The sequence below is a fragment of the Bos indicus x Bos taurus genome, chromosome 4, assembly GCF_003369695.1.
Source record: "Bos indicus x Bos taurus breed Angus x Brahman F1 hybrid chromosome 4, Bos_hybrid_MaternalHap_v2.0, whole genome shotgun sequence".
Lineage (NCBI taxonomy): Eukaryota > Metazoa > Chordata > Mammalia > Artiodactyla > Bovidae > Bos > Bos indicus x Bos taurus.
In genome coordinates this window covers 16815689-17064931 of record NC_040079.1, presented here as the reverse complement: position 1 = coordinate 17064931, position 249243 = coordinate 16815689, and the positions used below count along the sequence as shown (strand labels likewise).

The 249243-nt window shown below is 39.4% G+C and overlaps 5 protein-coding genes and 1 non-coding gene across 16 annotated transcripts in view; 5 read left to right on the top strand and 1 right to left on the bottom strand.

Moving 5' to 3' along the window:
- The first annotated feature begins 5797 nt into the window (after nucleotides 1-5797).
- On the top strand, nucleotides 5798-47855 carry TTC26 (tetratricopeptide repeat domain 26). 2 transcript variants are annotated; one of them, XM_027538874.1, is made up of 18 exons: nucleotides 5801-6372; nucleotides 6880-7017; nucleotides 9747-9839; nucleotides 11722-11836; nucleotides 13545-13594; nucleotides 15273-15418; nucleotides 16369-16540; nucleotides 26803-26877; nucleotides 31249-31351; nucleotides 32648-32703; nucleotides 33957-34010; nucleotides 35074-35137; nucleotides 36582-36670; nucleotides 36839-36922; nucleotides 38713-38782; nucleotides 39592-39698; nucleotides 43933-44066; nucleotides 45550-47855. In XM_027538874.1, exons 1-18 carry the CDS (start codon nucleotides 6370-6372, stop codon nucleotides 45659-45661), a joined length of 1665 nt encoding a protein of 554 aa, XP_027394675.1. In that variant the 5' UTR covers nucleotides 5801-6369; the 3' UTR covers nucleotides 45662-47855. The 2 variants fall into 2 exon arrangements, with proteins under 2 accessions (XP_027394676.1, XP_027394675.1); XM_027538875.1 differs by lacking the exon at nucleotides 26803-26877 and having other exon boundaries at nucleotides 5798-6372.
- Nucleotides 47856-58240: 10385 nt separating this feature from the next.
- Nucleotides 58241-147717, top strand: UBN2 (ubinuclein 2). 2 transcript variants are annotated; one of them, XM_027538872.1, is made up of 17 exons: nucleotides 58242-59032; nucleotides 64137-64229; nucleotides 90487-90588; nucleotides 96286-96423; nucleotides 97081-97184; nucleotides 99069-99558; nucleotides 103417-103487; nucleotides 107350-107479; nucleotides 109506-109624; nucleotides 110100-110213; nucleotides 110807-110950; nucleotides 111667-111717; nucleotides 113647-113689; nucleotides 117383-118933; nucleotides 124885-125116; nucleotides 125556-125645; nucleotides 127434-137613. In XM_027538872.1, exons 1-17 carry the CDS (start codon nucleotides 58562-58564, stop codon nucleotides 127481-127483), a joined length of 3993 nt encoding a protein of 1330 aa, XP_027394673.1. In that variant the 5' UTR covers nucleotides 58242-58561; the 3' UTR covers nucleotides 127484-137613. The 2 variants fall into 2 exon arrangements, with proteins under 2 accessions (XP_027394674.1, XP_027394673.1); XM_027538873.1 differs by lacking the exons at nucleotides 124885-125116; nucleotides 125556-125645; nucleotides 127434-137613 and adding an exon at nucleotides 146450-147717 and having other exon boundaries at nucleotides 58241-59032.
- Nucleotides 147718-153316: 5599 nt separating this feature from the next.
- Nucleotides 153317-153389, top strand: TRNAR-CCU. The gene has a single exon. It is a non-coding gene; the product is annotated as a tRNA-Arg (tRNA).
- A 470-nt stretch (nucleotides 153390-153859) lies between these two features.
- FMC1 (formation of mitochondrial complex V assembly factor 1 homolog) lies at nucleotides 153860-161697 on the top strand. Its single transcript, XM_027538871.1, has 2 exons — nucleotides 153860-154150; nucleotides 158026-161697. Exons 1-2 carry the CDS (start codon nucleotides 154013-154015, stop codon nucleotides 158227-158229), a joined length of 342 nt encoding a protein of 113 aa, XP_027394672.1. The 5' UTR covers nucleotides 153860-154012; the 3' UTR covers nucleotides 158230-161697.
- Nucleotides 161698-170281: 8584 nt separating this feature from the next.
- LOC113891147 (putative RNA-binding protein Luc7-like 2) lies at nucleotides 170282-226736 on the top strand. 8 transcript variants are annotated; one of them, XM_027538868.1, is made up of 13 exons: nucleotides 170380-170775; nucleotides 173650-173733; nucleotides 176405-176506; nucleotides 180672-180748; nucleotides 183458-185193; nucleotides 203215-203313; nucleotides 206096-206206; nucleotides 209076-209219; nucleotides 213974-214150; nucleotides 215606-215697; nucleotides 217890-217919; nucleotides 221401-221592; nucleotides 225447-226736. In XM_027538868.1, the coding sequence occupies exons 6-13, from the start codon at nucleotides 203218-203220 to the stop codon at nucleotides 225622-225624; spliced, it is 1020 nt and encodes a 339-aa protein (XP_027394669.1). In that variant the 5' UTR covers nucleotides 170380-170775; nucleotides 173650-173733; nucleotides 176405-176506; nucleotides 180672-180748; nucleotides 183458-185193; nucleotides 203215-203217; the 3' UTR covers nucleotides 225625-226736. The 8 variants fall into 8 exon arrangements, with proteins under 8 accessions (XP_027394664.1, XP_027394669.1, XP_027394671.1 ...); XM_027538862.1 differs by lacking the exons at nucleotides 176405-176506; nucleotides 180672-180748 and having other exon boundaries at nucleotides 170697-170775; nucleotides 183458-183528; nucleotides 185099-185193; XM_027538864.1 differs by lacking the exons at nucleotides 170380-170775; nucleotides 173650-173733 and having other exon boundaries at nucleotides 174102-176506; nucleotides 185099-185193.
- A 9785-nt stretch (nucleotides 226737-236521) lies between these two features.
- KLRG2 (killer cell lectin like receptor G2) overlaps nucleotides 236522-249243 on the bottom strand; it is a 17514-nt gene continuing 4792 nt past the window's right edge. The window contains exons 2-5 of one of the 2 annotated variants that reach the window (XM_027538860.1): nucleotides 247562-247663; nucleotides 246559-246704; nucleotides 238096-238199; nucleotides 236522-237613 (exon numbers count right to left, since the gene is read on the bottom strand). In XM_027538860.1, coding sequence (XP_027394661.1) covers nucleotides 237493-237613; nucleotides 238096-238199; nucleotides 246559-246704; nucleotides 247562-247663 — 473 coding nt within the window. In that variant the 3' untranslated portion in view covers nucleotides 236522-237492. Of the gene's footprint in view, nucleotides 237614-238095; nucleotides 238200-243022; nucleotides 243060-246558; nucleotides 246705-247561; nucleotides 247664-249243 lie in introns of those variants that run through there. The other variant, XM_027538861.1, reaches the window with a different exon arrangement.

The following is a 249243-nucleotide window of genomic DNA, read 5'->3' as shown; positions in this document are numbered from 1 at the left end:
TATGACATGAAAATGATATTCCAATAAAAAAATAATATGAAGATGGAGGCATGTATAATGACCATGAACCTGACATGGAACAAAAGACTGGTTCCAAATTGGGAAAGAAGTACATCAAGGCTGTACATTGTCACCCTGCTTATTTAACTTATATGTAGAGTACATCATAAGAAATGCCAGGCTGGATGAAGCACAGAGTGGAATCAAGATTGCCAGGAGAAATATTAATAACCTCAGATATGCAGATGACACCACCCTTATGGCAGAAAGTGAAGAACTAAAGAGCCTCATGATGAAAGTGAAAGAGGAGAGTGAAAAAGTTGGCTTAAAGCTCAACATTTAGAAAACAAAGATCATGGCATCTGATCCCATCACTTCATGGCAAATAGATGGGGAAACAGTGGAAACAGTGTGAGACTTTATTTATAGGGGCTCCAAAATCACTGCAGATGGTGACTGCAGCCATGAAATTAAAAGATGCTTGCTCCTTGGAAGAAAAGCTATGACCAATCTAGATAGCATATTAAAAAGCAGAGACATTACTTTGCCAACAAAGGTCCATCTAATCAAAGCTATGGTTTTTCCAGTAGTCATGTATGGGTGTGAGATTTGGACTATAAAGAAAGCTGAGCACCAAAGGATTGATGCTTTTGAACTGTGATGTTGGAGAAGACTCTTGAGAGTCCCTTGGACTGCAAGGAGATCCAGCCAGTCCATCTTAAAGGAAATCAGTCCTGAATATTCATTGGAAGGACTGATGTTGAAGCTGAAACTCCAGTACTTTGGCCACTTCATGCGAAGAGTTGACTCATTTGAAAAGACCCTGATGCTGGGAAAGATTGAAGGTGGGAGAAGGGGACGACAGAGGGTGAGATGGCTGGATGGCATCACTGACTCGATGGACATGAGTCTGAGTGAACTCTGGGAGTTGGTGATGGACAGGGAGGCCTGGCGTCCTGCGATTCATGGGGTCGCAAAGAGTCAGACACGACTGAGCAACTGAACTGAACTGAGGATGATTTAAATTTTTTCAGTATTTAGACATATGGTATGTGGACCTCTGTATGGCTTCATTTTTATGAAATGTCCATAATAGGCAAATCCATAGAGAGAGATGGGTTAGTGGTTGCCAAAAGCTGGGGGAAGAAGGGAAACTATGCAATGCCTGTTGATGTGTCTTTATCCATGTCTGTGTGTATGTGCTGTGCTTAGTCTGGAGAAGGAAATGGCAACCCATCCAGTATTCTTGCCTGGAGAATCCCAGGGACAGAGAAGCCTGGTGTGTTGCCATCTATAGGGTCACACAGAGTCGGACACAATTTAAGCAACTTAGCATCCATGCATGCATGCATGCATTGGAGAAGGAAATGGCAACCCACTCCAGTATTCTTGCCTCAAGAATCCCAGGGACAGAGGAGCCTGGTGGGCTGCCGTCTGTGGGGTCCCACAGAGTCAGAAACAACTGACTTGACTTAGCAGCAGCAGCCGTGCTTAGTCACTCAGTCGTTTCTGACTCTTTGAGACACCATGGACTATAGTCCACCAGGTTCCTCTGTCATGGGGATTCTCCAGGCAACTATACTGGAGTGGGTTGCCAAGCCCTCCTCCAGGGGATCTTCCCAAACCAGGGATCGAATCCAGGTCTCCCACCTTGCAGGCAGATTCTTTACCATCTGAGCCACCAGGGAAGCCCATGAATACTGGAATGGGTAGCCTATCCCTTCTCCAGGGGAATCTTCCTGACCAAGGAATTGAACCGGGGTCTCCTGCATTGCAGGTGGATTCTTAACCAGCTGAGTTACCAGGGAAGCCCCATTTGTGTGTATACAAAGCTGTATTTATCAATGAATGAAGACAAGTAGACACTCATTTACTCTCCAAGTGTTTGGGAATGGGATGGGGGGCAAGAACTGGAGCACAAAGAGGATGAAGAAGAATCTAGGAAATCATACCTTCCTTCTGTGAACTTTGGAGAAGGAAATGACAACCCACTCCAGTACCCTTGCCTGGAAAATCCCATGGACGGAGAAGCCTGGTAGGCTGAAGTCCAGGGGGTCGCTAAGAGTCGGACACGACTGAGCAACTTCACTTTCACTTTTCACTTTCATGCATTGGAGAAGGAAATGGCAACCCACTCCAGTGTTCTTGCCTGGAGAATCCCAGGGATGTGGGAGCCTGGTTGGCTGCTGTCTATGGGGTCACACAGAATTGGACACGACTGAAGCGACTTAGCCACTCTGTGAGCTTATGGTACACCTGAGTCTTTATATAGGCAAGTTATTCAGGGGGGTATGTAATGTAATTCAACTATAACACAACAGTCTATACACTTGGGAGAATTACTTCACTTCTCCAGATGTTAGTTCCTTAGTCTATTAATTCTGAGGGTTGGACTAGATGTCATTTAAAGGTCCCTTCCAGCTCTAATATTCCATGATTTAGTGATTTTAGATTACCCTTGCAGCTGTGTTTACTGGATTTGTTCCCAGTGAATCTGAGGTTCTTGCATCATCATCAAAGAATTTGGAGAAGAAGTGGATATATTTAGAGAGAAACACACTCCACAGACAGAGTATGGGCACCTCAGAAGGTGCAAGAGAGCTTCAATATATGGCATGGTTAGTTTTTATGAGTTGCATAATTTCATAGGTTAATGAGTCGGAGGTTTATTTCAATTATTTTGGGGGAGGGACAGGGACTTCCTGGAATTGGGCTACCACCCACTTTTTAGCCTTTTATGCTCAGCCTCAGAACTGTCATGGCACCAGTGGGTGTGTCATTTAGCTTATGTTAATATTAGAGTAGGACACAACTTAGCAACTAAACAGCAACAACAGCATATTACAAGGAGGAAATTATGCGGCTCCAAGGTCTACTGGAAGTCGACTGTTCCATCATCTTGAATCCAGTTGGTTCTAACCAGATTTTGTCATGTCCTATGGCTATATCATTCTTTTAAAGGTTGTGCCCTGCCCCCTTCTCTCCTGTTTCAGGTTCAGGAGTAAGATAAATTAAGTCACCCAAACAACACATATTATAGTTTCTTACTGTGTGTGGGTGTCATAAGACAAAGCAACAAGGCCAAGTAAGAATCATGGGATTGAGAAGTCATAAAACATGTCATGAGCCAATTGTGTAAGAAGTTCAAATCACTCAACTTATTGCACTCAATATATTCAAATTAGTCACACCCAATAGTAAAGAAAATACAGGGTTTAAGGAACCACTCTGAAGAGGGATCAGGGACAAGAGGCATTCTCAATGCAGATGGAAGGCACAGGTTCTGCATGTAGGCATGGCAACCAGTGTGGCACTGGCTTTTCTCTGCAGTTACCTTCTACTCCGGAAGCTTCTGACATGGGCAGTCTCCACTTTAGTACGTATGCTCCACTGAGACCCTTCTTCAGCAAATGTGTTCAGTCAGTTCAGTCGCTCAGTCATGTCTGACTCTTTGTGGCCCCATGGACTATAGCACACCAGGCTTCCCTGTCCATGACCAACTCCCAGAGCCTTCTCAAACTCATGTCCATTGAGTCAGTGATGTCATCCAACCATCATATCCTCTGCTTCCCCCTTCTCCTCCTGCCTTCAATATTTCCCAGCATCAGGGTCTTTTCAAATGAGTCAGTTCTTCAGGTGGCCAAATTATTGGAGCTTCAGCTTCAGCATCAGTCCTTCCAATGAATATTCAGGGTTGGATTTCCTTTAGGATGGACTGGTTGGATCTCCTTGCAGTCTAAGGGACTCTCAAGAGTCTTCTTCAACACCACAGTTCAAAAGCATCAATTCTTTGGCGCTCAGCTTTCTTTATGTGTTCAGACCCTATCTTTTGTAAGGTACAGTCCATAGGGTGCAACAGTTACAATCCCGGCTACAAGGAGCCTTACCTCTGGACAAAACAATGTTGTCTTCTATTTCAGTAAAGAGTGCTGTCTGCCATCAAACCAACAGTCATTGTAGCTGTCCTGTCAGTGCCTCTTACGTGGAATTCAGAATGGAGAAAAAGAGGACACTGGCCCTAGATAGTGAAGATGCATATCAAAGGAATAATTTCAATGAGCCCAGTCACTTCCATTTTCCCATACATAAAAAAGCACTGAAGTCTTTGAGATGTTGGGGGTTTTTTTGTATTTAACAGTAATCTTTTGAAGTTTGACTACATTTTGTTCTCCAACAAAACCCCCTATATATCCTGGCTCCTCGCTTATCTCTTTGGAACAGTTCCTCAGAGCCATCTGAGAGGCTAATTCCCAGGCTATAGTCCTTCATAAGTTTCCCTGAATAAACATAACTCTCAACTTTTAGGTTGTGCACTTTTTAAAGTCAACATACAAGCATGTATGTGTGCATGTGTGTGTATATGTGTGTTTTAGTTGCTCAGTCATGTCCAACTCCGGAGAAGGCAGTGGCACCCCACTCCAGTACTCTTGCCTGGAAAATCCCATGGATGGAGGAGCCTGGTAGGCTGCAGTCCATGGGGTTGCTAAGAGTCGGACACGGCTGAGCAACTTCACTTTCACTTTTCACTTTCATGCATTGGAGAAGGAAATGGCAACCCACTCCAGTGTTCTTGCCTGGAGAATCCCAGGGACGGGGGTGCCTGGTTGGCTTCCATCTATGGGGTCGAAAAGAGTCGGACATGACTGAAGCGACTTAGCAGCAGCAGCAGCATGTCCGACTCTTTGCAACCTCATGGACTATAGTCTGCCAGGCTCCTCTGTCCATGGGATTTCCCAGGCAAGAATACAGGAGTGGGTTCCCATTTCCTTCTCCAACATACAAGCATAGATCCCCCCAAAATCAGGATTGCTAAGACAAAGATCATTGCTCAGCACCCATTTCCACAAGGGTTCATTTGTAAACTCACCACATTTCGTGACTGACAGTAGGACTCGGAGGAATTTAAGGCAAAAACAGGATGAGGCATCTGTGCTTTGGATGCACATGAATATAGACAGGTCCCAGGCTTTGGGTAGCTCAAACAATAAAGAATCTGCCTGCAATGTGGGAGACCTGGGTTTCATCCCTGGGTCAGGAAGATCCCTGGAGATACTCATGGCAACCCACTCCGCTTATTCTTGCCTGGAGAATCCCACGAACAGAGGAGCCTGTTGGGCTACAGTCCACAGGGTTGCAAAGAGTCAGACAGGACCAAGTGACTAACACTTTCACTTTCATAGGTAGTCAAAAGTATATCTCAGGAAGAATTTTAATGTCTCTAGATTCTTCCATCCTCCATACATAGAAAAGCTAAAAAGATTAACTGGAGACATCTGTTCTTTACGATTAGCAGTAATCGTACCAAGATACATGCTTGACTGCAGGTATCCCCCAGCCAAAAGTAATGTATGAACTAACTTTCCCCTTACTTCTACTGAGTGGTTGCTTCGGAGTGCCTAAGTGGCTGTCTCTTGGGCTTTAGTCCTTAGAAAGAGCCTTACTAAAACTTAAACTTAAACTTACTACAACTTACACATCTTTAAACCCTTTCTCCACATCTTTAAAAAAATTTTCCTGGAATTCCCTGATGGACCAGTGATTAGAATTCCTCGCTTCAGGAGGGTCCCGGCTCCATCCCTGGTTGGGTAACTAAGATCCCACAAGCTCCGTGACACAGCCAAACAACAACGAAACTTACACACACACACACACACACAGCCAAAACAAATTTAATTATTTCACTCTAGTTATCTTAATTTACATATTCAAAGTATTACATCAGACCTTTAGAAACAAGACGGGTGCTGCATTGGCCACTGTGACTTTATCTTGTGTTTCCCTATTTCTAACGAACGAGAGGTTCTATTCTAAATTCGAAGTAGGAATTACAATGTCACATCACAATGGAGATGTATCTATGGAAATCAGAAATCGTATTCAGGGGAACTCCCGCCTCCAAACATCAGCATCCTCGCTCCGGCAGAAATTTGATTCTAAGCCGCACAGCACAGGAGACCCGCGATCACGCGCCAGTCGGCGCCCAAGGCTGCTCTGGAGCCCAACGCGGTCCAAATCGGAAGTGGTTCCTTGAAAATGACTTTCCCGGGAAACCTGTTTTTGAAAAACCGTGTCATTTTAATTCGCTTTTCCTAATATGAACTCATAGAAATACAGACAAACTGTCGCTCTCAGAACAGAGAAAGACACCTTCATCCGGAAAGAAAACCTTTCACGCCCGGCAGCAGCGATAAGCCTATGGGAACCAAGATGCGCAGGGCACCAGTTCTCCGGCGAGCGCTACTCCGGGCAGGACCAGTCCCCTGGCGGGGTTGCCGTGGAGACCAAGCGAGCTTCCTGGATGCTGAGGCGCGCTGAAGCCAGGCCTTCTGTTGTCTGTCTGCAGAGGGTGTTCACAGGACCGGCGCCAAGATGGTTAGTGGCGTCGAATAGTGAGGAATAAGTTTGAGTAGGTCCTGGGACTGGAGATTGGAGATTCCTAGCACACTTCTGGTTTAAGTCTAGGAGTGTTAGCGGAGGCAGATGTCTGTGCCCGCTCCCGTGTTCCCACCGGGGACAGGGCTGCAACTGTAGATACATCGTTGCTTTCTTCCCTCCTGTTTCTCCGTTTTCCCACTCCTGAGCTGCGCGTGAGATGGGAAGTGGACCAAGGGAAGGCTGAGATGACAACAGCTCCGCGAAAGCATCTTTTACCTCATTCTCGTTGGAGGAGATGAAGAAGTAGGGAATAGCGGTTTCGTTCAGCTCAAGCACCGGGTGACGGACCTTTTAGTAAAATACGTGTTACGGAAAGAGTTTAAATAGGCTTACAAGGGGTTCGTTGTTCAGGACTTGACTTATGAATCCGGGAGCCGTCACTCTCAGTTTAAAATTGACCACGGGATTGGGATCATACAGCTATCTTTGTTTTTTCTTTCACAGATGCTTTCAAGGGCCAAACCTGCTGTAGGCGGGGACCCACCGCACACTGACAAAAGGAAGAAGAAAGGTAGGAAGATTCCAAAGCTGGAGGAGCTACTTTCACAAAGAGATTTCACTGGAGCTATTACCCTGTTGGAGGTAATGTCCAAAGAAAGTTGCTTCTTAGGACGTAAATAACCAGAATATAGAGGAATGCATGGGTGAATGCTGGTTGCTGTGCATGGAACAGGTGGGTGCATTCTGGGACTTCCTGTAAATCTAGTCAGGCACAGATTCCAGGTTAACTATAAACCTGACTAAAGATGAACTAAAAAGATAGACTTCTTTCTCTCTCTCTTTTTTTACATGATAGACTTATTTCTTGAGGGACACTTTTAATTATGTCTAGTTCCACTGATGGCAAATCTAGCCTAAAAATGTAGAGGGACATTTAATACAGTGTCAGTTCACACATTGCCTATTCCACCCCCTGACCAGTTTATGATTTATTCCTATTAATATGTTATAACATTTTGATCAAATTTAAATAATTCTACCATGTTTCATGCTTATTGTGTGAAATACTCTATCTTCAGAAGATATTTCAAATCTCTATGGCAGTAGTTCTCAACTTTTAATACTCAAGGCGATGGCACCCCACTCCAGTACTCTAGCCTGGAAAATCCCATGGACGGAGGAGCCTGGTAGGCTGCAGTCCATGGGGTCACGAACAGTCAGACACGACTGAGCGACTTCCCTTTCACTTTTCACTTTCATGCATTGGAGAAGGAAATGGCAACCCACTCCAGTGTTCTTGCCAGGAGAATCCCAGGGACTGGGGAGCCTGGTGGGCTGCTGTCTATGGGCTCACACAGAGTCGGACACGACTGAAGCGACTTAGCAGCAGCAGAGTCACTTGTGGTACTTGTTTAAATGTGCATTTCTGGACTCCTACCCTGTGTGTGTGTGTATTAGTCGCTCACTTGTGCCTAACTCTTTTCGACCCCATGAACTATAGCCCGCCAGGCTCCTCTGTCCATGGGATTTCCCAGGCAAGAATTCTGGAGTGGGATGCCTTTCCCTTCTCCACGGGATCCTCCCGACCCAGGGATTGAACCCGGGTCTCCCAAGTTGCAGGCAGGTTCTTTATCATCTAAGCCACCAGGGAGACTCAAGAACCCAGTATTTTGGGCAAATAGCCTAAGTGCTGATGTAGATGGTCCAAGGATACGTGCTTTGTGGGAAGCACGTGTTGTAGGAGAAATGAATGGGGCGCACCAAAGAACGAAGAGGGGAGGAGTTTTGACGGCACAGCCTGGTTGTGTTGTGCCATAATCATTTCTCTAAAGCACTACAACAGCTGTATTACTCTATCAACAATAAGTGTTTTAATCAGCTTTATATATCTTTCTCAGTCTTGCATGTAAAGTCCTGTGTTTCTTGCTAGTCCCCTGGTGTTGAGCACATTGCTTAAACTTTTCTGGTGTTGGATTTCTTATCTTTAAATCAGGGGAGCTGCCTTGGAAGGGCCCTCCTGCTCTGTAAATCAGTGGAGTGAGTGGTAGATACATGTGTGATTTTTGTTAGTCTCTTTTTCTCTTCTCTCTTTTCGCTGTGGCTCCAGGGAATTCCAGGAGCAAATTCAGGGAGACCTCAAATAAGAGTTTCTTCAGACTTAAGGCACTGCACTCAGATTCACAGTATTTGGTGAGAGGTTGTTATTGTTTAGTCACTTCAGTCGTGTCCGACTCTTTGAGACCCCATGAACTGTAGCCCACCAGGCTTCTCTGTCCTTTGGGTTTTCCAGGCAAGTATACTGGAGTGGGTTGCCATTTCCTTCTCTAGGTGAGAGGAGAATTTCTAATATTATAGAGTTAGCTACAAGAGTAAGTATTTATTTAGACAGAGTATCAATAGATATCTTCATCTTGTACTGGTCAAGGCACCTGAAGTTTTGTAACAATGATTGGTTTTTTAAAATTTTATCTTATTTTTATTAGAGTATAGTTGCTTTACAATGTTGTTAGCTTCTACTGTACAGTAAAGTGAATCACTTATACGCATACATATTTCCACTGTTTTTTAGATTTCATTTCTATTTAGGTCACTACAAATCAACAATGATCTGTTTAGTTTTTGCTTTTCACCTATGTTTTTGACTTATCATCACATAGAGTGGAAAAAAAAAAAGCTCATGGTAATTCAGACTTCTTCAGGATCTCACACCTTTCCTCCAAAACAGGACTTTTCTTTCATGGATGATGAATTCATGAATATTTTTTCACAATGGACATAAATGATTAGGTGGTCTTCTAAAATCTTTAATTCTTATAGGCCCTGGCAAGCCTGTTCAAGGGTAATAGAATGATTTAATGCCTTGTCTTCAGTGAAAAGTTATAACCTATGAATAAATATATGTGTGTGCTCATGGGACAGGTTTAAAGTGTGAAGTTAAATGCAGTAGAACATGGGATAGGGGGTGAAAACATGGGCTTTGGAGTCAGTTGGCTACGTGGTCCCTTCCACCACACTTACTGGCTGTGTGTGGCCTTGAGGTCATTGCTTAATTTCTCTAACCTTCAGTTATTTGGCATTAAATATTTCAGAGAGTTCTTATGATCTTTATAAATCACCCAGAATTTTTATGAGGATAACTCTTAGATACTTCCTGGAGTAGGGTGTCAATAAACACAAAAACAGTTGTGAAATATTTGAGGAAAAGGTAGTTAATTGTGCTGAGTTCTGTAGGTATCAGTTTGATTAAACTGAGGTTATCTTGCTTCCATAATTTGCAATTTCCTATTGTTCATTAATAACATAGTTTTTTAAACAAGGGCTTACCATTCAAAGTATTCATGATTTTTTTTTCATGAAATTTTAACATCAAGTTCAAACGTCATGTTGGGGAACAAGAAGAGGATACTAATTTGTGGATTGGATACTGTGCTTTTCATCTGGGTGACTACAAGAGAGCTTTGGAGGTTAGTTTAAAGTTTTGGTTTTTTTTTTTAAATAACTGTAGGGTTCTGAAATGTTTTTAAGTTTTGTATTATAATAATACATACTCATGGTAAAATTCAAACAATATAGAGGGGAACAAAGGAAAAAGGAAAAAAGTCACCCAGTCTGCCTTCCTCCATCCTATTTCTTTGTTAACAGGAGTAAACATTGGATCTTTTTTGATGTATTGCTTCAGAAATCTTCTATATATGTTCAAATATATATAGCAATGTTATTTACTTTTTCCTTTTAGATATATACTAATGAGATTGTTCAATATATTAATATTAGTCTTTCTTAAGAAAACCTTTAGGAGAAGAAAAATAAGCCCTTTTGATTAAAAATTTTATGATTCTTTTCTCAAAAAAAGTTCATGGTTATTTTTTAAAGGTTAATTTTAGACATAGGAAATATTATTTTATCTTTATATTTTAAAATATTTTAATATATTATTTATTTTTTATATTTTTAAAAATATAGTTTTGAAAGTTGTTTTTCTTGGTCATTGTAAACCCTACAATGTAATTAACAATCTATAGAATTATGGCTGTACATAAAATTGTAGATGCCTTATGTCAATGATTTTTAACTCATAAATGAAATTGTTTTGACCTTTCTTACATATTCTCACTCTCAAAATGTAATTTAAGGATATTAAAAACCTGCACTACTAAAATGAAAAATATCCAAGATCACACAATGAGAAACTGATATGAACAAAAGCAACAAAATCAGTAAAGGAAAAGTGAAGATGTGAAGAGGGCAGAATAGAAGCTGGTAGTATTTGTGAAAGATTTAGGAGAAGAGAGAGTAGTTCAAATGGAGTAAAAAAGAAAATAGGCATGTGGTAAACACTGATAGTAAAAGAGTATATGGAAAATGTAGTTGACAAAGTGAATTTCAGAAACTATCCTTAAAAGGGAAGGAAAAAAACCCTCAAAGACCAAATTTTTAAAATGTAAAGCCAAGTAAACAAAGCCAGAAAACAATTAGAATGAAATCAAATTTGTAGCGTATTAAGGTATCGGATTTTAAGTTAGCTGAAACTATGCATTTTTAATATCTTTTTAAGTTAGCAAAAACAAAATATTTTAGTTGTTTTTCATTTCTGCAGTTTGTTAGCCCATGTCAGTATTAAAAGGGAAAGAAAAAAAAACAAGTGTAGGGTTCTATGGGCAACAGTCCCACATGGGTAGGCTTGAGCCCTAACTGCAGTATTTAATATTACAGGTATAGAATATAAGGAGCACATGTGTGTACGTGGTAAGTCGCTTCAGTCGTGTCCGACTCTTTGTGACTCTGTGCACTGTAGCCCTCCAGGCTCCTCTGTTCATGAGATTCTCCAGGCAAGAATATTGGAGTGGGTTGCCATGCGCTCCTCCAGGGGATCTTCCCGACCCAGGGACTGAAATTACATCTGCGTCGGCAGGCAGGTTCTTTACCACTAGCGCCACCTGGGAAGCCCTAAGGAGCATATAGAATTCTCCTAAATGTGAAGTTGCCCAATCAAGAACTCCAGTACTCTTGCCTGGAAAACCGCATGGGCGGAAGAGCCTGGTAGGCTTCAGTTCGTGGGGTCGCTAAGAGTCAGACAGGACCGAGCGACTTCACTTTCACTTTTCACTTTCCTGCATTGGAGAAGGAAATGGCAACCCACTCCAGTGTTCTTGCCTGGAGAATCCCAGGGACGGGGGAGCCTGGTGGGCTGCAGTCTACGGGGTCACACAGAGTCGGACACGACTGAAGCGACTTAGCAGCAGCGTGTAGTATAATATAACTATACTATAAGTCATAGACAGGAGAAGGAATGGCCCATTGATTGCTTTACTGCTATATGGGATCATTGCTTATTGTATATTTCAGGAATATGAAAATGCAACAAAAGACGAAAATTGCAGTCCTGAAGTCTGGGTGAACCTAGCCTGTACGTACTTTTTTCTTGGAATGTATAAACAAGCTGAAGCAGCTGGATTTAAAGGTAAATGAGCCCTTTTAATATCTGAAATTCACCACTAATACTAAGAGTCATTTTGGAGATTTTTAAACTTAATACCTTTCTCGAGGAAAAATCAAGTGACATTAGAAAGCTAAAAAAAAAAGAAAGAAAAGCTCTACTCTTCAAAGCATATTGGATCTTAGCAACTTTATCTTTAAAGACAGAGTTAATCTCTGTATGCCTTACCCTTACCCTCCCCACTTCACTTCCCCAGAATCTACAGCCAAAAAGCAGAAGGATGAGAGAAGAAAAAGACAAGGTGCCTTTCTTAGGCCCTCCTGTGGTGGGACATTCATGATGTTGGTAGCAGTTGGGTATAGTTGGTCAAGCTCTCATGAATGTGGATCTTATCGCTTCTTGCCCTACTTCGAAATGAGAAGCCTAGTGATTTCAGGTTGAAGAATCCAGATTTCTTCCCTTTTGTTTGTTTTATGAAGTCAGTCATCTTAGGAGAAGTGAATTCAAATTTGCAAATAAGTGTAGGGCAGAATGGAAATATGGGAGGAAAGATTAAGAATAATTAGAGTATGAATCAAATTAAAATCAAAGAAAAATAGAGAAAGTGGGCAAAAGAATGTTTGTTAGGAAATATGTGAGTGATGAGTGTATTCCAGGGTAGAATTCTTAGAGAATTAACTGGCACATACATATTTAGATAGAATTCCAGTTCAAGGTCATGGAAAATCTCTTGATTTGTACCCAAGTTGTTTCAATTTACTGATGTAGTTTTTCCCAATTCATTTATAATGGTCTGTGAGTTATTTATCTCATGTTTCTAGACTTTGTGCGTAGAACAGTTAGATGCATGTGAGATGATCAAGGTACCTATCTCTCTTTCCATGCATATTTTTTCTTTTTTAACATTGAAGTATGACTTTTTGTTGTAAAGAGATAGATTAATAATATTGAGTGTCCAGAATTAGGAAGATTCTCCAAGAGCACAAAGCGGATCTGGAATTTAAAAGATGTTAACTTTTTTGCTTGGCTACCTCTTTTAGATGGTACTATTATCATGCCAGAAGATCTGTGGAGAATGGGCTAGTATTTAGGGAAATGCATGTGAGTGTTCTCAGTTGTGTCTGACTTTTTGCGACCCCATGGACTGTAGCACGCTGGGCTCCTCTGTCTATGGGATTTTCTGGGCAAGGATACTGGAGTGGGTTGGCATTCCCTTCTCCAGGGGATCTTCGTGACCCAGGGATCAAACCTGCGTTTCCTGCAATGACAGGCAGATTCTTTACCACTGAGGCACCTGTGAAGCCCCATTTAGGAAAACATGGCAGTGTAACTATGAAAAGAAGAGTTCAGAAGGAATTGACAGCACTGGATTCCTACATGTACTGCTAGGACCACAACGTTTGCTTCCTGTGTTTGGTTCTGCGTGTGAACTACACAGGATGGGCTGCTGCGGGCACTGTGAAGAGTGCAGGCTGTGCTTTACCACGAGAGTCAGGAGGAACCAGTGTGGGCATGAGCAGAACCCTAGAGTGTTTTTCTTCTGGTTCTTGATGATGTTCCTTCTACTGCAGTAGGACTAGACTAAAATAATATATATTATACAGAGACATAGCAGGATCCCATGGGTAAGGATTTGGGAGTATCCTTATCTGAGTCTCATGTCACTCCTACAAGGGACTAAATGCCATAGACAATTGAAATCTTTAATAAGCACCTTGGATTCTTTCCTCAGCTCCAAAAAGCCGACTTCAAAACCGCCTCCTCTTCCACTTGGCTCACAAGGTATTTCTCTGCTTATTTCACACTTTTTTTTTAATGTAAAATTTTGTTTTTCTTTTTTAATTGACATAAATTAAAGCTTTTGTTTTTAAAATATTTTTCTCTTTCTTTCTTGTTACCAGCATGGGTGAAAGAGAATTAAGTAGAAATTATTGTTAATGATATGTTTAGAGCAAGTAGAATACAGGTATTAATTTTATAGGATTTTTCTCCCCCATTAATGTTTTTTACCCTGGTAATTTATTCAGAGATGTTAGGTTTTAGTTCTTCTTAAGCAGTAGTCTTTTATGATTAGTTTGTTTCCACCATCTTATTGTCTCTTAGGAAACAGAAGCAAAGATGCTTGTCCTGACTCCTGAAAATAAATACATACTTTTCTGAATTGCCTGCCTTATAGCAATAATTTTGATCATCATCATCAAATTATTTATGAATACTTTTTCATATTATAAAATTCACACATTCTAGTAATCAAAATATAAATATGCAATAAAAAGATATTGTTGTTGTTGTTGTTCTGTCGCTAAGTCATATCTGACTGTGACTCCATGGACTGCAGCATGTCAGGCTTCCCTTTTCTTCACTATCTCCCGGAGTTTGTTCAAACATCTACCATATTTAAAGTTAACTATATTTCAACCTTTGGGCATATCCCTTTAGGGATAATTATTTTTTATATGCATAGTTGTATTTTTGTTCATTTGTTTTGCAGAATGGGATTTATGTTAAATATATACTTTTGTATTCTACAACTTACCTTTAAATTATGAGCGTATCCCTGAGTCACTAGTCTTCAAACCCGTCCTTTTTAAATAACAATCCACCATATGTGTGTGCCACAATTCATTCAGCATTTCCTAGTTATTTGGCTTCAAGATTGGTTTCGATTTTAATTATAAAAATGTAATTCTAACACCCTAGAAATAGACTTATTGAGTTATTGAGTATGAACAATAAAAATTTAAAGCTGTTAACTGATAGTGCTAAACTGTTTTACAGGAAGTTTATCTATAGGTAGTATTTGAAAATAATTGTTCTTGGTGTATTTAAAATTTTCATGCTGTAATTATCTCTCTTTGTTTAGTTCTTTCAATTTTTGCTTTACATGTTTTACAGACTCTCATTAAGTGCATACAGATATAGAATTGTTATGTCCATCTAGTAAATGGAAACATTTATCATTATCATTATGAAATGCCTATCTTTATCTCTAAAACTCTCTCTTCATGTAAACACTACTTTGTCATGTTTGTGTAGCTCTATCAGCTCTCCTTTGGTTAGTGGTTGCCTATTACATCTTTTTATATCTGTTCATTCTCTACTTTTCTATGTCCTATTTTAAATGTCTCTCTTATAAACAGCATATAAAAAAGATAGAAACATAGAAGATAAAAAGGGAGGGAGAAGATATAAAGAAAGAAATAGAAAAGAAACAAAGTAAGAATAGGGGGGTCAAGTAATTAATGAGTTGTAACTAAAGACTAAGGCTCTGCCTCTAGAGACTATTTTATTCTGTGTCTGAAGGAGAGATAAAGAAGACTGGGAGCTGAAGAGAAATAGGGAGAACAGAGGCAAGTGGCTGAAGGGTGGATGGAGTTAAATTTGTGTTACATAAGTGTTGGTTTCTCTAACCATTCTCTAACATGAATTTTTATGTCTTTTTTCTCTCTTACAATTTTAGTTTAACGATGAGAAGAAATTGATGAACTTCCATCAGAATCTTCAGGATATCACAGAAGATCAACTCAGTTTGGCCTCAATCCACTATATGCGATCTCACTACCAAGAAGCTATTGATATTTACAAGCGAATACTGCTAGATAACAGGTGTGTGTCCTGTTACGCCTCCTTGAACTCTCATTTTGTTACTTTCTTCTGTACCCCAGTTTGGCTGAGAACCTAGTGTCCTTTGGTTCTAATATCACCGTGTATTCAAGTCTATTTAATAATCTGGTGAGATTAAGAACTCCTTATAGTCTAGACTCATTGTGTAGATTGTCTTTCCCCCTCTTAATTGCCCTCCTATTAAGTTTCAGTACCACAGGTATATTGTATATCTGGTTATGTACTATATGTATATCTGTATACAGATATATGTATAAGTCCTGTATGTATATGTATGTATGTATATATATATAAAATAAATATTTTTCATCTCTCCGTAAGAACCAATTTTCGCCCCTTTGGGGGTGATATCACACCTGTTGAAAATGCATGGTCTAGATGTATCAATTTCAGTGTTGTAGTTACATTGAAGGTAATTTGCTGACAAAATTAGAAACAAACTGTTCTAAAGAACTGGCATTCCAACTTTATCACTGACTACTTGGTCTCTCTTCTGTATCCCAAAGTATCTCGTCCATCTCCCTTCTCCCTCCTTTTGCATTACTGTCATAGTCTCCCACCTGTTCCCATTCTCAGTCATCAAACCTACTTGCCTTGTCTGTCCATCTTCTGTACGGTGTCAGCTTATTTGCATTTATACTTCATTACTGATTATATTAGTTTTGTTGGTTTTTTTCCTAACATGAACAGCTAGTAGTTGAACTTTTCCCTTTCTCCTCTAGTTGTCACTTTTTACTCTACTTATATCAAAACACTCAAATATTATAACACAAAAAGAAAAAGACTACACTGATCATACTGCCTTTTTCTTTAAAAAAAGAAATGTCCTCTTTGCCTTACTGTCCAGTTGAGCCATTAAAAATGTCTGTAGTTTGACAACATTTTTGTGAAGTAGACTTAAATTGTTAATCCTTAATTTTTTCATCTAATAGGGAATACCTTGCCCTCAATGTTTATGTGGCCCTGTGTTACTACAAGCTGGATTACTATGACGTGTCTCAAGAAGTTCTGGCTGTTTATCTTCAGCAAATTCCCGATAGCACCATCGCACTCAATCTTAAGGCCTGTAATCACTTTCGCCTTTACAACGGCAAAGCCGCTGAGGTAGTGATGAAATTTGTTCTTAATTCACTTAATTCCAGTTTGAATTACCCTGTACTTCCCAGGTTATTCATAAAACTAGTATCTGTTACTCTTGATTAATATCCCTTTGTTATTGCCAGTGTGATTCTATAAGAACCCAACTGTATAAATATTTATATTTACCAGATATTCTAAAAAAGAATGTTGACTTCTGAATTCTCTGTGTGCATCTGATATGCTGTAGATGATCTTTATCTGTGTCTTACATTACCTTAAACATGTTAAAAACCAAATACTTCTGCTTCTTTCTCTGAAATATGTTTGTGGCTCAGAGTCATCAACATGTAATCAGAAGGCTGGAGTGTCCCTCGCTCTCTCCTCCTTCATCCGCACTCTAATTTTCTCCCCGTTCCTGTCATTTCGGTTCTAGATACCTCTTTTCCCTGTGCCGTCTCCTTTGCCACTGCTCTAGTTCCGGCACTCCTTACCTCTTGTTTCAACTCCTTAAATAATTTCCCTGCCTCTCGTCTTTGTTCTCTTCAGTCCAGTCATTGAGTTTGTTTCACACACCCATATCCTCCCTCTGCCATGGCTTTGTACACTGCTTTCTGTTTCCTGGAGTGCCTTTCTCTGCTCAGTGATACTGCAGTATCTCCTTTAAGGTTGCCAAGAAGCAATAGTGGGAGGCATTTTATAAGTAGTTAGAAAGTGGTTAACTTTTGGCCCTGTGCAGAATACTTTGTATCCATTATTTAAAAGTAGTTAGAAAGTTAACTTATAGGCCCTGTGCAGAATACTTTGTATCCATTATTTAAAAGTAGTTAGAAAGTTAACTTATAGGCCCTGTGCAGAGTACTTTGTATCCATTATTTAGTTTCCCTGACAATCCTGTGGATAAATTCTGTTTAAACAGCTCTCTATTTTTTTCTTTTTTTAATTTTTTCCCTTGTTGTTATAGCTCTTGTTTTATTTGAAACTCAGAATATACAGGAGTCCATACATTATGATCTCATTTTATTAAACTACACACAAACACATGCATACACACATATATACATAAACATAGATATAAATAGATCTATAAATAGATATATAGATAGCATGTTCTATACTATATCTATACAGATTCAGGTATATATATTTGAATATACTTTATGTACAGATATGCTTAGGTTAACCCTACGAGGGGGTCCATGAGTACAAATTACTTCCTTGGCCATTACTTTAGTTGATGTCAGAAGCCACCAAAATTTAAATTCAAAATTTCTTTATGTGTCAATACCCTGCCCAAAAGGTAGTGTATGTGGCATCGTATCAGCCTAGAGTAGGGGAAGGAATGATTGTGCTCAGTCGTGTCTGACTCTTTAGTGACCCCATGGACTGTAGCCCGCCAGACTCCTCTATCGATGGGATTTTCCAGGCAAGAGTATTGGAGTGAGTTGCCATTTCCTCCTCCAGGGGGGTCTTCCCAACCCAGGGATCAAACCTGCATCTACTGCGCCTCCTTCATTAGCAGATGGATTCTTTACCACTGCACCACCTGGGAAGTCCAGAATAGGTGGAGGAAGGGAGAAATTGAAACTGGAAAATTAACTACTATATCAAAGCAAAATTTATTGTGTAATAGTAGGAAGCACTATTAATACACTTTACACTAACAGCAGATTGAGTTGGTGAGTGAAACAGCATTTATCAGCTGGTGGATAGAGAACACATATCCTTAACATTTGCTCAGGTTCACTTTTCATGGCTTGTGTTGATAAAGGTGCTCACTTGAGGCAAAAGAAATGCCCACAGTTAAACTGCTTAGTATGCAATGGAACGGTTGCTTTATGTATGAAATAAAATACATTCTTGGATATCCTCATTTCAGCTAAAGTCCCTGCCTAATTGACTAGTTCCCAGCATCAGCAGTTTAATAGTAAACTGGATTTGCAATTTGATCTTTAATTAGAGTTTTGGTTAAAATAAATAAAAGAAGTATATTTTTGTCTTTCTATATTAAGTCCGTCTTGGGGGCTTTGCCAATTTTGGCATAAGGTCCAACCTATTAAATGCTTATATTTTGTCTGCACATGTTCTTTCCATAGTCTGGAATGGGTGACTTGGCTAACCAATATGTTCTAGATCTAATGCTATCCAACTCAGGACAGCAAATTGTACTTCTTGTTCACTAAAAGCATGCTTTTTCATTTGAAATTGTGTCTGTGCAGATTACATATTGATTGTATAATGTTCTCCAGCAGTAGATAACTGTAACAAATGTACCCTAAGGAGCTTTCTTTCTTTCTTTTTTTTTTTTTTGACAGCAATAGGATATAGTTTGTTTTTACTTACGATAGTTTTATTAAACCTTCTAAAAAGCAAGCATTCCTCTAGAATCTTTTATAATGGGCTCTATATTGTATAATTCATTCTCTTCTCAAACACCAAAGCATTCTGCTCTTCTATAGTAAGCATGAAATATTATGTAATGATTCATTCAATTCTTAAAGTCCTTTGAATAACTCACTCAAAGTTATACAACTAACAAGTGAGAAATTCAGATCTCTAAAGCCCATAGATGGCTGGTTCATGTTGATGTTTGACAGAAAACAACAAAATTCTATAAACCAATTATCCTTCAACTAAAAAATAAATTAAAAAAAAGAAACAAAACAAAAAATAAAGCCCATAGACTTAACCACTAAAATTTAATGCAAATTTAGGTGTGCATTCTTCTTCTCTGCTCTAAACTTATATATATATAACATATATATGTATACACACATACACATGTAATAATACAGCTACCAAATAACAAGAATGATTTTTATATATATATATCAAACAATATGGTTATTATATCTTACCAACAGATAATTGGTAATAATATGGCTATTATATATGATTCTATATCTATATATAAAATCATGCTTACTGTTTGATAGTTGCCTAATTACCTTTTTTTTCTGAACAAGTTTTATTATTCACAGAGAGGAAGGAGCTCTGTCCTTGGCTGCGACTCTCCTCGTGACTACCAGGACATTACTCAGCTCCTCTCCCTTCTTCTTGGCATGGATGTGTGTCCCCACCCTTTTCTTGATGAACTTGAGGCTCTGTTCTCAGAGACCTTGAGCAGCTCCACGGCTTGCCACTCCTAAAGGGTGAAGCTGCAGACCTCTCAGATCATGAGGCTTGTTCTTGGTGAGGTGCCCACAGGAACAGTGGCTATAGCTCTGTTGGCTCACGTTCTTATTCATCCTGTAGGCCTTGCTGATGCCCGCGGTCATGGGGTAGCACAGAGCCGTGGCACTGAGCTGCATGGGGGCCCTTAGGGTCCAGATGGTGGTGAGTCCTACTGGAGCAAGGCCTCATGAACCTGCTTTAATTATCTTTCATCTAGATAAGCTTATTGAGGGTTGAGCCTTGTGACATTTATATCCCAAGACCTGGCACAATGTATATACAAAGTTGATGCCAATGAAGTAATGGTTGAATGAGAAATTTAAAATATGACTAACAGATTAAGGGCGAGTCATGTTTAAAAACAGGAGGACGTTCAAAACAGGTCAATAAAGATGAAGATTAAGAAAAGGCCATTGGATTTCATAACTGGTATTTCCTATGCTGATTAGGGTATCATTATTATTGAGTGTTGAAGCTAGATGTCAAGGAGATAAGGAGTGAATGAGTAACCTCTTGGACTGAGAAATGTCCTGAGGGATATGGCAAAAGAAAGACAAGTAGATGATGAAGAAACAGAAGCAGTGAGTATAGGATGCTTGTGAAAGGAAGGAATAGTTTCAGAGGATAAAGAAATTTTATCCAAATTCCAATCTTAGGTTACTAGCTATGTGGTTCAGTACAAAGTATGCAAAATAACAGTACTGAATTATTGTAGGTTTTTAGTAGATAGTGAACTGAGCAATTATCAAAGATTTTATAGGCTGAAACACAGTCAGATTTATCTTTTTATGTTTAGTGCTTTTCGTATTTTGTTTAAAAAAATATTTCCTAGCCCAAATGTTGTTCTCTGATATTCTAAAAGCCTATTGTTTTGCCTTTTACAAATCCAAATTATCTGTAATTATATCTACAAGGTTTTGTTTCTCAATTAATGACAAAGATTGACAAGTTAGATTGAAAAGACAAAACCCTAATACATGTTTTAAGTATTATTGTTGCTGTTGTTGAGTCATTAAGTCCTATCTGACTCTTTGGGACTCCATGAATTGCAGTACTCCAGGCTTCTCTGTTTATCACCAACTCCTGGAGCTTGCTCCAACTCCTGTCCATGAGTCATTGATGCCATCCAACCATCTCATCTCTGTTGCCCCCTTCTCCTCTTGTTCTCAGACTTTTCCAGCATCAGGGTCTTTTCCAAAGAGTCAGCTCTTCACATTGGCTGGCCAAAGAATTTGAGCTTCCGCATCAGTCCTTAATGAATATTCATGGTTAATTTCCTTTAGGATTGACTGGTTTGATCTCCTTGCTGTCCAAGTGCTCTCAAGATTCATCTCCTGCTCCACAGTTCAAAAGCATCAATTTTTCGATGCTCAGCCTTCTTTACGGTCCAACTCTCACATCTGTATATGACTATTGGAAAAACCATAGCTTTGACTATGCAAACCTTTATCGGCAAAGTGATATTTCTGCTTTTTAATACTCCGTTTAGGTTTGTCATAGCTTTTCTTCCAAGGAGCAAGCATCTTTTAATTTGGTGGCTGCAGTCACCGTCCACAGTGATTTTGGAGCCCAAGAAAATAAAATCTGTCACTGTTTCCACTTTTCCCCATCTATCTGCCATGAAATGATGGGACCAGATACCATATCTTCATTTTTTGAATGCTGAATTTTAAGCCAGCTTTTTCACCTTCCTCTTTCACCTTCATCAAGAGGCTCTGTAGTTCCCCTTTGCTTTCTGCTATTAAAGTGATATCATCTGCATATCTGAGGTTATTGCTACTTCTCCTGGCAATCTTGATTCCAGCTTATGCTTCATCTAGCCCAGCATTTCACATGATGTACTCTGCGTATAAGTTAAATAAGCAGGGTGGCAATATACAGCCTTGACATACTCCTTTCCCAATTTTGAACTAGTCCATTGTTCCATGTCCAGTTGTAACTGTTGCTTCTTGTCCTGCATACAGGTTTCTCAGGAGGCAGGTTAAGGTGGTCTGATATTCCCATCTCTTTAAGAATTTTACATAGTTTGTTGTGATACACACAGCCAAAGGCTTTAGCAATGAAGCAGAAGTAGATTTTTTTTGGAATTCTCTTGCTTTTTTCTATGATCAAGTGTATATTGGCAATTTGATCTCTGGTTCCTCTGCCTTTTCTAAATCCAGCTTGAACATATGGAAGTTCTCAGTTCATCTGCTGCTGAAGCCTAGCTTGAAGGATTGTGAGCATAGTCTTGCTAGCATGTGAAATGAGTGCAATGGTATGGTAATTCGAACATTCTTCGGCATTGCCTTTCTTTGGGATTGGAATGAAAACTGACCTTTTCCAGTCCTGTGGCCACTACTGAGTTTTCCAAATTTACTACCACACTGAGTGCAACACTTTAACAGCATCTTCTTTTAGGATCTGAAATAGCTCAGCTGGAATTCCATCACCTCCACTAGCTTTGTTCATCGTAATGCTTCCTTAGGCCCACTTAACTTTGCACTCCAAGATGTCTGGCTCTAGGTGAATGAGTACACCATTGTAGTTATCTGGGTCATTAAGACCTTTCTTGTTCAGTTCTTCTATGTGTTCTTGCCACGTCCTCTTAATTCCTTCTACTTCTGTGATTCCTTGCCATTTCTGTCCTTTATTGTGCCCATCTTTGCATGAAATGCTCCCCTGTTATCTCCAGTTTGTTTGAAGAGATCTCTAGTCTTTTTCATTCTGTTGTTTTCCTCTTTATTCACTAAAGAAGGCTTTCTTATCTCTTCTTGCTATTTTCTGGAGGTCTGCATTCAGTTGGGTATATCTTTCCCTTTCTCCGTTGCCTTTTGCTTGTCTTCTTTTCTCAGGTATTTGTAAAGTCTCCTCAGACAACCACTTTGCCTTCTTGCGTCTCTTCTTCTTTGAGATGGTTTTGGTCACTGCCTCCTGTACAATGTATAAGCCTCCATCCATTGTTCTTCAGACACTGTCTACCAGATCTAATCCCTTGAACCCAGTTGTCATCTCCACTGTATAATCATAAGGGATTTTCATTTTAAATATAGGACACAGAAAATTTGAATGTGAAAGCATGTATATCATGAGGAATATTTCTTACATGATTTCTATCATGTTTTTGTACTTTTTTTTTTTAACTTTTATTTTATTTTTAAACTTTACAATATTGTATTAGTTTTGCCAAACATCCAAACGAATCCGCCACAGGTATACCCGTGTTCCCCATCCTGAACCCTCCTCCCTCCTCCCTCCCCTACCCTCCCTCTGGGTCGTCCCAGTGCACCAGCCCCAAGCATCGAGTACCGTGCATCGAACCTGGACTGGCGACTCGTTTCATACATGATATTATACATGTTTCAATGCTATTCTCCCAAATCTCCCCACCCTCTCCCTCTCCCACAGAGTCCATAAGACTGATCTATACATCGGTGTCTCTTTTGCTGTATCGTACACAGGGTTATTGTTACCATCTTTCTAAATTCCATATATATGTGTTAGTATACTGTATTGGTGTTTTTCTTTCTGGCTTACTTCACTCTGTATAATAGGTTCCAGTTTTATCCATCTCATTAGAACTGATTCAAATGTATTCTTTTTAATGGCTGAGTAATACTCCATTGTGTATATGTACCACAGCTTTCTTATCCATTCATCTGCTGATGGACATCTAGGTTGCTTCCATGTCCTGGCTATTATAAACAGTGCTGTGATGAACATTGGGGTACATGTGTCTCTTTCCCTTCTTGTTTCCTCAGTGTGTATGCCCAGCAGTGGGATTGCTGGATCATAAGGCAGTTCTATTTCCAGTTTTTTAAGGAATCTCCACACTGTTCTCCATAGTGGCTGTACTAGTTTGCATTCCCACCAACAGTGTAAGAGGGTTCCCTTTTCTCCACACCCTCTCCAGCATTCATTGCTTGTAGACTTTTGGATCGCAGCCATTCTGACTGGCGTGAAATGGTACCTCATAGTGGTTTTGATTTGCATTTCTCTGATAATGAGTGATGTTGAGCATCTTTTCATGTGTTTGTTAGCCCTCTGTATGTCTTCTTTGGAGAAATGTATGTTTAGTTCTTTGGCCCATTTTTTGATTGGGTCATTTATTTTTCTGGAGTTGAGCTGTAGGAGTTGCTTGTATATTTTTGACATTTTAACTCTAAAATAAGATGACCTACGTCTTCTATTTATACCTCAATGTTTTAACAGCTTTATTGAGGTATAACTAACGTACCATGGAGTCACCCTTTTGAAATATACAATTCTGTGGGGTTTAGTGTATTCACCACTGAGTTTAATCTTCACCACAGTCAATTTTACTCACTTATTTATTTATTTTTAAACACTTCCCCCCCGCCCCCTATTTTTGACTACACCATGCAGCTTGCAGGATCTAACTTCCCTAACCAGGGATTGATCCCACACCCTTGGCAGTGAAAGTGCTGAGTCCTAACCACTGGACTGCCAGGGAATTCCCACCACAGTCAATTCTAAAGCATTTCCATTACTTCACAGAGAAACTCCATAATCTATAGCTATCAACTGCCATCCCGCCAACCCCAAACAGCTACTAATCCACTTTCTGTTTCTATAGATTTGTGTGTTTTGGATATTTCCTCTAAAAAGGAGTCATATTTTAATAATATATCATCTTCTATGATTGGCCTGTTTTACTTTAGCTTAATGTCTATGAAGTTCATCTTGTTATAACATGTTTCAGTACTTCATTCATTTTTATCACCAAATAATATTCCATTGTATGGATATACCGCATTGTATTTTTCCAATTGTCAGAGATGGATATTTCGATTGTTTCCACATGCTTCCTATTATGATAATGCTGCTGTAAACAGGTATATACATGTTTTGGGGCACGTTTTGTATAAGTTTCATTTATCTTGGGCATATACCTAGAAATGGAAATCCTGGGTCATATAGTAGCTATATTTAATTGAGGAACTTTCAGACTATTTTCCAAAGTGGCTGCACCAGTTTCCACTCCCACTAGCAATGTGTGTAAGAGTTTCGAGTTTCAATGTTTCTACATCCTTACCAACAGTTGTTATTATCTGTCTTTTTTATTCTAGCCATCCCCGGGGATGTGGAGTGGAATCTCACTGTAATCTTGATTTGTATTTTCCTGACAGCTGGAATGATGTTGAGCATCTTTTCATGTGCAGTGAGCACTGCTTTGAATTTTGTGCCCTGTGCATCTCACTTGCCTCACCTTTCATCCTGGCTAGCCAAAGATCAAAGCTAGCCTCATAATACTAAAAGATTTTGTCTTTTCACTTTCATTCACTTTTGAGTGTGCAATGAAGTTTTCCAGGGACAGCATGATTTCAAAATAGATTGATTACAGGCACAGATATGCCAATCAAGCTGTCATCTGTTAAGGCAGACATTGAAGAGACTTGCAAAAATAGATAACAGTACCATTCTTGTCACTAAATTTATGTATTGGTAAATACAGTTTTTTTTTTTAATGAAAAATACATTATTTGTGTTAATGTGTAGTAAGTTTATTAGTACTTTTGATTAATTGAATACTTTAAATTTCTGTTTTAATTTCTAATACAATATATATGAATGGCTGTAACTCACATAAACAAAAACTCTTTGGGATCCTTAGTAATTTTTAAGGTTTAAAAAAGATCTTGAGATCAAAAAGCTTGAAAACTGCTGAACTAGCCTAATATTACCCAAGACTTTGGAATTCCTGCTGTAGACAAGAGGAGATTAGTAAAAGGTTGCTAAATAGGTGTGCATTCCCATATGATATCAGGTAGAACAAGTTTGTAGTGCTTAGTGAGAACAGTCAAGAATTTAATTATTTTATCCAGAAAATCTTAGGTATCCACGATGGAGGTAGAAAAAGAAGGTGAGAATTAGTCAAAATTATAGACTGGCAAGAGGGAATAGCAGAAAGCTGAGGGAGTGGATAAATAAGCCTCAGACATTACTAAAGACACTGTAGAAATGGCTGACCATTTGTTCTAGGGGAAGTTAAAGAAACAGGATAAAACAAAAGAGATCTGATAGTTTTGATAAATAGTAACATAGAGGGGAGAAGGTACATTAATTGCATCATGTAAATAAAGGCCAATTCAGCAGGAAGAAAGTATAGGAAAATTCAGGACACAGGTGGAATGGTCAGATTGAAGAATCAACCTTAGTGGACTTCCCTGGTGTTACAGTGGTTGAAAATCCAACTGCTAATGTAGGAGACACAAGTTCAATCCCTGGTCCAGAAAGATTCTGCCTGCCATTGAGCAACTAAAGCCTGTGTGCCATACCTACTGAGCCTGAGCTCTAGAGCCCTTGACCACAACTACTGAACTACTGAGCCCAAGCCTTGCAACTACTGAAGCCCAAGTGCCTCAACCCCGTGCTCTGCAAGAGAAGCCTATACACTTCAGTGAAGAGTAGCCCCCTCTCACCACAACTACAGAAAGCCCACGTGCAGCAGTAAAGACCTAGGGCAGTAAAAAATAATAAGTAATAAATAAATAAGTTAATTAATTTAAAATGTTAAATAAAGAAAAATAACCAACCTTAGTTGTTAAAAGTTGATCACCCAAAAGGAAAGACTAACTGTGCTGCTGCTAAGTCGCTTCAGTTGTGTCCGACTCTGTGCGACCCCATAGATGGAAGCCCACAAGGCTCCCCCGTCCCTGGGATTCTCCAGGCAAGAACACTGGAGTGGGTTGCCATTTCCTTCTCCAATGCATGAAAGTGAAAAGTGAAAGGGAAGACGCTCAGTCGTGTCTGACTCGTAGCGACCCCATGGACTACAGCCTACCAGGCTCCTCCATCCATGGGATTTTCCAGGCAAGAGTACTGGAGTGGGGTGCCATTGCCTTCTCCGAAGACTAACTCTAGGAGTCTTCAGACTTGGGTTCACCAGTTTCAGACTTGCTGCGTAGAGGTTCAGTTGTTTAACGTTTATAAGCCTCAAGGTTCTCATCTGTAAAATAAGGAGAATAATAATTACATTATTTCTCAGAGCCCTGCAGAACAAAGGAAGCAGCATGTTAAATTCTTCGTAAGCTATAAAACTTTGTAATTCTTACAGGTGATGTAAGAACTATACACTTGTCATTTTCATAAGCCTTTCCTTTTTTTAATTTCAGGCAGAACTCAAAAGCTTGATGGACAACGCTTCTTCTTCCTTTGAATTTGCTAAAGAGCTCATCAGGCACAATCTGGTGAATAAGAGTTTCTAGTCTTGATGATTTGAGGCCTACCCTATTTTGGGTACATTACAGTGGTTGGGAAGATGAATGAAGGGAGATATCTCGACAAGTATTTCTCTACTCCAAGTGAACTCTTTCTTCTTGTGGAGGAGAGAGAATGAGTTTAAGATACCAGGTTCTTTCCTTACTGGGAAGGCAGTAACACATACTTAACATTTAGAAAGAAGTGTGAGGCAGTGAGATCCAAGTGTTCATGTTGTTGGCAAAGACAAAGGAACATATCCTTTACTTTCTGATGAAAGTGAAAATCCTTTACTTTCTGATGAAAGTAAAACTTGAGTTGGTCTTTGAAGAATGACTTGGATTTAAAGGGTTCATTTGTGGCAAGGACATGGATGAATGAATGAAGACGACATATGTGAGTAGACTGAATTTACTGGGACAGAAAATTTGCACGGGGATAGTTGCTAAAAAAAAAAAAGATTCAGATGAAGTTTCAAGTTGGATTCAATTGACTCAGCAGTAAAGTGGGTGCAGAGCAGCTGTATTCAACTCAGACACCTGGGGACACTGAGCAAATTACTCAGTATTGTTGAGTTTCAGATTCCTCGTGTGAATATGGCAGTAGTAATAACTACACCTTTTCCTTCTGATTTCTCTGCACCTTCATTAGCACTAAGTCTCCCAGTACCAATGCTGAAAACCGTAGCTGGTTTAGACTCTCTCTTCCCCTTTATTTCTGATACTCAGCCGCTTAATCCTATTAATTCTTCTATTTATTCCATTCCTCCTCTAACTCAGGCCTCCATCACAGGGTTTTCTGAGGTTATTTTGCATTATGAGCTTCTGCCTCTAACCTTTTCACTTCTAATTTAGTCTATAAATTAAAGCCAGATTGATTTTTGTGGAGAATATGATGTTAGAGAGAGTAGTCTGGAAATTAAACTTGGAAAGAGATGAAGACTGGAAGATTAAGAGATTAAGATTTAGGAGTTTTCATAAGAGTAGGGATAGCTGAAGAAAAGGTTAAAAAAAGAGAAATACGGTTCCAAGAGTGTGTTTGTATTTAAGGGGCTGAAAGAGGAGAATAAGAAAATAAAAAAAGGCAGGCAAGAGAAAACACCTACATAATGTACAACCCCTTCTGCAGCACAGGTTTGAAATGCATGGGTCCACTCATACACAGATTTTTCTCAGTCGTAAATATTATACCATCTGAGGTGGGTTGAATCCTCGTATACGGAGGAACCCTGCATGTGGGTGGCTGACTGTAAATCACATTTGAATTTTCAACTGTGTGGAGAGTCAGTGCCCTTAAACAATCTCCATCACCATTGTTCAATGGTCAACAGTCATTTTATAAAATTTTTCTAATTTTTATATAATTTTTAAAGGTTATACTCCATTTACAGTTATTACAAAATATCAGCTATGTGCTCTGTGTTGTACAAATACATCTTTATTCCTATCTTACACCCAATAGTCTGTACTTCCCCCAGCCCCCACATACTGCCCTCCCCACTGGTAACCACTAGTTTGTTCTCTATATCTGTGAGTCTGTCTGCTTCTTTTCTGCTCTGTTCACAGATGTGTTGCATCTTTTTTAGATTCCACATATAAGTGACATCAAGCAGTATTTGTCTCTCTGTCCGACTTACTTCACTTAGCATAATGCCCTCCAGGTCCATCATGTTGCAAATGGCAAAATTTCATTATTTTTTATGGCTGAGCAATATTCCATTGTATATACAGACCACATCTTCTTCGTCCATTCATCTCATCTGTTGATGGACACGTAGGTTGCTTCTGACTGTAATGTCATTGTGTTGTGCTGTGCTTAGTCGCTCAGTCATGTCCGACTCTTTGTGACCCCATGGACTGTAGCCTGCCAGGCTTCTCTGTCCATGAGGCTTCTCCAGGCAAGAATACTGGACTGAGTTGCCATGCCTTCCTCCAGGGGATCTTCCCAATCCAGGGATTGAACCCAGGTCTCCTGCATTGTAGTGGATTCTTTACTGTCTGAGCCACCAGAGAAGCCATCATGGAAGTTGTAATGTCATTATAACTACACATTTTAATCACCCAGGGGATTTTTAAAAATATTAATGTGTGAGATTTTTATCGAATGGTTGGGCTAAGGTTCAACTATCAATACTTTTCTTAAAAGTTTTCCAAGTGGATATAATATACAGCCAGAGTAAAGAACCTTTATATATACATATAACTGGAAGGTGCATATTAGCTAGTGATGGGAGTTATACTTGGAGGGTGGGATTAAAAAGAAAAGTGAGAGAATGGTAATTTTCCTTTTGCCTGTTGTAATACTATATGTAAGTTTTTTCTAGTAAATACAGATTAATTTTATAGTTTAAGACAAAACCTGAAAAAAATATTAAGCAGTATAAATTGTTACTGACATCAGCTTTTGCAGTCAGACCTGATGTCAAAATCAAGTACACGAGATACTAGCTTTGTAACTTTGGGTAAGTCACTAAACACTGATGAGTCTCTGTGTTCTCTATGTAGAATAGAGGAAATCACAGCACCTACCTCATTTCCTTGTGAAGATGAAAGGAGGTAATATATGTAAGGTGCCTCAGGCAGCATACAGCATACAGTCAGCATTTAGTGACTAGTGCTTTTATTGTCATGCTATGGCCACCGGTGTCAAAACTGCAGATATGTCATGGAGCAACAAGAGAGGAAAGTCTATTGAATTTGGTCAAAGGGGTTGATATTTGTGACTTGTAGAATGGGTTTATTAGTGTGCAGAGAGCAGCAGCAAGTTTTCTGGGAGGTTAAGGAGAGGAAGAGAAGAAGTTGAAACAGCAAGCCACTTACTTTTCAAGTGTGGCATTGAAAAAAGGAGAAAAAGTACGATGCTGTTCAGAGGGAACAGTGACACCAAGTGAAGTGAAGATTTTTCAAGAGAGTAGAAACCTTTGTGCATATTTAAAGTTGAGAAGTGGGACCAGGATTAATGAAATAGAATATTAATGCAGAAACAAAATCCAAATGGAGTTAAAATCATGACATCAAAGAAGACAATTGTAGGAATTAATCTTGGCAAGGGAAGGGAGCATCTTAGACAAAGAGAACCAAAAAAAAAAAAAAAATGACCAGATGGATATTTTGATATAGAAAGAAGAGATTAGGTAGTTTATGCCTGATTGCCTTGATTTCTGTATATTTGTGATATAATTTACTATGTGTCAGATACTGTGCTAGGCTGTGGGTACAAAACAGCATGTAAACAGTCCTTTCATGGATGGTGTTTTTGTTTTAGCTGTCCTCTGTAGCTTTTATTATTATATGACAACATACTTAAGTTTGCTCTTTGAAGGTCTCTCCTCATTTGAGTATACAGACAGGACTATATAGTACAATATCGGAGAAGGCAATGGCACCCCACTCCAGTACTTTTGCCTAGAAAATCCCATGGATGGATGAGCCTGGTAGGCTGCAGTCCATGGGGTCGCTAAGAGTCAGACCTGACTGAGCGACTTCACTTTGACTTTTCACTTTCATGCATTGGAGAAGGAAATGGCAACCCACTCCAGTGTTCTTGCCTGGAGAATCCCAGGGACGGGGGAGCCTCGTGGGCTGCCGTCTCTGGGGTCTCACAGAGTCGGACACGACTGAAGCGACTTAGCAGCAGCATATAGTATAGCATAACTATACTATAAGTCATAGACAGGAGAAGGACTTTTTCCTGGTGTAGCCCTGGTATTACAATACCAGGCATATAGTAGGTGTTAATGAATATTTACTAATATTTTAATAAAACAAAATATAACGTATGATATGCCATGCATGTAGCCCACTTTAACTTATTTCATCCTTATGATAACTCTGAACATTACTAATGCCATTACTAATTAGGTGGACATTACTAATGCCATTTAGAGATGAGGAAATAATCTCAGAAGGATTTCATAAATTCCTTCATGGAGTTTTTAATGTAGAATATCTGTCTAGAAAGAAGTTTCATTAATTATTGGGTACTTTAAGAGTTTCGTATAGTTCTTATGAGGCAAAAAGGAAATATATGCAATAGGGCCATGCCCTTATTCTATTTCTTACATTTAGGATGACTTTTTTTTTTCCTGGCTGTGAAGCACATGGGACTTAGCACCCCAAACAAGGATCAAATCCATAGCCCCTACATTTGAAGCACAGAGTCTTAACCACTGGACTGCCAGAGAAGTCCCTAGGATGCCTTTTTTTTTTTTTTTTAATGAGGTCAAGGTCATGTGTGTATAGAAAAAGCTTCAAAAATATATTCCTCCCTTCAAAGAGTAACTGTTGTGTCAGGTCCGTGTGTATTTCCACCAGTAAACGTACTCATATTTGCTGCCATAATAATGGCTTTTCTGTCTTTAGGTAGTCTTCCGAGGAGGAGAAGGGGCTTTGCAAGTTTTGCCTCCCCTGGTTGATGTCATTCCTGAAGCTAGGCTAAACTTAGTGATTTACTATCTTCGTCAAGGTAAGAGAAATATGTCTTGATCTTGCCTATGTAAGATATTTTAGAACATTTACTCTCCAACTGAACTACTTGTTTAACCTTTAAAATCACTTCATAATACCCAAAAATATATTTGCAGCAGGTTCTCAGGACAGAGCAAACTTATTGATATTTATCTGTTGTGCCTTTTCTCTTCATCTCCTCTTTCCTCTTCTGTTGCTTCCAATCTCTCGCCCATTCTGGTTTTTTCTTTCCCTCTTATTTTTCTGCCCTTTGTCCTCTATTCATTTTATTTCAGGTTTTCTGTTGTTTTTCCTTTCCCTCCCTCATTTCTTCTTTGTTGTGTGTTCCTCTGTGTGTAAAGTCCATCTGCTGTTCCTTGGGTCTTTTCTTCCCCATCATTAACTTTTTTATTTGCTCTAATTATCTGTCTTTCTGTTTCTTTGTACCCCCAGCTCCTGCAAAATATGAAGATGCAAAATGAGCATGGTATTTGTTGCCCTGAGTAAGGATAAATTGTAGGCACAGGCCCAAGCAGCGTGTTGTCTCACAGTTGTGAACGCGGGGTGGGAGCTCCCACGCAGAGGCGCTGGCACTCAGTCATGGGCCTCAGACTAAGTGTGGGCCTTTTAAGGTGCACGGTAGGAACCAACCAGGCAACATATTCCTCACTGAGGGAAATGTGAAGTGTTTATTAACAGGAGACCGTGAACTTGCAAATAGTTCTCTAATTTGGTACATCAGCGCAAAGAAATAAGCTTTTGGACAAGAATTAAAGAAACACCTTATATATTTTATAAACTAATTTTTATTCTAGGAACTTTCAAACACAAACAAAACAAGTTAATAGTATGAACACCCAAATAATAACCCCAGATACAATAGTTTTGTAGATATTGCCAGTCTTTCTTAATTTATCCTCCTTCTTCCAGTTTTGTTATGAAATATTTTAAAGCGAATCCCAGCCTTCGTGTCATTTTACTCCTATGTACTTTATGTGTATATATATATATATATATATATACACACATACACACACACACATATAAAATGGATGTTTTTCTTATATAATTACAATGCCATAAGCATATACTTCCCTGTTCCTTATTTTTAGCTTGAACCCTTAAGTGCTTCGTGGCTTAATACAGGTTTCCTACAGATATTTGGTTATCTACTACTAAGCATTGAACTTCATGGAGAGTTAAGAGACAAGAAAAGCAAATCATACTTCTCATGAATATTTGAAGGACCTTATCATTTGGGGCAACTGTTTGCTAGGATACAGATTAATATGGCTACATATTTCTTATATTTCAGATGATGTACAGGAAGCTTATAACTTAATTAAGGATCTGGAACCTACTACTCCTCAGGTAATTGACAATGTGTTACATTTTTACTAACCAAGTTCTGTTAAAGGTGGAATTTCTGTTGAAAGGTAGTTGGAAGGCATATTAGGGAAGATTCCTGCTTGTAGACTCTCAGGAAAGTTTGTGTATGTTGATCTGGGAATATTACATGAGACTTTTGATATGAGAATCAATATTCTGGGCTTTTTTGAAATTTGTAAACTCCCATAAATATGGTCATTTCCTCAAAAGGGTTGAAGTTTGAAAATACTGAAATCTAGAATTCTGATGAAACTAGACACGGGAACTCAGTCACCAGGATGCCTGTCTGTGCTGTGTCTGTGTCCCCTGCTGCGGGTCCACTCCCTGAAGGCAGGCACTGAGTTCGTATTGTGTCTCCAGTGATACGAACGCTAAGCATGTACTAGGCGTCCCACTCATGGGGTGAAAGGCTGAAAAATATTTCCAGGTCTAAGTTGGTATATTTCTCAAGTGTATTAAAAGCTTCAGCATTTTTTGTTTTATTCTTTTAAAGAGCTGTCTTAAATAAAAATAGTACTCACATAAAAATCAGAATTCCCTGGTGATCCAGTCACTAGGACTCCATACTTCCACTGCAGGGGATACTGGTTTGATCTCTGTTCAGCGAACTAAGATCCTGTGCGGTGCAAAAAAAAAAAAAAAAATTCATAAAGCTAAGGAGAGTATCTGTTAAAGAATAGAACCAAGTCTAAAGGAGATACAGATAAGGCCTCAGGACTCCAAAATGAGAATACCTTACAAATGAGAGTCAGAGGATTATTGTTATTAATTAATTTATTTTTGAAGAAAGGAATCACTAGCAAAGGAAGGTTATTATATCATTGGAAAGGGAAAATTATATATGTGTGTGTATGTGTGTGTGTGTGTGTGTGATATGGTCACAGAAAATGGCAGTGGCTGATAAAGTGTAAAAATTGTTACATAAACATTTTATGGTTAATTTTTCCACTGAATTGAAATAAAAACAAAACTCCTATGCATGTCCACTGAGTTTTTCCCCTTATGATTGAGAATTTACAAATATGATTAATTCTGTTATATAAACACTTTCCTGAGAACCAAATGAAAGTCTCCTAATTCTTTTATTCTTACCAGGGATAGAACAGAGCAAAGTGACTTTGGGTAACTTTTGATAATATATATAAAGCATTGAGTTGATGCAAATGATTTTTTTGAGTGATATCTCTTAGTTTTATGTTCCTTTTAAATTAATTACTGATATTTCACGTTTCCAGGAGTATATCCTCAAAGGAGTGGTCAATGCAGCCCTTGGCCAGGAAATGTGTTCAGTGAGTATAAAACCACTGGTATCTATAGTTCGTAAAGTTACAGTGTGTGGAAAAAATAAAAATGACTTTCAAAGTTCAACTAGTAATAAGCTTACTATAGGCTCCTCTGCAGTTCCTTTTATTTCTCCATATCCACCAATCCAGATTCCATTGTGACAGAGTTCTGTGTTATTTGAAGACAAAAAAAGGGAATTCCCTGGTGGTCCTGTGGTTAGGACTTGGCACGCTCATTGCCAAGGGCCCAGGTTCAATCCCTGGATGGAGAACAAGATCCCGCAAACTAGGTGGCTTGTCCAAAATATAAAGCAGAATAGAATAAAAACCGAAAAAAAAAAATAATAGAAAGCTATAGCCTTAAGAATTACTGCTTTTTAAGGGGAAAAAAAAGCCCAACTGTTGAACAACGTGTTTATCTAATAACAACAGCAAATCATTGCAAAACTTCATTCTTACTTTCACTGACTTTTTTTTTAACCTTGTATACCTCTGAGCTATAATTTTGGCATCTGTAAAATGAGAATAATTGTTTCTTTGGGAAAGTTTTTTATAAATACAAAACGCTGACTAAAATTAAGCTCTTATTCACCTGAATATGGCATAGTAGGTTCTTTTTGGAACGAAATGGGATGTAAATAAATCTTTTTATCTCCAGCTCACTCCAAATTGCCTCAAATAGGCAGTAAATAGCTATTGAATAAATTAATGATTCTACTTAGTAAGTTACTCCTTGTTCTAGCCATAGCTCCTACCACAAGTTCTGATATATGATAAAAGCAATAAATATTTGTTAAATGAATGAATGAGTTCATTTAATAAAGGTACTTTTAAAATAGGATTTGGGAATTGAATTTTTTTTTTCTCTCCTTTTCTATCTGATCCTAATTAAGTTTTAATTCAATTATAGATTATTACTTTTTAATTGGTGATGCTAATAAAAATTAGTACTGCTGATTTGAGAATTTAAAATTTGTTAGATCCTGACAGATATGTTGAAACCATAGAGTGTAATACAAATAATGTATTTTCAGTTTATTCCTCTTATCAGCTCTGCTTGGTTTTTTAGAGGGATCATATGAAAATTGCCCAGCAGTTCTTCCAGTTGGTGGGAGGATCAGCTAGCGAATGTGGTATGTTTGAATCTGTACATGTGAGCACGATTTATCACTGGAGTTGGTCGTATATTGACTGGTGAAGTTTGATTCTGTGTCCAGGGATATATCTGTTAGGTTTCCCATTATAAAGCAGGAACCCAGACATAGGAGAGAATATTAGATTAGCCCGTCTTAGCAGCTCAGCTAAAATGGGATGAGAGGATACATAAACAGAGGAGAATAAGTATATTCTGTAGTTCATAAGAGTTTTAAAATTTTGATTCTGTTTTTTATTTGAAATGTTCACTTTGATTGATTTCTCAAGAGCTCTTTAGGTATAGAGCTTTTGTCATGCTGTAGATATTTTTTCAGAAGGTCATTTGCTTTTAATTTTGCCTATGGTATTTTTCCCATATGAAAACATTTAAATCTTATTTATCTTTTCTATAATGATTTATTACATGGGTATCAAGCTTAGAAAATGCTTTTTTATTCCTGAAGTTATGTAATATTCACCTATATTTTGCCAGTAGTTTCGTGGCTTCATTTTTGTTATTAAACTATTGATCTCATCACTCAAGATTCAGTGCAAGTTTTGAAAAAGGCATCTAAACAGGACTGATAGTTAGCCAGTATAAACCAGTATGGCTGGCTGTACCTGTCTTCAATGGCTGGCATCTATTCTGACAAACAGTGTTCATGCTGAAGTTATTATTAAATATTCTGATCACCCCAGGGATTCATTTTCTTTCAAATGTTTCACCAAAACCATTTATTGCATAATATTTTCTTTCCCCATTTCACTTCATTCTTTAAAACAAAAATTTATTGAGGTGTTAGGGATACAGCAGTAAACAAAACCAGCCAATTCCCCCACCCTTGTGCAGTGTTCAGTCTAGAGAGAACAAACTATAGACATAAGAAATAGATTATTTAGTATATCTGACTGTGATAAGTGTTACAGGAGAAAAAATTGAACAGAGGAAGGAGGATCAGGAGTGACCATGGTGAAGGTAGGGTATTACACAAATCCTCTGCCACTTCAAATAGGAATCTGTTATCAGACAAGTTGGTCAGAATCAGGATCAGATGGTTCCATGGCCAAATATTTCTCCATTTGAGATCAAAAGTGTTAGCTTGTCTTAGGTGAGTAATGATGGATACTAATTCATATTCGTTGAATGTGCAGGTGTTGGAGCTGAATGAGAGAATCAAAGCCCTGGAAAAAAGACCTAGGGAAAACTGTAGCCCGAAGGACACATGCTCATGTGGGACTCTCAGGAGAGATTGCTGGTCATTCTTGAGTACTGTGACTTCCACATGCCGAGGTTCTGTCCAATGAACAGAATCTAATCTCAGAATCTAGAAAGATGTCTTGGAATACATTTCTTATTGCTAAATTATGAAATAACTCAAATTTCAGCTAAAGAGAACTTTTAGTTTCAGGAATACACCTGATTTTTTTCCCATTCCATTTCAGATACAATACCAGGAAGGCAGTGCATGGCTTCCTGTTTCTTCCTGCTTAAGCAATTTGATGATGTCTTGATTTACCTCAACTCATTCAAGGTCAGTGTAGAGTTTTCTAGGTGATTTTGTATACAAAATACTCTAATATGTCACAGATAAGATACTTTTGGAGATGACCCTTTTACTGTGGGAGTAGTAGTGGTAACTGTTGTTTTTATATTTTATATGTTAAAGCTCAATGTGATCTGTTCTTGGGATGTTTTTCAGAGTTACTTCTATAACGATGACATCTTTAACTTTAATTATGCCCAAGCCAAAGCTGCAACTGGCAATACCAGTGAGGGTGAAGAGGTAGGTACCTGCTTTTGAAGACTTTTGAATGATTCTATCTAAAAACATTATCTTTTTCTCACGGAAATACATGTTTAAAGTTAAAGGATTATTGACAGTTCCATTGTTCTTAGGTTACATTAAAAAGTACAATATAAATAAACACATAGGTTATGACCACATTCATGTTTTCCTTTTTGGATAAATTTTATGGGGCTTCCCAGGTTGTGCTGGTGGTAAAGAACCCACCTCTCAGTGCAGGAGACATAAGAGATGCGGGTTTCGATCCCTGGGTGGGGAAGATCCCCTGGAGAAGGAAATGGCAACCCACTCCAGTATTCCTGCCTGGAAAGTCTCGTGGACAGAGGAGCCTGGCGGGCTACAGTCCATATTGAGAGACATACATGTATAACCACATTCATATTTTCCTTTTTTGGATAAATTGTATAAAGACATAACATACATGGAGAAAAGTATACAAATCAAAGTACACAGCTTGATGAATTTTTAAAGTGAACATACCCAAATAGTCAGCACCCAGATCGTAAAACAGAATTTTATCATAACCTAGGGAACCCTCTCGGAGAAGGCAATGGCACCCCATTCCAGTACTCTTGCCTGGAAAATCCCGTTGACAGAGGAGCCTGGTAGGCTGCAGTCCATGAGGTCGCTAAGAGTCGGACACAACTGAGTGACTTCACTTTCACTTTTCACTTTCATGCATTGGAGAAGGAAATGGCAACCCACTCCAGTGTTCTTGCCTGGAGAATCCCAGGGACAGAGGAGCCTGATGGGCTGCCGTCTATGGGGTCGCACAGAGTCAGACAAGACTGAAGCGACTTAGCAGCAGCAGCAGGGAACCCTCTCATCCCTTTTGGGGTCAATCCCTTTCCCACAAGGCTAACCACTATCTTGATATCTAACTCCATAGATTGATTATCCAAATGATTCAAAATATTTCAGTTAAGTTACTTAATTCAGTTTTGTTATTACTCAACAAATGACTCAACTTATTATTATTGAAATTCTAAGTGTTTTCCAATTTCCATCGTGTTTAGAAATTATCTTTTTATTATCTTTAAGTGTGAGTTATTTTAAAACATGTTTCATGATTTTCAAGTTATGTATGTTATCTTTTCCAGGTTTTTTTTTTATTATTAATATATTTTTTATTGAAGGACAATCTTTACAGACTTTTGCTGTTTTTGATCAAACCTCAACATGAATCAGAAGGGGAAATATATATATCCAGGTTATTTTGATTTCTAACTTAATTGTATTGTGGTCATAGAGTGTGGTCTGTATAACATGAATCGTTTAAAATCTGTTAAGACTTGCTTTATTGCCCAGTAGCATCTGCAGTTGTTAATTATTCTGTTCAAATCTTCTATTCCTTACTAACCTCATGTTACCTTATGATATCAATAACTGAGTGCTCGTCCTTAGTCACTAGGTCGTGACTGACTCTTTGCAATCCCATGGACTGTAGCCCATGTTCCTCTGTCCATGGGATTCTCCAGGCAAGAATACTAGAGTGGGTTGCCATTTCCTTCTCCAGGGGATCTTCCCAACCCAGGAATCAAACCCAGGTCTCCTGCATTGCAAGCAGATTCTTTACTGACTGAGCTACGAGGGAAGCCTCAATAACTGAGAGAAATGTGTTAAAATCACCACAATTTTATCCTTCACTTTTCTCAGCAGCCTGTGTAGAATTTGGTCATTATAATGCTCATTAGTCTAAGGCAAGCTGCTGTGGATATTTTCACTGTAAAAGCTTCTGTATGTTTGTTCCCTTTTCCCTCCTCTTGTAGGTTTTCCTTTTAATCCAAAGTGAGAAGATGAAAAATGACTACATTTACCTCAGCTGGTTAGCTCGGTGCTGTGAGTCTTCTTTTAAACGTTATAGACGAATCTTCCTTTTATTGAGTGTTTTCTGGTTTTGTCTTGTAGAATGGTTAAACTCTGAGATTGTGTTGTTAGTGCTGCTCAGTAAAGGTGGCCATGTGTGTGTATGTATACGAGTGTGCCTTGCGGTTAGTTCTTCCATATGGCCGTGACCTAGCACCAGCAGTCCTAAAAGATGCCAAGTTCTTTCTTTAGCGTGTTCCGCCTTCCAGAATCTCAGTTTACTTTGCTTTTTTTTTTTTGCTAAATGATATTGTTATGTTAATTTTACCTTTTCACTATGGTACAGGCCTGAAAAGTAGTAAAATGTCAAAAACATAATTTTTGTGTGCTATATATATAGCCTATCACCTCTGTCTTTCTCTCTCTCCAGTGTTTTTTCTTGTTCCTTTTTTTCACTTGGATTTAAAATGTTCACTAAGTTTTTGACGTCTTAGGAAAATTTTAGCAATTAGATCTTCTAAGTGAGGCTGAAACTGTATGAGTCGGATTGAATGAATGATAGATGACTTTTTAAGCAGATGAGCAAAGTGAGAACTACTGAAAATCAACTCAGTCTAAAAAGACATACTTACCTGAAGCCTAACAAGTATTTTAAGCACTGTATATAGAGTCCTGATGGGGAACCAGTTTAATGCCAACATTGCAAGCTTTCCATGTAAAATGTTCACTGTCTACTATTACTTAGTATGTTTCTAACATAAAACCAAATCCATAGACTAGCAAGATGCAGAAGTGTACTTCTTGTACATTTAGAAAACATAAATCTTTGTTTCTCTTTGTAGACATTATGAATAAGAAGCCAAGACTAGCCTGGGAGCTTTATCTCAAGATGGAAACCTCTGGCGAGTCCTTTAGCCTCCTACAGCTCATTGCTAATGACTGCTACAAGGTGAGTCTGAGTGAAATCTAAGGGGAAAGTGAAGATCAGTATTACATTGGTGCATTGACTAAATGTTAGGGGAAAGTGTCCTAGAGACTAAATGGTCATAGGTGAGCGAATTCACATAGTGATATCAGAAATGTCATCCCTTTTATAAATGAACTGAACTCAGAGATAGGCAGGATTTTATGTATATATAAAACATGTATACATATAAATGAAATCTGAAAATCATATGTACAGAAATAGTGGTTTAGATAGGAGGTTTTAGATTTCTAAAGGCTATGACTCTTTAGGTATCATGCAGGTAGAGATATTCATCTGGTAGTTGGAAGTTGGTTCTGAAGCTCAAGAATGATGGCCTCTGGATTTCCCTGATGGTCAAGTGGTTATGAATGTGCCTGCCAGTGCAGAGGACATAGATTCGATCCTGGTCTGGGAAGACTCCACATCTGCCGGGCAGCTAAGCCCAGCTGCCACAACTACTGACCCTACCTGCTAAAACAACTGAAGCCAGCTTGCTCTAGAGCCAGTGCTCCACAACAGGAGGAGCCATCGCAATGAGAAACCTGCACACTGCAACTAGAGAGTAGCCCCTGCTCATGCACAGCAATGGAGACCCAATCCAGCCAAAATTAAACACATTAGAGAAAACAACAGTGTCCTCTGACACTGAGAGACAGATTTGGAGAAATCACCACTTCAATAGTAATGCTGCTGCTGCTGCTGCTAAGTCTCTTCAGTTGTGTCCGACTCTGTGCGACCCCATAGACGGCAGCCCACCAGGCTCCTCTGTCCCTGGGATTCTCCAGGCAAGAACACTGGAGTGGGTTGCCATTTCCTTCTCCAATGCATGAAAGTGAAAAGTGAAAGTGAAGTCACTCAGTCGTGCCTGACTCTTAGCGACCCCATGGACTGCAGCCTACCAGGCTCCTCCGTCCACGGGATTTTCCAGGCAAGAGTACTGGAATGGGGTGCCATTACCTTCTCCATCAATAGTAATAGATGCCCTGAAAAATAGTGAAATTTCCCAGATAAGGGAGTCAAGTAAGAAGAATAAAGAGTTGCAAACCAAACCTTTGGGAAACCTTGATGTAAATAGTAGACAGGAAGGACAAAGGAACCAGAAAAAAGTAGAGTCAGATTTAGTAAAAGAGGAGCTTTGTATGTGTGTGTGTATGTGTGTGTGTGTAGGGAGTTGGAAAGACAGGGAAGAGTTTGGGGCCCTATCCTATAGATTAAAAGCTTTTTACAAAACTAACCTCAAATTCTGAAAACTATTTGGTGAATATTTCTTCCTGCTCAAAAGACAGGAAAACATTAGGTAAAGAAAGTCTAGTATCAACTTAATCAATAATAGCTCATTGCAAAGTGAATCATTACAAAAATAAATCACCATCAGTGATTTATTTACTTTGCTCATTGCAAAGTAAATCATTACAAAAATAAATCACCATCAGTGGAAAAGGTTTTAAAACATAGGAAACTTGAAAATGTTTAATATAACTTAGTGGACGGCAATGATATTAAGTAAGTTAGAGAAGGCAGAAGGAAAGAAAACACTAAAGGACAGGAATTTAGTTCAGTTTTAAATGTATTAAATCTGAAGTATGTTTGGGGCTCTCAGGTAGAGATATTATAGTAGGAAATACGCAGGGTGAACCCAGAGCTCAGGAAAGCATGTGAAAGGTTTGGATTAAATATGTGACTTCAGAAGTTAACAGAAGTTAATGGTGGCGGTGGTTGTGGCAGCGGCAGAGTATGGGAAAGAATGAGAGTAGCCAGTGACTGGGGTGAGGAACCGTGTGGAACACCAGTCAGTATTTAAGGGATAGAAACAGAGGAGTTAGTAAAAGAAACAGACGATGAGGATGAACAGAAGGGAAAGAGAAGAACCAGGAGAGAGAGAAAAAAAGCCTTTTTCCTTATTCTTTTTCTTGTTTCTATTTTATCAAATGCCAAGGAAGGAAAATGTCGAATCTGCAGCTAGATTGACTTGCATGAGGCCTGAGAAAACACTACTAGGTACAGAAGAGAATTGGATTAGGAGACAGATTGAACGAGAATAACATAACCCATAATCTTTAAAAAACTGATATATGATTTCATATGTATACATATATATATAAAGCATTCTTGAAATGGCAAAATTATAGAGACGTAGGAAAAAATTGATGATTGCCAGAGGTTAGGAATGGTCAGCTGGGAGGTACAGATTTGTGGTGATGTAATAGTTCTGTCTTGCTGGGGGTGGTGGTTACATGAGTCTGACACACTTGATTAAATAACAGAAATGTACACATACATTGTAGTGATGTCAGTTTCCTGGGTTTGATGTTCCATGGGACCACTCTGTACTATCTTTGTAACTTCCTGTCAGTTTATAATTATTCCAAAATAAAAAAGGCGTTAGCAAATGACCCAACTAGGGCTATATCCAACAATATAGACAAATTGTAAAAACATATACAAAGATACAAAATAATATTTACAGCATTATTTCATATAGTTAACATACTAAGAGGCAGCACTCAATTATGTTGTCTAAACATATATACAAAGCTGATACAGCTATACAGTCAAAGAACTGATGACCGTAAGAGTCAGACTAGTAGTTATGAAAATATGGGAAGAGAGGGCTGTGGTATAGAAGTGAAACACAGAGCTTTGGTTTTGCTCTCAATGTTTTGTTTCTTGACACGGGTGGTAGTTACACTTGTATTGACATTATAGTCATTAAACTGTGCATGTATGTTTCTCACATCATTTGGTGTGTTTCTTTACCAAAAAAAATATTTTAGGTGAACATAGGAAGAAGGATTAACCTTGAAAAGGAATAAGAACACTTCTTTCTGTGAGATAGGCAGAGTAATGAAGTATAATTTGAATGGAAGGCAGGAAAGTTGTGTCTTCCTTATGAAGTAGAGAAAAAAGCTAAGCTAAGAATGCAATAGAGATCTTAAGGAAATTGGAAAGGTTTAAAGCAACAGTTTATGGAAAAGGAGAAGTAATTAAACCACACTAAATAAGGGAGGATTTCCAAGCAACTTGAAGACTTCAGTGAAATTGGTAACCCTATATATTTATGAGACTGCAGCCATGAAATTAAAAGATGCTTGCTCTTTGGAAGAGAAGCTATGACAAACCTAGACAGCATTTTAAAAAGCAGAGACAGCACTTTGCCAACAAAGGTCCATATGGTTTTTCCGTAGCCATGTACAGATGAGGAGTTGGACCATAAAGAAGGCTGAGCCCCAAAGAATTGATGCTTTTTAACTGTGGTGCTAGAGAAGACTCTTGAGAGTTCCTTGGACTGCAAGGAGATCAATCCAGTCAATCCTAAGAGAAATCAACCCTGACTAGTCATTGGAAGGACTGATGCTGAAGCTGAAGCTCCAATATTTTGGCCACTTGATGCAAAGAGCTGACTCTTTGGAAAGACTCTGATGGTGGGAAGGATTGAGGGCAAGAGGAGAAGGAGACGACAGAGGATGAAATGGTTGGATGGCATCACTGACTCAATAGACATGAGTTTGAGCAAACTCGAGGAGAAAGTGAAAGACAGAGAAGCCTGGTGTGTTGCAGTCCATAGGGTCACAAAGAGTTGGACACAACTTAGCAACTGAACAACAACAGCAACATCTAAGCAAAATTTAATGATAGCATACTGTACAAGGCCATGGGAGTGTGTAGTGTGTTTGGGAAAGAAGTTTGTCAAAAGGAATTAAATATTTAAGAGGTTTGCTGTTTAGGAGTCAGTATACATCTAGGCATTCTGAGATGACAGGGCAAAGGTCAGGGAAAGATCATTCTCTTGGGTGAAACATGATCAAATAAGCAGAAAATGAATGAAAGTAGTCAGCTTTGGAATGTATTGAGGAAACTTGAAAAATAACCAGTCTGGATCAGTCATCAGTATTTATCCTCAAGAACAGAAGAATAGAATTAGAAGAAATGAGAAATGTGTTGATTATAGCATAACTTGACTATATGTAGAAGAAATGTTGTATTGCTGAAAACTTAATGAAGGTAAGGGGATTTAAACTGAACCCATGTACACAAACTGTGATTTCCCTTCTCGTTTTAATAAGGAATAGAAGTTAATTTGCTAACTAAGAATGTTGTCATTACCCATACACGTGTTTTATGTACTTATGTTATGTTTCATGGTATCTTTACATTTAGTTTCATTTTGTGGGGTCTTTTGACTACAAGTATTACCACAATACTTTCTTTTATTCAGATGGGCCAGTTTTACTATTCAGCCAAAGCATTTGATGTCTTAGAGAGGCTGGACCCCAACCCTGAATACTGGGAAGGCAAGCGGGGTGCCTGTGTGGGCATATTCCAGATGATCTTGGCTGGGAGGGAACCCAAGTAAGTAGACAGACAAGAGACGCTATTCTGTGCACTTGCTGGTTTCCTGGGGGGTGACAATTGTTTTCCTGGCTAACATCCTCTGAAAACTAAAAATTATAAAGCAATCTATAGATTCAATGCAATAAAACGAGTATACTACCCAAAGCAACCTATAGATTCAATGCAATAAAATGAGTATACTACCCAAAGCAACCTATAGATTCAATGCAATAAAATGAGTATACTACCCAAAGCAACCTATAGATTCAATGCAATAAAATGAGTATACTACCCAAAGCAACCTATAGATTCAATGCAATAAAATGAGTATACTACCCAAAGCAACCTATAGATTCAATGCAATAAAATAATGACGTTTTAGAATGATGAATGAAAGTTTAAGTTTTATACTGCCATTTTCACAAGCAATGTCTTTTTCAATCTCTTCTGCTCTTTTCTTTGCCTGTTGGTTTTTTTCTTGTGTCTCTTAGTTTAGACCTCAAAGAATTAGAAATGGAGTGAGTGTGGTTAAAAATTAATTTTTTTTGCCTTCTCATATTTCAGGAAATACTGAGACATTAGACCACACAAAATTACATGGCATATAGTTCCATTTGTAATAACAGTTAAACTACTGAAAACTAAATTCCATTTTCTGAAAGTAATTTCATGGAATGTATTTGTTACTGATCTATGATAGAAGATAATGACTATTTTATAAGTAAATAATCTATCAAAAATTAGTTCCTACCTTGTATATATTTCTAGTACTGTTAAAAGTTTAAAAGAATTTGGGTAGTTGAAAGAAGATACTTGAGGGAAAAAGGATAAAATATGAGCGAACCCTTAGGGAAGAGGATCAGTAGGCAGTCATCTATAGATCTGATGATGTAACAGGGAAGATTTAGTATGTATTACTTAAAACATGAGTTTTAATTTAAATTAAATTTAAATTAGTTAGATATAAATATTGAATATTTGCCAAATCATGGTCCTTAACTTTCCCCTCTTCTGTATTTATTAATGTGTCACTTTTCTTGAAGAGATCATCTACCCCAGCTTTCTGACATTTTCCATTTATGGCAGTGACACCCAGTTTGGGGTGATTAACACATTAAACAAAGGAGAACTCTGGGACTCAGTCAAGTTAAGTGACCTGTTAGCACAGAGCTAGAATTTGAACCCAGCTCCTTAATACACACTTTCTATTCTGTCCTACAGAATAACCATAGAAACAGAAATATTTATGTCATATTCAGACAAAAAAAATATGTGTATATGTGTGTGTATGCAAACAAAGAAAACTGAGATTGGTGAGGAGTTCACAGAATTTCCATTTTACTATGGCACCATAAGAATAGAAAGCTAGGAAGTCTGTGATTGGTTTATGAAAACACAGGAAAAGGGTAGGCAGATATGCCTGCTAGAAGGATGTGAAGAACCGTCACAAGTTATTTTAGCTGTTAATTTGCATTCTTGTCCTTTCACACCGTTTCCTCAGAGAGACCCTTCGAGAAGTGCTCCACTTACTGAGAAGCACGGGTAACCCGCAAGTCGAGTACATCGTCCGGATCATGAAGAAATGGGCCAAAGAAAACAGAGTGCCTGTCTAAAACAGCCCCCAAGTCCTCCAGAACCCATCACCACTTTGACATAAAATTGGAGATCATTTCCCTCAAGTTTATGTTAGAGACAAGGCTCTGTTTATTGACATCTCCTTCCTTGGTCTCCAAGCCTCCTGATCAGTGACAGGCTAGCTTAGACCAAGCCTCCTGGCTGAGTTAAGAGCTGTAGTCTGGGCTGTGGCTCCCATATGATCCCATGAGCAATAAGACTTTGGACTTGTCCAGTGCCTTTATTCTAAAAATACTCAGAGCACTCTTATGTAATTTACTGACTTAAAGGAGAATGACATAAACTTTTTTTATTTATTAGCATTCCATGGCATTTTCTCCAAGTTGCAATAACAGATGCCTTTACTGCTCAAGGGTCACATCATTTCTGTCATCTTAATTTTAGCCATCTATGTACGTGATCCTGTGTTACTGGGGAAATCCATAAAAAGTTTTGTAATGCATCTCTGAATCTTAGGAGAGCAGAAGTTATAAATAGCTACCTGGTTCTAAGAATGGCAGTAAGACCCTTCATCAAACTGTCCAGGCACTAATAGATAATAGACTTATGGGGTTATTCTTTTGATAGTTGAATTGTTGATGATAATAACACGTTACAGCAGAGTAACATGTATATTGCAGTTTTTAAAAGGTGAGTTCTATATGAAGAAAATCTGTGTGGGACATTTTAAAGATATTCAGGAAACAAAGTATACAGGTCTCATCAGTCACTTCTCCGTTATATTTTAGGTGGTCTTACAGGTTAGGTTTTCCTTCCTCTATCTCACTAAGTAAACATCAAATTTTGAAAGTAGGGCTCCAAAGATTATTTTATTTATTAATGCAATGATAATAGAATATGAATCATGTAAAGTTCTTTGAGGGATTCCCTCCCTAATGGATGGACTTTGTCCTAAGTCCTATTCCAGCTCAATGTTGCTGAGCTCTCGCAACACAACTTATACAACTGAGCATTTTTAGGCTCACAACCCATTTTTGGAAGATCGACCCACACATTTTATGTACCAGGTTACTTTGTTTCTATATTACATACTTTGTTTCTGCCAGTTGAAGGTACCAGCATTACATAAGCGCAGAGCCATTCCTCTCCAGCAGGAGAACTCAAGGTCACCATTCCTTGAAGCACTAAAGACAAGAATTCCTATAAGCACTGAGTCAGGTTTTCCACCCCACCCCAGCATCCACTGAGGATGAAGGAGTTGCATAGGATGGAGACGGGAACGTGGCAGAAGTCGGCGCAGCGGAGGTGAGGTCAGTGATGGCAGAGGGTTCTGCCTCCTGGACGATTATGAGGGTTCTCCCACCTCCACTCAGGAAGGTGGCCAGTTCTCCAGTCTTTTATTAGACCCAGATCTAATCAAGTCAAAGCACAAATCAAAATAAACTGGCCAGAATAGCTGAGTTTTAGAAAACAAAATTACACCACAATTTTTTATATACAAAAGCTTCTGTTCCTTATTATATTGTTTCTGTTTTTTCACTAGTTGGTCCTCAGTATCTAAGTTACTAGGTGGATCAGATCTGGACAGAACCTGCCATAATCTTTAGAATCCTTGTGATTCTTACTTACCTCACTCAAAATATTAGGAAACATGACAGTAGAGAAAGACGTATGGACCTCTTCAGTGGTTTTTGGCAATGAAATTTGTCTTCCAGTTAGTTGCTGTTATTTTCAAATTTCCTATACTTGGAAAGCTTTTCCACAGATGGTGATATACTTTTAAATGAGCTCTTGTTGATCTTAATGCTCCAGCTTCTCCCTGCCATTTTTCTGTCTCCTGGAAAAAACATATTCCAAAAAGAGCAATTCTCAGAATTTTAGATTAACTTTTTAAAAAAGTTTTTTATCTATAGAACCGACCCCCCCGCCAAAAAAAAACCCATAGAGACTAGTTTAAGAGAGCTACTACCCAATTCTGTTATTAAGGATTGCTACTTCTGAAGTAGCTTGGCCCCTTGACGGGGCCTCAAGATTGCAGAGTAGTGTTGCATGGAGAGGAGAGGGTCCAGGCTTGGGAATGGAGTGATAATGTGTACAATTCATAGCATCAATGTGCTCTTTATACTCTGTAGCAGATACTACTTGCAAATGGAAAAAATGTTATTTTTATATTTCAAAAGAATTGTTATGTTCCACTGTAACATATTTAAATTAAAGCTTATTATTTGGTTATTTATGGTATTCTCTTAAGTGCGGTGAGTAAGGGTGGTGGGTTTATAATGTGCCTTCTCCCCTTTCTTTCCTGACCTCAGAGTGAAGGGGGAAACACCAAGTTTTACTCTCCACAAGTTACTCTTTCTGAGAGGAGAATAGACAGCCCTAAGAAGCCTTGTCTACTAAGGCTTGTATTTCCTGCTTAGCCATGTTAGGTTTGGCTCTCTACTAAGTCACAGTGCATTCCAGAAGTTCGTTATACAACATTAACAAACGTTATACAACACTATACAAGTCTCATATATAGAAAGCTTCCAAATACTTGACTGAATAATTTAACATAGTAACTGGAAGAGCAGGGTACTTGTGAGATCTGACCTCATGGATTCTTGTTCCCATCTAATTTTTTTTTTCCTTTTGAACTTTTTATTTTGTACTGGGATATAGCCAGTTAACAATGATGTGATAGTTTCAGGTGAACAGTGAAGGGACTCAGCCATGCATATACATGTATCCATTCTCCCCCATACCCTCCTCCCATCCAGGCTGCCACATAACACTGAGCAGAGTTCCCTGTGCTGTACAATAGGTTCTTGTTAGTTATCCATTTTAAATATAGCAGTAATTGTTTTCTGGTGTGCCAAGCATATACTGGGCTTCCCTGGTGGCTCGGACAGTAAAGAATTCACCTGGATTGTGGGAGACCTGGGTTTGATCCTTGGGTTGGGGAGATCACCCAGAGGAGGGCATGGTAACCCATTCCAGTATTCTTCCCTGGAGAATCCCCATGGACAGAGAAACCTGGCGGACTACAGTCCATGGGGTTGCAAAGAGTTGGACATGACTGAACGACTAAGAACAGCATAGCACAGCAAGCATATGCTAGGTGCTAGAGATGCAGAGAACGCACAATCCTGATCCTTAAGAAACTCAGTCTAAAAGAAGTATACCCACCGAAACACAGTAACATGTGATTGTTGTCTCAATAGGAACAAGCTACTGAGAGATAAAATAAGGCAGTGGGAATGTCTGTATCCTTATATAGGAGACACCTCCTTCCCCATTTGGGAGAAGCAACCAGAATGGATCCTAGAACTCAACAGCTACCAAGACGCCCAGACCTCTGCCGTTTGTGCAGCACATGCAACATATATCCAAGTACACAGAAGCCAAAGGACTGCTTTCCTTCTTTATGGCTTGATACACTTAAAAAGTTTCAAGCTAGTGGGCATTAAATCACAATAGTTATATCTACTTTCTAATAACAAAAATGAATTTGTGATTTCCTTTGTTGTTTTTATTCAGTCACTAAGTTGTGTATGACTCAGACCCCATGGACTGCAGCACGCCTGACTTCTCTGTCCTTCACTAGCGTCTAGACTTTGTTCAGACTCGTGTCCATTGAGTCGGTGATGCCATCCAACCATCTCATCCTCTGTCATCCCCTTCTCCTCCTGCCTTCAACCTTTCCCGGCATTAGAGTCTTTTCCAATGAGTTCGATCTTCGCATCAGATGGCCAAAGGATTGGACCTTCAGCTTCAGCATCAGTCTTCCAATGACTATTCAGGGTTGATTTCCTTTAGGATTGACTGGTTGGATCTCTTTGCTGTCCAAGGGACTCTTAAGAGTCTTCTCTAGTGCCACAGTTCAAAAGCATCAATTCTGGGGTCTCTGGGGTCCTTCTTTATGGACTTACTCTTATATCCACACATGACTACTGGAAAAACTATAGCTTTGAGTATACAGACCTTTGTTGACAAAGTGATGTCTCTGCTTTTTAATACACTGTCTAGGTTTATCATAGCTTTTCTTCTAAGTAGCAAGCATCTTTTAATTTCACTGCAGTCACTGTCTACAGTGATTTTGGAGCCCAAGAAAAGAAAATCTGTCACTGTTTCCAGTTATTCCCTTCTATTTGCCATGAGGTGATGGGACCAGATGCTATGATCTTAGTTTTTACTAATTTTAGTGATTTACTAGTTCCTGTATTTATGACTCCCTTAATATGACTTAGATAAATAGTTATCTTTCTTCTTCATCCTATAAAATACTTCTCAGGTTTGTGTGTATTTTATGATAATGTCCAAACAGTCATCTGCTTATTTAGAGATGCTCTCAGAAAAGCAGAGCTAGAGACCTGATGATGTGCCCACAACCTGCCTCGACTCTGGAGGAATATGTGATATTATGAGGCAGCCACACACCAAAAGGATGTGTGAACACAATCAGCTGATGCATGTGTATTGACTGTGTAGTGTATAGACAACCTTGCACTCTTTTCTGCATCAAACCCCTTCCTCGGAGAAGGCAGTGGCACTCCACTCCAGTACTCTTGCCTGGAAAATCCCATGGGCAGAGGAGCCTGGTAGGCTGCAGTCCATGGGGTCGCTAAGAGTCGGACACGACTGAGCGACTTCACTTTCCCTTTTCACTTTCATGCATTGGAGAAGGAAATGGCAACCCACTCCAGTGTTCTTGCCTGGAGAATCCCAGGGACAGAGGAGCCTGGTGGGCTGCTGTCTCTGGGGTCACACAGAGTCAGACACGACTAAAGTGATGCAGCAGCAGCAGCCAAAGGACTGCCTTGGTGGTTGGGGCAAAAAGAGAAATGGAAGCAGACACAGCAGGCCCACCACTCAGGCTACCGAACAAGGCAACACAGTTTACAAACCTCAGATACAGGAAAGCAGGAGGCTGCTAGGTGAACCTCAGGAGAGAGGGCAGTGGGAAACACAGATGTGAGCATCCATACTGCAAATTACAGAAGCATTTGATTTAATTCACCTTTGTGTGTGTGTGTAATGATTCATGTATTTATTTGGTCAGTTACTTCTACTGTGTTCAAGAAACAATTAGAGATTAATTAGCAAATATATATATATATATATATACATACATATATATATAACAAATAGAAGGCATTTAAGAGTAAAAGAAGGAATACCCTGGTGGCCCAGTGGTTAGGATTCTGTGCTTTCACTACGGAAGGTCTTGGTTTGATCCGTGGTCAGGGAACTGAAATCCCATAAGCCATGCAGTCTGGTCAAAAAAAAGGAAGGCACGAGTAAAGTTAATACACAAAAATACATACCAGAACTATGAAAAATGGGCCGTAAATCTACTTTCAAGCTTCCCACAAACCAAAGCAAAAAGAGAAATACAAGCAGATAAAAAACTCAGTCCGCTTGTGTAAATGAACCCTTTCTCCTTACAGGGAAAAAAAACTGAGATCTCTGTTGATGGGGTTCTGAGTTGGGTTTCTGCATCATAACTTAGACATAGCTATATGTGTAACAAAAATTTCAAGGGAATCTTATTGCATCTCTAAATATGTATAAGTCTTTCCCACTATGTATAAACTACACATACATATTATGTACAGTTAATTACATGAGCCCTTCCAATTTTTCATTTCCTCCATAGACATATAATTATACCCTCCTTTGCTAGTTTTAAACTGAGAAGTAGCTATTAATATGGTGGTGATGAGACATGTTATTCAAGTCTTAAAAATTGAAAGTGTATGTTAGGATGAAAATGTAGATAACAGCAATCTAAAGAATAATTGCAAGGTACTGTAAAAGCAATGAAATGATAGGATAGTATAGCTTATATTAATACATTTACTGAGAAAATGTAACAGGGGAAAATACTGTGGATGGGTCACACAGAAAAGGCTACATAGGGGAAGTGCATCTTAAGATGAAACTTGAAGTACAGACTTTAACCACATAGAGAATAAGTCAATAATTATGTCCAATGAAGATAACATAAATGAAGGCTTGAATAATATTTATAAGATGTTTAATCTTAACTTTAATTGTTCCTATTTACCTACTTTCATTTATTCTTTGAGAAACAGTATGGCCTTTTTTGCAAACTTTAGCTTCATACTATGACCCAGGAATTCCACTCTTCAGTAAATGTTCAGGAGAGACTCTTGGATGTCCTTGGTGGTCTTGGGGTTAAGAATCTGTTGCCAGTGCATGGGGACATGGGTTCGATCCCCGTTCCAGGAAGATTCCACATGCCATGGTGCAACTAACCCCGTGTGTCACAGTTACTGATGTCCGAGCACCTAGAGCCTGTGCTCTGCAACAAGAGACGCCTGTCATGTCAGGAAACACGTGGTGTGTAGACTCTCCCACTTGAGAAGAATTCTATTCTTGTTAGTAGACTTGTATTACCAAAAAAATTGTGGTCAGTTTCTATTTTTAATTTCATCAATAAGAAATTTGGGAAGCTTTGTTTTCTCTCTTGTTAAGTAAATAGCTACCGAATAGTCTCAATTTGCCTCTTGGTCTGCAAAACCTAAAGTATTTACTAACTGATTCTTTATAGAAAGAGTTCTTTGACTCTTGCCCTAGAATATTACCTTATTTTCCTCAAGTGAAACTTTCAAGCAAGGTGTGGTTGCTTGAAAAAATTGTTGGGACTTCTCTGAGCTCCCATACTACACAATTACACTTACATGAAGTATCCAAAGCAGTCAAATTCACAGAAGCAGAAAGTTAAATGGTAATTGCCAGAGGCAGGGAGGGAATTGTTTAATGGATATAGAATTTCTTGTTCTCCAAGAAGAAAAAGTTCTGGAGTGTACATTATGTATGGTGGTGGTAGTGGTTTAGTCGCTAAGCTGAAACTGTTAGTCACTCAGTCATGTCTGACTCCTGTGATCCTGTGGACAGTGCCCGCCAGGCTCCTCTGTCCATGGGATTCTCCAGGCAAGAATACTGGAGTGGGTTGTCATTTCCTCCTCCAGGGGATCTTCCTGACCTAGGAATCGAACCCTGGTCTCCTGTATTGCAGGCAGATGATTTACCAACTGAGCTATGAGGGAAGCCCGTATATTATATATAAAAGTTGTTAAAAGAGTAAATCCTAAGAGTGCTCATCGCAAGGAGAAGTATTTTTTTCTATTTCTTAATTTTTGTATCTATATGAGGTGATGGATGTTCACTAAATTTGTGGTAATTCATGATGAAGTCAAATGATGCTGCATACTGTAAACTTCTACAGTGCTGCTGTACATCAACTGTCTCTCAATAAAACTAGAATAAAAAGTAAATAAAACATAAAAAAGTTCTGGAGATCTGTTCCAAAACAACATGAAGGTACTTCTGAACTATACACTTAAAAATGATTAAGATCATCAATATTATGCGATTTTTAAAATCACTATGAAAAAAAAAAAGGACTGTAAAAAGATATACCATACAAATAATAATCAAAAGCAAGCTGCCGTGTCTATATTAATAACCAGGCAAAGTAGACTTTAGCTTCCCTGGTAGCTCAGCTGGTAAAGAATCCACCTGCAAGGCAGGAGACCCCAATTTGATTCCTGGGTCAGGAAGATCCCCTGGAGAAGGGATAGGCTACCCACTCCAGTATTCTTGGGCTTCTCTGGTGGCTCAGCTGACAAAGAATCTGCCTGCAATGTGGGAGACCTGGGTTCAGTCCCTGGGTTGGGAAGATCCCCTGGAGAAGGGATAGGCTACCCACTCCAGTATTCTGGCCTGGAGAAACTGTATAGTCCATGGGGTCCCAAAGATTTGGACACAACTGAGCAACTTTCACTTTCACTTCAAAGTACACTTCAGACCAAAGAGCCCACAGAAACCACTCAAATCATTTGCCTTGTTTTTGGACTGACTCTTGATGTTGCTCCCAATATCTTAGCTCCTTGAACAAAAGGCTGATTTATTCTATTTGCATACATTTTTCATTGACTGCTACAAGCAAACACAGTTTAATTAACTCTCCATTGGTAAATGGCTTTCCTTGCTTGACTAACAGATGAGCCACTCAGAAACCACTGCAGCCTCATTTTCACATTTTATTTTTGTGAAGAAATTCTGCTGTAATGAAACATTGTTTTAAATTTTCCTGTGTTTTCAAACTTTCCTTTCCTGTGAGCTGGAAATAGTGTGGGGACTGCTTAATCTGGAAATGTGACATATTGTGTTCTTCTAGAATTACTACACTGTTATTACATAATAAGCATGAAGCTTTGACATCTAATTTGACACAAAATAATTCACACTCCACTGTGCCTTAAAGGCTCCAATATCCAGGGTAAGAAGTCATTGGGGTTTCTCCGTCAAGTTTGTAGATCCTGATTATATGTTAAAGAAAGGGGAAATGACCACAAAGTGGGTCTGCCAACCAGCAGACCCACAGTAAGATGGACTTGGACCAGGGCTGCACTTATTACTTAGTTCCCAGACTCCAAAGCTGTACCAAAAGGGCAATGGTACATCCTGGGTCTCTGTATCAATGTCAACTATGACTTTGAGTCTCCTAGTCCTCAGAAAAGTGAAGTATTCCTCAGTTTACTATCATCTGAGTAAATGGCCATAGGTCCTTTTGGGAAAGGACTGGGGAAATCACCAAATGTATGTTTTTTATGGTTCGACGGTTTTGACAAATGTATACAGTCATTAGTTCAGTCGCTCAGTCGTGTCTGACTCTTTGTGACCCCATGGACTGCAGCACGCCAGGCCTCCCTGTCCATCATCAACTCCCAGTGTTTACTCAAACTCATGTCCATTGAGTTGGTGATGCCATCCAACCATCTCGTCCTCTGTCATCCCCTTCTCCCGCCTTCAATCTTTCCCAGCATCAGGGTCTTTTCAAATGAGTCAGCTCTTCGCATCAGGTGGCCAAAGTATTGGAGTTTCAGCTTCAGCATCAGTCCTTCCGATGAATAAAATATATATGTTATATATAGATTTGTTAATATATATATATGCTTTTTTTGGTATAAAAAAGCTATTTTTAAAAAAGAATACAGGGGACTTCCCTGGTGTTGTCAGTGGTTATGATTCTCTGTTTCCAGTGCAGGGGGTGTGAGTTCAATTCCTGGTTGGGGAACTAAGATTCCACATGCTGCAAGGTATAGCCAAAATAATAATAAAATAAAAAATAGAAATACAAAAGAATCCCAGGTTTAAGTTCATGCTCACCTGCTATGGTTGCAACCACTGTTTGGAAACTGGCATGAGACCTGGGCCATCTGTCCAGTGTGTCAGTGGAACTAAAAAAGATAATTACTGGAACACTGGTGACAAAGAGAACTAAAGCTTATAATGGGGAAGGTCTGCACAGATTGCAGACAAAGGCACTGGCGACCCACTCCAGTACTCTTGCCTGGAGAATCCAATGGACGGAGGGGCCTGGTAGGCTGCAGTCCATGGGGTCGCTAAGAGTTGGACACGACTGAGCGACTTCCCTTTCACTTTTCACTTTCATGCATTGGAGAAGGAAATGGCAACCCACTCCAGTGTTCTTGCCTGGAGAATCCCAGGGACGGGGAGCCTGGTGGGCTGCCATCCATGGGGTCGCACAGAGTCGGACACGACTGAAGCAACTTAGCAGCAGCAGCAGCATCCAAAAATCAAATTGATAAATGGCCTTGGACTTCTCAGTAGCAACTCTGGAAGCTTTAAAACAGTGTTGCAAAGCCTTAATAATTCTGAGGAAAAACTGTTTCCAACTAGAAACTGTCATTCAAGTATTCAGACATGTATTTAATTTCATAAAATTAGCTCCTGAGTTTTGTGCTTTACTATCTGTTCTTGTATTTCTCCATTTTTCTATTAGGTTATTGTGTGCCTGTGTGCTATCTCTTCAGTCGTGTCTGACTCTTTGCAACCCTATGGACCGTAGCCCGCCAGGCTCCTCTATCCATGGGATTCTCTAGGCAAGAATACTGGAGTGAGGTGCCATTCCCTTCTCCAGGGGATCTTCCTGACCCAGGGATCAAACCCGCTTCTCCTGAGGCTCCTACACTGCAAGCAGATTCTTTACCACTGAGCTGCCAGGGTACTGTTGTTGTTTCTCCTCGATTATTATCAGGGTAATTCACCCTTCGTGAAATGTGTTATAATTGTTTCTTTCCAATTTGTCTTTTGACTAAGGCTATTTTTCTTTCATAAAATTTATTTTAAATAGTCAAAATTATCAATCATAATTGGAAAGGCCTTTCCTAGTGTGAGTTTTTAAAAACATCTCAGCTGATTACTTCTAAAGTTTCTTTTCTTTTTTTTGCATTTAAAATTGTGATTCACTACGTATTTATCCTTTTGTAAGGTGTGAAATAAAATTTTATTCTTGTCTCAGATTTGTCTCTTGCCTCTTTCCCCATCTCGCTTACTGTGCTCCAGCCACTCTGACCTTTTGTCCCACTTACTCCCTGCTGCTGCTGCTAAGTCACTTCAGTCGTGTCCGACTCTGTGTGATCCCACAGACGGCAGCCACCAGGCTCCCCCGTCCCTGGGATTCTCTAGGCAAGAACACTGGTGTGGGTTGCCATTTCCTTCTCCAATGCATGAAAGTGAAAAGTGAAAGGGAAGTCGCTCAGTCGTGTCCGACTCTTAGCGACCCCATGGACTGCAGCCTACCAGGCTCCTCCATCCATGGGATTTTCCAGGCAAAGTACTGGAGTGGGGTGCCATTGCCTTCTCCGACTTACTCCCTACACAGACCTTTTGCACTTGCGTTTCTTTCTCAGTGATACTCTGCCTTTGGATCTTCCCAAGACATTCTAGTCTTAAACCTGTCATTCTCAGAGAGGATTAACATAAAAGGAACTAACATGACACTGAACTGTCTTTAAATCTACCTATTCATGTTAATTCTGTTTGTCTCTGCTATTACCATTTAAGATTTTCCTATTTAACTCCACAAAGCAGCTGTTTTAAGCTTATTGCTAAATTCATTCTGGGGAAGACACGGATTTGGGGACAATCCTGCTGCTCTGCCTCTAGGACAGAATATTAAGGGAAAGGCATTAAATTAAGGATCAGATTGACCTGCTCTTTCTCTATAAGTATAGTTCTCCATAAGTGTAAGATTACCACACCCTGGACAGAATATTAATCCTCAACCTGAGATTTGAGAGTCTGTAAAGTTATCAAAATTGCTGTGAAGATGTTTTAGATAGTAATTATCCATTAAAAAGGTATGAGTAGCTTGATCTCATGGATATTTTATAGATAACAAAGAATGCCTGTGCTCACAGCCGCTATGTGGGCTTCATTTGTGGCTCAGCTGGTAAAGAATCAACCTGCAATGCGGGAGAGCTGGGTTAGATCTCTGGGTTGAGAAGATCCGCTGGAAAAGGGACTGGCTACCCACTCCAGAATTCTGGCCTGGAGAATTCCATGGACTGTATGGTCCATGGGGTTGCAAAGTGTTGGACACGACTGAGGGACTTTCACTTCACAGCATTACAGTTAGATAACATGAGTATCTGACACATTTTAGGTAATCTAGTATTTTAGACAAAGATATTTTGACTTTGAATGAGAATTGACTTTGACCTCTTCCCAGGTTCTTCAAATGACCCCAAAACTAGGATTCTCATATTAGCTTAGCAGTTGAGAGCTGGGAGGGAACATCAGAACGATCGATTCCAACACCATCTTTATACAATATGAAAGTATTAATAATAAGAAGGCAAAAAACCCAGAACCAACTCATAACTCGTCTACAACATCACACTGACTCAAAGTCATCCATAGGTGTTAACACTGTTAACCTGGTTAATGGAATTAACAGAAGGCGTGGAGGGCAAGCTATCAGATTTGTTTTCCATTAAATGTATTATTAATCAAATGGACCATAACCCTCATTCTTTTAAAGGTGAATTTCAATTAGTTTATGACAGGTGTGCCTGTGAGTCGTTTCCAACTAAGGCTCCTCTCCTACCAGAAATGGGTCATGTAGCATTCCACTTTCAAGAGAGTTTCATAAAATACCACCACACTCTGTTGAGAAGGGTTTTTTGTAAATTAAACAGTTTAGACTTTATGAATGAGTCCAGAAGTGTTCATTGGCTGGTTCAATTTCCCAACTGCAAAACGTTACTGGGCATTTTATGACCCTGTGACACAATCCGCGGCGCAGTCCGACCAAAAAAAACCAGAGGAGTCGGTTTAGGAAAGGGAGGCCTGTGGGAGTCAACGTCGCGCTTTGCGCAAGGAAGCTGCAGGGTGAGTCAGGTTGGAGTTAGCCATTTCCTTTCTTCCCCTGACATTTCGGGCTGCCGGGGCGCTGGGCGGGCAGACACCGAGGCTGGTGTTTGCGGCCTTCTACTCTTTCCCCGCATCGGCCTTGACTAACCAGCTGACAACCCCAACTCCCTAGAAGCGACAGAGACAGAGAGAGACAGAGAGAGAGAGATGACCGGGCGCCATAGCTAGGTCGGTCCCAGGCACATCTCCACGCTCGCCACTGAGCGCCCCTCGGGTTTCCAGGTGCGAACAGGAAGCTTCTCGCGAACCCCCAGACCCCTCCCCTTTAGAAAGGGCGCAGACAGCGTCTCTGTTTCCATGGAAACCGGTCCTGCCATGATGTCACTTCCGCTGACCTGTCTGGACTCCAGACTGTTGGGAGGAAAAGAGGAAAACTGAGCCACAGCCACGACGGTGGATGCGAGCGTCTCCTGTCTGCGCATGCGCCCGCTCAGCGGCCTGCTTCTATTTATGTGGGGGATCCAACATGGCGGCTGCGGCGACCCTGACGATGGCGGTGGAGCCCGTCAGAACATAGTGGCGGGGAAGGGGGCACAGTCCGCACTCACGGTGGCGTCGGCGGAGACGGCTGAGGGTGGTGGAGGGAAGAAAAGCTACAGCGAGCAAAAGGAAGGGCAGGCAGGCAAACAACTCGGCGTAGAACCGAGCGCCGGCTCGAGCGAAGGCAGAGGGCCAGAACAGTGGGGATGGCGGAGCCACGCAGAGTAGCGTTTATTAGCCTGTCACCGGTGAGGCGGCGCGAGGCCGAGTTCCCAGGGACCGAACGCGAGCCCGAGTATCCTCGCGAGCCTCCCCGGCTGGAACCGCAGCCGTACCGCGAGCCGGCCCGGACGGAGCCGCCGGCCCCGCGGGAGGTTGCCCCCAGGTCGGACGCGCAGCCCCCGCCGCGGGAGAAGCCGCTCCCTCAGCGCGAGGTCAGCCGCGCCGAGCCGCCCATGTCGCTGCAGCGCGAGCCCCCGCGGCCCGAGCCGCCGCCACCGCCGCTCCCGCAGTTGCACTTGCAGCCGCCCCCGCCGCGGGAGTCGACTTCCCGGGCCGAGCCGCAGCCGAGGCCGCCGAGGGAGACGGTGCGCCTGGAGCTGGTGCTCAAAGATCCCACCGACGAGAGCTGCGTGGAGTTCAGTTACCCGGAGCTGTTGCTGTGTGGAGAACAACGGGTACAGAAGATCCCTCCCTCATCCCCCAGACCCCGGGAGCCTCGAGACCCGTCCGCCTCCCCCCAGTGGTTTGCACCTTCCGACGCCCACCTTGCGCGTCTCGGGTCTCCGCAGAGGGTGGCTGGAAGGGGCAGGGGCCGAGCGGGTGTGCTTTTCTCTGCTCCCCTGGGTTGGCCCCGAGGCTCCTACCCGCTCCACCGACCATCCTCCCCTACCCCCCGCATCCTGCTCTCGCTCCCGCTCCAAACGCTGTTCGGATCTGGCTTTTCCTTGCACCTTTCGAAACCTCAGGTTTCCTCTGTGCCTTCTACAAAAAAAACCTGGGGGCCCTGCAAGTTGCGTTGTTGGGTTTTGCTTGCGGACCTCCAGCAGTCGGTAGAAAGGAAGAGAAAACCTGGGGGACACGCCCCCCAGTGTGAAGCAGAGACATTGTGTAACCCCTCCAGGATCATCTTCACCTTCGTCGCTGTTTGTTGTTGTGGGCGCTGAGATGTGCTTCTGAGCGTGGGGTATTTTTCTTAATTGAAGGGGATTTAAAAGTAATCTAAACATTTTCAGACTAAGGATTCCACTTTAGGAATGAAGGATACCTGAGCTAGTTATCTGGTTCCTTATTTTTCTCTTTCGTGTTGATATTGGTAAACCTTTTAAGCTTTGTTTTCTCTAGTGTTCATGCAGCAATTGAATGGGAGGGTGTCTCTCGTTTTATTTGGCGCTTACCATCATATTCTTATTTGAGTGTACATATCATTAGTTTATTGGTTCTAGTTGAAGGATATTGCACTTGGCCATTGTGATTTTTGGATGATGAAAATAATGTTAGCTTTGAATTTCTAAAAACTTTATTAAAAATACCTAGGTATGCCTTTAGTGGAACTGGTGAACAATGGAGATAGGAGAGGGGCTTGTTGGTAGCTGTAATTTTTATTGTTGGTTGGTGATCTTCAGAAGTAAGCTAGAAAGGGAAATGATGGAGTAAGTGTAATAAGAACAATTTCCTCTGTTGTTTAGAGACTATTCTGTTTATTAGGTTTTGCTTTAGCACTCGTCTAATGGACCCCAGAAGTCACTTGTTTTATTTTCATCCTTGGTTATCTTTATAGTTGAAATGAATAACTTAGTTTAAAAATACCATATTAAACAGTGTCATTAGATTTTGTTTGTTGTAAAGTCGGCCAATCTTTTGATCATTATTTACAAATACTGTTGCGTGATCAAATCATTACTAAGTGTTTGCAACCAAAATGAATTGTTAAGGATAGAGATCATTTTGGTCATTTCTACACAACATTTTGCCCTTTAGACTCACTTTAGTGCCCATGTTATTCATAAAGTGATGGCATATTTTTCCTCCAAAGAATTTTGAGAATATTGGACTGAAGCATTTTTCCAAAAAATTGTGCTATATTTGATCTTCTAATCTAAAGAAGGTTTGCAGTTGTACTCCCTAATCTACTTCATAAATTATAGGTGATTATATTGGGGAAAAAATACATAATAATGACTAACATTTACTGATTTCTCACTGTGTGCTAAACACAGTTCTAATTGTGGCTTGTGGAGTTTAAGTCCAGCAGAACTGCATGAGAAAAAACCTTCATCCCCAATTTACAAAGAGGTGGCTGGTTCCCAGAGTGCTCATATATCATCTTATTAGTACTTTTTCCCATATGCTAGTACCAATTCTTAATAAAAACAGAATTCTTACAATTTACTCATATAGTATAAATTTAGAAAGTCCTGCCCAATTGAACTGAAAAAAGAATTATAGTAGAAATACAAAAACCTCTGTTATGATCTTTATGCTATAATATTCATGGGATGATAGACTAATAATAGATATGTATCTTTTAATTATTAAGTTGATTTTGACACCCTACCCTATTAATTTGATAATATCAGAACTAATAATTAAATGTACTAGGAGAAAGGTGAATAATTCATTTAATTTTTCTTTTACACTATCAGTTTGTGGTGTATTAGTCTAGTTATCTTGTACATTCAGCCATATATCATTTGACATATTCCACTTAACCAAAATATCCATTGTTTATACATACAGTGTGCCTTTGCAACAAATATTTGCCAGATTTTCCTATGATTATTCCCAGTGAACATATTTATTACATAAGGAAGTATAGAAAACACCTTTCTAAATGAAGTTGTCACATTTCCATGAAAGGAAATCCTGGGAAGAGAAACCAGGAAAAGGCAAAATGTAAGCAATAGAATTAATCTGCAAAGTGGAGATTCCCAGCTTTGGTTTTTCTTCCCCTCAGGAGGAGTCCAGTTTATTTTCAGTGATGATGGAATATTTTCAAAATAGTTTTTAAATTTTGTGGTGACTTAGTGGCTAAGTCATGTCCGACTATTTCGACCCCATGGACTGTAGCCTGCCAGGCTCCTCTGTCCATGGGATTCTCCAGGCAAGAATACTGGAGTGGGTTGCCATTTCCTTCTCCATGGGATCTTCCTGACCCAGGAATAGAACCCAGGTCTCCTGCATTGCAGGAGATTCTTTACCGACTGAGGTATGAGGGAAGCCCTCATTTTGCCTTATTGTAATTGAACAACATACTATGTAGCAGGTTAAGAGTAGCAAGGGAAGGAAAAGAGATCTTGTAAAATTAAAAGAAGGAAACTTTCTGCAATATTGAGATAGCTGTCTATTACCCAGTAAGATTTTACTTGATAGATATGTAAGTATAAAAAACCTGTTACATGTGAGTACAATCTGTACTGGGGTGAATTTAAACCATCTTTCATAAATATATAACAATAAAACCCCTATTAACTAAATGCAGTCAGGAATTTTTCTAAACTTACTTATTTATAAGGGAAAACATAATCAAATGAGCAGGTGTTGGCAAAATATGGAAAACAAAACCCACTCTAGTTGTCAGAACACAGATTAGCTAAACCCTTAACCTTGTCTGCAGAGCATTGATCCTGGTTGAGGTGGAGGCACTGTAATCATCTCTATCCTGAAAGAGTAATTTGTTCACCTTTTCTGGCTCAGGGGAATTGATACACAAGAAATTCTTTTTTAACTCTTAGTAAACCAGAGAATCACTTAACCAGAAAACATCTTCCCTTAAGCATGATTAATTGAGCATTTTGTATAAAAATAAATGATTACAGTGGTAATGTGATTATACTGTTACCAGAGCATTCTGTGGTATTCCATTATTTGTCATACTGCATATTTTGGATAACATATATGAAAGCTCTTCTGAAAATGGTGTTAATTAGTTAACATCAAAGGAAAGAATTGTTGCATCAATTTTGCCTATGGGTTGATCGGTTATTTTGGTATTTAGTAATTATTAGGTCTTTTCACCCCAAAAATGTAAAGCTTAGAGCCTTAATTTTGAAAGTGAGTCAGTTTCCTTAAATTTACTTTTATAGATTATCAAGAGTAAATAAGTGATTTAATTTTGCTGCCTATATAAAAATCCACATATAAAATATTTGATAATGGTTTATAAGGTGATTCTTATTTAAAATATCTATCCATGTGTTTATATTTGCTCATATAGAAGTGGGTCAGATCAGTAGTGAGATGTAGTGTTTGGACTCCATCGTGATATGAGGAACAGTTTATAATGGCAAGGCACAGTGGTTGTTGACTGTCCTTAACTCTGATCTCGTGTTAAGGCTGTCCCCTGCACATGCCTGGTGCTTCTTGTTTCATCACCTTTCTGCTTGCTTGCTTGCTTTTTTTGTTTCTGTCATTTATGTTTTGTTTCTTTCCTTTCTTGTTTCATCACCTTGCTGCTGTTTTGTTTCCTTCAGGTCATATTTATATTTTCCTTTGATAACTCCTGTTGGGATAAAGGACTGTACATGTTATTTAATAGATAATTTTCAAAATTGATTTAAAAGTTCCTTTAAGCTTTAAAATGTATCCTTTCATTCTAATGCCTCCTAAGTATGATGAATTGTTTTGTATTCATTCTGTCCATGTTTTTCGATTAATCATGTCTCAGCCTTTATAGCCAGGATAAAATATCTTGGTTTCAAAGTTTGCAAAACGTCATCCCTTCTACATTTTTTCTTGACCTTCAGGGTCAGGGCAAATCTGTGTCTAATATTTCAGCTGTAATGTACTCTCATTTTAATTACTGCTTGAAGATGGTACGTCAGTTAAAGCATTTAGCCTTTTTTTCCATGAACTTTCTAGTCAGTTGTTCATAATTAGATTATGTGTAGCTCCTTGTTTTGTTTTTTTTGTATATTGAAATGTATCTATCTATCTATCTATCTATCTATATATATGAAGTGTGTCTGTGAAATAGTAAGCTTGAGTAAAAGATGTGATGTGTCTTTTTGTTTATTTTGATCAGTAGGTGGTAAATGCAGGATCCTAGCTGTATGTTTTAAACTGTGCTTTATAGTAGATTTTAACTCTACCTGCTAAAAGGAAGCCTTGATAATGTAAGCTGTAGCTATCAAATTTTTCTGCCTTGTTTAGAAGTCGTATGAATTTCTTGAATGGATATTCATTGACAGGATGTAGATGATATAGAGCTTGTCTGTGCTTGGCCTTAGCAAAAAGCTGTAGCAGCTACAGATACTCCAGTGCTAACTCAGGGCAGATGATTAAATGATAATTGTAATAAACTTTTAGAAGCAAAAGATTTTCTGACCAAATTGGTTAATCTTTGTTGGGAAGTTATAGGTGTTTTGTTTTTTTTTTTTAACCTAATTTTCTTGGGTTTCTTTGGCCTTTTTATTTTGGATAGGGTAACCATAGATCATTTTGTGACTGAAGACAATTTGAATTGTTGAGTTTTTAACTGTTGAAAAACTTTAAAATGTGTAAGAGTCCATTAAAACTGCAAATATTTTTGCTATAAACCAACATGTCTTTCTAATTAGTTTTTTTTTAATTTTTGAATTTTTAAAAAATTAAAATGGATTTTTCAAATGAAGTGTAGTTGATTTACAGTGTTAGTTTCTTTTTAAATTACTTTTTAATGCTTCTAATTTATTTGTTAATATTTGGAAAAATTGACTTATTTACTAAATTTTAAAGATATAGTCAACTGTAATTGAAGTAATACTAATACTTCTGTTTCTTTTACCATTCACTTTGAATCAGAAAAAGCCTGTTTACACAGAAGACCCATTCAATGATGATCATCAAGAGAGGCAAGAAGTGGAAATGTTGGCTAAGAAGTTTGAAATGAAATATGTGAGTATAATAAACTTCACTCAGGTAATTTTATCCTATTGGCCTATTTTTTTTTTTCCCTGTGACTGGTTGGGAGGGCTTATGACATCCATTGCTCACATTATCTTGTTCTAATAAATTGAACCCAGATGAATGGTTAGATGATCAAAGAAAGATTCCAATAGGTTTGTGGTGGCTATAGTAGTAACTGTCATTTCTTGTACTCCTTCTGGAGTTTCAGCAGTTTGCTTATCATTACCTACAATCCTTGTAACAGCACTGCAAGGTAAGTGACGTTGACCACATTTACAGATGAGGAAAGAGGTCTGAGCTTAAGGTTAAATAACTGATCTAAGGTCACATGTACTGATGGCAGAAATGAGACTGCATTTCCAGGTCTGTTTAGCTTAATCCTTTGCTCTTTCCACTGCCATTGAGAACACTGCTTTAATTCCTTTGGTGTAGTAGTTCTTAAGCCTTCCTGCCTCTTAAGTGTTTAAGAGATTTTGAATGTGTGTCCTTCTAGGCCACTTACAGGATCAGTCAAGAAGCAGCATGAAATTTCTTTATAAGTGCCTTGTCTACCTTAAAAATCCATGTGCATTTTATAAACTGTGCCACAATAGATTAGTGTTTGTTTTAATATAAAAATAAATTTGAATTTCCTGATTGTGAAATTGCTTACTATTATTCTCATTTTTTCTGATATAGTTGACTTGGTTGGAAAATCCCTCCCATACCCTTCCCATGTTTATTCTATGGCTTTAACTACCCCTGTCTCGTTGCTCAGACCTGACCCAAGAGAAGCAAGACCTTACCTCTCTTGTGGTTCCCCTGAGAGCACTGGAAAGTATCTCACAGAGATAGGACATCAGCTCACACTAGCCCCGTCATTCGTGTTATCTTCAGAGTGCAGTTAGGGTGGCTGTAGTAGTAACTGTCATTTCTTGGTGATCTTGGTGAGCACTTGTGAGGAAACAGTTTGAGGGGAGGAAAATAGATGAGAATGTTTTGAAATGTGGGTCAGGTTCTAGGTCATACTTTGCCAGCTGCTAATTGTATCCATTGGTGAGTTTATTTAACCTCTTTGTGCCAAAGTTTTCTTCCCTGTAAATTTGAGAAGTTCAGATTTTTCCCATCCTTCTCTGGCTCTGTATTCTGTGGCTGTATAATATCCTGAGGGGTGCACTGATGGAAAGAATAGCCAAAGTTGTTACACTGATTTGTAGTGTTAATTATAATGCAGTGTTCTCAGATTATAAATCCTGAAATAGCTGTTTATAATTTTTATACAAATTAATAAATACTTGGGTTAAATTTAGTGTTTTAACCAGCTAGTACATTTTACATGGTTCAAATTCAAAAGTATGGAGTGAAAAATCTTCCTTTTATTCTCTTGTCCACCCACCTAATCTCATTTCCAAGAGGCAAATAGTGTTCTTGAGTGTCCTTCCCAAAGATATTTTATGTGTATCTTTCTGTATACATTATTCCTTCCCCTACCGCCACCCTTTTACACATATAGCAGAATACATGATTCTGCTCTTTGCTTTTTTCATTTCCTATATCATGGAGATTTTTTTTCATATCCAGGTAAAGGGAGCTTTCTCTCTTTTTCAGAGCTACATGGTATTCGGTTGTATGGAAATATCACAGTTTATTTAACTAGTCCCCACATAATTGCAAAATTGTTTCCAAAAATTTGCTTTTCTAATAGTGCTACAGTAAATTATTTAGTAGCATGGCATTTCATACTACTTCAAGTTTATCTGTAGAACAAATTCCTAGAAGGGGATTTTTTAGGTCAAAACATTTATGCATATATATTTTTGGTATATACTGTATTATCAAATTAGGAGTTTCAGTTATTACTCTCTACTCCCTCCAACACTCTTATTAAAATGTTTTTTTCCCCCATGGGTTATAAAACCAAGGGTTACAATTGCCCTTTGAAAATGGAAGACTCCCAGCATATCCTATAAAGAAGGAACCTCACAGTTTGCATTAAATCTTATTGGAGATCTTTCCTGGCATAGAAAAACCAGTGTCCAAAAGAAGTTGGTTGATGTGTAAAATTGTTTTATGTGATTAGGATATACTCAAGCACTGTCATTTTGCAAGGATAAAATGTTACTCTTGTTATCATTGAATTTAATGGACTATATTTCTTCCCTAGTTTTTTATTTTGACTGCTGACTCTTTTATTTCATTCTAAGTAGAGATTTAAAATATTCTGCCTCATCAAGGTTTTATGTACATAAATCTAAAAGCATGCCATGAATATCATAACAGTGAATGTTATGTATGCATATTATTACAAGTTATTTGGAACCTTTTAAGAAAATCATCAGACTCTTAAGTGACCTGTGAGAAGATATCTTGTCCGCTCTAGGCTCCAGGCTTCATAAAAGATCACTTAAACAGCAGAGATTTTCATTGGTGTTTAAAGACAGTATATGTAGATGTCTATATGTATAGTTATACATATATGACAATTGTTTATATAAGCACCATATGTGTATTTATATTTTAACTAAAAGAAAATCTTTTAGATATCTGCAAAATGTTAACCCACCAAAGTTCGATTACTTTTTGTGCATATGACAAAAAAATGACTTAGTTTTTTGAGGTTTATAAAACACAAATAAAACTTGTATCCCTAGCTACCTTTTCTTCTTACTTTTTTCCCTTTTGTAATATAACTTAGATGTCCTTGTCATTATTTCTGAAAATCACTTAAGGTTATTTCTGACCTTTTGTTTCTTGGAACAAGAGATGGAGATAATTTGTTAAATTCTGTATATAAATAATGAAATATTTGAGTATTTATGTTGGACATACAAAGAATCATGTTATTTGCCGCCTCCTGGAGAAACTTTAAAAATAATTGGGAAGACAAAACATGTGACACACAAATGCAGTGTCTGTGGAAATGAATGACTCTCCTTTGGGGACCTAAAATTGAGTAGAAGAGCCAGTCTCATTCTTGAAATTGGGAGGAATTTTGGAGACTTGAATGGATCCTTTGAACCTCCTTTCCACCCTATGTAGACTTACACTGGATGAGAGGCAGCAGCAGCAGCGGGCTGTAGTGGAAAGAACCCAGGGTTATGATTTAATGAAGCTGCATTCTAATCTTCTCTTTGCCATAACTAGCTGGGTTACCTTAGTGAAACCTCTTGGCTTCTTTGTGCTTTAGTATGTGTGAGGTGAAAGTAAGGTCTGCTTAGTCAACTTTATAACACAAAAGTTTTGTCAGCATAAGATGAAAAATAGATTGTTAATGTTTAAAATGTTTAAAGTGCTATCTAAATGCGAAATGCTGTTTAGTCACTTAAACATATCATTCTTTTCTCTGAAAAATAATTTATTTCAGGAAATAGCAAGTAACAGATTAATTTTGCAAAAAAAGGCATTAAAACACCAATATTTTTCTCTCTCTTTTAGGCAGATATATTAACCTGGCCTCCTGATTACCCAGAGGGCTAGACCTATGCAGAGAATTACTTCATTGGATAAAACAGAAATTAAAGCTTACCATTCTTGTGGAGAGTTGCTTTATTCTGTACTTGTCGTAAATTCTTTGTACATAAACATCTGTGTGGTTTTAACCTCTTAATTGACAACCCCACTGATTTTGATCTCCTTCAGGCATTTTGTTCCATGTAGCCTTTATCTTTGGTCCTCCAATCACTTGTTACATATTCTTCTTAACTGTTTTGTCTTCTTACAGACCACAATAGATTATTTGGAGCCCTTTAAGAAAAATTATTGGCCAACAATGACTTGGGAGAAGATATCTTTTCCAAGCCTAGACTCTCACAAAAAAAGAGTACGGTTAAACAACAAATGGGGATATTATTGCCCTATAGTTTATACTGTCCTGTAGTTATTTTAGTGTTTGAAATTCAGGAGTAGCAAATTCAGATGTCCTCAGTTGTGCACTGATCAATCAGTGAAGCAAGTCTGATGGACACTGAAAGTGGGGGATTCTTCCAAACGGAAGACAGACAGCACATGCCCTGTCTGAAGGGGACACTGCTGCTCGGTTCCAGCCTTTGTTAACTTTGCAGGAATTTGGCCTTAGGGTTGCCAAATCTTTCCATTTCTCAAAAGAATGCTGAAATCTGCATTTTACTCTATTATTCTTACTTTTAAATGTTGCCTTCTAACTAAAACACCTCCTGGGCTGGCCAAAATATATCTGAGGGCCGTATTTGGCTCTCAAGCTTTTGTTTGAGACCTCTGTATACTTGGTTCACCTTTTTTTTTTCCCCTAATACATTTAATTTGTCAGTTCATCTACTTTTTACATTCTGCCCTTTCTCTTCTGTGAGCAGGGTGGCTGGTGGTACATGTGGGGGCCTATACCATTTCTACTGTGATGGAGCATGCATTTGTATGAAGATTCAGAGAACTGGGCAAGCTAAACTCAGTTGGGGATTTCCAGATAAGGAGAAAAATAGGATGCATTGAGATGTGGCTGGGTCCAAGAGAGATGTTAGTGATAAATTCTGTGATTTGTTGGAAAGCCTGTGAGGCCAGTTTGTGGGCTTTTTGTATATATAGCTGTTACTTATGCTGGAGAGGAGTTATGTGAAGGGGGAGCAGGTGACCACCTAAGGGAGAAAGGAAGACTGCCTGTGGCGTATAGGATGCACTTTATCCTGCTGCCGTTGCTTGTGGATAGAAGGACTAAGACAGCTTTGGTAGTTGAAAAGCAGTGATAACAAATTATGGGGCATATAGAACCCTGTATTGAATGATTGGTTTGTGTTTTTCCCCCCTTCTGTCCTATTTTTATTGTCTGTTGTATTTCCTGTTACATTACTTGTCAAATAATGTGACAGTGTGTCAGTTCAGTTCAGTCGCTCGGTCATGTCCAACTGTTTGCGACTCTCACATCCATACATGACTACTGGAAAAACCATAGCCTTGATTAGATGGACCTTTGTCAGCAAAGTAATGTCTCTGCTTTTTAATATGCTGTCTAGGTTGGTCATAACTTTTCTTCCAAGAAGCAGGCATCCTCTAGTTTCATGGCTGCAGTCACCATCTGCAGTGATTTTGGAGCTCAAGAAAATAAAGTTTGTCACTGTTCCCATTGTTTGCCCATCTATTTGCCATGAAGTGATGGGACCAGATGCCATGATCTTAGTTTTCTGAATGTTGAGTTTTAAGCAGCTTCTTCATTCTCCTCTTTCACTTTCATCAAGAGGCTCTTCAGTTCTTCTTCGTTTTAGGCAATAAGGGTGGTGTCATCTGCATATCTCAGGTTACTGATTTCTCCAGGCAGTCTTGATTCCAGCTTGTGCTTCATCCATCCCGCCATTTTGCATGATGTACTCAGCATATAAGTTAAATAAGCAGGGTGACAATATACAGCCTTGACATACTGCTTTCCTAATTTAGAACCAGTCTGTTGTTCCATGTCCAGTTCTAACTGTTGCTTCTTCACCTGCATGCAGATTTCTCCAGAGGCAGGTCAGGTGCTCTGGGTAGTCCCATCTTTTGAAGAATTTTCCACAGTATGTATTTCCTCAGTATGTGACGGTATGCATTCAGCATCAGTTGCTAAATTATTTTTTGGAAAAAGAGCAATATAGGTATTCAGCACTTACTTCTACCTAGAATATATCAAAATGGTTGTTGTACACTCATAATAAATAGTTAAGTCCAAGTTTTGACATTTGACATTTGTCGTGTTGGTTATTGTAGGCAGGAAGTAGAATACAGTTTAAAGAGACCACCATAACTTCCTCATTCCCAGTCTTAAGACTCCACATGTTGAGGCTAAATATGTATAGTACTTCCCAGTTCAGTTTTTAGATATTTCTGTATTGTGTATGTTTTTCTGAGGCCATGTATACTCTAGATTAGAGCATGTAATGAAGTTTGGTTTGATGGGTGTAGACTTGTTCTCTAAGCCTGCGAGGCCATAGGATGACATGTGATGGTTGGAAGATTTGTTTTAGTGATTTTTCTCACTTTCTTACCCCAGCATCTTGAAAGATCATGCTGTCCTAGAACTGGATATAACTTCAATAATCTAAAGGGAAGTGCTTAACCCAATATCTGATACCTTGCAGTTAAAACTGTTTGAATCTCAATGACTCTCTAAACAGGAAGACATGTATTCTTCCAGGCATTTATTAGCCTTTATAAAGTCACATTGTGACTTTAAAATCTGCTTATTATACCACAAAGATTTTGAACCCACCTCTAGTGCTTTGATTTTGGACTTTCTGAACCCTTAAGTGGCTTCATATTTATTTTAAAAGAGAGGATAGGGGTAGATTTGATGGTGTAAAAGTTATGAGCAGTCTTATAAGTAAGGCATTTGATGGAGTTGAGTTAACACTTTTTAGTAAAAAAGTATATAAAAAGTCATTCTTTTGGTATGGCTTTTAAAACTGATTTTGTTCGATTATGTTTTAAAGAATGGCAATGTCTTGGCATAACTAATTTTCAATGAAATTGGCTTCTTCATAGTATATACTAAACTGAGTTGAAAGGAAATATATTTTTGTACTTAAAATAATTGTAAATTATTTGAAAAGTGTCCTCAAATGTGAGAGTGATGTAAGTGGATATCAGAAAGCATTTATGTGCCCTGTCTGGGAATTTTAAGGATTCTGTCTGCTCTTCATATTATTAGATCATCATCCACACTTGCTGAGGCATTTGAGCTTCCTTGAGAACTTCCTGGGAGAAGGCACTGGCACCCCACTCCAGTACTCTTGCCTGGAAAATCCCATGGACAGCGGAGCCTAGTAGGCTGCAGTCCATGGGGTTGCTAAGAGTCGGACACGGCTGAGCAACTTCACTTTCACTTTTCACTTTCATGCATTGGAGAAGGAAATGGCCACCCACTCCAGTGTTCTTGCCTGGAGAATCCCAGGGACGAGGGAGCCTGGTGGGCTGCCGTCTGTGGGGTCGCACAGAGTCAGACACAACTGAAGTGACTTAGCAGCAGCAGCAGCAGCAGCAGAGAACTTCCTGGGCTGGTTTTCCTCTATTTGTTTTGGCCTTATACTAAATCTTGTCCCTAAGAATCAACTTGGTAAAGCAGTTTGGGCCAGCTTGTTAATACTACCACAAAATGAATTCTACTTAAAAAGCACATGTATATTTAACTTCTGTTGACCAGTAATAGTGTGGTACTGCAAATACAATAAAAATGTAAAATAATAGCCTTTTAAAGCAGTCTGATGGGTGTGGTTTTTCAAAGGGCAAGAGAGAATTGTCCCCTCAAATAATAGTTTCTTTATTGCAGTTAACAATTCTAATTGCTTGCCATGACATGCCTTTTTAAGTCCTTGGCCTCTTTAAGCTAAATAAATTTCTCTTCATCTTCTTTAAATCCCATAGGAACAGTTGAGAATCAGCAGTTTTAGGGTATTTGGGAGGAAGGTTCTGTATCCATAAGTGGTGATTATAGAAATCTGAGTATACTGTTTCTTTGTTGTTAAGTCAGCTCTTGACTGACTTTCCACTGACTTAAATCTCTACCTTTTTCTGTTGGTAGGTTAAGGAAATTAGTAAAGGTGGAAGATAAGGTTGTGATAGGGCTGCAGCAACTATCTGTATGACCAGCAGATATTTTCTCCTTGGTTATCAAACTGGAGTTTTGGCAGTGTCATGCTTCTGTCTTCCGTAGGTGATCGATGAAAGTTGGTTATTAGTTTAGGGTTATTATAACTTGGAGGCAATAGGTGGTTCTGTAAGTTTGTTTTCCATTTTGGTGTTCCAGTATAATTAGACTTCATTGGCTTGAAACACTGATTATCAGGTTAAGTACTAATGACTCGGTAAGCCATTTTTTTCTGAGTCATGGTATGTGAACTAGTGCCCTCTAGGAATAGATTTAAAGGGATTTCTTCATCTTATATGTAGCAAAATTCAAAGGCTTTTAAAATTTGGAAAATAAAATTTGCATTGCTTTAAGATGCATTTACTGTGTAAACTATAATATCAATAATTGCAGGAGGCCAGACAATTTATCAGGTAAGGGTTTGATGCTACTGAGAAGTATTTTTGCTAAAGATACTGGACAAGAGAGCAGCTCAAAATAGGCCTAGTAGGAAAGACATGATAATACAGTCCTTTGCCAATCTGTCTTGAGTTTCTTTAGGTGAATTTAATATTTTTAGATTAAAAAAAAAAGAAATTTCACTGGTGGCCTAGAGGTCAGGATTCCAGACTTTCTTTGCTGTAGTTCTGGATTCAGTCCCTGGTTGGGGAACTGAGATCCTGCCAGCCAAAGTCTCCCTTCACTGCTACTTCCAATTATATCCCTTCCACACTGGTAATAACCATGGTTATCCACTGGTTATAATTCTTTGAGCTTTATATATATAAAGCTATATATATAGCTATAGATGTATATTGTTGTGTTTTTCTTAAATGAAATCCTTCTGTTTGTATGATAGTTGAATAAACAACTTGTTATTTTTAATGTTGTCTCTGTGATTACCAGTTAGGTTGAGCACTTCCAGATACTTAGTGAATATCAGTATTAGTTTTTCTGTGAATAGCCTGAACTATACATAACATTTGGTAAATTGTTCTTGTTACCTTCTATATTATTGAATAGTCTTCTACCACATTGTTTTAAAATGGCTGTTAATATTGAATAGGTTTGTCATAGTATATATAATTTATACCTTTATCATTGTTATGGTGCTATAATTGATATGAGCTTGGGAAAATCCTTATACTTCTAAGATCCTATTTTTAGAGGCATTTTAGTTTGATTAATACTCTTAGGTAAAGAATTAGCCATTTTGGTTGCTATCATTGACAAGTGTCACATTTCCTTATTTAACCATTTTACTGAATATAATAGGGATTCAGCGCTATCATTTCCATTGGTAATTACTGGTATCTTTGACTAGACTTAAATGTTCCTAAATCTCTCTACTTATGTGTAAGTTACTAGACTTATGCATAAGTCTCATTGTGCTCATTAAAATAGAACCTATTTGTTTTCCAAGATTTCCCTGGATAAGTCTTTTATAGGCAAATAATTGTGCCTAGACAAAAAAATACATTAGGAGAGCAGAAAAAGATCATTGTGATTTTGAGTGGAAAACATCTAGGAGAAAAGCTTTACAACTTGGGCTAAGCTGTAAAGGGTGGGAGTATTCAGAGAGGAGTAAGAGATTATTCCAAATAAGGGGAAAGCATGAGGAAAGATAAGCCAGCATGTTTGGGAGGAGAGTGGGTATATAAACTGAATGGATTAAAGTGCTCAAGTGAAAAAAAAGTTGGAAAGGTAGTTTTGAGTTAGCATGTAGAAGGCATTTAATTAATGCCATAGTAAGAGTTTTGGATTTATTTTGTAATACGATGCTTCTGAAGTATTTTGAGCAAGGAAATGATACGAAATGATATTTTAGAAATGTTAGATGATATTAAGCAGGATGAATGAAGGATTAATATGAGGAAATAATGTGACAAAACTAGGCAGCATATTAAAAAGCAGAGACATTACTTTGCGGACAAAAGCTATGGTTTTTCCAGTAGTCATGTATGGATGTGAGAGTTGAACCATAAACAAAGCTGAGCGCTGAAGAATTGATGCTTTTGAACTGTGTTGGAGAGGACTCTTGAGAGTCCCTTGGACTGCAAGGAGATCAAACCAGTCAATCCTAAAGGAAATCAGTTCTGAATATTCCATTGGAAGGACTGATGCTGAAGCTGAAGCTCCAATACTTTGGCCTTCTGATGAGAAGAACTGACTCATTGGAAAAGACCCTGATGCTGGTAAAGATTGAAGGGAGGAAGAGAAGGGGACAACAGAGGATGAGATGGTTGGATGACATCACGGACTCAATGGACATGAGTTTGACATCACCTGGAGTTGGTGATGGACAGGGAAGCCTGGCATGCTGCAGTCCACGGGCTCACAAAGTAACTGAACTGAACTGAATGGGGAAATAAAATGTTTGATGAACCGCACTGAACACACTCTAATGTAAACCTCATCAATGGGAACTGTGAGACAAGCACTGATTCTGTATATATGACTAGCTTCCCAAAGCCCCTGTCAGTATGTCAATGAGCAGAATCTTTATTTCTCTGAAGGGCTGATACAACAGACTTTGAGATGGAACTTCTACTATTATACAGGAAGTATCAGTGGTTTAGTAAGTGTTGTATTAGTAGTCAGTCGCTCAGTCATGTCTGACCCTTTACAACTCCATGCACTGTAGCCTGCCAGACTCTTTGGAATTCTCAGACAAGCATACTGGAATGGGTTGCTATTCCCTTCCCCAGGGGATCTTCCTCACCCAGAGATTGAACCTGGGTCTCCCTTATCACAGGCAGATTCTTTACCATCTGAACTATCAGGGAAACCCCTTAATATGAGGAAGGAGATGCTAGTTAAGGTTTTCATTACATTTAAGTGAAAACAATGGCCAGGATTATAAGCAATGGCAGTTAGAATGGAGAAGAAACTGTAGATGTGAATAATTATATGAACAAAGGTTTGTGGGGAGAAAGAGTTGAAGTAGAAGTATTAATGAAGAGTTTTTAAAAATTGTTATTGGAGTATAATTTAGATACAATTCATTCATTTAAATATACAGTTTGGTGAATTTTGATAAATGTATGCTGTCCTATAACCACTACAGCAATGATGATACAGAACAGTTTCAACATCCCAGAAAGTTCACTTCTACCTCTCTACAGATAACCCTCTCCCCTCCAGCCCTGGCCCCTGGCAACCTCTGATTTATTTTGTGTTACTATAGATTTTCGGGTTTTGTTTTTTCTTTTCTAGTGTTTCCTATAAATGTCCTCTTACAGTTTTTTGTATATGGTTTCTTTAACGTGGTATAATGCTTCTGAAGTGCATCCAAGTGTTGCATGTTATCAGTAGTTATTTTTATTGGTGCAAAGCATGTGGATGTAACACTGGGTGATGGGCACTGGGTGGTTTCCAGATTGTGGCTGCTAAAAGTAAAGCTGCTCTAACATTGGAACATAAGTGTGTGTGTGTGAACATATGTCTTCATTTCTCTTGAGGAAATAGTAAGAGGGGAATTGTTAGGTCATATGATAAGTGTGTGTTTAACTTGATAAGAAACTGTCAAACTTTTCCAAAGTGGGTGTATCATTTTGCACCAGCCACGAGGGTTTGAATTGTTCCACATCCTTGTTAATAATAAACATCCCAGTGTCATCAAATTGTGTAATTTTAGTTAATAATGAAACTTTAAGGCAGAAAAGTAGAAGAATAAAATGGAACGTCTAGTGGGGAAGCTAATTTGGAGATGATTGACGGTAGGAACACTGGTGTTTTGTATTGAGTTTTATGTGTCTCTGAGTGGAAAAATGACCCAGAGGTTCTATAACTTCTCTTACAGAACTTTTAAAAAAAAACTTTATTTTTAATTGGAGGATAATTGCTTTACAATACTGTATTAGTGTCTGCTATACATCAACATGAATGAGCCATAGGTATACATATGCCCCCTCCTTTTCTTACAGAACTTTTAATAGAATAATACTTTAGAGTCAGATGGTCATGAGTTTGAAAATTGACTCTATTACTTTCTCTATGATCTTGGACAAGTTATTTATCTTCTCCAATCTTTAGTTTTTCCCATTTGTTAAATGTGAAATAATACACAGTTGTACTTAGTGTCGGTGCTGATGCAAGTTAGCACTCAGTGGATGGTGGCCATCATCTTTATCATGATTGGTACTTAAGTATATATTTTATGCCCCCAGTAACTTGTGACTTTCTTGCAAATCTCTGCAGTTTTTCTTTCCTAATTGATCTCCTCAACTGTGTTCATTCCCCACCACTGTGGCCAGAGTGATTTTGTTAAAGCACTGATCTTTCTAGGTTATTTCCCAGTTCCAAGTGAACTGGTTACTTCCCAAGTGAACTGGGCTTCCACAAGTGATTACTTCCTCTTATCCTTGTCTGGGCATAAATATCTCAGGAAAGGCTTGATTTTGTCTTCTGTTAAGAAAAAAACCCAGTACTACTTATATTTTCCTATTTACCATTTATTTATCTTTCTCTTCTCCACAATACTATAAAATCCATGAAGGCTGGCATTTGATAGGTGCTCAGTTAATTTGTTGAGATTATTTTCAGGTTCTTTCAGGACAAAGACTTCTTACTTAAACCTAAGGTCCTTTTGACGTCTAACATTGTTTTTTTTTTTTTTTTTTTTTAATATATACTCACTTTTTAAGAGAAATTTTATTTATTTTGGCTGTGCTGGGTCTTTGTTGCTTCATAGGCTTTTCTCCAGTTGTGGTGAGCAGGGGCTACTCTCTAGTTGCGGTGCACGGGTTTCTCATTGTGGTGACTTCTCTTGTTGCAGAGCAAACTCTAGGGCAGGGGGGCATCAGTGGTTGTGGCTCCCTGGCTCTAGAGCACAGGCTTAGTGGTTCTGGGACCCAGGCTTAGTTGCTCCATGGCATGTGGGAATCTTCCTGGATCAAGGATCGAACTTGTGTCTCCTGCATTGGCAGGTGCATTCTTTACGACTGAGCCACCAGGGAAGCCCTGCTTTCTTCTTTTTTTAAAATTATTTTTTCTTAAATAATTAAGGTATAGTTTATTTGTAATGTTGTATTAGTTTCTGCTGTACAGTAAAGTGAATCAGTTATACATGTATTCACCTTTTTTTAGATTCTGTTCCAATATAGGTCATTATAGACTATTGAGTAGAGTTCCCTGTGATATTCAGTAGGTTTTTATTAGTTACCTATTTTATACATAGTAATGTGTGTATGTCAATCCCAGTCTCCCAGTTTATCCCTGCCCCCTCAGCCTTTCCCCTTTGGGTAACCATAGTTTGTTTTCTATATCTGTGACTTTATTTCTCTTTTGTAAATAGGTTCATTTATACCATTTCCTTAGATTACACATATAAGTGATAACATATAGTATTTGTCTTTCTATGTCTGACTTCACTCAGTATGGTGATCTCTAGATCCATCCATGTTGCTGCAGATGGCATTATTTTGTTCTTTTTTAATGGCTGAGTAGTATTCCATTGTGTATATGTATAACTGTTTCATGTCTTGGCTATTGTAAACAGTGGTGAAATGAATATCTGGGTACATGTACCTTTTCAAATTATGGTTTTTCTCTGGTTATATGCCTAGAAGGGAGATTGCTAGATCATATGCCAGCTCCATTTTTAGTTTTTTTTGAAGAACCTTCATACTCTTCTCCATATTGCTTCTACCAGTTTATATTCTCATAAACAGAGTAGGAGGGTTCACTTTTCTCCACACGCTTTCCAGCATTTTCTGTTTGTAGATATTTTGATGATGGCCATTCTGACCAGTGTGAGGTGATAACCTCATTGTAGTTTTGATTTGCATGCCTCTGAAAGTGGAGAGTGAAAAAGTTGGCTTACAGCTCAACATTCAGAAAACGAAGATCATGGCACCCGGTCCCATCACTTCATGGGAAATAGATGGGGAAACAGTGTAAACAGTGTCAGACTTTATTTTTCTGGGCTCCAGAATCACTGCGGATGGTGACTGCAGCCATGAAATTAAAAGACGCTTACTCCTTGGAAGGAAAGTTATGACCAACCTAGATAGCATATTCAAAAGCAGAGACATTACTTTGCCAACCAAGGTCCGTCTAGTCAAGGCTATGGTTTTTCCTGTGGTCATGTATAGATGTGAGAGTTGGACTGTGAAGAAGGCTGAGCACCGAAGAATTGATGCTTTTGAAGTGTGGTGTTGGAGAAGACTCTTGAGAGTCTCTTGGACTGCAAGGAGATCCAGCCAGTCCATTCTGAAGGAGATCAGCCCTGGGATTTCTTTGGAAGGAATGATGCTAAAGTAGAAACTCCAGTACTTTGGCCACCTCATGGGAAAAGTTGACATTGGAAAAGACTCTGATGCTGGGAGGGATTGGGGGCAGGAGGAGAAGGGGATGCCAGAGGATGAGATGGCTGGATGACATCGCTGACTTGATGGACGTGAGTCTTTGTGAACTCTGGGAGTTGGTGATGGACAGGGAGGCCTGGCATGCCGCAATTCATGGGGTCGCAAAGAGTCGGACATAACTGAGTGACTGATCTGATCTGATCTGATAATTGGTGATGTTGTGAATCTTTTCATGTGTTTCTTAGCCATCTGTATGTTTTCTTTGGAGGACTGTTTGTTTAGAATTTCTGCCCATTCTTTGATTGGGTTCTTTGGTTTTTTATTTTTTTGATACTGAGCTGCATGAGCTGTTTGTGTATTTTAGAGATTAATACTTTGTTTGCAAATATTTTCTCTTATTCTCAGGGTTGCCTTTTCATCCTGCTTGTGGTTTCCTTTGCTGTGCAAGAGGTTTTAAGTTTAATTAGGTTCCATTTATTTATTTTTGTTTTTATCTTCATTACTCTGGGAAGTAGATCAAAAAAGACCTAGCTGTGATTTATGTCAGAGAGTGTTTAGCCTGTGTTTTCCTCTTAGGGATTTATAGTATCCAGTCTTACATTTAGATCTTTAATCCATTTTGAGTTTATTTTTTGTATGGTGTTAGAAAATTTTCTAATTTCATTCTTTAACATGTAGCTGTCCAGTTTTCTAGTACTACTTATTAAAGATACTGTCTTTTTTCCATATTGATATATTCTTGTCGCTTTTGTCACAGATTAGGTGACCATATGTGCGTGTATTTATCCCTGGAGTTTTATGGCAGTACCATACTGTTTTGATGACTGTAGTTTTGTAGTATAGTCTGAGGTCAGGAATCCTAATTGATTCAGCTCTGTTTTTCTCAATATTGCTATGGCTATTCAGGGTCTTCTGTGTTTACATAAAAATTGTAAAATCTTTTGCTCTAATTTTATGGAAAATGCTGTTGGTTATGATAGGAACTCCATTGCATCTGTAGATTACATGTTTCTTTCCATACCATGCACTTTTATCTGATACTTTTGGATCTAACTAGTGGTTCAGAGTAAGTTGAATTATCAAGTCAAATATGAAGTTTTAAAACTTTAGTTCTCAGTTCAGTAGCTCATTCCTGTCTGACTCTTTGTGATCCCATGGACTGCAGCATGCCAGGCCTCCCTGTCCATCACCAACTCCCAGAGCCTGCTCAAACTCATGTCCATCGAGTCGGTGATGCCATCCAACCATCTCATCCTCTGTCGTCCCCTTTTCCTCCCATCTTCAATCTTTCCCAACATCAGGGTCTTTTCCAATGAGTCAGTTCTTCACACCAGGTGGCCAAAGTATTGGAGCTTCAGCATCATTCCTTCCAATGAATATTCAGAACTGATTTCCTTTAGGATTGACTGGTTTGATCTCCTTGCTGTGCAAGGGACTCTCGAGAGTCTTCTCCAACACCACAGTTCAAAAGTATCAATTCTTTGGTGCTCAGCTTTGTTTATGGTCCAACTGTCACATCCATACATGACTACTGGAAAAATTATAGCTTTGACTAGATGGACCTTTGTCATCAAAGTAATGTCTCTGCTTTTTAATATGCTGTTTAGGCTTGTCGTAGCTTTTCTTCCAAAGAGCAAACGTCTTTTAATTTCATGGCGGCAGTCACCATCTGCAGTGACGTTGGAGCCCAACAAAATAACGTCTGTCACTGTTCCTCTTGTTTCCTGATCTATTTGCCATGAAGTGATGGGACCGGTACCATAATCTTCATTTTTTGAATGTTTAATTTTAAGCCAGCCTTTTCATTCTCCTCTTTCACTTTCATCAACAGGCTCTTCCATTCCTCTTTGCTTTATGCCATAAGGGTGGTGTCATCTGCATATCTCAGGTTACTGATATTTCTCCCAGCAATCTTGATTCCAGCTGGTGTTTCATCCATCCTGCCATTTCACATTATGTACTCTGCATATAAGTTAAATAAGCAGGGTGACAACATACGGCCTCGATGTACTGCTTTCCCAATTTGGAACCAGCCTGTTGTTCCATGTCCAGTTCTAACTGGTGCTTCTTGACCTGTGTACAGATATCTCACGAGGCAAGTAAGGTGGTCTGGTATTCCCATCTCTTAAAGAATTTTCCACAGTTTGTCATGATCCACATAGTCAAAGGCTTTGGCAGAGTCAATAAAGCAGAAGTAGATGTTTTTCTGGAACTCTCTTGCTTTTTTGATGATCCAGTGGATGGTAACAATTTGATCTCTGGTTCCTTTGCCTTTTCTTTCTTTTTTTTTTTTTAATTTTTATTTTTAAACTTTACATAATTGTATTAGTTTTGCCAAATATCAAAATGAATACGCCACAGGTATACATGTGTTCCCCATCCTGAACCCTCCTCTCTCCTCCCTCCCCATACCATCCCTCTGAGTCATCCCAGTGCTCTAGCCCCAATCATCCAGTATCGTGCATCGAACCTGGACTGGCATCTCATTTCATACATGATATTTTACGTGTTTCAATGCCATTCTCCCAAATCTTCCCACCCTCTCCCTCTCCCACAGAGTCCATAAGACTGTTCTATACATCAGTGTCTCTTGCTGTCTCGTACACAGGGTTATTGTTACCATCTTTCTAAATTCCATATATATGCGTTAGTATACTGTATTGGTGTTTTTCCTTCTGGCTTACTTCACTCTGTATAATAGGCTCCAGTTTCATCCACCTCATTAGAACTGATTCAAATGTATTCTTTTTAATGGCTGAGTAATACTCCATTGTGTATATGTACCATAGCTTTCTTATCCATTCATCTGCTGGTGGACATCTAGGTTGCTTCCATGTCCTGGCTATTATAAACAGTGCTGTTATGAACATTGGGGTACACGTGTCTCTTTCCCTTCTGGTTTCCTCAGTGTGTATGCCTAGCAGTGGGATTGCTGGGTCATAAGGCAGTTCTATTTCCAGTTTTTTAAGGAATCTCCACACTGTTCTCCATAGTGGCTGCACTAGTTTGCATTCCCACCAACAGTGTAAGAGGGTTCCCTTTTCTCCACACCCTCTCCAGCATTTATTATTTGTAGACTTCTGGATCGCAGCTATTCTGACTGGTATGAAATGGTACCTCATAGTGGTTTTGATTTGCATTTCTCTGATAATGAGTGATGTTGAGCATCTTTTCATGTGTTTGTTAGCCCTCTGTATGTCTTCTTTGGAGAAATGTCTATTTAGTTCTTTGGCCCATTTTTTGATTGGGTCATTTATTTTTCTGGAGTTGAGCTGTAGGAGTTGCTTATATATTTTTGAGATTAGTTGTTTGTCAGTTGCTTCATTTGCTATTATTTTCTCCCATTCTGAAGGCTGTCTTTTCACCTTGCTAATAGTTTCCTTTGATGTGCAGAAGCTTTTAAGGTTAATTAGGTCCCATTTGTTTATTTTTGCTTTTATTTCCAATATTCTGGGAGGTGGGTCATAGAGGATCCTGTTGTGATGTATGTCAGATAGTCCTCTGCCTTTTCTAAGACCAGCTTGAACATCTGAAAGTTCTCGGTTCACATACTGTTGAAGCCTGGCTTGGAGAATTTTGACCATTACCTTGCTAGCGTTTGAGATGAGTGCAGTTGTGCAGTAGTTTGAACATTGTTTGGCATTGCCTTTCTTTGGAATGAGAACTCACCTTTTCCAGTCCTATGACCACTGGTGAGTTTTCCAAATTTGCTTGCCTATGGAGTGCAGCACTTTCACAGCATCATCTTTTAGGACTTGAAATAGCTCAGCTGGAATTCCATCACCTCTACTACCTTTGTTCATAGTGATGCTTCTTAAGGCCCACTTGACTTTGCACTCCAAGATGGCTGGCTCTAGTGAGTGATCACACCATCGTGATTATCTTGGTTGTGAAGATCCTTTTTGTACAGTTCTTCCATGTATTCTTGCCACCTCTTCTTAATAGCTTCTGCTTCTGTTAGTTCCATACCGTTTCTGTCCTTTATTGTGCCCATCTTTGCATGAAATGTTCCCTTGATATCGCTAATTTTCTTGAAGAGATCTCTAGTCTTTCCCATTCTATTGTTTTCCTCTATTTCTTTGCATTGATCACTTAGGAACGCTTTCATATCTCTCCTTGCTGTTCTTTGGAATTCTGCATTATGATGGGTATATCTTTTCTTTTTTCATTTGCCTTTAGCATCTCTTTTTTTTCTCAGCTGTTTGTAAGGCCTCCTCAGACAACCATTTTGCCTTTTTGCATTTGTTTTTCTTGGGAATGGTCTCAATCACTGACTCCTCTACAATGTCATGAACCACTGTTCATGGTTCATCAGGCACTCTGAAAGTGAAAAGTGAAGTTGCTCAGTCGTGTCTGACTCTTTGCGACCCCATGGACTATAGCCTACCAGGCTCCTCTGTCCATGAGATTTTCCAGGCAATAGTACTAGAGTGGATTGCCATTTTCTTCTCCAGGGGATCTTCCCAACCCAGGGATCGAACCCAGGTCTCCTGCATTGTAGACAGATGCTTTACCGTCTGAGCCACCTATCAGATCTAATCCCTTGAATCTATTTGTCACTTCCACTGTATAATCATAAGGGATTTTATTTAGGTCGTACCTGAATGGTCTAGTGGTTTTCCCTACTTTCTTCAATTTCAGTGTGCATTTTGCAATAAGGAGTTCACGATCTGAGCCACAGTCAGCTCTGAGTCTGACCGTATACAGCTTCTCCATCTTTGGCTGCAAATATATAATCAGTCTGATTTGGTATTGATCATTGGTGATGTCCATGTGTAGAGTCATTTCTTGTGTTGTTGGAAGAGGGTGTTTGCTAAGATCAGTGCATTCTGTTGGGAAAACTCTTGTTAGCTTTTGCCCTGCTTTGTTTTGTACTCCAAGGTCAAACTTGCTTATTACTTCAGGTATCTCTTGACTTCCTACTTTTGCATTCCAGTCCCCTATGATGAAAAGGACATATTTTTTTCGGTGTTATTTCTAGAAGGTCTTGTAGGCCATCATAGAACTGTTCAACTTCAGCTTCTTCAGCATTAGTGGTTGGGGCATAGGCTTGGATTACTGTGATATTGAATGGTTTGCCTTGGAAACGAACAGAGATTATTCTGTTATCTTTGAGGTTGCACCCAAGTACTGCATTTCAGACTGTTCTGTTGACTCTGAGGGCTACTGCATTTCTTTTAAGGGATTCTTGCCCACAGTAGTGTATATAATGGTCATCTGAATTAAATTCGCCCATTCCAATCCATTTTAGTTCACTGATTCCTAAAATGTCAATGTTCATTCTTGCCATCTTCTGTTTGACCACTTCCAATTTATCCTGATTCATGGACCTAACATCCCAGGTTCCTATGCAGTATTGTTCTTTACAGCATCAGACTGCACTTCCATCACCAGTCACATCCACAACTGGGCATTGTCTTTGCTTTGGCTCCATCTCTTCATTCATTCTGGTGTTATTCTCCACTCTTCTCCAGTAACATATTGGGCACCTACTGACCTGGTACTTCATCTTTCAGTGTCATATCTTTTTGCCTTTTCATCCTGTTCAGGGGGTTTTCAAGGCAAGAATACTGAAGTGGTTTGCCATTCTTTTCTCCAGTGGACCATATTTTGTCAGAACTCTCCACCATGACCTGTTCATCTTGGGTGGCCCTACATAGCATGGGTCATAGTTTCATTGAGTTAGAGAAGGCTGTGGTTCATGTGATCAGTTTGATTAGTTTTCTGTGATTGTGGTTTTCATTCTGTCTGCCCTCTGATGAATAAGGATAAGAGCCTTATGGAAGCTTCCTGATGGGGACACTGACTGAGGGGGAAACTGGGTCTTGTTCTGATGGGTAGGGCCTTGCTCAGTAAATCTTTAATCCAATTTTCTGTTGATGGGTGGAACTGTGTTCCATCCTTCTTGTTTGGCTTGAGGCCAAACTGTGGACCCATGCCTCCACTGGAGACTCCTGGACACTCTTAGGCAAGTCTGACTCAGTCTCTTTTGGGAACACTGCTCCTTTCTCCTGGCTACTGGTGCACACAAGGTTTTGTTTGTACCCTCCAAGAGTCTGTTTCCCCAGTCCGGTGCAAGTTGTGTAATCAAATCCCACTGGCCTCCAAAGTCAGATTCCCTGGGGGTTCTCAGTTCCTTTGCCAGATCCCCAGTTTGGGAAATCTGTTGTGGGTCCTAGAATTTTCTTAACAGTGTGAGAATATCTTTGATATAATTGTTCTGCAGTTTGTGGGTCATCTGCTCAGCAGCTCTGTGGGGGGTATAGCTGCATGTCCTAGGTCTACTGCAGCCAGAGCTAAGAGTATGGAAGAATCTTTGCAGATTCTTTTCGATTGCTTTCCAAGAGTTTTATTGGTATACTCTTGAAACCATTTATCACAGATTGGGACTTGAACCCATGTACTGGGACTTGAACCCAGCCAAAACCCAGTTTGGGACTCAAATCCACATGGCTGTGACTCAAACTCAACCAGAACCGTGCTTGGGACTTGAACCCACATGGCTGGGACTCAGTTCAGTTCAGTTGCTCAGTCATGTCTGACTCTTTGCAATCCCATGAATCACAGCACGCCAGGCCTCCCTGTCCATCAGCAACTCCTGGAGTTCACTCAAATTCATGTCCATTGAGTCAGTGATGTCATCCAGCCATTTCATCCTCTGGCATCCCCTTCTCCTCCTGCCTTCAATCCCTCCCAGCATCAGGGTCTTTTCCAATGAGTCAGCTCTTCGCATGAGGTGGCCAAACTATTGGAGTTTCAGCTTCAGCATCAGTCCTTCCAGTGAACACCCAGAACTGATCTCCTTTAGGATTGACTGGTTGGATCTCCTTGCAGTCCAAGGGACTCTCAAGAGTCTTCTCCAACACCACAGTTCAAAAGCATCAATTCTTTGGCACTCAGCTTTCTTCACAGTCCAACTTTCACATCCATACATGACCACTGGAAGAACCATAGCTTTGACTAGACAGACCTTTGTTGGCAAAATAATGTCTCTGCTTTTCAATATGCTATCTAGGTTGGTCATAACTTTCCTTCCAAGGAGTAAGCGTCTTTTAATTTCATGGCTGCAGTCACCATCTACAGTGATTTTGGAGCCCCAAAAAATAAAGTCTGCCACTGTTTCCACTCTTGCCCCATCTATTTCCCATGAAGTGATGGGACCCGATGCCATGATCTTCATTTTCTGAATGTTGAGCTTTAAGCCAAATTTTTCACTCTCCTCTTCCACTTTTCATCAGGAGGCTTTTTAGTTCCTCTTCACTTTCTGCCATAAGGGTGGTGTCATCTGCATATCGGAGGTTATTGATATTTCTCCCGGCAGTCTTGATTCCAGCTTGTGCTTCTTCCAGCCCAGCGTTTCTCGTGATATACTCTGCATATAAGTTAAATAAGCAGGGTGACAATATACAGCCTTGACGTATTCCTTTTCGTATTTGGAACCAGTCTGTTGTTCCATGTCCAGTTCTAACTGTTGCTTCCTGACCTGCATATAGGTTTCTCAAGAGGCAGGTCAGGTGGTCTGGTATTCCCATCTCTTTCAGAATTTTCCATAGTTTATTGTGATCCACACAGGCAAAGGCTTTGGCATAGTCAATAAAGCAGAAATAGATGTTTTTCTGGAACTCTCTTGCTTTTTCGATGATCCAGTGGATGTTGGCAATTTGATCTCTGGTTCCTCTGCCTTTTCTAAAACCAGCTTGAGCATCTGGAAGTTCATGGTTCACATATTGCTGAAGCCTACTAAGAATATAATCAATCTGCTTTTGGTATTGACCATCTGGTGATGTCCATGTCTTCTCTTATGTTGTTGGAAGAGGGTGTTTGCTATGACCAGTATGTTCTCTTGGCAAAACTCTGTTAGCCTTTGGCCTACTTCATTTTGTTCTCCAAGGTCAAACTTGCCCGTTAGGCCAGGTATCTCTTGACTTCGTACTTTTGCATTCCAGTCCCCTATAATGAAAAGGACATCTTTTTTGGGTGTTAGTTCTAGAAGGTCTTGTAGGCCTTCATAGAAGCGTTCAACTTCAGCTTCTTCAGCGTTACTGATTGGTGCCCAGACTTGGATTATTGTGACATTGAATGGTTTGCCTTGGAAAGGAACAGAGATCCTTCTGTCATTTTTGAGATTGCATCCAAGTACTGCATTTCGGACTCTTTTGTTGACCAGGATGACTACTCCATTTCCTCTCAGGGATTGCCCACAGTCGTAGATATAATGGTCATCTGAGTTAAATTCACCCATTCCAGTCCATTTTAATTTACTGATTCCTATAATGTCGATGTTCACTCTTGTCATCTCCTGTTTGACCACTACCAGTTTGCCTTGATTCATGAACCTAACATTCCAGGTTCCTATTACCAACCTAGACAGCATATTAAAAAGCAGAGACATTACTTTGCCAACAAAGGTCCGTCTAGTTAAGGCTATGGTTTTTCCAGTAGTCATGTATGGATCTGAGAGTTGGACTATAAAGAAAGCTGAGTGTAGAAAAATTAATGCTTTTGAACTATGGTGTTGAAGAAGACTCCAAGAGTCCATTGGACTGCAAGGAGATCCAACCAGTCCATCCTAAAGGAAATCAGTTCTGAATATTCATTGGAAGGACTGATGCTGAAGCTGAAACTCTAATACTTTGGCCACCTGATGTGAAGAACTGAGTCATTTGAAAAGACGCTGATGCTAGGAAAGATTGAAGGCATAAAGAGAAGGGGACAACAGAGGATGAGATGGTTGGATGGCATCACTGACTCAGTGGACATGAGTTTGAATAAACCCTGGGAGTTGGTGATGGACAGGGAGGGCTGGCATGCTGCAGTACATGGGGTTGCAAAGAGTCGGACATAACTGAGCGACTGAACTTACTGACTGATGCAGTATTGCTCTTTATAGCATCGTACTTTACTTCCATCACCAGTCACATCCTCAACTGGTTGTTGTTTTTGCTTTGGCTCCATCTCTTCATTCTTTCTGAAGTTATTTCTCCACTGGTCTTCAGTAGCATATTGGGCACCTGTTGACCTGGGGAGTTCATCTTTCAGTGTCCTGTCTTTTTGCCTTTTCATACTGTACATACTGTTTGTACTGAGAAATCTGTATGCAGGTCAAGAAGCAATAGTTAGAAGTGGACATGGAACAACAGACTGGTTCTGAATTGGAAAAGGAGTATATCAAGGCTGTATATTGTCACTCTGCTTATTTAACTTATATGCAGAGTACACCATAAGAAATGCCAGGCTGGATGAAGCACAAGGTGGAATCAAGATTGCCAGGAGAAGTATCAATAACCTCAGATATGCAGATGAAAGCACCCTTACGGCTGAAAGCGAGGAAGAACTAAAGAGCCTCTTGATGAAAGTGAAAGAGGAGAGTGAGAAAGCTGGCTTAAAACTCAACATTCAGAAAATGAAGATCATGGTATCTGGTCCCATCACTTCATGGCAAATAGATGGGGAAACAATGGGAACAGTGACAGACTTTATTTTCTTGGGCTCCAAAATCACTGCAGATGGTGACTGTCAGCCATGAAATTAAAAGACGTTCGCTTCGTGGAAGAAAAGCTCTGACAAACCTAAATAGCATATTAAAAAGCAGAGACATTACTTTAATGACAAAGGTCCATCTAGTCAAACTGTAGATTTTCCAGTGGTCATGTATGGATGTGAGAGTTGGACCATAAACAAAGCTGAGCACTGAAGAACGGATGCTTTTGAACTGTGGTGTTGGAGTAGACTCTTGAGAATTCCTTGGACTGCAAGGAGATCAAACCAGTCAGTTCTAAAGGAAATCACTCTTGAATATTCATTGGAAGGACTGATGCTGAAGCTGAAGATTCAACACTTTGGCCACCTGGTGTGAAGAACGGACTCATTTGAAGAGACCGTTATGCTGGGAAAGATTGAAGGTGGGAGGAAACGGAGACGACAGAGGATGAGATGGTTGGATGGCATCACTGACTCAATGGATGTGAGTTTGAGCAAGCTCCAGGAGTTGGTGATGGACAGGGAAGCCTGGCATGCTGGAGTCCATGGGGTCGCAAAGAGTTGGACACAAGTGAGCGACTGTACTGAACTGAACTCAGTCATCTTATCCAGCAAAATAAAAGGGTTTCCACTCTGTGTTGGTATGGCAGAAAGTGAAGAGGAACTCAAAAGCCTCTTGATGAAAGTGAAAGTGAAGAGTGAAAAAGTTGGCTTAAAGCTCAACATTCAGAAAATGAAGATCATGGCATCCAGTCCCATCACTTCATGGGAAGTAGATGGGGAAACAGTGGAAACAGTGTCAGACTTTATTTTTTGGGCTCCAGAATCACTGCGGATGGTGACTGCAGCCATGAAATTAAAAGACGCTTACTCCTTGGAAGGAAAGTTATGACCAACCTAGATAGCATATTCAAAAGCAGAGACATTACTTTGCCAACCAAGGTCCGTCTAGTCAAGGCTATGGTTTTTCCTGTGGTCATGTATGGATGTGAGAATTGGACTGTGAAGAAGGCTGAGCACCAAAGAATGGATGCTTTTGAACTGTGGTGGTGGAGAAGACTCTTGAGAGTCCCTTGGACTGCAAGGAGATCCAACCAGTCCATTCTGAAGGAGATCAGCCCTGGGATTTCTTTGGAAGGAATGATGCTAAAGCTGAAACTCCAGTACTTTGGCCACCTCATGCGAAGAGTTGACTCACTGGAAAAGACTCTGATGTTGGGAGGGATTGGGGGCAGGAGGAGAAGGGGACGACAGAGGATGAGATGGCTGGATGGCATCACTCACTCGATGGACTTGAGTCTGAGTGAACTCCAGGAGTTTGTGATGGACAGGGAAGCCTGGCGTGCTGCGATTCACGGGGTCGCAAAGAGTCAGACACGACTGAGCGACTGAACTGAACTGAAAATCTTAAAACGTGAGCAACTACTTTATCTCACACCAAAATGACACTCTCGCTGGTGATGGTATTGTAATGGTTTTATTCAATGAAAAGCATACAATGAAGTCATAGTTATGGGGGGTAGGTTCTTTTTAACATTAATATGCAATACAAACAAAGCATTTACTCAGAATTACCTTACAAAATTACCTAAAAAGGAAATATTTTATGTTGGAGACATTTCTCAGTAAGTTTGTCATAATTTTTTTTTTAATGTGAACACTGGAAGAGATCCCCATTTCTTCACGTGGAAATAGATGAAGTAATTTGCTTTCATTTGAGAGCCATGTTGCAAAAAACTCAGCCATCTTTCACCGGTGGAAGAAATGGTGAAATGAACTGTGCATTGAGAGACACATGCACTGTGGAAATATAAGCCATAGGAGAGTTAGGTCTCACGTATTACAGCCTCTACAGGGCTCGTTCGCACTCAGTGGTGGCATGTGGGCAGGCAGTACCCTTAGCACTGTTGGTTTTCTCTCTGCTTTCTGAGCCTTCTTTTCCTGACTCCTGCTTCACAGCAGGTTTGACGTGGTTTTTCTCAGTAGTGACTTAACTATAGTTACCAAAACTAGGAAATTGGCATTGGCACAGTCCAGTTAACTAGACTACAGACTTTACTCAGATTTCACCAGTTTCTCCATGCATTCATTTTTTATTTTCTTGTATGTCTATGTGTATAATTAACTCTAGGACATTAAAAATACTTTTAAGAATAGTTTGGATTTACAGAAAAGTTGAAAAGAAAATACAAAGAATTTTCATATAGTTTTCACCCACTCTCCCCTATAACATCTTATGATTCTATAGCAGACTTGTTACAACTAACAAACCAACTTTGGTACATCACTATTAATCGATGTTGCAGTTTATTCAAGATTTGCTTATTTCCCCCAATGTCCTTTTTTAGTGCCTGCACGCCAGGCAGGAGAGCAGATCACATTTCGTTTTTCTGTCTATCTAAGCTTGTCTAGACTATGACATTTTTTCAGATTTTTCTTGTTTTTTATAATCTTGACCACTTTGAGGAATACTTGTAAGAATTCCTCAAATACTGGTTGCTTATAAGAATGTCCCTCAGTTGAGTTTGGTGTTTTTCTTGTGGTTCTGTTTGTCATGATGTTTATCTCACGGTTAACCGATAACTGAGGCGACAGGCTTTTGAGAGGAAGACTGCAAAGTTTCAGTGCCATTTGTGTCACATCGTGTCAAGAGTAACGCTATATCAGTATGACTTATACTGTTGGTGTCGACCTTGATCATGTGGCTGAGTAACGTTAGCCAGGTTTTTCACTGCAAACTTACTTTGGAAGTGAGTCCCTAAGTACAGCTTTCGTTCAAGATGTGAGGGGATTTAAATTCAACCTCCTGAGGGGTATTATTTACAGAAGTCATTTGCAGATTCTTCTGACAGGTATTTTATAATTTAATGGAAACAACATGAGTACTGATTCAGTCTAACATATCTGTTCTTCACAGGGTGGGAAGCCCCGTAAACACCGGAGGGATCGGCTACAAGATTTAATCGATATAGGCTTTGGCTATGATGAGACAGATCCGTTTATTGATAACTCAGAGGCTGTGAGTAATTTGTCTTTAATATAATAGCACTTCTTTGTTTATTTGGGTAGTGGAATTCAAAGTTAAAGTAAATGTTTCAGCAAGTGTTTTTACTAATTCCCTTTTGATGTATGTCTAAATCAGTTACAGTTTGGGTAATTCCCTGGCATTCCACTGCTTAGCATGCGGTGCTTTCTTGGTCGGAGCCTGGGTTCGATCCTTGGTTGGGAAACTAAAATCCCAAAAGCTGCATGGTGTAGCCAAAGAAAAGAATAAGTTTCCAGTTTTATGTGCTTATAAGTAATTGAGCCATCAGTAATATACATTTCTCTTTGTGTACTTGAGTATGCATGTAATATAATTATAGTTAAAATTATATGTATAGGTTAAGTTTCTAGTAGTGGGATTTATTGATCAGAGAGTATTTCCATCTTGAGTTTTTAATCGACGTTCCCAGGGGCAGGTGTGTTTTGAAACGCCTTCCAGATCAGAACCATGAGATTTTGAAGATTGGGGCTGCTGGGTTGTAGTTAATCTGGCAAATACCTTGAAATTGTGCTTCATGGTTTTATTGCTGCCAGTCCTTACTACAGTGGTGATAGTTGAATGCTGTCCTTCATCACAGTCTGTTTTGATGAAGCCCTACAGCTTTCCCCCTGGAATCTTCTTTCTCTTATAAAGGAAGAGGAATTCAGGAGAGCATTTCACAACTACAACAGTGCATTGGTCACATAGCAAATAAATAAAGGCATGTCATGTTTAGGGGTTGGTAAGTTGTATGTTCTTACATTCTTCTCAGCGTGCTGGAATAATCTAATCCCTGCATTATGATATCCCCTGCACTGTGTAGTGACTGCTTAGAATATACAGAAAGTGACAGTAAGGTGGCCATTGGACTACCCACAAATTCGTACCTCTTTTTCCTGTTACTACAGTGCTTGGTTGTGTAGCGGATGACAAGGCGTGTAGTGGTAGGGAAGTGATAGGAAGGACTTCCAGCATGAGGCGTACATACCCTGTCATACTCCTATGTTACTTTGGTTTCCTGACATAAACTGGTTTGCAAGCCTACTCTGTAGGAGTAAAATGTTGACAGTATCCTTTGGAGTTGAGAGGACTTTGTGTTACCAAAAAGGTTGTCAGCCTTTTTGTAGGTTCGGGCATGGAATGGTCTCAAAGAGTTTTGACCTTGATTTGACATTGAAGTCAAAAGTCCTAGATTCTAGACTCCACTTGTTTTCTAATTCACTATGGACCAGGAGCAAGTCTTTTATTTTAGCATCACCCAGTTTTCTCTGTTACGACTGACTTGCCCAGCAGAATTATGTACTCTGAGACTCAAGATAATGACATGCTGCAAAGCCTGCGTAGGTGCTCAGTTGCTTCATTTGTGCCCAGCTTGTTGCAATCCCATGGACCGTGTAGCCCATCACGTTCCCCTATCCATAGGATTTCATAGGCAAGAATATTGGAGGGGTTTGCCGTTTCCTTCTCCAGGGGATTTTCCCAACCCAGGGATCGAACTCATCTCTCCTACTGCTCCTGCAGGTGGATTCTTTACCAGTGTGCCACCAGGGAGGCCCATCGAAAAGCATAAAGCAAGTATAAAGCAACGGTACTGATGTTAACACTCTATGTAAAGTAGATTTTCAATTCTAAATAACCCAAGAGGAAACTCAGCCATGGCCATATATAAATGAATATTGCATGTACTCAGGCTTACATAAATAGCATTTAAAATTTTTTTAATTAATTTTTTTTATTGAAGGATAATTGCTTTACCGAATTTTGTTGTTTTCTGTCAAACCTCAACATGAATCAGCAATAGGAATACATATATCCCCTCCCTTTTGAACTTCCCTCCCATGTCCCTCCCCATCCCCGCCCCCAGTTGATACAGAGCCCTTGTTTGAGTTTAATTAGTAAACCTAATTTTTTTAGAGCAGTTTGAGGTTCACAGGAAAATTGAATGGAAGGTGCAGAAATTGCCCATATACTCCTTGCCCTCACAACATGCACTGCTTCCCCCATTATCAGTGTTCCCCCACCAGAGTGGTATACTAGTCACAGGGGGAAAATCTGCATCAACACATCATCACCCAGAGTCCACAGTTGACCTCAGATTCACTCTTGGTGTTGTACATTCTATGGATTTTAACAAATGTATAATGACATGTATCCACTGTTATACTGTCATACAAGATAGTTTCACTGCCCTAAAAAAAAATCCTCTACCTATTCATCCCTCCCTAACACTTGCAACCACTAATCTTTTTATTGTCTTCATAGTTTTGCCTCTTCTCCAGCGTCATACAGTTAGAATCACATGGTATGTAGCCTTTCATAAAGAGCATTTTTAGTATTTTCCTTTTGTAGCATTCCAAATATTTGAATAAAAGTGTTTTTCAAACTGATTTTTGCGAACTGTAATTTCTTTATGTATCGATTTAAAGACTGGCCAGCATTTTCAAAGAGAATGAAATAGAGTAGGAGGTGTTATAGTAATCCACTGATACGTTATGCAGTTTTTATTATGTGTGTGTGTTTATACACATGCACTGGGTTTTGATGGGTAGTGTATTTTCCACTTGGGCTGGTGAAGAAAATTTGCAAGCCACTGCTTTAATAAATGAGGATAACTTTTGTAGGTATAAGTTGTTGTTATATATATATATATATTTGTTACATATATGTATATATAACTTACACAGTTACTGACATTTATAGGACAATTTTGGTCCCTATTTTATAGGAGGAAATTGAACTAAAGCACAGGTTGTTTATTGACTTGCAAAATAATTTTGCATCATTTTCTTTAACAGATTATTTCATTTTTACATGAAATAATTCAGTGATTCAAACATAAAACACTTATGAGCCAACCAAATGATTTTCTTGTTTTTTTTCAATGGGTATATTGCCTATAGGCTTTTTTTTTTTCCCTTTGAGTCACCTTCATGGGATCTTAGTTCCCTGACTGGAAATTGAACCTGGGCCCTTGGAAGTGAAAGTTCAGAGTCATAACAACTGGACTGCTAGGAAATTCCCACTAGTAGGCTTTCTCTGTTTGTATATTATTCAATAGGGATTAAAAATAATCTGGTTCTGATTCACTTTAAGAATTGTGTACTATTAATACTTACTACTGTAATATCTGAAAATAAATGCTTTTGAAGATTATTTTTAGTCTAACAAGCATGCTGCCAAATTTTTAAAAAACAAGGGAAATCTTTTTATTGTTGAAATAATACCAGACATGATTAATGGTTTTATTTAGGTTATGTCTTTTAAATTTCTCTAGAACTTAGTGAAGTAAGTAATACTGAATCTTTTTTACAGCTGCAAAGTATTGATGTGAAGTGATTTATTCTGGGTCACAATAGCTAGGCATCTCTGTTGGCAAAGGATCTAATAAGTGTGGTTTGCAGGTTCAGTGATCCATTGCCTCTTAATACATTGTACTTAAAAGGCTAAAATTATTGCAGAAGTAGAAATGTCACATACTCATGAAACTTATGTAAGGTTATAAACGAGTGTTACCTTAACAAAAACAACCCCAGAATATATCCTGTACCTTTCAAGAAAAAAAAAATGCTTGGCATGTTTATAACTCACAGTGCAGTAGAAGCTGTGTATTAATCCTTGCTCTGTCACGTTGGTTGTGTCATTTTAGTATGGTTGCCAGGTTTATCAAACACAACTGTAGTCCACCTGGTTATATTTTTTAAAAAAGGCTAAATAAAATATCCATAAAGAGTTTGTTCTCCTGAAGAGTGTTTTGATAGGGAAAGCTCAGCAGAATACTGCAGAAGATAGGCACTGAGCACCTCCACATTGTCCGGTAGCCTGGTGATGAGTGTGTTTCTAACGCGAGATGCTGCTTACTATAATGGAGAGGTTGGGAAAAGTCAGTGACACTGCCATAAACCAATACAGTTACTGTGGCAAAGTTCTTAACCTCTCTGAATTTGGTTTTCACTTATAAAATGGGAGTAATATTTGCCTTCCTTGCCTCAAAAGGGGATCAGGGGAACCAAGTGAAATAATTTATATGAGGAAGCTAAAAATTGTAAAGCATTATACAAGTTTATGTAAGCAAAAAGTGCAGGTGTATTTATATTATCACAATTACACATTTTCAAAATAATTACTACAGAGACTTTTCACTTTTTAAAAAAATTTATTTATTTTTGTCTGCTCTGGGTCTTCATTGCTATGCGTGGGCTTTATCTACTTGGAGCAAGCCGGGGCACCTCTCTAGTTGCAGTGCATAGGCTTCCCATTGCAGTGCCTTCTCGTTTGTACCGCATCTTCTTTATCCATTCCTCTGTTGGCCATTTAGGTTGTTTCAATGCCTTGGCTTTTGTAAACAGCGCTACAGTGACCATTGGGGTGCATATATTCTTTAGGATCATATTTTTCTCCAGATAAATGTGGAGATTCCTAACCACTGAACCACCATGGAAGTCTGATCTTTTCACTTTTAATTCTTTACTCCTCACATCACTCCTTTACTTACAGATAGTACTGGGCCCTATCAGAAGGTCTTAGCTGTAGGTCTTTGTAGTAATCCCTCAAGTGGAGCAACAAGAAAGGAGTGCATTCCTTTTTTCTTTTTCTAACATCATTCAGTTTTGGTTCAAAATCATTAAATGTACAGTCTTTCTCCATTCTCCATGTAACTTAAGAGGATACAGTTTAAAATCACAAGTTTTGTACTTAGCCTTAATATGTTTAACAAATATGTTATGTATATTTTTTGCCCGTGGCGAAAAAATTTTCCTTACAAATACGACTTTCTTAAAGACTAATTATATAATATGAAGAGAACCCTTAAGTAGAGTTCTGGGGACCTCAGGTAGCAGGTATCTTGCTTCTGTTAGACAAGTAGTTCCTTTTTTTCTCTTTTGCCATGAACACCTTCATTTACTTAAGATTGACCTTCCATTTAATGCTTGTTTTTTCTTCTTCAGGTGAGATAAGATAAACCTTGAAATCCAGACTTCCACAACTAGAGAAAGCCCATGTAGCAACGAAAGACCGAGTGCAGCCATAAATACATACATACATAAAATTTTAAAAAATTGAAGCTTAGAGGACATCAGCTTACTGTGATATTCTAGACCAGATCTTCATATTGATTTATACAATTTGAATCTTTTTTTCAAAGCAGTACCTGGATTCTCAGTGTATGCTTACTGAACAGGAGAGTTCTTTTTCTGCTTCCCTTTAAAACTTATTTTTGTTTTATATATTTAAAAAATATTCCTTACTTAAAAGCTTAGAACTAAGGCAGAAGAAATAACCTTTAATTTTTACAATCTATCTATGAATAAAATTATATATTAATACCAATATTGGTAAGAAATGAAGTTCATTTGTCGTCTGGCCATTAGTCTTTTTTAACTTGTTTTGATTTCTGAGCAGAACCATTTGTCATTAAGAATAGCAGTGATTGTTAAGTTTTTCTCAGCAGACAATATATTTAGAATTAGCTTCAGTGTTTGAGAAGTTTCTTTTTTTGACAAATACTGAATGATGATCAGAGCTCATTTCTGTTCCAGATACTAACTTTTTCTAAGTTTATTCACAGACATCTTCATTGCAGTTAGTTTTGTAGTTAAGATGTAAGGAAGATGCTGACAGGATTGAATTTCTTTGATGTATTTATAGAATTAAAGATAGTAAGATACATCTGAAAAATTTTTTTCAATCTAGTATGACGAATTAGTTCCTGCTTCTCTAACAACAAAATATGGAGGCTTTTATATAAATACTGGCACTCTCCAGTTTCGCCAAGCTTCAGATACTGAAGAAGACGATACCACAGACAACCAAAAGCACAAGCCACCCAAAGTGAGTTTATCCAATACTTCAACAGCAATGAGAGGATTCAATTAAAAAGATGTGGTTTTTGAATTTTACTTGTGCTTTACAGCTGTGAATATAAGGAAAAGTAAAATGCTAATCATTTTTTAATGAATTTATAGTTAATTACATGCTTTAAAGTAAAATTATATAAATATGGGGAAATATATTTTTATATCATAATAAGTTATATTTTCTGTTAAAACTTCTCTCTCCATATCTAGTCTAATAATCCACTATTTCTGGATAAGGTTGTGGTTCTAGGATAGCTTAAGACTTAATATGGAAATGACTGGTTTAGCAGTTGCTTGTTCTACGATGTAAAGCAAATTTTATAGAATATATATATTGTATTTAAGAAATGACTAAAATGTCTTTAGATGTTTCCTGAAATGTGAGCCAAAGACATATTTTCACCAGAATTATCAAAATGTTTGTTAAAAATGCAGATTAAAAGGCTCTCCCCCAGATAACCAAAACCAAGGTTTGGGAATTCTCATGGACCCAAAGAATTTGCATTTTTAATAAGTAATTCTAATGCACCCCTAAATTTGAGTAAAACCATTTTCCCTGGATGCTGGATTGATACCATCAAAGAGTAAAGCAGTAATACTTAGGTAAGTGATGTACTTTATCATTTTATAGATTCCCAAAATAAAAGAAGATGATATTGAGATGAAGAAGAGGAAGCGGAAAGAGGAAGGGGAAAAGGAGAAGAAGCCAAGAAAAAAAGTACCCAAACAACTGGGGTAAGTGAAAATAGACGTAATGAGGGAACTAGTATTGTAGCATGACAAGCACTCTTTTTTAGAAAGATATATTTAACATTAATTAGTTCAACTTAGCTGGATCTAATTTAATACAGTATTTATAAATGTCAGTGACCTATTAACTTATATTTTAGTATTTATTATTAAGTAGCAGTCATCTTAGAGACTTTAGGTGTTTTAGATCAGATTTACATATTTGTTCATGAAGTATTTTGCTCATTACAACATTTTATCAACAAGAACCAGTTTGAAAAATGGAACACGTTTTCTTAATTTTTTGCACTAAAACAAATACCCGGGGTCTGAGAATTGGCAGTAGTCTTTGTGTTAATGATTGATGGTCGTTTTAATATTTTTTTAAAAGTCACTCATTTTATTTAGCTATTCTAAATGCTGATCACAAGTCATAAGAGGGAATTCCTTGGCAGTCCAGTGGTTAGGACTTGGTGCTTTCACTGCCAGGGCCTGGATGCAATCTCTGGTTAGAAACTAAGATCCTGTACATCGAGAGGCACAGCCACAAAAAAAAAAAAAAGAGAGCGAGGGAGAGAAATGGAATAAAAAGTCATAAGAATAAAATGTACCTTGCAATTATGAAACTACCAGTTGTCCCTACTTCTCTATGGCTTTTTAAAATAGAGCCCAGGGACAAAAACTTGTGAGAGGCTGGATTTTTCTCCCCTCCTTAGCAGAGGAAGAGGTACATCTGAATTTGGGACTCTCAAAATCCCAAGAGTTAATATAAGAACATATTTAGCCCCTCAGGTGGCGCAGTGGTAAAGAATCCACCTGCCAATGCAGGAGACACAGGTTCAGTCCCTGGGTCAGGAAGATCTCCTGCAGGAGGAAGTGGCAACCCACTCCAGTATTCTTGCCTGGGAAATCCCATGGACACAGGAGCCAGGCAGGCTACAGTCGGTGGGGTCACAAAAGAGTCGGACACGACTGAGTGACAAACACACTTCCTGCATACCAGACACTGTCTGGGTTTTGGATATATAATAGTATGAAATGAAACACTGGCCTACCTTCAAAGCACTAACCATCCATTTTTAGTTTCTGTAGTGCCCATAGAAGCATATAAGCCAATGAAATTAGAAAAGATTTTTTAGAGAAACTGATGGCTAAACCAAGACCACCCTTGCCTTATAATCCCCACAGAGAGAAAGTTGTCACTGAAAATTACATGTATCTATCCGACACCCTCGGAGAGAATGGAAAGTGAAGAAGTATCAGAAGGTAGTAGCAGACAGAATGAGATCTGGATAGATGACATGGTGATGAATGAAGGCTCACAGATTGACACAGAGGATTTTGCATTCCTTTGGCAGTTTGTAGCACGAACCACCTGGGGTACCAGTTTGAAGGTATACTATGTAGGCTTCTCTGGTTGTGATTAAAGTCAGCTCTGTTTTCAGCAAAAGTGCAATTCTTTACTTCATTAATTCTTTAGGTGACTACTTTATAGATGTGGCAAAGAAAGAACATTCCAAAAGGTGTAGAAGTTTAAGTTCATATACTTTACTTTTTTTTTTTTTTTTGACTTGCAGGATCTCAATTCCCTGACAAGGGATCAAACCTGCACCCTTGGCAGTGAAAGCGCAGAGTCCTAACCACTAGACCAGAGGGACTTCCCTAACTTTGTGTACTTAATAAACCAGAGCTCTATTCAGTGTTGTTTATTTCTGTTGACTTTATCCCCTTCATTTTATTCACTCTAATGGCCATTTACCCATCTGCCTTTCATAAATGACAATCCAGATGATGAAGATGATGTTACTTTAACTCTATGCCTCCTTATTTCCATGAGGTTTTAACCTATGAAATCATACATAGCCTAACTGATCACTATTTTCTTCACAGAGTTATGGCTCTAAATTCACACAAATCTGAAAAAAAGAAGAAACGTTATAAAGATTCTCTTTCTCTAGCTGCCATGATAAGAAAATTTCAGAAAGAGAAGGATGCATTAAAGAAGGAATCTAACCCTAAAACCCCACTGAACTTCTCAACCTCCTCTCTGAATAAACCCCCCTCTGCTGCTGTAGCGTTGGGAAATGATGTCTCAGACCTGAATCTGACCAGTGCTGATCCGGACCTCCCCATCTTTGTTAGCACAAACGAACATGAACTATTTCAGGAAGCTGAAAATGCCCTAGAGATGCTAGATGATTTCGACTTTGACAGATTACTGGATGCTGCTTCTAATGGTAGCCCCCTCTCGGAGTCAGGGGGAGAGAATGGAAACACCACCCAGCCAACCTATGCCTCTCAAGTTATGCCCAAGGTGGTACCTACACTCCCAGAGGGTCTGCCTGTCCTCCTTGAAAAACGTATTGAAGACCTCCGTGTAGTAAGTGGGATAATTCTCTTGTTTTTTATTTACTGCATAAACATAGCAATAAATACTTATTTTCAAGCAAAAATAATAACCTGTAATCCTAACATACTTTTAAGTAACTTTATTTTCTATATTTCCTTTTAAGCATTGGATCTGTGCATAGGCTTTTTAAGTATAGTTATAACATGGGAATGGCAACCCACTCCAGTATTCTTGCCTGGAAAATACCATAGACAGGGGCACCTGGTGGGCTACAGTCCAGGGCATTGCAAAGAGTCGGAAGTGATTGAACACAAATGCACACATGACATGGATACAGTTCACTGTTTTATTACCTCACTTCATCTTATTTTTCTGTATAATTTTCATAAATATAATTTTTATTGGCTTACATAGCCTGGTAAAGAAAATACAGGGAAGGTAGGAACAAATAACTGTACCTGAACTTGGTCCAACTTTGTTGACTAGTTATTCTACAGTTGATTTTACCAGCTAGTCCTGACCCACTAATCAGCTTTAGTAAGCACACATTGTGTTCTCACTAGACAAACTTTTAAGAGTTGAGCTTTTAGCATTTCACAGTGGATTCCTCTGCCGATTGACTTGGATACATAATCTTTGTTTAGCTGCAGGTTCAGGTATGTGAGTACACTTTTTCCTTTAATCTCAGGGAGATATTATTTTGACTTAAAATGTTCCAAACATAGCTTAAAATGCCCCCCCCCTTTTGTTACTCCTTTGGCATGTTTGTCTAAACCCATGCCATGTTTTTAGTCCTCTTTTTTTTTCCCCCTGATTACAGAAGTTATATATTCAATATAAGTTGTATTTTTCACTTAGGGAGGGAAACATGCCCGATAATCAGACATTTTCCACCTCTAGTATGGGACAACCCAAAATTTATATTTAAATTTTAATTTAAAAATAAGTTAAACTACTTATTTTTCTGGATTTTATTTCATGCATTTGCAAATATGTTGTTATTAAAAATAATTATTGTGATTATTAAAAATTATTAAATAATAAAAAATAATTGTTAACAGAAGTATATTCTATAACTTGTTTCTTCTAAGGTTATAGTAGCCGTTTAAATCACATTGTAAATTTATTAATCATCCCCATGTTGTATTTATTTCTCTTAACTCTTTCTAGATTTTAAGTATCTGATTAGGGGAGCAAGAGATCTATCTAATTTTTCCAACAGGTGACTCATGGTTTTAATTATCAATTTTATTTTTTTTCTATTTTTTGTTCTTTAGCATTTCTTCTGAGCTCATCGCTTATTAAATTCCCTAAAATTTTTACTTATTTTAAGGTAATTTGTTAGTTCAGGACTTACAGAAGTGTGTTCAAGTATCTCATTGCCAGTGTTTTTTAGTTTATGGCTTGTATTACTGTAATTTTTGCTTTATGTCTATGCTGTGTTTATTTGTTGGCCCATATGGTTCTTGCTGGCTAGGTCTCTGTTGTGATGTGTATCATTTGAAGATGGCCCTGTCTGTGCTATTAATGTCTCTTACCGCAAATTCAGTATTGTCTGATTTTACTGTGGATTCCTTTCTCTTTATTTTTGCATGGAATAGCTTTTCCCATCATTTCCCTTCATTTTAAATGCTCTTTTTTGAGTTCATTTGTTTAAGATTCTCATTAAGATTTTATCTTACCTACAGCTGTTACAATGATAATGACATAATCTTTATTCTGTCATTTTCTTTTATATTCTGTTTTATTCCCTCCCCCTCTTTTGTTTTTCACTCTTGCTATTTTCTGTGCTTATCATCATATAGTTTTTTTATTTAATCTTCTTAACCAGTGTATGAAGTACAGGTATTGTTTCCTTTTTATAGTTAACAAACTTAAGTGGAGGTAGATTAAGTAGCTTGGTCAGGTCCCACAACTAGTAAGTGGTGGAGCCCTAATTTAAACACAAGGGTTCACCTGACTCCAAGGTATGTGCTTTTTCCTATCCCATATGGCTCCTAAAATCTTTAGTTTCTTTGATGGTTTAAATATAAAAGTGCTAGGGATGTAATCCAGGTTTTTCAACATGTAATTAATAATAACAGCTATTATTATTAAGAAATAGCAAATAGTTATTAGCAAATAACTATACTGTCCACTGAGTGTAGTGCTCCTGGGACCCACAACTTCACAGGAGCCCACTTACTGTTGAGGAGACAGTGCCCTGAGTGGAAGTGGCTAAGCTGTGATGCAAAGTCAGAATTGAAAGGGAGGCCCATCAAGCTTTATATAACTTGCACTCTGCCCACTGTGTTGTGTGCCATTCTTTCCCACTGAATAAACAAAACTGATTAGCAGTGAGTGTGCTTCAGTTTTGTCAGGTGCTGTCATATCTCATATACTAAAACTCTCTGTAGTAGCCATGGCAGGACTGAAACACCTACTTCCTAACCTCTTAGGAAGTGATCAGTAAGAAGGTTAATTTCATTTGCTAGTATCTGTAAATTCTCCATATTTTTCTCTTTCAAATAGGACATAGTATTTTTCCTCAGAAAGTAAGGATTCATCATTGCCTGCAGTGCTCACCTCTGTCTGATAAGGATTTTCTTCTTGTAGCTCTTTTCTCACTTTGTAACATTCTTCCACTGTTCAGCCTCTGGAAAGTTTAGTTTTCATTCTGGCTTTCTTTCTATATTTCTTCTCCCTACACATACCCAGTCTTCCTCCTTTCTAAGAAATGCTGAGGCACATCCCCCAAATTGTCTTCATCTATTTATAGCATTTGAGGTCGTCAAACAGTGTAAAATTATCAACAAAGTTGACAGAGTCAGCATATTTCTTGCTCAGATTATTGGATCAGGATGTTTTACATCTTGGGTGTCTTAAGATAAACTGTCTTTTGTGATTTCCCCAGTAAATTTTACTTATGGTAGTGTATTGGTTTGCATACTCTTTGTTTCTGGTAAACTGGTTAAGAGACACAGTGATGAAAATATCATTCTTATCCTTGTTGAATTGATTTTCGTTTATTCCTTGGTAATGACCGTGGCCAGTTTTTTCATTGTTAGTAATTAAGTGGAACCCAGACTGGCTGCGGGGCTTCCCTTGTGGCTCAGATGGTAAAGAATCCGCCTGCAATAGGGGAGATCTTGGTTCAATCCCTGGCTTGGGAAGATGCCCTGGAGAAGGTAAAGGTTACCCACTCCAGTATTCAAGCCTGGAGAATTCCATGGACTGTATAGTCCATGGGGTCACAAAGAGTCGGACATGACTGAGTGACTTTCACTTCACAGACCGGCTGCAGAAGCTGAGTATCTTTGTATAGAGTCACAGTGTTATACAGTTGAAGTCAGAAAGCTTCTGGTCTGAGTCTTGGATCCACCACTTACTAGCAGTGTGATTTGGGGGCATATTACGTAATTTCTGTAAGATTTAGGTTCCTTGTTTGTAAAATGGGAGCTATAATGCCAGTGTCATTGGCTGTAACGAAGATTACACATGGTAATGTGTACAGTATATAGAATATCAGACATATTGTTAGACAGTATTGTCTAGTAAAAAGTGAGACAGCTGCTTTCTGTTATCTTAGAGATAACAGAAAGAATTAATAAAACTAACAGATATTCAAAATACACAAGACACCCATAGCACTAAAAAATCTTATATGTAAAACTTATTGAATTTGGGAAAATTCAGAAAAATGAAATACAGACATAAAATTAGGAAAGAATGTTATGTATGCTAAATTTTGTTTCAGCACCCTTTAATTGCCTGTCATGCCAGGTAATAGCTGGGATGTGAAGTGAAACTAATTCTAGCCCTGCCCTCAAGGAGCTTATTCTAAAGTAAATAGATATGGAAACAAATGTGTTTATTGAGAATTATATTGACAATCTTGTGTTTCTGTAGGCTGCCAAACTTTTTGATGAAGAAGGAAGGAAAAAATTCTTTACACAGGATATGAATAATATTCTTCTGGAGTAAGTAATTTTCTTCTTTGATTAAAAAACTGTAAGAATTCTTTGAGAAATATTGTAGACCTTTGAGGTGCAGATGCTGCTTGCTTGGTTAGTCTCAGGCCTTAGCTCTTTCCTTTTGGCCTCACGACATGTGTGATAAAGTTTCTTAGCAAAACTATGTGTCTGTGTACAGTGACCCCTTAGTATAATCAAAGCTTCCAATGTGAAAACCGCCAGAGCAAGTGACCACTGTATGGGTTGAATGTAATCCTACTTTTAAATGCATTCTTTGTCATGTTATGTGAAGATATCTTTTTGAGACATCTCTGATTGTTTACATTAAAATTCACACAAACATTTTATATCCAAATGGAAAGTATGGTTTAACGAAGAATCATTGTTATGGGATAGAGTGGAGCAGTGTAGAGAAGACAGATGTTCAGTTGGAAAGGAAAGGGTAAAAGCTGCTGTATGATGCAAACAGTATTTAAATTAGTGATAATCTTCACCCTTAGGTAGAATTTGATGTTAATGAAATTGCAGGTTCTAAGATTGTGGTCAAATAAGCTGTATTTATAAACCTATTGGCTTATAAATTTTGACCATGGTTCCAAAAATTGAGTATATAATTGGCTACAGGCAGGAATGGGCAAAAGAGAAGTGGTCCTGGGGAAAGCAGTAAATTCCTTTCTGATGAAAATAATGTATGCCTACTTTTGGTGGTTTAGTAGCATCATATATACAGAAATGAGGCAATGTTTCCAATACTGTGATTCCTGTCTTTTAAATGTATAATGGAGATAGTTTCTCATGAGATATAAAGGATGAGTTGGTTTACTGGTTTTGATAACTATTTTAATTAATACATTCTCTCTTTTTCCTGAAGTACTTAAAAAAATCATTTTGGTCCCATGGACTCATAAAACACATAACCTAGTATGCTGCTAGCATGGAGACAGAGGAATTTCTTGTTCCTATTATTTATTTTAGCCAGGGGTTTTCAGATTTACTCAGTTTGCTTGCAAATGCTTCCTGTCAGTGCCACCTCCTTTTACCTAGCTCTCCTCTAAACCTTAGATTCAACAACCTGTGTAACCATTAATCATCAGAGCTGCCCCAGATTCCAGGATCAGGGATCTAACTGGCTCTTTTTCTTTTTACCTAATAGCCCAAGTTTACTAGATTAGGTCTTTTTACTGTGACAGAGAGTGTGCCTGTAATTCTACAAGCCTTAGTGTTCAGGCTTTGAATTTTTTTCCCTTTTAGTAACTTTCTTATGCTCTCTTGTCTTCTTACACTTTCCTGAACAAACAATCCCTTATTTCTCTGTACTGAGTTGATTGTCTAAGGGCATATGATACACGATTATTTGGGGGTAGTAATTCCATGAATTTTTTCAGATAAATTTTAGTCATCCCCATATACTAAAAGCAGAGAAGGCAATGGCACCCCAACTCCAGTACTCTTGCCTGGAAAATCCCATGGATGGAGGAGCCTGGTGGGCTGCAGTCCATGGGGTCGCTAAGAGTCGGACATGACTGAGCGACTTCACTTTCACTTTTCACTTTCCTGCATTGGAGAAGGAAATGGCAACCCACTCCAGTGTTCTTGCCTAGAGAATCCTAGGGACGGGGGAGCCTGGTGGGCTGCCGTCTATGGGGTCGCACAGAGTTGGACACGACTGAGGTGACTTAGCAGCAGCATATACTAAAAGATTGGAATTCTTAGAAAAAAATATTAAAGTATATATTTGAGGGATGTGTACTTAAACTGCTCTCAGATACGAATTTGTATATTTGGGATAGACCAATACAGTCAGAAACCTCTAGGGTTAATCCTTTTCTCTAATTTTTGCCTAATAGGGGCTTGGGAGCAGAGTCAGTGCTTTCTGAGTTACCCCCTCTTTGGAAACCACTAATTTTTATAAGTAGGTCATTGATTTAATCTGTTCTTACTTGGAATCTCTTACTATTTGAAGTTTCTATTTTATTTTCAGCTTTAACTAACCTTTTATGATGGGACAAGCCTAAAATGCCTCCTACTCAGAGTCTAGACTTTTAATACGTTCTAACCACATTATTTAACCAAATGTTTATACACAGAACTCATGACCATAGTGATTATCTTCCATATGTACCTCCTCTGCATTTGACCCTCTGGCTCTAGTAGGTCTTAAACTTTTGTTCGTTTATTTCTTTATTGGGTTGGCTTCTCTAATACTGAAAATTTTATACTGTCGATTTTAAGGCGTATAGTTAGTTTTCCACATTTCATTGTTTCTGAAATTGCAGTGTATATTTTAAGTGTTAGGTACATTTGATCTGGCAGGGATTCTGGTTTCTTTTTTTCTCCAAAAGCTGTTAATTGAATCTTTGGATGCACCTACATTTGTGAAAGTATTTAAGTCTGTCAGCACCTTCTATAGAAGAACATGATGATTTGGACATAATTTGCTACCAAGGGCCCCAGTTTGGTCTTGGCCTTCAAATTAAAATCTGTTCTCACCTTTCTACAGTAGCAGCTGCCAGATATAATGTCTTCCATCTTAAAGAAACCTCAACTATTTATTATAGACCTGTCCTGCTAAGAATATGGTGGCTGTTACAAAATCTTTTTTTTTTTTTTTTAAGCAACTATTTGGCTAAATAACCTTTAGGAACTGGAGAATTAGAATATATTGAATAAACTAATAAATACCTAGTTTGTGCAGTGGAGGCACAATAAGGCCAATAAAAGATGGATAAAATGATCTGTGTGTGTAGCCTCTTCTGAATCTATAATTTTTTCAAACACCTTTAAGGAAAATTTACTCTGAGAACTTACAGAAATTGTAACTCTAGTATAGCGGCTGCAGGGTGGTGAGGGGAATTATGAAATCTCTTTGATGAAATGAGTTTTTGGTTAATAGTGGAGTTCCTGTGCTTTATGCAAAAATGGAGACTTTATCCCTGTCATTAGGAAATTATCTGGTTATAGCTGATTCATGTGGTGGTGTTGTACAGCAGAAACCAACATAATGTTGTAAAGCAGTTATTCTCCAATTAAAAGTAAAAGACCCCCCCAAAAATTATTTGCACGGAAGGGGAGTAAATTAGGAGTTAAGGACTTTTTTTCTGGCCATGTTGCGTGGCTTGCGGGATGTTAGGGTCCCAACCAGGGGTCAAACTTTTGCCCCCTGCAATGGAAGCATGGAGCTCTAACCACTGGACTACCAGAGAATTTCCAGGAATTTAGGGGTTAACAGATACACACTGCTGTATGGTAGAGAATATGCTTGCAGTGCAGGAGACCTGGGTTCAGTCACTGGGTTGGGACGATCTCTTGGAGAAAGGAATGGCTGTCTACTCCGGTATTCTTGCCTGGAGAATTCCATGCCTTGCTGGCTATAGTCACAAGGAGAATTCTTTGCCTGGCAGGTTACAGTCCATGGAGTTGCAAAGAGTCAGACACAGCTGAGTGACTAACATGAAGTGATATATAAAATAGATAAAGATACTGTATAGCACAGGAGACTATATTAAATATCTCATAATAACCTATAGTTGAAAAGAATCTGAAAAAGTATATATATAAAACTAAATCACTTTCCTGTATAACTGAAACTAACACAATATCGTAAATGGCTATATTTCAATTTAAAAAAGGAAAGCAAATTATTTGCTATCTTGTTTAGGGTTATAAATTCTACTCTTAAACTAGATTCATTGAAAATTTTTTATAGCATTGTTATTTATGTTGGTTTTTTTGTTTTTTTACTTGAACAATGCTGTCTGGGAAATCAGGGAAGTATAAAATGAGAAAAGAATCTGCCTCTGTCTCCTTGCCTGTTTGTTACTACCTAAAAGAAATTCTCTGCTACATATTTGTTATTGTTTTTGGTCAGCATTGAGTTACAGCTGCAGGAACTAGGCCCTGTCATTCGTAGTGGTGTCTACTCCCACCTTGAAGCTTTCGTGCCATGCAATAAAGAAACACTGGTAAAACGTCTGAAGAAGTTACATCTCAATGTCCAGGTAAGAGGAGGAACAATAACAACTGCATCTGGGGTTTTAGAACCTGTAAGGAGACTGGTTTCTGTTTGCTGCTTTTGCATATTAATTGCTTTATAGTCATAGTATATATATTTAATAAGCACAGAATGTTCTTTTTAAGGCCTGGGATACAATTGCTTTTCAACAATCGGTAAGTTTCAGTGAGAATAATGTTTTCTGATGCTTCCTGGATGAGGTAAATAACTTCATTCCACAGGTGACACAACTTTATCCTCAACAAATAATCTGACATGTGTCACTCAATTTTCTTATTCCTGAAATGGACCTGTATAGATATACTCACTCACACAGGTATGAAGACCAGTGGAAAGAATCACAGGGTTGCATGTAAACTCAAAGGTTATTCATTGTGATCATCTGTGTTTTGCTAGGTTCTTTTCCACTACAACCCCTCTAAGTGTTTCATTACAATATCAGGAAGTTCTTCCATACGCTGGGCCAGATCCAAGTCCTTTCCCTCCTTTCGACCCTAATTCTGCTTTTGGCATGGAATTCTGTGTTACAGGTTGTATACTTCCATTAATAAAATGGTTCTTTTGAATTGAGAAACAATTCAATTCTTTCTCAGTTCAAGCAGGTTAATGAACAAATGAAATTTATTCGAGGTCGCAGATTTCCTGGACTGTGGAGTGTTAGCTATGGAAGAAGACATTTATCTAACCCTTGCTTTTCTTCATGTGGTATAATTATGTACCTTTGTATCCCTAAACATATTATGTGGTTTGCATGTTTTTGACCTTCATATAAATGGAGAAAGAGTGTCTGTTTTCTTCTTCAGCTTGCTAATTTACACTCAACATTATGCATTTCAGGTTTATCTGTCTTTACGTGTAGTGGGACTCTTATTTTTACTGATGTGTGTACAACGTTCCATTATATGAATATATTTCAGTTATTTGTTTAACTGTTGATGGATACTTGACGTTTTCCCAGGCAGATAGTCTCAACTATATAATTCTTAAGATCATCAAGAAACCATGATACTGGATTTGCATTTTTAAGAATGGTATTTTATAGCAAACACTGTCATGTGTGCTGCAGTGTTAATTAGTATGCATGAAATAAGTAAAATGCTTGTTAGTAATATTTGTGTTTTATTTTTATTAGATTTTGGTCTCTATTTAATCATTTTATTACTGTTAAAGTGTCCATATAATTTACTGCCCAAACATGGAGTATTTTTAAGAATGTAATTGAACACTATTAATTATGCTGAGGCAACAGGCAAATGGAAGGAAAGTTATGACCAACCTAGACAGCGTATTACAAAGCAGAAACATTACTTTGCCAACAAAGGTCCGTCTAGTCAAGGCTATGGTTTTTCCAGTGGTCATGTATGGATGTGAGAGTTGGACTATAAAGAAAGTTGGGCGTCGAAGAATTGATGCTTTTGAACTGTGGTGTTGGAGGAGACTCTTGAGAGTCCCTTGGACTGCAAGGAAATCCAACCAGTCCATCGTAAGGGAGATCAGTCCTGGGTGTTCATTGGAAAGACTGATGTTGAAGCTGAAACTCGAATACTTTGGCCACCTGATGCGATAAGCTGACTCATTGGAAAAGACCCTCATGCTGGGAAAGATTAGGGGCAGGAGGAGAAGGGGACGACAGAGGATGAGATTGTTGAATGGCATCGACTCAGTGGACATGAGTTTGGGTGGACTCTGGGAGTTGGTGATGGACAGGGAGGCCTGGTGTGCTGCGGTTTATGGGGTCGCAAAGAGTTGGACACGACTGAGCAACTGAACTGAACTGAACAGGCAAAAACTGGGACTCTGTTTGGCTGTCTGAGAAGTATGGTTATCCTAATTTTATATCTAATGTACATAATGAAAAGTCAGCGTTGTAGAAAAAATGTCTGTATTTGAGTATGCTCACATTTCAATTGTGTGATCAATATCTAAAACCCAGATTTCATCTTTTGAGGATCTGCTTACAAAATAGGCTATGTAAATATGCTTGAAAAAACTTTTAGTTTTTTTTCCCTCAGGATGATCGTTTAAGAGAACCTCTGCAAAAGCTGAAACTGGCTGTCAGCAATGTCATGCCTGAACAGCTATTCAAATACCAGGAGGACTGCCAGGCTCGTAATCAGGCTAAGTGTGCCAAGTATGTACCTCTTCTATTTGGACTGGCTTTTGCACTTGAGAAATACTTGTTGCTGTTAGGGGTTGGTCTTAGGTAGAAATCCACCTAAACCACTAGAGTGGTATAATTGAATATTTTCTAAATGGTAAATCACTTCCCACTCAGTTGCTTTGGGGTAAAAGGCAAAAGATCTTTTGATGTTGTGTATGTGTGTGATCAAAGCTAAAGCTGACACTGGTAAGACATTTCACAGGTTGACCTACTTGACTGGTTGCAGTTGGATACAAAAGATAAGTAAGTGTTCATGCCTTTATATTAGAATTTGAAGATCTTATTTACCAGAGTGCTATATAATGCACTTCAAATTCAAAGTATTATGTGGAAAGTTAAATTCCTTATTTACCCTGTCTTTGAAGCAATTCAACAAGTATCCAAGGAACATATTATAGCAATGTTGGGTTAAAACTTTACTGCATAAAATGTTTTCCATTTTTAGGTTTCAGACAGATGAAGAACGAGAAAAAAATGGGTCCGAGGAAGATGACGAGGAGAAACCAGGGAAACGTGTCATAGGACCAAGGAAGAAATTCCACTGGGATGACACTATTAGGTAAGGTTTAACGAAAACCTTCATTTTCAACCAAATAGATAATGCAGAAGTACAGTGTTTACGGTTTCTCATTAAAAAAGACTCTGTAGTAAATGGAAAATTCGATTAGAAGCAACCAAAAGTTAGTGTGTAGGAAAATTTTATTCAAGAGAAATTAATTTGGTTCTAATATCCATACAGTTCTATCACTTTTATTTTCATATAGTACTTTTCATAAACCAATCTTATTATTGAGTAAATTATACTGGTTTGAGAGGTGAAGTACTCAGTATGTTTGTGTAACGCATCATCTTTCTTACCAGTATTTCTGTACTCCGAGTAGAGGGTTTAGTTGTAGGACTACTCCTTTTAAACTTTGGTGCCTGGATTAAAGGTACCAAAGGGAATTATCTCATACTGGGGATTTGGCTATAGTGCACTGAATGATGTATGTTAGAAATTATTTATCTTCATGTCATCTTCTGAATTCTTCAGATAATATTCTTTATTATTGCTGTCAGATTTGTGTGCTTTAAAAAAAATCTGTTTCAAGCTTAATTTTCTACAATTTGCAGTCAGATTTATATATAAATATATATTTTTAATCTGTTTAGAACTTTGTTATGTAACCTTGTTGAGATCAAATTGGGATGCTATGAGTTAGAGCCAAATAAAAGCCAGTCTGCTGAGGATTATCTTAAATCCTTTATGGAGACAGAGGTGAAACCATTGTGGCCTAAGGGCTGGATGCAGGCAAGGTAAGAAATGTGACATCCTAGATTTTATTTTACTCTCTTATTGCCGTTGTTAAAGACACATATATACACACACATTACATTCATTTTCCTAAGAACCTAGTGTGTTTAACATTCTGTAAGTCATCTCAGATGATGCCTACTCTGAAAGCTTCACTCACTTAAAAGAAAAATGTCATATGGACATAGAGATACACATAAAAGTGACTCTCTTTAACTGACCACTTTTTGTTTTTTGCACCTAAATCTTCCTAATAGAGAAAAATGGAGGGGGGAAGAAGGTTATGAACTTTGGGAGGGGGACTTTATATGGATATCTTGAAGATAAGTAACTGAATACAAGATTTAGACTGCAAAAAAAGAGGCACAGCCTTAGTTCTATTGAAAATATAGTCAGTGTAGAGTGGTATCTCAAAAACTAAGGGTAGCTCAGTTTAAAGAGTTAAATATAGAATGTTAAAATCAATAGGCCTGGTTGTCTCAACCTGTCATCCTAAAGTGTTCATCTTAAATCAACAGAAATCTGTTAAAATATTTAAATAAAGAGGTAATATAAAATTTTGCGTAATATAGGTTATTGAATTTACTGTACCATTGTAAGTCTTTATTTGGTAAATAGCAAGTAGTAGCCTATTGAGTATCAAATGATTAAAATGACAAAATGATTATCCTGTTATTGTCTGCTATGGAAAATAACTTTTTTTTTTTAATTTTTCCAGAATGCTTTTTAAGGAAAGTCGGAGTGTACATAATCATCTTACTTCTGCTCCGTGAGTAAATGCAGACCCTGGATTTCTTCGTTTATTTTTATTCACATTATGATATTTCGAAAACAATATTCATTAAATGCTAGGTAAAATAGGACTTAAACATACAATCTGTCTTAACACAGCTTAAAAAAAAAATCATTTTAACTGTTGACTCTCTAGACCTAAGGACACATTTCTCTCTTAAAAAACTTCTCAGGCTAGTCTCTAAAAACTTGAATCCATAATGTAACATATTGGCTTGAAATCTGGTGGTGAGAAGCCATTTAAATAGGAAGGCTTCAGTGGTTTCCTTTGTTCCTGGACAGTCTGCCCTCCAGTTCTTCTGTATCCTTTTTCTTTTCCTCTTAATGACCATCTACAAAGGTCATCTGTTAGCCTCCTGCTTTCCACTACAGTTCTGTATATATCCTACCTAGCCTTGCCTTGCAGAGTGTTTTATTCCACAAGATTTATGTACTCTTCATGTCCTTCCTTCTGTCCCAAAGTGGATCTTTTCATTAGTGATGTAATTACTAAAGAAAGGTCTCTAGTAAAAAGGCAGATTTTTCTGTGGTTATATTTTTGGGTGAATACTGGTTATCTTGACAAGGATTCTATTTTTAGTTACAACTTAAGGCTCCTTCTCTATAGCCTAGAAGTGTAGTGTTAAGGGTTAATAAAATATAAAATTATCAGGTCACTGAGAAGTTACTGAACAACTCTAGTTCAGTACTCCATTAAGAGGTCTGGATAACATCTGGGTAGTGTTACAAAATTCCCCCTCTCCTTATATATAATTGTAGTAGATAGAATTTTTTTTACAGCTTTTAGGAAGGACACTTTGTTAGTATACTATGGTAGATATATTGAAGTTGGTTTTGGTTTTCAGATCTTGCTATTTTTGTTTTTTTGGGGTATAAATTTGGAGTAGTTTGGTTTTATTTGTTATAGGTTTACTTTGTTGCAGGTGGTTTATATATCCTAGGGTCGGTGTAAATGTATTTTTTTGTGCACTTAGGTGTATTTATGTCAGTATTCTAGGCCTTTAATTTCCCTATAGTCCTAAAATCCCATTACAATTTAAGTATAGAAATAATTTATTTCTTTAATTCTAAAACATAGAATTTACATAGATCCTTTCCCTCATTTTTTTGTCTTTTTTTTTTTTTTTTAGTAACCTCATTATTATGGCTAACTTTTTGTTTTGTTTTGTATCAGAAAGTAGGAATCTGTGTGGTAATGTAGGCCTGGAAGTCATGAATATTACTGTTACCTTAATGAAGTTGCAGATTGACTGTAAACTTTTAATTAAGACATTTGTTAATTTAGTGAAGTAGAAATATTCAGACAGTTTTAGCTTTACAACCCTTTAATTATTCAGCAAACATATGAGTACTTTCTTATGCTGAAGAACCTGTAAGAGTTTTTTAATCTTTTCACTTTTTCACACTGGTTCACAAATGTTCTAAGCGTCCATGGTATTTTTTTATTGCCCTTTTTCTGTCAGCTTTGAAATTTTTTATTTGAACTATTATGTTAAAAATAACTTTCTTAAAAAACTTGAGGATTTTTTTGTTTTGTTTTTTAAATAGTATCTCGTTTATAACCTCTTAGCATGGTTTCATTTGAGCTTGAAGTTCCTTGAAGCTCTTTTCTATAAATAATTACAAATTCCTACCAATTCTTTGAAATAAGTCTCCTTTAGGCACCTTCATTACCCTGTTTTGAGTTTTAATTTTTATTTTTAGTAATTATATTTAATTAAAAAAATTTTATTATCTACATTTTACTAATGGTTTGACCTTTATTGTAGTTAATTGAGATTAGTAAAAATATTGGTGTATATTCACATATAAACTGAATACTTACATATGAGATTATGTGTTACCATTTCCTAATGAGTGACTTAACTGCTACTGAGATAACCTCCTTTTTAATCTTTTCTCTTAGGGCAAAGAAAAAGGTGATTCCTGCACCTAAACCCAAAGTGAAGGTAAGTATTGAACCAAATCTTTAGTTAGTGATAATTGGTGACTATTGAAATATGTTCTTATGATGAAAAGGTTATATGGCATTTAGCATAGATTTAGGTACTGTTCTCTTAAGATGGGTATTTTTAAGCATTGTAAAAATCCTGGAACCATTGTATTTGGGAGAACAGATGACTGTGGCAATGGGAGGTTTATATACATTAATTGAATTCTAAGGCTTAGTACTACTTAGAAATGTTGAGTAAAATATTAATATGACAAATAGCTTTTAAAAGCATGGCTGGGATCTTGAATGAGTGAAATCCATGTCTCAAAACAAAGGAGAAGCTGCCAGAAAGTTAATCTGTCACTGAAACTTCAGTTGCCCTTAGGTGCATTTGCTGGTTTCTGTCACCTTTCACAGCACAGCTGATAAGATTTTCTTATAGACTTAAATAGATTGGGAATTGGAATGAAGCTCTCCATAAACCTGGGACTCTGACAGGATGACATTTTTAGTAAAAGGACTAGAAAAGGAATCCATTCACCAGTAGAAAGATTAAGAAATTTGTGTGTTTTGGCCTTGGTTCTGAATTAGGGAAAGAAAGTCTTTCCTGAAAATTTTCCATGGATTAGTTTATACAACCTGCGTGATCTAGGAAAACCTTAACTTAAAAGTTGTTAGATTAGTATTAACCCACGACACTGGCAAATCACATTCTTTCTGGAATAACGTACCCTCATCCCAGACCTCAAAGGCTTATTACATATGTGCTTAGTTGCTGAGTCATATCCCACTCTTTGCGACCCCATGGACTGTAGCCTGCTAGGCTCCTCTGTCCAAGGGGATTCTCCAGGCAAGAATACTGGAGTGTATTGCCATGCCTTCCTCCAGTAAATCTTCCCAACCCAGGGATCAAACCCAAGTCTCCCACATTACAGGCAGATTCTTTACCATCTGAGCCACCAGGGAAGCCCCAAAATACTGAAGTGGGCAGCCTATCCCTTCTCCAGGGGAACCTCCAGACCCAGGAATCAAACTGGGGTCTCCTGCATTGCAGGAGGATTATTTATCAGCTGAGCTGCTGGGAAAGCCCAAAGAAAGGTTTCCCTGACTGGGAAACGAACCCAGGCCATGGTGGTGAAAGCGCCAAATCCTAGTCACTATATATACTGTGTCAAACATCTGAAAATATGGGATACGTGAGAAAATTGTGAGGAAGTGTTCCTATGAGTGGGTCAGCAGAGACAACCAATAGAATTGGTTGTCTGAGAACAGCAAGTGATGAATTTATTATGTATAGGACATAAAGTAACAAGTTATTTAATATTTAAAAATGTAGAAGGGTGGGGAAAAACATCAAAATAGACAAGGCAGAGTTGAACCAAGTATTGGGTTGGCCAGAAAGTTTGAGTTTTTCTGTAGGCTGTTATGGAAAAAACCTAATGAACCTTTTGGCCAACCCACAATAACCTTTAGAAGTGAAAACTATAATCATTTGAAATTAAAATTATAATGAAAGCCCACACCTTTTAGATTTCAGACTTTTCCCATAGCCTTCACTCTTTGCATAGAGTTTCTTTGCTTGTGAGGTTATGGCCAGAAGATCTGTATTTGCTACTCTGTGGTCTTCTTAACTTAATATTGTCAGAGGCTTTTTGAATACAGATGAAGTAGTCTTCTTTTTCTTGGTTAACCTTCTTTTAACTTCTGATCCAAATAATATTGAGCCAGTATTTGATTAAATCTATTGGTTCATGTTTTGTTTTGACATTTGACTTATTTTTAAACTCCTAATACCCACCATAAAGAGTTGGTTAAATTTTGGTACATCTATTTAAACATACAATTGAATTTACCAGAACTCCGATAACGGGTGTGTTGGGATGGTACAGTGGGATTGTCTGTTATGTTCATCTTAAAAAAATTTTTTTTTTATTTATTTTTGGCTGCACTGGGTCTTTGTTGCTGTGCACGGGCTTTCTCTAGTAGCTTTGAGTGGGGGTACTCTTCATTGCGGTATGCGGGCTTTTCATTGCTATGGCTTCTCATTGCAGAGCACAGGCTCTGGGCACAAGGGCTCAGTAGTTAATGCTAGTAATTGTAGGGCATGGGCTTAGTTGCCCCCAAGGCATGTCAGATCTTCCCAGGCCAGGAATCAAACCCATGTCCTCTGCATTGGCAGGCATATTCTTAACCACTGAACCACCAGGGTAGTTCTGTTTTGTTCATCTTTGTGATGAATTTACCTTTTCTTTTCCCCAAATGGAAAGAACTGTATTCTGATTTGTTTTTTCTTTCCTGCTCTAATGCCCCTTCAATACCTATTTCAGTTATAAAGGTAATACAAGGAATGCTTACAGGAGAAAATGCAAACAATATAGAAAAGTGAAGGAGGAAAGTAAAAGTATCCTGAAATTTCTGCTCACACAGAGGGAAAAAAAGCTTCTTACTTTCTGGTACACATCTGCCCTCTGTCCTTGCCTCCCCTCCTTCCTTCTGAATCCATCTGCCCATCCAGTCATTGATTTATCCAGATTGAATTAACATTTTATATAAAAGGAATAACCTGTTTTTTCCACTCAAATATATATCCTAAACAATTTGCCAGTATAAATCTACACAGTACTCTCGGGTGGATTAAATGTTATTTTTATAAAGAAAAATATTAAAGAACTTACTTTAAAATGGCAGTTTTATACTGGTAACACTACCAATATTATTTTGATACCCTCCCTCACTCTCAGTTTCTGTCCTCTTTATAGTGATGGAGTTTTTGGTATGTCAATGCCATCGTGCCTCATCTGCATTTCGTCTTAGCAGACAGGCTTGGCCTTAATGTAGCTACACTTCAGACTGCTGAAAGGCACTGAGGCTTTCAGTCAGGGCTGTTTAGAAGTTTTAGAGAAATTGCTAAGAAAGTTAGAGTGCAGTGGCATTCTTAAGAGAAATAAGAATTTACTATTCCTATTTATTGTTATCATAAAACCTTAGAAGGTAGATGGTAGAGACTCTTTTTCTCCATGCTTTCCCCACTATAGTTAAGGTAAGTGCTATGGTGGTATAAATTAATAGATAAGGCTTTGGTTTTATTTGGATTTGTCTCTTTTTTAAAAACTAATTGAAACTTTGAAATGATTTTTATGTAGTTTTCTTTCTTCTTAATTATAAAAATAAAATGTCAAGTACTTCATATTTTTCTTGAGAAAGACACTTTTTTAATGCTTTCGCTCTTTAAGTATTTTAAACTGCTCTAATTCTATCTCTTCCTTGAATTTTAAGAAGGTTAAATTCTTAATTCTCTCTTAGGTATTTAGAGTTTTAATTTCTAATACTCTTGTTTTCTGAGCATAGTACCTTGCTCATAGTGAATATATATGAAATAAATTATGAATGACTTCTACCATAATGAATAGAAAACATAATTTAAGTGTGCTTGAATTGAATCATCTATCAGTTTGATATACTGGTTTCTCTGTGTACTGTCTGTAGGTAGCTGTAAGACAGGCATACAAAGAGGCCAAAATGCAAGGAAGCAGGGAGTGATGGTCTGTATCATAGCAAACTATACTACATAAGATGGGTAAAATCCTAAGATAAAGGCAAAGAGATCTGTAGAATTTTAATTATGAAAATTCTAATGCTTTAAAAACTAATACTGTGTAAATTTTGATTAATTGTTTTTGTTTTTCCAATATAATGCTTCTTATGCTAGGAGTGTAGTCCAAAAAAGGACCAGAAAACTCCTGCATCCTCGGTGGCTTCAGTTGGTGGTCCTTCAACAAGCTCTAGCACATCGGCCGTGGCCTCTACCAGTTCTGGCTCCACGCCAGTGCAGGAGACCATCTGCCTTGATGACTCACTAGATGAAGAGCTTTCCTTTCATCCACCTGCACTGGATCTTGTTTCTGAAGCCTTAGCTGTTATCAACAATGGGAACAAGGGCCCTCCAGCTGGCTCAAGGATAAGTATGCCAACTGCAAAACCTCGTCCAGGACTGAGAGAAGAAAAATTAGCAAGTATCATGAGTAAACTGCCACTGGCTACACCCAAAAAACTAGATTCTACTCAGACTGCACATTCGTCGAGTCTCATTGCTGGCCACACGGGGCCAGTACCAAAGAAACCCCAGGATTTAGCTCATACTGGCATCTCTTCAGGCCTTATTGCTGGTTCTTCGATTCAGAACCCAAAAGTTTCCTTAGAACCTTTGCCAGCCAGGCTGCTTCAGCAAGGACTACAGAGGTCAAGCCAGATTCATGCTTCTTCCTCTTCACAGACCCATGTCTCCTCCTCTTCCCAAGCCCAAGTTGCTGCCTCTTCTCATACTCTGGGAACATCAGAGGCCCAAGACGCTTCTCCGTTAACACAAGTAACAAAGGTGCACCAGCATTCAGCTGTCCAGCAGAACTATGTGTCTCCATTACAAGCGACTATTAGTAAATCACAGACCAACCCAGTGGTGAAGTTAAGTAATAATCCCCAGCTTTCCTGTTCATCCCCACTTACTAAGACTTCAGACAAGCCACTTATGTACCGCCTTCCCTTATCTACACCCCCACCTGGAAATGGTTCTCAAGGGTCCCACTCCCTGGTTTCTAGGACAGTACCTAGCACCACTACCTCCACTAACTATTTAGCCAAGGCGATGGTGTCACAAATCTCCACGCAGGGTTTCAAGTCCCCCTTCTCAATGGCTGCATCCCCAAAACTTGCCTCATCTCCAAAACCCGCCACGTCTCCTAAACCCTTGCCCTCACCTAAGCCTTCTGCCTCACCCAAGCCCTCTCAGTCAGCTAAGCCTTCAGTATCAACTAAACTTATTTCTAAATCCAACCCAACTCCCAAACCTACTGTATCCCCAAGTTCTTCCAGTCCAAATGCACTAGTGGCCCAGAGTAGCCACTCAAGCAGTAACAACCCAGTCCATAAACAGCCCAGTGGAATGAACATCAGCAGACAGTCTCCCACCTTGAATTTATTGCCCTTGAATCGCACTTCAGGCCTTCCGTCTACAAAAAATCTTCAGGCCCCTTCAAAGCTAACAAACTCACCATCCACTGGAACTGTTGGGAAGAATAGCTTGAGTGGAATTGCAATGAATGTACCTGCCAGCAGAGGTAGCAACCTTAACTCAAGCGGAGCTAATAGGACTAGTCTATCTGGGGGAACAGGAAGTGGAACACAGGGTGCTACTAAACCGTTGTCTACTCCACATAGACCATCCTCTGCCTCAGGGTCTTCAGTGGTAGCAGCCAGTGTGCAGGTATGTATGTTAGATGCACTTACGTGATGAAAACGTTAAGGTGGTGTAATTTCTCTCCATTTAATGATCTTATTATAATGTGTCAGTTTATAATTTATAACTTATGGATGTTGACATCACAGTGATGGATAATCTTGGGGACAAAACTTTTGTTGGGGTGTGTTTTTTTAATCACATGTTTGCTTTCAAAATTTTTGAAAAACACAATTTAAAACTGTATCTTATCAAAGTCCAGAACAAAATCATCACTTATGATTTTAACATACCTTCGCTTGTCTCTTCTCTTCCCTGTCCTTGTCCCTTTCTCCTGTCAACTTTCATAACTTTTAAAATCAAATTTATACATTCATATTATTTTTTTCCTTTAACTGCGTCTTTTTGAATAAAATTTTTATTTTTTATAAATTTTGCAGTTGTTCATGTATAATTATCTGTCAAATTAGTATCAGTAGTCTGTTTATACCATACTTTCCCCATTCATGAGTTTTTCATTTAAATTTCTCTCTCAGTTAACAGGAGTACCTAATTCAAGGAATCTTTTCAGAAAGGCTAATGTGAAAGTTGTTCTACTTCAGCACTTATATACCTGATGATTTCTGTCACACTTGAATAGATAGACTTCTTGGGTCACTAAGTGTCTCACTCCAGATTTTATAAATACTGCTCCACTGACCCTTACTATTTAAGGTTATAAAAAAGTTTGAGGCCATTCTGACATTTTGTTCCCTTATAAGTAACATATTTTCTCTGCCTAAATGCTAATCACATTTTATCTTTTTCTTTGAAAATCAAGTGTTCCCAGATAATGGCCAGGTTTATCTAGATAGTTTTCAGTAATTTTGTACTTAGAAAATAGTAACATCTTTCAGTCTCTGACCCACGCATTTTTTCAGCTCAAGAATATTTTATTCTATTATGGGCCTGCTTATCATTTCTGATCCATTTGCCTAGGTTTTTGAGAGCTCTATTGCTCATATATTTCATCTCTCTGCCTTTCATGTCATCTTTTCTGTTATCATTTTCATCTATCTACCACTTATTTGTATTCTGAGGCTTTCTCAGATTTGTTCTTCACTTTACTCATTTGGTTTCTTTAACTTTTTCCCCTCTCCCTTGAAACATAATCCATGTTCACAGTTGGTAAAATTCAGAAAAAAATTAAAAAAGAAAAGTCATGTATCATCTCACCAGTGTTGATGTTTTCCAGATACTTTTTTTAGACTCTTCAAGAAAGTAGATTTTATATAATAGTATGTTTCATAAGCTTTTCTAAAAATAGCATTTTATGATGTTATTTCTTAGCTTCTCAATTATTCTTTGAAAATACGACTTATTTATGAAACTCTGTTGTCTAAGAAAGTGCTCTGACTTTGTACTGCATCTTATTTATGTGGAATAGGAACATCTAATGAAGTAAGTTTCCCCATGGTATCTGAGAGATTTCCTGCTGTTCAGTACAAGCTAAGTGTTGGTATTCAATGTACACCTAAAACCCAGATCATCACTCTGCCTCTACTATAGGCTTAGGAATGAATGAATTCTAAAATTCTAATATAGAACAAAATTCCATTAACTGACACTTCATTAATTGAATCTAGGATTTATAGATATTTTAGCCATATGATTTTGCTTTTATCAGAAATAAGAAAATAGCCAAAAAAACCCCTAGGGATCGTATGTTAAAATTTAAGTTATAACTAAGGTCTAGGAGTTCGTCTGCATTCTTATTTTATTATCTTTGTTAAAATATTGACTGCTTTTGAAATCAATCTTTAATTTGATTTAATTTGATGAGAGGATTATAACCAAAATGACAGTTCCATGGCCCATATCCTCCTTCCTATTGTCAACTACTTTAACTGTTAGCTTTTTCTCTTGTGTTTTTTAAAAATAAGAATGAATGGAAGTCTCTTTTAGTGTTATCTTTCAGCTTCTCATTGTGATAAATAAGGCTTTTAACTGTCTTATACTTCTCCCATTCTCTTCAGAGACTAAAATGACAACTTTTGGTTAAATCTGTGACTTTGTAAAAGATTGTCTATGTTGAGCTAACTATTGTGAACTGTGGTTTCAGTCATAAATTTTGGGCTTGTTTCCTGGAGTTAAAATTTGCTTGTTTTTTTCTTTCACTTACTTTGTTTTCTTTAAAGTTAAATCTCCCTCTGTCTTTTATCATCTCCAGAATCTATCAGTTCTGTTCCCCACGCCCCCACCCCCACCCCCACCCCGACCCTGGAAAACTTCCTACAGTTGATCATTTATCCCAAAAGAACAATTTGGTTTATTGTTTACCGGTTAGTTTCTTATCAAGGAAGCTACATGGCAAAATTTGTGTTTCTAAAATGTAACTCCTTCCTTCTGATTTCTTCCTCTCCAAAATGGCTTTATGATTTGGAGACCTTAATGTTCCTGCCTCATATCTGATCCTTTTTGTCTTTCTTATTGGTTTGACTGAAGAAAAGATCAGTAATTGAATAAGGTTATTCCTAACTTTTGTTCTCTTTTTTAACAGAACATCTTATTGATGTCTTATCAGCTACCCTGTGGCCCCTAGATCCTGTCTTTCTAAAGCTAGCCAACACGAAAAACAGATTTCCTATCTATGTCTATAAAATATTCCACTTGCCTCTAAAAGATGTCTTTAGCTGTGTGCAGATGTGAAAATGACAGGTCCTGAGGTTAACCAAAGTTAAAGTCTTTATAGGTTCAGATTGATCTCTACCTGCTTTGTATTTAATAACTTTGCACTGAAGGCTTTCTTGTTCTTTCTTGCCCTTCAGCTTATTGATTTTCTGTGAATCCAGTCTTTGCCACTCTATAATTTCCAAAATAATTCACTAAGCAAATATTTACTAAGTGTTTAATATGTGCCAGGCACTCTTCTAGGTGCTGGGAAAATTGGGGTGAGTCAAGATCAATATATGCCCCCTCTCATGGGGCATATATTCTAGGACAAAGATAAGCAAAACACAGTATTTAAAAATACTTTGTGCTATAAAAATAAAAACAGAATAATATGATAAAGTGCGATTGCTGCTAAGATGGATAAGGGAGATGGAGAAAGCCTCTTGGAAGAGGCAACGTTTGAGCTGATAATTGAATGACTAGGACCAAGCCTTTTGGAGAGAAGAGCAAACAGCCCAGGCAAGAAAGGGAAGGTAGATGTGAAGACACTGAGATAGGAAAGAGCCTGACAGGGCTGGACAGTTGGGAAAGATGGGGGGGTGACAGGTCAAAAAACAACTCCAGACCATGTGACTGAGGACCTTGGGGGCTACAATAAGGACTTGGGCTTTTACTTCATGTTCAGTGGGAAGCCGTTGGAGGGGAGTGGTATGGTCTGATACACATTTCAAAAAACCACCCTGGGTGTTATAGAGAATGTGGGGGGCAGATGTACTCACCAAAATGAAACATGTCCTTAAAAAGAAGTCTAATGCCCACCACGAAGAGCAAGGTGTTCCTTTATATTTTCCCCTGGGAATGAAATGTGGAGGTCATGGAAAATATTTCTGATTATGGGGCATTATCCTGAACTGTTTGCCTGCTTCATGTTGATAGCTTCTCCTGTAATGTTTCTGAATAATACCAACAATGGGATACCCCGCTTTTAAAAGGTCTCCATCTTCTGTGAGAGAAAATTATAACTGCGATGTAACATTTAGATAATCTGGTGTTTGATTTTAGTTTTGTAAACAAAAGTGGATATGGAAGGTTTTTATAAGTATAAAATGTCAGACAGTTAGGACCTGGTGCCATTTTTTTCTTTTGCTAATACACATAACTTAATTTTGGAAGTTGCCCTAATTTACATTTTCTGTCAGCTTTAATGCTTCAGTGAACCTGCTCCAGAAAAGCATAAGAGTTCTCCTTATTAGCAGTATTTAATGTTCCTCACCAGGAGGGCTCTGCTTGGGGAACATGGTTTTAGAGTGTGTTCCCCATATTATCCTGAGACAGTAGTAGAATGTTGATGAAAAAAGAAGAGAAAACCCTTGTTAACTCTTGATACTGATCCTTTTTTTTTTGCTTCAAACCACTGTTGTTTCTAAGTCAGTAATTTGTTCCCAAATCACCCATTTTTAATATCATGGTTGGCACAGTAGAGGGGAACAACCGGCAAGTAAGAAAAACAGTTAAGTCCAAGTGTAAATTTGTAAAGATTTGCACTTAAATGTGGGAGAAAGTTGTGATTAAAAAAAAAAAGGATATGTTGAATATGAGATCATCTTGTCTTTCATTTTGTGTTGCTTAAAAACTAAGGTTTCAAGCCTTGACTGGTGGGAAAGAATTGAAACTACTGATCTTAGCAGTTAACATATATGGGAGGGAAATGATTGTAACAGATGATGAGTTCAATTCTGGGCATACCAATTTGGTGAGGTTAGATATCCAAGTGGAATTCTTCACTAAACCATTAGCTAAACAGGATTGCAACTGAGGTGAGAGGTCAGAACTATAGGTACAAATTTGACACATAAATAAAGGAGGTAAGGGAAGGCAATTGGAGAACTAGTGAAAAAACAATAGAAAGCTTTTTAAGAATGTTCTTCATTTTTTCGTTCAGCAGTGGTGTGGACCATTGAGTGTATAAATATGTGAGATGATGTGGCATTTTTGCATGGGAAAATCACCTACATTTTCCCTATAGATTAACTGAGAAATAAAATGACCAGCCCTTTATTAATAATATTTACTGGTAGAAATCATTAGTATACAAAATAAAAGTAACAATTGCTAATGCTTATTATTGATTAACAAATATTCAGAGAATTCAGTTTTCTTGACCAAACTTAGAACTGTGAAAATTTTTTACCACATAAATTTGGAGTTGATAAAATAAGGCTATAAAAAAAAGCTCACAATTGCAGATGTAGTAGGTAATATCTGATACTGAGAAATTTTGGTTATAATCTTTATTAAGTACACAAAAAAAGTCGGAATGGAAAAAAATGTTTACTTGCTGTATAGGAAATTGTTCAAAGAACTAAATTAGCTTTATAAAGTATATTTCAGTAATTTCTCAATGAAAGCTTATCAGTGCTGGCATGTTTTGAAGTGTTTTTCTTCATAATGATGGCATCAAAGCCCAAGTTGGGGTGTGTCAAAACACTCTGTAATTTACCTTTTGCCTTAGGAGTCTGAGTTCAGAAATGTAGTGGAATTGAAAATCAGCTTTCAGGGGTTAAGAAGAGATGAGATAGTGTGGAAAATGAAGGTTGCCATTCAATAAGTTTGATAATAAAAGAAAGATACATAAGTCAGGTTGTTGCTAGGGGTTAGGGAAGAGTAATGGTTGGTTGTAAGACAGTTGGTTTTAAGATATGTCAGCAGTCTCTGTATATGCAAAAGCAGAGGAAATGCAGAGAAGGTGCAGTGCTTGGTTGACATCTGTGACAGAAAGTTCTGCAGGGGTGGTATTCATGGCATAGGTCAGGTGGTTAGCTTTTGAGGAAGAGGCAGATAAAGCTTTTGAAGAGGAAAACACGGATGGCCATTAACGATGAACGTACAGGGTACTGAGTTGAGGGATCTGAGAGAGTAATAGTCTAGAACAGAAGCTGCAGAGATTGTGCCCAGAAAGACAGTTAAATTACAGATCAGAGACCGAATTGAAATTATATGGAATTAATTCCCTGTGTCAGATGTAGAGATAAGAGCAAAAGTGGAAATCCAAGTTTAGAAATTAAGAGAGGAATGGGTGTTAATACAGACATTGCAATAACAGTTAAGGAAGCTTAACTGGTGCTGAAACGTAGAAGTATTTCCAAAGCCAGTATTGGTCACTCTTTGAAATGTAATTTACACTTCAGCCTTCATTTCTGTCTCCCAGAGTTTGTGTTAGAGTAGACGTAAGACACAGTCTCACATTCATGAGGATATTAAGTAAAATAAATCAATTCAGGTTAAAGACTTGATTTCTTATGTATTTTGACCCCTGGTTTCTGCAGTCCACAGCAGGAGCATCATTATTGGCTAATGCCTCACCTCTGACTCTCATGACATCACCTTTGTCTGTAACAAATCAAAATGTGACTCCTTTTGGGATGCTGGGTGGCCTTGTTCCAGTGACCATGCCCTTCCAGTTTCCCTTGGAGCTACTTGGCTTTGGAACGGACACAGCTGGAGTGACAACCACCTCGGGATCTACCTCAGCCGCTTTCCACCATAGCCTAACTCAGAGTAAGTAGGGCTCTTTTTCTTACATGGCTGCCTAGTCTTGAGAGAACAGGAAACCTTACAAATTTATACTAATTGAGAGCAGTCTAGTTGGAGTTAGTGGAGATTATAGAATTTCTTTTTAAAAGAAATCCAGTTTATTTCTTGTGTATATATAAAATAAGTGGAATTACTGGACTCTGAAATTTTTTTATAGTTTCTAAAGTGAACTGGCTATTCCACATTTCTATCTTAATGAAATTTATAGTAAGAGAAAGTCAGATTTCCTGGGTTATTTGCATGCACATTTATATTTATACACATAATGTATGTGCTCTAGTTTAAAAAAACCTTTGAAGTCGAGGCCTGTGCTTGCATTGGATAAATTATTTTTATTTTTGTATCTAAGAGTGCTCAGGTCTTAGTTTGAAGAAGATCACTGACAAGTGTGTTCTTCCCCCAGATTTACTAAAGGGTTTACAGCCAGGAGCTCAGCACGCAGCAGCGCTTTCCCACGCACCTCTGCCTACACATGTACAGCAAACATTTAATGGTAAGAGAGCCCCCCGTTTCTTCCTCTATCTAATATTTATACAGATTTACCAATATATTAAATCTTTCCTGAAAACAATGTGAGAGAATGACAAAGATTGGAAAAAGTAATTTTCATATGAGCAAATCCTCATCGGCAACAAACGCCTTTTCAGAGAAAGGAAACAGGTAAAGGAGATCTTTTGTTACATGTGCAGAGAGCCTTTTTGAAGGTGTTTGTTATATGGGAATGAGGACAAAGAATAGGATTCATAAGACAGTATACAAAAATCATGTCCAGTAGTTAATCACACTTGACCTTTATAGAAATTTTCCAAAGTGCCAGATAGTCTTGTGACACACATATTAGTTAATTTAATCCTTAAAATAAACCTGTGAATGAGATCACAGTTCCCATTTTACAGATCAGGAAATGCAATCAGAGGTAAGCAACTTGCCCAAGTTGATGGGATAATAAGTGTTTAATCTGAGATACAAATCCAGGAAGTCTGACTCCATGGCCTGTATCCTTAACTATCACTCTTCTCTGCGTCTTAGCCCTGATTAAACCAATGTGATTTCAGACTCTCTGTGTTATATACTTGCAGCCCATCTAGATTCTCTGAGATCTGGAGTTGAACAGTGGACACTGCACCCAACCCTGGCCTCCAGATTCTCGCTCTCATCAGCAGCTGACCCCAGTAAAATGCTGAAACTATTTTGAGGGCCATTTTCAGCATCTTTGAGCAGCTCAGCTGCTCTCTTAACTTTGAAAGCTGACTAGGGCCTCACTGTTCTTTTTGGCCACTGCATTTAAAATGGTTGTTGAGCAAGTTTACAGCTGACCACAAAGTGGAAATGGGAGCTTCAGAGCAATCATGAGGCAGTAGGTTGTAGTAAATGCTCTAAGACACCCGAGTGTTGAGCTGCCCCAGACTAACTCCTTGAGAGAATGAACACAGGACCATAGTTGTGCCAGCGTGGGAACAAAGTGTGAGTCACTCGGTCGTGTCCGACTCTTTGTGACCCCATGGACTATAGCCTGCCAGACTCCTCTGTTCATGGGATTCTCCAGGCAAGAATACTCAGGCCTGGTGGAGCTTAATTTTCCTTGATAAGGCAACAAATGATAAGAGATTTTCTACATTTTTTTGGGGCCCTCGAGGTCACCCAGTCCTACTCTTGTCCAGTTTAAGTAGAGTGATTAGCATTTTCCCAATATAAGTTACATAGCCATATGTAAAACTAGAAAAATCATTCTTCCCATAGCAGACTTTCCTACCTTTTACAATGTTTGCCAGGTTAGGACTAAAAGATGCAGCTGGAGTTTTCACTCCCAGTGTGGTCCAATCATTTACATAAATAATTGAGAGTTATTAATTACTATGTCATGGCAAGAAATTTTCACCTGCATGAAAATGAAATCGACCTTGAAGTTGACCTTGTTTTCTAAGGGAATCAAAAAATGTGATAAGTTCCTTGAAGGAGGGGGACTGATTGTGTTTTTGCGTTTCTTTATAATCCTCGCAGCATTTGACACAGTTGACTATAAGGTAGATAACAAATACTTGTTGAAATAGTATTTGTAGGACACTGGAAACCAGTTAAACCATAGTCATTTTGAGATAAGAGAATCATTCTTCTTTATATGTCAACTTCTCTGTGTTGTAACATGTAAGGTACTAAAGGTTATCTTTCTAGCAATGTCGTCATCCACGTGAAAATTAGAAGTTAATTGTATGTTTTGCTTCATATGCTTTTATTTTTTATGACATGCCGACCCATACTGATTAAACACCTCTTTTCTCAGATGGAGGCCAAAGTAAAGGGGACACTAAATTACCACGGAAATCTCAGTGACTTCCCAGCAAGCGAAGGAGATGACACACTTGGCTGGCTGTTGGAACCTACCTGATGGGAAAGTACTCGTGTGGTCATAGGGCTGCTGTTCTGTCGATGTTTACATTCTCTCGTCCCAAGCACTGTGGTGAGGAGGAAAAAGAAAAGAAAACATTACTTGAGTAAAGCCAGGTGCAGGAGGAAGAAATACTTTTGTGCAAAGTTAAGTGTGACCTTTAGTCTCTTCTAAAGAAAGACAAAGTTACCATATTAACTGACTTGAAAGAGACTCAGTTGTCAAACCCACAGAAATACAAATTTGATTTTTCCCTGGGCAGGAAGAAGGAAATTGAGGATTTGGGTAAACTCCATCCATCCTGGGGGTTGGATCTGAACACTTGTAGACATAGTTGCATAATAAAAGGCAGTATACCCCAAATTAGGCCAGTTTGTCAGGAGTAATGGTCATGTCTGAGTGGACTATGCAGCTAATTTGCCACAAAAAATATTTAATGGCCCTATGTCTGATGCAGACAATAGCTGAGTATAAATCATGTACCCTCAAAAATCCTGAACAAACTTGAATCTTCTCCAGTGTGTAGCAACTCCTGTGTAAATCAGTGGACTAAAGATGTTTCAGGAAAGTTATTTTAGCACAGTGATATATATTACATTTTTTTAAGTCAAAAAATTGAGCCTGTTGCTCATAACAGATGAAACTTAGATGTCCCCTTTTTGTAAAAGGGTCAATTACATCTTCCATTCAGAAGCAGGTACTTAACTCTCTTCTTCAGGTGATTTGTGCATCTGGTGTTGACTGGTTAATTCTTATTTCCATTCTTGATGTTAAAATGTGACTTGTGTTCACATTTTCCTCTTGAGAAATGGGGATCTTTGTTGTAGGACTGCAGCTTTGGTCCACTTAGCCTTTGCAGGCCTGCCAGTATGAACTGTCAATTTCCCCCAACATCACTTTAGTTCACAACCTCTCCTTCTGTTCTTTTAGCTAGTGGTATTTCAGGTGATTATTAACTATTGATATAAACAGGTATAAGTGTGTATTGCAGTGCTTCTTCATTGGTCATTCAAATGGCATATATGTATTTGGGGGGAATTTTGAAGATGGTATTTTAAAGGGAGGAATTAAATTAGGATCATTGTGTACAGGGGATTATTTTTATAACAATCATAGTGTATTTTTACTCCCTATATCCATTGTAGTGAAACTGATTTGGAGCATTTGAGATTTTAAAGTTTTACTAATACTTAGAGTATTGATATATGAGTAAACCTGCAGATAATAAAACTCCGTTACTAGAGCTTCCTCATGCAAATTGCATGTTCAACAAAGGATGTTAAGGGAGAGATTTATAGTGTTTAGATACATTTTGTTGACTTTTTTCACCTCATCATTGTTCTAGTCTTTTTCTTCCTGTTTAGGCTTCCGAATGTTTTCAAACTGTTCACAAGAATGGTGTAAGCTTGGTCCATTAATAATGCCAGACACCTAAAAAAACTGCACCAGATTGGTAGTAGCAAGATTTCTTACATATGTTTTCATTACAAGTCCCCCAGTACCATTAATATTTATCCAGATAAGGGTATTAATCGGGCCCTTTTTTACTTTCATAGCAAAAGTTGCAAATAGGCTTTAGGACTGAATAAATTAACACAATGCTTTAGATCTGTAAGCCCATATTTTGACTTCAGAGTCATATTGGCTTACTTTACAGTGGAAAAAAAAGTTAATAACTGAAAACTTTAGTTCCAAGAACTTGTTACAATAAGGGGAAAGGGTTATTTCAAAGGAATCATTGATATAATTACTTGCCTCTAAGAATTTAGTTAATCAGTAAAGCAAATAAGAATGTCCTGTCAACCCTAGTAGATACTTTGGAAGGATACTGGGATGTTGCAGATAGGTTTGACTTGAATGGAGAATGTTTGATTAAAGTTTGTTCGGTTTTTTTAACTAGGGAAGCTTATCCAGTTCTTGAGTTCTTCCAATGTAGCATACCTCTTGCTTTTATCTAATTTAGAGGGGGAAAAAAGTCTGCTAATCTTTAGGAATTTTCCTTTGAGAAGCCACCTTCATTTTACTTCCCTGAACAAGGAGAGAACACAATGCAGATTCATCTCTCTTCTGGTGGAGAGTGGTGCGTGTATTCATCTGTGTGTGTATTTTTGTACACATATATTTATTGATAGATGAGTTCAGTGGTAGTTTAAGTTGAGGAATGACAACTTTAATTTGTTAAACCCATCAACTCAGTCACACCATATGAAGACCCCCCATGATTCTGTCTTCATTCGAGAAGAGTGGGATTATCAGTTCCTCCCCCATATCGAAACACCTGAGGGCTCTGGGCTCTGAGGCCTCCTCTGTGGAGATTTTATTCTGTTCTCTTCAATCCTGATTCTGTGAGAACTGCCTCACCCCCATCACATTTTCATTACCTTCATCCATTTCAATCAGACTGCCCGTTTATGTTGTACAAATCAAATAAACATCCTTATATTTCTTAAAAGTATGATCAGAGAGTTACTGCATGTAAATACCTGTTTCTTTCCTAGATCATAACATTGAAAATGGTGTCTATACTGTACGGTCACCTATTTTTACAGCTTTTCTTACTAAAAACATACATACAAATCAGTTATTTTTTAGCACAGAGGCTTGCAACTCATATTCTATTTTTGCACTTGAAAATCAAATTATGTTATTTTTTAAAGTGGGGAGTAATTGGAAAGGCTATAGAGCAATGTGTCTTTTCTGAAGAGCATTAGCAGCATCCCAGTGTAAAAGTAATCAGCACAGTTACATCCCATGCCATGGGATTCTTGATTCAGGAAAAGGAAGCTATTTTCAACGGTCTTGTATTTTAAATTGCCTTCGCTGACGTATAAGCTGTTACTGTACATACAAGTTAATCCTCAGTATTCACAAGCAATAATGAATGATCAGCAGAGCTGTCTCCAGAGATAGCAGTGCTGAGCCTCGGCTGGAGACTGAGAGCAAAGTGTCAAGCTCATTCAGAGCCTCCACAATCGATGTAAGCAATAATTTCATTACCAGTTGGTTATAATTCTTTCTCATCTGCTTCTGAGATCAGAGGGTAAAAGAAATCATGATTTTAAAACCAACTGAAGAGATTAAGTATTGGGGGAAGAAGTGAAGTTCATCTGAGGTCCGCAAATCTTGATTTTGAGGGACTCAGAGCATTGTGTCAGCACATTCCTTCATGCCTGCCACCCCTTTGATGGATGTTGTTAGCCCAAATTTCTTTCTTTCTTCTTTTTTTTAACATCATAGAAGCTGAATAGGGTTTATCATATCACCCAGCTAGACGGAAGAACCGGGCACACACCTGTTTGAATGCTGTGGGTTTGACACCTGTATGAAAACAACTTCTACGAAAAGATATTTAACCCAGGATTTCCCCCCGACCCCCAAAGCAGATTTAAATTGTTTACTACCCAGGTTTGGAAAGGGCAGACACCTCTAATCTTTCTCCTGTCGTTGCCCTCTACCACACCCCCTTTCCACCTCTACTTGGTTCAAGACATTTTCTGAAATGGAATTCTACTGTTATTCAAACTACCATTGATTACGCGAATACTGTGTCCCTTGGGATCATCTCTTAGCACTCCAATTAATCTATCAGATTTGCTGCTACATTTGTAAAATGAACTTTGCCTGTAATGTTCAACTTCAATTTACAGTTCTTTATTTCTGGGAGGCTTTGTCATATAATTTGACCCATGTGTAGAACTAGGATACTTTAAGGGTGTACCATAAAAGCACACTGGTCCTTGTATTCTTTTCATCATTGAGGTTTTGGATTTTTGTTTGCTCTTTTTGTTGGTCGATGTTCATTTTGTCCTGTTTTAAATTAGAAGAGTGAGAGAAATCTGCAGTCGGGCCAAACTTGAGACCTTGCCCCCGTGCTGCAGCGCTGCAGTTTCTGCTGACTTTACGTTCTCAGAAGGGCACTTTTACTTGCTGTTGTGTATGTATGGTTGTTTTTGTTTGTTTGTTGTTTTGGTTTTTGCTTTTAGGGGGCTTTTGTTTTTCTAATAATGATGCAGAAGACAAATGCAGTAGTAGGTAAATGATTAGAAACATGTTAGACAGTTTTATTTTATAAAATTTAAGAGGAAAGGTTTAACTCTGTAAATCATTTCTTAGCTCTGGTAAAATGGCTTATACTACTCCTCTAAAGCATATTCAATTCAGGCCTTTGTCTTTGTTAAGTGCCTTTTTTGCTTTCTTTTTTCCCCTCTTTGGAAACTATTCTCAGATACCCTAAAGTGAAGGCTAATAACGTCAGGGGATTCAGGAGGAAGAATCTCAGAGTTGCCAAGATCATGTCATGCTGTAATATTCTTTTTTCTTTATATGTATATGGATATATGTGTAAGATACACACATACATGCATACATATATATGTGTGTATATTTGTATACATATGTAATATATATATATATATATAACTGGTAGCTGCTGTACCATTGCATCCTTTCCAAGCACTCCCCTTTTAATGTTTGCAAAATTTTTGCCTTGTTTATTCCATTGCCTTTAGTTGATTTGAATGGGTAGATTGGGAAATTGTCTTCTCACAAGATACTGTGTTCGCCCTTTGAATATCTGTTTGTAGAAGTTAATAGGAACAACAACTACATATAAAACAAGTCAGTTACTATAACTAAAATAAATTTAGTGGGCTCATTGGCTGCTCCTGGATGTAATCCACTGGTCTGTGCCCTTCAGACTTGGCATGTGTAATACTAGAGAAAGCATTGGAATAACAAGAGTCTTTCCAGGTCAGGTTGATAAGGTACATGATGTCAGGCAAGACTAAAGACACGGGAGAGCTAGAGTTAGAACCATGGTATTGTTTCTGAGTTTCGAAGCAAGTTAGCAACTTTGTCCATATTAAAAATGTACCATATACTCTTCTGGAAAATGGGTTTTGAAGAATTCATATAGCTGCATATCTGTTAAAAGGGTAATAAACTTAGAAGCAGAAGGACTTCAGATATGGAGAGAAACACTCATATAACCCATGGCATTCTTGAGAGAGCTTCAGTTTTCTCATTTGCCAAATAATTACATTTGGCTTAATATGATTTAATGGTTATTTATGTTTCTCCCTTGAGCAAAATAACATAATATCAGTAATTAGTGTTCATCTGTTTCTTGTTGAAAACAGATGTGACATGTGAAGGGAGACTAAGTTGAACCAATCCTCAAAACCCAGTATAAATATATCTAATAAATGCCCCCTTTTAAATACATTTTAACTGAGGAGACTGGTGGCCAAAAAGGAGAAAGCAGAGGCTCCTGGCAGTGTTACTTGATAGCAAGACTGTTATCAGGTGGCCTCAGTTCAGTCATGTTACTCTTGAATTATTGTGTTTAGGGGGAATATCGTTTAACCTTTGTGCCTCAGATTACCCATTAGAAAATTGGGTATAATAATATTCACCTACCTCCCAGGGATATCAGAGACTTTTTCAAAAATATTTTGAGTTTTTCTAAAATGTCCTATATAATTTAAAAAAGTATTATCATCTTCCTGCAGAGGCTAAAAAAATGTTTCCCTATGATGGGTATAAAAAGCACCATATGATTTTTAGGTTTAAAAAAAAAATCACTGGAATTCTAATTTAGATACATATGTGTTATTTAAACATATTATATTTGTGGTTGGATAAAATGCTTAGTTTCAGGTTAATAAGAGGGGAGGGGGTAAATAACACTAAGTTTCCTAATTATAAGTAGTTTTTTTGTTTTTTTTAAGCTGTTTATGGTATTATTACATGTGTGATTTTTGCCAAGATTGTGGAGCTGAAGCTAGCTAAAGTGTGAATGATTGGTTACTAGAGTTGATTAATGATCCCAAATGTTTTATCTGCCTCACTTTGCCATGTTCTCAGCCTAATTTCCTTATATTACTTGTTCAGTGATGAATATAGCTAAGGTTTTAACTTTCTAAGAATGAATGGGGGTCTCCTTGTAGAGATTGTGTGCTATTCCTGTAACCATAGGTTTATCCAGCTTTGCACTGAAGGGGCAAGCACTACACAGTCTGCTAGGTGTACTTCAGCCAGTCTACCTTTGTAATTTATGCTTCTTTAACGTGAAAGAGTTGGAGCCATCAACTGCTCAGGTTGTAGAAAAATGGGAGAGAGGAGGCAGGTTTCTCTCTTCCTAGCTGGGGCAGCCATGGGAAGGGTCGGGGTACAAAGAAATATATTTTGCCCGGCTCCAGGGACGAGAGGAAGGTCATCTTATCCTACCCTCCCTCCATCGGGTATATGAAGCAGTAATACATAGAATTTTCCTTTTATCATTTAAAACAATAACAACAGGAAACATTGGATGCTGCTTCTCTGTTAGAGCTAGATGCTGAGCACCATTTGTGAGGAGATGTGTGTAGATTTTGTAGCACATATTCAGGGTCAGGAAAGAGAATGTCAGGTGATTAGGAACAAATGATCCAGTGTTGAGTGAGTCGGGAGAAGGCCCCAGGCCCAAGAAGACAAAGCCTCTGAGTTAATTCCCAGAACTGGCTGAGGCCCTCTCTAGTGATAGGATGTTTTTCCTTAAAAGTCACTTTTTGGTTTTTTGTTGTGTTTTCCAGATAAAGCCTTAGTTAGTAGCCTCTAAATATCAACTATGCAGATAAATATACATGTTTTCCACATTCTTCCTCTTTTTCTCATTCTTTAAATAACAGATGTTAATTAAGACTTCTACCCAAAGAAATAAGGCATAAGGGTTTTGTTGAATGTGTGTTTGTTCCTCTCGGGAAAATTAATGGAAACATAAAAATAGAGATATTTTGTGTGTCCATCTGTCCTAAAATGTGAACTTTATATTCAAAAACTAAGTACAGATTCTGGTGCACACTGTAGTTAGAATCATGGAATGTCTTCGGGTTGTTAAGATAAAACCATCCCAGTGTTCAATTCTGAGAAAGTTTTAGATTCTCTGGCACAGTGTTCAGGTTTGTGGAGCTAATAAACAGATGGTCAGACTATCATTATAAAGTGGCATTAAATATTAATGTCAGATTCTCATTCTTTCTTCACTTTCTTTAGTTTTCATTCTTCTTTTCTCTAGTCTGAGCTCTCAACCATTTCATCAACCAGTGGCTACACTAGAATAAAAGTTGCTAAGAGTCTGGGGAGGAAAGGTTAAACTTTCACCTCCTTTTCTCATTCACATTGGTCATCTACGCTGGGTCCCCACTTAATTTGAAAGTAAAGACTACAGGCATGTTGTAGGAGACTGTTTACATCCCAGCACACTCAGACAGGGACTGGTAGGATTTTAATCAGGCTGCCTTTGAAAAACTTGATATTTTTCTCAGATATTCCCAAAGTACCATTTGCTTGAAAGTAGCTATTTGCGATCTTTATTTAATTTCCTCATACTGTAATATGTAATACGTATGCTTTTCAGACTTTCTTTCATATGTCCATTTTAGAGCAGGTTAGTACTTAAATTTTGGACACTTTTCCGAACTGTTACCCAAACAGGTCAAGAATACTTAATAAATAAATAAATAAATCTCAGTAGTATAATTAAGGGGGTCTATATGTCCAGGACTTAGAATCATCACTGGTGACCTGAATTTTCTTTTCTCTTCTCCTTTGTGTTAAAAATAGATTTCTCTACTATATAATATAGTAGTAGCTACATTGCATGGCCTCTTCTCGATACTTTTCAAGGTTATTCAAAAGAGAACTCTTATTTGTTTTTATTATTTGTTGGGCTTCTATTTCACATAATAGTCTGCCTTGCTTCTTTTCATTAATTCCTCTGGAATAAACCTACTTTACAAAGTTCTGCGTCAGAAAGGCCATATGAATCCTTAGTACCAATTTTAGGTTCCTCAGAAAACTCTTGATATATTATTTGTTACTGTTTTGCCAATAATAATATAATCCTATTTTATCTTGTCTAGTTTTAAAATATTTTGTAACAAAGCACTAACAGAAACTTAATTGAAACACAAGCAAGGTGACTATTACCTTAGATAACGTGGGGGTACTGTTTTTTAATTTAACAGTTCCATCTACCCTCCAAGCACATTTAGGAGTTGGCAGTTACCAAGACTAGCCAAGTGGCATATTCTTCTATGTGACAGCCTGCTATATTACATTTCATGGCCTTCTGGCTATAAACTTCCCTCCTTTTTCGCTTCTCTCATCTGTTTGCAGGAGTAGTGTGCCCTGTGCCAGCATATTGGGTTTTCTTTCTTGTACCTGTGAAATTACCAAGAATTACCCCCAATTTTGGCCAGAGGCATTAAAAGAGAAATTATTCTCAGTTGACAGAGTTATTACTGTTTTATATAGGTGGTCGGAAAGTTGACCAAGTTTGGCCAACTTTTAAAATCCTGGCTATGCTTACATAATTAATTACATAGACCTTCTGAGACTTGTAGATAAGCAAGGGGCCCTTGCACCAGTAGAGGTAGGTTTCCAACATACACACAATTTTTTTGGCCAGCCTCCAGAGAAGGGATTCAAGCTTTGTACTGCTCTATTGTTGGCTGTCTTTGAAAAATTATATTACAGAATGTATCAAAAATATCTAATTGTTCTTAAGAGTATGTAAATCTTAGAGCTTGCCCTTCCTTATCTGTTGCTTGCTAAACACTGGCAAGCTGAAAAGGAAAGGAAAGGAAATCTCTGGCTGGTGAAAATTTTGTGCCCCAAACAATAAGTTAATCAAAGTCTCCCAAGGTAACCAAATGATGAGTGTTTTCTCATTTATTACAAGCAAGAAAATTTATTTGCAGTTGTAAAAATTATCGTGGGACTGCAGACCGATTTGCTATAACTGATTGGAAATAAGGATTCTGATTTTTAGTCTGGGTAAGCACATATTTCCAACTCTTGCAGTATGAATTTTGATAAAGGAAAGACTTTTGTTTGGTAACAGAAGGAAAAACGGGACTTATTTATACAGTGAATGCTCACTGTATAGAGAAATGTCCCTCTGGTTACACAGCATCTTCTTTCTTGAGCCACCTCCCCACTTTATATAGATGCCAACAGGTTTTATAATGCATCTTGAAGGAAGGAGCCTAAATAATTGCTGCTCCTCTGGGTGAAAGGCCCTGACTACCATATTGCAGTTGTTTTTAGGGAGGTGTGTTTTTGCTAACTTGAAGGGATATGCTGTATTTTAAATTTAAATAAATGTGTGACTTAATATTTTGGGAATTTTTTTTTCCTCCTTTAAAACTGGACCTGAACACAGCTTTGAGTTGATATTTGTAATAATCTCAGGACCTGAAAGATTGTAGCATTTAGTGTGTCTTAAAAATTATGTACTGTACCAGCCATGGATTTTTGTAAATATACCTGTCTCCCTTTTTTGTATTATTTTAGTAAAAAAATAATAATAATAAATTTAAATAAAAGGGGGTGGTGATGAGATGTGAATGGGTGTGGGTATGTATGTGTGTATGTTTGTATAAGGCTCTTTTGAGATGAACTGGTGCTTGTTTAATTTCCGGCTCTAATGAGAGCAGGAATATGGACAAAACTGCTGCTACCGAACCCTGCACTAAGCCTAGATGTTTCCATTGTGTTTCCTAGTGACTGATCAGGAAATGACTAAGTTAAATTCTTCTTCCCACTGCCATCTTGCCTTTGAATTCTCAGTTCTACACACTTTTTGGACTTTAATGGTAAAGTTTTCCAAACTTTGGGTGGTTTGCTGGTCTCTAGTTTTTAGAGGGCTCTTGTCACTATTTTCTAAAGACAGAGGAGGACAGGTAAAATTTTTTAACCCCCCAAAAAAATCACATTTCATAAAACCCTGATGACTTTTGGATATGTGAGAGGATTTAAACATTCCTAGATGTGGATCTGTGAATTTAGTAAATTGACCCCATTGATATATATATACTCCTTCAGTGCAGGGATTTTTTTTTTCTTTTTTTCGCAACAGCCTTGCTCATATTCCAAGTGTAGCTAAGCAAACCCCTGTTTTAAAGCAGGAGCCTTATTTGATTGTGTAGATGTTTCCTGTCTATCCTTTGCGACAGGGCCTTTTACATGAGTGTTTTTTCTTTTTGTATGTGTTACGTGTTGTTGTATTAAATAAAGAGGAATGTACATATTATTCTTGTGTCTGTTGTATCATTGAGTTAACTTGAATTTTAATATCTCATTCTTTCAGTGGTGCTGGAGTATCTCTTGCTTGTAACACACTGTGCTGGGTGTTATGGGATACAGAAATCAGAGGCATGTATTTACCTACCTACCCTCCATGTATTTACAAAGAGTCTGCAATCATATGACAAGTTACAGTTCAAAATGTGTCACAAAGGTGTGGTCCATGGCCACCTGCCACTTGAGTTCAGAGCAGGGGAGAAAATAGGCTGGAAAGATCTGAGGAGACCTTGTCAGGTTGATGACATTTGAACTGGGCCTCCACGGATAAATGGGATTTGACTGGGAAGGAGGAAAAGGGAGCATCCTGAGCAGACTCAGGAAGAAACAGGAAGGCGGCCAGGCTGGTGTGAGGTGGGTGCTGGGGTGACTAGAGGAAGCCAGACTGTGTGAGTCCTGGAACGCAGGCTTACTAGGTTCTTCCTTCAGATTAGAGGGTTGTGTGCCTGTGTAGGCGTATGCCTGCCTCCAGGGTCAGGGCTTGCAGTTGTAGATGCAGGATGCTCACCTAGTTGCATAAGTGAGCATCTTTTAGTCTTACTTGTAGAGGACTTCTTTAGGGAAAATATTGGCATGAGAAAAAAGTGAAAAAAAGAATTTAACCTTAGAAATCCAGGTAGGGACTGGGAAAGAGGGTGAAAAGGTAGCAATTTGTGAGAGAAATCGAACAGTTTCGTGATTTATAACTGTATATGTGCATATAAGATACAGAAAAGAACATATGCCCTCAAATATAAACAGTCCTGGTATTTAAGTGTATTTTCAATGCACTGTCATTAAGATGAAGAAGTTTAAAGACATGGTCCTCAGGCAGGAGAGGGTAGGCTGCAAGTGCTTTTACGAAAAGCTAGTAGTTTTGCAAAAGTGTGTTTTTGGGAGTAACAGCCCCTCAAATTTGTAGCTAAGTAATCTGACTACCATCTTGCAAATGTGGATTAACGTATTAAAGCTGCCATTGTTAAATAGGATTTTTTAAAGCCATAATTTCCTCAAGCTTCGACTGTGGAATACTTCTTTTCATGTAACTTTGATTAACATTAAATTATATATAAGGCATGTGAAGCACTTAGTACAGTGACTCATAGTGAGTACTAGATAAATGTTAGCTTTTATTATCATTTATACTAGTTCTGTGTTATTATTGATTGTATGGTGTGTGTGTATGTATGTGTGTGTGTGTATGTATATATATATATATATATATATATATATGAAGTTTTTAAGAAGAAAAAACATGGCCCAAGGAGTTAAGGATTTCAGACTAACCAAGTCAATTTAGAGCCAAGAATTAAACACGAGATGCAGCCTGTTCTCTGAGGCTGAATTGAATGAGGGACACATGTCCAGAGGAGTTGGTTCACAGGAATACAGAAAACTGAAGCAGCAAGTGTGTTTTATACTTGTCCATGTAGTCAAGAAATCATCTCCAGCCTTAGCTTTAGTGCAGAAAAGTGTGAGCTAATAACTGCTCATGCACATGCATATGCACAGAAAGAAAACATGGACGTACACTGCAAAATACAGAGTGGTGAGAGAAATGCTTTATCTTTTTACATAAACGGGTTTTCAATGAACGTGGATACCGTGAGTAAGTTTTTGGTTTGGGAGTTTTGTAAAGAAACAAAGAGGTGGGTTTAGTTGGAGAAAAGGGGAAAAAAATGGGAAGGAGCCTCTTGCTATCTAATCACTGGGAGAGGGGAAATAAATAATTTATTTCTTCCCACTCAGACCCCAAAACTGGATCTGGTTTAGAGGGAAGACACAACTGAACAGCTTGATATAAAGATTTTAGGGGGAAAGATCGTTCTTGCACTTGGGTAGAAGAAAAAAAACACCAAATACATGATTGACAGTGAGTGCAAAGCATCTTTCCTACCCATTGTCCCCCTTTTTCTCCCCAGACCAACTACTGCCACCAAGTTCTCCAGTTAAAAGCATAAACATGTATCCAGCTTTTTAACATTATCTTGGAGGTTATTCCATCTCAGTACATAGAGATCTGTCTTTACTTGTTGACAGTTCATATAGTATTCCATAGCTACAGTAGCACAGTTATTGATGAGCGGTTAGCTAGCTATGACAGGTCTAACTGTGCTGTCCTTTAGGTATTTGGTGTCTGTTTGCATAACCAAACCGGCAGTCGCACGTTTGTTTTGTAATGGATAATAAGGCCTGACATTCCAGATTTGAAACTCAGTGTCTGAATCTGCAACATTGCTTCATATCCATGTAAAGCTTTAAGGAATATTTGAGAAAATAAATATTTTTTAAAGAGTTTTGAAAATTGGAAGTAAAAGCAGAAGAGCTGATTCTGGGTGCTCGAAGGATTGCATTACATTGCAGGTGAGGGCACGAGCTTTTCAAAGGGCAGTGACGGGTATTGGCTCATACGGTAGTTCTTCCTCATCGGAACGTGCCCTGATGTGGCTTGTTTTTTTTTCTGTCTCTGTGTATATTTACCTCGTCTGTGTCCCTGTGTCTGTCCCTTCACTATTTCCCCACTATCGTTTCTGTACTAGGATGGCACAGCGTGCAGAACAGGCTGACATCAGACTTGGGCTCTGAGGTCCCCTTTATGAAGGTGGCACTTCAGACAAGATGTGGCTTTCCGTTCAGCCTCCTCATTTCTGCAGGGATGATTCCCAGTGGAGGGTTTTGTTGTTGAATTAAGAGACAAGGTATGGAAAGCACCTAGCATAGTGCCTAGCACATGAGAACTAATACAGGGTGGCTACTATTATTCTGTCTCTTCTGCCTCTTTTTTCTCCCCTGCATAAATTCATGCTTCCTCTTGCTCTAATATTCCCAAATATATAAGTGAAACCAGTACTTTTAAAAATCTTAAAAAATATATATTTAAAAGTACAAGAGTGGATAAATACCAGTTAAGATTTCTTCCATCACAGGTGTCAGTCCCTTGGCATATAAAGTAAAGGGAGACTGCTCTAAAAGTCTGTTAAGCAAAACAATTAAGGGAATCTTTTGGTTCATGTAATGAGCAGTCTAGAGGTAAACCTAGCTTTGTTGCTGTTCATTTGCTAAGTTGTGTCATTCTCTTTGCAACCCCATGGACTGCAGCATGCCAGGCTCCTCTGTCCTTCACTGTCTCCCAGATTTTGCTCAAATTCATGTCTATTGAGTCAGTGATGTTATCTATCTCATCCTCTGCCACCCCCTTCTCCTTTTGCCTTCAATCTTTCCCAGGATCAGGGTCTTTTCCAGTGAGTTACCTCTTCCCATCAGGCGGCCAAAGTATTGGAGCTTCAGCATCAGTTCTTCCAGTGAAAATTCAGGGTTGATTTCCTTTAGGATTGACTAGTTTGATCTTGCTATCCAAGGGACTCTTTAAGAGTCTTCTCCAGCATCACAATTCAAAAGCATCAATTCTTCGGCACTCAGCTTTCTTTACTGTCCAACTCTCACATCCATACATGACTACTGGAATAAGTAGGTTTGACTATACAGACCTTTGTCAGCAAAGTGATGTCTCTGCTTTTTAATACGCTGTCTAATTTTGTCATAGCTTCTCACCGTCCACACTGATTGGAGTCCAAATCACCACTTCCACTTTTTCCGCTTGTATTGGAGAGAAGTAAAGCTTGAAGTGAAGCCATGAAGAGAAATAAAGCTTTATCCAGTGATTCAGTTTCACCTCTGTCTCTGCCCTTGCACTCAAAGTGTCAGGTTTCACATGTAACCCTCTGACAACTACTGCCTCTCCCATCATAGTTTGCTGCTGCATTTTCAAACTGTGTGTCAGTATGTGTTGTATATAGTTCATTTCTGCTTTACTGTACCGCAAATGCAAAGCAGTGCATTAATTGTGTGCCTTAATCCACAGCGCATGGTTTTCATCTCTTTTTTTTTATTTTTAAAGTTTTATTAAAGTATAAAGGAGATAGAGAAAGCTTCTGACATAGGCATCAGAAGGGGGTAGAAAGAGTACCCCTGGTTTTCATCTCTTAATAGAAGCTCTCGTTTCCTCATTTTATGATAAATTAGGTTTCTCCTTCCTTTCTTACTTCCCCACTCCCTCTATCCCAAAGGTACCCACCCTTAGTTTTGCTTCTTGTTCCGCTTCTTGTTCTTCATTTTTAAAAATCCTCTTTCATGTCTTCTAGTAAACCTTTTAAATTTTCTCTGTAAAGATATTGTTCATGTATTGATTTCTACCATTTCTAGGATTTGTCGTTTTTAGAAATGGTTATGTTAATCTATTTTCTAGTGGTTTTCTTGGGATCAATGCTTTTGATTTCACAAATTGAGTTAGTAATCCAGCAGCTTTATTCTCTTCTAATTACTTGTCTGATTATTAATTTTTTAACTGAGTTGATCATATAATTATAAATAATGGCAGGTTAATTTCCTCTTCCAATTTTTTCACTTTTTTTTTGGTCATGCCATGTGGCTTGTAGGATCTTTGCTCCCTCATCAGGTATTGAACCTGGGCCCACGTAGTGAAAGTGCCAAGTCCTAGCCACTGGGCAGCCAGGGTCCCCATCTTTGTTTCTTATTTTAATGGGAAAATTTTCTCTTTTAAGTATAGCATTTATTCTATATTTTTGGTATATAGTTTTTATGAAGTTAAAATTCTATTCCTAATTTTCTGGAAATCTTGTTAAGTATGAGTTGAATTATGTCAATTGCTTGTCCTATAGCACCTATATACAATCAATCCACTTGTAGACAATTTCTTAGAAGTGTATTAAAAATATTTTTATTATATAATCTCTGTTGCATCTGTACTTGTTTTCCTGCTCTCATTCTCTGTTTTTGTTTATGTGCATCTTCTTCCTTTTCCTTCGGTCTTGGCATATATTGAGTGCATATATGTTCATTATGGTTATATCTATTTTTTCTTTTTTTTTTCAATTGACGTATAGTTGATTTACAATGTTGTATTTGTTTTGGTTATATCTTTTTGATATATTTTTCTTTTCAACAATATATAATGTTGCTTATCTTTCTTTATATTTGGCCCTAATATTAAATTTAATATCCAAGCTATCTATATCCTGAATAGTATTTTGTATGAATGTATTACATTTTTATATATCCATTTATTAGTATAGATACTTGGGCTGTTTCCACTTTTTAAATATTATGAATAATGCTGCTATGAACATTTGTGTACAAGCTTTTGTGGAGTATATGTCTTCAGTTCTTTTGTATATATACCAAGGAATGGTATTCCTGGGTCATATGGTAACTTTATGTTTCTTTTTTTTGAGGAAACATCAAACTGTTTCCCACAGGAGCTGGACCATTTTACATTTCCAGCTGATGTAAAATACTGTATATTATAGTATACAATATAGTGAGTCATAATTTTTAAAGGTTATATTCCATTTATTATTATAAAATATTGACTATATTCCCCATGTTGTATAGTATATCCTTGTAGCTTATTTTATACCTAAGTTTGTACTCTACCCACTTCCCTGTCCCCACTTGTAACCACTAGTTTGTTCTCTGTATCTGTTGAGTCTGCTTCCTTATAATATAATACACAATTTTGCTGTATATTTTAAATTTCATATGTAAGTGATATTATACAGTTTCTGTCTTTCTCTGACTCATCTCACTTAAGCAGGAGGGCTTTCAAAGAGACTTTTTGTGCTGTAAATTTTCTAAGGCCTTGTATGTCTGAATATATCTTTCTGTATGTCTGAATATATCTTTCTGTCCTTACATTTAAGTAATAGTTTAGCTGGATATAATACTCTTAGGTTATTTTCCTTAGGAAAAATATATTCTATATTCACTTAGAATTCACTTCACCAGTTTTCTTGTCTCCATTGTATTTCTTAGGAAGACTAGTATAAATCTAATTCTTAAGCTTTTGTGAGCTTTCTGCTTCTTCTCTCCAGAAGCTTTTAGCATTTTGTCTTTTAAAAAATTTTTATTTTTAATTGGAGAATAATTCCTTTACAATGTTATGTTGGTTTTTGCTGTCCAACAATGGGAACCAGCCATAAGTATATACATATCCCCTCCCTCTTATATTCTTAAATATCATGTAATATGTCAAAATTTTGATTTTTCCATAATTTTTCTATTTGGTGCTCCATGAGACCTTTAGAGTCCTTTTTATCTTTAATTTTTGAAAGTTCTTACTTATGATTTAAGATCTCTTCCCTAAATCCATTTCTCTCTTTCTGGGTGGGATTCATGTTGTTCAGATATTGACTTATTATTATTTCTTAAATGTTCTTTCACATTTTCCATCCCTTTCCAATACTTTCTAAGAAAATTCCTTGAGCTGATCTAGATTATTATTCATTTTTCAGCTAGGTAGCCATTGTTTTTATCCACTGTATTGGGTTTGTTCAGCTATTACATATTTCATATATATTTCCATTTAGTTCTACATAATTGCTTGTTTCTTACTGTTATCCTGTTTGTGAGGACTTTTATTATGCTCAAGTTTTTGATCAGTGTTGTTCCATTCTGGTTTGTCTAGCACGGTATGTTGCGTTTATTGTCTCTGTTGTGATTATACTCCTCAAATATCTCATTTTCAAAAAAATGAGCTTATTTTTTCCTGGGTTTAGCAGTATTCTTAGCTGGTGAAGTGTACTAAAGAGAGAGGCCAAGGTCAGGGCCCTAGCATGTGCTTAGTGGGTTGGGAGCATCAGACCCATAAAGTTCTAGACACCAGAGTAAGATCTTGAACCAACTGTAGGTCCAGTCCTACAGTTTTTCTACTAACTTGCTTATACTGGCTTATTTCTGCATGTGTTTGGTGATTTCTTCTTCTTCTTTTTTTAATGCTCCCCTGCACTTTGACTTTGTGCATTCTTTGAGGTCTGGATTTAAAGTGTGTTCCTCTAAAGAGTATTTGAGTTTGCTGCTTCCAGGTTTCTAGGGACATTGCCAATCCAAGACCATTTCAAACTAAATGTTCAGCTTAAGGATTTCCAGGCCACAGAGATAGGATAACTTTCCAGCCACAGATGTATATGAGTGGTTACTGCTGGTCATTAAGAATTCTTGTACAGAAGCTTTTCCCCACGTGCCACCCAGCCCTGAGCTGAGACAGAAAAGTCTCCTCTCGGTGAGGTCAGGGGATATTGTTTTCATTCCCAGCAATAAGGTTAATTGTTGGGGGTGCCATCATTTTGTAAGAGTTTATGATCTGACTTGGGCTTCCCTGGTGGATCTGTGGTAAAGGACTGCCTGCCAATGCAGGAGATATAGGTTTAATCCCTGGGTCAGGAAGATACCCTGGAGGAAGGAAATGGTAACCCACTCCAGCATTCTAGCTTGGAGAATCCCATGGACAGAGGAGCCTGGCAGGCTACAGTCTGTGAGGTCCCAAAGAATTGGACACGACTGAGGAGCATAGCAACATGATCTGACCTCCCACCAAGGTGATCTGAGGCTTTCTCTTTTTTTTGGACTGCCTAAGGCAAATTAGAGCTTCCCTTGTGGCTCAGCTGGTAAAGAATCCGCCTGCAATACAAGAGACCCCGGTTCAATTCCTGGGTTAGGAAGATCTTCTGGAGAAGAGGAAGGCTACCCACTCCAGTATTCTGGCCTGGAGAATTCCATGGACTGTATATAGTCCATGGCGTCCCAAAAAGTCAGACACGACTAAGTGACTTTCACTAAGGCAAATTAATATCCACACTCTAGGCCACCAGGGATAGCAGGCCACCAGGATTATCCCTCAGGGTAAATGCTACTTTTATTGTTCCCTTTCTTCCTTTTTGACTTGTGGTTATTCTGGCTTCTTTTACTCATTCACACGTTGAAAAAATATTTTTATGTGTATGGAAATTTCACCCAGCACTTTAAGGTGTCTTATATTGAGATTTCTCTGCACATCTAATCTTCCACAATGTGAAAAACGAGTCTTACAGTAATTTTCAACTTCTAGGAAATATTTCAGAATGTCAGCTAATACCTTTGCACAAAGATTTTCACACCAGCACTGTGTTTAATCAAGAAAGAGTTCATAAATACCCAACAATAAAGGAAGTATTAATAAAATTCCTTCTAAATTATATTTATGGGGAATTTTTATAAGGATATTTTTAAGACGTTTTCATGATGAGATTAAAGGTATGATTTCATATCGCAAAAAAAAGTCTTATACATAGTTTTCATAAAAATAGCTATCTCTCTATATAAACATATGTTAAGGTCAAGGTCCCTGTCCTCAGTCGTGTCTGATTCTTTGCGACCCCATGGACTGTAGCCCGCCAGGTTCCTCTGTCCATGGGATTCTCCAGGCAGGAATACTGGAATGGGTTGCCATTTCCTTCTTCAGGGCATCTTCCTGATGCAGGGATTTAACCCACACCTTTTGCGTCTCCTGCACTGGCAGGTGGATTCTTTACCACTGCACCACCTGGGAAGCCCCATAAACATATATAATATTGAAATTTAACAAGTCAATAAGATATACTTAATAATTAATATGTAAGGGCAAAGAAACTGCCTGCAATGCAGGAGACACGGGTCCAATTTCTTAGTCAGGAAGATCCCCTGGAAAAGGGAATGGCAATCCCCACTCCAATATTCTTGCTGGGAAACCCCATGGATAGAGAAGCCTGGTGGGTAACAGTCCATTGGGTCACAAAAGAGTTGGACATGACTTAGTCACTAAAACGAAAAGACAAGTATTAATAGTTCTGTATTAACTGTACATTCAGGTAGTCTAGTTCACTAGTCGTGTTGCCTGCAGTGCCTCAGGCATCCTGATGAAAGAACAGGGGTTCCATAAGGAAGGTCTGACAATGGTACCTTCATTTACTAAAGTGGGACTCTCTCTGTGTCAGTTTCACCAGAAACCCCAAAGGCCGAGAACAAAACAGTAGGTGCCAAGTCCATCCACGTTCTAAAGGGAAAGGGAACTAGATTACCTGTGCACCACGTGCTAAGAGACTGTGAAGCGGATCCTGGGAAGCACTAGCTCAGTGCTGGGACGGATGAGCTGGCTTGGCACCTGCCTCCAGGCTCCATGAGAAAATGTGAGAAGATTCCTCTGGAAGCAGTTGTCAATATGCTGGATGTTTCCCTTCTGCTGCCCAAGCAGGAGAGGGTCAGGGTGCTTCCTCTTCAACTCGTGCCAAATGAGGGGGCCCCTCCACAGGACTGTTTGGAGGGCTTGACCCATCTCCAGTGGAATCTGAGGGACATAGGAGTCTGACTTACTCCTTAAAGTCTAAAGACAAGTGAGGAGTAGGTGACTAGCTCCTGGAGAAGACATTAGAGGAGAGAAGGCTGCATGGGGAGTGTGGCATGACTGCATGCCAAAGTTCCTGAGTTCCTGTGGGTCCGATGTGGTTCTCAAGAAAGGGAATCAGATTTGCTCATTTTAAGAAGGAACCCAGCCAAAGGGAACACCTGGATGGATGAAATGACTTCAGTGGAGGGGCGGATCCTGGAAACTAAGCGGCGGGTGCAGGCATCCTGAGTAACTAGAGGACACGGCCCACAAGGGACTGCAGCTGAGAGATCCCCAGAGAAAGAGGAACTATTGAGCTATAAAAAAAGCAACACTGGAATCTGCTGCTCCTAGAGGTCACAGACACCAGCTTATCTCTCCACCAACAGAAAGAAACCTCATCTCTTCTCTCCCTTGCTGCAACTGCTGCTGCAACAGCAGCCAGCAAGGAGGCAAGAGGGGGTGAGAAACAGAAATGACACTGACCCTGGTCCCCCTTCTCTTCACATTTCCAGGCTGGAGGAGGAGAGAAATGTTAAATCAAAACTGGCGTTTGCAGTTTTGATCTGATACTGGATGAGACTGGTTCATACCTAAAAAGAAGACTGTTTTTAAAATGATAACTCTAACCTGTTTGTCACCTAAGAGAAAAAAAGCCGTGAATTTCATCCAAGCATAACAAATCATTACAGCAAGTGTGTAGGGGCACTCCTGAGAAAACAACTTGCTTTCTGTTTATACAAATCCAGCTTGTTCCAGGAAGAGGTTACATTTGAAGAGTGGGAGAGTAGTTCAGGGGAGATGGAGAAGTAGGCTCCATCCTGCAGTCCTAACTGCTCACCTTCAGCCTGTGGCAGCCTCAGCTGACAACGGGGAAAAGTTTTATGGAAACAAGTTGGGAGTTTTAATGTTAAACAGGTTGAATTTTTTAAAAAACCAAAGCAGGGTCAGTGGGGGGAGGGGAGGGAAAAAAAAAAAAGCCAACTGCCTGTTATTCCCTGGAAAAGCTATGTGAACCACCCAGGATTTCATGCCAGAGAGAAAGAAGTCCATGAGCAGCAGTGGTGGGAGGGATAAATTGCATTCTGCTTACATCTAGCAAGTCTGGCTTGCTGGTTAATAGTCACCTTTGCTTCTGAGTGTTATAACATACTGCAGTCTATATGCTACAGGATGTTATTGGTAAGGTTAATGTTTAAAGTAAGACCTTTAAAAAGCAGAACTACCATGTAATGGGAAGTAGACTACATAAAAATACATAAGCTACACTGATGCAGTGATTAGCTTGCTTAAAAGGATTTACAAGAGCTGTCTAACTTAAAATTTACCTATTTTTCTTATACGATAGGGGCGAGTGTTTCTCACTTGCTGTCCCTTTCTGTGATGACAAGAGGCTCAGGAGTATGCTGCTGTGTGGGCTACAGCCTGGTTTTTGGCAGCCAGCATTCATTCCTACATCCTTTTATGTATCACAGGGATTAGAATTATGGAAACATTTCCCAAACTCCTTGCCTTCCAGGTTCTGGATGTGATTTCTTTCTGCCAGATGTATTCATAGGCTATTTTGTGGATGGGAGGGAAAAGCGGCAGCGCCTAGCAAAATGGGCCGTCCGTGGGAGACTTAAAAGTTCTCCGCAGCTCACATGTAATCTCCTGTCAGCTCCTATATGAGTACTTGGGGGTGGGGTGAGCAGCTCTGATCAGCACTGGGGGGGTTCCCTGTATTTTCTGACCTATGTAAGAGCAGCAACCTCCTGATACTCTGAACTGCTGAATGTGAGTAGCGACTTCCCCTGGCTCCTGCAGGTCCTCTAATAGCGCCATCGGGCATCTCAGTGCCCTGCACTCGACTGCTTTCTGCTTGAAAAGCCTGCAGTTGTTTCTCTTTTTCTGATTCTTCCCTGATGGATACAACTGCCTAGCTGATCTTCTGAAAGAAATGAACATATTTAAAGGTTCCCTTTAAGTTAAAAGTAATTTTTTAAAACTGTAAGTGACTGCCTTTTTAAAAGAAGCTCATGCAATGAAGAGAGAAATTTGAAAATGGATGTTTAGAAATGTTTATCACTATGTGATTTTGTTGCCCCAAATGTGTTAGACCAAGATTTTAAAAATAATAAAACGTATTACACTGCATTTTCAATAAAGTATGTTCATCTTTCTTTACTGAGAGAAATTAGGACTTTGTTTTTTACTGTTAATAAATAACAATAAAAATGTTTTCAAAATACTGTTTTTCATTTTAAAAAATTTTATTTCTACTTTGTGCATGTTTTAAATATATATTCTACACTAATCAATAGTACATGTATGTGATTTTAAAATAAATACAAAGACTTATGGGGAGGCACAAGATTTTTACCACTGTGGATACACAAAGAAGTTTAGAAATCACTGACTGATGGAAGCAAGTGCCTATGTATGTCTCATCTCAGAATCACCCTCTTTCATTAGTCCCGTCTCTTTCCCACTAAAATTTCCTCCAGATTCCCACGTGCATGGCCAGGTAGCCAGTCACTGCTGTAGTTGCAGAGTTAAGACTAGACCTCCTTTCTCTGGGCATAGAAAACTTGTCCCAGAACTTCTCCTGTACCTCACAGAGCTTGAAGGACAGAATAGCGGTGGCCTCACAATGGGTGGGAAATGGAGGCAGGGTCTCTACTTAAAATGTGGGCACACATACACACAAACACACACAAACACAAGCTGAAGATGCAGTTTCTGCACATCATTTGGGTCTCTGCTCAAATGTCCTTACCTTATCCAGAAGGACCGCCCAGAACCCGTAACAGGTCTTAATCCCTGGCCCCTGGCTTTATTTAGTTATTTTTCATAGCACTCCTCACCATTTGATAAATTTTATGTTCTGCTTGTTTATTTGCTTATTGTCTGTCTGCCCCTTTCTAGAATGGAAACTTTGATGAGTAGAGGAAAGGCTGACCTGTACTACTTGTGCTTCTGTTTCCCTAGCATCTAGAAGTGCCTGCCTCATCAGATCAGATCAGATCAGTCGCTCAGTCGTGTCCGACTCTTTGCAACCCCATGAATCGCAGCACACCAGGCCTCCCTGTCCACCAACTCCCGGAGTTCACTGCGACTCACGTCCATCGAGTCAGTGATGCCATCCAGCCATCTCTCATCCTCTGTCGTCCCCTTCTTCTCCTGCCCCCAATCCCTCCCAGCATCAGAGTCTTTTCCAATGAGTCAACTCTTCGCATGAGGTGGCCAAACTACTAGAAGCTTAATAAAATTCAATGAATGACAAAGTATTTGCTTTCCCAGCCGCCTCTGACCAGCATGGGAACATGACCCAGGCCATGTTTATTAGAAGTACTCAGCCCAGAGCTCTGACTCTTAGGTAATGACTTTCTCCATTCTGGCACAAGTTGGCGCATAAGAGCCAGCTACTGCCAGTGTCCTGGAGCCACAGGCTTGGTGCCAGTGTCCAGACCCTGTGCAGCGTCCCTGTGTCAGCACTGCAAGCTGCAGTGACTGCTGTTTTCACTGGACCACTTCTGGAGCAGGCTTTTAGGTGAGGTTCTTGGCTGTGTAGCTTCCAAACCTGGTCTCTAACCTTACCCAGTTCTGATTATGACACCCCACCTCTTTTTCATAAAAATCCCTTTTCTGCTATAAAACTTTAAGTTTAAAAAATAGGCTTTGGAGTTAAGACTGCCTGAGAGCAAATGTTGACTTTATCACTGAGCAGTCAGTAAAGCTGACTAAACCATGAAACTGCCTTGAGCTTGTTCCCACATTTCAAAGTAGGTAAAATCAGAGTACTACCTCATAGGGTCCCATGAGACATTGCCTGTGAAATGCCCTGAGACACAGTGTAAACTTGCAACCTTAGATTATATAAGGTCAACAGAAGTTTTTTATTTGACAAACAGTATTGGTTTTAACTGACTGCTAACACTTTTAATTAGAGAAGCATTGCATTGACTGATTTGGTTTTCTGTTGACACACAGTTGTTCTAAAATTTAGTGGAATTTATTCCCAAACAACAGTCATGTTCTTTTAACATGACTCTTTTCTTTGAGTTGACTAGATTCATCTGGGCAATTCTCTGCTACATATGACACCAGTTAAGACTATCGTAATTTGTGGGTGCTACTGGATTGGAACATTCAAGATGGCCCACTTCTCTGGTTGGTAATTAGTGCTGTTAGTTGAGAGCTCAGCTGGGCCTGTCTCAGGATTCTTCTATGAGCCCTGTAGTTTTCATAGCATGGTAGCTAGGTAAGAAGCACACTGTGAAAGCTAACAGTTTTAAAGCCTGAGGTACCATAGAAGTTCCAGAACATTCTACGTATTAGTTAAAGCTAGTCACAAAGCCTGCTCAGATTTAAGAGCAGGAATGGTGGGAAGGAGGGGTAAAACGCTTCACCTCTTGTTGTAATAAACAATGTATGTATGAAAGGGGAAGCTTGTTTGGAGGCTGCCTTTGGTTAGAACTAACATTTTATGATTATCTATTTACTCTGTTTTAATCTAAAAATGGAAGAAGAGTCCCTTGGCAGTTCAGTAAAAAGGAACTCAGAATTATGTCTTATCGCCCCTTACCATAACATACCAACAGTTACTGAAAACCTACTTCCAATTATTCTCCTTTCTCAGAGCATGCTTAAATTTGCAACATCTTTGAAAGCTGGATTAACAAATTTCAATTCAGGGGAGAATATCTGAAAGAGACGGGAATACCAGACCACCTGACCTGCCTCTTGAGAAATCTGTATGCAAGTGAGGAAGCAACAGTTAGAACTGGACACAGAACAACAGACTGGTTCCAAATAGGAAAAGGAGTACGTCAAGGCTGTATATTGTCACTCTGCTTATTTAACTTATATGCAGAGTACATCATGAGAAACGCTGGGCTGGAAGAAGCACAAGCTGGAATCAAGATTGCCAGGAGAAGTATCAATTACCTCAGATATGCAGATGACACCATCCTTATGGCAGAAAGTGAAGAACTAAAGAGCCTCTTGATGAAAATGAAAGAAGGGAGTGAAAAAGTTGGCTTAAAGCTCAACATTCAGAAAACAAAGATCATGGCATGTGGTCCCATCACTTCATGGGAAATAGATGGGGAAACAGTGGCTGACTTTATTTGGGGGGGGGGGGGGGCTCCAAAATCACTGCAAATGGTGACTGTAGCCATGAAATTAAAAGACGCTTACTCCTTGGAAGCAAAGTTATGACCAACCTAGACAGCATGTTAAAAAGCAGAGACATTACTTTGCCAACAAAGGTCCGTGGAGTCAAGGCTATGGTTTTTCCAGTAGTCATGTATGGATGTGAGAGTTGGACTATAAAGAAAGCTAAGCGCCGAAGAATTGATGCTTTTGAAGTGTGGTGGTGGAGAAGACTCTTGAGAGTCCCTTGGACGGCAAGAAGATCCAACCAGTCCATTCTGAAGGAGATCAGCCCTGGGATTTCTTTGCAGGGAATGACGCTGAAGCTGAAACTCCAATACTTTGGCCACCTGATTCGAAGAGATGACTCATTGGAAAAGACCCTGATGCTGGGAAAGATTGAGGGCAGAAGGGGACGACAGAGAATGAGACGGTTGGATGGCATCACCGACTCAAAGGACATGCGTTCGGGTAAACTCCCGGAGTTGGAGATAGACAGGAAGGCGTGGCGTGCTGCAGTCCATGGGGTCGCAAAGAGTCGGACACGACTAAGCGACTGAACTGAACTAAACTGAAGATACAGGCAACGGTCAATTTAGGTACGGTCCAGCGGTCTTAAGTTTACTGGCAACGGGGAGCCACTGCGAGATTTTAAGCAAGGGGTAATGTCGCTGAGACTCAGAAATGAATTGTCCGATTTATGCAACTAAATAAAGAACCAAAATAAACTCCTATTTGTTTCCAATTAACTAATTCTTAATTAACTAATTCCAATTCCCTGCTGTCCCATGTTTCCCACTGAACAGCCAATTCAGAACGCAAGATAAACATTTCTAACTGGCCCCTTAACCCTGCGGAAATGGCCTCAGAGTTTCAACCGGAAACAGAAAATGACCGCCAGAAACGCCACCTAATGGCAGGATGGAGGGCAAGCTACGTCCAGAAAGCCGCAACGCCGGAAGGGGCCGGCTGTTTCCGGAGAAAACCCAACGCGACAGAAACTCTAGAGGCGAATCTAGAAGAGTCAGCCCAAGAGGGTTCGGCTCCGCGACGTCGTATGTGCGCTTCAGCGCAGGCGCGGGGGCACCGCGTAGGAAACGTGTACACAAAACCGTGCGCGCGCCCGTTGTCCGTCCGGCGCATCGGTGCTGTTTTCGAGGGTAAAACCTTTGGAGCTATAACGTGGGATTTTGTTTCTTGAACTACAACTCCCAGCATGCCTCGCCCCCCTATTATTGGTACTAAGTGTGGTTTCCTAGGATAGGTTAAAAGGAAACTCTGACATGACGTACGAAGAAGGAAAAAAAATTGAAAACGTTGTCTGAGCGCGTTATTCACAGAAGCCCCAGTGGCCTAATGGATAAGGCATTGGCCTCCTAAGCCAGGGATTGTGGGTTCGAGTCCCATCTGGGGTGGCAAAGTTTTTGTTGCCTTTAAAATGAACTTTTCAATAAAACTTTTACCTTTTCCGCTTCTTAAACAATTATAGCGAAATATGCCAACTTGATTTTACTTTTTAAAGATGGGAAGTGTATGCATGGTTTTTCTAGGTTTGGGGCTACATTTTGCGATAGACTCCCATTTCCTTCTGAGCCGTAATCTCGTTAAGATTTTGGGAAAGCCGATAGATTGAATTTTGATATCCCCTTTAGAAATAAAATCTCAAAGTTTTCTATTTTTAAGTTGACACCCACTTGCGATATGCCCTCCTTTTCTCCAGGTTCAGCGGTGCTCCGTCAGCGAATGGCGTCTGACATGACGCAGTCAGGAAACGAACAAGGACTTTCTTTCTCTCCGCCAGGCTTTTTCCAGGCCATTCAGTTACACTCGGCTTTCGTTTGCTTTTCTCTTAGGAAGCCGCTCGGCGTTCGATTAATGCTGCTCGGCAGAGAAGGGAAGTGAGACATCCCACTGTCGTGCAATCGATAGGGGGAGCCTGCAGTCTGGTCCCAACCCTACCATTAAGCGGCTGGGCAGGAGGGTGAGGGAGCAGGAGGGTCGTAGGGCGCCATCCCGCACCCGACTCGGCGACTGGAAAATGGCGGCCTTAGGGTCACCGCTGCGCACTTGGCGAGGCCTTCTACGGGAGTTGCGCTACTTGAACGCGGCCACAGGCCGACCCTATCGCGACACCGCGGCCTATCGGTATCTCGTCAAAGCTTTCCGTGCACATCGGGTACGGAAGCCTGTGTCCGGGTGCTCAAGCGTCCCCTTTCCGGGGAGGGCGGGAGAGTCGCGTCTGGGCGGGACGGAGCGCGCCTGGCCTTAACCCGCAATTCTGAGGCCCAAGCTTCCTCCAGACAGACCCAGGCCCTAGGCCCTGGTCTAAGACCTAAGCCCAGGGACTAAGCAAGGACCGGCGGGAGAGCAAAGTCGTCCTGGGGTGGAGCCGTCCCTGGAGATTGCACTGGCTGTCTTTGGCCTGTGTGGATGGGAAGGTTAGAGGAAAGTGAAATGGAAGAAACAGAGGGACAAGCAGAAAGATGAGTGTAGGGTTACTAGTCACAGCATCTATCCAACACACACCTTCACTAGGAGAGCTATTCTGAGAAGCAGTTGTAGATGGAGCGAGGGATATGGGAGCTACTTGAAGAGCGTGACTACGCCGCCACTTTTAGCTGGCTCCGTGATAAAGAAGCCGCCTGCTAATTGAAGAGACGCGGGTTCAACTCCTGGGTGGGGAAGAGCCCTTGGAGGAGGAAGTGGGGGCTCATTCTTACCGGGTCCCAAAGAGTGGGACAGGACTGAGCACGCACGTTGTAGAGCTGAACTAGACACCTGTAATGAGGTGGTACTGTTGAATGTGTGATGTATGACCAAGTAACAATTTTTCCATCTGTAGCAGATAAATATGAACATCCATCAATTCAGTTCAGTTCAGTCGCTCAGTCGTGTCCGACTCTATCCATCATCCTTGGACAATTCCTTTATGAATTCTGCACTCCAGCACTCTGTTTACCACGGATAGGCAAGATGGAATGAAAGATAGTTTCTTTTTTCAAATGGGGCAACTGAGACTCAGGGACAGTTGAACTATACAAGCCCAAGTAGATTTAGAGTTACTGATCTGACTTGGAAAGAATTTGCAACCTATCTCAGAAGTTGAATAATTAGCTTGGGCTTTAGCGAAGGAAACCTGGTGTCCTTTGAACAGTGTGGAAAGGGGAGAACCATTATCTTAAACTCTTGATTGTCTGAGCCATGGAAGTTAGAATGCAAAATGTTAAAACTAAAGTTCAACTAAGTTTTGAAAGGTCACAATAGTAGGGACTAACAGGAACTTGACTAAAAATGATGAGTAAGATCCACATGGGTCTTGTCTTTTAAGAAGCTTGCGTTCCACCTGAGGAGCCATTTGACCAAGGACTTAGAATAAACAAATGCTAAAGGAGTAGAGACCCCGGAGTCCTGGTATATAGAAGAGGTAGGCTTTACAGGATGGAATTTATTAAAATTTATTACCCAGGAACTTTAAGAATATTAGAGTTAGCAAGTAAGTGAGGGTTAGTAAAAGTCCAAGAAGCTGCACAACTGAAAGTCAAGAGGAGAGAGGAACTGACAGTTGAGAGCAGCTGAAGGAGTACGTCAAGGCTGTATATGTCACCCTGCTTATTTAACTTATATGCAGAGTACATCATGAGAAACGCTGGGCTGGAAGAAGCACAAGCTGGAATCAAGATTGCTGGGAGAAATATCAATAACCTCAGATATGCAGATGACACCACCCTTATGGCAGGAAGTGAAGAGGAACTCAAAAGCCTCTTGATGAAGGTGAAAGTGGAGAGTGAAAAAGTTGGCTTAAAGCTCAACATTCAGAAAACAAAGATCATGGCATTGGGTCCCATCACTTCATGGGAAATAGATGGGGAAACAGTGGAAACAGTGTCAGACTTTATTTTTGGGGGCTCCAAAATCACTGCAAATGGTGACTGCAGCAATGAAATTAAAAGACACTTACTCCTTGGAAGGAAAGTCATGACCAACCTAGATAGCATACTCAAAAGCAGAGACATTACTTTGCCAACAAAGGTCCGTCTAGTCAAGGCTATGGTTTTTCCAGTAGTCATGTATGGATGTGAGAGTTGGACCGTGGCGAAAGCTGAGCGCTGAAGAATTGATGCTTTTGAACTGTGGTGTTGGAGAAGACTCTTGAGAGCCCCTTGGACTGCAAGGAGATCCAACCAGTCCATTCTGAAGATCAGCCCTGGGAGTTCTTTGGAGGGAATGATGCTGAAGCTGAAACTCCAGTACTTTGGCCACCTCATGCAAAGAGTTGACTCATTGGAAAAGACTGATGCTGGGAGGGATTGGGGGCAGGAGGAGAAGGGAACGACAGAGGATGAGATGGCTGGATGGCATCACTGACTCAATGGATGTGAGTCTGAGTGAACTCTGGGAGTTGGTGATGGACAGGGAGGCCTGGTGTGCTGCGATTCATGGGGTCGCAAAGAGTCGGACACGACTGAGCGACTGAACTGAACTGAAGGCTTAGGGTGTGGTGGATGAAGTGGAGGAAGATAGGTAGGCAGGAATTTAAACTTTATTTTAATTGTAACAGGAAGTCACTCTAAGATTCTTAATGTGACAAGATTATAGTTTATACCTTATGGAGGCAACATTATTTGCCCTTGAGAGAGCCTTGGAAATGGCTGTGAAATCCCTTGGGAATAAATGTGAAATTCATGCTAAATATTCTAGAAACAACTCTTTGGAATGCATGAGAGGAATGGGGTATGGTTTCTATTTCCTGCTGGCTCAGAGCTAACTCAGTAATCATCTTTGCCCATTGTCTCTCCTTTCTTTAGGCTGAAGGGATTCAATTAGGGAAAGATCTTCCCTTTCTCTATAGGGAAAATACAGCTTTCTTTTTCATTAGATCTCTTGATCTCTGGTGGTTCATTTACTACGTTATATTACTGACACTTCTTTCCTCATAATTCAGGCTTATCTGAATCAAGATTGGTTATGTGCTGTCTTATACTAATGTAGAGTTCCTATTTAAAATTCTGTCAAACTAGACTTAAGAGATGAATGTTACTCTTTGTTGATGCTTAACGTTAGTGTTGATCTCATAAATTTTTAATTATAAAAGTTAAATTGAAAAAAAAAGTTAAAATAGATGAATTCTGTTTTTGAGCAGCTTATATTTTCATATATATGATCTGCAGATCTTAAATCAGACATATTAATTTTCAGATTCCAAACCTAGATATTCCAGTAAAGAAAGGTCAAAGAAAAGCATATGTAGGCAGTGGTGCCCAGAGCTTAATCCACACTTGGTCAGGGCTCCTTAAGTCATTTGAGGCTGTGCACACATCTCCCTCTCACCTTTCCTACCCCTTTATCAAGCCTCAGAACATAAAACTAGTCAAGTAAAGTCTGTGTTTTAATGTACTTAATTATGAAAGTTAATTATGACCAGCTTCTGATGACCTTAGGTCATCAGAATATAGATTTTTTAAATGAAAATGTACATTATGAGGGAGTATAATTAAGTAATATCAACATATGATTCTTATATAAAACCTTCATTTTGTTACTGGTGAAGACAAAACTATTTTTCAGACAAAATAAGTTTTTAATTTTTATTGAAAGTCATGTGCCATATTAACCAAAGTCAACAGTCACATAAAATAAAGCAGTCCTTCATTTTTTGAAGGGTAGAAAGTTCTGTATTTTATTCCTTAGGTGACATTAATGATTAGTGACCTGACTATAGTTCCCCGTCTCTGCATTAACCAACGATGGAAACTCTCTGGGCTTTAGATCCCTCATTCGTTAAATGAGGATGTTGAAAGGAGGTAACTTTATTTTTCCAGTATTAAAATTTGAGGACACTCAATGAAGTGCTTCAGTGAAACTCGTAAAATTCTTCAGTTAACAGGTGCCCAAATGACAGATGTATTAAGTATACACAAACATATGTTTGTATTTCCTGTGTGCAGTTTACTTTTATTCTGGAGAATGCTTGTTTAATAATGCTCTCAATACAGTGCCCCTGTATCTGCAGCTGGGCTGTTAATAGACTATCTGACCTTGCTACTTCTCCAGGTCACCAGTGAGAAACTGTGCAGAGCCCAGCATGAGCTTCATTTCCAAGCTGCCACCTATCTCTGCCTGCTACGCAGCATTCGAGAACACGTGGCCCTTCATCAGGAATTTCATGGCAAGGGTGAGCGCTCAGTGGAGGAGTCTGCTGGCTTAGTGGGTCTCAAGTTGCCCCAGCAGCCTGGAGGGAAGGGCTGGGAGCCATGAAAATGGAGAAATTCCTTGGATGCTGTCTTCATGCAAGAGTTCACTAATTTTTGTCAATATGTATTTATCATTAAATTTTTTTTTTAATTTAGGGGTTTTCTCTGAAATTTTGTTGACTGTTTCTCAGGGAGGTTTCATCTTTACTCTCTGAATTTACTGAAGTTCTTACACTGGGCTGATTGATGTTCTTGATTTACTTTGAAAACTCTTAGTTATTTTTCAATTTAGAAAGTAATGCAGCCTATTATTAAGGAATTCAAATAGTATAGACATATAAAATAAAGCCCTCTCATCTTTTCCCTGTATCTCCCTCCCCTCTTCCAAACCCATTACCAATCCTACAATTGCTAACAGTTGGTGTGCATCCTTCTAGATGCTTCCTATGCACAAACAAATAATTATACAGATGCATCTTTTATTTAAAAATACACAAATACGACGTTAAGATCCTGGTAGGAAACAGATGGTACGTTCAAACAGGGTTATTGAGAGTTAACGACGGGATATATATGTATATGTATGTGTGTGTGTATATATAAAGATATGGTTTGAATTAAGGTGAACGAGACGGGCTACAACAGTGGAGAGCTAGTGCCTCGCTAGGCCTGACCCTTAGGTAATGAGAACACAGCCACCACTCAAGTACAAGCTGCGGAAAGACCAAGGAGAGGGGGATGGATTGAGAACACTGACTTCTCTCCCCTCTGCCTTCTACCCTTCGTGTCAAATTGCTCTTCCTCTTGAATTCTTTATCAAGGTGAAGGACTCTACCATGCACTTGGCTGAAAAAGTCAAGAACTTGGGCTTCATTCTGTATTTCTCTTTCTTCTCACTCTCCACATCCAATCAATAAGTTTGGAGTGAAAAACAGTTCTGCAAGAACTGTTAGCATCACTGTCTCTGTCCTAGTTGAAGCACTGGAAATCATTGGGCTGAACTATTAAAGTAGACTCCTAAATGTTTCCTTTGCCTCTAACATCCTGAATTCCTTAAATAAAAATCCTCTCTGAACTACCAATAATTCTTTAGCTGTGCCCCCTTTGTGGTATATGTCAGTTTCTTCTGGTATAATCGTAGACATACAACCTCTTTTTCCCTGAACTACCAGCTCCTTTACAGTAAGGAAGACACCTCTTTCATTTTTGTATTCTGTAAAGCGTCTTCCACAGTGACTTACATAGACTTTCAGTATTTTGAATGCACGGCTCAATTCTACTCACTAGGAGTACAACCTAAACAAACACTCATTAAGTACTTCAAAACATCTTTTTCTTCTAAGAGATTAACATTAAAATAACAGTATTGAGAGTCAAACCAAGCATCTATTCAACTGAACAGATCAAAAAGTAAAAATGTTTAATATCCTATCTCCCCTGTTTTATTTCATATATGCGTGTGTGCTCTGTTGCCTCAGTCGTGTCCGACTTTGTGACCCCATGGACTGTAGCCCGCCAGGCTCCTCTGTTCATGGGATTCTCCAGGCAAGAATACTGGAGTGGGTTGCCATTTCCTCCTCCAGGGGATCTTCCCTACCTAGGGATTAAATCTGCGTCTCTTCCATCTCCTTGCCCTGGTAGGTGGGTTCTTTATCACTAGTGCCACCTGGGTATATTATTATCTGAAGATGTTTTACTTTACTAAGATGAAGAAAGCAAAAGGATTAAGATAGACCAATCTTTTGATTGCTTTTGTTATATACCCAGCAGCTGTATATAATAATTTTTTTTTTTTTTTTTTTTGGTTACGTGGCTTGTGGGATCTCAGTTCCCCGACCAGGGATTGAACCCAACACACAGCAGTGAAAATGCCAAGTCTTAACCACTGAACTGCCAGGGAATTCCCATAGCATTTTTAAAGAATGAGATTTGAGGCAGAATTGCATAACAGGGTGGTTGTTTAGTCAGTAAGTCCTATCCAACTCCTTTTCAGCCCCATGGACTGTAACTTACCAGGCTTCTCTCCATGGGGTTTCCCAGGCAAGAATACTGAAGTGGGTAGCCATTTCCTTTTCCAGGGGATCTTCCCAACCCAGGAATCAACTTGTCTCTCTTGCTTGGCAGGTGGATTCTTTACCACTCAGCCCCAAGCCCTGAATAGCAGGATAAGAAATACTTACTATGGGTTTGAAATCATATAGTATGCATGCTCAGTCGCTTCAATTGTGTCCTACTCCTTGCGACCCCATAGACTAGCCTGCCGGGCTTCTCTGTCCATGAGATTCTCCAGGCAAGAATACTGGAGTGGGTTGCCATGCCCTCCTCCAGGGGATCTTCCTGACCCAGGGGTTGAACCCACATCTTCGGCTCCTGCACTGCAGGCAGATTCTTCACTGCTGAACCACCAAAGAAGCCTGAAATACAGACGTAGGCTTTAATCCCACCTTTATAATTTACCACCTTTATAATGTGTGTGATCTTGGCTAGGTTAATTGACCTGGGCTTGTTCCCTCTTCTGTAGAATGGGAATGCCAACAAGGTAGTTATAACAAATGAGAATAATACTTACATAAAACATTTGCACAGTACCTAAGTGCTTGACAAAGAAAATCTTGTTTTCATCTCAAACCACTGCACCCTTATTCTTTTATCACGAACCCTTCTCTAAGCCCTGGAGAAGGAAGTGGCAACCTGTTCCAGTATTCTTACCTGGGAAATCCCATGGACAGAGGAGCCTGGCAAGCTACAGTCCATGGGGTCAAAAGTCAGACAGGACTTAGCAACTAAACAACTTCTCTAAGCCCTATTGCTACCAGTCTTCTGAAATAAATTATTTCCCATGGTTTAAATGATTTGCTTAGGCCATTTCTGTCCATATATAACCAACCTGTACCTCTTATCAGTGGTCTTACTATCCAGAATTAACTGAACTCAACATTTGGAAGGAACCGATTGTGGAATATGAATTGTATTGGCGATAACCTTTCTATACTTGGAATGTCCCAAAACTAGGGACTCCTGAGGTTTGGGCACTTGTTAGCTCACTATTCTAATTTCTGATGTGGTACGTGCTTTATCATATTCCTTCACTTTAGTGTCTCTTACCTGCTATGCTTTAACTGCTTCCTTTCACTGAATTTTATTAGTATTTAAATATGCTCCAGGCTCTTCCATCTAAAAGCAACTATAATTGACTCTTGAACAATTTGGAGGATTAGGGGCACTGACCCTCCACTCAGAACTCTGAGTATAACTACAGTTGGCCCTCCATGGTTCTGCATCTGTGGATTCAGCCAACTACAGATCCGGTAGTACTTTAGTATTTCCCATTGAAAAAAGTCCAGGTATAAGTGGACCAGCACAGTTCAAACACCTGTCATTCAAGGCTCAGTTGTAGTCGGCTTTATCTCAAATATTTCTTCAGCTGCTCTCTTCTAACTTGTTCCTCTTTGCAAACGAATGTATTCAATGAATTGAATGTATTCAGTGAATTGAATGAATTTTCATTTTCTACATTAAAATTTTTTATTATTTATTTTTGGCTGTGCTGAGTCTTTGTTGCTGCATGTGGGCTTTCTCTAGTTGTGGCAAATGGGAGCTGCTCTCTGGTTGTCTGCGTGCTTCTCACTGCAGTGGCTTCTCTTGGAGCAGAGCACAGGCCTTTAATAGTTGTTGCGCTTGGGCTTGTTGTCTCACAGTATGTGGAATCTTCCTGGGCCAGGGATCAAACCTGTGTCCCCTGTATTGGCAGGCAGATTCTCAACCACTGGACCACAAGGGACGTCCTCACTTTCTATATTTTTTAAACTTGTAAAATAAGTTGTATTGAGGTATAATTTACATATAATAAATACGCAGGTCAACAAATAATGACAAATGAATGCACCTGTGGATTAACCACCCCAGTAAAGCCATATAATATTTTCACCACCCCTCAAAGTTCCCCTATGCCCGTTTGCAGACATCCCTCCTTCCCCACACCTGGTCCCAGGCGACCACTGACCTGCTTGTTGTCACAGTAGATTAATTTGGCCTGTTCAAGTATTTAATACAAATGCAGTCATAATATGTATGTACTGTTTTTAAGTTGGCTTCTTTGGCTCAGCAGACAGATTCTGAAGTTAATTATCTATGTTGTCTCATGACATTTTCTATTTTTCATGGCCATTCATCCTTAATCCACTGCAGTCTGGTTTCTCCCCTACTAGAACTGCCTTGCAAGTTTACAAATGACCTTCATCCACTAAACCCAATGGATCATTCCTTATCTTGCTGAGCTCTAAGGAGCATTTGCCACTATTAACCATTCCTTCCTTTTTTAAACTCTTGGCTTTCGTGATACATTTTGTTTTCTTCTCACTCGAGCCATTTGTCTTCAGTGTCCTCTTCTGTATATCCCTTACGTGTTGGTATTTCTTGGGTGCAGACCTAGGTCCTTAACCTCATACTCTACGTGCTTTCCCTGGTTGATCACCTCTATTTCAATGCTTTAATTATCAAGAGGCTAACTCCAGTCTATGCCCCCCACCCCAGTCAAGTTATAAAAACCTGTATGTCCAGTGGCCAGAAACCACTACTTAGATGCCTCAAAGGCATCTCAAATTCAGTGCATGTAAAATGGAACTTCCTCATCCCCCCATAAATCTCTCTGGCATTCCCTAACATTTTTACTCAATCACTCAAGTCAGAAATCTGAGTTATTCTAGACTGCTTCCTTACCTTCACATCCTCAGTTAAATAATCACTAAATTAGATTCTACCCCCTAAGAATCTTGAACCTCTATTGCTACTACCCTATTGCAGACCTACCTTATGTCTTGCATCTTTTCTCTGAAACTTTGCCATTCCTAATTGGTCTAAATTCAAATTATGCTCTTCAATCAATTAATATTCCATAATGTACAGATCTGATCTTGTCTCTCCAGCTTTTAACCCTTCAAGCTAAACTTAACAAGGTCCTCTAGGATTTGGCCCTTGCTAAATCTCTTTAGCTTCATTTCTCCTCTCTTTACATCTGACAGTCTAGCCATACAGAAATTCATTCAGTTCTAGAAGCCATGGCTCTCTTTCAACATTCTGTTGTTCCATATGCATGGAAAGTTCTTTCTCCCAACTATCCCCCACTTCTCAGACTAATTCCTATTCACTCTTTAACTCTCAGGTTAAATTTTGCTTTCTCTCTTTTTCTCCTTCTTCCTTCAACAAGGTTTTTATTTTTTTGCACGTGCTGTGTGCCAACCAGGGGTTGAACCCTGGGCAACAGCATTGAAAGCGCCAAGTACTAACCACTGGACCGCTAAGGTATTCCCTCAACAAGCATTTTAAAATGCCTATTATGGGGCTGACTGTGGCTTCGATATCTTCTTTTCACTCTTTAAAACCTCTGTCTTTAATAGACCAATCAAGAAGCTCACTCAGTTTAGGCTTGGTTCTTGCTATTTCGGTCAGTTCACTTGCTCAGTAGTGTCCGACTCTTTGGGACCCCATGGACTGCAGCACACCAGGCCTCCCTGTCTATCACAAATTCCCAGAGTTTACTCACACTCATGTTCAATGAGTCAGTGATGCCATCCAACCATCTCATCCTCTGCCATCCCCTTCTCCTCCCACCTTCAATCTTTCCCAGCATCAAGGTCTTTTCAAATGAGTCAGTTCTTAGCATCAGGTGGCCAAAGTATTGGACTTTCAGCTTCAACATCAGTCCTTCCAAAGAACACCCAGGGCTGATCTCCTTTAGGAGGGACTGGTTGGATCTCCTTGAAGTCCAAGGGACTCTCAAGAGTCTTCTCTAACACCACAGTTCAAAAGCATCAATTCTTTGGCGCTCAGCTTTCTTTATAGTCCAACTCTCACATCCATACATGACTATTGGAAAAACCATAGCTTTGACTAGACGGACCTTTGTTGGTAAAGTAATGTCTCACTATTTCTCCTCTCCGTAAACTTCAAATGTTTATGAATTTTGACTAGACTGTTTTTGTCTGGTTTTGAGTCAGTACTTTGGTTGTCCTTTGTATGGGCAAATGTTCAGGACATAAATACAAACATAATAAGAACAAAAGGTTCACATATTAGGATTATGTGGGATGGAGAAAAAGCAGTGTAGTTTTGAACTAAAGGCAGACTAATCCAAGGCACTTTATGTTTGTAAGGTAAATTTTTAATCACTCAACTAAAAAGATATAATTTACATTGATTTTTGGCAGGGGGGGGTCATGCTGCATACAGGACCTTAGCCCAACCAGTGCTTCCCTGAGGTGGAAGTACAAACTCAACCACTGGATCACAAGGGAATTACCCCAGAATTTGAATTTTTTAATTTGTATTTAAATTAACAGGAACATGTTGATAAAATTTGTTATTAGGTAGGTACTCATGACGAAAGAATCACTGCAATATTAAATTTTACTATATAGCCTTTATTTACTAGATTAATTTATAAATTACAATAAAATGAAGAGTTGTCTGCTCCGGATGGCTAGCAAAATGTATGCTATTTAGGTTGGTGCAAAAGTAATTGTGGTTTTGGATCATGAATTTTAAATCATTATAACTAGACTCAAACACATCTTTATTAACCAAAATAGGAACCATTACAATCAACATATTTTTGCCAACAAGAAATAAGTTTGTTTATTCCTGTGGCATAAAAATCCATGCTTCAGGATCCCATGAACTCCTGGAAAGCATTTTCTGCCTCCTGCTGGTTGTGGAAGCGTTTTCCCTGCAAAATTTGTTGAGATGCTTGAAGAAGTGGTAGTTGGTTGGCGAGAGGTCAGGTGAATATGGCAGATGAGGCAAAACTTCGTAGCCCAATCCGTAGTACTTTTGAAGCACTGGTTATGTGATGTGCAGTTGGGCATTCTGGTGGAGAAGAACTGGGCCCTTTTTGTTGACCAATGCCAGCTGCAGGCGTTGCAGTTTCCCGAGCCTCTCATCAATGTGCTGAGCATACTTCTCGGGTGTAATGGTTTCCCAGAGATTCAAAAAGCTGTAGTGGATCAGACTGGCAGCAGACCAAACAGTGACCATGACCTTTTTTTGGTGCAAGCTTGGCTTTGGCAAGTGCTTTGGAGCTTCTTCTCAGTCCAACCACTGAGCTGGTTGTCATATAAAATCCACTTTTTGTCACATGTCACAATCTGATTAAGAAATGGTTCGTTGCTGTTGCACAGTATAAGAGAAGATGACACTTCAAAATGACGGTTTTTAAAATTTTCGATCAGTTCATGAGGCACCCACTTATCGAGCTTTTCACCTTTCCAATTTGCTTCAAATGCCAAATGACCATAGAATGATTGACGCTGAGTTCTTTCAGCAACTTCTTGTGTAGTTGTAAGAGGATCAGCTTTGATGATTGCTCTCAGTTGATCGTTATCAACTTCTGATGGCCAACCACTGCACTTCTCACCTTCAAGGCTCTCATCTCCCTTGCAAAACTTCTTAAACCACCACTGCACTGTATGTTCGTTAGCAGTTCCTGGGCCAAATGGGTTATTGATGTTTCAAGTTGTTGCTGCTGTTTTACAACCCATTTTGAACTCGAATTAAGAAAATTGCTCGAATTTACTTTTGGTCTAACATCATTTCCTAGTCTAAAATAAATATAAAATAAACAGCAAGTAATAAGTCATTACCAAAACAGCAAAGCAAGAAATGTGCATTAAAATAATGTATAATACAACCACATTTAAGAATGTATTCCAATATCAAACAGCAAATTTTAACAATGCAAAAACTGTAATTACTTTTGCACCAACCTTGTACCTATTCTAATTTTTAATTACCTAGTTGATGGCATGTATAGATTAAGAGCATATAATACTCTTGTAAGTTCCTGTTTCCTTATGACAACTTATTCCTAAAGGAATGGATATCATTGCTAGGATGTACACAAAGACATATTCACAGGTTTTGTTTTGTTTTTGGATAAGAGTAATACACAGTTACTAAATTTTAAAAATTAAAAAAAGTTTACAAAGAGAACAAACTTCTAATTCTGTTAATGACAGTCTAGGTAATTTAGATTAAAACTTGGTTGAACACAGCTAAAAACCATGGATGAAATATTTTAATTCTTAAAATCATTAAAGAGCTATTAAGATAAGTAGGAAATAGTAGACCAAATCTTAAAAGACAAGAACCTAGAAAAGTGCAGCACACAAAGGCACATTTTTGGCCTCAGGGCATTTGCCAATTTAGTAGCAATAGCTTCAGTTTTGGAGAAGGCAATGGCAACCCACTCCAGTACTCTTGCCTGGAAAATCCCATGGGCGGAGGAACCTGGTAGGCTGCAGTCCATGGGGTTGCTAAGAGTCTGACACGACTGAGTGACTTCACTTTTACTTTCATGCATTGGAGAAGGAAATGGCAGCCCACTCCAGTGTTCTTGCCCGGAGAATCCCAGGGATAGGGGAGCCTGGTGGGAGGCTGTCTATGGGGTTGCACAGAGTCGAACATGACTGAAGTGACTTAGCAGCAGCAGCAGCTTCAGTTTTGAAATTAACCTGCACTTTTGGTAGGATCATAGAGGTTAGGGAGGCAAAAGGCAGTCTCAGGCCCACCAAGGTGGGCATTCTAAGAAACCCACACTGACTTTAAACTAGGACTCTGGAGTTAACTCTCAAGGGTGAACTGGAAATAAAAAAGTCCTTGTCAGCCTTTCAGACTAGATTTTTGCCATTTTGGTATCAAGAGAAATTAAAGCATTGAATTTGTATTATGATGATCCTTGACATGTATTTCACATTACTATCAGAAAAAAAAAAAAAAATCCTCTTTGGAGAAAGACAGCATTATATCCTAAACATATTTTTTCAAGTACATGTTCAGCAGACGAAGAGAATCAGATACATAAGAAAACAAGACCCCAAAAGAGAAATCCAGGAGAAACAACAGACACAGAACCATAGAAAACTTCAGATATTATAATTAGCAAACTCAGATTACAAAACAATTATGATCACTGGGTCAAACAATAGCCAGCCTTGGGAATTTCATCAAGGAACCAGAAACCATAAAAAATTACTTAGATTTGAAAAACAACCAAATAAAAATTCTGTAACTGAAAAAATAAAGAATTCATCAGATAGGTTTAACAGCAGACTAGATACAGCTGAAGGGAGGTTAGTGAACAATAAAACTCATCAGAAAAAAAAGCATGAAGAAGGGAGCTTGGCACAACAAGGTGGAAAATGCAAAGAGAATAAAGAGATACAGAGGAAACAATGAAAACTTTATTCGGAGGTCAAGAAGTTGATGAACGACAGTATTCAAGAATAGCTAAAAATTTTCCTGAAATTGATTTAAAAAAATATGTCAGTCCACTGTTTCTAAAAGCTCAATGAATCACAAGCAGAATAAAAATAAATCCACACCTAGATAGAGTTAGCTACAGAATAATACAGGCAAAAAGAACACAATTTGAAAGCAGGCAGCCCAGCTTTCTTCGAAGGAATGACAGCCTGAGAACTGACTTCCCAGGAGCAAGGAAGGCAGCAGAATGATAGAATCTATGTGCCAAAAGAAAATAACTTTCAACCTAGAATATCCATCTAGAATTGAGAAAGGCAAGATAAAGGTCTTTTCAGATCAACAAAAATGGCAGAGTTCTCTACTAGCAAGCCAATAGGAAAGCAAACTCGGAGGCAGGGCAGGCAAGTGTCCGCAAAGAGATAGACAGTAAATATTTCAGTCTTCCAGGTCATAGGGTATGGTATCTGACAACCACTTAACTCTGCTGTTGTAGTCTAAAGAAACTGTAGACAGTAACAAATGAACAAGCCTGACAGTATTCCAATGAAACTAGTCACAAAAATTGGCAATGGCCTGGATTTGATAAGTGAATTGTATATTGCTGACTCCTGTCCTAAAGTTTAAACATCAGACAAAAGGGAAATGATCCCAGATGGAAAGGCAGATTCCAGAAAGAAAGAAAAAGTGGTAAATAAACAAACATTGATATGAAATTTGATTTTAAAAAGCCATAACGAACTGGGAAATCCCAGGTTGCCCAGTGGTTAAGACTTCACCCTTTCACTGCTGTGGGCCCAGGTTCAATCCCTAATCGGGGAGCTAAGATCTTGCAAGCCCTGGGGTACAGCCAAAAAAAGAAAAGAAAAAAAGAAACCAAAAATCTAAACCATATGATTAACAAGTGCATTTATCTTGGGAAGAGGTTTAAATGTAGTGTTTTCTTGGTTCTCCGTATTAGCTCTCTGAGTGAAGTGTAAAGGCATTGATTAGACCTTGATACATTAAAAATGCCCCTTATAACTTCTAGAGTAACTGCTAAAAGACTAAAATTTCCAAACTACCAGAAGTGGAAAAAATGAAATGATTAAAAGGCAGACAAGAAAGGAGAGAAAATTAAACCTATAACAGGTGAGATAAATAGCCAAGGGCTTTAAACTCAAGCACGTATGTAATTACATGAATATAAATGAGTAAATGCTTCAGTTAAAAGGCAGTGAATATCAGATTATTAAAAAAGACAAAAACTATGTTTTCTGAAAATAAGAGATTTATCTAAAATGTGAGCAATCAGAAAGGTAGAAAGTAAGCGAGAGATAAGAACTAAACTCTCTTCACTAACACAAACCATTTCAATATTTTAGTGTATTTTCCTCTTAAGGATGGCGTGCTGCAGTCCATGGGGTCGGCCAGAGTCGGACACGACTGACCGACTGAACTGAAGGATACTGTGCATGTAATAGTGTTAGTTGTTCAGTCGTGTCCTACTCTGACCTCATGCGCCACCAGGGACGGCCATATATAATAGTGCATTTCTCTCACACGTATTAATTTGTGAAGTTTTCTTTTACTGTAAATAGTTTCCAAAGAATGACATTCCACGTATTTGGAGTTGTTTGAATTTTCAACTTTCTGAATGACTGGTAGGAAACTATCTTTTCAGTTACTAAACACTGCGATGATTCTAAGATAGACCCAATATGCTTTTAAAGGATCTCGGGGGATATTCCCTGAAGGTGGGGCCTGTGGTTAGTTCTCAGAGCCTTCCCTCCCAAGCTGCACCATAGGGCCGAATAAAAAGGGTGTGGTTGGGGGCAACTTGAGACCACAATTGCTATTTCATGTACATTTTTTTACTGATCTTGCTAATAAAGTTCAAAGGCAATGTATATAACACTTTAATGAAACAAAAATTTTCACCATTATTTACCTGTGTCTCCTCTTAAGGAATTATCATTTTACAATAAAAGTTAAAACATCGGGACAAGGCTCTGGGATAAGCATTTTCTGTGAGCTCATTTAGTCCTCACATACGTATAGCTTCATCGGAGGTTGAGATTTAAGGAAAAAAATCACTTAAGGTCCCACAGTTAGGAATCCGTCCACCTACGTCTGGAACGCAGGGTGATGGCTAAGCTAAACCCACAGGCTTTCTTTTCCATTGTCAAAGCTGTTGATATACCAAAAAGGCCTCATCCTTCAAATTTAGCTGTCAAATAGGGGAAAAAATTCTCTACAAAATGACCTCCTTTCCTTTCTTAGAATAGTGCTTAATTTTTATAGCTTCTAATTTAGACTAACAGCCTCCTGCTATATAAGTTACGATGATAAATCCGAATGGGTTGGATGGCCTGCTCCTAGTGTATTAATTTCAGGCGTTATTTCCTGAACCTAACTTATTCCAGTTGGGCGGCTTCAAGCCTCTCTGCATAGATTAAGGAAAATGACCCAGCTGTCAGATCTCCAGGGCTTCTTTCGTAGAGGGTCGGGTCACAATGAGAAAAGGATTGAGTCTACATGATCACAGGCCCCTGGGCCTGTGAAAACGAGTTAATTGGTCAGGTCAATGAGTATTGTCAAGATTACGCCCATAATAGCTACTAACGGTGCTAACCTCCGTCGAAATGCCAGATATGGTTTCTACTTACTTTCGACTCTGGCTAACCCTCTGGCCCACTGGCTAACTTGGGTCTGGCTCGCCAGCACACCGTGCGGCGAAGCCCTAACGGACCCGCAGCCGGGAGAGCGAGGTTTCGCGCCCGGGGCGGATCCAGCTTGAGGCATCCGAGTCTCGCGAGATCTGGAGGTAGGGGCGGGAGAGGCCGGCGTGCACGCGCCCGAGATACGTTAGGGTGGAACCCCTCCCGTGCGGGGCGGGCGGAGCGAATACAGTTAGACGCCAGTTGGTGGAGCCCCCGCGGGAAACGACTAAGCGCGAGGAGCGTGCGCGCTCACGTCGCGGCGACGGTGGCGGCGTCAGAACTTGGAGGGGGGGCTGACGTCTTCTGGCGGGTGGCGGTGTTGGAGACGAGAGCTTGGTTAGCCGGTATTGCTTCCGTCCCAGGAACCGACGGAGAGAGAGGGAACGAGGGTCGCTTTCGGGGGCTGCTGACTTCCACGTACGCGTCGTCGTGAGGAGCCGCAGCCCGGACTCTCCTGCAACCCCTCCGGCTTCCTTTACGCACGCCTCGAGGCAGCGGCGGCAGAAACAGGCTTCCCCCACCCCTTCCCCTTGTCCCCCCCGCCCGAAAGGGCCCTTTCTGCGCCCCACCCCCGCCCGCCCGCTACGCCGCCGCCATGTCGGCGCAGGCCCAGATGCGCGCGATGCTGGACCAGTTGATGGGCACCTCCCGGGACGGTAAGTCTCTGCCAGTGCCCTGGGGGTGGGGGAAGGGATGGGGAAGGCGAGGGGAAGGGGCTCCGCGGGCGCACCTGGGCTTGTGTGTGTGGCTGAGTAAGGGGCTCCCAGATTGGTAACACGAGGTCCCGGCTCCCGTCCCATCCAATGAGGGTTGGGCAGGCGGGCCCGGGGGGCGGCGACCGAGCGGATTGGCGGGAACTGCTGCCAATGGGGTCAGGCGGGGCCTGGAGCCTGAAAGGAGAGTTTGCGCTCCGAGTGTTGACTTGGCTGGGACGGGAGCGCCCACGTCTCTCCTGCGTAGTCGGGCGGCCTGTCTTGTCGCTGGTTAGGTACCTGCGAACCGCTAAGGCCTCCGCCCCCTGAACTAATTCCTTAACCCAGAGCTGTGGGATCAGCTCTCGCCGCCGCCCTGCGGAGTATCCAGAGAACTGGTCCCCACCCTCCACTCCTTTACCTGGGTCCGGAGAAAACCTTTTCCTAGAATCCAGTCCCAGAGATGAAACCACCATTCTTATGGGAAAATCTGACCCAAACCATGGTTTCCTGAAGCGGGTGTGTTTGGCCCATTTTGTGAAAAGAATGTTACGGCCTGTTTTTTCCGAGAGACCTCCATTTTGTTAGGCAATTTAATAGAAGCTTTGTTCAGTAAATATTGACGAACTTTGTATGTGCCCCGAATAGAACCATTTTGAAAATGTGCCCAGTGAAGTAGAATTGAGGGAAACAACGATGCTTTTAGGCGCTTAGGTTAGTGTTTGTACAAAGAACCACTAATGGCTGGTTATCTTTTTGTCACAGAGAATTTCTAGGTAAGATGAAATGCTGTTGCTTTTTTGATGATGGTAATTAGTAATATACTCTTTGAAATTCGAGTGAAGCCCATGCTAATATGGAGGAAGAGTCTAGTCCACTACTTTCTTAGAAACAAAGCCAATACTTGCTCATTTTTGTATGTTGCTTGTTCAGGCAAATAGTTTCATAGCCATTAAACCAATGCTTTTTTCTTGACAAGTTACTTAAGTTGTTTGATGTAAGAGAAAAGGCACACTCTTAACTTTTGAGCAGTCGCTGTTATAATTTCCTTGAGTGCTTTGCAGCAAAATGTGAGTAGATTTAAAACATTTTATTGAATTCACATGTTTTTAGTGCATAATTTGCATGGTTTATCAGTGTTCATAATTCATTTTTAACAAAAACCCACATTTGGAAGTTTTCTTCTTAGAACGTATAGAAAAATAGGTGTAGATCGCAAACCTACTTGTGGTTGTGTATAGAGGAGGGAGGATTGGGAAGGAAATGAATTTTATTTATGTAGTAAACCCTTGAAAGTTAGCATTAATTAAAAATGCCACTGGAGAAATTTCTATCAGTTAACATTTTTCACTTTTAGGTTAGAGTGGTTTGTATAACAGTAGCATGTTTTAACATTGCTCCTTTTCCATTATGAAGCTGGTGTTGAGAAGGGGCTTAATTCAGGATTTTAACTAACAGAATAACTAATCTTTGTAGTATAATTATAGAAATCATTTTGTTTAAGACGTACTTTACACGAGCCTATTAATCCTAGTAGGGTGCCATTTTTGGTCCCTTCCTCATGGATTTAGATTCCGAATTTTACTGGATGGGTAGTTGAATCAAAGCAACTATTATCACCTGATAAATTCCAAACTAGACTGCAATCTACTATTGCAAAACTGAATTAAAATATATGTGTGTGTGTACTCACTCACATATAATACATACATATTTTTCCTATGTGTGTAGTCCACAGAAACTTGCGTTTCTTAAAATCCACTCTGCTTTGTATACAGATAAATTTATATTTTTATGTGTCTGTTACTGGATTTTTTTTGCCTCCAGACTGATTTACCAGTGAACTCAGGTTTACGAGTCCACGATATTATTTTAGCTGAAATGACTGGATTTTCACTGCTGTGTTGGGCTAGAAGTAAGAAACATACTACTTTCAAGGAGAAGAATGTTTTTTAGATACCCAGATTAGTTCTTTTATGTATATAGAAATCAGAGCATTCTTTTCCTTCTTACCACATAGTTAATGAGTTTATATACTCATCTTATTCAGGACCTTCAAATAATTAGGATTTTTTTTTTTTTAAGTGTTCAGTCAGCTTCAAGTTATCCAGGGATAGGGGATATGGACGCCTTCCTGAATAATACCATGTAATTTGAAATTATATAATGGGAAGCTTTGTATGGGACACAGGAACAGCTTAAGGGAATGGTTTCTAAGAAGTGGAAATGGGGTCCAAGGGGTGGGAGAGAGATGGAAAGGGTAGGTTGGAGAGTATTTAAAGCAGCTGTGTCCTTTTTTTTTTTTTTTTTAATCCTAGAGACTAACTATAAAGCAACCACTGTCTTTTTGTCAGGGTGGCAGTAACCACCCCCTCTACTCTTAGAGTGCTGTCTGTGAGGGAATCTGAAGTGGCACAGGAAGCCCAGGGCACTTTCTCTTTCACCTCCTTTGCCCCTCTAATGAAAAATTTATTTCCTCTTTTCCATCCCCAAATCAGAATTTTTAATTAGTTCCTTTTTAAACTCCTTGGAGATTTGTCTGTTAAATGTAAGTTGGAATTACTCAAATCAGTTAATCATGTAGATGACCTAAACTTTATGGAAATTCTCAGAAGAGGGACTTTTAGTAGGGAAAAGGAGAGGTAATTTTGGATCACTGGGCACTTCCAGAAAGGACAGTCCTGGGTGAGTGGTGGAAGTGGGAGGCTTTGAACAACCAGAGGGCAGCATGATCGTGCTGGGAGGCTGGGCAGGGGGATGACAGGAGGTGGGAGAGGAATGCATAAGGGAAGTGGGAGGGCCAAAGACAAACTTTGCCTTCTTTGCAATTTTGCCTAGGGCCCTGGTGGTGGCAACCGCCTGTGTGCCACTGAAAATCGTGCCGATGCCTGGCATACTGCATAAATGGAAGCAGGGTACCGCGTGAGTTGAAACATTGGTCACACTATATAAAGTTTGTATATGTGAATCAGTGTAACTCATACACATGTAACTGGGGGTCTGACTGTATTTGGATTTTTCTGATAAGGCATCATGGGCTAAGGAAAAGAGCACTGGGCTGAGACTCAGGAGACCTGGTTTCTAGCCCCAGCTGTACCTCTAATTGTAACCTTGGGTAAGTCACTTAACCTTTTTTGCCTCAAGTTAAATCTATACTTTGTTAAATGAGAAGCCAAGTAATTTCTTATGTTATCCTCAGAAATGTTGACAAATAAGTATATTTTAAAATTTTTTAAAGGAAGAAACCATAGGTAGATATTAGCATCTTATTTTAAGATACATTAAATTTTATAAATACTTTGTTTTAGTTGTTAGCAGTGACAGAAAAGAGAGGGATAATTTGTTTTCCCCAAAATATTCCATTTAAAAAGCAGGAGCAACACAGGAGAAGTAAAACAGTGGTTCAGTTGAATTGTCTGTGATGGTCGGAGGAGCCTAGTGTCCCCACACAGACTAGCCATTTTTGTTGTGTTGGTTTAATTGAAAGGGTGTCCCTTAGCTGAAGCCCTTTCACCAGCAAGTATGGTTTAGTTATGAGAGGTCTCTAGTCCTGACCCCAGAAAGCTCTTGCAAGATTTGAGGGATAGGAGTTAAAATTGAGGGTGTATATTTAGATTACTTTCTAAGTTTAGCAACTAGGGAAGTTACAGAAGGTAGTTCTAAGGATTCCAGACCTCTTGAATTGCTTATAACTCTTAAATGGGAACAGAGTCCATCTCTGAAAGGTTATAGCAGGCCAGAAATGGCAATCTGCCCTCAAAAACAACCAGTAGGATTCAGAATATAGATAAGAATTTTACAGCATCATTTGTTGTCCATTATGATTAGGGAATGTTAGGGCAAGTTAAAGCTTTCGGGTAAGTTTAGCTGTTTTGGATGGTAATCTTTCTGAACCTATGATGTACTTTCTCAGTTAACAGAGTACATTAACCATAATTAAATATTTTTGCTGATCATTTATAGTGTACAGTGGTTGTATCTTATGGGATGTAAAGTTAAAGGAACATGCATCCTAGGAGATAATCAGGAAAATACAGTTCAGAAAATCAGTTACTTGTTCCTGGTACTAGTGATACATAAGTGTTGAACCTATAGGACAGTATGACCATGCTGCTTTTCTTCAAAATAAATAGTGAACCAAAGATTGTAGTGTTCTTTTCAGTGGATTTTCTTCATAAAATCACCTTGACTGTAATCTGTGTTCCTTGAGTTGTCATCAACATCGAGAGCATTTTCTCCTCATTTTCTCTCATTAACATAATGGATCATTTATTTCTTGGTCAGTTGTAAATCATTTCTTCTCTTCCACTTGGATTGTTCATTTTAAGTGAAGGAGGCGTAGCCTATAATGTGTAAGCACACAGTTTTTGAAATGATAATGGGATATATCTAGTTTTAGAGCTTGTGAATTCTTTTGACATTTTAAGAAATTTTAACAAACATTAAACAGTTTTAGTAAATATAGGATTTTATCAGAGGTCCAGGCATATCAAAACACCGAAAACTGTTAACACCCACATAGTGAATTCATTTAAAAAAAACTAGTTTTGAACTCTGGTATTTCTGACTACAGTACAATTCAGAAAACAATAATAGTATCACCTCCTACAACTCTGCATCGTTCTTGGATTTTCTACATTTTAGCTCTCCTGAAGGAAACCTGTGCTTTTGAGACATTCTTGCTTCGGGTAAAAAAAAATAAATAAAACCAAAGAAATCATTTTGTCTGTCAGTGCATAAGCTTTATAAGCAGCAAGTAAATACTTGGATTTGGTTTGATTAAGATGTCATATAGGGATAAATGTTAGTGAGCTACATCTTTAAGATGGATAGCAGGAAGTTAAGGGCAAGTAAGGTGTCATGGATGTGGGTGAGGGTTAGTGAGTCAATGTTCAGTACCAGGTGGCTCATATAAACATTAAACCTCGGAGTTGCTAGGGATTCAGGCAAATTCGGGGTTGCAAGGATAGGCAGAGGGCTTAAAACTGTGGGCAAGACTAGATAAATGAGACAGGTACTCCTCAAGAATGGAATTCCAGAAAGGTGCTTGAAATGGACTGAATCCTAAAAGCTCAGGGCTATTAGTATATTCATTGAGGACACATACATGACTGTACTACCCAACTTAATAATCAGTGTGTGGAAAAATTGTAGGTAAGAAGATGAAGAAAGTTGGAACATTTTGCTGGAGAAAGAGTGAGGGAGTGGGCGGAAGGGTAAGTTTATGACGGGAATCTTATGGATTCAGCACCTGCAAAAGTCATTCTATTCCTTTCCAGTTTAAGTTCTCATACACTAGCAGCTGCTAGGATAGAAATTAGAAGGCAAGACCTTTTGATCATTTAATCAGTTATGTAAGATTATTGAGGATGTAGAGAAAAGTAGTTTGTAAAAACTGAATTTAGGTACAGTTTTGTGTTTTAACTAAGTAGTGTAAGACTTGAAAAGTCAAAGCCATTAGAAAATAACATGTAACTCAGTCAGCTGAATAAATGTTATATTTTGCTATTTAACATGGGCTAGAGAAAGGAGTCTTTAAAACTTTTTTCTTAAAAAGCACTCACTAGATACTGATCCTTATGTTCTAATTTAGTTGTGAACCGTGTGCAATGATGTTTGACCTCTGTGATTCTACATGAAAAGAATTTAACCAGCTGCCCTTGCTGAATCTTTTGTCATGTCTCCTGAATGCATGGTAAATTGTTTTGTTTTTATTTTCTTGAGACCTCAGTTTTCTGCAGACATCAGTTTTTTCTTTCAGAGTTAAACTTTACAAAACTTTTCCTTTCAATAAAATTGGTTAGATATTGATGGATAGTGTCTATAGTATACGTACCTTGCTGTTTGGTGGCTCCTATATTCTGTCCTACTGCTGTGTTATACATGATACTCTTCTCTGTCTCTTGAGGGTGTGTTTTAGATCGGGGTTGGCACGACGGCCCACTCGCTTTTTGTAAGTTTTGTTGGAACATAGTTGTGCCCATTTGTGTATGTATGGTCTATGGCTACTTTGCTTTGCAGCCGAGATATATAGCTGGTAAGTTTAAAGTATTTGCCCTCTGGCCCTTTAAGAAAAAGCATGCTGACCATTGTTCTAGATCAGTGTTTCTCAAAAGTGTGGTGCCTGATCAACTTTAGCATCACCTGGGAACTTGTTAGAAATACAGATTCTTGGACCTACCACTCCAGGCCTACCAAATTAGACGTTCTGGGGTTGGGTGCAAGCAATTTGTGTTTTAAGAAGCCTTCCACATGACTCTGATGCACATTAAAAGTTTGAGAAACCCTGTTCTAGATAAATGTTTTCCAAATGTTAGTCACACATATCACTTTACTATTTTTTACCCTGTTTTAACATTTTTAATTGTCAACTCACTTTCTGAAAATTTAAGGTAACTTTAAAGTGAAAGCTTACGTCACCAGAAAAATAAATACAGTGAAAACAACATGGTGTTATAAGAGAAAACTAGATTCTGCTGTCATTTACCTGTGCTAAAAATTAGAGCTCGTTAGACATATTAATTAAACACATACTAGGCAGTAAGTGGGAACTTTTTCTTGACTTAATCATGATATAATAATCACCACCAAGTGATTGGTGTTCAAAATGTCATGCTGGTGAAATTATATAACACCTAAAATCACTTTTTGTACAAATTCCGTACTTTAGGAAATGCAGTTCTAGTTCCTTACATGAAAGGAAAGCTGTTTGAACTGTACATATCTAAGCCCCTAAGTAGAAATGACTTTTCCTTAGAAATACACACCCATAAGATGGAATGATATAGAAGTCCCTAGAGAGGTCCATTCAGCCTTCTAGGATGAAATTGCCTATTTAGCTTGATCTTAGCTCTCCATTAATGTTCCGGGCTGTGGTGGTCAGTATCTCTGCAGGATTTCACCAGCCTGTTCCACAGTGGGATTGTGAAAAGGTGCTGGTTGTTTGTCAAAGAAAACTCATGGACTAGAAACGGGAGAAGTGCTGTGATTCTGCATTATGGGCAGGCTAAGGAAAACAGTTGATTCACCTCAGATTTTAGAAACCATGTATTTTGAGAAATTATGGTGTGAGAATAAATGATTTAATATGCCTCATAGTATTACAGGGAATACTTTCCCAGACACGGTATTCTGATACTGGCTGAAATGTTTTAGGATGTAGTAATTGTTGGTGCGACTAGAACCTGAATATCTCTAGGTTGCTGGCTTGCTTCAGATTTTTCTTGCTTTATTTTTCTTAGAGATTATGGACATATTTGCTGCTTTTGTCATTTGACTCTGCAATAAAGTAGTAACATAAGACTCTGACCCTAGATGGACTGAAAGTCTAGTAGGGAGTGAAGATGTATAGTAAGTGATAAATTCTGTATGCTGATTACATATATAGATACCTAATTTTGAAAAAATGTTAATAAATATAAAAGACCGCCAAACACCTCTAAGACTGAACAAATGTTTTGTAAGTTTCCCTTAAGTTAAAAAAAATTTTTTTAAGTGTTACAAATGAAGTCTCTTAGGTTCTCCTTCACAGTTTTAGTCCTTTCCCCCAAAGGCATTTTTTGTGAATATGTCAGTGGATTTTCCTCTGTGTTGTTTCAGTACTTATAAGGCTCAGTCTCCTTCTTCATGCTAATCTGTTTTTTCATTTTAAATTCCTTTATCATTGAGTTGTCTGTCACCTCTGTCCTTTGATATTCTCATTTCTTTCCATTTTTGTTTCTTTACTTTGTTTTAGATTTGGGGAGGCTCTGCTTAGCTTTTATAGCAATCACCAACCATTGAAAACTTGCCTCATTAATAGACAGATCTGCCAAATACTTTTTCTTCTGCTCTTTTCAGCTATTTTTTCATAGCCAGAGATAGCTTTTGTTACTTCTAATTTTGTGTATAAAACATTGTGGATGATAGAAGGCACCAGATATCCAGAGTATGAGTATTATTGTATCAGAATTGCAGCTCTGTAAGTAAGCATCAAAATATAAAATTTAGCAGGCTACAACTTTTTAATAATTGACTTCGCTTAATGGCATATACCATAAAACAAAGTATATGTAATCCACTTTTAGGACTACATTTGTGGATAACTATTTATTCAAGACACACTTCTAATGTGTGCCTTAAATCTAAGAGGAGCGACATGTTGATTTCCTAAAGCATATATCCCCTGGCGGAAATGTGATGGCACTGACCCCTGCCAGTGGCCAAGACTGCTTTATAATGAGAGAAAATAGGGTTGTGGCAAGGGGTGGAATAGGATTCTTGGAATGCAGCTACTTTAGTATTTATTTTTGAACGTTTCTTTTACCATTCTGTTAGCTCTTAAAGACTCTGAGTAAGCTTTTTCTCTTGCTACAAGGCTGTTTCTCTGTTTCATTCCTTATAATTTTTTTGATATGGATTTTCACAGACAAATAGACTGGAAAATTTGAAAAATTATTTTAGCATTATTTATCTCTGATATTCAGCAAGAACGAACTTTCTTGGAAATTCCTTCTGCAGTAGGCATTGCATTTTAAAAATGGGCTTGTCATGGGGAATATGATGGTGGGGGTGATACAAGTACCGATTTGTGATGATAAACCTATAGGACCATATGAAAGAATTAAGAGGGCTAGCCTTGTAATACCCTAATTTTTTTGGATTTTTCTAGAGGAAAGGAAAGCCTCTACTAGTACTCAGGATGATTTCCTAAGTTCTGTTAGAAAGAAATGACTTGATATTTCATTTGGAAGGGAAAATGCCCTCATTAGTTTTTCCTGCTGCCATATTTGACTTGAGTATTTTTTCTTTCCTTATATAATAAATATGTTCCTGGAAAGTTTCATATGTACCAGGTCATATTAAATATTTTCAAAGCATCAATAATCATTATTTTAAGACATGGCAGTGAATGCTTTCGTAAAATGAACTTATACTTTGTACTGTATAAATATATGATGAATTAAACTGAGTGTATTTATTAACAAGGTAAATGGAGTAATGAGTTTTTTCTTTGAAGATTATTTTAAAAGGATCCTTATAGGTGAGCTTTAGGCTAAATTTAGGCTGTAGATGAGCTTCAGGCTAAAGGAACAACAAAGGTAGGTGGGAGAAGTTAGGGGTTGGTGAGACTGTTGCAGAAAGCTGTAAAAATGATCAGATTTGTTCTTTACTATAATAGTTACTGTGCAGCAGTAGCTGTTATCTTGGTTCCACAATAAGACCTAAGAGTTTCACGAAAAGATATGAAGATGAGTGTTTGCCAGTACAGGACAGGTCTCTTCCCACTCTGTACTAGATTAGAAATTGGTGTTTATATAGTTTCCACATTCTATGGACTCATAGCTTATGTTGTAAGAAATGGTAATAAGAAGGTGAGATATTTGAAGATATGAGGGCACAGGGAAATAAGAAACTTTAAGCTTAAAGAAACTTAAAGATTATTCACTGCTTTTTCTAGCTCTGGCTTTTCTTTCACTGAAAGAGTATGGAAATTATTTCAGAGGGAGTAAGCCTACCCTGCTCCAGCCAACAGTGACACATGGCCCCAACAAGTATACCTGTGGGGAGGGGAGGGATTTGATTGTCACATCAGAGAACGTGGGAGAGCTTTTCCCCTCTTGGCCCCGTTTATAAACTACGATGCTTCTGTTTGCTTTGTGTGCTGTTGAGTTTTTCCCTCTCTGTTTTCTCTAAGCTAAGCTTTAAGCTAATTCTGTACAAAAGAAATACTAATTAGTTGTTTTTATAAATTGCTTGCCATTAATGCCTGATAAAATGCAGTAAAATAAGGATTCTGCATACCATTATATATGTCAAATATTACAAACTTTAAGGTTCTTTTGAAATTACAATACTAAACTCAGTTCACTTTTGCTTAGCCTTCACAGTTGTTGATCACATAGCATGGTCATCCACTCACAGCTTAAAAAAATACAGGGAGCATCGGAGAGAATGGGTAAAGTAAAATTTTGATGTTTTTAAAATAGCACCTAAATCTATGAAAATTGATTTGATTTATTGTTTGTATGGGGGGGAGAGGGTGGTTGGCACTCGAAGGGAGGGGGTGGATATTGGGGAAATAGCATGCACCGTGTAAAATGATGTTAGATATCATATAGGCTAAAATTATAAGTGTTGCTACTGCAGTTTGAATACAAGTCTGTTTCAGAAGAGGCAGGACCATACAGTGGCAGTGTTGGGATTTACAGTGGGCCTAGCTTTTTCTCCCTACAGATTGAAGGAGATTTTGAGAATAGCAGTTTTTGAGTAGTTTGGACAGAAGTCGCCTTTTTAGAGTGACCTGTCCATATTCCCTGAATGAAGCTGCTTTGGTAGCACCTCAGGTTCCGTTAATGTTACTGAGGAACGTTGTTTAAGAGGAACAATGTGCATTCTAGTTTTTATTGTACACCCGTGACTCAGGTGTTCCTAAATATAGGTTAGGATTCATGAAGCCCTTGAGGGGGTTGAAGAACAGAGCGAGGTTACTCTGAAGTTAGTTGTTTGGTAGAAAAAATAGAAATTTTGGGGCTTCCTTTCAAATGAAGAATACTTTTCCTTTCACAGTTCTAAATCAAGGTTTTAATCTCAATCCTTACCATTATAGTTATCTACAAAGCCTAATTAATTAGTATTGTGGAGGTTATAGAGAAGAGAGTCTGCCATGTTTTTATGGGTAGGGCATTTTGTTGTAAATTGTGTTGACTTGATCTAATCTCTGCCTCATTATTTTTAAGCTTTTCCTTTGTTGACACATTTAAAATCTGGGGGAAGAAATTAAAGAAACCAGATTTTACCCTAAAAATATTCTTGCCTCAACTTTGCTATTCCCCTACATGAAACCACTTGCCAAATCCAGATAAGATAGATTTATGTACTGTTTCCCAAACCTTCCTGCCTTCCTAAGCTTTGTCAAAGATGGTATGCCAATTTGGAATGCTCTTCTCTCCCCATTCCTTTGGTCTAAGTCCTATCTTTCCTTCAAATAATGGCTTCTATGTATTACACGAAGCTTCCTCTAACCTCTTCAGTCCTTGTGGTCATTCTAGTCTTAGAAATCCTGAAGTACTACTATTTAATAGTATTCCATCCATTTTAGACATTCATTTGGCACTTGGATCATGCCCCCTTTTGTTGTTACTGTATTTAAATACCCTCTCTTCTCTAGGAAAGTGATGGGCTCCTTGAGGGTAGAGAGCTTGTCTTAATTAAATGCCTCTTTGTAATCCCATTGGCTGGCACAGAGGATATCTTCAGGAGTCGGCTTGATTCTTTGATTTGGATCCAGTATTAGTATAACAGGACAATTGTTTAACTTAGGTTATTTTAATAGTGAGTACATACCCAGAAACCCCAAACATAAAGTACATTTGAAGTACATTTGATTAATAAAATAATTTCTTGTATTGTAAGGACATTTGGTTCATATTTGTTTCTTATTAATTACAGCCCCTCTCCCCACCTTTGTTTTTCAGTGGGTGCTGTTTTACCTAGTTTCTTTTGAAAAACATGGTTTGGGCCAGATATATTGACAGAAATCAAAATTACTAGTATTTTTATTTTAAAATTCTTTGATTAGTCAGATGATACTTTCATGGTATAAGCCCAAATAAACTTATTAAATACTACATGGTAATATAGCCAAATTATTTTAAAATGTTAACCTTAAGGTCTCTGAAGTAAAATTTTAAAAATACCAATAGACAGATACTCAGTTGCTAATCCTTTTCATTTCTGTATCTCAGATTATTAGGAATTTTATTATTTCTTTGTTTATAAAGATTTCTTTACTGTGCAGGCTGATGTTTGATAACTGTGTTTATTGTGTTTGCTGCAGTTATCAAATAGAGCAGACGTTTATATGCAGTGAAGAATTAATTAAAAATACTTTTTGATGTTGATAGAAACGGATGCTTTTTTTAGTATCCCCACACTCATTGGGGATGATTTTGTTTAATTCATATTTGAAACTGTTTACATTTTATCTGATGGCAGTATCTTCAAGGCACATATGTTAATATTAGGTTTATGTTGTGATTTCTTACAAAATGCTCAACTAGTAAAACTTCTAAAATCTTAATTTTACTCTGAAGCCTGGCTTATAGTATTCTTGAGCCATTAGTTTGACAAAGCACTGGAACGATACTGCTGTTGCATTACTGAAAAGCTTAGATAATTGTGGCAGGGGACTTGTAGAATATATGATTTTCTCCTCTTCAAAAAATTGTTTTTTTAATTTCTTACCTTAAAGGTAAAATATTTTTTCTTACATGTGAGGAAGCAAAAAACCTCTAATAATGGCATTGCCATTCTGATGTGAGCTCATCAGAGTACCATTCTGACATGAGCTTAGGGCCCTGATCAGTATGAAATACGCTTTATAAAAATTTTTTTTCCTAAAACCCCAGTTGGCCCAGGGACCACTTTACAGAGCTCCAGCCTTGGACTTTTACCTATGATCAGTCCTATTCTTCTCCAGGGTTTATACTTGTTAAGTCAATATTAAAACACAGAAAACACCCCCCCACCCCGATTTTGTTCACTTTTGTTTTCATATACAAGAATCTTAACAGTGAACATGTACTTCTAGATGCTGTATTGAAATTGCTGGCAGAGTCTATTCTATACAAACTGAACAATCTGGCCCCTTGTTTTATTTGTAAAGGTTCAATGTATCTATGCCTGACTACTTCAATCTGCAAGGGAGTGTCAGAAAGGCCCCGCATTCGCCGAGCCGTGAGTTATCACTAACTTTTCAGATGTGTTAATAAATGTGGAACAAAAAGCAGTTGTGTTTAAAAGGAAAAAAGGACCATCAAAATAACCTCTATTATAGTAGCAGGCGTGAACACTAAATGAATTACTCCAAATTGTGGTGTCAAAAATAACATTAACTAGAGACTAGCCTCTAGAAAACCTATTGTTGAACTGCTCTGAAGCTGTTGTTTTAGCCAAAAGTTACTGTTCTTAAAGTTTTATAAACCATGATTGCAAATTAATATGTTGTTTAAGTCTTTTGAACCAAGTTAAAACAATCTGAACAAAATCTTACCCTGCCTAAAAATGATAGTATTTAATTGACTTTGAGTTAAGCTCTTTAAAATAATACCATGTTAAAGGGGTAAAGTTTTAACCTTTTTTGTTACTCACATGTCAAAAACAAATTAAACAATTGAATCTCTTCCTTGAAAGTTTTAGTACAGTGTTATTTACAGTCTGTTTTGGTACCAACAGTTCTTGCTTCAGTAATTCACCAGTAGGTTTTCATTCATCAATGACTATGTCAATTTAAGGCTAAAAATAAAACACTTTGATTTCTTAGGGCTTAATCAGTCTCCTTAGAGGAAACCATCCTTAAGAATTCCCCCCTCCCAAAGAGATTTGAAGCAAAAAAAAAATCTAACTAACATCTATTTTTTTTTGTTATTAGAGATAGTTAACTTTCTTTTTCTTATATTCTTTCAAGTTTTGAGTAGATAGGCCTATTTGACTAGCAGGTTGGAAGCTTCTGTTGCCTAGGAGGTGTATTGTGTTAAGTGAAGACAGAATAAATTTAAATGGACCCAGTTTGGCCATTTATAGCACAGACTACCTAAAACTTGGAGATATGGGACCTTTGGAGCCATTAAGTTAAATGTTTCACTTAGGCAGTGTGCCTTTGTTTGACTGGTGTGTAAGTCCTTCTTCCAGGTTTGTACACTCTTAAACACGTCATTCTACCCTCTCTAACTCCTCCCAGCAGCAAAAGGGAGACACTTCAGCTGGAACAAAATAGTGGAAGAAATGGCGTCTGGGGTTCAGTGGGGATTCGCAGTGTGTATGCAATGTTTGCAAGATTACTTTTTATGTTTTTCAATTAATGTAAATAATTACAGAATGAATAGTGCTTAGTGTCAATGTAGGGAACATCGTATACCAATAGAAATTCTCCTAGTGGGTCTGCTGCAAGTCGTTTAACCTCTTGGGTCCTCAGTTTTCTCATCTACAGTATGAAGGAGTTGGACTCAATAATCTTTAAGGTCCATTCCTGCTCTAAATCCTGTGCTTTTCTGAAGTACTCTATTTAACAGAATGCATTGCTTTCCCACTTTGACTGTTTGAATTACATGTGCAGTACATGTACTGCAACTGCATGTTGTCTAAAATAGTTTTTCTGTAGGATATTATATGAACTAACCCCTCTTGAGGTGATTTATAAATGTGTGTGTATAGCCACACATAAAAAGCTAGTGTTAGTAGGGCTCTCAGAAAATACATATTTTCTAAATGTCTAACCTTGAATGTCATTAACTTTCCTCTATTACAGGAGATACTACTCGTCAACGAATCAAATTCAGTGATGACAGAGTGTGCAAGAGTCACCTTCTCAACTGTTGCCCCCATGATGTCCTGTCTGGAACTGTATGTGTTTATTAAATCTATTATTTTATTGTTGGTATACTACAAAAACAAACTACTTGATAACGTCTTAGTTTTGTGTCAAATTACTCTGCAGTGATTTTTTTTAAAAACACTTGTTAGCAGAGCAATTTACATCTATTATATTCAGGTTGATTATTTAGGTCTGCAATAATGGGATTCCTCACAGAAATTATTGCTATTTTACTTTATAATATTTTCCATTCTTTAGAGCATTTATTTGGAACAAAGAGACAGTTATAATACATCAGTTACATTTTTAGTTTAGAAATAATGTAAATGATTTTTTAAATTATTTGCTTCAGTGTTGAGCATAGGAGACTTTTATCCAAAACAGTTTACATTTTCATTAAGATTTCTGCACATTTGTAGACATTATTGTGAAGCAATATATTGGTAATTACTTAATTCACAGTAAAGTTTGTGAGTAGTGTTGTTGGTTAAAACTCACTTATATTGCTTACTCCTGATAATACATAAAGCTCACTTAATTTATATTCTACATCTAGTGATGTTAGTTTATCTTAAAGTATTATAATTTTTAATTTGATGGATAAATCACATGATCATGGATCTGTAGAACAAAGGATTTTGTTACCTGGGTTTTGGATTTGATTGAAATGATACTTTCAAGAGCTCCTGGTCACCCGGATAGCACAGGAGGGCTGGTAGAGCTAAATATTTAGCTGATTTTGTCATTTTTCTAAAATGAAAGGATTTCATACTTCATTTGAAGAAGCAGTGAGGTCCCTTAATTAAAAATGTCTAAGTGAATGGTTTCTTCTGCCATAGGATGTGGGATGTTAGTTCCCTGACGAGGGATGAGACCCACGTTCCCTGTAGTGGAAGTGTGGAGTCTTGACGAGTAGTGTCTTTTTGATAGGAGTAGAATACCCCAAATGTATAGGTATCCAGGCATTTTTGATTTAAAAAAGCACCTGTCTTTTGGGGGCTTCCCTGATAGCTCAGTTGGTAAAGAATCCACCTGTGGTTCGAGAGACCCAGTTTGATTCCTGGGTCAGGAAGATCTGCTGGAGAAGGGAAAGGCTACCCACTCCAGTATTTGGTCTTCCCTGTAGCTCAAATGGTAAAGAATCTGCCTGCAATGCAGGAGACCTGAGTTCTATCCCTGAGTCAGGAAGGTCCTCTGAAGGGAATGGCAGTCCTTTCCAGTATTCTTGCCTGGAGAATCCCATGGACAGAGGAGCCTGGTGGGCTATAGTCCATGGGGACCCAAAGAGGCATACATGACTGAGTGACTAACACTACTACACTTGTCTTTTTCCAATAGGAAAGACCATTGAAACTGTGTTATATAAGTTAATAGAAGTGCTAACATTTAAAAAAATATATAAATACTTAAATTTATTTTTTAAGTATCAATATATTACAAGACAAGCATACCGGTTTCTCAGGGCTTGAATTAGGACTGTGACAGATATCTCTGTTAGACCCTCATATCTACTCTTTAGAATTTGCATAATTAAAATATTCTGCTCTGCTGTAATATTGAAATCTATATTATCTGTAGTTATCTGTGGTATTATTTGATTCTTCACATTTACTGTTTAACTCTTAATGATACTTAATGGATAAATTATCACTTCAAATGAATTTTGAGAACAAGATTAGTTGATAAGTGGCAGGATTTCAGTTTTTGGTACTTTAAAACCAGCAAGAGCAAGACTTTGACATATTATTACATTCTTCAGTTATGGCATTTAATAATAATTTTAAAAATCTGACATCACAGTTGTGCTTTTGCATTTTATAATTATATAATTCAGTTACACTCATTTATTTCTCTGTTGGGTAAAACAATTTGTTGAGTATATGTTCCATAGTTAGCCTTAATGATAGTAAAGTGATTTATTAAAAATTATTCAGTTCTGTTGATTTAAAGTAAAACTGGGACCAAAGCCAAATTTTCTGAGGTCTAGTTTTATTCACTCTAGTTTTATTTACTCTGTAGGTAATACTTAATCCTTCATCATGTTGGTCTTAGACTTTCATTGTAAAATTCTTGCTGGTGGATTTGTAAGAAGCACATTTTTTCAAATTTCAGTGTTTCTGTAGTATGCATCTTAAAATTGATGATAGAAAAATACTGTTTTAATTTGTAACATTTTTCTTACAGTGAGGCTTAAAATTGGTGTTTTGGATCACATGAAAAATAGCAAATGACCTTTGAAAGGCACTTGTTAGAGAAATTCTATATGAGACCTATCTTCTTTATGTCAGCTTAATAGGCAAGAGATTGTCATTTATGTAAGGATGAAGTTAAGTCCTTATGAGCCTCTGAAGCAAAATTTTCAGGGCTGGCTCTAGAATTTTGTAAGAGTCCAAGGTTGTCTAGAGTGATGAACTTGAGAACCTGAAACCACCCATGAGTGACTGTCTCATGACGCTTACTGTAATACTAAAAAGGGCTGTTTATAGCAGTTTTTGGAGAAGGCAGTGGCACCCCACTCCAGTACTCTTGCTTGGAAAATCCCATGGACGGAGGAGCCTGGTGGGCTGCAGTCTATGGGGTCGAAAAGAGTCGGACACGACTGAGCGACTTCACTTTCTCTTTTCACTTTCCTGCATTGGAGAAGGAAATGGCAACCCACTCCAGTGTTCTTGCCTGGAGAATCCCAGGGACGGGGAAGCCTGGTGGGCTGCCGTCTATGGGGTCGCACAGAGTCGGACACGACTGAAGTGACTTAGCAGTAGCATAGCAGTTTATCCTGTGTGCGTGTGGTTTTTACCTACAGAGCTCTGACTTCTTGAGCAACCAGTCTCTGTAGGGCTAATGCTTTTCTGGCACAGAATCTAATAGTTCACACCTCTGTATGTTGAAAATATTTTTTTGACCTGTTAGATCACAGATGAAAAGAACCAAATTGTAATTATTGATTTTATAGTGCTTTTTGTCTTTTTTATAACTAAAAGTTGCCCTTAAGTTTTCCAGACCTTGTTCCTCAGATCTGTCACTTCCAAGAGAATATGACTCATCAGTGTTCTAGATTATTTAGCAGAAGATAACCCAAAAATATATTCTTTGGCTTTTCTTTATTATTATTGTAAAAAGGTTGAACTTTATACTGAGTACTTGGAGAGAAAGGGTATGGTTTCTGAAAACATACTCATAACTGACAAATTGGAATATTTTTGAAATTCACTTTGATGAAAATGGCCCTGTAGCATTGTACCTTTCTTTAGTCTGGTACTTTGGTATAACCTTTTTTTTTTTTTTTGGAGTATAGTTGGTTTACAAAGTTGTATTTCAGGTATACAGCAGACAGATTCAGTGTTTTACACGCACACAGTGTTTACGCACACACACACACACACACACACACACACACACAAATACAGTTGTTTGTTTAGTCGCTTAAGTCCATGTGACCCGTGTGCTGTAGCCCGCCAGGCTCCTCTGTCCATGGGATTTCCCAGGCAAGGATATTGGAGTGGATTGCCATTTCCTTCTAATTCAAAAGCTTGGATTATTTTCCTATTCATCTAGAACTTTTTGTTTGTCCCACTCTTTTCATCCTTTGGTCCATTTAGTTGTCTCCTTATATTTAGCATGCATAAAGTAGACAGCACCCCCTTTCAGATTTAGGCAAAACAAAAAGCCTAAGAGTTGTCATCTCCCCCTGCTCCCTCCCTCCACCAGAATAAACCACATTATTTCTGGTTCATATATTCCCTAAGGAAAGATAAGGATATTGAAATGCTTAAAAAAATCTTTGCATCTAGTTCTTAGGAACCTGGGGAAAAGGTATGTAATAGTAGTAATTTACAGAAGGCATTAAATCGGAAGCAGGCGGCATCAGAGATTGAAATTAAGATCTGCAGGGATGGGGATGTATACTCATAATACATTTATCCTAAATTCAAAAATGGCCACTATTAATTTTCTTACAGACTTCATCATAGGATAATTTTAGTGTTGACAGGCCATCATGTCTTCTAGCTTAAGGCCATCATTTTATATAGATAGAAAAATTAAGATTCAGGGAAATTGTCTTTGTCAGATGTCTCACAAATAATCATGGTATATTATGCCACGTGGGAATCTTAGAGTTATTTTAATCCAAATACTTCTTTAATGTTTTATGTTTGTAAAGAGCTGATCTTGAGAAATACTTCAGTTCAGTTGCTCAGTCGTGTCTGACTCTTTGCAACCCCATGGACTGCAGCACGCCAGGATTCCCTGTCCATCACCAACTCCCAGAACTTGCTCAGACTCATGTCAATGATGCCATCCAAACATCTCATCCTCTGTCATCCCCTTCTCTTCCTGCCTTCAATCTTTCCCAGCATCAGGGTCTTTTTCAGTGAGTCAGTTCTTTGCATTGGGTGGCCAGGTACTGGAGCTTCAGCATCAGTCCTTCCAATGAGTATTTGGACTGATTAACTTTAGGATTGACTGGTTTGATTTCCTTGCAGTCCAAGGGACTCTCAAGAGTCTTCTCCAACACCACAGTTCAAAAGTATCCCTTCTTCAGGGCTCGGCTTTCTTTATGGTCCAACTCCCACGTCCATACATGACTACTGGAAAAACCATAGCTTTGATTAGACAGACCTTTGACAGCAAAGTCATGTCTCTGCCTTTTAATATGTTGTCTAGGTTGGTCATAACTTTTCTTCCAAGAAGCAAGCGTCTTTTAATTTCATGGCTGCAGTCACCATCTGCAGTGATTTTGGAGCCCAAGGAAATAAAGTCTGTCACTATTTCCATTGTTTGCCCATCTATTTGCCATGAAGTGATGGTACCAGATGCCATGATCTTTGTTTTCTGAATGTTGAGTTTTAAGCCAACTTTTTCACTCTCTTTTACTTTTCATCAAGAGGCTCTTTAGTTCCTCTTTGCTTTCTGCCATAAAGGTGGTGTCATCTGCATATCTGAGATTATTGATATTTCTCCTGGCAACTTTTATTCCAGCTTGTGCTTCATCCAGCCCGGCAATTTGCATAATGTACTCTGCATATAAGTTAGATAAGCAGGGTGCCTATACAGCTTTGACATACTCCTGTCCCAATTTGGAACCAGTTCTGTTGTTCCATGTCTGGTTCTGACTGTTGCTTCTTGACCTGCATACAGATTTCTCAGGAGGCAGGTAAGGTGGTCTGGTATTCCCATCTCTTGAAGAATTTTCCACAGTTTGTCGTGGTCCACATAGTCAAAGCCTTTGGTGTAGTCAATAAGGCAGAAATAGATGTTTTTCTGGAACTGTCTTGCCTTTTCTATGATCCAGTGGATGTTGGCAATTTGATATCTGGTTCCTCTGCCTTTTCTAAATCCAGCTTGAACATCTGGAAGTTCTCACGTTCTGTTGAAGCCTGGCTTGGAGAATATTGAGCATTACTTTGCTAGCATGTGAGATGAGTGCAATTGTGCAATAGTTTGAACATTCTTTGACAGTGTCTTTGGGATTGGAATGAAAACTGACCTTTTCCAGTCTTGTGGCCCCTGCTGAGTCTTCCAAATTTGCTGGCATATTGAGTGCAGCACTTTAACAGCAGCATGTTGTAGGACTTGAAATAGCTCAGCTGGAATTCCATCACTTCCACCAGCTTTGTTCATAGTGATGCTTCCTAAGGCCCACTTGTCTTTGGACTCCAGGAGAAATACTTAGGGACAGGGATAAGGTAAAATTTTATCTGCTTCTTTGAAGTGATTGGATGGGAGTATTGGTTGTCAAAATTCCTGAGTCGATTTTATGGTGTCCCCAGTAGGTTCTGGGTTTTATCCAAAATGAAATTTTTATTAATCAGAACTCCTTTACTGCTTCTCTCTTGAGACCTGGTTAAAGTCAGTTCCTTGAATACCTCCAAACCTGAACTTTACAACTGCTGAAGTGTGTTTGATAGTACAAATTTAAAGGAGCCATGAAAGTTTAGAGAAGCATTATAAGAAATAAACCTGCACAAAATTTTCTCAGCCACTAAGTAGAATGTAAATTTCATAGTGAGAGCAGACCCGTTTCCTTCAGTGCTGTATCTAGCATCTAGAATGGTGTCCTTCCCTTGTGTTAACATGAATAATCAATCACCCAGAAGTAGGACATGGAACACGTGTTGTTCAGAGCAAGCTTTAAGTTTCAAAAATTAATTATTGTGGGAAAAAGTGTTACCTTCTAATGGATAAGGAGTGTATCTTGATTTTGGATTACTTACCAAAACATGACAGCAGTGGTTTTACATATATATGAAAAAGTCTGTAGATAATTTAAACTCATAACCTTTTCTCTGGAAAGGGTTTGTTTTGAGACACTTAAGATTTTTAAGCAAGTGTTTGTTTTTTTAATATAAATTTATTTATTTTAATTGGAGGCTAATTACTTTACAATACTATATTGGTTTTGCCATACGTCAACGTGAATCCACCACAGGTGTACACGTGTTCCCCATCTTGAACCCTCCTCCCACCTACCTCCCCGTACCATCCCTCTGGTAAGCAAGTGTTTTTAACATTAGGTTCCCTAGTGATCTAGTGGTTAGGATTTAGCATTCTCACTGCCATGGCCTGGATTCAGTCCCTGGTCAAGGAACTGAGATGTCCCTTAAGCTCTCGTGGCATGGCTAAAATAAAAAAAGAAAAGAAGGAAAGCAAAATAAAACACACGCCTAGATAACTAGCTTGAAATTTTTTCCCCCTAATTTCTATGACCCCCAGTTTCTAGAGCTTCCCAATTTGTGAAACTGCCAGATAACCCAGGTTTTTAGCAGAATTGGCTTTTGAGATGTTCTTACATTATCAAACTTGCTGTTTGTATTTTAGTCTCGGTTTCTTACAAAAATTCCTTTAACAAGCAGTTCTAGAGAATGCCTTACACTAAAAATACATTTGATGCCTAGGAAATCAGAGGCACATTAAGAGCTTCCCAGTGAATAATTTGATCTTTACTGCCACACTTCACAGAGAAGGCAACGGCACCCCACTCCAGTACTCTTGCCTGGAAAATCCTATGGACGAAGGAGCCTGGTAGGCTGCAGTCCATGGGGTCGCTGAGGGTCGGACACGACTGAGCGACTTCACTTTCACTTTTCACTTTTCATGCATTTGAGAAGGAAATGGAAACCCACTCCAGTGTTCTTGCCTGGAGAATCCCAGGGACGGGGGAGCCTGGTGGGCTGCCGTCTACGGGGTCGCAGAGAGTCAGACACGACTGAAGTGACTTAGCAGCCTAGCAGCAGCCACACCTCAAAAACCTAGTCCTTTTTATGGCTGACTAATAATATTCCATTGTATGTATGTAGCACAACTTCTTCATCCATTCATCTGTTGATGAACATCTAGGTTGCTTCCAAGTCCTAGGTATTGTAAATAGTGCAGCTCTGAACATTGGGGTACATGTTCTTTTTCAGTTGTGGTTTTCTCAGGGTATGTGCCCAGTAGTGGGATTGCTGGATCATATGATAGTTTTATTCATAGCTTGTTAAGGAAACTGCATACTATTCTCCATAGCGGCTGTATCAGTTTACATTCAGGGAGTTCAATCGTGTACAATGTGACAGGTATAGGAATGGGGAATGGCCGGGGAGGCTCAGGAAGGAGGGGGAGGGGTCATAAATGTACTTGTGTCTGATTCACACTGTTGTATGGCAGAAGCCAGCACAATATTGTAAAGCAGTTATCCTACGATTAAAAAAAAGAAAAACCCAGTCCTGGGGACTTCCCTGGCAGTCCTAGTGGTAAGGAGTTCGCCTTCAAATGCAGGTGGTGTTGGTTCAGTCTCTTGAGTCCAAAATATGAAAACATGAAACAGAAGCAATGTTGTAACAAATTCAAAAAAGACTTAAAATGGTCCACATTTAAAAAAAGAAACAAATTTGAAACCAAGTCCTGAATATAATTTGGAGTATTATTGACTTGGGATATGAATACCCTGAACTGCTCAGCTTCAGGTGGTTCTGTCCTTTGGAAATAACCTTTTTCTCTTGTTCTGAATAATCTTGCAGTCATTCATTTCATGTTCCTAAAACAAGTTAATATACTTTAGGCTTGTGGAAGTAATCTTTTAAAAGGAGACCCTGAGACCATCTCTGGGTCTTGTTCTACTTTAGTGTCTCTAGTTAAGATCAGTCAGCATATTTGTCCATGACACTTGCATTAATGGTTAAATACAAAAGTACATATATGTAAATATACGTGCATCTATTGTGCTCATGTCCAGTCTTTGTAGATCAAATACAAATTAATTTTACTTTTCATTTTTATTCTGTGCTGTTGAATCAGTTTGAGGGAAAAAATCTTTTGAAACTTAAATTTCAGCTATGTAAAAGTAGAGTTGTATACTGAGCTTCATCTCCCCATATTCCAGCTTCATAAGTATTTTACACACAACTACCTTATGTCATTTATAATTACTTAATGTCCTCTTCATCCTTTTGTTTGTTTTTTGAGGTAAATCTTAACATTTTGGACCTGTCATTTAGGATAACTCTTGAAACACTATAAAGTAGCAAAGACCAGTAACTTCCAAGCAAAGAAGAATAAGGTCTGGAAGTCATTGTTCAAGCAGATTGTTTTTAATACCCTGGTACTTGGTCAGTATATTTCACTGTCACATTGGTTTTTCTTTTGGGGGCGGGGCAGGGTGTTTTGTGGGATCTTAGTTCCCCAGGGATTGAACCTGGACCCTCCACAGTTAAGAGTGTGGATCCTAACCACTGAACTGCCAGGTAGTTCCCACACATTTGTTTTTCTGTACAATGGCTCTCAATAAATGTTTATTATTTAAAAACTAGGAATCATCACTCAGTAATCTCTTGAACATTTTAGGTCTTTTTTAGACGTAGGAACAGTTTTAAAAATTGCATTTTAACAAATCTGAATTAGTGTGTTCTCTGAGGCTATTCATTGAGAAAGGTGGGATGGAGTTATAAATGCATTGTTTGGAAGAATCAGACTGTGAACACAAAGCAAACATAGTAATAAATGAAAACTTGAAACATATTTTTATTGTACAGGTAATTAACCGCAGGCATCAAGCAAAATCATAAAATGTCTTATCACTGAAAATGTTTTTTTTTAATGTGATGCATTCTACCTTGATGTGCTGGTGGCAAGGTCAAATGACTTAGTATAATCCTTCCTTATTTAAGGGTAGTTACAAAGGAAACTTTTAAAAACATTTGATGTTTTACTCTGATTTATATTGACTAAAACATCTTGACTATATATTACCCTATAGCCTTTTTGTTGGTCTATAAAGTCAAAAAATATAAGCATATATGTTGATGTGTTTGTATAATGCAATTTTGTAAAATATCTAACTTTAGGTAGATTTTTGTGTGTTCCCTACCCCTTTTGTATTTATTATTACAGTGTTTGGAACAATGAAGTTAAGCAGAGGAAGAAATAGAAAAGGGTGAGCAAGAGTATCAGATTAATGAGGGTTAGATGGAAAATGTAAAGAAAATTCACAGTAAAAATTAACAGAAAATTCTCTTTCAAGAAATTAATTTTTTTTTTTAATATCTGGGAGTGTTACTGATTGCTGAGATCAGCATTCATTCATTAATTCACTTAACAAATACATATTGAGGACCTGCTCCGTGTCATATGTAAAAATGCTAGAGATAACAAGTATATCGGGGTTTCTCTTTCAGTGATGGGAGCTTACCTTCTAAGGTTCTTTCACAATCAAGTGTGAAAAGAAACACTGTGATTTCAGGAATGTTGCAAGCCCTGTGACAAAAATGCGTGGTTAGATCTGGGATGGTGGGCAAGGGGCTGCTATGACAGGACGACTGGAGAAAACATTTTGATGAGATGACATTTGAAGAGTTCTAAATGTGGGGAAAAGAAGCCAGTTATTCCTGAGAGGAAATAAATTTGGCATATATCGCCTCCACTCAAAAACTTTTGGTCGTTCCCTATTATGTATTTATATATGGTCAAAAATCTGAAAGTCTTCAGTTGGATCTGTCTCTTCTTTGAATAAATAAATCAGTTTGGTCCTCTGTTTGGACCAGACTGATTTTTTCATTGTTGTCTCACTGCTGTCCTTGCCCAGCATGTTCATTATTGCCTATCCGCCTTTCTATGCCTGGAATAACCGTTTCTCTACAAATTTAAATCCTGCCTAGGACACTACATGTGATTTCTCTGAACCCCAGGGGAGCACCTACCCTCCATATTACCGAGTGGTCACTTGTTTTATCTTGTTTATATATATCCTTTCTCTCCTTGATTAGATGGTCTTTGTGAGGCAAGGCCTTCTGTTTTAATTTTATCCCGTTATGTTTGCATATCTAAGATTAGAAATGGATGAGATATTTCCTACTGTATTCATGAAAAAACATTCATTAAGAAATCGTAAACAAAGAGCTTTATTTTTCTTTATCCACTCAGGAAAAAGTGAACTTGGAGGAAGAACATTCAAGTGAGAATGGGCAGTTAACAAGTGGGGAAGTGGTGGAAAAGCAGGAGCTACTTGGTGCGTTCACAGTGGGCCCCATTCCTCTTCATTTGCCACTCATGTTTAGTTTGTTAGTTTTGAGTGCCAGCATTGGAATTAGGATGTTAAAACATCCTAATTAAAACATCCTTCTTAAAACAATCGTGGCATAACTGAAACTCGTATCCAGGTTTTGTCATTTCAAGACTTCTTCCGAAGTTTTTTCAGCTTTCTCTTGTTCTTAAGCTGGGTCTTAAGGTGGGCACTGAACATGGATGGAAGAGCAAGATTTTATCATTGTGAGGAGGAGGAGTAGTGTGGTGTTAATGCTTCTGAAACAGGTTTTATCATGTCATATTCCTGTCCAAGTAGTCCAGCATTCTTCTCTGCCGCAGAGAAAGTTCTGCATGTGTTGATTCACATTCAGAATCTTCCACAGTGTAGTCAGTCTGTAAGTAAATTGTGCTGCAGTCCTGAAGTTCTGGAGAAAAGAGAAGTTCTGAGAGATTAAGTGAATTTCTCACAGTTAAATGGATAATGAGATATGGGATAATGAGAAAATGGGATATTTTCTGAGTTCAGACCAGGTCAGTGCCTGGTCTGTCATATTTTATTTATTACTTTGGCAATATAGTCTTCAAGTAGAAGAGGAAAAGCATAAAACATAGAAGTTTCCCCTTGTTCGTCATACCCCTCTTCCCAGAACTAAACACTGTTAACAATTTAATGTACATCTTCCACTCTCCTTTCTGTGCATTTACGAGTATGTGTGATGTGTGTGTTTTAACAAATAGCATCTTTGAATTTTTCTCACTTGTCTTGGAGAAGTTTCCATATCAGTGGTCTATATTTTTTAAATGCAGATATAATATTTTACAATATAGCCATTCCCTAAGTTACTTATCCAATGACTCTTAATTGCTCTTGTTTTTGGTGTGCAGTATGGCAGTGGAATGCTTGTATATACATCTTTATTTACATTTAATTCAACCATTATCTAAAAATCTAAACAAAATATTCAACCTCACAGCAGTGTCTCTTTAAAAATGGCTAAGTTGTGGGTTATGCAAACCTGATCTGTGTTGGAATTTCAAAAGAACAGTTAAAAAGCACTTAACAGAATCAGCTTTGTTAAATAGTAAAACATAAAATGTTGGGAGGTTGTAAGAGAATTCTGTTACCAAGATCAGGTATAGTTATTTGATCAAGACTTCATGGAAAAAGTGGATTTAGGATGGAGAGGGCAAAATGCAGAACTGAATTTATCCATTTTCCCAATAATCTAAGAATTTAAATGTGCATTAATTAAAACACCAAGAGTAAGTTTGTGGAAAGAATTTATGGAGTAAATTACTTGTTAAATTTAAAAATTTAAAACTCTTCCTGTGGCTTTCATCGTAAATAGTTATTTTAAGTTAAAATAAATGACCAAACATTTTATTTTGTTCAGTTTGAAGCTCAACTATTTCAAAAGAGAAGCAGTAGCAACAGAAAATATCCGTGCACTTAGTGTTCAAAGCACTGTTGGCACCATCAGTGATGGAGTCAGGTTCATGCTTAGTCATGGTGTGGTTCTACCATGCTTGGCTCTGGTGGCTTTTTAATTACATTACTAGGATCATGAAGAGCATTACTATACTTTCCCTTCACTCAGTTTTACAGTGGCAGGTAATTGTTGAGTTTATTTTGGCTTCTTAAATACTCATGTGCACAATATGACGCCAGTGTAAGTGCTTAGTAATGATGTTACAGACTGAAGAAAAAACATGGCTAGTATCCAGAATTGAAAATCTGCCTTTTTACACATACTGTCCTGATAGGTCCCTGAAGAAATAAGCACTGAGGCTATTGGGCTGGGGGGGTGGGGGGGAATTTTCATCATAACTAGGCTCTTTGAGCTCCTACAGCTTTGGCCCCCAAATCTACTTTGGTGAGCTAGACAAGACTAAAGCTGAAGATGCTTTTAGCCCACCATAGTGAAAAGCCCAAGTAAGTCTTCCTCCTGGAGGAGAGGAGTGCATAGGGAAAAACAGAAGACTAGCTCGAAACAGTTAAGAAGAAAGGGAGCCTCCAAAAGGATAAAATCCAAGGAGAGGCTAAGAAGACCTTCCCTTTTCAGAGTTCAGACCAATTTTGCCCTAGTCCAATTTTGCATCTTGACCACCCTTGCTTAAGGATAGGACCCTCTGTGCCAAATGTTCTCTGCCCAGTTTTGTTCATTCAGTAAAGGTTAAATATTTCAAGCATTTTGATGTATAGACCCAGATATGTAGTGGATAAAGTAGAAAAAAGTCTTTATCCTTGTGGAGCTCACATTTTCCCTTCCGTGAGTCCCCCACAAGGCACATATTCCCCCAGCTCTACTCCTTTCACCCAGATTCCAACTTTGCTGTAGTGACATAATTGGATCTTTTTTTAGTGTTCATTGTGTTCTTGATCCACATAGTTGCTTTTGTTTTGATTGGTTGTGTGGTGTGAATTTAAAGATAGAGGCGGGCGGGGGGCGGGGGGAGCCTGGAATTCCTGCCAAAGGATAGTATGGGTGGACGACAGATGTTTAGGTTAAGCGCAGTGAGGCAATTAACATGTTTCTGAAAACAGATTGGAAATACAGTTAAGCACAAGATAAAAATAAGGGAGATTGCTGAAGTAAAGGCATTAGACAGCTGCTTTGAATATCTGCAGTACAGAGCTTTTTTAGATGTGATGGGGAATGATTGTCGACTAAAAATACTAAAAGATAAATTAGTACTGAAATAATTGGAATTAGCATAGTAAAGCAGAAGAGGTGTTAGAGCAGAAATCTCTAACCAGATTTCCTAATGAGTGCCCTGAAGAAGGCAGTCTGTGTGCTTCAGTTCCGTCCTCTTTGAAATGGGGATAAAACTAGATCAAATAGTGAGTCACAACACTGTGCATTAAAAACTTCTGGGGGACTTTTACAATTCAGTTTTTGGAGGTTAGGGCTTGGGCCTATTTTCAGAAGCTTCCACTGATAATATTTAAATCCAAGTTCAGATTCAGAACTGCTCCCAAGATCAAAGGCATTTCCAACTCTGACATCTTAACATTTGATGAAGTAAGTGTAGCATGAACAACTATAGCTGTGGAAATATGTGTAAATAGGATTGTTGGGATGAGTAATATTAAGATATTATTAAATCAACAGGCTAGTGTAACAGAGGGTAAGAACATTCTTTTGCCATTAACTTCTTTAATTCCTCTTATTTTCCTGCAATTTTTTTAAAGGGTATTAAGTGTTTTTCTAGTTATTTGTTTTGTTTTGTTTTAATAAGCATTGCCTAATAAACAGCTTTGAATTTCCAGACATCTGTAGAAAGTTTCAGTTGCTGTTGCTTCTCACTGGAAATCTCCTTAGTTTGTTAATCCATGGACTAATGATTGAGAGTAAGCATTGGAGCCTGGAAAAATCTCAGCATCACAGTGACACTTTAGTAGTCCCCAGCCTTTGGATCGGAGAAGGCAATGGCACCCCACTCCAGTACTCTTGCTTGGAAAATCCCATGGACGGAGAAGCCTGGTGGGCTGCAGTCCATGGGATCGAGAAGAGTCGGAAGCGACCGAGCAACTTCACTTTCACTTTTCACTCTCATGCATTGGAGAATGAGATGGCAACCCACTCCAATGTTTTTGCCTGGAGAATCCCAGGGACAGTGGAGCCTGGTGGGTTGCCGTCTATGGGGTTACACAGAGTCGGACACGACTGAAGCGACTTAGAAGCAGCAGTAGCAGCAACCTTTGGATACCAGGGACTGGTTTCATGGAAGATTATTTTTCCACAGACTGAATATGAAGGACTGGTTTCAGAGCGATTCTTGTAAGGAGCAACCTAGATCCCTTGCATGTGCAGTTCACAGGCTGGTTCCCACTCCTGTGAGAATCTGATGCCACCTCTGATCTGACAGGAGGTGAAGCTCAGGTGGTAATGCAAGCAATGGGGAGCAGCTGTAAATACAGAAGAAGCTTGGCTCACTCGCCCACTGCTCACTTCCTGATGTGTGGCCTGGTTCTTCACAGGCCATGGACTGGTTCCAGCCTCGGGGTTGGGTTCCAGCCTGCTTTAAACTATTAGTGTGATGACTTTTATAATGGTGGTGAATAGTCCTTATTATTTCCCAAAGGATAACTGAGGACATTGTCTATTTATATTTTCCCATTCATTCCTTTACATAATTAAGAACCAAGGTAATACAGTTTTGAGAACCTTTTTTTTTTTTTTCCAAAGATAGTCATAAAATCTCAGAGTTGGAAGAAAGACTAACAGTTACCTGATGTTCGAATTCTTTATTGAGTACCCCAAAGAAGTAGTTGTCTAAACAGTATTTGAATCTCTGTTACCTGGAAACTCAAGTAACTGCCAAGAAAGCTTGTCCATCTTTTGAATAGCATTAGATTAGAATGTATTATGTTAAGATGACCAAAGTGTCTCTGGAGTCCCTTGGGGCCATAATACAATCTTTGTCTGATTCCATCTTAAAAAGTTCTTCAGTTGACTTTTCACATCTTAATTCTCCAGTTTAGTTACATCTGTTCTCTGGCTATTTTGTAAAGCTTTGTTTTGAGACACTAATTTATTCATATCACTTTTGAAATGTGTTAGCACACAGAATGTGTGTTTTGGAAGAGAGGGACTTGCTTTTAAACCAGCTTTCAGTAACAGTATTCTCACTTGCTCATATTATATCCTATAAATTACTATTGTATCACTTAACTTGATCTCAGTCATGCCACTCTGTAACCCTTACTCTTGACTAGCAAGTTTTTCAGTTTGTCTGATTTTTTCCTTATACTTAGTTATTTATAAATTTCATTTTTTGATGTAACTGTGAAAGTGAAAATATTAGTCATTTAGTCATTTCCGACTCTTTGTGACCCCATGGATTGTGTGTAGCCCACCAGGCTCCTCTTTGTCCATGAAATTCTCCAGGCAAGAATACTGGAGTGGTTTGCTGTTTCCTTTTCCAGGGGATTTTCCTGACCCCAGGGGTCGAACCTGGGTCTTCTGCATTGCAGGCAGAGATTCTTTACTAACTGAGCCACCAGGAAAGTCCTTTAGAACTTAGCACTTATTTCTTCATATTAAATTTAATCTGGTATATCAGTATTTTTGAATCTTAATCCAGTAAATTCACTATCCTTTTTCGCTTGGGATATTGCACAGAATTGTTGATCATATCCTTCTATATGTCCAGGTGGTTGCAAAAATGTTAAATAGGCAGAGTCATTTTTAGGTAATATATACAGAGGTAAGACCCAGACCTGTGTGCTATGGATACGTTAGTCCTGTTCCTTGCTTCTAGAAACTTCCCTCTTGAGTTACACTTGTATATATTTTCTTAAAGATCTGCTTTCTAAATCTGTAAAACTGAAAGACTCTCTTCTTAGCTTTCCCTAAGGTTAGTCTGCTTCCTCTCACTTTTCTAGATCCAGTTGGAATGTAGCCTCATCAGAAAGGGCTTCTCTGACAACCTTATCCCAAGTAGCTTCCCCTGGTAATAGGAATGTTACTGTTTTGCTAGATCACTTAACATTGGTCAGAGATACAAATATGGTTTATTATTAACTTCTCCTCTTCTAGAATGTCAGCTCCGTGAGGTCAGAGACCAATATCTTTGTCATTTAGTGCTATGTCCCTTGCACCTAACATAGTGCTTGGCACAAGTTGGGGACTCAGTTGAAGGAATAATTTTACTGCTGCAATGTTTTTTTGTAGTTTTACTTTATATATATTTGTGTAATAAATACAAAAGGAACATTTAGCTTTTTGAATTACTGTATTCCCTTTTACCACCCTTATAGAGATTCTGTCACATTTCAGTGATGGGATATCATAACTCCAATTGGAAAATCTGCTTTGCTCTGATCACCTTTCAGTTCAGTTCAGTAGCTCAGTCCTGTCCGACTCTTTGCAACCCCATGAATTGCAGCACGCCAGGCTTCCCTGTCCATCACCAACTCCCGGAGTTCACCCAAACTCATGTGCATCGAGTTGGTGATGCCATCCAGCCGTCTCATCCTCTGTCGTCCCCTTCTCCTCCTGCCCCCAATCCCTCCCAGCATCAGGGTCTTTTCCAGTGAGTCAACTCTTTGCATGAGGTGGCCAAAGTACTGGAGTTTCAGCCTCAGCATCAGTCCTTCCAATGAACACCCAGGACTGGTCTCCTTTAGGATGGACTTGTTGGATCTCCTTGCAGTCCAAGGGACTCTCAAGAGTCTTCTCCAACACCACAGTTCAAAAGCACCAATTCTTCGGCGCTCAGTTTTCTTCACAGTCTAACTGTCACATCCGTACATGACCACTGGAAAAACCATAGCCTTGACTAGACGGACATTTGTTGGAAAAGTAATGTCCCTGCTTTTGAATATGCTATCTAGTTTGGTCATAACTTTCCTTCCAAGGAGTAAGCGTCTTTTAATTTCATGGCTGAAATCACCATCTGTAGTGATTTTGGAGCCCCAAAAAATGAAGTCTGCCACTGTTTCCACTGTTTCCCCATCTATTTGCCATGAAGTGATGGGACCAGATGCCATGATCACCTTTAATCACATCTAATTATCTTTACAGCAAGCCCATTTTTTTTACATAATATGCTTCTAAAAGAATTTCATGAAAGATCTTATCAGTTGTCCAGATACATGTAAAAATGGACAGATTTTTAGAAATTTTTGTCTCAGATACGAGGAAATCTTCTAATTGGGTGAAAAAGTAAAACCATTAGACTCCAGTCCTGTTGACTGGGGACTCTGTGACTCTGTGGACTCTAGCCCTCCAGGCTCCTCTGTTCATGGGGTTTTCTAGACAAGAATACTGGAATGGATAGCCATTCTCTTCTAAGGGATCTTCCCGATCCAGGGATTGAACCTTGTCTCCTATATTGCAGGCACGTTCTTTACTGTCTGAGCCACCAGGAAAGGTAAATAATGTCAAATTGGAATCCCCATAGAAGGTTCCTACTAGATTCCTTATTGAAATAAATACTTAACTTGGTATAAATAAATACCAAGTAGGTATTTATTTTCCTGACATATGCTAATCATAGTGGGGCTAGATACTTACTCTTTGTCAAATTGTTATGGGTTTTAATAAAGTACCTCTTTACTAGTTCACCTGGAGTCTTGTCTGGAATCCATATCAAGATTACCAGTCTGTTGTTTGAGGACTTCATCTTTATTTGAAAGTTAGAATGTTATTCATAGAATATTGAGTATAATTCAGCAGTTTGGTTTACACGTTCTGCTAGTTTGATTTTAAATTTATCTTTTTTTGTCTTAAACAACCAACTGAAATGTCTTGAGGTAGAAGTGAGAAGCTTTTTTCAGTTTCTGACAGGCTTTTCCTTTTCTATTTGTTCTTAAGTACAAAAGTAATCATCTTTCCCATCTGTTGGTAGATAGAATTCATTTGGGTTTTTTCTGGCACCTAGTTTTATAGTTGTCTATGAAAGTTTGCATGATTCGAAAAATCCATAAATAAAGAAGCATCTGTATGACTCAATAATTATTCTGAAGAGAACTGTGATTGTTAATGAATTTTTGAAAAAAGTGTTTTCTGTTTTAATAATATGTGTCTTTTTTCCTCCTCCAGAGAATGGATCTTGGAGAATGTCTGAAAGTCCATGACCTGGCTTTAAGAGCAGATTATGAAATCGCATCCAAAGAACAAGATTTTTTCTTTGAACTTGATGTATGTGATTTTGTTTTAACAAGTTGGATTACCTTTTGCAGTAAAATATTTTGAATATAGATTGATATTTCTTAATGGAAAAGCCTCTTAGAAAAATCATCTTATTTTTGTGGTTAATATGAAGGATGGTTTAAGGGAAGTCCACAAAAGAGTCAGACACACAGCTGAGTGACTAACACACACAACACACACAGGAAGGGCAATACTAAACTAGTAGGATTATGTACTTTCCTAACGATAATTTTGAAAAATATGAGATGAAACTGCATATTTTAAGAAAGTGTGTGAAAGTTGTGTAATTCATACATTGATTTGAAAATTAAGGATGTTCTTCCCAATTAGGTATTTGTGATTAAGAAAATAACCATTTTAAATGTAGACAACTTAAAAAAAAATGTAAACAACTAATTTCTAGTGTATATAAAACCCTTTAATAATTAACTGAATTTTTATATTCATACTTGTTTTTGTATCTATAAGTATACGTGTAAAGAGAGGGAAGATATTAAGGGCAGTGTTTTATTTTGTTTTTTTTTTTTTTTTAAATGTGCTTAAGAGAAGAAATATTAGAGGAAATAGAAGATGCTATATAGGTATCTAAAAGGCTCAAACTTGTTATACAAACATGAGAGTAGTCGTGACTTTTTTTTAAGTAGAAGACATACTAATCAGCATTATATAAAACATACTGATGACCATAAACCTTATGGTATATTTTATCAGTGAGGTAACAGATGGTTTATTTGGTTTGGGAGAAAAGTAGTAAATAGCCACCTCCCCTCCCCTGCCCCCCATTTACTTCTTTGAACTTCCAAGAACTTCTGCTAATGGAAATGAAGTCATCTATGTAAACATAATTTTAATATGGGGCTGGAGCAGTTGGGGAAATGCCTTAAGTGAATTTGTTATGATTTAACGTACACTGGGCATAAAATACTGCAGAAATTCACCAACATCTAGATGTATGGGTGTGGGGTTTTCAATCTTAAACTCCCACAAGTATGTTTGAAACTATTTCCCATATGCCATATAGTGTGTTGGTCACGATTTCCTTGCAGCTTTAATAAATGAAATGGACTATAAGTATAATTTTAATTTGCATTTCTTATTATAAGTAAGTTTGAAAATTTTTCATGTATTTAAGATCTATTTATATATCCTTTTCAGTGAACTTTCAGTGTACATCATTTTGTGTGTATGTGTGGGGGGTGCTATTTACTAATTTCAGATACGTGTGTGTGTGTGTGTTTTAATTTTTGCCATGTGGCATATGGGATCTTAGCTCCCCAAGCAGGGATCAAACTCACACCCTTTGTAGTGGAAGCAGGGAGTCTTAGCCATCAGACTACCAGGAAAGTCCTGGATGTTAGTATTTTTCTACTTGATTTGTACTAAATAGCACCTTACATATAATGAAAATTAGTCCCTTATCTCAGATAATATGTTGTGGTTTTTTTTCTATTTCTTTTTTGGAAGTTGTGAGTTTTGCAAAATATTTGTGTAGTTGTGTCGTTTATTAACTGTTAAAAATCTGTTAAATTAAGTCAAAAGGCCTTTCCTGTCCTGCTGTGATAAGAATTCTGTTTCATTATTTCTTCTGGTATTTTTATGGCTTTGTTTTATGTATTTGAATCTGTGAATTAAATTTATTCTGTTACAAGGAATTGAGGTATAGGTCTCACTTTCTACATAGCTGCTTAGTTGACCCAACACTATTGATTAGTTCCATCGTTTTTTAAAAATAAAATTTAAGTTAATTAGAGTTAAATAACTATTTCTTTTTCATCACAGATAAAAGGTTTTACATTTTCATGAAATTCATGGGTTAAATAACCATTTTTAGAATTTTATGTGTGTCTAATAAATTTATATTTTTAAACATTGGAGTTTTGAATTAGCTGTATTTCTGTACAGTAAGATACGAAAGTCTAAATTGGTTGGGTTGGGAATACATCTTTAAAGCTTAGTTTTATATGAACTGTGATTTATTTATAGACATACTAACATATGCCTGATAAACATCTATGTAAATACTGATGTAGATTTTTACAAAATTCTCAGTGGTTTATTCTTTGAGAAAAGAGCAATTGTTCCTGATTGTAACATTTTCATTGTGGAAAATTTGAAGGACACAGAAAAACAGATTACTAAAAATTATCCATATATTCAGAAATTGTTAATATCTAATGTATGCTTGTCAATTTTGCTACTGTTTGTTTATTTTACAAAATTGGGCTCGTACTGCATATACCATTTTGTAACTTTATTTACAAATGAAGCATGAGCATTTTCTTAGGTCCTTACGTGTTCTACTGACACCTTTTTTAAATGACTGAAGATTAAGTTCTCTACATGTTACCTGGATATTTCCCCATTTAACACTGTGAAGAACATTTTTGAATATTAATTTCTCCATATACCTCTGATTACTTTCTTAAAATGGATTCCTAGAAGTAAAAGTTACTAAGTCAGGGCATATTGTTAAGGCTTTTGATAAAGATTACCATATTGCCTTTTTATTGAGCCTGCACTGGTTTGTGATTCCTTCAGCAAAGTGTGAGAGTGGTGGTTTCCTTACAGCCTTACATTTTCTGGGAATTTTTATGTTTGTTCTTTGTAGATTTGATAGATGATGATAGTGGTTTTCAATTTGTAGTTGAACTCACTTTTTTTTTTAATTCCCATAATAGCATTTAAAATAATAAAGTATACTTTTTGAGTAAAGATATTTACAGATACAGTTGATTTTTCTTACAGTAATTGTCTTAATTAAACTTTGTAGGCTATGGATCATCTGCAGTCATTCATTGCAGATTGTGATCGAAGAACAGAAGTGGCTAAGAAAAGATTAGCAGAAACTCAAGAAGAAATTAGTGCTGAAGTTGCAGCGAAGGTAAGATGTCAATTATTTCATTAATACAAAGTAGTTTTACCTTACTATACTTTGAGGTATACTTTTTATGACTTTTTATTTTTTAATAATTATATTTATAGGAGGCCTGGTGTGCTGCAATTCATGGGGTCGCAAAGAGTCGGACACGACTGAGCGACTGATCTGATCTGATTTATAGGAGATTGCAGAGACATATGTAGAGATTTTGCATACTCTTCCTCTAGTCCTCCCCTATGTTAACATCTTACATAATTAATAGTGTCAAAGCCATGAAGTTGATAACTGGGCCAGTCCTTACATTTTATTCACATTTCATTAGTTGTGCATGTGTGTGCAGCTGTATGCAATTTCGTCACATGTGTAACGGTTAACTACCACTGTAATTGAGATACTTAACTGTAGCATCACCACAATACTCCCTCATATTACCCCTTTATAGCCACATTCGTTCCTGTATCTCTCTAGCCCCTGGGTACCACTAATCTATTTTCCATCTCTGTAATTATTTTATTGAATATTGCATAAATGGCATCATGCAGGTTGTATCCTTTTGAGATTGGCTTTTTATAGTCAGTACAACGTCCTTCAGTTTCATACAAGTTGTGTGTATCAGTACCTCATTCTTAGGCAAAAATGTTTTGTTGTGAACTTATGCATAAAGTAGAGAGAAAAGTACAGTGAATCCCAATGAATTCAAAGGCATCAGTCTTCTGCTATTTCATTATTTGAAAAGCAAATTGTAGATGTCATATCATTTCACCTTTAAAACATAACCACAAAATTACATTCATAAAGGTAACAAATTTTTAATATCATCCAATACCCAGAATGAATTCATTTTCCTATGTAGAGTTGGTGTGTTAAATCAGAGTTCCGAAGTCCACATATTGACTTTAGCTGATTTGATGATTCACTGCTTTATAATGTTGTGTACCATTCAGTGTAGTCTGGCACATTTTATGAAAATGCAGAATGGAGACAAAGTTATCCAATAGAGTTTAGGTAACGTCATTAAATGTAGTGCTCAGATATGTGTATACAAAGTGAAATGGATCCCTTGTCTGAGGAGAGGATTATGTATAACCAACTTTTTTCTGGAAAGTTTTCTTAATATGGGGACTATAAAGATAGGTGTCCTAAAGTACATGGGATTTCATATCTCCTGGTAGGAAGAGATCCATAGCAGTTGGCTAGACCCCAGCTATATTGGTTTATAAAGCTTTGTATTAGTTATCCATCACTACAAAAATGCTGACAGGTTACCTCAAAACTTAAAACATTAAGAATTTATTTAGCTCATGAGTCTGTAATCAGTAACTTAAGCTGAAATTGACTAGGCAGTTACTCCTCTAAGCTGGGCTCACTCATGTCTTCTAGTCAGCTGGAGGCCAGAAGTCTGGCCTGAACACATTCTCATGGTGGTAGCAGAGGTGCAATAGTATCAAGCCCCATCGTACAAGCAGTTTTTAAGCATTCCCTTATGTCATATTTGCTACCATCCTGTTAACCAAAGCCAGTTAGTTACATGGCCAAGTTCAGAGTCAGCGTATGATGGTGTTCACATAGCAAAGGGCACAGGTGCAGGAGGGTGAAGAGCTTTGGTCACTAATGCAGTCTTTCTGTGGCAGATACTTGAGGAAAACACCATTTTGTTAAAGTAGGACAATAGTGATAATACAATTGGGAATTTCTTTGAGGGACAAATATCTTGGATTGAGGGAAATTTAAGGAGTAAAGATTATTGGCACACTACTTTGTTGGGATTGGATGTCAATATCAAATCAAAACCTTTTTTGCTAATTGGCCATATAGGCTGAATACTTACTTTGTAGCCAGAATAAAGACTGTCATGTGCCATTAAAACAATAGGAATGAACTAGATACCCATAACGGTGGTGATGAGGTGGTATATCAGAACCCAAGGAAAGAAATAATCCCAATGGAAAGGGATGGACCATGGGAGAAAGGTGCCATGCTGGTATACTGAATATTAGTAATATGCCACATGCATATACAAGGCACATTTTCTCATCTCTCACAACCTTGAGAGATAGGTATTATCCCTACTTCTCAGATGAGGAAGTAGATTCAGGTGTGGTAATCTGGCCACAATTACATAGCTGTTAATTGGTTTGGCCATAAACCAGATAGATATGTTGGACTTTAAAGCCATATCTTCACTTTAAAGAATATCCCCCAATTCATTTCTTTTACTCATATTTGAGCTTATCTTAGGCATTGGAAATACAAAAATGGCATACAGAGTAATGTGATACAGATAAAATAATTGTCATAGAAGATACAAAGATGGCACAAAGGAGTGTATGATGCTCTCTGCTTAAGTGTCTTAAGTGAGGGTGAGGTGTGACTATTGATTGTTCACATAATAGACTGTTCAGTTGGATCTTACTGAAAGGATAGACACGCATGAGGCAGGTAAAGGAGATAATGGATGACATCCTAGCAAGAGAGAGCAGTATGTGGAAAGTCAGAGAGGAAGAAAACAACAGGGTGAGTTTGGGAAACATAACAGATTTGTTGTGAAGTCAGAGAACAGAAAGAGATGGTTTGGAAAGGCACAGAGTTCCAGAATGTGGAAGAAAATGTATTTTATACTTGGAATACACTGCCAAAGCAGAGGTTAAAAAGCAGTAGTTATATTGAGATCAGTTGTCTCCCTGAACTCACAAGTAAAGGCAGGCAGGCTCAAAATACTCTAATGTCCACCAATTCATTTATGATATGCTCAGAAAGCATTAGTTATATTGCCTTAGATAGCTCAAACGTCTTTTCTGAACACTTACGAAATATTTTGAACTTTGGTACGTGCTGATTTTTATTCATGATCATCTTTTCTGTTTCTTTCTAGGCAGAACGTGTTCATGAGTTAAATGAAGAAATTGGCAAATTGTTGGCCAAGGTGGAGCAGCTAGGAGCTGAAGGAAATGTGGAGGAATCCCAGAAAGTAATGGATGAAGTGGAAAAAGCACGGGCAAAAAAAAGAGAAGCAGAGGTAGTTTATAGTTACAGTTTCTAGAGCCTTAGCATCTGTACTTCCAAAAGAACATATATTTGATCAGAAGTTACTGAAAAGTTAAAGGAAATTTAAACCAGTTTAAAAATAAATATCTAGTTTATGTCGTGCCAATGGGTTATATATCAAAACTAGTGGTTGTTTTGGAATTTAGAGTCATTGATCTGTTGAAATTGAAATTACCTAAACAACGTCTCAAGGAGATCAGCCCTGGGATTTCTTTGGAAGGAATGATGCTAAAGCTGTAACTCCAGTACTTTGGCCACCTCATGCGAAGAGTTGACTCATTGGAAAAGACTCTGATGCTGGGAGGGATTGGGGGCAGGAGGAGAAGGGGATGACAGAGGATGAGATGGCTGGATGGCATCACTGACTCAATGGATGTGAGTCTGAGTGAACTCCGGGAGTTGGTGATGGACAGGGAGGCCTGGCGTGCTGCGATTCATGGGGTCGTGAAGAGTTGGACACGACTAAGCGAGTAAACTGAACTGAACTGAAACGTCTCTCACACACACAGACACACACATACAGTATTCATATCCATGGTCACTATGATACCCTACCCCCTTCTCCATCCCCATGCAACTATAGTATTCTCCCTTTTCTTCCTTCCTCATTATAGTCTGCTAGCACACTGGAAGCCTCCTCTCATTCTTCTTCGACAGCACAGCTCAAAATCTGCTATCCTGCAGACAAAGTTCTATTTTTTTTTTTGCCCCTCCCCCCGATATTTTTCAGGAAATCAAATACCTTCAAATAAGATTGTACTCTCCCCTTTTGCTATAGTCTCCATTGTTTTTAACTGTATCACAGCTGGGTGTAATTTGTTCTTTTTTTTTATAGTGTTTTGAGGCAGAAGTTTAGAGCATTGATTCAGTTTATTTTATTGATTTATTTTTCATTTTTTACTTCTACTGAAGTGTAGTTGATTTACAGTGTTGTGTTAATTTCTGGGCTTCCCAGGTGGTGCTAGTGATAAAGAAACTGCCTGCCAATGCAAGTTAGACCTAAGAGACGCTGGTTTGATCCCTAGGTCGGGAAGATCCCCTGAAGGAGGGCATGGCAACCCACTCCAGTATTCTTGCCTGGAGAATCGCTTGGACAGAGGAGCCTGGCAGGCTACCGTCCATGGGGTTGCAAAGAGTCGGACACGACTGAAGCAACTTAGCAGGCCCAGCAAAGTGACTCAGTCATTACATATTTTTTTTCTTTGCCATTATATTTTATCATGAATTATGAAATACACATATAGTTCCTGTGCTATACAGTAGAACTTTGTTGTTCATCCATACTGTATATCATAGTTTGTGTCTGCTATTCCCAAGCTTCCAATCCTTCCCTCCTCCAACCCCCTTGGATCATTCTTCTAACCACAGCAATAGCATCTCATAGATTTTCATATGTTGTGTTTTTATTTTCATTCATTTCTAAATATTTGCTAATATTGCTTATGATTTCTTTTCTGACCTGTGGGTTTTAAGAGATCTGTTTAGTCTTTATTTTCACTGATTTTAATTCTGTTGTGGTCAGAAAACATGTTGTGATTTCAGTTCTCTTAAATATGTCAGTACACTGGTTTTGTGACCCTGCCTATGGCCTGTCTTAGTGAATGTTCCATTTGCACTTGAATGATACTCTGCCTTGTTAAATGAAGTGTTCTGTAAATGTCCTTTGAGTGAAGATAGTTGATAGATTTTTTCAACTTACCTATATCGTGTTGGTTTTCCTGCCTACTTACTCTATTAATATTTACTGAGAGGAGTGGTTGAAGTCTAATTGTAGATTTGTTTCTTTATGCTTTCCATTTAGTCACTTTTTGCTTCATCTATTTTGAAGCTCTGTTATTAGCTTAATAGACATTTAGGATTTTTATGTCTTTTGATTAATTTAACCCTTTGTTTTGAAATGTCCTTCTCTCTCCCTATTAATGTCCCTTGTTTTGAACTATCCTTTGTCTGATTATAATAAAAGATTCTAGCTTTTTTTTACAAGTTGGAGTTGTATACTATAAACTCTAGAGAAACCACTGGAGCAGAAAAAGAGGTATAGTGAAAGTGAAGTCGCTCAGTCGTGTCCAACTCTTTGCGACCCCATGGACTGTAGCCTATCAGGCTCCTCCATCCATGGGATTTTCCAGGCAAGAGTGCTGGAGTGGATTGCCATTTCCTTCTCCAGGGGACCTTCCCGACCCAGGAATCAAACCCGGGTCTCCCGCATTGCAGGCAAACACTTTACCGTCTGAGTCTCAATAGTCCAATTAAAAAGAGATTGTGAGACTAGATTTACAACAAAAAGAAATAAGACTTAACTGTGTACTAGCTGCAGGAAACCCACTCTAAATACAGAGACACAGATTAAAGGTTCTAGGCTGGGAAAAGGTATACCAAGTAGCCATTCTAGGTAGTTTTAATTTCTTAATATTAGGATTTTTTTAAATGTAGTTAATGTCAATGCAGAAAATAAACAGTTTGTGGTACCACCATGGTCTCTAAGCCTAAAGCCTTTCATTTCTCCCTAAGCAGAAAGAGGAGGAATAATAAGGCACAAAAATTGAGTTGACCTGTGCTTTCTTGTGCTTTCGGATTTTCTTTTTAAAAATATTTTATTTTGAAATATTTTAAGAAAAGTAAAAAAAAAAAAAAAGAAAGAAAAAATATCGGGTGAAGAATTCTCTATATCCTTCACACAGACTCTTCAAATGGTAGCATATTACCACATTAGCTTTATCATTCTCTTCCTACATCAGTGTGTGTGTGTATTTGAACTGTTTGACAATAAGTTATAAAAATGATGCCTATTTATCCCTAAATACTTCAGTGTGTATTTCATAAAAACAAGGATATCTTACTATATAACCACAGTACCAGTTGTCTGAATCACAGAATAATATTGTTACAATACTATTAATCTGAAGACTTTGTTCATATTTTACCATTTGTCCCAATAATGTTCATTTTCAGAAAAGAAAAACTTTTGCTTAAGATCCAGTCCAGGATCATGTATTGCATTTTAGTTGTTATGTCTTACTCTAATCTTATTTAATCTGGTACCTCAGTCTTTGTCTTACATGGTCTTGACCATTTTGAAAAGTATAGACCTGTTATTCTGTAAAATGTCCTTCACTTTGGATTTGCTCAATATTTCTTTCTCATTAGATTTTTGAGAGGAATACCACTGAAACAATGTCATAGCCTATCAAAGGCATGTGTTAGTGGTTTGTTTACATGTATACCTGTACCTCCTCCCTCTAGAGCCTCCCTCCCACCCCACCCCTTTAGGTCATCAAGGACACGGTGCCATACAGCAGCTTCCCACTAGCTGTCTGTTTTACACGTGGTAATATGTGGTTTTGTCGTTAAGTCATGTCCGACTCTTGCAAGTCCATGGACTGTAGCCTGCCAGGCTCCTCTGTCCATGGAATTTCACAGGCACGAATACTGGATTGGGTTGCCATTTCCTTCTCCAGGGGATCTTTCTGACCCAGGAATCAAAGTTGGGTCTCCTGCATTGCAGGTAGATTGTACCAGCTGAGCTAATAGGAAATCCCTAGAAATGGGAGAAATGTCTTATTTAGGAAGAAAATATTTGCAAATGAAGCAGCAGACAATGGATTAATCTCCAAAGTGACAAACAGCTCATGGAGCTCAATATTAAAAAAAAAAATCAAAAAATGGGTGGAAGACCTATATAGACATTTCTCCCATTGCCTGTTTTTTTTTTTTTTTTTTTTTTTAAAAAGAAAAAAAAAATTGGTATACAAAAACTGGGCCCAAAGTGGAGACTGCATTTTATTATTTTTTGAAAAAATTTCACTCGTTTATTTTTGGCTGCATGTGGTCTTTCTCTAGTTGTGGAAAATGGGGGCTACTCTCCAGTTGTGGTGCAGTGGCTGCTTTTGTTGCGGAGCACGGGCTCTGGAGTGCTGGCTCAGTAGATGTGCTGTGTGGGATCTTCCCAGACCAGGGATTGAACTGGTGTCCTTTGCTTTGCAAGGCGGATGCTTAAAGAACCTCCTATAGATTTTCTCCAGCAGTGTCCACTTATATTTCCTTAGCCAAAGCTATGTGGAAACTTGGAAATGTCATGCTTTTATATGGGCATGCTGCTGCCTCAAACAAATCAGAATTCTGTCAGTATAAGGAAAAAGGGTAGAATGGATGCACAAATATACTAATTTATTATCTCCTTAGTATAAGTAAAATGATGAGTCCAAGACCTCTTAATCTCAGTAAGGCACCTTTCATCTATGTCTTATAGAGCCGCTCTGTTTGAGGCGAAGTTTTTTGTAGGCCTTGTCTGTATTTACATCGTGGGGAGAACGATACGTGGAAGGAAGCTGTAACAGTATGGAAGGCGTGCATTCCTTTTCTGCAAGCATGGGCGGCGACTACCTTGATTCTTCACTAGTGTATATTTTTGAGGTTGCTGCATCTCATTTTTAACAAAAAAATACAGAAAACAGAAAGAGAAAACCTTTGAAGAAAGTTATATCCTGTTAATGTTATTGTAGTTCTGGCAAAAGGTAATTTGAGGCTCTGATCTTTCATTTCTAGTGGAGAAGTCTTGAGGATGGAGGATGGGAGTAAGGGGGGGAAATCTGTTTCATGACAAAATAGCCATACTTTCGTATGTTCACTAGAAGCATTTTTTTTTGTATGAACATAGTGAATTTTGTTTAATTGTGTGATTTGAATGCAGTTTATATGAACATGGTTTTTCTCACTTTTGTTTAGGAAGTTTATCGGAATTCTATGCCCGCTTCCAGTTTCCAGCAGCAGAAACTTCGAGTCTGTGAAGTTTGCTCTGCCTATTTAGGTCTTCATGATAATGACAGACGACTGGCTGATCATTTTGGGGGTAAACTGCACCTGGGATTTATTGAAATAAGAGAGAAGCTTGAAGAATTAAAGGTACATTGGTAAATTAATATCCCACACTTTTTACAGTTATAGCCACTCATTTTGTGTAGTATTTTTCTTTGATATTGAAGACTATTCTTAACTGTGATTCTGTTAATAATTCAGATTATAGGATTTTGTGTAGGATTGTAAATGGAAATAGCTTGTTTAATGGATATCTGACAAACTTTAAAAATCCTCTTATTCTTGGTGGAGATAATATTTTCTCTTGGACATTATATTGAATCAGGTAGGAATCTTGCAAACTGGGTTAGAAAATCCTACAAGCCCCCTAAAATTTCCAATGATACTTTCTTTAAAAAAAAAAAAAAAAAAACTGGTAATAATGTTAATATAACATTTAAAGGAAGATTAAAAAAATGATAATATTTTAAATATTTTGCAGTTCACTAAATAGCAGATTTTAAAACCTCTAGTTTTATGCTTCTGCTCCCACTTGAGAAAGCTTAGAAACCTATTTTTTTAAATGGACAGTCTGTGTCATTTAAATAGGCTGATGTGAGAAAGGCAACACAACTCTTACTTGTCTGCCAAATTCTTCTGAGAAGATAAACAAAGACAGAAAAGGATATTTCTAAACCATTGAAAGTGAGCACAGTCAATGGATAGGGCCAGTTTACTTTTCAGCAGTCTGATGTGGCTAGCTGTTTTTTGTCTTTTTTTAATTGGCACTGTCGCATTTTGTCATGAATTGAGGACTTTCTTAAAGATGGCAAACACCAGTAGTCACTTCTTGTGTAGTTATCACTGAAATTAACCCAGCATCCATAGCTGGGCATTTAAAATAATGTAGAATCAAATCACCTAGGGATTTCTCCATATTTTTAGTTTATTGTGAGCTCTTGTCCAGTATTCTGAGTAACTTAGATGATCTTGGGTAAGTTTTTTGAAATTACGAATGTGTCACCATAGCAAATGATCATTGGGCTCAAAGATAAAAATGGTACCTGATTGGGTACCAAATACAGACCTAGAAGCAGAACTGTTGAGCATTTCACTGGTATTTTTATTTTATTTTTATTTCTTCTGTTGTTAGTTTATCACTGGTATTTTTAAAAGTAGTAGCATCAGGATTGTAACTAGAAGTCAACAGAAGACATTTCTGTGTTGGAAATCATAGAGCATGGAAATAGTGATTTATAATGATTGATTTTTTTAAATCATTTTTAAAGAATTTAGAAGATATAAGAGGAGAAAAATATTAAAAGTGATTTTGAAATATCATTAAGAAGTCATAGAGAAATATGAAATTTTATATGAAAGGGAGGAAAGATTTTGGAAACCAGACTTGTAAGTGTAGTGATTAAACCTGACAAAACTTCAAATTGAATTGGTATTAAAAAGTTTTGATATTCGATATGGTAAAGTTGAGGATAATGCTAAGAATGGGCCGGGTAAATAATGCTTCTCATTTAATATTATTTTGAACTGTCGTTGTGTTTTAAGAGAGTTGTAGCTGAGAAGCAGGAGAAAAGAAACCAAGAACGCCTGAAAAGAAGAGAAGAAAGGGAGAGAGAAGAAAGGGAGAAGCTGAGGAGGTATGGCGTGATCACTGGAGTGGTCCAAGGACCTGAAGTGGGGCATAAAAAAAGATGTGATGGCGCATAAGATTTTAGACATCAGTAAATCTGGACTTGGGAAATTTCTGTTTACTCTTAAAAATATTACCATATGAAACAGTGTTTATTCAAGTATATTAACTAAAGACTGTTTAAGTCCAGGAGATTTCCTTCAAAATGTATGGAAGAGGGAGCCAAGAGCACCTCACATCTTTGTGTTTAGTAAGATAACAAGGCCCGTTTCTAGCCCTTTGATTACCATAATAGGCTCACTTTGAGCTAGACTGGCACAGAACTATTTTATGGTACATACTTGTTGATAGAAGGGCTGGGTGTTTTTTTTTTTTTTTAATCTGTTTCACTGATTATTTTACATGCTACTTTGATTATCTATTTGTTCAATTTAGAAGCTATAAACTGTTAAAACTTTTATTAATTTAATATAATAGCTAAATGTGCACAGTTCTTTTTATATTGGTATATTGATAAAATCAGGATTCTTCATATTTAGAACGTGTGCATGTTCTGGATCATTGTTACCCATTGGCAGCATGTTGTGTGATAACATGTTTAAAAACTTAAACAATTTTCAGATGGAGGGATGTGCCAGAAAAGATTTACCTATCATTCTAACTTACAGTGTTTCCTTAATGGTATTATATTGCTCTGAAATTTAAATAGCTTCTCTTCAGTAGATGTTCCTAAGTTAATTAAAACCTTTGATAATATGTGACTCAGCTATGTCACCTTCCTCCAAGCTTTGAGATTGTTACATGCAATCTATTTCAAGACACTTAAACTGACTTCATTTTTGTTACATGGCTTGTAACAGGTAATCTCTTTGCACTTTGATGACAAAAATGAAACAAAGCTATATATGGACATGTTCCTGTTTAGAGGAAGTGCTTTTATTCTTCCATCGATATATTTTCTTCATTTACTAGTAAATTTTACCTTAGAGCTTTATCCCTGTTCTCTTTTGTGTATACTAAGTTTCCATGGAAATAGCACCCAGTATTGTAATATTTAAGATAATACAAATGGAATTTGAATCTCAGTTTAAGTTAAAATTCAACAGAATATACTGCCACTAATACAAATTATACATCTGAGATGACAGCCAAATAAGAAAAAGAATTCTTTGCAAGACTACATTTTCACATCTGTCAGAGATGAAAGTACATCACATCTTACTCTTCTAATGCCACATTTCTTTTAATATTGGTTATGAAATGTTAATGCTATTTCAGAAATGTTTAAAAAAAATTTTTTTAAACTATCTGTGAACTTGAAGGACCCTAAGTATGGAAGATGAGGAAATTACTAGTAAGTATAAAATTATACACAAAATGGGATTCCAACTATGGTGTTGAAAGGATAATGATAAAAACTATTATCACTTTACTAGATGCTTACTGTGTGCCAGATACTGTGCTAATAAGTAAGACTTCCTGTATTTATTTATCTATTACTTGAAAGCTCCCGGTGAATTTTTTATTATTATTCCTCTTTTTAAAATGGCAAACTAAGCTGCAGGAAGATAAATAATCTGCCCAGGCCACACAGATAGTGAATGATGGAAACAGTTATGGCTTATATGAGGCTCAGTCCACATTCATGTTCCAACCAAGCTATATACACTCCACTAAAAAAAACCCTTTGACTTCCTGGTAACCGTAATACTTGCTCTTACTATCTGTTGAGCTTTAATTGTGTACTGGGCAACATGAAGAGTACTTTGTATCAGAGAATTGTGTGTCATATTAAGAAACATTGTAAGATTGAATTGAGTGTTCTAGGGGTTATTGTATGAGGTGATAATTCTAGGGTATGTGCCCCTCAGAAGTTCTGATCTAAGAGGGAAAGACGAAATGACAGATGTAAAGAACAAAGAATTCTTTCCAGGTTGGGAGGTGGTTTTTGGAGAATTAGTGAATTGCATTGTGTTTTAAGTCTTCTAAGAGCCAGGTAGCCTAGGTAAGGGATGTGCCAGAGTGAGAAAGTCTGTAAAGTTTGTGGTGCTTTTTGGGAAAATTTGTGTATACACACATGTGCCTTGTATTTATAAAAGTAATATAAAAATTAGAAATGGGAATGTAATTTTAATACCACATTGTACCCTTTCTTCCTTATTTATAGTTATTTTTCTAAAAACAGAATTCTTTTTTTAGGTCTCGCTCACATAGCAAGAATCCTAAAAGGTAGGTATTATACAAGATAAGTGGTGAAGCTGTGTTTTCTGAGGGTAGTGAATGAGAATTTATTAGTTCTCTTAAGTCTTTTGTAGTGCATATTTGAGCAGTGTCATTTGAGAAGTTGGTCAGAAGATACTCATGAGCTACAGTTTAATTTTATCAGAATAAATTATATACAGTGCCCTGAAGTTACAGAGAGAGCTAAAAATATTTCAGAATATTTCATTAAAATCTTATTTAGAAGCTGAGTATACATGTGACAAGATTTATTTTTTAAAAATCAGTTTGGGTGGTACATCTAAGAAACACATTCTAAGAGGTTGTATCTGTTCAAAATACAAATAAATAGTTGGATATGTTTTGAATGAGGGAATCCATGGTGAGTTAATTAAGGGAAACGAAAATGTTGGTTTGCACCCAAGCTAGACTTGGGCTTTATTACTTCTCCCTTTGCACAGGTATCACATAAAGCTTTAATGGGGCATTTTACATCCATAAAAGAGGAAGAGGAGAAGACTTAATTTTGATCTTTGGCCCTAGTATTGGTGGACTTTTTGAAGCTTTTTCCCCAAATTCTTCCATTGCTCTCAACTCAAATCACATCTTCTTTTTGAAACCTTCTACGTATTCTTGACTTTAAAGAATAAGAGCATTTGCTGTTATGAAAGCAAAACCTTGTGTTTCTATTAAACGTCCCTTAGTACTTTTTAGTATTTTTTTTTAGTACTAAGTACTACTTAGTACTTTTTTTTGGTGGCAGGGAGAAGAGGGTTCCCTTGTAGCTCAGTCGGTAAAGAATCCGCCTGCAGTGCAAGAGACCTGGGTTTGATCCCTGAGTCAGGGATTTCCTCTGGAGAAGAAAATGGCAACCCACTCCAGTATCCTTGCCTTGGAAAATCTCATGGACAGAGGAGCCTGGTGGGCTGCAGTCCATGGGGTTGCAAAGAGTTGGGCATGACTGAGCGACTAACACTTACTTGGTACTTTTTAGCATCTTTCAGTGGTATTTCTGCATAAAACACTAAAAAACTAAGACATTAGTCAGGACCAGTTGTATCAGCTAATTTATATGGTGGTGAGTTTCTCAGTCCAGGATGAGAAGTAGAAATATTAAATGATGATTATTTTTTACTGATTGGTTACTGCAGGCTTGTCCCTTCATTGGAGAGAAATTTAAACTCTTTGTACACAGAACATCCTTAGATATTCAGGCTAGAAATTTAATTTCTGCTACCCTAGTCCAAGCCACTTTTTACCTCGCTATTTACAGTAGCCTTTTAACAAGTCTCTTAATTTCTGTTCATGTCCACGTCCCTTTTTGGCCTCAGTCTGTTTTTTACACATTAGCCAAAATGTATTCTTTTAAAAAGTGGACTAAAGCAAATCAGCTCTGTCTTCAAACCTTCTAAAGGTATTCCGTTTCACTCAGGAGAAGTTGAAATCCTCACCATGGTTTTTAAGTAGAGTGATCAATCTGCCCTAGGAGAGTTATAGTTTATTTCTTGTCTCAGCATGTTTATTAATAGCTCCCTCTTTTCCTCTGTATAATTTAATACTGAAAGCATCCTGGTTTGAATGACAAAGTCATTCAGGTCAAGCAGGTCATCCTGCTTATTAGACTCCTGATATTACTCCCCCTTGCTAATCTCATGACAGCCAGAAGGGTGTCTCGTTCCTGTGAACTTTCCCCCCCTCAGGGCCTTTGCACCTGAGTTCCCTCTACCTGAAGCATTCTTCTCTGTGCTCCCTGATTAGCTGGTAAACCTTTTCCTGCCTATTCTGTATAAAAGAGGACCACCTAATTTTACTCTCCTTTTTTACTCTTCTGTCATGTCCTTACTACCTGACCTATATTTTATTTGCTGCCTACATGTCTGGAGGCCTCTTTCTGGACTTTAAGCACCATGAGGAGGTTAAGGACTTTGCTGTATGGGCTGCTCAGTCTCCCTAGGACCTAGAACAGTGCAGTAGGCACCCAGTAAATGTTTCTACCAGACAGTTATTGTCAAGTAAAATGAAGTATGCCTTGGGGAAATAATTTGTTACAATAGCTCAGAGTGAGTGATAAAAGAAAATACCATTTGATAAAAACACATGGACTGGATTTTCTCTTTTCCCTTTGTTTCTTCTCAGAAATACTCAGTTGTGGAAACACTGTATTCAGCTGCGATTGATACTAGATCCATAGTAGATGCCTTTCTTTCTAATGTTGATAGAAGCTGAATACTTTTAAACCGTAACAAAGTAATCATTTGAAAATAAACCCAGTTTATAAATTACCTGAATAATGTGCTTTTGAACTTACTGTAATCAGATTACGAGAAAATACTTCATTATTTACACACCATTTGATAAGTTTACCTATTTAAGTTTGCAGGTTGATTTTTCAGTAAATTTTTATGTTGTGCAGCTGTCACAATCCAGTTTAAAACATTTCCATCACTCTTAACAATATTCTGGAGAAGGCGATGGCACTCTACTCCAGTACTCTTGCCTGGAAAATCCCATGGCCGGAGGAGCCTGGTGGACTGCAGTCCATGGGGTCGCTAGGAGTCGGACAGGACTGAGCAACTTCACTTTCACTTTTCACTTTCATGCATTGGAGAAGGAAATGGCAACCCACTCCAGTGTTCTTGCCTGGAGAATCCCAGGGACAGTGGAGCCTGGTGGGCTGCCGTCTCTGGGGTCGCACCGAGTTGGACACGACTGAAGCGACTTAGCAGCAGTAACAATATTCATTCATTTCTTCCCATTGTTCCCCAAATGTTTTATATCCTCTATATATGTTGTCCCCACCGTGACCATATACACAATACATAAATTAGTTTTGTAACCCAATAGAGGCTACAGAAGCGTTTTTCCTTCTCTGTATGCCTACATACTTGTTGTAAATTATTATTATTATTTTGCAGTATAAGTAAAGTTCTCTAAAATGATTTATGCATGTAATCTTTTTCTTCCCAATAAATTATGTACTACTTGCAGAGAGAACGGTCTTAACTGTTTTGATTACACTGACAAGACACATTGTGGGCATTTATTTTGATGTTCATACAACCTTTCCAATTCAGCGAGTTAAAACTTACCCTAAACAATATTCTTTCTCATGTGTCTCCTCCCTTCTGTCCGTGTTCACCAGGTACATACTTTGTTTCTAAAGTATACTAAAAATCATAGTTAAATCCATAGAGATTTAAAATTAAATCCATAAAACATCTAGGTAATATAGTCCTTGGCATGTAGTAGTATTATAGATTGTTTCCTCCATTTAAAAAAATATTCCTAATGTAAATTTATACAACACTGACCTGAGAACTGTTTATTTCAAAATTCTAGTATGTAGTTATTTAATATACCAGCAGTTTATTTCATTGTAGATTTAGCTGATTTGAAATAGTACTGGCATTAAGTTTCTCTATAAAGAGTAGGCTTTAGTAAATGAGAAACTTAAGTGCCAACGAAACTAAAAACAAAATATCTTTTATAGATCCAGGTCCAGGGAGCATCGCAGACATCGGTCTCGCTCCATGTCACGAGAACGGAAAAGGAGAACTCGATCCAAATCCCGGGAGAAACGCCATCGCCACAGGTCCCGCTCCAGCAGCCGTAGTCGGAGCCGCAGCCACCAGAGAAGTGGGCACAGTTCTAGAGACAGGAGCAGAGAGCGATCGAGGAGGAGGTACTGAGGTCCATAGGAGGATATGGAACTACCTTTACAGTTTAGACTTGGAATACTAGTGGTTTGAACTTGCATCTGGTAATTTGTACACATTTGTGTGTGAGTGTATAACTTTTTTTTCCTGATTATATGGGTAGTTCAGAAAGAATATACTTATGAGCCAGAGTAAGAAATTGGAACCAGTACATGCAGAGGTTATTGCTTTTCTCTGGTTAGTGTGTCTTGGGGAAAAGTACTTTATGGGCAAATAATTTTAGGTACCAGTACTGTGAGAGCTTCTCCAGTATGTATTGGAAAATTAGGGACTCTGAGAAGTCCTTTTGTTAAGAGTTGTTTGACTTACTGTTTTCTAAACTTCCTGGAGCTGGTGTACTTTTTTAGAGCAGATACATTCAGTATATTCTTGTTTGTTCTGCACTATAGGTATGCAATGTTACATACAGTTAGCTTGGCAGGGCAGGTTCAGAATTTTAAGGAAGTTAGACATCACTGGCATGAAAATTCAAAACATGCAGGGAGGGCAGACCCAGGTTGAGGTATGTTTAAGGACTTGGTTTGACAAAGGACAAAGGATTAGAATGTGATGGAGCCTTTGCACTCATGGTCTGTATAAACCAAGCTCCCCAAACTTCTCAGGTCCCATCATGGCCCTTGAAGAGCCAGGTCATTTCTAAGGAACAGAAACATTTTTTTGAGTGCCTAGTATCTACTAATCTCAAGCTTTCTATGGATTATTACTCCACATGAAACCTGTGATAAATTTTTAACAGCTTTCTGCAGATTCCTTTTTTTATTTTTGGCGCCTTAGCCAGCCATTCCCTGAAACTGCTCACAGACTGAGTTGGATATGATAGGCCCTTTTATTTATTCTTTATTTTCTTGCCTTGTTCCAAGTAGGTTCCCACCCCCTCCTCCAGCTTTACTGAGGTGTAATTAACAAAGTTGTAAGATATTTAAAGTGTACATTGTGGTGATTTGCTATACAGGTACATTGTGAAAGGATTCCTCCCATCTAGTTAACACATCCATCACCTCACATATATTTTTGTTGTTTTTGGTGAGAACATTTATGTTCTACTCTTAGAAACCCAAGTAGTTCTTCTACTGCACTAGGCCTTATATATATATATATATAAGGTAGTTGAGCAACTTTATTCAAGTGAATTAGGGCATAGGACTAATATTTTGACAATAATGAGGTTGACCTAAGCGCTAAACTGGAATCAGAGTAAACAGTATGGGAGTTTAGTGCTAGTGCTAAGTCGCTTCAGTCGTGTCCGACTCTATGCGACCCTAGGGATTGTAGCCTGCCAGGCGCCTCTGTCCCTGGGATTCTCCAGGCAAGAATACTGGAGTGGGTTGCCATTTCCTTCTTCAGAGGATCTTCCCGACCCACGGACCGAACCTGCATCTCTTATATCTCCTTTGTTGGCAGGCAGGTTCTTTACTGCTAGCGCCACCTGGGAGTTTAGATGAGGGAAATATCAGAGTAATTTTAAAAGATAGCTTCAGGGAGTAGCCTAAAGCCTAAATAGAGTAGGTATAATTTGAATAGATAAAACCAGGTAGGAAAGAGATATTTTAGATATTACAGGCACATGCAGAGAATGAGCTGGGAATTTGTGAATTTTTAAGGGACAGAGTTGTTCATAGTGTGCTTTTAGGTCCCTTATCTCATATCCTTAAAACTAGGCACACAGTACAGTGCCCAGAAAAATACATCTTAAAAAATTCTCCGTGAATCTTACCTACATTGTAAATTTTAAGAATCATCTTGCTGGTTGGTAGAAGGTCTAGATAATTTCTCTTGTCACCTTGGCCCCCTGTCATTGTTTTGGTATCTCTGCACTCTTAAATGTTGTCATTGGTGGTGGGGATGGCGGGATAGGCATGAAGTCTCCCTCTTCCGGGACCCAGTCTCTAATGTTTCCTGCGTTTATGAAGATATATAGGAAATTTGACCACCATGCTACCTGACAATCCCTCATCCAATATTTTCAGCATATTCATAAAGAGGATTATTTTTGTAGAAGTATTTTTTTCTCAAGAACACTTCTAATCTTGATACTCAGATTACTGTCTCAAAGCAGTATTTTGTTTTTTGCCGAAAATGAGCAATTGCTATTGAAATCTACTTGATATAAAAGAGAATATCAAGTTATTGCTACATAGTACCAGTTTTAATTTCAAAGTAAAAATCCCAGTTAAAGGTCTTTTATGACTTGGCTTTCTTCTGCTTCAGCTATGAAGTACTGGTCTCAGTAGAGTCTGCGTGCGGCTTTTGCTGGGAACTCCCACCCTTGGTAAACGAGGACCATGTGCATTTTTCTGCTGTGTTCAGGCGCATACAGTGCAGACTTCAGAGTCAGACTACTTGGATGAAAAGGGCCTTGGCCAAATTATCCAGTTACCCCTCCTGTCTCTCCTCATCTACTTAGTAGAAGAGTACCTGCTTCATCAGAATTACTGGTATACTGAGTAGAAACTGCTTCTGTACAGGACATTGTAACCTCTGGCAAAATATTAGTTGACACTCATCTCATAGTTTGTCATCGTTTCTCTGGGGCTTAGTACATGTCCTTATTCTTAGGCAGCATCTCAGTCTTCTCTCTCCATATTCCATTCCTACAAAGACATCCTACAAAGGTAGGATGTGTGGAGTGATTTAACACATCATTTTTAAATTAAGCTTATTAAAACCTTAATTCAGTAGAATGCTCAAAGTTGACATTTAATCTTTCAACCTTTCTGGTTTAGTCTTTTTAAATGGTATTTCTACAGCTGCCTAGTATAGTAGTGTTTTTTTCCCCTTGCCTTAGTAGTTGAAAGTATTACTTAATTAGGCTTCAGATCCTAATTCTAAGCATGGATTAAGTGAGATAATTATGTAAAAGTACCATGTCACCTGTAAAGAACCAAATAAATATGATATGTTCCTAATTTATTCTAGATGTTGAAGGTATAGAAGATTCCATGTTAATTCTGATCCCCTAGTGTCCTTTGGTTTTCCTTCTGATTGAATCTCTGGTATGAGCTTATATTTACCTTTCTTACTGGCTGGGTATGGGAATGGAAAGGCGGTATTAAGAAACAGTCACGGTTAATCAAGATTGATTAGTGTGATCACCTGTCTTTTATTCTGTTTTTTTTTCTTTTGGTTGAATGAGCTAACTCAGGAGGAATAAAGCAGAGTTTTAAAATAATCGATGGTTACCTAAAGCCATATCATTGAGTAGTTCTCTTACCTAAGTTGAACGTTGGCAAACTGTTGCCTGCAGGCCAAATCTGGTCCATTGGCCCGTTTTTATACAGCCAGGGAGCTATGGATGATGGTTTTTATATTGCTAAGGAGTTGACAAAGGGAAGAGGAAGAATATACCACACTTACATGACCTGTAACACCTAAAATCTTTACATCTCTGGCCAGACAGCAAAGAAAAATTAGTTCCTGACTCCTATCATAAGTCAGTGCTTTCCATCTAATTTGGAATGTACATTCTGTTTTTAAAATGTTGGATAACATTTTTAAGGTATTATCTTGTATATTTTCATATGAAATACATTTGCTGTGAGCTGGAGAAGCTCTAGGGTTGCCTCTGAGATAATGAGACTGTCTTGGAAATCATTATTTTGGCTTACGGTTTTTTACCCTTAGCTCTTTGTTTTCACCCATCTCCTTATTTAGTCCCCTTAGCAAAATACAGTAGTGCTCTTTTCTGTCAGAAAACTGACTCCTCTTTCTTGGTTGTATTCTGTGTATCTTCAACTAATCAGTACCTTAATATTTATCCGATTCTTTCATTTGGGTTTTGGGTTTCCCAACACATTTTGCTCCTCAAATTAATATTTTTCAGATCCTCAAAAGAAAGATTCAGAGACCAAGACTTAGCATCACGTGACAGAGACAGGAATTCAAGAGACAGATCACCTCGTGACAGAGATCGAAAAGATAAGAAGCGGTCCTATGAGAGCGCTAATGGCAGATCAGAAGACAGGAGGAGCTCTGAAGAGCGCGAAGCAGGGGAGATATAATTAGCTGTGTACATATCCTCAATCCTTAAGCTTCTTCTGGAGTTACATACTATTGTTTAGTTTACAGCTGTTCGGGGTGGCACAGTGAGCAGTTCCAGACACCGATCCAGCTAGGCTAGGTGTACAGCATCTTAACTCAGTCTGTACTTGTTTTCTTTGATGAAGCCTAAAACTACATCCATAGTTTCTGGTGAACCTGTAATACACTTCTGAAAGTCCAGTTTTATATAATAAGACACAGATGTCTTTATTCTTTCTAGTAGGACTGATAGTGGGTGAATTGTGTTACTTGCCTTGGGATTTTCTGAACATTTGTAAAATGCTGTCTTCCTCTCTAGTCCCAAACAACAGCGACTTTGGGTATTTCTTTTTAATCCTTCTTCCTTTGACTCTATATCCCCTGACACTTCTACCCTCTAGTGGTAAGAGAAAGGGGTACAAGGAAGCAATATAACTTCTGTTCTAAGGTTCTATGCCCATTATTAATTACTAGCTGATTACAGTTCAAAACATTTATACTGGAATGTGTGCTGGAGAAATTTAAAATACGAGGAGTTTTGTTTGTCTAACGGTGCCTATTTTAGAGTTGGAAGTTGAACAGCTGTTGCATTACATACTTTGCTTTTTTATTGAAATTTTGAAATCAAACATGTCTTGATTTTTCTGTTCTTCTTGAATAGCTACATTCAGGATGTTTTGAGATGGGGGTGGGGGCAGGGACTTTCATAAGCACTTGTTTTATTTTGTGTGTGTGGAGTACAAAGATGACACCCTTATTGTAAAAAATAATAAAGTGAAAGAATCACCACCACCATCATTAAACTGTAACTTGTCTAGTCAATTGTCACTAGAGCTATTTGCGGTGGCCATTTCTATTCTGTTATTATAGTGCCTTACTGTGCAAGGCACCAAAGGAAATAAATATATACTTACAGAGATTCAAGCTGAATTGTTGCTCCACCTGGGCCCTTGCTGATTATATTCCAGCTGCTTCAGGACTGTAACAACCACTGTAGAGAAGGACCAGACCTGCAGAAGAAATTGGGTTTGTTTGTTTTGTTTTTCTTCACATTGAACAAACCGAAATAAAAACATGGTGTAACCAGTGTAAAGAGACTTAACGATTTCTGCATTGAAAAGCTGTATATCCATTCATGTTGAAACAGTAGTTAAACTTGTGATTCTAGAAAAGCTGAGAAAATATTAAGTAATATAAGGATCTGTGAGTATAACTTAAGATCCTTTCAAGGATCACATCTCTCAGGTTAGGCTGTGGCACAGCTGAGAATCTTTGGAATCTGATCCAGCACAATATGCTGTACTGATATTCTGGGGGAAGAAAGTTCTTGTCTGTTTTTCCTATCCAAAAAGAAGCTGTTAACATCCATTATTCATTATACCTCAATTACTGGTATTCAGATTTTCCCCGGTATAAATAAGGCAATACAAAGTTGTTCTGTTTTTTCTTTAGCCGTTGTAATTTGAAAATGAAAATAAGGTCTCACCTTCAGCAGAGGTAGGGAAGGCAGGAGAGGGCTGAGAACAGAGGTTTGGTGGCAGAGGCTGACTTGGAGGGCCAGGCAGGGGACTGCCAGTGGAGTGAGTAGTGCTGGGGCCACAGGTGAGCAGGACTGTTCTGAACTTCAAGGTGGGCCTTCATGTTTTCCAGGTATCAGCAGAGACCAGGATGTCAGAGGTTTGGGGTCTATAAATACACCAAGGGTCAAACCAAACCGACAGCATAACAGGGTTCAGGCTGCAAGTAAGGCATTCAGACTCGCAGAACTGGGCTATCGGTCGAGGATTCAGCCAAGGGAAGCCTTGTAGGAAGCACCCACACCTGAATCTGCTGATACTGCTCTGGGAGAAGCTGCTAGGGTCACTCCTGTACCTGGGTACTGCTGACTGCTTGTAACAGAAGACCCAGCTCCAGCAGCCTTATACAAGGAGATCACTCAAAACTCAGCTGCTTGAGTTCCATGTGACAGCTCCATTCTCAGGGTAGCACCAGATAACCCAGATGAACTGTTCCCAAACCAGCTTCATCTTGCCTGACACACGGAACCAAAACGCTGACATGCCAAGGTTTAAGGCAAAAGAGGGTTTCTTGGCAAGTCAGCTGAGTGAGGAGATGGGAGAACAGATCTTAAACTGGCCACCCCAAAGGTGTCAGAGTATTGATTGGATGATGAGTTATGAAGCAGGGCAGCATGCCTTGCCTTGGAAGAATTGACATTGTTAAAATACCCATTCTACACAAAGCATTCTGCAGGTTCAGTGTTCTGTCAAATTACCCATGACGTTTCTCACAGAACTAGAACAGTCCTAAAATTCATACGGAACCATAAAAGATCAAGACAGATGGAGTAGAAGGTTGGTGTGAAGGTTTGGTTTTTGTTTGGTTGCTTGGGGTTTTTTGGGGTTTTTTGGCTGCACTGGATGACTCTTGGGGTCTTAACTCAGCGACCAGGGACCAGACCCAGGCCCCCTGCAGTGGTAGCGTGGAGTCTTAACCACTGGACTGCCAGGGAATTCCCTGTAAGCTTTTATGAACAAAGCCCTATTGTATAGCACAGAGAACTGCATTCAGTACCCTATGATAAACCATAATGGAAAAGTATTAAATGTGTGTGTATAACCAGATCACTTTGCTATACAGCAGTAATTAACACAACATTGTAAATCAGCAGTACTTCAATAAAAAGAAGCGGAGGTGTGGGGTGCACGGGGAAAGGTGATTGGAAAACGTGCAGGGGTCATTCTGCGCTAGTGGAACTCAGCTACAGGCCTCTGCAGGTTGGAAAGGTCACCAGGCAGGTGTCTGAGCGTGCTCCGCTGGAGGTGGGTTGGGGGGTGGTCCTCGCCAGCCTTAACCAGTTCACTTGCACCAGGTGCGGTTGAGACTCCCAAGTGCCTGGGAAGGAGCCCAGCCAGCCATCTTAGTGTTCAGGCTCCTGGCCTCTTGGGAAACATACAGATGTTAACCGTGAGCAGTGAGGCAGGTAAAGCAGATTTGACTAATCCTCATGCACCATTTCAGCCCACTGCATCTTTGGATCATTCTTCAATCTTTTATTTAAGTGTTAAAAATTTAGTTTTTTGACTGTACCACATGGCTATGGGAGCTTAGTTCCCTGAATAAGGATCAAACTCGATTCTCCTACAGTGGATACGCATTTTCTTAACCACTCATCCATTGAGAAAGTCCCTTGTTCCTCAGTCTTGAGGAAGGAATGGCAGTGCCCACTCTGAATACTTTTTGCTGGTAAGGGGTGTGTAGACCTAACAAGGACTTAGTAATGAAGCTGTTAGCACTCATTTGAAAATACTCTTACTCCTGATTTCAAGTTAACATTTTGACCCCAGTAAGCAAACGGCACCTATGTGCCAGCTGTCACAACATTTATAGGCCAAAGTTGGTCATCAAAAAGATGTACCTTGGTGGGGAGGGGAGGGTAAAGCACACAGAATGTAAGTGCGAGACATATTGATAAACTTCACACATCAAGTCAGGGGTCAGTGGCTTACTTTGACCTAAAGTGCCTCAGTTGTTAACCAGTTTAGCTGAAACACTTAGATGCTAAATATGGAAGGGACATGGGCAGGGAAGATTAAGTATGATTGCTACAATATTCTGACCAAGTGGACTCTTAAAGGGGAAGGACACCCAGGGTTATTTGAGGACACAAGGAGAGGACCAAGTTCCAGCTTCCGGGGGACTGGAAATTGGGTTGATTAGTCCAACCCGACCTTAACATCTGAGGGCTCTTTTCCTAAGTGTCTGTGAAGGTAGAGGTGGTGGAAAATTGCTGACCAGCATAACTAAGGGGTCAGCATGATCAAATATATAAAAAGGTTTGGAGTAACATGTCCAACAGCTAGAGAGAGTCCCTGCTTTTGCCAGAGTCTGAGAAATCCTAATCATTGTTCTTCCAAGCCCGGGAGGTCAAAAGAACAGTCATTCTGGTAACCTAACAAGTTACTAAAGTAACTTACCTTCTGAAGAATTTTAACCAAAGCCAGCACTGCAGCAGTCTTGTTCAGCTTAGTTTCTTTCTCACAGCTTCTTTCTGGAAAGCAACTTAAGATCTGCTAGGGACTCCCTTGCCCATTCAGAGAAGTCAGTGTCAGGGCTATGGAACCAGACAAGGTTTGGATGACCTTGGGCAAGGTTTGTTTCCCTTCTGCAGCAGGGTCTCTTTTTCCCATTGTGTTCATCAGAAGGTCTAGTCCAGCAAGGATGGCACTGGTCTTCTAGATGTTTACCCTTCTAAGATTTCAGGGCAGAGGTTCATTATCTCCTCCTCTAAGAGTTTCCTGGGGAACTTATGCCTGCCAATACAGGGGACACCGGATCAATTCCTGGTCTGGGAATATTCACGTGCCACAGAGCACATAGCTGCTTCGGGGAGGCACTAGTCCAGGCACCAGTTAGATCCTTGGCACTTTCACTGACAAGGGCCCTGGTTCAATCCCAGGTTGGGGAATAAAGATCCCACAAGCTATGTGACTTAAAATCGTAGCTGCGTCACATGAATCTTCCCCATCTGACGGTCTAGAGACTGGAGACCAGGCTTTTCAACATTTCTCCAGACACCTTAGTTATGAACGTAGTCTCAAAGCTAGATATTTGAAACAGAGTAAGTGGCCCCCATATTGATCAGAAAGTCCAAAAATTGATTTATTACTGTCCTAGTCCTGTGAGGTTCTATATGCTGGAAATTGATGGACTTGGCAGGACTTAGGGGAGCCCTTGGGTTCCTTGGTCTCTATCATTCTCAGCTATCTCAGCCATCTGATGTGCCACTTGTCTTACTATCTTCTTCCAGAGTCTTCCTTAGAATGGCACAATCTTTTCTGGGGTCCCTCCTGTTTGAAATATGCACAGTGGTGGTGGGGGGTGTCTTTTTTTTTTCGGTTGTGCTATGTGGCATATAGGATCTTAGTTCTCTGACCAAGAATCAAGCCCACACCCCCTGCAGTAGAAGTGTGGAGTCTTAACCACTGGATCGCCAGGGAAGTCCCAGAGGTCTCACTATTGATTGCCCCATTCACATAGAAGCCTGGGGCCTCCTACCTTTTGCCAAGTGCCTTGTAGGGTCTTCACCCTGGTCCAGCTCTTCCCTCTGTGAAGACAGAGTGGCCTGTTTCATTCTCTTGTTCTCTTCTGAGCCTGCCCTGCCATTAGAAACTGCAGGCAATCTCAACAGTTTAAGACATAGTCATTCCAAGAGCACCTTCCATTTTTTGTGTATGGTAGAAGGTGGGGGGCGGGGGGGCACTCTGACCAATAAGTTTTATTAACCACCTTTAAGTTCTGGGGCCTCAGGGTCTGTATCTGTATAATGCCTCTTAGCTTTGAAGACCTTTGCTAGAAATTCTGAAAGACCCTCATTTGGGTTCTGTTTATCTCTTGTACTTTTAAAACTTCTTCATTTGCGCATCCCTCTTTGAATCAGTCTCAACTTTTGGCCTATCCCCAGCATTCACATCCCACTTATCATCTGCTGTTGACATAGCCATGCTCACAGCCTCCCACACCGGCTTGTCAGGGCTACATAACTGCCTCCTCACGAGTTTTATCCAGCACCATTCTGCGATCTTCTGAAATGAGAAGGGTATTGAATGAAATTCTGAACATCTGCCCAGGTCGGATTTGGAGTTTAAAAAAAAAAAAAATTTTTTTTTTTTCTTTGACGAGAAAAGAATTCTTCCATTCTCTCTGCTTCATCTCTATAAGTTGGCATATTGTTCTTCCAATTAAACCTGAAGTTGAAAGTGAGACTGGACCCAGATCATCCCCATCAGCTGCCCGGTCTCAGCATTCACATCCCCAGTGGGGACTTGCCTTGTTGGACGCTGCCCCACCTGAGTTTGCATAGCTCCCTGGCCCAGTCAAGTGACAGGTATGAGAAGGGCGAGATCACTCCTGTGGGCCCCTCAGAGACCGGAGGGCCCCAAGCCTGAGGCTGTGCTCAGGGGAAAGAGCAGCAGCCGCCTTGGGTAGGGTGAACAGCAATCCCCCTTTCCGTTAGGATTAAGCAAAACAGGTTTCTCTGCCTTCCCTTCCTGTTGGACCATGACCTGACGTCTTTGCACAGGTTTATTCTGATTCAGTCACTGTACCTAAGGTACTTCATCCCATTTTTCTTCCCATTTACAAAGTAAATCCAGTTGCAGAGGGATATTGTAAATGCAGGATCCATTTACAGGCCATTTTGCTCAGGAATCTACAGGATATTGTGGTCATGCTCTGTTACCAAAAATTACCATCACTTTCTTTTCCATGGATTCATACCTGAAAGTCTCCCAATTTTGGAAAATGCAGTCTAGAGGGCTGCAAGGGGGAACTGAGTACTTCCCGTTTTGAAGGGGCTTTGCTTCCAGGTGGTCTCAGTAATGAAGTCTTTCTAAGGGTCCTTGCTGCCATTACCAAGCTCAATCCCCAAGTGTCAATTCTTTTATTATTTACTTATTTTTGGCTGGGCTGGGTCTTCATTGCTGCACACACGGGTTTTCTCTAGTTGCAGAGAGCGGGAGCTACTGTATGTTGTGGTTCACGGGCTTCTCATTGCGGTGACTTCTCCAGTTGCGGAGCGCAGGCTGTGGGGTGCTCAGGCTTAATTGCTCCATGGCATGTAGGATCCTCCCAGGCCAGGGCTCGAACCTGTGTCCCCTGCATTGGCAGGCAGATTCTTTACCACTGAGCCATCAGGGAAGTCCCCCCAACAGGCGATTGTGAACAACTGAAACAATAAGATGAAGATGGACAGAGACAAGACCCAAACAAGATCAGCAACCAAAAACCCTTGGCCTCCAACGCAGGTAGAGGGTACCTCAGCAGCTGTGACTTTTGTATTGTCTGCCAGAATCCTTCCAGGTAGATGGGCCCCCAGCCCATGACCTGGTCAGGGTTATCGGATGGTTTAAGCACTGCTGGATTTCTTTGATGCGGTTACTCACCCACAAGACATCTTCCAAACTAGCTTCTGTGAAATGAAATGTCGGTGGCACCTGGCAGGGGAGATTCAGGGGAGGTCCTGGAACAAACGGACCAGGCAGCTGCTTGGACCCATCCGTGGGCTCTCAGTTCCAACCAAGGGCCAACAAGCATAAAGTCCACCTGGGCTTCCCCTCCTACCAGGCTCCACAGATGTGTTACCAACTCAATGTGTTACCAACTCAGCTTTGTCCTGCCGCATTGCACAGAGAGCCAAACACTGAGATGCCGAGTTTGGGGACAAAGAATGGGTATATTCCAGCCAAAAGAGGAGATGGGATAACAGATCTCAGATCTCGAATCTGCCTCCCAGAAAGGGAGGGGCTCAGTGTATATACAGGACGACGAAGAGGCAGAGCTGATGAGGGATGGGGAGAGGAGACAGGAAAGAGGTGCAGGAATCTTCCTGTGCACAGGTGCAATGAAGCTACAAGGAGGTTGTGGGAGCGGGCACCCACTCATGCTGGGGGAGGTGGAGGGTGGGTGGTTCCATCCAGCCTTAACCAGCTTAGCTGAGGCTCCAAGGTCCCGGAAAATAACCCAGGCAGACACTGTTCAGGCTACCTGCTGCTTGAGAGAACACCGAAGTGTCCTTGATTAGTGGAGACAGGTGAAATGGATTTGATCAATCATCACGTACCATTTCAAAACCATTGCTCCTGTGTCTGTAAAGAGCAAGGCCATCTTTGCTTAGGTCTATGGCCCAATTGAGTCAAGTTCCCATTTGGAAACCAAGCAAAGTGGACAGAGTTAGTGACATCCCTAATTGACTTCGGTCTGGACTCCTGAACCAAACACTGGCCAGAGGGCTGGGACCACACGACGAACGTTGGGCTTAGATGTATCAGGTGCCTCCCAGGTTATCGCTGCTCACCTCCACCTGCAAACTGGCATCACTGCCAGACCACACGGCTGCTCCACGGTGGCGGTAGGAGGTTGGAGCTTATAGGGAGAAGCCCAGTATCCCCAATGATTCCTTTGCCTGAACACACACCCGTACCATACAACCCAGTAACCCTACTCCTAGATATTCAAGAAAATTGACAGCTTCCTTCCACACACAGACTTACATTTGAATGTCCATAGCATTGTATTTATAATGGCCGTAAACTAGAGACAACCAACTAGAGAGATGATAAACAGATTCTGACATCCCTACAAAGAAAGGAACTCCTATCAGTAAAGGTGGCAACCTGAACATGTCCTTAAAAGCTCATGCTGTTGCTAAAGAAGCACACAGTACATAATGTACAGTTCATGTGAAATCCCAGAACAAGCAGTTTGCCTGGGGCTGGAGGTCAGGAGAAAGAGCACTGACCACAAACGGACAGGAGGGAACTTCCTGGAACTACTCCATGTCTTGACTGGCAGTGGTTTGGGTGCCTACAGTCTTCAGAAGGTACCCTCTTGATTTTTCATTTTTGGCCATACCATGAAGCCTGTGGGATCTTAGTTCCTTGACCGGGGATCGAGCCCATGCTCCCTGCAGTGGATTCTTAACCACTGGACCACCCAGGGTAGTCCCAAAAGGTACTCTTGAGATGAGGTTATTTTCTTCTTTGCAAAAATATGCTTTTCCTGGTGACAATATGGACTCTTAGACAGTGTGTCTCACCAGGAAAGCTGGTTAAAAACCTGACTTGGGGGTCGGTACCACCCCCTGCCCATCTCAGGATGAGTTGTGTGTGCTGCACTCTGGTGACTTCCACAAGCGAGGTGGCCTCTGAGCTCTACCGCAGAGGCCGCTGTGACCTGCTAGGCCAGCCTGTGTCAGAGGCTGTTCTCCAAAGCTCCGAGAAACAAGTGGGTGCCAGTGGCAGTGTTACTAGTGTGGTTTTCAAACAATAGCAGTTGGCAGTGCCTGGTGGGAAAAGAGCCTAGAGAAACTACTCAAGAGGAATTCCATGCAGACCAACCTGCTGTGTAACTTTTCCAGCTTCCATTTAGTAGAAAGGGAAACACACGCTCTGAAGGTGAGGTGAGGCTGAAAGTTGTGAAAACGTATCTTGATGTAAGAGATAATTACAGGTTGTAAGAAAAGGCATTCCAGTCACAGGAACCCTTTCTAAAACGAGTAGTTCTCAAGCCAGGCTGCACATCAGTCTCTTTAGGACCTTTAAAGCATTTCACTTTCTCTTTTTATCGAAGTAGTACACAAATACAGGTTTTTTAATTAATTATTTTATTTCTTGGCTGCATGGTACAGCAGGAGGGATCTTAGTTCTCTAACCAGAGATCAAACCTGACCCCTCGAAGGGGAAGCTGGGAGTCTTAACTCCTAGACTTACAGGGAAGTCCCAAACACAGTATTTTTTTTTTTGAACTGAATATGGTTTTAATAGTACTAAAGGATGTATGTTTTAAAAAAAGAACAAACATCAGTCCCCTTGTAATCTCACTCCTGTTCCTTAGACATTTAAGCTTTTTAACCTTAAGTGTACAGCTTGATGAATTTTTACACGTGTATCCACCTAACCTCACCCAGATCAAGATCCAGACCATTCCAGCATCCTCAAATACTCACTGGTACCTCTGTCCAGTTAATACTGCCTTGCCTCAAGACAAGTACTGTCACCATCAAATAGTTTTAAGGTGACCATCTGAAATGATTTTTGCCATTTCATCTAGTGAAGTGAAAGTCACTCAGTCCTCTCTGACTGTGACCCCATGGACTGTATAGTCCATGGAATTCTCCAGGCCAGAATACTGGAGTGGGTAGCCTTTCCCTTCTCCAGGGGATTTTCCCAACCCCAGGACTGAACCCAGGTCCCGCATTGCAGGCAGATTCTTTACCAGCTGAGCCACCAGGGAAGCCCATTTCTTCTAGTACTTTCTCCATAATTCTAAATAATAAGTGTACACTGCTATTCCTTGGTTTGCCAACTTTGGACAGTAACTAGGAGCTTCCTACTTTGGTAGATCAAACTTCACTCATTTACTCACCTTCCTTACCCACTGACGGAGAAGGCAATGGCACCCCATTCCAGTACTCTTGCCTGGAAAATCCCATGGATGGAGGAGCCTGGTGGGCTGCAGTCCATGGGGTCACGACTGAGCGACTTCACTTTCACTTTTCACTTTCACACAATGGAGAAGGAAATGGCAACCGACTCCAGTGTTCTTGCCTGGAGAATCCCAGGGATGGCAGAGCCGGGTGGGCTGCCGTCTACGGGGTCGCACAGAGACACATGACTGAAGCGACTTAGCAGCAGCAGCAGCAACTTACCCACTGAAGCTGAGAAACTCTCAGGTTTCTACACCGCAGCACCACACCACCCACCCTGGGCACCTGGGTCCTTTAAGCACCACAGGTGATCCTAAGTGGCACTGAGCCCAGAAGGCCCCAAGCCGGTGGTGACCCAGAAACTGACATGAAACCAGCCTGACAACGCCAGAATGTTTGCCAAGAAGGGCTCTGATGATAGTTAAAACTAGGACACGTCATCAAGCTCTGGACTAATTTGTAGTTGGAAGGAAGTCATGAGAAACACCAGCGTGTTTCTAAGATTTTTACTGATCATCATGTGTGTTCTCATGGCTCTCCACCCCTTTCTCCCAGGCAGCCACACACTCTGTACAGTTAAACTCGACCAGTAGAGCTTTCCCTGAGGAGTGCGGGCACCGGGCCTGCCTTAGAGGAAGGCTGGTTTGCACCTGATCGGCACCATAAGCAGGGCAGGCAGTCTCTTTCCTTTGGAGGAGCCTCTCCAGCCTGGAAGGGCCTCCCAGGTGGTGCTCGTGGTATAGAATCTGCCTACCAAGGCAGGAGGTGCAAGAGACGTGGGTTCAACCTCTGGGTTGGGAAGATCCCCCTGGAGGAGGAAATGGCACCCCTCACCCCAGTGTTCTTGCCTGGAGAATCCCATGGACAGAGGAGCCTGGTGGGCTATAGTCCATGGGGCCTCAGAGAGCCGGACACAACTGAATGAGCCTGTGTGCATGCGCGTGCACACACTCTCCCTTCCCCCCACTTTGCTGCCATGCCCTTCAACCCGAAGACCCTCACTGAACCTCAACTGGGGAGCATCTCCAGGCTGTGTCCCCACAACTGTGAGAGGCAGGGCTGCCTCGCGCCTCCCCACATTTCTGATTGCTTTTTCTCACTCAGACCCCAAGCTTTGCAGCAGCTTCATCAACCAAGAGGGGGTGCTCCCTTGGTTCCCCTTGCCTGGATGGCTCTGTCCTCGCCACATCCTCAGCCTCTGGCATCAGCTGGGCGGACGCCCCACCAGCAACCCACCGATGCTGGTCTGCACAAAGAACCTTACTCTCTGCCTGCTCCCAGAGCAGGGATGGGACCTGCTTCCTCTCTCCTCCGAGGCGGCCCTTTCTCCTGCCCCGTCCTCCACATGCTGTGGGTGTGTGGGTGCGTCTGACCACCTGGAAAGGGTCCTTATAGCAATGGCGTCATTGCTGCCAAATCCCAGGCATGAAATAGGAGCCTCCCTCTGTGGGCTCAAGAACCCAGGCTGGGATCACCTGTGAGTCCTCTCTGTTCCTCTCGGAAAGGGCATGCACCTGTGAGGCAGCAGGTATGTGAGAATGGGGAATGGCCAGTTTAACGAGGGAGAAACAGGCTTAGAATGCTTTAAAAACACACACACACACACAAGGTCACAGCAAATGCACTTCAGCAGCTGGAGATCCAGTGGGGGGATCAGCTTCGGGGCCACGGTGGCTCTCCTCTCCCGTGGACCCCATCTTCCTGTCCCAGGACATGCTCCCTGGTTTGCTGAGGCAGGACTGTTAAGCACCAAGCGGGGAGACCTGGGCACCCCGGTCCAGGGAGGAGGCTGCCCCAGCTCTCAACCTGGCCTCCCCGGGGAGCCACAATCCCCCAGCAGACTCAGGGCTGGCAGAAACCTAAGTCACTTGGTGCCCTTGGCACAGACCCAGGGTCTGGGGGAGGCACAGTCCGAAGCCACCAGCTTGCCTCCCTCCAGGCACCCGCACTCGAGATCTGGCTGGTCCTGGTCTTCCTCTGGGAGCCTGGGGAAGGGTGAGAGGACAGAGAGGCCTTCAGGAGGACGGGCCCTCCTGGCCTGTGCGGCCGCTGCCTGTGTACTGCTGGGATCGCCGCCTGGAGCCCGGGGTCGGGGAAAGCCCTGGGGCAGGAGCCAGGAGGCCGCACCCCCTCCCCCTCGCCCCAGGTGTCAGCTGGGTGGCCCTGGGCAAACCACCAAACCTCTCTGAGAGGCACACCCCTTATCCAGAGAAGAGGGTGACAGTCCTTCTTGGGCAAATGCGTGGGGGACCCAAACAAGGGATGGCATGATGGGGACCAAGTGAAACTGAAATACCCATCCTAGGAGGGGGATGGAGAAGGGGAGGGGGGTGGGAGAGGACTCAACTTGGGGACAGGTGAAGGGGAAGGCTTCAGGGTCCTTCTGGTGCTGCTGTGATGTCACACTGGTCACACAGGGGGGCCAGTACTAGCAAACGGGACAGAGGGGCCAGCCACGGTCACTCACAGCTGGGGTGGCAGGGGGGTCCCATCGATCCAGTGCCAGCCCTGGGGGCCTCGTCGGGCTCCCACCCAGGAGTACTTGGTGACCGGGTGTCTGCTCAGGAAATCCTGAGGGAGGAAAGCAGTGGGTCATTCTTCTCAGGTCACTGGGACGGCTCACCTGGGCTTCCATCCCCGTCCGATCCCCCCACCCCGGCTTCCACAAGTTCCCAGCTCCCCAAGCCAGAGACGTGACTCATTTCTCCCCAAACGCCAGGAAGTGGGAAGCTGTCTTGGATGCTTGCTGGTTGACAGGCACTGTGCTCAGGGCTGGGGACCAGAAATGGGGCGATCCCCTCTCGGCCTTCAAGGGGGTAACGGATGTGATCCTCCATCCCCACAAGCAATGCATGATGGGTACTGAGCAGACAGAGAAACGAGGAAGCTCTGAGAAGATGGTGAAAGGCGTGGGGAAAGCTGGGAGCCTACGGAGAAATCCAGGTGACAGACAGCAAGCAGCCTCACTGGGCGGGAGGCTGCAGAGGTGGTCAGGGAACAGATGGTCACCACCACAGTTGCCAGCAAGAATAATAAACTACATTACATCCACTGGGGAAGTATTGTTAAGACCACTAAAGGGGACTTCCCTGGGGTGAAGTGGGTAAGAACCTTCCAATGCGGGGGGACAAGGGTTCAATCCCTGGTTGGGGAACTAAGATCTCACATGCCAAGGAGCAACTAAGTCTTGAGAACCGCAACTACAGAGCCCTCACACTCCAGAGCTTGTGTTCCGCAATGAAGACCCAGTGCAGCCAAAATCAATAATAGTAATAATAAAAGATGTTTTAAAGAAAGACCATTAAAAATAAGGGTGAGTATGAAATCCATGGGGCAACATGGGGAAAAGTTATAGTATGTGAGGGGTTAGAGTCCATGAAAAAGCTGAATTAAAGTTGTGGCCTGATTATAAGAATGGAAAAAAATGTGTACACCCCTGGACACAGACACATGAGGAACAACAAAACCAAAACAAGGATGTGCAGGGAGCTGTTGGAGATGCTTTTTTCTTTTAAATACTTGTCCTCAATGCCATGTTTTTAGCAATGAATTAAAGCAAAAAAAAACCCGTGTTTAAAAATGTTGACGGGGGGAGAGTGGGAAAGAGGCTCAAGGGGGAGGGGATATATGTATATTTATGGCTGACTCACGTTGTAGTATGGCAGAAACCAACACAACATTGTAAAGCAATAATCCTCCAATTTAAAAAAAATCTTCAACTCGAAAAAAGATGTTTCCATATCCTAAGCCCTGGTGTAGGGAACTGGAAGGGGAAGGGCGGGGCAGCTGTCCATACCAGCCCAGTCTTTCCAGAACATAAGCTGTGCTATGTCACAAGAGCGGTATCATGGTTCCTATTGCTCAGATGGGTAATTCCACTTTAGGGAAGAAATCCAAGAACAGAAAGAGAAAATGAACGTTCTCAAAATTTCCTGCTGCTATTTATAAAGATAAAATGGAAACCACCCAAATGCTCAGCAGTCAGGAAATAACTAGGCAAATTATGGGATATCAACATGATGGAAAATTACAGTGCTCTTAAAGATGACAGGCACACCAAAGACACAGTTAGGCAAGAAAAATGTAAATATGAAATCATGCCAAGTGGAAAAAAGCAAACCATGCCAGCAAGCCCATGGCGCTCACACATGGCAGCACGCACATTAGTGATGACAGGAAGTGGCCTGGCATACGTCTGACATAGACTTAGTTCCTCTCTACCAGTGTTCAGGATGACAGAGACAAAAGTTCTATGTTTGACCCTGGGGATTAGGAAGCAAGCACGGGGACTTCCCTGGAGGACCTATGGTTAAGACTCTGCACTTTCACTGCAGAGGGTGCAGGTTCCAGCCCTGGTAGGGGAACTAAGATCCAACAGGCTGTGCAGTGTGGCCCCAAAAAATAAAACCCACAGAAAGGAAGCACAGAATGATGCCTGCCCCCTTGATGACACTATTTGTCCTTTGGGTCTCAGTTTAAAGGTGACTAGGGACACTGCACGGAACCCCTCCCCTGGATCACTACAACCTTCATAGTTTGGAGCGTGGTATGAGACACTGACCTTGTCAGTTTTCTGCATCAGTGAACTTGGTGAGGACTGGGGGCCTGCCCTATTGATCACTGACCGTGAGAGCCCAGCACACAGCAGACCAGCCCAACAAAATGCACCCCCCAACCCACATGTCCCTGCCAATAACCAGCAAGGACCACAGGTAACACACGAGCTGTGAGGCCAGCCCTGCACCCAGAGCTGTTGGTGCAGACCCATCCCCACCACCCCTTTCAGGAACATCAGCTGGGAGAAGAACCTAAAAGAACTTCCAGACTGAGGGGTGACAGCCTTACCCCTTTTGAAACCCCAAAGACCAGAAGACCAGACTGCACAAGGCACACAGCCATTCCTAGGCATTTTATTTGCTCTCTGGCTGGACTCCACAGGCTGGGGCCCAGGGGCAGGGCTGGAGGGAGCTTTGGAGGGGATGAGAAGGAACCTGGGCTAGCTTTGAGTCAGAGGGCAGGCCAGCCCTGAGCATCTTGCAACTACGGCTGCAGCAGACGGGCCTCCTGCTGCCCAGCCCCGGCCTCCTGGGAACAGTCACTGCCTAATCACCAGATCTTAGAGCTTCTTCCAGTGCTGAGAAGGAAGCTATCACTGCAGAGCAGCGCTATGGGGCTTGGCCACCCCTTACTCAAATTCTGGTTCTGTGACTTGCAAGTTACGTGACCTTAGGCAAGTTCCCTGACTTTTCAGAGCTTCAGTATTATCCTCTGTAAAGTGGGGGATGAGTGCAATTGTGTGGTAGTTTGACCATTCTTTGGCATCGCCTTTCTTTGGGATTGGAATGAAAACTGACCTTTTCCAGTCCTGTGGCCACTGCTGGGTTTTCCAAATTTGCTGGCATATTGAGTGCAGCACTTTCATAGCATTATCTTTCAGGATTTGAAATAGCTCAACTGGAATTCCATCACTTCCACTAGCTTTGTTCATAGTGGTGCTTTCTAAGGCCCACTTGACTTCACATTCCAGGATGTCTGGCTCTAGGTCAGTGATCACACCATCGTGACTGTCTGGGTCGTGAAGATCTTTTTTGTACAGTTCTTCTGTGTATTCTTGCCATCTCTTCTTAATATCTTCTGCTTCTGTTAGGTCCATACCATTTTTGTCCTTTATCGAGCCCATCTTTGCATGAAATGTTCCCTTGGTATCTCTAATTTTCTTGAAGAGATCTCTAGTCTTTCCCATTCTGTTGTTTTCCTCTATTTCTTTGCATTGACCGCTGAAGGTTTTCTTATCTCTTCTTGCTATTCTTTGGAACTCTGCATTGAGATGCTTATACCTTTCCTTTTCTCCTTTGCTTTTCACTTCTCTTCTGAAATTTCACAGCTATTTGTGAGGCCTCCCCAGACAGCCATTTTGCTTTTTTGCGTTTCTTTTCCATGGGGATGGTCTTGATCCCTGTCTCCTGTACAATGTCACGAACCTCATTCCATAGTTCATCAGGCACTCTATCAGATCTAGGCCCTTAAATCTATTTCTCACTTCCACTGTATAATCATAAGGGATTTGATTTAGGTCATACCTGAATGGTCTAGTGGTTTTCCCTACTTTCTTCAATTTCAGTCTGAATTTGGCAATAAGGAGTTCATGGTCTGAGCCACAGTCAGCTCCTGGTCTTGTTTTTGCTGACTGTATAGAGCTTCTCCATCTTTGGCTGCAAAGAATATAATCAATCTGATTTCGGTGTTGACCATCTGGTGATGTCCATGTATAGAGTCTTCTCTTGTGTTGTTGGAAGAGGGTGTTTGTTATGACCAGTGCATTTTCTTGGCAAAACTCTATTAGTCTTTTCCCTGCCTCATTCCATATTCCAAGGCCAAATTTGCCAAGCCAGGCTTCAGCAATATGTGAACCGTGAACTTCCTGATGTTCAAGCTGGTTTTAGAAAAGGCAGAGGAACCAGAGATCAAATTGCCCACATCTGCTGGATCATGGAAAAAGCAAGAGAGTTCCAGAAAAACATCTATTTCTGCTTTATTGACTATGCCAAAGCCTTTGACTGTGTGGATCACAATAAACTGTGGGAAATTCTGAAAGAGGTGGGAATACCAGACCACCTGATCTGCCTCTTGAGAAATCTGTACGCAGGTCAGGAAACAACAGTTAGAACTGGACATGGAACAACAGACTGATTCCAAATAGGAAAAGGAGTATGTCAAGGCTGTATATTGTCACCCTGCTTATTTAACTTATATGCAGAGTACATCATGAGAAACGCTGGGCTGGAAAAAGCACAAGATGGAATTAAGATTGCCGGGAGAAATATCAATAACCTCAGATATGCAGGTAACACTACCCTTATGGCAGAAAGTGAAGAGGAACTAAAAAACCTCTTGATGAAAGTGAAAGTGGAGAGTGAAAAAGTTGGCTTAAAGTTCAACATTCAGAAAACGAAGATCATGGCATCCAGTCCCAGCACTTCATGGGAAATAGATGGAGAAACAGTGGAAACAGTGTCAGACTTTATTTTTCTGGGCTCCAAAATCACTGCAGATGGTGACTGCAGCCATGAAATTAAAAGACACTTACTCCTTGGAAGGAAAGTCATGACCAACCTAGATAGCATACTCAAAAGCAGAGACATTACTTTGCCAACAAAGGTCCGTCTAGTCAAGGCTATGGTTTTTCCAGTGGTCATGTATGGATGTGAGAGTTGGACTGTGAAGAAGGCCGAGCGCTAAAGAATTGATGCTTTTGAACTGTGGTGTTGGAGAAGACTCTTGAGAGTCCCTTGGACTGCAAGGAGATCCAACCAGTCCATTCTGAAGGAGATCAGCCCTGGGTTTTCTTTGGAAGGCATGATGCTAAAGCTGTAACTCCAGTACTTTGACCACCTCATGCGAAGAGTTGACTCATTGGAAAAGACTCTGATGCTGGGAAAGATTGAAGGCAGGAGAAGGGGATGACAGAGGATTAGATGGCTGCATGGCATCACTGACTCGATGGACGTGAGTCTGAGTGAACTCCGGGAGTTGGTGATGGTCAGGGAGGCCTGGCGTGCTGCGATTCATGGGGTCACAAAGAGTCAGACACGACTGAGTGACTGAACTGAACTGAACTAAAGTGGGGGAGATGTTTGCAATGAGGCCTGAGATCATGTCCACAAAGCCAAGGGCGTGTAGTATACACTCATTAAATGAGGAGTCTCCAGTCTGCTGGGTGGAGTGTAAAGCTTCGTGTCTCATTCCAACATACAAGACCTCATCTGATGTTTGCCAAGGTGATCCTGCCCTTCTCTGTCAGCCCTAGGCCATCAGGCTCTCTCCCTGGGCCTTCCCCACCCAGCTCCACCCATTCCATTCCTTGCAGCTCAGACTCCACTAACCTGTTCCCATTGTTAGCGAAAACTGTGACGTGGGAAAAGCACTGTTTAGAGATAAAAGTTTAAGAGAAGGCAATGGCAACCCACTCCAGTACTCTTGCCTAGAAAATCCCATGGACGGAGAAGCCTGGTAGGCTGCAGTCCATGGGGTCACAAAGAGTTGGACACAACTGAGTGACTTCATTCTCACTTCACTTTCATGCATTGGAGAAGGAAATGGCAACCCACTCCAGTGTTCTTGCCTGGAGAATCCCAGGGACGGTGAAGCCTGGTGGGCTGCTATCTAAGGGGTCTCACAGAGTTGGACACGACTGAAGCGACTTAGCAGCAGCAACAGCAGAGATAAAAGTAAATTCTAGAAATTTGGGGGGCTTCCCTGGTGGCTCAGATGATAAAGAATCAGCCTGCCATGCAGGAGACCTGGGTTCGGTTCCTGGGTCGGGAAGATCCCCTGGAGGAGGGCATGGCAACCCACTCTAGTATTGTTGCCTGGAGAATCCCCATGGACAGAGGAGCCTGGCAGGCTACAGTTCATGGGGTCACAGAGAGTCGGACACGACTGAGCAACGAAGTACAGAAACTTAAGAGTAATTTACAGCTCAAAGGAAAGCTCTGTAAGGGCGGCGCTGACACTGGGCCTCCACTGTGTGTAGCCGGTATGTCTCCAGTTTTGCTACCAATGTGGGGGTGGGGGATGTGATCCTGATATTACCTGAAAGCTTATGCTCTACATCTTAAAATTAAGGTAAACTACTTACCATGCTTTCATACATTTCTTCTTTAAAAACTGTGGTAAAATATACATATAAAATTTACCATTTTTAAGTGTGTGGCTCAGAGGCTTTAGGTTCACTCACTGCTTTATGACCATCACCGCCCCCCTTCATCTCCAGAACTTTTTCATCTTCCCCAACTGAAACCTTGCACCCATGAAGCAACTCTGATTTCCCCCTCCCCCGACAACCACCATTCTACTTTTTGCCTTCAAACATTTCTGTGTTAATATTTAAATGTTTTAATGTTTAAATGTTTTAAGCTGAATCCTATGATATCTATTTGTGTTTTCATCTTTCTGCACTCAAGATGTGGCTTACAGTCGATGTGTACATTTCAAGAATCTTCTTCCTTCCCCATTCAGGAAACTAAGATCATGGCATCCAGTCCCATCACTTCATGGGAAATAGATGGGGAAACAGTGGCTGACTTTATTTTTCTGGGCTCCAAAATCACTGCAGATGGTAATTGCAGCCATGAAATTAAAAGACGCTTACTCCTTGGAAGGAAAGTTATGACCAACCTAGACAGTGTATTACAAAGCAGAGACATTACTTTGTCAACAAAGGTCCATCTAGTCAAGGGTATGGTTTTTCCAGTGGTCATGTATGGATGTGAGAGTTAGACTATAAAGAAAGCTGAGCACAGAAGAATTGATGCTTTTGAACTGTGGTGTTGGAGAAGACTCTTGAGAGTCCCTTGGACTGCAAGGAGATCCAACCAGTCCATCCTAAAGGAGATCAGTCCTGGGTGTTCATTGGAAGGACTGATGTTGAAGCTGAAACTCCAATAATTTGGCCACCTGATGCAAAGAGCTGACTCATTGGGAAAGACCCTGATGCTGGGAAAGATTGAGGGAAGGAGGAGAAGGGGATGACAGAGGATGAGATGGTTGGATGGCATCACTGACTCAATGGACATGGGTTTGGGTGGACTCCAGGAGTTGGTGATGGACAGAGAGGCCTGGCATACTGCGGTTCATGGGGTCGCAAAGAGTTGGACATGACTGAGCAACTCAACTGAACTGAACTGAATTTCCTCACCCCTGGGAAACCCAGCTGATCTTAAACCAGTGGCTAGTGAATCTAATGATTGATGGCACATGTGTGCAAGCTAAGTTGCCTCAGTTGTGTCTCTTTGAAACCTGTGGACTGTAGCCTGCCAGGCTCCCCTGTCCATGGGATTCTCCAGGCAAGAATACTGGAGTGGGTTGCCATGCCCTCCTCCAGGGGATCTTCCTGACCCAGGGATCGAACCTGTGAATCTTGTGTCTCCTGCATTGGCAGGCAGGTTCTTTACCACTAGTGCCACCTGGGAAGCACTGAAACTTTCTCCTTTCCTCTTAAACTCTTGAGGAAGAGGAGCTGTGTGTATCATTGGGCTGTGTGTGCTACTGGCACTTTGGCATGTCCCATGAGTCTGTGCCTCCCAACTCGTGAGCCCAGCCTTTGCCAACCAGCCCAGCCCCTCTGCCAGCCGCCGGCCTGTCCTCAGCTGCTCTTTCCCACCTCCACCTCGGTGCCTCCTGCAGCTTCTGGCCCTCATCCAGAACTCGGGACAATTCTAGAACTCCACAACCATGATATTCAGGATTTTAACTGCTTGAGACCCAAGTCTTCACTTTGGTCTTTTTGCAAAGGGCATTTTGGAAGTTCCTTTTTGAAAAAAGCTTATTGAAACTTTGTGATATATTTTCTGATTATATATACTTGTGTCACAAATGATTGATCCTATGTGCTAAGTTTTAAAAGAATTTAAGATCCATTTGCAATTGGGATAGTTCAGCCCATCTCCCCTCTTGGAGGACCCCAGTCACCGGGAGGCCATTTGTTCAGGTGATATCCAAAGTCATTGTGGACCAAACCTGTCTGATGTGAGGCCAGAGAGCAGGGACCTTTTGCTTCACCAGTTTTCTGATGACACTTGCTGCGCTGAGTGGGTCTCAGGAGATGGGCTGCTAAGTCCTTGCCCAGTTCACCCTCCACCCTCCATCAGCTCCAGGCACTCTCTAGGGACCCAGCAAGTTCTCACTGGCCTTCACTTTGCAGACCCAGCCAGGCTGGGTCTGGCAGGAACCATTATATTCTGATCGCTTGGGCTACCATTCCTCTACCATTTCCCCCTACTTCTAGAGCACACTATTTGTGGAACACCTAGAACATTCCAAAAAGCTGGAAAGAAGAAAAATTATCACTTGTGGCTCCAGTGATAACCATTAGTATACTTCCTTTCAGTACTTTTCATGCCCCTCCCCTGCCCACCTACCCACTTCTCACCTGGGTGTGTCTCAGCAGGGGTAGGGTAGCCTGGTGGGCTGAGCAGAAAGCCTGGCTGGTCTCCCAGGCCTCGGCTTCGGCAGCGAGGTAGTAGCACTGCCCCTCGGACCACATCCAGCCCTGGGGGCATGGTCGGCATCTGATCCCTGCAGCACAGAGGGAGACCGGAGGTGAGCACAGGGTAAACTGTACAGAGCTCAGGGTTGGTATGGATGTTCAAATATCAGGGGGCAGGTGCGGAGACATGGAGCTGGCGAGCCTGGAAGGGGAGAGGGAAACGAGCACGGGGGGCGGGGCGAGCACGGGCCGGGGGGGGCCGGGCGAGCACGGGGGGGGGGGGGGGGGGGGCCGGCGGGGCGAGCACGGGGGGGGGGGGGCGGCGGGGCGAGCACGGGGGGGGGGGGGCGGCGGGGCGAGCACGGGGGGGCGGGGCGAGCACGGGGGGGCGGGGCGAGCACGGGGGGGGGCGGGGCGGGGCGAGCACGGGGGGGGGCGGGGCGAGCACGGGGGGGGGGGGGGGGGGCGGGGCGAGCACCGGCTGGGGCAGGAGCGGGGGCGGCGGGGCGGGGCAGGTCCCGGGAAGGCTTAAGCACAAGCTTCATCCATCATCCATCCGGAAGGGGCTCTAATCCCTTACCTTTGCTCACTGAGCCCCCTATCTTTGTGCATCTGCCCAGGGGGGTGTCTTTTTCTTTTTTTTCCTCAAAAGATTTTTTTGGATTTGGCCCATTTTTAAAAGTCTTTATTGTATTTGTTACAATATTACTTCTGTTTCATGTTTGGGGTTTTTGGTCGCGGTGGGAGCTTAGCCACCCAACCAGGGACTGAACCTGTACTCCCTGCGTTGGAAGGCTAAATCCTAACCACTGGATTACTAGGGATGTCTTTTACTAATTTCACAAAGAAGCTGGAAGGACTAGACACCCTGCTGGTGGAGCAGGGGAGGAAAGGGAGGAAAGGGGATGGGGAGGAGAGGGGTGAGGGTGGGGAAGAAGTTCCACACCTGTTTTTGAGGCCAAGGCCACAACAGCCACCGCCAACACCGCCAGGAGCACGGCCATGACTGCCAGGGCCCAGCGCAGGGACCTCATGTACATGGGCAGCCCTGGGAGGAGGGGAGGGGACAACCAGGAGACACAGGTTAGGGTGTCATCACAATTCAGGACCATGCTGAATCCTACAAGAGCATCACACCCACCTCAGCACCCACCCCCTTGGCCCATAACACCATTCAATTTAGGTCCAAACTTCATATTTGGGAGAAAACTGCTAGAAGATATTCCACGTCTTAAATAACTAGGAGACACGAGATTCTTTTCAAGTGAGAGAGTTAAGTGGCTAACAGCCATTAACGGAGCACCTGATGTGCCCTAGAGGCAAGGCACCAACAACACCGAGGAGCGGGCAAGGTCCCTGCGCTCAGGTTGCTAATGGGACAGGCAAAGATGCCAGGAGATAAAATTCCACAGGAGAGAGGGCCCAGGGCTAGATTCAAAGTTCAACAGACCCTCCAATTCAAGTTCAAGTCCTGACTCCAAGGGCCCCTCAAGTGTTCTTGGTGTTTTCCCATTTTAATGTTGGACTCACACCTGCCTCTGCTCTCTCGCTCCAGGTCACTGGAGACCACTGATGAAGCATCAGGCAAAGAGTGCTTTGCAGGCTGCAGAGCACTAGACAAATGTGAGCAGTCAGCCGCTCAGGGACCAGGGGACCAGATGGCTGGAATGAGGCTGTGGAGGGGAAAGGAAGACAGGGGACACTCCAGGAGGGAGGAAGGACTCAGAGATAGAATGTGTTCAGAGGTCACATCCTACCCTGTAGACAGACTAACTGGGGAGACCAGAGGGGAACACTTGGAGAAGAAAACATAGTCAGTGCTTGCTCACAGACATCGATAGTTATAAGCAGCTTTCCACCCAGAAAGACACGCGCATCTGAAGTCACTGAGCACTCAGGATGGGACCTCGGCCACAACTCCGGTGTGAAATCAATCAGAGCAAAAACATCTTGCTGCAGGGGGCCCTGGACCTACCCAGATCTTGGGGATGTGGGTCAGGAATGTCACATAATCGGTGTGAGGGTCTTAAGAAATCAGTCATATTTCCCAGAGTCTAGAACAGCAGAAGTAAGTCTGTGGCAAATATTTCATTATTTTGAAAAGACCAATTCCATTAAAAAAAAAAAAAAGAAGCTACGTACATTGTATATACCCACCATCTGATTCCCTTTTTGTATCTGGTATTGACATCTCTGATGTCTCACCCTGTACTGCTATTCATCACGGCTCATCCATTGTCATTCTCTATATTTTGACTACCTTTCCCAACCCACAACTGAAACACTACCTGCTTCCTCCTGTAGCCAAATCCCACAGCTGGGGTAGAGCCAGTTTGGGGGGACTCACAGTTTATTCACCTGGGGCAGCTGAGGGGCATCATAAAAACTAAAATACACACTTCCAAATACAAAGCTTGCCAGAGGACTCAGAGGGCTCCTGCCACTGAGAGACCTGCAGGTCAGTCTACTTTGGCCGGTGGCCTCTGTCCCTCTGGCTGAGCTCAAGCATGCTGGACACCACTCTCTCGGCTCCACTTCCTCCAGACACTGAGAACATTCTTCCTCTGAATGTCCCCCACCTCCCCCCGCCATGCCATTGCAGACTGCCAGGCCCTTTTGTTTTCTCCA

What these genes read in the sequence shown, in the direction of transcription:
- TTC26 (XM_027538874.1), top strand. An exon ending in GATTTACTATCTTCGTCAAG is followed by an intron (nt 31,352 to 32,647) that starts GTAAGAGAAATA and finishes CTTATATTTCAG; the next exon opens with ATGATGTACAGGAAGCTTAT. An exon ending in AGGATCAGCTAGCGAATGTG is followed by an intron (nt 35,138 to 36,581) that starts GTATGTTTGAAT and finishes ATTCCATTTCAG; the next exon opens with ATACAATACCAGGAAGGCAG.
- LOC113891147 (XM_027538862.1), top strand. Translation starts at nt 173,696, where the DNA reads ATGCCTGGCATACTGCATAAATGGAAGCAGGGTACCGC. An exon ending in GGCCCCGCATTCGCCGAGCC is followed by an intron (nt 183,529 to 185,098) that starts GTGAGTTATCAC and finishes CCTCTATTACAG; the next exon opens with GAGATACTACTCGTCAACGA. An exon ending in ATGATGTCCTGTCTGGAACT is followed by an intron (nt 185,194 to 203,214) that starts GTATGTGTTTAT and finishes TTCCTCCTCCAG; the next exon opens with AGAATGGATCTTGGAGAATG.
- FMC1 (XM_027538871.1), top strand. Translation starts at nt 154,013, where the DNA reads ATGGCGGCCTTAGGGTCACCGCTGCGCACTTGGCGAGGCCTTCTACGG. An exon ending in AAGCTTTCCGTGCACATCGG is followed by an intron (nt 154,151 to 158,025) that starts GTACGGAAGCCT and finishes CTACTTCTCCAG; the next exon opens with GTCACCAGTGAGAAACTGTG.
- UBN2 (XM_027538872.1), top strand. Translation starts at nt 58,562, where the DNA reads ATGGCGGAGCCACGCAGAGTAGCGTTTATTAGCCTGTCACCGGTGAGG. An exon ending in AAAAGCACAAGCCACCCAAA is followed by an intron (nt 96,424 to 97,080) that starts GTGAGTTTATCC and finishes ATCATTTTATAG; the next exon opens with ATTCCCAAAATAAAAGAAGA. An exon ending in AATCATCTTACTTCTGCTCC is followed by an intron (nt 111,718 to 113,646) that starts GTGAGTAAATGC and finishes CTTTTCTCTTAG; the next exon opens with GGCAAAGAAAAAGGTGATTC.